This window comes from Leguminivora glycinivorella, chromosome 1, assembly GCF_023078275.1.
Source record: "Leguminivora glycinivorella isolate SPB_JAAS2020 chromosome 1, LegGlyc_1.1, whole genome shotgun sequence".
In the NCBI taxonomy this organism is placed as follows: domain Eukaryota; kingdom Metazoa; phylum Arthropoda; class Insecta; order Lepidoptera; family Tortricidae; genus Leguminivora; species Leguminivora glycinivorella.
This window is the reverse complement of record NC_062971.1, coordinates 15,463,119-15,681,845: the sequence shown is the minus strand read 5'-3', so window position 1 is coordinate 15,681,845 and position 218,727 is coordinate 15,463,119. Positions and strand designations below refer to the sequence as shown.

The following is a 218,727-nucleotide window of genomic DNA, read 5'->3' as shown; positions in this document are numbered from 1 at the left end:
TACCTATTTATTTTTGTATAGGTACAGCGGGGCAATTGCAAGTGATTATTTTTAATAGTGTAATAATGGAAAAAATTGACCAGTTACAATTGTACCCCAGTCGGGATTTGCCCCGCTGTACCTTAGTAGTTCCTGACATTCAGTTCACTGACAAACGAATAGTTAGAAAGGAGACACGGAAGCAATTCGTTTATCGGACTGACAGACCACTAGTATTTTTTTTTCTGATCAACAGTAGGTACCTACAGATGAATATCTATCCATTAAACCAATCTAAGTAAACAATAATGTGATGCATTTAAAATTCCATGCTAAATTAAATTTTGCTTCAATACTAGGAATATTCTGAAAGACACAAAAGATGATTGCAAATAACATTCAGCCCCAAAGGGAATCAGAACTGAAAATAATTCCAGCATCGATTCAGTTGCGAATGAAAATCCCTCGATTCGAGAACCGGTGGAAAACATTTCAAGAGTTCTTTGTTCGCATCAATTTATTCCTGCAAACACCGTTTATCGTATATATAGCTGCTTACATCGAAAGTGATCAGAAAAGCCCTTCGGAAGGCAATCGAAGGAGCCCGGCCAAAAATCGGGACGCGCACCCTAAGTTACCATGGAGACCGGCTAAATCTACCACAGCCTTACAAGGCAAAGTGGGCTTTAAAACACAGGACTACATTTGAATTTCACTCGAGGTACAACGAGGCGATCCTGTGGCGTCACTTGCGAATGTGGCTTGTAGTTATAAATGTAAAACAGCGCTTTACTGTTCCATATTGAAGTGAGACGCGGAATACGGTTCCCTCTTTCCCGGAGCGAGAGGGCGGTATTCTTGGGAGGGCCGAGGGTGCTGGGGAGGTATTCTTTCATTTGTTGTGGCGGTTCGCGATAAGGTGCGTCTACCTTTTATTTATGACTACATTTTAAAGTGGGGGTAAGTATGTTACGCAATTTGGTGTGATTCCTCTGCGGGATCATGTTCCCGGATTTGGGCCTGATTTATCTGCCTCTTACACGCCGCTTGTTTTGAGCGCTCTTGATTTAGGGCGTGTGGAGTTTCAGGACGTGAGCTGTGGATTTGAGGATAATGCTAATTCGTAAGTTTTTATGAATCTTAATAATGTTTTAGGAAACAGAAAATAAAATGAATTCGACATGATACAAAATATATACAGTATATAAAGAAGATAATACATATGTACATAATGGGTACGAAAGTACAAATCAATAACAAAGTGACTTTTAAATAAACATATACCTACATATTTATACACATGTACATAATCGCATAGTTAATGTTTTTATTCTTAATCTGACATGGAAATCGATGGTTAAAACCTGTAAAGTTTCCCAAGATAGGGTGGGATATGTATTTCCTGCATACGAATTGGTACTGATATTACCTAATGAAATAAGTTTTTTATGTATGTATGTAAGTATGCCTAATCAAGGAAGAATTCGTTAAAACGTAAAATTAACGTGTTATTCTGGCAACTTAATTATGTACCAGATTAGACCTTATCTGCCCCTCTAGCACAACTTGCCTTGTCGCGCGCGAGTCCATACTTGTAGTCGCCCTTGATGTATGGACTCGCGCGCGACAAGGCAAGTTGTGCTAGAGGGGCAGATAAGGTCTAATCTGGTAAGTGCGCGAACTATTATTATAATTTATCGATTAAAGTCACAATATTTAGTGTGTGCATCAAACGCAACTTGGCCACACAAGCAGACGGCCGTATTCTGATGACGATGGTGCTATTTAGTATTTAATTTACTTGTTTCTCGCCAATCAGAATAATTTCTTTCGAAGCGTGCGCTTGCCTACTTTAGATTACAAATGATTTTGTTAAACATTCATCAAGTCATTAGTTGCCATATTTCCTCATTATTTTAGATTTATATCAGACCAACCGTCTTTTATTAAAAAAAAAATATTCTCTAGTTTGATTTTATACTAATTTAATAGTAATTAGTGGCTCTGTCGTGATATGCTTAGAAAATGCAAAAGAGAAAAAACAGTCTATAATTATCACAGTCAAGTTACGAAGGTCCTAAGCGTCATTTACGGCCATTAAATTATTTATGGCCATTTCCGCATTGTCAAAAAAATCCTGAAAATGAATCGCCAAATAAAATATCCTACAGTCTGGGTACTTTTTACGAGAATCGGTTCAGAATTGCGAACCTGGAGAGGAGACCATCCAGAAACATAGGAGAAGCAAATGGAGTTAAACCGTAGACCTACGCTATCGCTTCGGTCAATTAAGCTGTAATGTAACAAACACAGGTGCACATTACACGTACACATGCTAATAAAAATTTACGCTATTCAACGATACATACATGTTTACGGTATAGGTACGTAGGCAGCAGCAATACAAGCATTCTCATTCCATATCGCTTATTCATTCCGGAATCCGTATTTTCGAGACACAACGTCGCTCCGCGGTGAGTGACACGCATCAGTGATTTACTGCGTCCGTCTGTCTGTCCGCCCGGTGATTTGCTACATACACTGCTCATGCCTAATTAATAACGTATTCTTTACAAGCGTGGATCACACTGACGATTATAAATGATTTGTAAGATAAAAAGAATAACAGAAACCTGAAAATTATGCAAGCTCTGAAAGATTGATGTACCTAGTACTATTTGTGTAAATGACAAGCAAGTAAATCAAAATCTGTAATGTGCATATGAAAAGCTAAATCTCAAACTTAGTATGGTAAATATCCTGAAAAATATAGACATCTAATGTTACGTTTTCTTTTTGAATTATTTTGTTTCATTTTAGACAAGCTGTTATTCCGATTTTGAAAATTTTTGTTTATTTAATTTTAAAGAAGCTGTTATTCCGAAATGTTCCGCTTGACAAAATTATTTACTTTACATCTGGTTTTCGAGTAAAATTTACCCTAGAAGTCTGTTTGTATGTCTCATCTGTGGTCATCTGCAATTACACTAAGTACAGTTCAGTAACATCCTACGGGGGACACGAAACTTATATTTAGATACTTATAGAATTTGATATAATAGGTACCGGCAAGAATATGGTTAGTATTCTTGCCGTACAACTTGCTTGACCTTTCTTTATTTATACCCTGTAATAAAATTGGTTAGCTAACAAAACGTCATTAAAAACCGATTTCAATTAAATTTTATTGTGTCCAATACGGCCAGTTTGTAGACGAGATAGTTTTATCAGCATCGTAAAGACATTCCGTTGGACGTAAAACAAAGACACACAAATCACGACTTTTTTAGGATTCGATTGATTCATTTCGAACCAACCTACAGATTATCTCGCTTCCCACTATGTTGTTTATAAAATACAATACAATTTCACTGAGTTAGATGGGCAAGATTTCAAAACATACTTATCAGAGTCGAGTAAACAAGGAAAACTTGTACATATTGTAACTGATGGTCCATGGCAAGCCCTGTACCACTACGAGAGGAATGATAACTTGTTGATATTTCTTATAAAGCCTGGCCAGAAATATATGACTACGCGCCATGTTACGGAATTTCATTAGAAATATTTTCAACACAATTTGTCACAATTTTATGTCACAATTTGGATTTCTTTCAACCCCTTTTTGCCAAGAGTGGCACTGAAACTTAGTAGTTCATGTGCTCTGCCTACCTCTTTATGGGATACAGGCGTGATTATATGTATGTATGTTATATGTATGTATGTATATTTTCAACATACCTACTATACTGAGCTGTCGCATACATCGGTAACAGCGCCCTCCTGACAATAGTCATATATTTCTGGTCAGCCTTTACAAATGTATGGCTGAATTAGCCTGTAACTGTAAAAATTATACTCATACAGAAGTAGCATTAACTATACTTCCATATTTATTTATACACATCAAGAATATTAAACTGGTATGACAATACAAGCGTAATACAAGATGTAGTGCGAAAAGCTTTTCCTTCGTATGTTTATGGAAACGTACGAACGTGTCATGCTGTTTCAGTCAGTGTCAGTACAAAACGTACTAACAGTGTGTGAACTAGCATGACAAATACGAACGTTTAAGGAAAAATACGAAGGACAACATTTTCGCACTACATCTTGTAGTAGGTATCTGTACGTTTTCTCTTTTGGTAGGTACGTTTTGGAACGTAGAAACGTTGTTGATAAGCTAGAGCAGCGGTTCTCATTTCATTGCATGTTTGAGAGGTTCTGAAAACAGAACTAAGTTTTGCGGAGCCCTACTTTGAGTATGGCTGATGGGTAAGCTTACCGGTGGGTGCTGCGGGTCCGTTAGCAGAGTTAGTCGCCGTCTTACTCTTAAGTTATTCACACTTTTAGGTATACGCGGTTTCGTTAAATAACGTATTTTGTACACAATGTCAAAGAGAATATAATCACCGTTCAGCGGACACTGAAGTTTGTGTTTACATGATGACATTAATGAATGACTTGTCTCACTGGCCAGTAGCCGTGCTACAACCAAGGAGTTAGCATATCTAATACTTAGCACTACTATAAACCCTATATACCTAATAATAATATTGTACTCAAATGTGTAACTGCAGGGCAGTGTAGGTTCAAGGTCATAAGGCCCGGCGTAAGCCGCGGTCGGGTTTATGAGTCGTTATTAATTTTAATAAAATCGCGAACAACACTATTAACAGTTATAGCTGCTAATCGATTGCCGGTATTACCGCGAATAACCACCGCATTCCATATTATTAAGCTATATTATTTTATTACGTTGAATAAAACATAATAAACTGGAGTAATTGGAGAAATTTATATTTTAATTTAGTCAAACGCTTAAATCGCCACTTAATATTTTGAGTGAAATTCACTTTCCAAAAAATATTCAACCATTTGAATAATTATACATTTGTATTATCTTTAGTTTAATTTAAGAATTTCCAACTCACTGAAAGATGACGATTTATCTACACTACGTCTATAAGTTATAGTTAAGTTAAGACCTTAAAAACAATGGAGCCCAAATATTCCTCCCTTACAATAAAAAGCCTAACCAAGGACGATAAAGAAGGTATTAAACAGTTTTAAAATGCAGTAAATTATGCGTTTAACGACGCGAGCTGCCATTAATCAAGTGGAGCTAGTTTTTATTGCATGTAAATGAGAGGTTGTTGAGCCTCCTTGTACGAAGGCTCAACGGCACGAGGGGCAGACAGGGCCTCAAATACTTATAATATAGGTACCTGTATTGAGGTACCGAGTACCTAATTTTATTGTTAAGGCGCTCATTGACGATCAGAACGCCGCACGGCAACAGCCTGTCAGTTCATCGGCGATCTACATGATCGTCAGTGGGCCACTTTAATGAACTTAATTGATTAGGTATTTATTGATATAGAAAGAGCATCCTCATAGGCTCATGTAGGTAAGAATCAGAATCAATATTATATTTATAATACCTAAAGAAAAAATAACACGAGGTTTTCCATTGTGTGCCTAATCGTAATAATTTTAAAGGAGAAAAAATATTAATTTTACTAGGTGCCATCGTGCATCGGTTATTTGAGACCAATTATGGCCACCCGAACTCGACGAGGTACTAAATATCGCAATCACGCTTTTAATATTGAGGTTTAGAGATTATCTCCAATAACCCAATTTCCTCTAGAGTACAACGGACCAATCTATCACCTGGGTCCAAATATTTGACGTTTACTCGAAGCGCTGATTCATAAAAACCCACGGACATACCTCACTTTATTACCACCAATCCGTCCGTCCGTCATTAAAAATCTTCATCGCCGCAATGACATAAATAACTACGGATTTATACGTATATTTATTTATTTATGTCTTATTTATTTATGGCGTAGGTTTAATGGATTTTTGAGTCTGTTTCTGTTGGATAGTTATTGTCGAGGATTTTGGTTGATTGAAACGTTCTAAATCTTCATTGATATTGATAAGATCTTGATGCGTGACGCGACGCGAGTGACGATGCTAATTAAAATAAAGTTACATGGAACGCGATCGTGTTTAGGTACATTAAGTATAAAAACTTGAGTTAAAGAATTTTACTTTAGTCGTTAAGTATCTATGCCATTAACTTTGTTTTTGGTAGCCTCATTCAAATTATGAATATATATTTATTTATTTTATTATGAAAGATATAGAAACATTCTTAACCCAGGAAAATAAATCTTTTTTAAATGTTGTAGGCTTGTGTAACGTAAAAAAATGCACTAGTTATTAAGGCGTATTTAGGCCAGGTATTAAGTACATTTATTTACTTACTAAACATCAAGAAAATCTTTATATCATCGTGCGCTTCATGTATTTTTGAAAAAATATCTACCTAGCGGGTTTAAAAATAATGCATTGTATTTGAAAGTGAAAACGTTTTAAAGTATCGCATTGCAACAGGATATTTTGAGTGCAAACAACGCTAGGGTATTTTAAGAGGAAACGATACCATAGACCTGTCAGACACAGGTTGTTATTGTTACAATTTTACTATTTTGACAGTTTTTCTTAACTGTTGGGATGTGACAGTGATACTGGTAAAAAAGTGTAATGCTAATGAGGTACCGGTAACGTTCTCTCATATATCTCGTTCTCTCGTCGTATTCATCACATCGTCGTTCAGGCCTAGGTATGAAAGCACGTAAATGTATAGGTCCAGGGAATACATACAGTATAAGCAACTGGAATACATTTATAAATAAATATACAAATATAATTATTATTATTTTTTTTATGAAATAGGCAGCAAACGAGCAGACGAGCCGCCTGATCTAGGCAAAAACGAGCGGGAGGCCCGTTTGTTCTTGGTTTGCCACGTGTATTGTGTGTAATTATGTAGGTAATTTGTACATGTACAACCTTGCTTCATATTACAAATCTAGGTGACTCATATATTAACCGTAACCGGGTACATTGTCCTTTTTTGTACAATCTCCTAGACAAAAAATAGTATTTGGATCTTTTTTGCATAAGTATTAAAACACATGTTAAATTGGCGAAGTTAGCACCCTCCACCACTTGTTATACATGTCAGTTTTACAAGTGACATGTTGCCGCGTTGCTCAATAAATACTCGTATCGCAATATACTGACTCTTACCTACATATAACTACACGGTGTTGAATTACAGACAAGTAAATCATAGGTAGGTATATAGGTTTTAATAAAGCCCACAAATTAATAAAGCGTTTTTCATTTTTAGATAACATCCGGTACTTATTTTCAATATTCATTGATATTTTAGAGAGGTATTTATTTATGCTATATTAAAAGGTTGGACTAAATGATGTTGCTTATTTGAGTAGAAGATAGTTAACACAGCGTGCAGCAACCACGACCAAGCAGGTATCTACAAGTCATTAACTCCATATACCTTTATGTACGCACGTCCCATAATTAATAACCACATAGATTAGTACTACAATAACCCCAATTCAAGTTCACACCTCATCGGCGTGCATCCGGTCACCTCCGCACTAAATTAATCGACTTCACAAAAGTATTATAAATTCTACTTTAATAACTCTATACAAAAAAATCCAAAACTATCTGCTAACGAATATTTGACACTCTTGCTAATGCCATATGGCTCAAAATGATGGAGAAGTGTATATAATCCTGGCAATAAAGTAAGGCTATAGAGTATAAACCGGTAGCCAAAGGTTGTGTTTAGGTTTTGTATCAATACAGCGCTGACGGATTATTCGTAGGTATGGGATGTGATTCATATGATTCTATCGATGTCTTGGTGCGTGTTTTTAAATATCGAACTAACGTTCAAGTAAATTTTTTAGCTGGAGTCAGGAGGGTTCAAGATATATTATGTTGTGACCACTAGCTACTCAGGTATATGAGCATATTAATAGACAAAACGAAACATAAGTCTACAAGTTAGCTTTGCAAGTATTAGCAATGATGGGATGAAGTTTTTAATTCCCTACCTGTATTATAAGGAGGGGGAGTCCGGGACACTTGAAGTAGTATGTAAAGAAAATTACCAAAAAAATATGCATGTTGTTAGGGTATTGCTAATGCAAAAATGAATATTTTGATTTTGACACTTTTTTACAAAAAAGTTTCAATTCTTCAAGACCAGGAGGTCATACTTAATAGAGGTCATATAATATCTACTGAACTCGCCCCAAAGATTTTTTATAATTTTTGCACCTCTGACCTAATGCTACGTGCCTCTCAAGCAATGAATTCCACAAGGAACTAACTCTTGCTACAAAATTATGAAAACAGCATTTTATATCGATAGGTCATGATCATGAAGAGTTAATACCCCGCCCTACGTCCACTATAACTAATGACGTAGGCATCATTAGTGTAACAGTGACTGTCCTCTCTTTCCCACCTACACGTAATGCGAGCCATGTTAGTAGGTCAGAAATTTTAATGTAACCTTAACCAATTATTTTGGGAAGTCTTCTGAATAATGGAACTCAAAAGTTACTGCAAATTATGTAATCGTACACCAAATAATACGTAGATTCCGATTGTCGTATCTTACAATATACTTTCTTTTCATCATATTCATATTTTTAACCCCGACGCAAAAACGACGGAGTGTTATAAGTTTGACGTGTCTGTCTGTGTGTGTGTCTGTCTGTCTGTGGCATCGTAGCTCCCGAACGGATGAACCGATTTCGATTTAGGTAGTTTTTTTGTTTGAAAGCTGAATTAATCGGGAGTGTTCTTAGCCATGTTTTATGAAAATCGGTCCACTATGTCGCGGTCGGGGTTTTTTCAAAATTTTAATTTTGTGGTTAAATTCGCTGTTTTTCTACATTACCTTACCTTATTTTAGATGCCATATCCTACATTTCCAGCTCTCATACATATGGCATATCCGAGTGAGATAGAGGACGGTCGTGCGGTGTGTATTGGCGAGCCAACCCAATGTATATAGCGTAATAGAGAGACATTACAAGTGGCGACGAGGATAAAAGCAAGTACTTACCACGTGAATCTAGTATTCGGAAAAGATGGGATAGAAACATAAGTAACATAACCTATAAAATCGAGTAACGATGCGCCATGATGCACCGTTATCTTTTTGTAAACAGGTTTGGTTACCTGCCGTTTTAAATTACTGGCATTCTTAGTAGTTTCGAAACGTAATGAAGCTAAATGAAAGTATTTAAAAATATTTTAAGCGGGTTACTCACGTATTAAGTCGATATAGCGTTCGACATGTTTCGGCTCAATTTCGAGAGCCTTTCTCAAGAGTAGCGACACCCCGCCTTTACATGTCGAGAGCGCGACGCATACTGCGGGCGCTTGCTCGCGGCTGCTGAGGACAGGCGCAGGGGGGTCGGCGGCGCGGGCGACGTCACCGTGGCGAGATCGGAGCTACCCACTATGTTACTTTTGTCAAAAGCAGGATTGCACACAACACTTATTACGTCACTTGTTAAGGGTGCGTTTACACTGGGGACCGACGTAGTGCCTAGAACTGTTTTCCAACTCGGTGGCACCGACCAACCACTGTCACGATTGAAATTAGGATGACGACTAATTTCTATAGCTTCCCGTATTTTCCGCTGAACGAAGAACTTTTTTCGGCTCTCGAAATTGAGCCGAAACATGTCGAACGCTATATCGACTTAATACGTGAGTAACCCGCTTAAAATATTTTTAAATATGTATGAGTCTCACGGGAGTTTTATAGTTAAAACTAAATGAAAGTGTTCATTAAATACTACAAAGCGAAATGATTATAAAGGCAGTTTTTCAAGAATTAAGTCAAAACCAAATAAAAATAAATGAAATGTTATTTCTTTCAACCGTGCGAATATAAACCTTAAGCAGGTAACCGAACGATGCAATTAATAAAACGTTTGAGGTAATTGTCAACATACGGCCAGCCTTCCTAGATTGTCATGCCTATACAGGTGTTGGTGTGTGGCTCCTACCTACCTAGTAAACAGTTTGGTTACCTATCTAGATTGCAAAATGTTTTTAGGTACCAAAATGTTATTTGAGTTTATATGTGTAGTGGGTTTATAAAATTGATTTATTACATAAATCACAGCCCGGAATCATTACAATAATTTCCGTCCAACCAAAAGAAATGATATTTATTTTTAATTAGTGAAGTTATCATCTACCTGTTGGTTGGTTTAATACACAAAATTATGTGATGTTGCTAAATTTATGAATGGTTAAGCTATTTACCTAAATAAGGCATTTACTTGAATGATAAAATGTTGTACAGCCATCACACTTAAATGTCCTATGGTAGCATTAGTCGATGTTTGAGAGTAAGGTGAAAACCAAAACAAACTAGATAAATACTTACCTAAGTATACTTACTTACATGGGTGAATTTACGTAAAAGTAACGTAAGTCACGACTTCATTAAGTGGTTATTTGAACTACATCTGCAAATGAAAGGATCTATGCATATGTCGGGAAAGTAACACTTATTTAGAGATAGATTATCACTTGAACGTGAATCTTGAATTGATTGAACATGCCATAAAATCGTGACTAATACTCTTGTCGCGGATTGACTTACGTAAACATTCCTAACGCCGATTTCGAGCAGTTTTATCTGAGTATTTAATTACTTAAAAACCAGAAAACCAGATGGGTTCACTTTAAGTGCTAAATATACCTACTTATAATAAATAAAGAAATATACACCCTGTTGTTATTGGATTACGTTAACTTAAAAAAAAAAAGATTCATTACATCAAATACAATTAATTTATCTAAGAAACTAGCGTCGTAATTCTATCGTTTATCGAGTTAAAAAAAAAAAGTGCTGAACACAACAATTCCTAATGTTATTTGTTTTGACATATGCAGTCAATCACTTGACTCTAACTTAAATGTTATTCTTAAGGGTCTCTCACAATAATAAATTAATTTATTATGTATGAAAAGGATGAACATTTTTTATTGCATATTTACCTAAAAGTGATATACAGGATGGTTCTTGATAATGAACCTAACGACGTGTCAAACACATTTTTGAAGCACTTATGATAAGCAGTTTCCATCTGAGTATTAAATTACTTTGTCAGTAAAGTCGGCAGAAAAAAAAAGATGCATTAAACGGAGGTGCAACTCTGTACATTCAATTGTATCGACCATTTAATTGGCACCTAAGTACTATGAAATTTTATGCCATTCGTGGCTGAAAATAAAGCATTAAATTGCGAATTTGGAAACAGCACATGGAGGTGCACTCTGCACATTCAATTGTATTGTTTAGTATCGACCATTTAATTGGCATCTAAATACTATCAAATTTTATGCCATTTGTGGCTGAAAATAAGGCATTAAATTGCGAATTTGGAAACAGCACATGGAGGTCCACTCTGTACATACAATTGTATTGTTTAGTTTCGACCATTTAATTGGCACTTAAATACTAAGAGATTTTATGCCATTTGTGGCTGAAAATAAGATATTAAATTGCGAAGTTGGATACAGCAGATAATACTGATCATTAAATTGTTATAAACAGTAGTTAAATAGCAATACGAAAAAAAAACTGAACATTGAATTGTTGCAAATATCAGCTTAATGATAATAACCTAAACACGAAGTAAATTACGGTTATACTGGTTGAACGTGCGCTTAAATGACGCTTAGATCAGATGATAAATACTATCTGAGCCTTCAATTGTCATAATAGTAGATTGACGTCGGTCAATAAATATCATTAAATTGAAACCGAAATAAATTACACATATGAAAGAAAAAATACCAAGGCCTCCAGTGCCTGAGAGTCTGAGACAACTACCCCAGTAAAACACTCAAGTACAATGACTGAGTACTTTGAGATAGCATAAGTTGAAATATTTTCAATAGAATATAGGTATTTTGACTTGTGTTAGTTAGAATCATTAAATTGATTGGGTACAGGTTGCCCCAAGAAAGTCCAGTATGGCTTATTAATTGTCGTTGGAGGCATTTGACAGCGAAGGTGATCCTACATCAGTAGGAGTTCGGTGGGAGCGCTGGAAAAGAGCACTCTTTATATACCTAGATGCCGCTAACGTCAATCAGAGTGAAAAGAGTGAAAAAAAAAAGACAGTGCATTGGTTTGACATTGCATTGTATATAAAAACACGTAGTGGTGCAGCTGAATTGAATAAAATTAAGCGAACGCTTCATACATTTCAACAACGCGGAAAAAAAAAACAAGTTGCTAACTCTGCTTACCGTCAACAAGGCTTTGTCAGGTATGGGTGACCTCAAGAGAAAGACATGCCTATTTAAGTTGATCTATGATAGATTTTCAAAGACAATCTACGTCAGTTGAAAATCATTACAAAAATATATTGCTACTGAAGGTACTCGTTATCAGTTAGGGTAATAGGATACTGCAGAGATTCATGTAGGTGAATCTCATATAAGTCAGGTGTCCAGTTAAAACAAATAAACTAATGGATCTGTGAGCCTCTATTGAACTAATATAGAAAAAAAAAATAAGAAATAAAAATGCTGAACTTGTTTGCGTAATTTCACGGGAGGATATTGAAATGTGGTCTCTCTTTCGTGAATACATATTAAAGATTTTCCAAGCGAATTAGTAACCTAAGTTTGTAAATTTATAAAATAAATCTCACTAGTGACCTTATTTCGTCTGGTCAAGAAAATGAACAAAAGGACAACAATCAGCGGCTGAATCAGCTTTGTCTGTAGTGATTGTAAAATGTTAAATAATCACAAATTTCAATGCTTCACGTCAATTATCTAGGTACCTAACTACCTACAATGCACATTATTTAGAGGTTAGGGAACATGATTCTATATATAAATGGATTGATAGACGGATGTGAAGTTAAGGGTACAACTGAGAGAAATTTGCCTTGTGAATCTAACAAACTCGTCTTGTTGCGTGTTTATCTGTTTGAAACAATAGTATTTTAGTAAAGGGAATAAATCACAATATTGATGATACAAGTCGAATTTGTACGAACCAAACAACAAGGTCAAACTTGTTAAAATATATTTTATTGAATCAGCTAAACATATGTTTAAAACAATATGTGACATGTGCTTTTACAAAATCGACTTGTTGGTTTAAATAAAACATTGGTTCAAAAAAAAAAAATCAATAATAATTCCTCCCACGAACGCTCCGGCTGTGGAATGAGCTATGTCAAGGTATTCCCGATGAACTACAGTATGGGGTTCTAAAAAAACAAAGGAGTATAAAAGTTTCTAATGGGTCGGCGACGCGCATGTGACACCCCTTGAGTTGCAGGCGTCCATAGGTTACGGTGACCGCTTTCAATTAGGAGGCCCTATAACTGTTTGCCTTTGCCACCGACGTGGCATTTAAAAAAAAAATGTAGAAGGTAGTTACACTTAACAACATCAAACTTGTAGTTGGAATGAAAGAACACGTAGGCGCAATTTTACCAAAAAAAAAAAAAAGAAATAGAAATGTTGAACGAACATGAAATCTAGTTGTTTTTCTCTCCGTGTAACACATAAATAAACGCTGAGTCTGTCAAGATATAACATCTCCTGCAGGAATTTAAAGACACAGCTGCAAAAACAAAATCAAATCGTGGTACCTTGGGAGAAACACTGTGCTTACCTACTAAACTACCTCGTAGTTCGGTGAGCTGTATAAGTATTCTGTTACTCCTGTTACTCCGGTCAATTTCAGTATGACTTGATGCCTTGTAAATGGGCATGCTGATTTGTTCGGTTAACAGCGCAAAGAAAGTAAATCAAGGAGATAATATTTGGGTAATAATTTAGATAATATTTTATCAAAGGAATGGAATGCACTCCCACCATAGATGTTCCCAGAAAAATACGACCTCGGTCTCTTTAAGATAAAAGTGAATATGCTAAGTATTACTGAATCGGTGAGCTCCATCTTCGACTATGTCTTCACCTTCCATCAGGTGTGACTATGGTCAATCGCTAATCAACCAAAAAAAAAAAGAAAAAAAGTGGTTTTGTAATTTCTTTAATAATCATATTATAAAATAGCCTAGCCTAAGAGTTAAGATCTTAAGATAGATAAAGAGATAATAATAATAATAAAAAGATGTTAATAAAGTACTTTAAAAGAAAAGTGTTATCTAAAATATATACATACTGTGTAGATATAAATCGGATGTTAGTATAATTGGGTCAATTGGGTAAGCACTTCTTAAATAGTATATGAACAGCTATCTATTTTAGAAAATTAATCGTTGATTACTTTGTGTGGTACAAAGTATCTACGAGAAAGAAAGCTGATCATGATGAAACAAAATCAATAAAACGATAAAGTGGATACGTGACCCTGAATCGGATTTTAATGCATATTCTATATAGTATTGTATTACATTGAAATGAATCACGAGCCCTTTCGATCCAGAAAAAAAAACAGGAGACAGTAAAAGTTTTAATAACTATGCACTGCAATTTATAATTAAATTTATGAGTAGATCTAACTAAACATTATAATATCCGTAAGTATTATGAATTGCATTAGATGAAATGAAAAATGAAATAAAATGAAATAAATGTTTATTCAAAAACTAAACTTACAACTAAATTTATCTTCTGCCAAACCAGAGTATGGTTTGTCGGCAGACGAGGCTCCAGATACATTAGGTTCTATAACTAAATACTTATATGTACTATTTACTAGTTACTAGCAATAATAGGTGCATATAATGAAGTATAGGGCCGATACAATCAGTTATCATCAATAATTACCTAATATACATTAGACGCCTGACAAGCGACCTATTAAAAAAATGTAAATCATGAAAAGGTATGAAATTAGTGAAATATTATTGTACGAGCCGTACACCTTAGATGATATGATTCTTGATGGTTGATTGTAGTCTTGATAGAAACACTGATTTTTGATACACTTATAAATTTATTGATAACCAAGGTATACTGAGTACTAGCTAGGAGCACGTATAAACGTAAACTAATGCATAAATCGATGTATAGCTTAATCGTAAATACAGCAATCAATCAATCAATCAATCAATCATTATTTATTTGCAATAAAACATAACTAAATGCATGCAAATGCAATCAAGCAATGCAAAGCAATTCTAATCAAGTCATAATTATATTAATTTTAATGCTGACGCGAGAAATGTGCGATGCTTGCATTGTACAATTATATTGTATGCTATTGAAGAAAAAAAATAACACTCATATATGTATATAAATATTAAAAAAAAAAAAAAATTATGTACTAATCTAGTTTTCAAAACAGTCTGAATTGAAAAAGGTAACCGACTTAAAGAAGAAAGAATGAGACTGACATCTAGGAATTGTAGTTAATAAAACACACAAGTATGTTTGAGTATACACTGCAGGTGGTGGTGCAGCGTCCGCTCTGAGTCAACCCTCAGACCGGAATGTCCTAAACATATGACTAAAGATAGAAAATTAATCCCTAATTATAACACTACTTCACATACAGTACTAAGTGGTGAAGACGGAGATGATCAAGTTAGGAATGACGAAAGTGGGCAGACAATTAGAAGAAAAGTAGTACATTAAAAAAAAAAAAAAAAGATACACGGCACAGCATGGCAAGTATTTAAATATTTATAAATAAAAATAAAATAAAAAAAATTAAAACAAGAAAGGGATGTAGTGTATAGGTGTCTCGAGTACATATGGCAGTCGGTCTCCGAGTGAGATAGAGGACGGTCGTGCGGTGTGTATTGGCGAGCCAACCCAATGTATATAGCGTAATAGAGAGACATTACACGTACGTACTATGATGTCCAATATCTTAAGTTATTTATACCAATTATAATTTCATTAGGTTATCTTAAAATGTCTTACCCTTTACCTATAACTCGAAGGCTGGATTAGACACGTGAGTTTTCAAAAGTACAATAAAAACGCAGTCGCTCTAATTGTTACAAAACCCTACCGCTTCCCCGTACTATAATATAAACCCGCAGACCCTCCCCTCATTCATAGTGTTATTCCTACCTGCAACTTCCTTCCTATAGCGATCCATTACACCCTCAATGACATTCCGACTTTGACAGCCTAATGGCCCGCTGACACTTTACTAAGTTACATTATTCCTTCTAAACAAGATTCAACTCTATTTTCTTCACTTCTGGTTCAGACCTGAATAACGAAATTGAAGTTGACGCGGAAGAAAAAAGTCGGGACATGTTTGACAGTATTCAGCAGCATTTCGATTATGGTTCCTAAATGTGTTCAAACTAAGGTAGGAAATAGCTATTCCTGATGATTTATTTTTCTAGTATAGAGTAAACTAAAGTGACGTAAAGTCGCAGGCGCATTGTGATCGGTGCCACGCTGTCTGGCGAGGATTTTTTTTTAATAGTGTCACTTACAAATGGGACGACTAATGATATTAGTTGATGATAGGGGATAGTTAAGAATGTGTCAAGTTAAATGTAATTTTAAAAACTTGGTTAATTTACTTTTTGTGTCACGTTTTATTGTAAAAAATTATAGTAAGTAGGTACGGCGTTTTATGTAGGTACGAAGAACTACTGACACTCTGATTCTCAAGACATCTACAGGTTCAACGTATGTTTCAGCAACAAAGCCCAAATTTGAACAATTTTTTTTAATGAGGTTATAGCTTGCCTAAGGTTATAAGTAATGAGTAGTAGTGCCCCGAAGCAAAGTTTATTTTTAAGATTTGACACAGTGTTTCTTAAGTAAACGTCACTTTTCCCACTAGGTACCATATTCGATCCATATTGAATCAGAATTCAACATATTACATATACATATTTGCAAATCCTATGCATTTTTCAATAAAACTCCAATTTTGCAAATCCTATGCATTTTTCAATAAAACTCCAATACTTTATTAAATGTTATGCATTCAATAGCAAGTTTTACTCCAAGTGTAATAATTTTCTACACTAAACAGCCTGCCAAACGTCCGCAAAAAAAATCAACGTTTACGCGACATTTAAACTAGTCGTGAATGGACTCTTTCATTCAATTCATCCATTCACAAAAAACCTTTTAGATTCAGGTAAACGCATATTTCCGGTCCAATGCTTTGTGCATTGACATAAGAGGAAATAGGCCATAGAGCATTGCAATTGACTTTATTTCTATTGGTTTTTATTACCGTGCATCTTTGAATACAAGGTTGAATTTGCCAATGTATGTTTCGCAATATTAATCCATCCGATTTGTATAATAAAGCATCATTTATATTGATTGGTTCAGGACTTAAGTTGTTTTGTCAAATTTCTTATGTTTGCAAGTTTGATTGTCCCGAGGTGTACAAAGTTATTGGATTAATTTCTTTTGACGGTGTAAGTGATACAGAAAATCGACTTAAAATTTAGTTTTGTGCCGGCTTTTGTGAATGTAGAGGATTACTTTAAATGGCAGGCGTTATGTTGGATCGTATTGTGCGAATATATTTTTGATTTGAAAAATAATTTTAAAATTAAAATCCCAGTTCAAGCATTAGTACGAGTCATATTATTACGTGGGTACCTACTTTAATATAATATACATAAGATTCAGAATAATTTATGTTTAATAGAAATAATAAATTAAAATGCGGATTTTAAATGTGTAAGATTAATCCTAAAATAAAAATGCATTTTTCGATTACAATCCTTTAGGTAAGTACCTACATAAATATATGTTTTAGAAAGTTCATTTGATATTATGCGACTTGAAGCATCCCTACGGTTGACACAGCTGTACATGTAGTTAGACCAAGTTGACAACGATTTTGATGAGACGTCAATTTGCGTGCAAAATTTTCCCAAAGTATCAAAGTCGCTGTCATCTTAGATTAGACTCTAGTTAATGTTAATGTGCGCGTGAGTGTCAGTTTAGTTGTAGCAGAGACACCACTCGGCGTCGAGGCAGAAGCCGGTGGCCCAGCCGAGCGCACGGCAGAGTTGCGCGCATGCGCTGTTGGTGCACTGGCGCGGCTGCGGCTCGCCCAGCGAGAGCTGCGCTGGACCAGAACGCACCAGCATCGCTGGGACCTGCTCCACGCCGGATGGCTCTGCGGAAATGGATGAAGTTAGTGCTCGAAATTTGGTAATATACAAAGATAAGACTAAACTACCTAAGCTAACAGAGCACTATTAGGTACTATACGTTTTTGACTTTTTAGAATACATTACTCGAAAGTCTAAAATATATCACAGTAATAGTATGTAATTTTTGGCTCGACTAAGTAACCAGTTAAGTAAAGTATATTAGTTAAGACGCTGTTCATTTCTTCAAACTATACTCTGAGAGAAAATACAACCAGTTTTCATGTTCGTTCAACAAGTTTTTTGGTTAAAATAGCGCCTACGTGCTCTTTGGTTCAAACAACAAGCTACTTGTCATTTGAATCGGCAATATATTTGAATCAACAAGTCGATTTTATAAAAACAACCTGACACATATTGTTTTAAACATACGTTTGGCTGATTCAAACGGATAAACCGCAACAAGTCGAACTTGTTAAATTCACAATGCAAATTTCTCTCAGTGTAGTTGTTGTTCACGTTTAAAGCTATCGAGTAGGTAACGTATAAAAAAATCCAAATCTCATGGTAGAGGGTCTGATGAAAAACGGTAAAATAAACTAATCTCCCTACTTATAAAGAACCACGAAAATAATTAGACTGTGAACAAAGTTAAGGCAGTCTACCGATTGGATGTTTGTTAAGATGGACTTCTAAGAGAAAGTTTGGGTCTACGAATATAAATAGTTATTTGTTTTACAAGGAGCAAAGTTGTTGTTTAACCCCACGTGCCAATATTGATACCCGAGCAAGCGAAAGATATCAATATTAAGTGGAATCTTGAGCATCGCGAGGGTTTCAAGGCACAAAGGTTAAATAAACAAACTTTGCCACCGAGAGAAACACAAAATTATTCACCACACCAACACGAAAAAATACTGATTATAAAACATTATAATAAATCAAATCCATCAATCTATTTAATATTTATGAATCTATCTATCTATTAAAATCATCATTAATAGGTAAACTAGCTTTTTCCCGCGGCTTCGCTTCGCGTCAGAAAGAGACAAAAAGTAGCCCATTTCACTCTCCATCCCTTCAACTATCTCCACTTAAAAAATCACGTCAATTTGTCGCTCCGTTTTGCCGTGAAAGATGTACAAAGAAACAGACACACACACACTTTCCCATTTATAATATTAGTATGGATTCTACCAGCCAGCTTAATACATCAAGTTAAAATTTTTATGAAATTACTTTGCACTCTTGTGGATAAAATGCGATTTTACAGCTGTGGACTGATACATTACATGAGTGTTTTCATAAAAATAGTCAAGTAACAGTTATGTGTAGGTATATAATATAATTTTCCCCTCACTAGCTCGGAAACACGTGTTTTGTCCTAATACCAGCGGGTAAAACTCATTTTATCCACTAGTGGGTAAAGTAATTTGACCTTGAATAAAGTCAAATTAACTGCTTTAAAATTGATAAAAGTAGGTGAATCTAGTAATAAAGATGATTTACCACCTGTGGAACTACTGGAAGCAGTGATAAACGCATTTTTTGCGTTGTAGTTTCCTCGCTGTAGTGAGGGTAAAAGTTTTGTGTTACACTCGGGTGCAAATGTATTTTACTTCTCGTGTGTTAAATAAAATAACTCGCAAGTTCAGGATTCTATTCTCGAACTATAGGATCGTTTCACTTGCTCGTTGTTCAATTCCACACCCTGCGTTAAAATACAACTTTGCCCCCTTGTATAACAAATAACTATTAATTAATTAATTTACCGTCAGCAGGCGCCGCGAAGATTAGCCCAAAAAGAGCCACGACCACCAAAATGACAAAAACGTTTATACCCTGCATCTTCACTTAGATTCGATCAAGAAAATCTCGAAAAAGGAAATAATTGATTCAAGTCTTGCCTTAAACTGTGCCGATTTCATGAAAGTTCGGTCTTTATAAAGGACATAATCTCAAGGGAATACCCTTGAGATTATGAGTCCTTTATAAAGACCGATATTAGTTTGATCTGATAAGGCTCACAGTGTTTCATTATCATTTCTATTAATTAACACGTTCATTACCACTCGGTAACAAGGCATATTACAAGAATACTAAGACCCGATACTTGAGTTAGCATACTTAGCAAAATAATCGACACTAATACACTGCAAAAGTCCCGACAGTCGGGTACGTGATTAAGGTACTTTGTGTGTCAAAAATAGTGGCCGATATCGATTTTTCGGTGTGATCTTTGTATAATAGGTATGAAACTAAGACCCCGACTGTCGGTCCAGCCTGAGTAGTCTGAGTATGAAATTCTATAATACCCGATAGATGGGTTTTGACATTGAATGTGTTAAAACTACGACCATTCAATCAATTACAACGTACAACGCAATAATTATAAGTAACTAAGAGTCACAGTAATTTATCAAGGGTAACATTCGGTTTCGCTGTTGTTATTTTACTTTGGTAATAGCTACGATAAGATAATGATAATTTTATTGCACAAACAAGAAAAATCCCCTTTTTACAGATAATAAGAGTATAATTGTGTTACAGTTAATATTTTTTCAGCCGTTACAATGCAATTATGTCGCAGCCGGATCGTATAATCTGGCGTTTTACATTACGGCTAGCCGTTATCAAAAGGGCGTCGTATACTTTATCTTAAATGAAATGAGACAAACATACACCTTTCAGATATGTTTATTAAATGAACTTTTTGAAATGATAACAATTAGATTTACACACAATGAACCGATTCTTGAAGTGCATTTTCCTCAATCGGTGTGTAAGAGTGTTTTGAGTGCTGATAGCGATTTCAGCAGGACCTATAGAGAGTTCAGAGTATAAGTATTTCTGGGAAGAACCGTATTACCTCAATATTAAAACATAATGTAGGTCTAGGTATTTTACAGGTGCAGCATATGGTTTATAAATACCTTTGAAAAATTTTTTTTAGTAAGTTGATCAAAATAGTACATTACATCAGAGGCCGGGAAAATGAGGATTTCCGGCCAAGTGGGTATATACGGCCGAGCGAGCGTGCGAGCGAGGCCGGATAGGGATACGAGGCCGGGAATCCGTTTTCACGCCGAGGCATGTATAGTGCTTTTCTCAAACATACAATGAAATAAAATAAAAATGCTCTAAAGGACAATATTTTATAAAAAAAAGTTACTTTGCAGGCCTAGGCCTGAAAAATAATATGAAATCCCTTTACAGTCCTCTCGAGTTGTTGCGCCCAAAAAGCGATACTTCCCAGCCCATTTTAAGGAACGTAAAGACAATATTTCATTGCATGTTTGAGAAAACATTTTTATCCTGAAACTTCAGTTTGAAAGGCAGATAGACAGACAAATGACATAATAACAAACTGTCAAATCTACAACTATCTTTTAGTTGCCACCTTTTTTATGTACCTACTGGTACTACATTATAGTTTAACCACTCGTACAAAGCTGCCGGCAAATTTTAAACCCTGTATGTTTAGGTAGGTGTGGTTTTTCGGCGGTTCCGGGGCAACCTGCCCGAACCCTACACCGGGGCAAACGAAGCAACGGAGCCATGCTGTTATGTCATCGCCCAAACAATTGTTTATTAATTTTAATATTGTTTTCTTTTTTTCACTATTTTTTTATATTATTTATGCCATGTAAACGTGTTTTACTAATAAATAAACAAATAAATATTTTCAGATGAGACTAATTAATGTCATTTCTTCGTCTGAATTTACGTAAGTAAATTTCAAACAATTAACACCGATGCAATAAATTAATGGGCACAGGGGAAGTAGAAAAACGGTCGGGCAATTAGTGGGCACATTTGTTACATCCGTCATGTGATATGTGATGACTCTGTCCTATCACAACACGCGTGTGATGACAACCTGCCAATCTAGGGCACCCTCGCTTCGCCCTCTGTTTCATTTTAAACAGACATCATCACGATTAATCCATATTAAATTTAAAAGCAAATGACATTACATAACATATTAAATGCTATATAACAACCCGCTATACCTGTAGAATTAGCACATGATTGACGCGACAGTTTCTCGCCACGACATAGCGAGGGTTTACTGGTGAAACCCGATAAATCGAGATAATTTGTCCGTGAAATAACAACATTGTGGAAATTGCACGTAATTCGAATTTCAAAAACCAGTTTGCTCAACTTATATGGTTTCACCAGTAAACCTTCGATAGGTCACACGTATTTTCTAATTGTATTAATGACATAAGAAAGGGTAGTCTATCTCGTGCTGAGATAATCTCGCACGTGCTAGGTCTGCTGCCCCTCTAGCACAACTTGCCTTGTCGCGCGCTAGTCCATACTTGAAGTCGCGCTTAATGTATGGACTCGCGCGCGACAAGGAAAGTTGTGCTAAAGGGTCTGGTCTTTATAGAAAATGGAGACAAGTCTTTGATGCGCTTGAAAATATATACCGCATGGCGCATAGCGCATTTGGATTCAATATAGGTCCTGGCACAAAGACTGGCATTTTCGCGAGAAGAGTCACCAAAAACATTGTTTTAAAGGTAGGTAAATATATTATAGCTATTATTTTGCATACCTTCCACTTTGTAGTCGCTGTACAAAGTTTTTGAAAAATAGTAACGAAGTGGAAAAAATTAAATTTGGGACGCTTTTTTCCGCCTAGTAGGATCGAAAGGGCTGGTGATTCTGAGTAGGAAAAACGTTTGTTTGTTAGTATAAAGTTTTCCTATTTGAGAAAAAAAAACTTTTTGAATCTTTTTTCGCGTTGTGGGCATTTTCCACAAGTATTAACGTAGCCGTAGGTAATAGGAGATTGTGGTCATCATAATTAAAGTCAACGGTTAAAATAGTAGAAATTACGGGAAATACTTACATAGACATGACAGTAACTAGCATAAGTATAACCACAAAATTAATATTTTTAAAAAACCCCCGACCGCGACATAGTAGACCGATTTTCATGAAACATGGCTAAGAACACTCCCGACTAACTCAGCTTTCAGACAAAAAAAAAAACTAAATCTAAATCGGTTCTTCCGTTCGGGAGCTACGATGCCATAGACAGACACACACACAGACAGACAGACAAACAGACAGACAGACAGACAAACACACAGACAGACACGTCAAACTTATAACACCCCTTCGTTTTTGGCGTGAGGGGTAAAGCTAGGAACATACTACGCGGACGTCCGTCGTAAATCGACCGCGACCGCGACCGATCAGTGTGCACGGTCACAAAACATCCAGCGAGCCAGATTTCGATCGGACGTCCATGCGCTCACGTCCATGTCCGTCGACCGATAGTTTGCACGGTTATGTGTATTTCCATTCTCCAGATTCCCGTCCGCGGTCGATTCACGACGGTATATGTAGTATGTTCCTAGCTTTAAAAACATATTATTTATATCCGATAGATAAATAGATACCTACATTATAATAAAGGTTATTTGGATGTTATCCGCACGCACCATTTAATCTAGTAAACAATAATATAAATGTATTGCATAGGTACATATCGTCACTACTTTTAAAATAACTTGTATCTTCGTCTGTCAATGAAAAGAAAATTGTAGTAAGTATGTATGGAATGCATATAGACTTACTGCGTTTTAACTTTGAGGAGCAGCGTCGAGATACGAGATTTTTTAAAAGTAGTGACGATATACGATAAGTTCTTATTATATTGTATTATAGATGTGTTTTTATATATACATATTACGTGTTGGGCTGTAGTCTGTAAGTTTTATGTACAATGTTATTGTAATAAATAAATAAATAAATAAATAAATAAAATGTCTAACTACAATACATTAATCTAAAGATGCTACTGGCTACCACAACGATCCGAGTTTTGAACACATTCATTTTCTTTTTACATTTTAATATGGCGCCGTTCACCACAACGGCTTAACATCAATGAATTTATACCTTTCAAATCGTTACTTCCAAATACCATTTATGACCATAATCTTAGAATCTCTCATTATGAAGAGTAGTAGATAAAGTGTGGGTCAGAATTGCCTGGCCAATGTAAGGTTCGTGGTGTCGATAAACTCTCCATCGTGTTTAATACTTTGGACAAAGGACCGTGGCTTTTAGATATGTTTAGGGTTCTATAATGGGTAAGTAGGAAACCGGAGCAATGATACTCCTTTATTATTTATATCTACTAATAGGTCCTCATTACTCTCATTCGGTACCAGTGGCGGGCGTCGATACAACTCGTTTCCTACGGGTTCCCTAAAATTCTCCAGTATCTGCAGAAGTACATAAAAACAGATCCCGAAAACCCCTCCGACTTTATTAATGAAAATTATCACGCCACGCCACTGTTAGGTACCTATTGTAATATTGATTTCGTGAACGAATTTCACGAAATCGAATGGCCGAGATTCCAAAATCGTGCCCCTGTTATCAATAAATGATTGATTGATATAAAAAGAAAAAAAAAATTTTAGAAGCGAAGAATATATTTTGTGTACTTACCTCAGTAAGAATTAAAATACACATATAAATACAGTTTAAATTTTAAGAGGCTTCCTATTATGGTATAACACGTGTGCAATAATTTCAGGAAATATTGCCTGTGTATCACTTTAAGAGTATGAATGACATGAAAATGGGAATTTGTAAAATAAACTTAGTATCAATGAAAATACGCTACAATAATTCATATTGAGAAAATTATAATTAGGTATCGACATGAATTGCTTTAGGGGAACGGCCTAATTTATAAGTGAAGGTATGGCTTTGACGGTTGTGTAATTTAGCGAGAGCTAGAAGTACGGAACCCTGCGCCGCTACCAGAGATCGCTCCGCGCAAGAGTTAAGACCGGTAGCCCACAATACAGCCCGTTTGTCAGAGATTTGTTCGTTTTGGGCCGTTCGTTAGCGGCCGCCTTTAATTATTATTGCTACTTACGAGTATAAACTACAGGCTGTTAGAAGGTATATAGTAAGGTTTATTGAATTTTGCTGTGGATTTCATTAGACTACAAGTCAGAAAATGTTTTTCTCTAATTATTTACTTAACAATAATTTTCTTTGGGTATTTCTATGAAAGGTCTCTTGACATTGTTTATTGTTCTTTTGATTGTGTCCATCAGTAAGAAAACTTAAGTACATCGAAAAAGGTAATCACACGTATTCTTTTTTTGTTGTATAATGTTCTTTTTTTAAACTGTACATACATGTATCTCAAAATATTATTCTGAATTTCGCAAAAGGTGGAAAGTAAATGGAATAAGATTATTGTCGAGTCTACTTTGTGGCCGAGCTTCACATTGTTGGGGAGTCCATTTGCTTCGGCGGTAAGTCCTGGCTTGCCTCGCCCGTGTCAATGTAGGTACGTAATCTCGGACAGGCAGCGTATATGTATATGGGATTGGCAAGACGGTAGAAATTCTTGGATGCCTATTCAAGAAATCTGGCAAGCATATCTTTGACTGTGAAAGTTTTATTCTTTTCGTCCTATGTGATATTCTATCCGATTAGATTTAGTTACATACATACATACAATCACGTCTGTATCCCATAAAGGGGTAGGCAGAGCACATGAAACTAATAAAGCTTCAGTGCCACTCTTGGCAAATAAGGGGTTGAAAGAAAACGAAACTGTGACATTGCAGTGACAGGTTGCCAGCCTCTCGCTTACGCCACAATTTAACCCCACACCACATTTTTTTTTTAGATTTAGTTAAATATCACATTTGACGCTGACAGGTCAGTTTATACAGGAAACATATCGAACACCTAAAACTCGGATAAGGCAGCGTAACTTCACTGTATGTATTTGTTTTTGTATTGTTTTGTAGTAGGTACATACATATTATGTAGCTTTAATACTACATAATCAAACCTATATAAGTAAGATTAAGTATACTAGCTAGTACCTTCCTAAATGGCAAAAATTATCACTCGCTAAAACGTAGGTAACTAATTAACACTCACAGTATCAATGGCAGTGTCAAACTCTTGGTAGCCGTACTAAAATATCATGTTACCGAAACTATAACTTAATATTAAGCATGTCTGCAATGGCCATGTCAACCTTGCCTAGCATCCACTTAGCAAGTAAACAAATATATTTATTTAATAACTTTTTATTGCCCTAATCCCCCATATATTACCGTGATAAGCAGATCACCCGCTAATATATTATCCTGTATTATCATACATACATATAATATGTTGGTGGCGCGGTTGTCGTCTTTATACCTGCGCGTGCGACGGCTCTTATAATATTATAGTAATATATTGCGGAACAAATACTCGGGAGTATAATTTAAACGCTTAGTTTGTTAAAGTAGATGGAGACTTTTGCTTAGGCTGTATAATTGTATATTGAAGTGTTGCAATAACAGTTTGGAGCGTTCTTTTCGTTTTACGTAGCTATTCATTTTTAAATAATATTATTATTTATGACTTTAATTTCTAAGATGGCATATTATAATCACTAGGTAGTAATGATTAATTGGGAATGATATACATATAAATATCAAAGGAGATAAGGAGTGCAGTTTGAAAGCATAAACTTGACCTGTCGATCATTGCCAAACACATTATAGTAGTTTTCTCAACCCCGCATTTATATTCAGTCATATTATATTCTGACAACATTTGCCAAAAGTATAAATAAGGATATTGTGTACAAAAAAGCCAATACGACCTATAACAGATTTCCATTATAAATCCGGCACTCATTATAACAAACACGTTGTCAGATCATCCACATGTCCGAAACAGTCCAAATGGAATGCCGAAGCGCTACAACCAACCTGTCAATCAAACACACAAAAACGTCAATCCACAGATTTTTGACACAAATCGCATTATTTGTTGATATATTTTATTTCCACCAAATTAAACAAATGCTACGGCAAACGAATATGAACTTTTTAGAACAGGCACGAAGGTCTTAGTCGGGTGAATGTATGAATAAATGTGTAATTTGGAATGTTTAGGAGCAAATGGTGTGAAAAGCACAGATCGGTTACATTTAAGCGGATTAGTACGTGATAGGAGAATGGAAAAAGTAACAGACTGGGCTATGTTGTATCAATTGTTATTTTTATTAATAATATTTCCCTAACCAAGATTCTGCAAGGACTGCAAGGTACGAGTATTACATAACCTTCGCAAAAAGTGGTAAAATAAGCTTTATAACTTATATTGAAAACATATCACTAGGCTTGGACTATGTGCAATTAAGAACCCTTAACATTTCTTTGATATCCTTGAGTTAGTCAACGGCTAAATACTTCTTTAAGTATTTCTAATTAAAAATATGTATGTAGATATAGAATCCAACAAACTGTCATTAAGATACATCTATTTGAATGAATAGGCACCTATAAGTATATTATACCTAAAAGTATATTCATGTCATCTTTTCAGAATCCGACATAAGTAATTTAAAAACTGAATGAAATAAAATTAGCCAATAATTGCATTGCTAATCTGCTCACAGCACAAAGATGATAAGCAGAACCGCGCGCGCCGCGCACCTTGAGCAGTCAGATGTTTGGGGCACATTAACGACAATTTGTCGGGCACAATGCGAGCAGATGTGCCATTCTCTAATTGTCCTTGTTGACTTTACTGATCGTGGAGGCTGTCCCGATTTTCCAACTGGGCGTAACATGTATGGCTACCACTGACTTTTAATGCATTTTTCTGTTGCGAAACTTTTGTGTGAAGACTGTTTGATTTTATAGTCGTTACACTTATGATTGGGGAAGCTTTAAAAACTGTTTATGCATTGATAGTGATGTTTAAGAGGAGTAATGATTCGCTAAAATACGCTTGGGAGGTTTGAACTTTAATCTCACAATCTTCCGTGTTTTCTGTCAAAGAACGATTTACAATGAATTATAATTACCTTGTTATGAATTATATAGGAACCTAATTAATAAGTACATATATGTCGGATAATAAGGCAGCAGCCGTTGCCGTATTATTGTGGTACCTGACCCGTCATTAGCCGAGCCTAACGGAGATTTACCGCCGCCGGCAGCAGTCGGCGTGCCGTACATTGCTTGCTAACTATTAGAGACTGTAGGTATAGTTAAAGCGCGGAAAGTTTCAATGCTTCCAGAAATTTCGGGATTATTTAAACAGAAATAGAGAAACAAATCTAGTAAAATTAAAACCAATCAAATTAGATCCGGGTTTCGATTCGTCTCGTGGGGTGGGTTGGACGACTTTCGTGACATTGCTTAACTTTTTATAATTACTTATTGATATCTTACCGACTCGCAGTGTACCTCACAAAGATCACCAAACATGAGAGAGACATCTGATGGTGATGAGATGTCTAAGGGCCCCTTTACTTAGATTAATTACTACATGGTTAATCTTCTTCGAGATATTAATCAAATTTATTAAATACTTGGCAAATTTTATCATCATTTAATTTCAGAACTTTCATAAATATGTAACACAAACCCAGTAATGTATACATACGCTACCCCTTCCGCCGGCCACTAATCGCTAAGGGTCGCTTGATAAAGGTGTGGGCGCGTGATTTCTGTCCCTTGTGTTTATTCCCCAAATTAGCCCTTCTAGTTTTCTTACACTTGTTATCGTAGGGCAGACTTTCTTTCTATCGCAATTAGTTAATTAATTAATCAACGTTTATGTATTTGTTTATTTAATAAACACTTGTGTGTATTACACTATTTACTCTATTTACATGTTTATCACGTGTAAATACTTCTAGATTGACGACATCCGTACACATTGGTTTGATGGATAATTTTACTGTTTCTTCTGTAAAAAATAGATTAGGATTTTGAGCTACAGTAGTGGTCATGAACCAATTAATAGAAAATTTAAAGAGGATGAAAATATCTTTTTTTTTAAATTAGCATTCGCTTTTTAGCTTTTCGATGTGTTTAATCATTTCAATTAACAAATTAACACCAAAATAAATAAGGAGCAAATTAATGACAGTATCGACCATCTAAGTAGTAATTTGTAATTACACAATATTTTATTATTTATTTTCAAACTTAAGCATGGATTTATTTTTTATTTTATTTTATCACTATTTGAATAAAGGTGGAGTTTTCCTCAATTTGAAGGCGCGATATAACATTTAAATTGGTATCTTTTCGAGAGCGTCATATTCCATCCTAATGTCTTCGCATAAACTGGACAAATGAGGTACTGATGGCAAAACAATATCTTCCGTTTGGCTCAGACATTATTATTTAGAAAAAAATATACATTTCAGTTGTAAGAAGTGATATACTTAGTAAATAATTGTATGCTTGAATTTATGTTTGCTTGAGATTTATGTATGATAATTGTATGCTTGAGTTTTATTAATTTATTGCCTTTTTAAATTCACATTGACCACTTTTTCACAATACTGTTGACCTATGATCTAGAGTATTCCAGATAAACGTTTCTTCATACTACTTTTTGCGTTTCAACGGCGGAATAATACTATAAATTAAAGAATATATTTTGCTTTAAACATCGAATCATTGACATAATTAGAAAACGCTGTAATCAACGTTAGATTTTGTACGCAGTACGCAGCACACCACAGAACTAAATCAAGATAGAAGGAAAAAGTGTATCTACTTCGCGTGCGAAAAAGTTAAATAGCGAGCAACATTGTTCGCCGCGCAAGTCAGTCTGCTCCCGACCGCTGCCCGCGAGTGACATACAGTGAAAAATACAAAATGGGTCGGTATTCGATAATTAACTGTTCAAATACCACCAATAAAAGCAAGGGTGTTAAACAAAGTGTTTCCTATCATCGGTAAGTACCATTTGTCCTAAAATATTTTTTATTAAATAAAAAACACGATTTTCCTATTTTTATCATCAAAACATTAGCTGACGTACGGCCGTCAAACTAGTTTTCCATTGCGGCTTTAATTTGACGAGTCCGACTTGGCGTGCGTTTAAAACAAGCGATATAAAAATAGGCTATTCAAACTGTCGAGACAAAGTGAAGGTAGATTTGTTATTTTGTCCGTCGAACTCACGTCGAACTTAAGAATAGTGGTGCACCACGGAACTATATCGTCATGTATGCTGCGATTTCCTTATTCGATTTAAATCGATTTTGCGAAGCAGTAGAAATTATAATTATGTTTTTATATTGTTATGAAACTATACATATAAAGTACGAGTGAAAAGTAAATTTAACTTTAAAATAGGTTACAGTTACGGTATTAACGTTGAATTTGTGGTCGATTTTTGAAACTAAAACGCATTTAATCACTTCAAAAATTTGAACGTAAACGACGGAATATCCATTGAACGCTGTACAAATGTTATGAAAATAGTTTCAAACGCGTTAGACTCGACCCGCTCGGTATTCATCGGCTATGATCGGGACCTCGGCGTCGGTTATACTTAGAGGGTGAACCAAACTAACTTTGCTAATGTTAGAATTAGTTGAGGTCTGTAATGATTTTTTGCACATGTCGTCCAGGTTTCGAAAGTATGCTTAGAACGCAGTCTGGTATACTATAATTTTGGTCCTAATAGGCGACCGGAATAAAATTCTAACAATAGCCACCAAATTCTACAATACCCTTTACTCCGAATCTCCCACACACCCACAGCCTGTGCCTGATTTAGAAGAAAGCTTCCAACATCAACATCGCATTTGTCGATTACTCTAAAGCTTTCGACAGCCTTCATCACAATTCCATTTTCACAGCTTTACGCAATCAAGGTATAGATCCCAGTTACATTCAGCTCATTTATCAAAATAGTACAGCCGCCATAAAACTACAGTCCTCAGGTTCCTCATTTTATATTCAAAAAGGAGTCAAGCAAGGAGATCCGTTATCGCCAAAACTGTTTACCAGCACACTTGAACAAGTCTTCCAGAAGCTTATGCCAAGTTGGGAAGATCGGGGCCTTATCGTCGAGAATAGAAGGTTAATCCGACGACATTGGTCTGTTCTTCTCAACTGCCTCCGAACTACGATCAATGCTTCAAGACCTCAGTGACGCAAGCCTCGAGGTTGAACTTCAGATGAACATGTCGAAAACCAAGTTCATGACCAATAATAGTACCGCATGTAGGATTGAGATAAACGGAGAATCAGTTGCATATGTCAATCTACTTGGGCCAACTAATTTCTTTCCAGGCGCGACAAGAGAAAGAAGTCGAAAGACGGACTGAAAAGGCTTGGAGAAGCTATTGGTCCATAAAACATCTCATGAAAGGCGATTTGCCACTGTCACTTAAGCGTAAACTCATGGACATGGGACACCACGCTGCGCTCCAAAACAAAAATAGTCGACGTAGTTCGAAAAGCGGCAAAGCTGAAGTGGGACTGGGCCGGTCATGTCTGCCGAATGCCGAATGAGCTATGGGCCAAGATTACCACAGAGTGGCAGCCCAGGCCAAAACGGGGACCCGGCAGACCACGTATGCGATGGCGGAACAAGTTGGACTCCTTTAAGAAAGAATGGCCGAGGACTGCACAAAACCGGGAGGAATGGAAAAAGCGGGGGCAAGCCTTTGCCCAGCAGTGGGACATCGCAGGCTCTTAATAATAATAAAACACAATGAGATGTTTGTTACACCATACTCTTGAACGTAGCCTCCCGAACATGGTCGCCGCTTGACGTATCCAACAATCTCTGCATCAAGCGAGAGATTGTTGGATACGGTCGACCTAAGGTAGCAAAACTTATCGACGACTTCCATTTTATGTTTTATTCATAATTTTACAACAAATGTACCAGTAAACCCTCAGTACCGAAAAGTACCGAAGAACCGGGATTTCCCGGTTCTTTCCCAGTACCGGAAACCTCAGTCCCGGTTCTGGGACTGGTACCGGTTCTGCATTCCCTAGTGGTCGGCAGAAAAACAAATACAAACATAATACGCTCTATATTTATTATGAATAAAAATAACTCTAAAAATGTGTTAATGGTTAATTATATTTATATATTACTAAAAGTTGTAACAAATAACATGAGGATAATGCTGTGAGTACATGGTCGATTTTCTTAAAAATATTACGAAATATTAACTAGTATTAATACCTACCTACTAAAATCTTTGTTCCTGGCCTTAGGCAAATTATATACCTACTAGTGAATTGTTTGTCATCACACGAATACAGGTATATACTTACTTCATTTCACAACGAAGATGAACATCCGATATTTTTAACTTCGGCGGGCATCCCGCACGCAATCTCCACAATCGATCGAATGGGTTACGCGGCTAAAGTACACTCGTGACGTCATAGGCTCGACACAAAACGTTACACGCTCGGTTTCGCTGTTAATCGCCGAGCATTTTCCTTCTATCTTGATTTAGTTCTGTGACGCACACACATAGTCATGACAGGGTAGCTACTAACCTCAATCTCTTTTTAGGTACCTATTTAGATTGATTCAACAAACACAAGATTTGGGTATCTTAATTAATTTATATTATCTCCGTGTGGACTCTATTTTTTGCTAACCATCCTAAACTTCCTCAAACCAATTTTTAAAAAATTTAAGAGCATGTCATTTGCGAAGATTCTCGGCTCGAGGACGGCGGGGTGGGGGCGGAAAGTAATCAACAATTTAAAATTGAAGCTAATCCGGGACGGCGGTAATCGCAGCGATCGCTCCGAGCTCTGCGAGGTGTCCAGCTGTCTCTGCTTCCATTTTGATAATAAACATATACTGAATGGATATAATATGTATTTATTCTATTTATAGCCAAAACTATTTAGCAACACGTTTCAACTCACGTTTGTTATAAATCGTTATTGGCGACTTGTTTCTAATCAGTAGCAAGTCCTTCGTGGGAATGAAAACGTCAGGCGGCAGTTTGCGTTTTTGCTATCTAAATTTGGTGGGAATCGGGTTAGCAGTAATTTTTTACAAGAATTCTGTCAAATTCTCATTTTTACCAGATTGTTTGTCCTACATTTAAGTCAAATTTTCCTTTAAGCAGAGAAATTAGTGCATTGCGTAAAGCATTTCGTTTTCTAGGGAATGTAGACAATTGGTATACATGGGCTATGCACACTGGAATTATAATACTTAGTGTATAAATTTTCCATAACCTTCGAATTTAAAGAGAAATCCTCTCACATGGCGTTTCAATTGGCGGCTCAAATTTAACAACCATTTTAACATTGTTTAGTGAAACATTTTCTATTTTTCGTCTCCATGGACACCCTGTTAGTGTTTGTTTTTCCCTCAAACTGTAGGACAAATTGAACCGTCTCATCGATCTATCCTTTTCACACTCAGTGCTGATCGCTGTTGAAGTTATCCTTATCTCTTTCTTAATAACGAAGCTAATCCTCACTAGACGCCGAATTATTTAGCTCATTTATGTAAGAAATTGATGGGAAGAATAAACAGCCAAACAGTCTACGAGATTCAATTTTATACGACAAATCGTTCAATTATGGAACTTGACTTCCAAATATAACATTTTATTTTAAAAGTACCTAAACGAGACCGATAGATATAGATATTATCAGACTGGAGACTTAGAAAACTGAGGTTGACCATTTTATTTTATTATTGTTTATTAGGTACGCAATGATAAAAGTTAGAGGCCAATTCGAATGTTCGCGTTTGTATAAATTTTATTGGCTTTTTTGAGCCTATGTAACAGATAACATACTTTTGCACCAGAAACAATAAGGAGCGGGGTTTAATAGTTAGTTTATTTGTAAATATTTATTTTAAGTAATCTTTTATTAAAATGTTGTATTTTCAAAAAAAAAAAAACATAATTGTTACTTGTAAATGTAAGTAGTATCTCACCAACACGGAGAGAGATAGAGAAAAAGATACGATACGATACGGAGCCTCGACTACTATACTCCTAGCTAGAGGCCCAGATGCCAACTACCTAAATTCTATCGATGCTATTATGTTGGCCCTCAGGGTTAACAGGCACACTAATTGATCCGCTCAAGAAAAACATATTAAAAAGTATTATATTATGTAAGTACCCAATGAAAATTATTTACAGCGTCGTTAGAACATTCAGTCAATTAATCATTAAATTTAATGATGAAAGTTACAGATGTTACGCACCTAATGATGACAGTTCAAGGTTGATGAAGATGTATCCGATTGTGTTTACTTATTTCATTTGAAACCTCGATAAATATTAAATACGTTCACAAATTGATCAGGTCAAGGAAATTGAAGCAGTGTTGCCAGACGGAATCTGAAGTATACAGTAGAAAAATGAATAAAAAACCAGTAGATCGGGGAAAAAAGCAGTAGACTACAAATATTGATACCAAGTGAAGAAGAATGAAATAAAAATTATGGCGTTAAACGAAAACGGTCCTGGAACATTTTAGACTTCTCGGGATTTCAAATTCATGAAGATTTGCGTTTATAGGTTTTGGAAAAAACATACAAAGGTCATTTTTGACAAACCTTTTTAACTTCTTATCCATGATCAAATGTTTGTATGAAAAAAAAACCGAATCGAAAAGCCACACATCAAGAAAAAACTTATCCCATACAATTTTTACGAAGATAAACTTATTCAACACAAGCGGCCCACCCCAGCTACGCATGGGGATTAAACATGGTTAATATGGTTATACATAGTAACTTAGTAAGTTATCCGTAAAAGATAGGCATAATTATGCTTTCGCGGACTTTTATGTAAACCTATGAGAGATACACTATTTCGTTATACAGCTCATTGATATAGCTGAAACGGTAACGGCAGCGTTTTCGATTAAATCAGTGGGATTTTGTCCGACTTGTTTAGCAAATATCGTCATATATCAAACAAAGTCTCAACAAATTATATGCTTAAACCTTCCCCAAGAATCACTTATTCATAGGTGAAAACCGCATGAAAATCCGTTCAGTAGTTTTTGAGTTTATCGCGAACACACATAGACAGACGCGAAGGGGGACTTTGTTTTATAAGGTGTAGGATGCATTCAACTGATTCCATTCCTATTCAGTATCGATGGGGCAGTTGCACAAATAAGAACTTTTTTCAAACTTGCAATGAAATGTTGTCGGGGCTACTACGTATCCGGTGAGCTGAGTGAAGATGATATTTCATAGTACAGTTCACACCAAAGCTTGTAAAGCACCCTCCATTTGTTTCTAAACGTCAAATGCTGACACTACACCATAACATTTAGTAATCAGAAAAAAATATTTATAGTACAAATGCACCTGAATGTCACCGTTTAATAAGTTACCTCAGAGTAAAAAAAAAATTTGGCGCGGAATTAAAAAAGTTTTTTTTTTGCCCAGTTTTATTAAAACTATCAAATGATATTTTTTTTATCTCATTTCAAGTTTGAGAAAAGCACTATACATGCCTCGCCGTGAAAAGGGCGTATAGGCTTCGTATCACTATCCTACTCAGATGGATATACCTACACAGATGTAAGCCCTTCTTTCCCGGCATCTGACGTAATGTACTATTATTTTATATGAACACATATAAAACCAGTTAGAATACAAACATCAAACTTCTTGCACCCGCCTAAATCGCTATTGCTAATACCAATAAGCTACCACTACATTACGAACAATCACAGATATAAAGTCTGTCAAGCGATTTCTGTCACTAGAAAAAAAACCGGCCAAGAGCGTGTCGGGCCACGCTCAGTGTAGGGTTCCGTAGTTTTCCGTACTTTTCTCAAAAACTGCTGAACCTATCAAGTTCCAAACAATTTTCCTAGAAAGTCTTTATAAAGTTTTACTTTTGTGATTTTTTTCATATTTTTTAAACATATGGTTCAAAAGTTAGAGGGGGGGGGACACACTTTTTTTTCCTTTAGGAGCGATTATTTCCGAAAATATGAATATTATCCAAAAACTATTTTAGTAAACCCTTATTCATTTTTAAATACCTATCCAACAATATATCACACGTTAGGATTGCAAAGAAAAAAAAACACTCCCCACTTTACGTGGGGGGGGGGGGGTAGGGGTACCCTAATAAAACATTTTTTTCCATTTTTTATTTTTGCACTTTGTCGGCGTGATTAATAAATAATAAATAAAATCCGCGGACGGACGGACGGACAGACAGACATGGCGAAACTATAAGGGTTCCTAGTTGACTACGGAACCCTAAAAAGCAGCAACTTTAAAAAAATGAAGGAATGGAAGTTGACCCATAGAAAATTTTAATTTCGCGCCTTGACTAAGTTGTTGAACCGTCTATAGTAAAAATTTGAAGCCAATCCAATAGTTTATACTAAAAAATAACGATTTGGAAAAAAGCAGGTAGATTTCTTGAAAAATTACAAAAAAAGCAGTAGATCAGTAGATTTTTTCAAAATCAGGTAGATCTACTGCTAAATCAGTAGATCTGGCAACACTGAATTGAAGTCCTGTTTATTTGTAACTGCTCACGCAAGAGCGAAAGAGCAATAATAAAACATATAAAATAGGTACAATGGTTGTCGACTTGCGGAAAATGCCCAATAAAACTAACTAACTAGATTGTCAAATAACAGGCCCCGTAGCCGAATGGCATTTCTACGACGCGAAACGAAAACGAAACGCCGCGAAAGATAGTCTGGCTCTGTTGCGACAATACGTAAGAGCGATATAGATAGATATCTACGAGCGTTTCGTTTCGTGAGCGTTTGTGCCATTCGGCTACGCACGCGATCGTATTGTACATACATACAGTTAGAGAATACCTACATATATTATGTGTTTTGAGTATAATTAGTTGCAGTTGTCCATCTAACCATAAATTAAATATAACTAACCTAACAACAAAATTAAAATTAAAAAAAACCCCCGACATAGTGGACAGATTTTCATGAAACATGGCTAAGATCACTCCCGACTAGTTCAGCTTTCAAACAAAAAAAAAACTAAATCTAAATCGATTCATCCGTTCGAGAGCTTCGAAGCCACAGACAGACACACACAGAAACAGACAGACAGACAGACAAACAGACAGACAGACACGTCAAACTTATAACACCCGTTAATAATTAGTTGCAGTTGTTCACTTATTTCTTTTTTTTAACTTTTAGGTAAACAAAAAGCAACACACCTTTGAATTATGGTCTACATTATGGAGGTACCAACTTTTATCCTTAGCAAAAAAACTTTTAGTACGTGGTTTTTTAATAGGTCCATCCAAAATTTAAACTATGTGCACTTTGTTAGAAAATTCGTAATAAAAAGCCTAGTAACGCCATCTTTTGAACAGAAACTGAACTAATCAGTTGACTCTGCGTCGGGTACAGAATGGGTAAGATTGAAAACTCCCATTACAGTTAGTGTACTCAGTAAGCGATAGATGGCGCTATACGCTTGGTTGATATTTTTTGTAAGAATGATTAGGGTAGGTTGGGCTAGGGTAGGTTGTCAGCGTGGTGAATGTTGTGATAAGTAGTGTGAAGGTGATTCGCTAGATGTCGCCACATACATATATTTTTAGTCGACTCATTTCAAGTTACTGTTGAAGTAAAATGTATAATCACAGTGCATAGACTGCCATCTCTTGACACAGACTTAAAACTTTTGAACCTCAGTTTTGACAATTTGGCCCATATTCTTAGCTTGATATGTTTTAAAATGTCAAATATTAATATTAGCGCCATCTAGCTGAGCGTACCCGAAATGTGTAATGCCATCTAGGCCGCCACCGTACCTTCTTCTGTATGGTACTGAGGTACGTTTTTTTCTTAGACTTTATCTGTCTATACGGAGTTATATTTATGTCTTTGGTACATCTCAATAGGTATATATCTAATTTTTTTGCCTTTGGTGGTAAAGCTTTGTATTTTCAGGAGAGCGCTGTTATTCTGACATATGGGGTGACAGTTCAGTATAGTATGAAGAAAATAATTCTAATGAAATATCGCAATATGGCGCGTAGTCATATATTTCTGGTCAGGCTTTAGGTAGGTATAGGTAATTATTTTTATTTAATTTAAGCAAAGTCAGTACTCAATCCTCTTTGATTTGACATATGTTTATTTAATTTATTTTAATATCATGATATCACGTTAATAGCTACACATTTTGAAAAATAATAATTTGTAGGCATCATCGGTGTAGTTATGATAGCTAGTATTTAATAGGTGGCGCTTAAAACTGGGGTAAGATTCTTAGTATGACGATTGTCAATCCTATTTAAAATCATCCTTGGTTTTTCTAAACGTTTTTTTTTCGTCAGGCAGCGATACTGAGGTGCCAGGTTTTACTGATAACATACTTCAAAATCCATCAATCACATAAATGTCGATATTATATCATTGGCATACCTCGTAACGGATGTAGCAAAACCATAGCATTTGACAGTTTGATGTCAGGGTTGGCGATCACGATGAATAATTTCTTTACTCTACTGCATACTGCACGTATGATTGATAAGTACTAATAATGATATGATAAGTAAAAATAACCTTACTGACCCTCTTTAGATAAAACCTTGTTTGATTTTCTATCAAAGAAAATAGATTATTAATATGTCAATGTCATCAATGTTAAATGCGTTTAAATGTGTATGTTATTTTATTCATAAGAGCACGCATTTTCGACTTGATGATTCAAATATATTGCCGATTCAAATGACAAGTAGCTTGTTATTTGAACCAAAGAGCACGTAGGCGCTATTTTAACCAAAAAACTAGTTGAACGAACATGAAAACTGGTTGTATTTTCTCTCAGTGTATGAAGTGGAAACATGGAGTGACTATATACAATAGAGAAGAAGGTTCAGATGGATCACAACTTAAATATAATTCACGATGGTGCCTTTCATACATTACATTCATGGATAAGGACGTAATTATACAGAAGCATAGTTTATTTCAAAATTCTGTGGAGGTAAATAAGATGTTTAGTTAATAAAGATATGTTCAATAACATGTGTGTTATTGAACATTCGTAGTACAAGTACATACATAGGTAGTGACAACCCTGACGTACATCTGCTACAGATTTGCCGGTTCGATTACGGGGTATGCATTGGTCAGTATTTTTTGCAATTTTGCTGTCAGAAAGACCCGATGACTCAGTCTGCCTGCCTGGCGAATAAAACGATTTAGAATCACTGTTCGCTTGACCAGAAATATATGACAATGTGCCATGTTGCGGAATTTCATTAGAACTATTTTCTCCATACTACACTGAACTGTCACTGTCAGTACTGTCACCGCATCATCTGGCATCTGTCACATATATGTCGCCGACATTTGTCACGATGGAGGAATAGGGGCCACAATAACAGCGCCTTCTTGACAATAGTCATATATTTCTGGTCACGCTTTATATATATAATAGTTGGCATAGTTACATTCATCTGTATGCGAGGATGGGTGTTCACAACAGGGAAAGGTAAAAATATTCATAAACGAAATTAAATTATCGAAAACTATTTATTTCTTCACGACTTCACTATGAGCTAAAGCTACTGTATACAGGACATTCGCTTCCAAAATTCCTAACCAATAGTTTAGTTTCCATTCGTCTAATACATAAATAAACAATTTGCACTGTTTTGATGTTGTCTTTAATTTAAAATACAAAGCGAGCAGTTGATAAGGCAAACGCTTTTTAATCTTTGTTTTATTACAGGTATTCCTCTTTAAATTTTTCAAGTACTACATAAAATGATTTTAAAGAAAAATGCAAATTTCTATTATCTTAAAATGTTCAATAATGATTTTATGTTAAAGTAAAGGCTTATTTATTGTTTACATAAGTAATTCAAATTCAGATATGTACACTTTCTATATTAATATGTATGTAGAGGTAATACATAAATGTTTCTTGTAATAAAGCAAAAAAATAACATTAGGCTGTATACTAATAAAGAAAATGAAACCTTACACTAAGTTTATAAGTCGATTATTGCACAAAATTAATACATACATTGGCTCCGAATATTTATAAATAAACTAATTGCCACAATAACGACCTTCATTTTTTTATGTTATTTTTCAGCTGTATGTTTGTCAATATGTAAACTGTAAAGTATAAAGTACTAGTATAATGAGTTATTATCAATAAAACACAAATCGAATAACATCACTCACGTACAAACTGATGTAATCTACATTTCCATCCACAACTATGCTTGAATTGAGCTAAAATATTGAAAAAGTACGCCACGGAGGACATACGTATCTTACAAAAAAATTGCATTTTATAAATAAAAAGATAGTCAGATTTTAACTTATTTTTTTCTAAAAGGAACAATGTATATAATTATGTACTTAACACGCACTTGAATACACATAAACAATAATTTCAATGTTTAATAGCAGAAGTAGGTACTTACTAAATTGCATGAAAGATTGTGTTGTGTGGTCAAATATTCAGTGTAAAGTTATGTCCAAGTGTCGGGTGTTCGATAATTAATGGATAACCCTCTATTAATATGATACACTGTGTGAATTTAAGAGTATTCTGACTGTAGCTTCAGCAGACAGGTCAATTAATAATCAAACGAACTTACCTGTGAAGTTTGATTACAATTATACGAGTATCCAAATCCGAGACAACAAATATTATTTACTATGCAGCACACGGAATCGTACCGTCCAAAGTCACACATTTCAGAGATATAAAATTTAAAAAACAAGTTCTCGCCATGCATACCTACTACCTTCAACATAGCCCAGCGCCCTGCGGCGTAAACCCATCATTATTTTAGAGTAGATCTTTTTGTGTCGTGAAACCATTTTATTGTTATTTTCGGGGTTGGCGGGACTTTGTTGTCTCGGATTTGGATACTCTTATAATTGTAATCAAACTTCACAGGTAAGTTCGTTTGATTATTAATTATACTTCCTATCCAAATCCGAGACAACAAATATTATTTACTATGCAGATGTTCAGAGCCTTGCATGTCAATACAAATACTGCATGCGAAAATAAAATAAAGTAAGAACATCAAAATATGATATAGTGTTAAGTTTCGTATGAGTACCTACTTAATGGTATTAAGTATCTGATGATGTGACGTCATGATGACGTCATTAAGCAAATTAAAAGTTATTCCTATTATTTAAAGTTAAGTTATTCCTATTATTTTATATATAACCTATTGAAAATGTTATAATTATATTAAGCTTTATGAATGTTTTTGATATTCCCTGGTTATGGTAACACTGATTAGTTTGCAACTTCTAAGGTCTTAGAACGGCGCTTTTTGGCTTTTAATGAAATGTTTTTAAATTAATTACGTTTTAAAGTCAAGGTCATTATAGTTTCATCAGTTTTCATTTAAGGTTTTTCTGATGTACAAGAAATCTCATGTAAAATTATGCGTAGCAACAAATTCCCTTTTGTGCATTGGCAATGCAAGCAATAAGCATACGCAGTTACAATGTTTTATTTATATTCTAAGGTGAATTAAAAGTCAAATTCAGTTACTATGCAATTAAAAAGTAAGTCCATACAATGCCTTAGTATACTACTTTCTAAATATTGTTTTAAAACGTCATATCACTTTGTTCATATAACATAAGTAACCTGGTAAGTATTATATTAATTTATATAGATGCCAACAAAAAAGGCTCCTATACTTAAAAAGGAAGAAGTAAACTTTGCTAGTTACTAGTTTAATTATTATGTAATTATTGCCGATGTTTTGAGGACAAAATATACAACATTCAATTTTAACATCTGATTGTAAAGTTGTAAAGAAGGCAAATGAGCAGACAGATCGCTGTCACCCATGAACACCAAAAACCTGAAGCATTAGAACTTTTTTAAAGCTGTGTTTGTCCGGTAATCCTTCAGAAGACAGTTCTGCTTATTCCACACTTGCCACAGTTTCCTTTATTAATTAATTGAGGGAGTAACAAACAACAAACATACATACTAATAAAATAAAATAACGTTACAGTAAAGCTGTACTATGTATTGTGATACAAAACTAAGTACAATTAACAAGAAAGAAAATAGGTAGTTGGGTTATACAATCAACTATCATAACTATTTAAACTTTCTAGTTACTAAGCGAGACTGTATGTCAATCAGGGATTTCAAATTTAAATATTAATTTCATTGGAAACTTTATTTTCTAATTGGATTTATTAATCTAGCTGTTCACGGCTGCAATAACTCTGCATAACTGCACAACTATATTGTGTGTATTAGTTTCCATCGGCGATTTTACGCCCCGGGTATATAGGCCTAGATAATGTGCACCACCCACGAGTCAGCCCCTGTTTTCCGTACCACAATTCCCCTATAGTTTAGAGCTCTAAATATTGTATTAGATTTCTCTTTCAATCGAGGTATGTTAATTAAAGTGTAGGATGTAGGTAGTTAATGCATATGTGGCAACGTACAGGTATAGTCGTTGCTCACCTGGCCCCGTAGCCGAATGGCATTTCTCCGACGCCAAACGAAAGCGATACGCCGCTGGCTCTGTCGCGCCAATACGCAAGCGCGATAGAGATAGATATCTACTAGCGCTTCGTTTCGTGAGCGTTTCATGAGCGTTTGTGCCATTCGGCTAGCCACCCTGAAAGGGATTTATTGCGCCTTGATTATTTATTTTCATTATTATAACTATTATAACAGCGAGTAATTAATGATGACACGTACTAAGCATTGTAAAGTGATTTGTGTAGGTATAGGCTGTGGTATAGGTCATAGAGCTATGACTGAAGGGTTAATACGGCGTATATTTTATTATTTTAGTGTATGCATGATGCTCATATGGTGTAGCAACATTATATTGTATGTCTTGTCAGAGCAATAGTATTAGCAATTTTAAGGAAAATAAGATTTACATTTTTGTTTACTGTTCAATCATTGGTTCATTGGTTCAATCCTTAGACGAAAGTGTTCTTATATTCATTCTGTATAATGTGCGTTAAGTAGGTAGGTACCTACATAAGTTATATAACAACATTACATTACATTAAATCTGATTAACAAGTCTCGAGATAATGTAAATCTCATTAACATTAACACTTTTAAAGCGGAGTAATGTTACTATCTTTAATTTGTGAGAGACCAAGGAGCGGAGCGGCCGAAGAATAAACAGATTGAATACAGCGAGGAGAGAAGCAATCTAAGAACGTTGGAGTTGCGAGCGAAGAGCGAAGTGACCGATGAACGTAGCGACAGAAGCGTGAATCCACCGAAGCGTAAACCGATTGAAAAAACACAGTGGACAATGCACTGTGAGACCGGAATTCTCAATGTAGTTTGAACGAAAGAAGAGCTCCTGAGACAATTTGTGGAGAAAATATAGTCATTTTAAGGTTGACTTGATGTGCATATAGCTAGAACGCTATAAATACAATGTTCTCTATAAAATGTATCTATAAAAGTGGAGCCATCGATACAGTTTTGAAGCAAAGATCACACTATTAATGTTTATTTTATTTATTTCCTAATAAAGTGGAGCCCACAAAGTTTCAACAGTCAGAGAGCGGAGATCTTGACTTCATTCGTGGAGAATTACATAGTAAGTTTAATTTAAAATGATAACATTTTGTTTTAATTTCTTGTGTTTTATAAATATAATTATGGTTAGTATTTAAATTTATCATTATTTTTTGACTAAGTTGTTTAAGATTATTTTAATTCCTTATTTATTGTATTATTATTTTTGTATTTTTGACATGTTTTGTTTATGCCATTAAAGGTTTTGAATTGAGTTGAATGGATAGCCTATCACTGTTAAAATGTGCCACAAACAGCTACTACGCCTTAAGCGGAGCCTTCGATACAACTTGTGAACAAAGATAGCAACGTTACTGTTAAAGTAGGGCACATATAGCTACAACGCATTTAGCGGAGCCCTCGACACAATTCATGAAAAAAAAATAGCCACGACACTGTTAAAGTGGGGCACATATAGCTACAACGCATTTAGCGGAGCCCTCGACACAATTTGTGGAGAAAAATAGCCACGACACTGTTAAAGTGGGGCACATATAGCTACAACGCATTTAGCGGAGCACTCGACACAATTTGTGGAGAAAAATAGCCACGCCACTATTAAAGTGGGGCACATATGGCTACAACGCATTTAGCGGAGCCCTCGACACAATTCGTGGAGAAAAAATAGTCACGCTACTAATAAAGAAGGGCATTTTACTGTAGGTTCAGATATAATTTTGCATGCCATTTTTGGCTAAACATGTATTGCTAGTCAAAAATAGTAATGTACCAACTAATGTATACCATGTTTATCGCAATAAAGTAATTCATTCAATTCATTCACAAATGGCTACAACGCATTTAGCGGAGCCCGCGACACTATTTGTGGAGAAAAATAGCCACGCCACTATTAAAATTTGGTACATATAGTTACAACGCATTTAGCGGAGCTCTCTCGATTTTTTTTTTTATTTTTTTATTTTATTTTTTTTATTTTTTTTTTAAATTATTATTATTATTATTATTGGGGTACCCAACATTGTAATCTCAATTTTTATCACTCATCAGGGTTTTATTTCTTTTCTACCCGATACTCAACCAATCATCCTTGACGCTATTATACTATCGGAATACTATTTCAAGACATGCTTACAATATTTATTATTGACACAAGTAAATCTTTATTTACAATAAGCTCTTATAATGCTCTAATTATAATAATGTTCTAATGTCTTTATTTTTATTTCTTTATGATTTAATTGCTGGACATAGACACATGTCATCCAAATAGTAGGTATTAATTACTTACAAAAAGAGACTTGCTCACATAGGGTACTTGTCTTCACACAAAACTGATAGAAAAAATTTTGATGTGACCATGATGCCGAGCTAGAAACCCGTAATGTTCGCATAAATCCTTTCGTCGGCATCGAAGTACGGCCCGTACTATATACAACAGCAAGCAACAGGCAACACTGTCAACACATTTGTGATCCCTATTACCACGGCATAAAGTCTAACGATAGTCAGTTAAAGGTGTTGCTGTTTGTGCCATGGATTCGGTATTAGTTAAGGCGCCTTAGGTAAGATCGTGCAAGCGCATCCTGTTTAAATGCATCAGTTACTGGCAATGTGCAGTCGGTCATTATATTTATTAATACATTATTGAATGAATCAACAGAAAAAATATAGTTTAATTATTGGTTCCAGTATTTGTAAATATTGCTACAACTATTGCTCGTTTGACTTATAAATATTGTTGAATGTTGTTACAATTTACATAACGATGCGTTTTTCTTTTAAACTTTTTATAAAAGGCGCTTTATCACCAACCAGAAAAAAAATATGTTTATAGATCAGACATGTTGTTAACGTATAATATACTGTTCTATACGCCTACGATATATACGAGTAAAATCATATTCGTAAATATTGAAGTCAGAGATCACATCGATTGTCAGTAGGTAGTTTAATAGTTACATATTACTGTAAGTAATCTGTGATTTACGTATTACTTAAACACATATACTAGTAATAAGGTAACACTACATCGTATTACTTTCCTACTGCAACTTAAGTATTCATACCGAAAGCCTTTTGTTTGAAAAAGAAGGTAGTCGTAGAAAATCCTATCGTATGACCAAATATGACCGCAAATAAATTTAGTATTTCGTTAACTTCTTAGTTCTAGTTATCAATAGGCAAGTGAGGCAAGCTACTTAAATGATAGTACAATTGTGTGTTAATGTGTAAAATCACATTAGCTCGTAGCTACGATCGAATGAAAAACAAAACTATTATACACTCGCCGATAACTAGACTAAACTCGCCGGTACTATACGGCGGTCGGCAGTTGTTCAAATATGGTTTGAATTCTAAAATCACCATTTAGCGCACTATAGGTACATAAGTAGGTATTAAATCACTTACCGAACTTCATAAATTCACAACATTTACACTTTTAGAGTAACACTTATTTTGACGAAATTACGTGTGACTCGGACGACACAAAAACATGTAATGATGGGTTTACGCCGCAGGGCGCTGGGCTATGTTGAAGGTAGTAGGTATGCATGGCGAGAACTTGTTTTTTAAATTTTATATCTCTGAAATGTGTGACTTTGGACGGTACGATTCCGTGTGCTGCATAGTAAATAATATTTGTTGTCTCGGATTTGGATAGGAAGTATAATACTCAATCATACGGTATATTTTGTCAATATTTAAAAAACGCCTATGGTGAATAAAAATGCACGAATCAAAGAGTGAACAAGTTTCTGAAACATAGTCATTGTAATGTATACAGCGCGTAAACGTAATAAGGGCGATAAATGAAACCAGGCGTATAATTCAATATTGTTATCATTAATTAAGAGGTGTTTTTGACTTACTCTTAATTTTCACCCCATAATGAATTTTTGAAAAAAATCTCAGCAGCAATGTACTGTAAACGTGGTTGCGATGACAATCAATGACAACTGTCAACGAGCGTTTAACGGGAGTGTGTTTGCATTACGTTGCGGGCCGAATTAATTTGTATGGATAAAAAAAATATTTAAATTTTAAGTAAAAGTGGACAGTGTTATGGAATAAGCGATCAAGCGACAGTTAGTTGAAATCGAGAAAATGAGCTAGAAAGATTTGAAATTTGAATCAGTTGTTGTAAGTTCATTTATAAAGCAAAAAAGTTAATTTTGACACTGAACCTATAAAAGTGTTCATAATTTAAATTGATAAAAAAAATAAGACCATACCTATTCAAGTTTCGAAGTTATTAACGTTTTTCCGCTTGATTCTTTATTGAACTAATACTGCGATGAGGTTAATTTATTTCGCCGTAGCGTACTATGAGACATATTTTGTCGCTTGATTCTTTAATGCAAATTGTTAGAGGTAAAGTGAATACTGGAATAAAATAAAATTGCATATATTTGAGTAAATAGTGCTATTGTAAATAAATTAACAACAATGTTTTCCTCCACAATGATTAGGACTAATCCGTCTAACAATTTAGTTTTGTTCTGCAATCAACTTTTTTTAATAAATGTCAAAAAATCAGCATATATGGCAAAATTGGCATTGTAACTAATAATAATTCATTAGTACTAGCCAGGATTACACACATAAGATATTATGATATAACAAAATCTCTTGATACTTAGTTCTCATCAAGCGAAATATCCTGCAATTTCAAATATGTAACAACGAATTAAACGACACCAACAGGGCGGTTAAATCGATATTGCGTTTATAAATCATCAAAACTTTAAACCAAAACGAATTAATAACATCTTTATGGCGTTTAACTCGATTTTGCGATTTAGAATATACGCTTATTATAATTTGTAAAAGTAAATTTGGCGTTCAATTCGTTTTTACATAACGACTTAGTACACAGGGCCATACAAATTTTAACGTGTCGCTTGATTCTACCCCTTAAAATAAGGCTGAAAGCATGATTTTTCAACAAAGAAATAATCAATACTATAGATTATCACATTTATATCCGAACTGCATTCATAACTTTTTTTTCGGATTTTGGCGCTTAGTTCGCTATTCCATAACACCGTCCAAGTTATCTAATTACATTTTATACGTCCTATACTCACCACCGTTAAGAGGTTCGCCCGTATTAGGTTTACACCCTGTATAATACTGATTCTAAAATAATATATTACTTAATAGACAAAGATATGGCCTAGATGACGATTGAAGTTAAGTAAGGGACCGGCCACATCAGAGCGTCGCGTGTCTCGGGGCGCGCAACGGACGTCCGCGCCACGCCACCTGAGTGTAATTCAAAAACGTCTCCTCAGTACATTTTGTATAGGAAAGACGTAAGACGCCACGCCACCTGGGCCGTCCGTTGGGCGCCCCGAGACACGCGACGTTTAAGTGGGAACGCTGGCTTAGGCTCTATCACCATCACCCTTCTTGCGTCATCCCGTCATTTGCCGCGGCTCATGGGAGCCTGGGGAGTGGGGACCCACACGCTTTGACAACTAATCCCAAGATTTGCCGTAGGCAAGTAAGGCTCTATATAGGTTATGAAAGCCTAGTCCCAAGATCGAAAAACAAATGACTGAAATGACTGTTTCAGACATTTTTGCCGCCTGACCTCGACATTTTGTATGGGTCTTACGGGAGAGTAAATTTTTGTACCTAACATAATATATATTAACCGTTTTCAATACAGCAGCAGTGAGCAGCATAAAATAACACGTCATAATTATTTTTACACTGATCGGTTTCCATTAAAAATAATAATTATAATTGCTTAAGCCCCACGGTAAATTAATAGTTACCTAAGTAATTCTTACTATCGTGTTAGTAAGGAATACTTTTATTATTTTGAAATTAAATTTATTGGTGCCTTTAAGAAAAGTATATCTCCAAGAATTATATCTGTAAGTTTAATAAACCCTTCTCCTCGCTTAAACATCAATGAATATTTGCAAAGTGTGTGACTAAATCAGATACATCCGCCATTAAGCTTAAAAACTACTGTGAGCATTTCAAAGACAATACAACAGTTTTAAATGAGATGCCATATAATTATTTATTTTGACAGTATATCCAACTCGACTTTTTTTTAATTATTAGCACCTCCAAATTCGAAAAAAAACTCGACGGTATTTCAAATTTCACATTTCTACGTCTCTACTATCAAATTTTATTTCTTTTACTTCTTCAGGGTTAAAACTCTTAACTGAAACCTTTCCTATCTCAGAAATATCTGTACTTGATAACTTATTGGTAATCTTAGTGATAGATATCCTACTTTCTATGTCATTAGCATCACAAATGCTTTCTAATATTACTCCTTTTTCGACTTTTCTCGGTTTTGGCACAACACTTTGGGTGACTGGCTTTGTACCCCTGATTTTTTCCGTGAGTATTTTATTGCAGTTCTTTTTGGACATGTCTATAGCTAAAGGGTCTTCTTTTACTTCTTTTGAGTCTTCTTTTTTATCCTCTGGCTTGTTCTGCTGTTTGAATTCTGCTACTTCTGCGTTCGTGATGTTGTCCTTTTTCTTCCATTTTGTTCGTCTATTCTGGAACCATATTTTGACCTGGAATGAAGAAAGGAGTATGTTAGATTTGATAGATTAACTTCCTAAATAGGATGGAGTTAACAATTGTGAAAACAATAATTGAAAACTTAAATTCTAATAAAAAGTTAATTATCTGTTAATTTTCAATTACTTGAACTAAAAATTGGTCCGCCAAGTGATATCTAAATCCTACTAGTGCTAACTAACTAATAACTTCGTGGAGGTATCATGAATTAAACCAATTATTGCACAGTCAATTGAAATTATTTAAAGCGTATTTTATTGTTATTAAAAGCAAGACTTTATTTCCCGAATTCCTAAGTTCATAAGTGTACGCTAGCAATCTCTCATCATTACATCATTAGCCTATAATTATTGCTCGTACAACGAAAACGTGCGAAAGCAATAACCGAAAATGTATCCGCTGTTTAGACAGTAGTGTAGTGATATCACGCATACATACACGTTAACAAACAGTTAATTACGACGTGATCGATCCGCGCCCCGGGGACACAGGCTGGGGCCAACGAGCTATCGATATCGATGATTCCTTGACTATTAACAACGACGAAGATACCGATTAATCGGCAAAGATATTGATGTCGATAGTCGGGAAATCAATGAAGTGTTTTAGTGACATCGATCGAAAGATCAGTAATCTCTCGATAGCCATTCATGGTGTTCGTGGTGTTACTACGAGTACAAACTGCAGCCAAAATCTATGGATTTTTTGAAATACCTAATTACCTATGATTTATTTTAGCTCTCGTGCGTGTATATTGTATATGTCAAGTCATGATTCAAATTTAATATCGTGTATCAAAATACACTACGTACACACTTAGGATTTGTGTTCCAAAGTAACACTTTAATGAAACTTCATTATTGCTGTAATAAAATTAAATGCCAAACATTTTTATGAATTTGAATTTAAATATAAGTCACTTTTCTTGCTACAACTGCAGTATTAGGTATTCGTAGGAGCGAAATCCCTCGAGTTATACACTAACTAGCTTTTTCCCGCGGCTTCGCTCGCGTTAGAAACAGACAAAAAGTAGCCTATGTCCACTTAAAAAATCACGTCAATTCGTTGCTCCGTTTTGCCCTGAAAGACGGACAAACAAACATACACACACACTTTCCCATTTATAATATTAGTATGGATTACCGAATTGAAAGTGTTCAGAGAAAAAATAATAAAAAATGTATTTAAGTATTCAATCTGTAATTATGACCGATGACCATTGCAGTGCAAATGTCATACAAATTAAGCTCGGCTTCGTTTTATTTACTTATCAGTCTTATCACATATAATGATTATCAATATGTGCATCTCATATATGCCTTGAAATATTTATTTGATTAACTATAATGAAAGATATATTACATATAATTAATACGTAATATGTTAATTATAATCATGACAGCAATTCATCTAGGATCAATGACGCAGAACGCGGTAGATGAATCCTCACGACGTCTTGGCCCGGCGATACAATATCTCGTCTAATTATCGTTTAGGGAAGTTCATTTAGTTATCATCGATAAATTAAATAGTGAAGCGTAAGCATTTTCATAGAAAAAAAGTTAATATAAAGTATAAAATACAGGCTACAGTAAAATCAGTTCTACGGCTACAAATTAATAGAGTGATTCTTGAAGATCGTTTGAAGATCGTTTTAGATGCAAGGCTTGCTATTTGTATTTTTTATAATTAAGTATGGACGTATTTGTACGTAACCGTACATATTTATTGTTAACAACCAACAACAATGACGATAATAACGTTCTTCGAAAATTAATACGATATAAGAATGGAGTTCCGATCACGTCTCTCGAGTCATTTAATAATAGAATATGTGTATCGGTAAAATATTGAATATAGACTGGTTATTTGACTATTTAAATAACGTGTTACTCCATATAAGAAAAAATAAATCTAGAAATATATGACTATTGCCAGAGGTAGCTGTTATTCTGATGGTTCGTAGTCTGAGTATAAAATTGAAAGGCATAACAATAATTATCCAGAAATATTACTAGGCATATTTTTTGAAGCCCTACTGATTGTTCTGCATACAGTTTTAAGGCATAAACCTCATAAGTCATAATCTTTGTTACGAATAACGTTTAATAGTTCTAACGTTAACAACCCATATTATAGAATACTATAATCTTAGAATCAAGAAAGTTGATGAATATAACATTCAAAACGGATCCCTTTGTTTTACATTTTTCATTAGTCATAATTCTGAAACGGTTTCATTAGGGTCACCTATAGATAGGTTAGGTTAGGTTTGTTTTATGGCAATCCTGAAAAGTTACGCGTTTTTGAGAAAAACCAAATTATGACTAACGAAAATGTGGACAATCGATACATTATACCTTATGACTTTATTGGTAGTCCGCATTTACCTCGCGTCCATTAGAACGGAAATAGGACCCCTGCCCCCTTCTACTCGTTGACGAAGCCGAATACTACAAAAACCGGCCAAGAGCGTGTCGGGCCACGCTCAGTGTAGGGTTCCGTAGTTTTTCGTATTTTTCTCAAAAACTACTGAACCTATCAAGTTCAAAACAATTTTCCTAGAAAGTCTTAATAAAGTTCTACTTTTGTGACTTTTTTCATATTTTTTAAACATGTGGTTCAAAAGTTAGAGGGGGGGGACGCACTTTTTTTTCCTTTAGGAGCGATTATTTCCGAAAATATTAATATTATCAAAAAATGATCTTAGTAAACCCTTATTAATTTTTAAATACCTATCCAACAATATATCACATGTTGGGGTTGGAATAAAAAAAATATCAGCCCCCACTTTACTGGTATGGGGGGTACCCTAAAAAAACATTTTTTTCCATTTTTTATTTTTGCACTTTGTTGGCGTGATTGATATACATATTGGTACCAAATTTCAGCTTTCTAGTGCTTACGGTTACTGAGATTATCCGCGGACGGACGGACGGACGGACGGACGGACGGACGGACGGACGGACGGACGGACGGACGGACGGACGGACGGACGGACGGACAGACAGACATGGCGAAACTATAAGGGTTCCTAGTTGACTACGGAACCCTAAAAATGAGCATGCAAAGGAAGAAATGACGGGAAAATCAGTGAGCTCATTGAGTATTTTAATCCTCATTTCTCAGCTAGGTTCGCTAGTTACCTTGTGTCATTCAGAGCAAAAATAGGAGCCCCGCATAGCGAGGCTCCGTCGAATCGCTGGCGGGGCCTAATACTTTTAAAAGCAACATGAAAAAATAAAACACAACATGTAAAAGACAAAATGCCGGGAAAATCAGTGAGCCCAACGAGAAAATTTTCATTTCTCGGGTACGTTCGTTAGTTACCTTGTGTTCCTTATAATGAAAAATAATATTGATCCCATTGAATGTTATGATTAAAGTTAATGTGGACAGTAATCATTATTACTTGCGAAAATATACTTTACGACAATTATGACAAACATGTTTATTGCTTTCAACATTATGTCCATAATACAAAATGCAATTTGATTATTATGCCAAACAATGTTTATGACTAACAATAATGATGACTTGCAAAAATCTGACCTCCAATTTCTGACATTCAACTTTATGACTAATGATAATATGACTATTAAAAATTATGACTAACAACGTTATGGATTGTAAAAATCGGACTAAAAAAATTATGGGAACCAATAGAGACCCTTCGTAGTCATATATATATTATGGTCAGGGTACGTAGTCGAATGGCACAAACGCTCACGAAACGCTCACGAAACGAAACGCTCGTAGATATCGATCTCTATCGCTCTTGCGTATTGGCGCGACAGAGCCAGACTACCTTTCGCGGCGTTTCGTTTTCGTTTCGCGTCGCAGAAATGCCATTCGGCTACGGCACCAGGCTTTAACGTAAACACATATCAAAACCGTTGAAGAATGTGGGTATACTGAATAACCGGGGCAGGCAGCTAGTAAATACCCAACTGTTTTAAGAATCATAATTTATATGATTCTAGTAAAAAGTTATGTCGCATAACAAAATAATACCTAATAAAATGTCTATGTTGTACCTATAAAGGTATCACGTTGCATATTGTGACACTGCAGCAGCAGTGTCTCGAGATTACCCCTAGACGTCTTGGGTCTCGTGGGAACCATTTTGGCTGCTTGCGGCAATTGACAGAGCTTCAATACACTACACATATTACTCGTGCGTATAACTTAGGCTTGCAAATTAAGATTTATTAGTGGGTTCGTAATTTATTAAGACGATACGGTAGGGGTCAATTCTCCATACAAACGCTCTCGACTATTTTCTCCCTGGTGTTTGAAGATAGAGCAATGATTTTTTCAACACAGATTGTTATTATTTTTATCTGTGTCGGACCGTTTAGATTTTTTTGATATTCTGCTTTTTAAAGACTCTAGATCCAATCAAAAATTTCCAAAAACGGCCTTTTTCATTGTGGCGCAAAAAAGCTGTGATACTCAAGATTGGTAAGAATTAACCAAAAAAGCTAAACGGTCCAACATAGATTATTTCATTGTTATTCAAATTCTCAAATTTTGTTCCGATTGATTAAGTTTTGAAGGAGGAAAGAGTCGAGAGCGGAACCTCGATTTTAAAGATTTTTTTGAAATATCTTTTGACTGAGTTGTTCTTAATGGACAATTTTTTTTCGATAAATCTAGTTAATAAAGACTTAACAAAAATTCCCAAGTTGAATGGGCCCCCCATCCTTTCCATTTTAGCATTTTCGCTTCCGTATCCTCTTAAATTACAATTTATAATTAAATTCACTTTTCAAATAGGAGCTCTATTTATCTACATTCTACAACTCTTTTTCTTCTACATATATAATATTTTATCTTGAATTGATTCAGGTTTAATAAAAAAAAATCAAAAATGATGTAGTTACGGTCACCAACCAGCATACATTTTTGTACATTATTGTAATATCTATTTTTGTATATTTTCTAATCCATAAAATAAATGTCAATTAAGGTGTTACCCATAAAACTACCATATTAGTATCTATCTCATTCGAAACATCAAAAATTAGTTGTTGATACGATATAGATCCCTCTTGCTCTTAATACTGATATATTCGATTCATATCCTATCTAGACTGTATCTTAATATTCGAATCGAGCCGTTACATACAAACTAGCCTAAACTCACAGGCCCACACCGGAATTCACCTCAACGCAATCCACTTGCAAACATGCACATAATTATTATTGATTGCACATTAGCAGCGTGTGCGACAAGGACGCAACATGTCAATCTCGGCTTGTCAGAGCGGGACCGCTGGGGCACAATGCTGTGTTACATGTCAAAGCCCTAATTGTACTGGTTGATATCGCTTTAATAACGGTTGACTGATGAGTTTGGCTAATTAGTATGGTTGTGTGCGGCCTCTAATAGCCTTTATGGGATTGCATAGTAACACATGACTTGCGCTTAGAGGTCAGTGTAATTACTTGCTACCTACATAGTATATGTATACTTAGGTTCAGTTCGTGACGTTAGTAACATTATATTATATTATTAGGCAAGTACCTATACATATAATGTAAAGTACCTTAGGTATTTAATAAGTTAAGAGTTTCACCTCCCCCTTTCCTGCCGAGGATGTCGTGGTGGGATATGGGTTAAATTACAACTACTACAACAGTACGACTAACCAACAGTAGCAACATATCACTGCAATATTACAATGTACAAATATTTCAACTCCTTAATTGCTAAGATAGGCACTGAGCCTTGATATCATGTGCTTTGCCTATCCCTTTTAGGAACACAGTAGTGAGTTTATGTATGTAACTAGCTTTTACCCGCGGCTTCGCCCGCGTAATAAAAGTATTCTTATTGAAACGTTTACAAAAAATAAGATTTTCATTTGGATCCGTAGGTTTCTTTGTAGGTACATCTGTCCGCGATTACTTCGATTAAGGTAAAGCGGGGCAATTCTCGACTGGGGGGCCATTGTAACTGATCTATTTGCTGTACGGTCAGCAAAGAAAGTGGTTTACCACTTTTCGACTCTATTGATCGAAAAGTGGTAAACCACTTTTTGGGCTGACTGTAGTACTTACACGTATTACTATTCTTTTAAAAGAAATTCTTGCAATGATTGTAGAATTTTTACACAGCGACCACACCACAGCGTAGGTAGTAGGTACGAATATGTTTGTATTTTACCTATATAAATATTTATACTGGGGAAACTTCATACAACCCACATAGCCAGTATCTCGACGCTATTGTCGGTAGGATAAAAAGTACTTCCTTGCATTATCGCTTACAATTTTTTCCATTTTGCTTATACTTATTGCAAACGTAAACATATAAAAGGAAAGCAAACAACGATCTTCTTACAGCACATTGAATGTAATAGTTATTACGGATGCAGGATACTCGCCGATGCCTACTTACAAATCCCTTCGCACTGAGCCACCTGCATTTTACACTGCCTAGATATCGATTGCCGACCGATTAGTCCGACCCCAATCCCTATTCTTATCCCCGTCCCTATCTCTATCCTTGTCCCCGTCCCCGTCCCCGTCCCATCCCTATCCCTATCCCTATCCCTATCCCTATCCCTATCCCTATCCCTATCCCTATCCCTATCCCTATCCCTATCCCTATCCCTATCCCTATCCCTATCCCTATCCCTATCCCTATCCCTATCCCTATCCCTATCCCTATCCTATCCCTATCCCTATCCCTATCCCTATCCCTATCCCTATCCCTATCCCTATCCCTATCCCTATCCCTATCCCTATCCCTATCCCTATCCCTATCCCTATCCCTATCCCTATCCCTATCCCTATCCCTATCCCTATCCCTATCCCTATCCCTATCCCTATCCCTATCCCTATCCCTATCCCTATCCCTATCCCTATCCCTATCCTATCCTATCCCTATCCCTATCCTATCCCTATCCCTATCCCTATCCCTATCCTATCCCTATCCCTATCCCTATCCCTATCCCTATCTCTATCCCTATCCCTATCCCTATCCCTATCCCTATACTTTCCCTATCCCTATCCCTTCCCTGTCCCTGTCCCTGTCCCTGTCCCTGTCCCTGTCCCTGTCCCTGTCCCTGTCCCTGTCCCTGTCCCTGTCCCTGTCCCTGTCCCTGTCCCTGTCCCTGTCCCTGTCCCTGTCCCTGTCCCTGTCCCTGTCCCTGTCCCTGTCCCTGTCCCTGTCCCTGTCCTGTCCCTGTCCCTGTCCCTGTCCCTGTCCCTGTCCCTGTCCCTGTCCCCCTGTCCCTGTCCCTGTCCCTGTCCCTGTCCCTGTCCCTGTCCCTGTCCCTGTCCCTGTCCCTGTCCCTGTCCCTGTCCCTGTCCCTGTCCCTGTCCCTGTCCCTGTCCCTGTCCCTGTCCCTGTCCCTGTCCCTGTCCCTGTCCCTGTCCCTGTCCCTGTCCCTGTCCCTGTCCCTGTCCCTGTCCCTGTCCCTGTCCCTGTCCCTGTCCCTGTCCCTGTCCCTGTCCCTGTCCCTGTCCCTGTCCCTGTCCCTGTCCCTGTCCCCTGTCCCTGTCCCTGTCCCTGTCCCTGTCCCTGTCCCCCTGTCCCTGTCCCTGTCCCTGTCCCTGTCCCTGTCCCTGTCCCTGTCCCTGTCCCTGTCCCTGTCCCTGTCCCTGTCCCTGTCCCTGTCCCTGTCCCTGTCCCTGTCCCTGTCCCTGTCCCTGTCCCTGTCCCTGTCCCTGTCCCTGTCCCTGTCCCTGTCCCTGTCCCTGTCCCTGTCCCTGTCCCTGTCCCTGTCCCTGTCCCTGTCCCTGTCCCTGTCCCTGTCCCTGTCCCTGTCCCTGTCCCTGTCCCTGTCCCTGTCCCTGTCCCTGTCCCTGTCCCTGTCCCTGTCCCTGTCCCTGTCCCTGTCAAATTATCATGCTAGGAGGTGAACTTTGAAAAATCCTTTCTTAGTGGTCCTCTAAGGAACATCCGTGTCAATTTGAAATCTCTTGAACCAGAAGTAAAATATAAAAACTAAACCTATACTTATGGCTATTTTGGATATTTTAACCCCATTGCACAACAACAGGGGAGAAAATTTATTTTCCACCTCATTAGATTTTAAAATCGTTGTATTTATCGTGTTCAGCGACCCGATAAACCATAAAAACGATACCCATATTGTGTTTTTGACTTTACCCCCTTTGCACCCCTTTAGGAGTCAAATTTTCAAAAAACCTGAAACATGTATTTAGTCATATGTCTTTAGGAATCCTCCTATGAAGTTTCGAATAAAATAGTCAAACTAATCTTGTTTCCCCATACAAACTTTGAACCCCCATTTCACCCTTTTAAGAGGAGAATTTTGAATAATCCTTTCTTAGTGCTCCTCTACGCTATATAAGGAACCTATGTGCCAAATTTAAAATCTCTAGGACCAGCGGTTTCGGCTGTGTGTTGATATATTATGTCAGTTAGTCAGTCAGTCAGTTTCTTCTTTTATATATTTTTTGATATTTAAACCCCATTGCACTATAACAGGGGAGAAGGTATTTCACTTCCGCCTCGTTAGATTTTAAAAACGTTGTATTTATCGTGATCAGCGACCCAATAAACCGTAAAAACGATACCCATATTAGTTTTTTGACTTTATCACCCCCTTTTCACCCTTTTAGGGGTTAAATTTTCAAAAAACCTGAAACACGTATTCAGTCATATGTCTTAAGGAATCTTCCTGTGAAGTTTCGAATAAAATAGTCAAACTATTCTTGTTTCCCCATACAAACTTTGAACCCCCATTTGACCCCCTTAGGAGGGGAATTTTCGAAAATCCTTTCTTAGTGCTCCTCTACAATATATAAGGAACCTACGTGCCAAATTTGAAACCTTTAGGACCAGCGGTTTCGGCTGTGCGTTGATATGTCAGTCAGTCAGTCAGTCAGTCAGTCAGTCAGTCAGCTTCTTCTTTTATATATTTAGAAGATGTACCTATCTATGTATTGTGAAGTGTACAGAACATCACATAATATTACAAATTGCCGATCAATTTCGATTAAATAGCATTGTGTAACCGCACTTCCAATTTAATTTGATGAGAACTTGTTTGTTAAACTTAATGTTTGCGAATTGCTTTATTTCATTCGGTGGATGATTTTGTTTTAGGTTTAAACGTAGATAAGTATGCAATATAAAAGAAATTAATCGATATTGATGTTTCAAAAGATAATCACAAAAAGTGTTTGATTTAAGTAACTACCAACATATAAATTAAGCTATATTTTTCAATCATAAACAATAATATCAGAGCAGTTCCCGTCAACTTTGTACATAGCCACGTCAGCAAATTTTAATTGATCCTATTTTGTTACCAACATTTAGTAATATAAGTCGACTTTCGTAAGATATATACAGGATATAATTGTTGTAATTAAGAAAATATAGATACTAGAGAACCTTAATGACGAAATAAAACTTACTAAAATCTGAATTCATCAAAAATATCTTGGTAACAAAATAGGAATAATAAAAACAAATTTAACTTTTTCCTTAATTTTTGTACAAACTTTTCGAGAACTGCTGATCAATCAATGGAAGGTATATTCCAAGTTGCATTGCTAAGATTCGTATTATGGTGATAACAAATAAATTGCTTTCAATTACGTGTAGGTATCATTTGTTTTTCTAATATGGGAGCTACGTTATTAACAAAAGAAAACATGTTTTTAACCGACTTCAAAAAAGGAGGAGGTTCTCAATTCGACTGAATGTTTTTTTTTTTTGTATGTATGTTACTCGATATCTCCGAGAATCGTGGACCGATTTCCAAATTTTTTTTTGATCGAACGGGTATAACCCCGAGATGGTCCCATTGGCACCAAGTCAGGGTCTGATGATGGGATCTTGGAGAAATCGAGGGAACTCTTCAAATGTTATAGGCACATGTAATGTTTTTGGTGTATTTTTCAAAGGTACACCAGTATTTACGCCTGACGGTAGTAATTTTATGTGGCTGAGCTGATGATGGAAGGTCAACTCCTCAATGGTTAGGAGTTAAAGGATAATTCTTTCACTACTGTACATATATTCGGACTGATACATATAATATCACTAGGAACCACTAAAAATCAACAAATAAATTAACTTTTTAACAAAAAATAAAACCGCCTTCAAAAATAAGCGCGTTACAAAACACGGAGAAACTAAAAAGCAAAAAATAATAAACCTTTGAATTCAGATTTCTTATCGTATTGCAATAATCTAAACATCCAAATTATAAACAAATCAATTATTTTTGGAGTCGGTACCAGCCTGTGTAGGGTTGGGTGGGGCAAACAGGCAATAGCAAGGCGACGAACAGGTCTGGTACCGACTACAAAAATAATTGATTTGTTTATAATTTGGATGTTTAGATTATTGCAATACGATAAGAAATCTGAATTCAAAGGTTTATTATTTTTTGCTTTTTAGTTTCTCCGTGTTTTGTAACGCGCTTATTTTTGAAGGCGGTTTTTCATTTAAAAAACGAACAGTTGGTGGAAAGATAATGTTCATAGTTATTCACAATACTTAGTCCCGCCTCAATTGTATCTTACTTAAATGATAACTTATGATATTCATGATAATCGTTTCTTAATCGATTAGTAACAACCGTAATATCACGTCTGTGTAACACAAGATGTGTTGTAAATAGTCACCCAACGTGACATAGTCGCTACTTGGCTAGATAAATCCATTTCCGTGGTAACAATTGGTTGGCCACATTAATTACAGAGTATTGCGATATATTATATACACGATCGTTATTCACATCTGCAATAAAAGGACTTGCTGTATGTAATTGGAGAATACCTATTTTCCTTGACTTTATTAATAATGTTTAGAAACTATTTTATGTTCACGCAAATAAATATAATTAGGGCAATCGTCATTCTTATGTCACAACAGTCATAAATTTGTTTGAAGTGTAAATACAATGTACATGACTGTATTGAGAGGCCCTTAGAAAAAATCTACCTTCCGTTATCATCATAAAGCAGGGTTACTTCTCATATTCAAAGTACATATTTTTTAGACTGAACTTGTACTTTTAAAATAAGAGCGTAAGAACGTTTGTAGGGATAACTTAGCTTGTTATAGGCCTTTATACCAACTAAAATTAATACCTATCCATTAAATTATTTGTAATATTCCCAATAACATTGAACCGATATCTGACCTGGACTGTAACATCGAAGACATTGTAGGGCAAAGAAGCCGTCATTGATTAAGTGAGGGAGTGATTGGGGGAGGGGGATGAGTAATTGTAGATTAACAGGCTTAGTCATCGGCCTCGATATCCGCTGAGATGCGTAGGGTTGGAATCGTATCGATAAAATACTTTTGAGAAGCTCAGAAGTTATTGGAAGAAAGAAGTTAGCTCAAAATTGTATTACCTTTAGGTTGTAACATGGCAAACCTGCATGTTGCAGTCGCCGCGCGCACTGGCCGCTAAGAAGAAAAAGTACGGCCATATCACGCGTCTTTTGTTTTTTTTGCACAAAATTTTCTCTGCCGGGGAAGGCTCATATACATTTCAAGTGCTAATTATTTAATTGCATTTAAAACTTGTGAAATACTTCTATTGTAAAAACAGTGTATTTGTGTTGGGCTGCCTCTTATGCAGGTACCTATAACTGTATAATATGTGTAAAAAGTTAAGTTTATTCGTTTAATGTTGAAATCTAATCCAAGTCTTATTGTACGTCACTGTTTCGCGAAAGCGAATAAGGCCTGGGCTAGGTTCCGACTGCAGACCTAAGCACGCACGATTGTTGCAGCCCTTTCTTCTACTTTAAAATTTAAGAAGAACTTTGCTGAACGTCGCTGCTTATACTACTCAGCGCTGGAACATCTTCAGCCTGGTTTCTATACAACTCGCGCAGTGGCACCTGCGGACAGACCACGTTATACGGCTAGACGAAGACCAGCAGAAGGAACGTTGAGGCCAGTGACGATCTTTTACTACCTACTCGCGTACTGACAGATATTACCCATTTTATTGTATATATTAGTTTATATATTATATTGTTTACTTGAAGAACCTTTGTTTCATTTCTCCGCTGACTAGCCGGCTACAAGGTACTGATTTGACACTGTTCATTCGGATTAAGTATACTATTGGTGTTTCTTGGAAATAGTCTATGGATTATAGTATTTTGATAGATTTAAATTAAAATGTGCCTTCTTCATTTATACTATTATTTTTAAATGCAGTGGTAATCTTCTTCAAAAATTTTCAAAGTATTAAATTAAGACAAAGCCGTTTTAACTTGACGAGGGTTTTTGATAACGGAAATATATAAATATTATTGGATCAGCCCAATGAACAAAGTTCAAGTTTTATCTGCACTTTCAATCTGCACATTTTTTAAATAGCTGTACCAGAATCATAACCTATTACTTTTATAATTACAGTTTTCTTATTGGCAGACAAAGCATTTCACAACCTAAGTAAATCAATCATACACTTTCGTACTAGTTCGTTCTAATTCAATACCTTGACACACATTCCTGACATATACCTAAACGTATCACAATATAAATACATTCCGTTAATCAAGTGGCAAGCCGCGCAAGTGCGTGGGTGATCAAAGGTAATTAGTTCGTGTTTAGATTTGTGGAATCGCAAGGGATTGAATTTTGTGAAATTGTGATATATTTCTGAAAATCTTGTCCGCATCATAAGGAAAAAACAAAGAGTTACAAAGAGTAGGTTTATCCACTCAATTGCTCTAAAATTTTCAATGGCCTCTGTTGTCAAGTAAAATAAAGGTGACAGCTGGTAACTAGAGCTACCAAAAGCAATAGGATAACCATTCAGATTCACAAGCGTGCAATGGATTATTAGGAATGTACTTGTTTCAACTTCTGGAATGCTACGATTTGAAATTGGCGAAAATCTAGTGATTTTTTTCTAATCTTGTCCGAATGAAAAGAAAAAAAAACAAAGAGTCTACCAAACGAGATATTGGGAATCACAACCAAGTACATAATGTATAAGTAGAACCACATGTAATCGATTTTTTTACATCAAATATCACTAAGAACCTTTTAACAGAGACCCTAGGGTGAATTCATTCGGAAACGTAAATTTTTGTTTCCTAATGAAAAATAAAGCCCAAAGAGATTTTTTAAATAAACAGTGTTTCCAAACGTCACTTTTAGACTAAAATTATATGTGCTAGGTACTGTAATTTCAAAGTTAGAAAGGTTTCGTTAAAATACCGGTTTCGCTAAGTCACCTACATCACTACCAAATAAGAACAATTCCGAACTAGTCAAGTGGCAGAAAGTTTTACACTTCACGTCTCACCCGAAGATTTTAGTCTAGCTTAGTGCCCTCTTGGGTCAAGTCAACTTGCGGAATCACTCACTGTAATCTATTTAGATTACAGTGAGTGATCTTGTAACTACTGAGTAAATACTGTTTTCATCTTCTAATATTATTTTTTTATTTACATATAGGTTACATTTTATTTAAGCGAGATTAGGGTAAAGAGACAAATTACTTACAAACGATGCCAGAAGCTAAGAATAATAAAAAGTGGAAAATATTCTGACATTGGATTGGATAGATGTCGCTAGGTGCTTTGATTCATATGGCTTGCTGGCTGTGGATGAGCTCTAGTTGGCTCAGTTGGCAAAACGTTCGAAAAGTGGCCAAGAGGCAGTGAGTTTGTCTCGCCCAAAAGAGTCATTTTTATTTTCTGATATTTATTATGGGTTTTGTTTTCATAATTATATGCGTCATTGCACTAAATATTTTTCTATGCACCACAAAGTCGACAATAATAGGGCGTATGCCGCAAATCATACGACCATTCTGTCATCTCCATAATAAGACTAATTAATCATACGGCTAATTAATATTCGAACCGCAGCTCCGAGCGCAATGTGATGGTAATGTAAACTATCGCGCTATTTAGATAAATTATGGTCATGGTACTAAAAAATATAATTTTACTATTTTCATTCTAGATTTATTTTAAGACAAAAGCGGAGGATCCGCATGAAATCGCCTTTTTATACAAACGAAGCCCTCCTTTCCTCCCTGGATTACTAGTCATTACTAATACACTAATACCAACCTACTAGAGAGTGAACTTAGTTCATCTCAAACGCTATCACGCATCTTAGGTTTTGATTTCCAATCAGTTATGCTAATTTTATACCTTGATAATATTTTATTTTATGTATGCGCTTAACGCTCAGTTCTCTGCATACACAGCACAATTTTTACCAGACAAGAGTTCACCCTACTATACCTATTTTCCTAAAGAAGACCCGAGTTATCTTTTGGGAGAATTTTATGTCATGATATTGATATACTCCAACGTACGAGAATAGGCTTAGTATTAAAATAGGTATTTGGTAATAGATGTAATGTCATCAAATGTACACATGCCAAACATCGGCAAACGAACTATTTTCGTTTTATTCTTACTCCAAAAACGACACATTACGATATTGCGTGTCGAACGTGCCTCGAGTGTCCTTTGTCAATCTGCCAATCAGCAATTGAAAATACCTATCACAATGAAGACTATAGTCACGAACACGGATTGGACGAGTCCGAATAAACGTCTATGGATGTCTTTATGCAGAGACATTTTAAATAAAACGGTGTATTAGTTTTAGCTTCTCGTATTCTTAACAACGTGATGAAATTACAAAAATGCGTACGAAAATGATGCGTGGTTATTAAATATTTCCACTGGTCAATTCGCACGTTTTATTTTTCTTGATTCAATAACATTTCACAATCGTCGTTTATGTCGTGACGTGATTGATCAGAAAGCGACGACAGCAAAAAAGGTAAATAGATTCAATCAGAGAACGCTCATACCATGCGTTTTTGACATTTTAAATAGAAAAACAGTGTGTTACCACCACCCGGGCATTTATTAAAACCAATAATATAATATACAGTCAATTAGCAATCGTTAGCGCATATCAGTAAATCATAGTTATTTAAATTAACTCAAAAATTAATTTTCCGAAATCCCAACATTCAATGTAATGCGCGCATTTCTTAATTGACATTACTCACATCGCTGATACTTATGAGCTGTCAATGCCCTCACTTGACAAGCGTGTGTGCTGTACATTGCTGGCAAGAATTTTTTGTTAGAAATTTTATAAAGTCAAAATTATTAATTAAGATAAGGGCATGGTTAAGTTAAATAACTGTGTAAGATTACATATGGGTAATGTTGTTGGTAGCACACTGTATATAAAGTTTGGTTTTAGTGGGTAACCGTTTGGGGTCGCTGTTCACTTTGACTTGCTTGACTTGACCATCATTAAATAATGTAATTTTTCGTGACGTTTACGTCATCTAATAGGTAATTTAAAACGTCAAAATCTCATAGTAGATTCTCAGTTAAGTTTCCATAATTTGCACTTGTTACCTACCTACAGTTATTAAATCCTCGTATAAATTCTTTCGAATAGACAATCTGGACATACGTTGTGTATCAGTTCTCTCTGCCGCAGACTGTACGCTAAAAATAATAGCTTTCAAGCCTAAACATTGAGCCTGTACTAATACAAGAATCTAACCATTACAAATCGTAAGTGGGAAGGTGTAAATAATAACAATTCTGATCTCGCTAAGATGCACTAATGGATGACGCAGCTGGGCGGCTGCCAGCACTTGACGCCGCGGCCAAAAACTCTGCAGATATTGCGATGGGGTTGCAGGCAGATATAACTAGAATGGAAGAGCCATCGGTGGTTTTCTTTTTTGCCCTATGTGAAATTCGTTTGGGTAAAGTCACTATTACCTATTCATAAGTGAATAAACTCGGGTTTATACGGGGATGCGAAAATTTAACTAGCAATTCTATTTAGCATTTAACAAACAAACGGAGTGAAAAAAAAAGCTGGCTAATACAGGGAGCATGCATAAACTATAGGGGGCAGCACACGTGTCAGATATATTGCGGGCATAAGGCAGCAGAATCTGTAATACGCAAGAAACATAGTACCTATACGTGACGTGAGCTGTAGAGCACTTTCTTTGGCGTGAAAAGTTTGTTTCCAAGCGTGAAAAGTGAGCAAAATGGCGTGCTCTTGTGTTGGAGGCCAAAACTCATTTTGGGTTATCGCGCCAGCCAAGTAAATAATAAGTAACGCGCACGGTCCCTATTAGGTTTCGTGATGCACACATAAATATCAGTTTTTTTTGCTACTGCTGCCTGTAAAAGCATTCGTACATGTATTGTGATCGTACGAATACCTTGTTTTCTATCTTTTTCTACTCCCGTGTTGTTATTCGTCATTTACTGTGTCACATAAAAGATGCCCGCCCCCGCCCGCGCACCCACGCATACGATATAGCTCTTAAAGCATTGTTAGGTAGCCTTTAAGGGATATAGCAGGCCGCGGGGCGCCGGCCGGGGGCGGGCGGCGGCGCGGGGGAGTGCAAGCGACAGGATGAGTGCAGAAACATTCCAGAAGACAAGTTAAAATACTTATAGGAAACAGTGCGAATTTCACGAAAGTTATTCTAGAAAACTATTCAAAAGTAAGTGCATGGTCGTAAAAAAGGATTGTATGCAACGGTGTTTAACTGAGTCAAAAAATACTCGTAGCGTCTTAATAACTATTTTCGGCATCGCCTCAAATTGTTACCCACGCCACTCGTCTTTTTTGACCTCCTTTAAACGCCTGTTGCATAAAATACTATTATCGTATAATTTTCTAAAAATACACATAGGTAAAGTTTTCCATATTTACAAGTTCATAATATAGGCAACAAATAAATAGGCAAGTAAATAGGCAACAAATGCATCATCGTAGCGCAATTCGTGGCATATCCAGACACGAATATCTTCGGGCAGTCAAGTTGTCTAGTGCATTGAGACCTGCGCTTTCATATCGGAACTGCATTTCTCGAGTGTTACCTGCCTCCGGGGACTTTGATGTTGCCAGCTCACACTCACAGATTGCTTGCACGAGTGTTTACACTTATAGGTTATCTTTATCTATTTAGGTAGACTTTTCCATGCCTATTAGAGAGCTCGTTATATTAAGTAGGTATGCAGGTATGTAAAATGCGATGAACGTATAAAGTTTCAGGTGTGAAATAATTACATATCCATATTTTTATTCCGTTCATATGGAAGATTTATTCTGCTACAAAATATATAAATTATTGCGCAAAAATTTTCTACAACTGAATCCTAGCCAAAAATACTTCAAGTTTGTGCTAGGAAAACAAATAATCTAAAAAAAGCAAGTAGGACTATCACCAAGGAAAAAGCTTTTAATTTGTGGCTTTTTAGTAGGTACATTCCCGTAACTAACCCATAGGAAACTATTGACTTCTACTGGATAGGAATAGAATGTATTGTCTGAAAATAAACATTATCATTTTCATTCAAATTGTATCGGAAACGTTTATTTTTGGTTAATACAGTCAGTCAGTGAAACAACGCACCAAAAGTATCTGCCATCCTGAAAAAATAACTTGTACCAATATGTACACACATTTTTCTTTGTTTAGCGGTTACCGAATGGTAGACACTTATGAAGAGTTGTTCGACCCACTTTTGATAGCGACAATACAAGCTTTATATCCTGATAAGAATGTGGCCGAATGGCACCAATAGTGTGTCAAAAATGACTTTTTTCTCGGGACTAGCTCCTCACCACTCACTATTAAAATAGAGTCTGAGAACCAAAAATTAGGCATGCTTTTTCCATGACGTTTACAATATCAAGTACCTACTGCATTCGAAACTGTTAACAATCTTTGACCAACTAAAAAGTCTGTCCTAGTTTATAATGGGCAAAGTGAACTAAGGTTTATAGTATGGCAATACCATATGATTTATTAGCAATTTTGTCTTATGTCAATTAAGCATAAATTGCTTGACCTCATAATTTGTATCAACAACTAAAATGGCATTTAATATTCACTAGTTACTTCTTGCAACTTCGCTCGTGTAGAACTTTGCACTTCCAATCCTAGTTTTCATGTAAATTATTTAGGCCGCAAGTATGCTATATCTGACAGCGACTCGGTATAGCACATCTACATAAAATAAATTAATTATATTTAATTATTACTATTGCAATATAAGAGGCTCTATACAGGCAATCATTGAAAATGACCTAGTACTTACCGATTAAATTATACCTATGTGAGTCAAGGTAACAATACCTAGTGAAATTAGCTGAGGCAAGCCATGGGACTTTCTTTTTTGTTTTCTTATTTTGCAAAATTGGCTTCATAGGCATATAAAATATATTACTTGAGTTAATTTGACAAGTGGACTACATAGAGATATTCTTGATGTCTTTATTCACTTTTCGTTAATAAACTTGCATCAAAGGCGCCTATAATAATAAAGGAAACCTCATAAAACCCGAAACATCATTAGACACATCTTCCTAATCGTTTCAATATAACGACATTCTTATTAGCTATTTCGCTTTCGTCAAAAGAAAACTGTAACATAATAAACGACCACATTTTTCATCGAACAAGTTTGTTCAGCGAATGGGTGCCAAACAAAACAGCAATTAGTATAATCAATGAATTTTAAAACGAAAACGTGCCCACGCGCAGTTCTGCCCCGCTGTCATTGGCTAGCCTAATCTAGGCCGTTGAATTCATGCGCTCCTATTGGTCGGCTCGTTTTTACAAGTATTTGGCAACGATTCAAGGGGTGGAGCATGAGACTGGAAAATAAGACCTGTTTAATTTGAAACAAACGAGCTGTCATCTGTCAGCACGACTGTTATAATTATTGACAGTGTTATTTGGGTCACTCATTACTTAACACTGTGATTAATTACCTGTTAGTGTTATTTTCATAGTTTGATAGTTGATAAACTAATTTATTCTAAGTTTATCCTGTTCCAAGACCATTTCCTAAAGTGTGCAGAATCTACACAATCTGTCTTATGTATTTCGATAAGAAAAATTAACTACCCTATAAAAATAATAGTCTAAAGTTTAGATGAAAATCGAACCTCTTACACTACGATAGCACAAAAGCTTCAATAACATTTAGAACAAGTTTTGCGCATTAAGTAAATGTACCCAGCTAGTATAATTAATAGCAACTAATTAAGGCAGGCTAAAGCGGCGACACGACCGGCGCGCGCGCACCTTTTACAGATAAGATAACGATCACGTAAGGGAATCACGCAATTTTGTCTCAACCTTTTAAATGTTGATGAAGATTACACAGGCCTGCCTTGTCCATGGTTTTTCTTGGGTGAGTAATGTGTTAAGTATAAATTAGATAGGTAAACCATGCAACGTTAAGCGCAGCTATAGTGGGCAGGATGCATCAAGAAGTACCTACCTATTATTTATTTATTATTTCTCACTCTTGTTTTGAATACCTATGCGTTACATATTACAATTCTAGTTACGTACGGTTTAGTTTGTTTAAGGTACAGCGGGGCAAATCTCGACTGGGGGCAAATGTAACTGGTCCATTGTTTCCATGTTTTGCAGTGTTTGCATTATTACGTAAATAGAGTGTCCGCCGGTTATATAATTATGTTAGGCGTGTTCAGTGAATGCATGTGGAACTCAACATCATAGTGTAAAAAACGGCTCGGTTACAATTGCCCCGAGTTGAGATTTGCCCCGCTGTACCTTACCCGATTTACTTACCCAACATAAGTGTCCAATATGCATTGCGTCTTACTTTCTATTTAAAAAAAAGTATTGGACAAAATTAATCACCCTTATAAATACCTACACATAAGCTATTAGGTACTAGCATAAAAGATTTTAAGTTACATTCGAAATCACTGATACGCTATTTCAAACCAACTTATGAACTTATACAAGAGCTCAGCTGGGAGTAATCAAGGTGCTTAAGAGTACCTAGCTGATTTATTCTATTTTAAGATTTTATTTTACAACAACGCAAGTCACCATATCTTCAATGTTCCATTCCAACTTAAGTTTTTAAATTGTTATACTGATACCAAAATCCTTTAAGTTCTCGATGCGCGTCGCCTTATATGAGGCGCGGGTGGGACCAATTAAGCGTAAGGCGGTGTAGGATCAATTAAGGCGCGTGTCGGTGCATTTTTATGCAAATGCGCTGCCCCGGTGGTCTGCTCGAGCGCAGGTTGAGCCACGCGCGGCGCAGGCGTTAGATGCACATACACGTCATAAAGCCTACGTAGGAACCTAGATTGTATTTAGGTGTGACTATTTCAAAAATATGTTCTAGTTTCATTTCCTCTTGTTTTTATTAATATAGAAACGGCGAATAATCGTAGGCTGACGAGTAGTGTCACATTTACACATTATTTTACAACATTTTAGGTATCTAAAACTCAAAAGTGAATAGATTCAATTGATGAGAATAGAGATTGGTAGTTGTAAGGGTTGTATGTACGAGAATGAGCAAAATTTTAACAATTCAAATCAAAACAGGCTCTTATTTTTTTTAAATAAATTTGTCAAACATATAATAGGTGTAAACACTTTAAAGTTAGGGCCATTTGCCAGTGTACATATATTGTATACGACACAAGTAATATAAAAAAAAGCTTTAGATACCGTAGATATTTCATATTTATTATTTGAATCTACTTCAATGTACTGCAACTACGACTCAACAAACAACTTCCCGGTCCATTCGCTACTAATTTGGTTTATCGATCCTGTTGCATCCAGCCCGGAGGATGTGTTGTGTCCAGCCAAATCTGGAGCTCATAGGACAATACAACATTTAAACTACTATAGCTTAAGGGTACTTAAACTTTATTGATTATATTAGTTTACGCCTTTAAGTCTCGTTTGCAATTTTAGTATAGGTTTAGTACATGTGTAAAACTGGCCAAGAGCGTGTCGGGCCACGCTCAGTGTAGGGTTCCGTAGTTTTCCGTATTTTTCTCAAAAACTACTGAACCTATCAAGTTCAAAACTATTTTCCTAGAAAGTCTTTATAAAGTTCTACTTTTGTGATTATTTTTCATAATTTTTAAACATATGGTTCAAAAGTTAGAGGGGGCGGACGCACTTTTTTAGGGTTCCGTAGCCAAAATGGCAAAAACGGAACCCTTATAGTTTCGTCATGTCCGTCTGTCCGTCTGTCCGTCTGTCCGTCTGTCCGTCTGTCACAGCCGATTTACTCGGAAACTATAAGTACTACAGTGATGAAATTTGATGGGAATATGTGTTGTATGAACCGCTACAAAATTATGACACTAAATAGTAAAAAAAAGAATTGGGGGTGGGGCCCCCCATACATGTAACTGAGGGATGAAAATTTTTTTTTCGATGTACATACCCGTGTGGGGTATCAATGGAAAGGTCTTTTAAAATGATATAAAGTTTTCTAAAAAACATTTTTCTTAAAGTGAACGGTTTTTGAGATATCAGCTCTCAAAGTCGTAAAAAGTATGTCCCCCCCCCCTCTATTTTTATAACTACGGGGTATAAAATTCTAAAAAAAATAGAGGTGATGCATGCTAATTAACTCTTTCAACGATTTTTGGTTTGATCAAAGTATCTCTTATAGTTTTTGAGATAGGTTGATTTAACTGTAATTTTGGCAGGTGTATAAATTGACATAATAAGTTTATTATATTTGCTGCTACGGAACCCTTTGTGCGCGAGCCCGACTCGCACTTGGCCGGTTTTTTTTTTTCCTTTAGGAGCGATTATTTCCGAAAATATTAATATTATTAAAAACGATCTTAGTAAACCCTTATTCATTTTCAAATACCTATCCAACAATATATCACACGTTGGGGTTGGAATGAAAAAAAATATCAGCCCCCACTTTACATGGGGGGTACCCTAATAAAACATTTTTTTCCATTTTTTATTTTTGCACTTTGTTGACGTGATTGATATACATATTGGTACCAAATTTTAGCTTTCTAGTGCTAACGGTTACTGAGATTATCCGCGGACGGACGGACGGACGGACAGACAGACATGGCGAAACTAGTTGACTACGGAACCCTAAAAATCGAGTTTAAATTAATAAAGTATGTATCATCCACGATGACGCGCAAAATCAATGCAATCATGAGAATTATAGTCGACGCATGCGTCTTCATGAAAGACACCATCTTATAAGCATGATCTATGTTTCTTCAATCTGCCCTTGGGCTCCAGAACTGCCCTAACTCTCGCCATACTTCAGCTATGGGTAGCTACGAGGAAATAGCACGATCTATAGATATAGATATTATCTATATGGTTCGTCGATCAGCCCTAAGTTCTCCCGGACTGCCCTAACACTAACCGCACAGTTGTGCTACTATATTTGTCGCCAAACCTCAGTTATGGTAGCCCAACTACTGGCGACCGCAAACAGTGCGCACTGTACAGTTCTATCTAAGTACTAAACATTCCTATCATCGTGAGGTTTCTGTATATAGTAATTAATAAATGTAACGTTATTTACAACACTTATACGTATTAGTTATGTCTACTTTAATTGCCTAGTGGTTCTGCCCAAGTTGTAAAATAAAATAAAAATATTCCGTTCAATTAATGATTACAGATACAACTTTACAATTAAAACGGTGAAATCATAAAGGCGCTATACCTTTTTGATGCTTTAGTAGATATGTACGAATACCTTATGTCATAATGTAGTAGGTACATCATGTCAATATTAATAATAATTATAAATTGCATATTTATTTATTTAATCGTATGTCATAAATAGGTTCACAGGTATACAGTTTTTATATATAAATTGCATAAAAGCGGATAGAAAAAAATCATAAAAACGATCATTGAATCTGTGGTTCATTTCGCAAAGCTAAACATTACAAGTTACAAGCGCAAGTCTCTTTTCAACTTGTCATATTAGACAGGGACTACTCGTACCACTTATAAATTGTAATTCGTAGCTGCGAGAAATGGGCCAGTGATCACAACATCTCATGAGAGTCGGCTGATAATAGGCTAGTTTTCTACTAGTCAAATCAGCTTCTTTTTAAGAACTGTCAAAACGATTTGCTAATATGGAATTACTACGAAATACTGATAAGTGACGTCACGGTCAATTCATTTACTTTATATCTTTCTCTTATTAAATAGAAATTATGTTTAAACATAACTACTGTCCATATTTTTCATCAAATTATGTGGTGCTTTATTTCGTGCACTGCATAAAATATTTTATTTTAAGTATAGGAAACTAGCCTATTGCAGCTTGTAGAACAGAGTAGTATCGGACATACGAAAGCATTTTCCCTGAGAACTTCGCTGACAATTCAGTAAATTGCCTCTCAAAGCCGTTTATTAAACCTGAAAGTGTTTTTCTATTTGTTCTCATAAAATTCGAGTGGCAATGAAGTACTACAAAATGATGCGCCTAAATATTGATATCTTTTATTAATATTAATGAAAATGATGTATAGTATCGGCTGAAAATTGGCTAAGTACTTTATCCGCCATTGTGGGGCGTGTCCAGGCGGGTTTTCTACTTTAAACAATTTGGCGTAATTTTATACACCGGCAACATATCAACGAATTGACCTATACCGTCGTAAAGAATGCTTATCGGTGCTCCAGTATTGGTCTAAATATTAACAACAAGTAACGCGGCGGCACATAAAAGCGGGCGGTCTCTTTGAAGTTGTCCCGCGCGTGACCACTGTAATGAGCAGTCTTATTAAAACGGGCTTACTTCTGCCACTACTCTACTTATATATGCACCTTTACTCAACGATTAACAAGGTTCAATTTCCTAAAATATCAATACGAAAAATAGTGTCTTTGAGAACTCATTACTGGTGTCTTGTCTTTTCTATACCTGTAAAAGTCTGATTGGTCGAGCAAACAATTACTATGTTTGTAATGCGCAATTATAGGTTGTTATTTGAGATTTGCAAGTTCAGAAAAAAATGAGACATAACCTCCCCCTTTCTATAACACCTATTCCATGTTTATATGTTAGGTAATGAATAAAAGTTACAGAAATTTTCATTTGTTTTCCTTTACATTTGACCCACAGTTATGTAGGTTCATCATCAGGAACCACCCTATAAATGGTCAGTGTCAAGTGTCTGACGGCAAATGTCAAAACAAATAACATAAGGAAGTGATAAGGAACGCCACACTCGTGTTCAGTAATTTTTATTTTTTTAATGATTCGATAACCGTGAGAGTTAGGTTAGGATGCTAGTTTCTTAGAGAAATTAATTGAACCTTCCCTTAAAGTTAACGGAATTCAATAAAAACACGGTGTATAACTGTTTAACTTTTACGTAATTTAGCTATGTACGTAAATAAAACGTAATGTTTGTATAGCCGTTCTAACGTAGCGAATGAGCTTTCAGCTGAAAGTTTTATTAAGTAAATCACTAACGTATGATTGTACACAACCTACTATACAGTATTTACTTGTTTACATATATAGTTTTATTTAATAAACAAATGAAATGAAACTTCTATGTAAACGCACCAAAGTACACACAAAAGCTGAGAAAGATTATTCGATTCCAGACTTATTTGAAGTCTTGATAGTTTAAGTATATATCAATAATGTGTATTTCAGAGTATGCATTTTTTTTGATAACATAAATGTTAACAATATGTTATATATTCTATTTAATTTCACGAAACAGCTAAACACAGTGCGTTTAATACGGTTCACCGCACTTCAATCAGGAGGCTGCGGTTTGACTGTTACAAACACACTACCCGTGTACCTACACCCCAGACAGCGCAGGTAAGTAAATTTTGTGCCTAGACTAGTAATGTACAAATTGCAGAACATTCCCAAAAAGCGGAAACATTCTTGAGAATGTTCGCAGAACATTCCCGCAACATGCAATTTATTATTTAAACAAGAGAATATACTTGAAATAATGTTTAAATGGGTAACATAATATAAAACTACATGTTATTATAGGTATAATATTGTCTATTACAGTTAGCTATTTTGTTAATAATACGAAGCCAGCGCACTACCACGGGACTACGTCATGACTTGCGGAGTTCGGCGAAATTATGGTATAAACTACGAAGTTACTAAGTATTCTGATAAATTCTCGTTCTCGAGAACATTCTCAGAAGTTACCGAAAATTCTCATGAGGAATGTTCTGCAACTTTGGAAACTTCTCGACCGTGCATTGCTAGCCTAGACCACTTATGAAATGAAGGCAATAGGTAAGACGCTACAGGAGCGAAAATGCTAAAATGGAAAGGAGCCCCCTTTCAATTTGGGAATTTTAGGTAAATACAAATATACTTGTGTTATTAACTAGAAAAAAAAAATGTCCATTCAGAAGAACTCAGTTAAAAGACATTGCGGCAAAAATCTTTTAAATCGAGGTTCTGCTCTCGACTGTTTCCTCCATCAAAACTTAATCAATCGTAACAAAATTTGAGAATCTGAATAACAATGAAATAATTTTTGATGGGCTCTAGTTAAAAATCAAAACGGTTCGAGATAAAAATAATTATTATCTGTGTTGAAAAAATCATTGCTCTATCTTTAAAAACCAGAGGAAATAGTCGAGAGCGTTTGTATGGAGAATTGACCCCTGCTGTATTCGTCTTTATAAAATTAAGCCTGGGCACCATCACCTCCAACGTTGACTTTGGGAGCATTAAATTAGTTTTAAAGCTTTACATAAATGTAATGACTTATTAGGTTAATTTTGTTTTGTCTTATATTATTAGTGTAAATTCATCCATTCGTTACTTAAATAAATATATACCTAGCTTTAGTTGCATACAATATATCCATTATCCACTGTTCAATAAGTTTAAAACACCAGAACGTTTTGTATTTACAACTAATTGAATAAAGGTTACGATAATTCTATTAACAAGAAGCTTCTTGTAATGCCAAAAAAATAAAAATTATCTTTACAATCTTAATCTTAGCGGTTACTATCACAGTATACTTCCTGTAACTTTTTTATACGTTGCCATTACTTTGTAGTTCTCGTAAAGAAATAAAAAGAATATTCTTGTAATGTAAACTCAACGAAGAGTTATATTTAAAAATATTAAGTTTGTATAAATATGTGCGCATCGCTGTCAACTCTATTATTTGTATCGTAGCGAATGCCATCGCAGTATAGTTGATATGACTGTTTTATAAGTTGGTATTACTTTGCAGCTCTTGTAAATAATGACTATAATATTCTCGTAATGTATACTGGTGAACAAATAGTTCTGTTGAAAAAGTATTTAGTTAGTATAAATATGTGTTTCGTTTTTGTAACGAAACGCCATGTTTAAGTACCATTGTATATCTTAGTGAATGCTATAGCAGTATAGTTGATTTTACTTTGCGCCTCTTGTAAAAAATAACAATGATATTCTCGTAATATACACCGAAAAATAATTGTTATAACAAAAATATTGTTCGCATAAATAAATGTTTTGATTGTGTAACGAAACGCAATGTCAAAGCGCTTGCGGCGTGGTCGGCGGCCATTTACGTGTCATGAGAGATCGCGCGTGGACGCGGATCGCAATAGGTTATATTATTTATCGTTAAACGTACTCACTACGTATTGTTGCAGACCGCGTCCGCAAAGCTTCCTATCGACGGCTCGGTGGAGAGAATGTGCTGGAGCTCGTGCGACTCACTCTTTCGTCCCGGGCCTGTACCTTGAGCTTCGATGTCGTCCTCAGCAATCAACCGTACCGATTATGATTTTGGAATACACTAACTAAAAAACGAATCAAATCAAATGGTTTATATTTACAATAATCAACGACTCTAATTTTAACGCGGTTATAAAAATACTCCTAAGCTAATATCCTAACGAAACGCTCGGTACGGACGATACGTCGCGATGCTGTCGTTTTCTGCCGCTGCCGCTACCCGTCGTGGAGGGTGGCTGGCTGCTGGCTGTAGGCTGCTAGCTGCTGGCTGTAGGCTGCTGGCTGCTGGCTGTAGGCTGCTTGTAGTAGGCTGCTGGCTGCTGGTTTTCCTTGGAGGCTGCTGGTTCTTCTTGTTCCGGTCGAATTCGAATGTCCCATACCGAGCGATCGTTCCTTTTATACCCCTTTTCAGAATGCGCCTACGCTTCACGGAAAGAAACATTTCAATTTATTCGCCCAATCACGACTCGGCTGAGCGCGAGGCTCCGTGCGATAGAGAGGTAAATAATTGCGCCCGATAGGCGACGGATGGCGCGTCGTGATTGGTCGAACGCGTTACGGCGCTCGATTACGTGAATTTAACGCTATCATTTTTCGTTCAAATCCTAATTACTTATAAACTAATTAGGCTATCGCTTCGAAATTACGTAACAATGCACCTGACACTAGGGTCATTCACCTCGAGTGGAATGCACCTGCGTTTGTTTACGTTTTTACACAATAGAAGAGGTGATTAGCCGTCCGGGCCATACAATAGACTGGTTTCTCAGCTTGCCTTGAGCTCCATTGTTATCGATAACGGAATATTACTATGGAAATGTAGGTTATCGTGTTACGTAAGTTCCCAGCTACGTTTTAAAACTATTTACATCTTCGTATGTCTTATAGTTATCGAGTTATTGGCTTGGATTCGAGTAATCCTAAGGCAATTTTCGGGTGAAAGGAAAATGATTTCGGAACTTTAAGGAAATATTTTTAGCCAATCAGAGGAGAGTTCGGTTTTCTCGCTCTAAGCCTCTCACGTTAGTGCTTATTGGCTATTAATCGTAGTCCAATGGACAGTCTGAGTTTAGATTGAACTTTGGACTCGGTTTCCGCGACTTGGGAAGGAAGGAATATGGGAATTGCCTGCTATCGAATACATCACATATGAGTCTTATTATCATACTTAATAATCGGAATTGACAAAATTAACTTAACTAACGCAGTTCTACCCGTTTCCTACCTACGAAATAATCTTTATTACGAATACAGTCTTAATCGAATTCTTATGCTATTTTACATATATTTCGACGCGTCGCTAACATTTTGTCCCCGCAGTCGAAGACTCCTGGTGCATGGGTTGCGACGCGATGACCGCCAGCCTGCAGCTGGGCCTGCGTAGCGTCCCGTGCCTCGTTCTGATGTCAGCGGAGCGGACCCGTCCATCGGGTCCCGGGTAGGTAGTCTCGACGACGCCTCGGGGCCACACGCTGCGTGGACCATTGGGTTCAGCGACGATGACCACATCGCCTGGTTGAAGTTGCCGCCCTCCGTCGTGGGACGACTTCCTCGGTGCCAGTAGAGGAAAGTACTCTTTGGTCCAGCGCCGCCAAAAGTGGTCGGCAAGCGCTTGGGCCATCTTCCATTGCTTCTTTTCGTTCTCGTCGTAAACGCCAATCATCGGTAGGTTAGCGTTATGAAGAAGTAGAAAGTGTGCTGGAGTCAAACTTTCTTCGGAGTCTGGATCGACGTTGACATGTGTAAGTGGTCGTCGGTTGACGATATTCTCTATCTCGGCGAGTAGAGTTTCGAAAACTTCGGGTTTCGGTGCTCGTTCGTTGAAAGTGTAGGACATCGCTATCTTAACTGTCCTTATCATTCGCTCCCACGCGCCCCCGGCCGAAGGATTGCCAGGTGGGATGAATTTCCACTCCATTCGGTTCTGAGTGGCGTAAGTTTGCAGTACAGGCAGCCATTGCCGGTACGCCTCACGTAGTTCCGTCGCCGCCGCCCTGAAGCACGTCGCGTTATCGCTGTACATCGTCCTGGGCCATCCTCTTCTCGCGGCGAATCTTCGTAGTGATAGTAGCGCGCTGTCGGTTGAAAGACTGTGCACGCTTTCAAGGTGAATAGCGCGCGTCACTAGGCACGTGTATAGACACACCCAGCGTTTTTCTCTGCGCCGTCCGATCGTGACGAACATCGGTCCCATGTAGTCTTGTGCGGTGTGAGTGAAGGGACGTTGATACGCCTGTAGTCGCTCGGGCGGGAGATCGCCTAAGGGCTGCGCTCTCGGTGTTGCTCGTCGTAGTGTGCATAGCGCGCAGTTTCGAGCTACAGACTTCACGGTCGGCCGCAGATGTAGTATCCAATATTCTTGTCGCAGTTCGTTGATTACTGCTTCGTTGTGAATGTGCGCTGATCGTCGGTGAGCTCGCAGGATGAGTAGACGGGTGAACGGCTCGCGGCCATCCAGTATTATCGGTTGTAGCGCGGTGTACAATACTGGAGCGCTGCCCAGCCTCGTCTTCATGCGTAACACGCCGTCATCGCCTAGCTCGGGTGCCAGGTCGTATAATCGCGATTTGCGATCGATGAGCCTATTCTGGCTTAAGGCTCGAAGCTCTTCGGGAAAGCTTCGTCGTTGACTGTATTGCAACCACATGTGTTCTGCCTTTCTCAAATGTCTGACTTGTAGCTGCAAGGCTTTATTCTTCGTTCTCATTTTCTCGATGAATAGCAAGACGTTCGCTGTCGCGTTCAACAGTCTGTCGTAACTGCTAAATCGTCTCGCGTCTGGCAGTACGCTCGAAGGGTCTGGCTTCGCTGAGATGATCGCCAGTGATGTCTCGGTTGACGGCCTCGCCTTCCTCTCAGGCAGGTCGTCTGTTCGATTCGATGTGTGACTAGGCCATGATGTCTCGGGTCCATAGAGAAAGCGCGGTCCTTCGTACCACTCGTCCTCGATGCGCACGCTCTGCGCTGGTTGACATCTCGTCGCTCGATCTGCGGGGTTCTGAGCGGTTGGTACATACCTCCACGCGTCTCTATCTGTTTTCTCGGCGATCTCCGCAAGTCGGTGTGACACGTACGGACGATAGTTTCGCGCGTCATCGCGAACCCATCCGAGAACAACCATGGAATCTGTCCAATACGTCACCTTTGTCACAGGATAACGCTGCTCGCGTAAAATTGTCTCCGCCAGCCGCACGCCGACGACTGCTGCGGTTAATTCGAGCCTGGGAACTGTCATTACCTTTAGCGGGCAAACTCGGCTTTTCGCTATAGCTAAGCTCACTTGCGTTTCCTCCTCGTCGTTCGATACTCGCCAATAGGCCGCCGCGCTGTAGGCCTCGGTCGATGCATCACTGAAAATATGCAGTTCTCTTCTAACTGCACCGGTGGGCGTGGCGTATCGTCGGGGTATTCGCAGCGCGGACACGTCGCTCAGTGCCCTCAGCCACCGGAAAAAGTCCTCCGCTTCCTCCGCCGGCAGCCGCTCGTCCCAGTCCGTGCCCTTTGTCCACACACGTTGGAATATGATCTTAGCGCTTATCATATACTGCGCTATGAGGCCTAATGGGTCGTAAACTGACATTACGGCACTCAAAAGTTCCCTTTTAGTGGGCGATCGCTCGTACCTTTTCACGTCGTCTGGCACTCGTAGCATTTTCGTGTTGTACCCCAGCGTATCCGTCTCTGGGTCCCACGTCATTCCGAGGACGATCTGTTGCTTTTCTCCGAGATGAGAAGGTCCCGTCGCTCGCTCCTCCGGATCGATGTTTCGCATTAACAACTCGCTGTTGCTAGCGTAGCTGCGCAGCCGAAAGCTAGCCTCCGCGTGTGCTAGTCTCACCTGTGTCGCTGTTGATATGAGTTCCCGTTCTGTCTCATATGATGCCACATAATCGTCCATGTAGTGATTATTATGGATATCGTAGACCGCGTCCGGATAGCGATCCTTGTTGTCCGTCGCATTCCTATTCCGCACCGAGTGTGCGAGAAAAGGAGAAGAGATGTTACCGAAACATACCCGGTTTAGCTGGTACGTCCACGGTGTCACGTCACGCCGCGATCCCCTCCAGATGAAGAGCTGACTATGCCGATCCTCTCTTCGCAGCTGTATTTGAAGGAACATTTCCTGTATGTCCGCGGTGACGGCGAATTCCCACTCACGGAATCGAAGTAGTATCCCCAGCAGGCTCTGTAGTAAATCCGGTCCCGCGAGGATGAAATCGTTCAATGCACATCCCTGACTTTTCGCGGCGCAATCGAATACAGCGCGATACTTTCCTTTATTTAAATTGTAGACGCTGAAATGGGGCAGAAACCACATCCGATCTGACTGCGGTGGTTCCATGATGCGCTCTGCGTACCCCTTTTCCAGAAGCTTGTGTATCTGTGCTTGATACTCGTTGGCGAAGTCAGGATCTCTCGACATGCGGGCTTCTAGATTGCGTAATCTCGCCTTCGCCATGTTGAAACTCGGTGGCAGCTTTATGTCGTCGGCAGCCCATAGTTGGCCGACTTCGTATCTCTTTCCTACCTTTTTTACTGTTCGTTCGAATGTATCGATCGCTCGCTGGTCGTCGGGTCGAATGTTGTCCTTTGCCGTTATGCCAAGCGCCTCGACTGCCCAGTGTTTCTTGACCTGCTCCACGAGATCACTGTCGTCACTGTGGCAGTGCATCACGACCTGCTCGTTATTTGGTACATACCTCGGCATTCGCCCGAAGAAAACCCATCCTAACGAGGTTTTAACTGCGCACGGCTCGTCCTCGCCGCCCTGCCTCACCTCCGTCGGGTTTATAAGATGACTGAAGTCTCCGCCTATTAACATCTGCGGCACGCCCATGCCCGTGTAGCACTCGTCGCCCAAGTCCGCCAGATGTTCGTATTCCAATAGACGCTTCTTATTTAATGACTGCGAGCGTATCCCTAGTCCGTCTACCGTTTTTAGGGATATATCGTATGTCAAGCCGCCACGAGCGGGGCTTACTTTAGCCTTGACCGTCTGTGTCACTGAGCTAAGTTTCAACCGCTGAATACCTCTTATGCATAGCGGCTCGTCTTGACCGACCGCGCCGATCTCGTCCGCGACGTCCTGGTCGATCATTGACAAGGTGGATCCATCGTCAAGGAAAGCGAAGATATGCGCCGTTCCCTTTGGACCTGATACGGTTACGGGTAGTACCTTTAGCAGCACGCTGTAGTCCGGTGTTGACGACACGTACACGCGGGCGTCGTTCTCGTCGTCCGCAGCTCGCGGCTCCGTCGTGTCCGCTGGCTCGGCCGATGACGTCACTGCTGACGATGTAGGTACTGACCTGATTTCTTGTGTTAGCACCATAGCCGTATCCTCACGCACTTCCTGCGGCGAGTCCGCATGAAGCAGTCGATGGTGTACGTGAGGACAGCCTGCAACGCCGCACGCTTTGGCCTTGCATTGTGTTTTCATATGCTTCGCGTCGATACAGCGATAGCATATACGATTTAATTTCGCCCACTCCCATCTAGCGCCCACGGATTGGGCGGCTAACTTGCGGCAGTCCGGCGTCGGGTGACCGCCACCGCAGAACAGGCACGTCGTCGAACGGGATGTTGTGGCTTGACGTGTCGCGTACGTCACTTTCTGCACCTCGTGTTGACGTCCTGTGGGAGCTCTCGGCGGGTTGTGCGTTGCGGATATTTTCACGCGAGCGCCGGCTGCGCGCGCGTGCGGCACTGATAACGGCGCCTGCGCTCGCCTCGGGGCGGCGCGGGCGTGACAGAAGGACATCTCCTGTTCGCTCTCCTCCATGAGGAAATCCGCCAACTGCAGAATCTCCGGGTCCTTGCTGTCTCGATGTTTCTTCGCGTAGTCGCACCATCTGCTTCGAAGATGCGGCGACAACCTGTCCGTAACCTCTCTGATGAGCATGGGGTTATCGGCATAGTGCCTTCGATCGATATCCATAACTGTAGATACCACGTTCATTATTTTTATCGCGAAAGTGTTGAGGTCGTTCGCGGTAGGCCCCAACTGCGGCAACTTTCGCAGGTCGTCAATCGCCTTGTCTAACAATACCTCGCTGCGTCCAAACTGCTTTTTCAGTATTCTCACGATCATATCGGGTCTGGTGGCTGTCGATAACACGTGAGACACACACGTCTTTGCGTCCCCGCGTAAAGCCATCCTGAGCCGCGCCACGTTCTCGTAGTCAGTAAACTTATACCGCTTCGACGTCTCTGCGTAGGTATTGTAGAAACTTCTCCACTCGCTGACGTCTCCGTAGAAATGCGGCAGCTCGAATATATCCTTCGGGGCTGGACGGGCCGCCATCTGCATCCTCTCGAACAGGTGCAGCATGGACTCTGCTACAGTACCTTCGGTGGCGCGCGTGTGCGCCGTGTGCGGAGTACGCGCGTCCAGCTGTGGCGACGTCGATCGCTCGCGACGCGCCGGCGGCGTCGTCGATCGCCTGCGTCGCTCCGGTGGCGATATCGATCGCCTACGCGACTCCGACGGTGGCGATATCGATCGCCGATATACCTGGCGGTCCGGTGAGAGGCCTCGAATATGCCGCTCCGCCTGCGCAGGTCGTCTCGGAGTCTCGTACTTGGGTAGAGGTTCGTCGGTTAACCTCTTACAAATGGGTTTTGACGCCGCGTCTCGCGAGTTCTCTAGCCATTCGTCTAATCGATCTTGATTCGAATTCCGCACGCTACCAGCAGATTCGTGCTCGTCTGCGCTATCCGCATTAGCGCGGATCTGCAGTTTTCTGGCGTCTAGCCGTTTACGTACCATGTCCGCTTCTAGCTGCAACTCCCTCCGGGATATCTCCGCTAGCCGTTCGCTGGCCTCGAGCTCCGCCTGAGACAGCTGCGCTTCTATCACAGTGCGACTGCTCGCATGTGATCTGACGGACTGAGCTTTAATAATTGGTTTATTTACCTCCTTGGTAGTTTCCTGCAGCGACTTTCGTTTCTCGGTAGTTCTGTCTATGACGGCAGCCTTGGGATGTCTAGCTGGGATCGGCGTGGGTCTGGAACGACGCCGTAACCGCTTGGCTAAATCCCTTCGCCATAGCAATGTCGTGTCGTAGGACGGTGACCTCGGTGTCTCTACGGTTAATCCATACCTGAGCGTGCTGTTAGCTGTCGCCGCGCCCATCGGTTGCGCGCCGGCGACGCTAAGCCCTTCCGTTACGCCAGCGGGTCCGGAGGGAGGTGAGGGAGGGCGCGCCGCGTCGGCGCCCATCGCCCTCTCAGCGCTTGCGCGTGCGGCCTCTCGTTCGCGGGCCGCCGACGCGCCTTCGTCGAGTAGTTGCTGCCTCTCCTCTTCGCTCGTCACTGACGCAGCTCGGTTGGACCTGGACCTCGTCCTTACCATCCTGTCGTCGCTCATGACAGGTACGTCGCTGTAGACCCGTAGTCCGCACGAAGATCCGGTTCGAAGGACCAGAAACTGTTGCAGACCGCGTCCGCAAAGCTTCCTATCGACGGCTCGGTGGAGAGAATGTGCTGGAGCTCGTGCGACTCACTCTTTCGTCCCGGGCCTGTACCTTGAGCTTCGATGTCGTCCTCAGCAATCAACCGTACCGATTATGATTTTGGAATACACTAACTAAAAAACGAATCAAATCAAATGGTTTATATTTACAATAATCAACGACTCTAATTTTAACGCGGTTATAAAAATACTCCTAAGCTAATATCCTAACGAAACGCTCGGTACGGACGATACGTCGCGATGCTGTCGTTTTCTGCTGCTGCCGCTACCCGTCGTGGAGGGTGGCTGGCTGCTGGCTGTAGGCTGCTAGCTGCTGGCTGTAGGCTGCTGGCTGCTGGCTGTAGGCTGCTTGTAGTAGGCTGCTGGCTGCTGGTTTTCCTTGGAGGCTGCTGGTTCTTCTTGTTCCGGTCGAATTCGAATGTCCCATACCGAGCGATCGTTCCTTTTATACCCCTTTTCAGAATGCGCCTACGCTTCACGGAAAGAAACATTTCAATTTATTCGCCCAATCACGACTCGGCTGAGCGCGAGGCTCCGTGCGATAGAGAGGTAAATAATTGCGCCCGATAGGCGACGGATGGCGCGTCGTGATTGGTCGAACGCGTTACGGCGCTCGATTACGTGAATTTAACGCTATCATTTTTCGTTCAAATCCTAATTACTTATAAACTAATTAGGCTATCGCTTCGAAATTACGTAACAATGCACCTGACACTAGGGTCATTCACCTCGAGTGGAATGCACCTGCGTTTGTTTACGTTTTTACACAATAGAAGAGGTGATTAGCCGTCCGGGCCATACAATAGACTGGTTTCTCAGCTTGCCTTGAGCTCCATTGTTATCGATAACGGAATATTACTATGGAAATGTAGGTTATCGTGTTACGTAAGTTCCCAGCTACGTTTTAAAACTATTTACATCTTCGTATGTCTTATAGTTATCGAGTTATTGGCTTGGATTCGAGTAATCCTAAGGCAATTTTCGGGTGAAAGGAAAATGATTTCGGAACTTTAAGGAAATATTTTTAGCCAATCAGAGGAGAGTTCGGTTTTCTCGCTCTAAGCCTCTCACGTTAGTGCTTATTGGCTATTAATCGTAGTCCAATGGACAGTCTGAGTTTAGATTGAACTTTGGACTCGGTTTCCGCGACTTGGGAAGGAAGGAATATGGGAATTGCCTGCTATCGAATACATCACATATGAGTCTTATTATCATACTTAATAATCGGAATTGACAAAATTAACTTAACTAACGCAGTTCTACCCGTTTCCTACCTACGAAATAATCTTTATTACGAATACAGTCTTAATCGAATTCTTATGCTATTTTACATATATTTCGACGCGTCGCTAACACGTATTATCCATTCGTTTGGTAGTTTCCATTTTAGGAAATGGATGAAGAGGTGCAAGAACTCTTGCAAGGATGGGAGATGGCAGAGTTGGCAAAAGCAGGTGAGTCATGTACCGTACATGTAGAACTTAGTAGATAATTAGAATGGTGAGTAAAAAGGCATTTAATGTTGTATTCATTTTACATTGCATACAAATTCATACGACATTACGTGGGCAAAATCTAAATACTGAACTAATAAGATTTATATATATATGAAGTGGACGTAGAATATTACTTATTGTAAAATTTATTCATAGAAATTTTAATGTCTTTTTCAGATGATTTACAATGGTTGCAAGTTTCCTGTGACCCATGCCATACTGTGGAACAAAAGTGGAAAAATTCTGCAAAATATAAATTTTGGACCAAAATAAAGGACGGTTCTATTAACACTGACGAATATATGAACAAAGCCTTGCACTAAGGATCGTTGAAATATATTTTTTAACAAATTATATAATTATTTTATTTACTTTCAGATTCACCAATTTTCACCGCTCATAGCATCTATTCCATATGCTGGGTGACCCAGGTTTCCGGATCCCAGTTTCAACTCTAGGCTTCTGTCTCTTGGAACTGGTCCTAGCAACCTGCATTTTTATCGGTAGGTACCTATGAATTTGTCTGTGCACTGTATAGACAACTAACATTTCTTGTAAATGTAAAAAAAGGTTTGTTGTCTATACAAGGTGGTACAGTAGGATTAAAGGCTGAGCCACGCCAGATACGTGTACGTAGACGTGCGCGTAGCGTACGCGGTGTAAATGACGAATCCTCATTAGAGATTACACCGCTTGTGTGACGTGTTACCCGTGTGTGTCTAGCGGTGTATCATCTCTTTTGAAGATTCGTACTTTACAGCGCGCACGCCACGCACACGTCTACGTACACGTATCTGGCGTGGCTCAGTCTTTAATCCTACTGAACCACCTTGTATAGACAACAAACCTTTTTTTACATTTACAAGAAATGTTAGTTGTCTATACAGTGCACAGACAAATTCATAGGTACCGATAAAAATATAACACGTTAACGCAATTGTATATTTATTAGAGAGTACCATAAATGCAGTTGCTGTAACTAACTTTCTTGTTCTATCAACCATTTAATAAGTTTATATAAATAAAGAGAATGTAATATATATCAGATGACTTGTATTCTTAACGATACCTATTATTGGCCTAACTAAAGTTTTATAACCTTTACAAGAATTTCTTGTGGAGTTTACATTTTTTTGTTTATTTAGACACTCCATTTGTTATAAATACTGAATAATCTAGTAATACACACAATTTGACTGTTATTAACGAAAGGGCCAAGCCACGTATTTTAACTAACGTGTAGAGTTTGTGAAGTTGGAGTTTGTAGAGTTAGAAGCTTGGCTCTACATGAGATCTGATAACTTTTTATGAGGCTAGCCATATCTTGGCAACATTTGACATGAAAGTATTTTTGGAGGGATTTCATTTTTTTTTCTTAGGTCCATGCCTTAATTTGAAGAGTGGGAGATGATTTTCTAGTAACTGTAGTTAAAAATCATGAAATACGTCAGTATTTTACTTGTTATCTATAACAAGGTCTCCCTATACCTATCAATTTTCAAACGTTTGAGGGGGAAAAAGGGGTGAAAGTTCCATAGTTTAGGATGTTAGTGTTTTGTGTACTAATACTAGCTTAAATACATTACCAAATTTCAGTTTTCTAGGACTTCAGGAAGTACCCTATCTTTTGTATGATCATAAGTAAGTCAGTCAGTCAGTCAGTTAGTCAGTCAGTGATGAAATCAACGTTTTTTTTAGATATCAATAAAATCAAAGGTATATAATATATGCAATTGAAACTATGTATTTTTAATAAGGTTGTTTATCTAGCATAATCCAGACCCAAGTTGTGAGGGTTTAAAAAACGACGAATCACTTCGAGAAAAGGTAGTAGTACCCTTGCGGTTCGCCTGGCTCGTCTTGGCGTTAGATTTCATAGAGATTGGTCAATAATTATAACATTTCACAAATTGTCATTTTACATGCCACGCAAATAAGTTGGTCCGGCTCTAATAATCAAAAATAAGGTACACTGAGAGAAAATACAACCAGTTTTCATGTTCGTTCAACAAGTTTTTTGGTTAAAATAGCGCCTACGTGCTCTTTGGTTCAAACAACAAGCTACTTGTCATTTGAATCGGCAATATATTTGAATCAACAAGTCGATTTTATAAAAACAACCTGACACATTTTGTTTTAAACATACGTTTGGCTGATTCAAACGGATAAACCGCAACAAGTCGAACTTGTTAAATTCACAATGCAAATTTCTCTCAGTGTAGGTACTTAGTTAACAATTAATGCCTACACTAATTTTAAAGGAAATTGGATCATCATCTTTAACAACAGTACACTCAATAATTGTAGGTAACTACGTGTATGTTGACTGTAGAAGCACGTTGGCCAACATGAGCGACGTGCCTGAGTCAGCAGCAGCGGCCTACAACACATGGTTGAAACAGGTAGCAATTACAGTCGAGTTCATAAATATGTGTACATTTTTTCACCTTATTGCATAGTTTTTTTTTTTATATAGGACATTCTTACACTGAGTCCCACGGTAAGCTCAAGAAAGCTTGTGTTATGGTTACTCAGACAAGGATATATATAATATACAAATACTTAAATACATAGAAAACATCCATGACTCAGGAACAAATATCTGTGCTCATCACACAAATAAATGCCCTTATTCGATTCGAACCCGGGACCGCGGCGTAGCAGGCAGGGTCACTACCGACTAGGCCAAACCGGTCGTCGGTAGTTAAGGTGAACAAATGTACACATTTATGAACTCGACTGTACAACAGTTTTACCACAAATCATGAACTGCCTGTCTAAAATATCTTCGACTTGAACTCTCTCTCGACTCGGCGAGTACCTAAGTAGAAACTTTAGTGTGACTGCATTACTTATCATCTGCCACCTTTGGTACTGCTCTGCGTACATGTTTCTCTACTTCCTATACCACTCGACTACATGTGACTGCGACGTATGTAATATGTTTGTATAAGACTGTTTAAGCCGTTTTATTTGTCCTATTATAAACACTGACTAGGTACATGAAGCCATGCTACACATGACTTAAAAATCAATAACAAAATCAAGTAAGTACATATTTTAATCACCTGTGTCATGGCTTTTATAACACAACCTAAAATGCTTGAAATCACAAAAATAACATACCAACCAATAAAATCCCGGTTTAAGCAAAAATATCCAGTATTAACATAGCAATGTGATCGATTTTTCCACATGCGCCTAGCAGTAAATGCGGCTACCAGCAGTAAAATAATTAATTTGTTATGCATCAAAGCTATGCGAAATGAAACAGCCCCCGCGTGCAAACAGTACAGTACAACCCTGTCCTGAGCGCCAGAGGTAACAGCACATTTATTGTAATGTTTTCAGTCAGTGTCAGCAATTTATTATTGTGTTGATTAATAATGTGTATATTAAACACAGACCAATACAACAAGACGGCCCTTACAGGGCGACTCGCGGTCACCAAGCAATCCAAGCATACGACAAATCAGGTGTATAAAAGTTTGAACGCGTGCGACACCGATCAGTAGCGCCCAAGTATACGACCCGCTAACAGTGTTCGTGTCCGCTCGGGAAAAAATCTTAAATAATTAAATTTGGTTGCAAACAATGGTCTCTTGCAGCATAAAGTGGTGTGGCAAGTCTTCTAACACTTCCACATATAAAAAAGATGGAATAACATTCCACAGTTGAGTCAAATTAATTATTTTGTTGAATATTGTTTATTATCCGCGGAGTTCATTTATACTGGTCAATATGGTTGTACTGAGCGGCGCCGATGCGCGTCCATCCCTTTTTGCCTAGTTAACAATGCGATATGCTATCCCTTTCACGTAAACGACTAGGGATGGGGCCATGTTAATTTATGTCTGTTGCGGGAACTTCGTACTATCGTTCGTACGTTATGAAATATAAAAGAAAGCAGATTTGTAATTGTGAATAATTATCTAGAATCTGTAGAGTCTGTAGTGTTATTTAGTTGATTGATTAGTTTAGAATATTTAGTTGGTAATTTAACTTAGTAAACGTAAGTAAAAATGCGCAGTTTAGTTATTAGTTACTAAAACGATTTTTATTGAGGTGCTATCACAATCATCATCCTCCTTGCGTTATCCCGGCATCGGCATTCGCCACGGCTCATGGGAGCCTGGGGTCCGCTTTGGAAACTAATCCCAAGATATGGCATAGGCACTAGTTTTATGAAAGCGACTGCCATCTGAACTTCCAACCCGAAGGGTAACTAGGCCTTATTGGAATTGGGGTAACATCGTAATCAGATATGAAATTTAATCTATGGCCACGTTTCCGGTCCATCAGCAGATCAGCTCCATGATACCATAATATTGCATCGTCATATTATTATGATTTACACAATTATGTGTGCAAAATTTCAGCTCAATCGGTTAAAATATCTGCTTTAAAAGTTGCATGATCTCACCCGAATATACTAACATTGCAAGTTAAATAAAAGCTTGAAAAAAAAACGCCTAACTTGCACATTTCTTACCATTACTTGTAGAAATCATACTTTATAAACTAAAGAAATATAAATAAGTTAGAAAAACTGCTATAATATTATAATTTGTTGCAAAACAAATTCACCACAGTACTGGTACCGGTACCATAGTCTATAATAGACATGTCCCATTCCCATCCCTACGGCTAATCGTAAAGGCACGCCATTATTTGAAACTAGGGAATGCAATTACCGGTCGTTTTTCAAAACCGGTAATTTACCGACATGGCGTCGCCAAAACCGGTAAACCGGTAATTTCCCGGTTTTGATTTTATTTAATGAAAAATCAATATTCTCCGTCAAAATCGTATAATTAAGTAGTTTTTTTAGTAGTGTTCATAAAACTACCACTTTCAAAAGACAAATATGATTAATGAAATCTTGAAAAGCAGGTTTTAGGACTTTGTTGCAAAAAATAAATACATTTTAGATGCTAAATCTTACAATTAGCACTCATCTTCGATAAAATCAACTACGACACTAGAAATCATCACAGATTATTCATATAAGTATCACGTATTTGTAATTGCGTAAAGGACAACTACAGGACCCTGGTTCTTATATCCCACCAGAAAAGTGCTGTGTTACACAGCAGGTTATGTCACATCCTGGACTGGCAGATCCCGCAAAAACAGGCAAGTTTCGTCAAGGGCAAAAGGTGCAAACAGATCCTAAATATACGTCCATTGATAGGGATGGCTTATGAATTCAGTACTTCGATGATCCTCTGCTTCATCGACTATAGCAAAGCCTTTGACTGCATCGTTTTGTCATCAAGCATCTGGTAGCTTTCATTGAATTGAAACTCCGTTGAAAAAGGAAACTGAATTGGCAGATAATCTTCGAGCCCTTTTACTTTTGTAAAAGGTGTTGATAAGATTACCCGTCACCTGCCTACGGTGAATATGTCATCAGAAGAGCCTGCGGAAGCTGGGAGGGAAGAATCATCATTGGTGCGCACCAAAATAACGAATCTTCGATAGGCAGATAACACCAATTTCCTGGCCGCCAATAAAGCGGAAATGGTTGACAGCACTGGTAAAATGGAACGCATCAGTCTGGAAACGCATCTCAAGATTAACCACATTAAAAACCAAGCTCATGGTGGTGGATTGTGGTAGGTAGATACAACACACAGGTGCTCTTAGGCCAGTAACAGTAGATGACTTCATATACTTCGGCGCAAACATCGACAATACCGGTTCTTCTTAAAAAAAAAAAGTATACGCATAGGAATGGCCAAAAGAGGATTATCTCCATAAGTCTTGGTTCCTGAGAACCGCATGTCTCTAGAAAAAGCAAAACCGGATTGGTTTACGCTCTAGTCTTCTCCATTTTCATCTACGCAGCTGAGACTTGGAGTTTGAAACAGGCTGCAACCGCATTGACGTTTTCGAGATGTGGTGCTAGATGAAGAATTTGCAAATACCCTGAATTGCCTTCCGTACAAATGTGTCTATCTTACGCGAATTGAAAATCAACCCCAGGTTATATCAGGTGTTAATTTAGTAGATATGTGGAATGTGTGTATACCAGCGTGGTAGGGTTTCGAGGATAACATTATGAGCTATTAGACCTGCAACCATTGTAACCTAAACTCAACACACAATAAAATATTTCATTTCATTTCATTTTTCATTTTATTTCATTTCATTTTTCATTTCATTTCATTTCATTTTTCATTTCATTTCATTTCATTTCATCAACCATCAGTAGGCCTAGCACATGATGGCCGTGGGAGTATGTCGCCGCGAGATAGATGACACGTCTTTGTCTAATTGTATTAATGACATAAGGACAGGTAGTCTATCTCGCGGCGACATACTCCCGCGGCCATCATGTGCTAGGCCTACAGTTTTCGTAGAATTTTGGAGTTTTTGGAGGGAAAAAGGTCACAACCTTGAGCAACTAATCATTACTGGCAAGGTTGATGGCTAACGATCCAGAGGTCGCAAGATGGACAGATGAGATCCCTTCCATCCTCTACACCCAACTTCAGAACCGGAACAGAAAGTCAGAATAAAACTGATTCTATTGGGACTTCACGACCCTCAGCAATGTACCAATGCGAGGAGGAGGGGGTCTTGTCTTAAAAGCTAATCAAATATTTAAATAACAATGAGTGAATTAATGGTCTTATCTTTCATTCAGGGTCTAAATTTGGAATTTATAAAACCAACTGTGGATAGTGATTGTCCACAGTCCACACTTGTTGGTTTTATAGAAATCAGGTTCTTTTATCTTGGAACCGACTATGCAGGCAACAATGCATGGACTCTAGCCGCTGCAAGAACTCATGCCTGACGATGGGTCTCCATACTCTCCATATGCCACGAAACATGTCGGCAGACAATATTAAATTATGTTTAATGAATCGCTAGAGATAGAATCAACTTTAGCCATGGAAGGTTACGTACAAGTTTAACTTATTCTTAATAGTTTTTAGATAAATTTCCTTCCTATTATTTTGTTCCCTTAAGATGAGAGTGTAGAAATTTGAGTATTTGTAAAGGGAATCTTTTACGTCCCGTTAAAAATTGTTTTTTTTTTATACTACGTCGGTGGCAAACAAGTATACGGCCCGCCTGATGTAAAGCGGTCACCGTAACCTATGGACGCCTGCAACTCAAACAGTGTCACATGCGCGTTGCCACCCCATTAGAAACTTGTACATTCCCTTTTGCTGTGTTAAGTACACAGCAAAAAGGAGTGTACAAGTTCCAAGGAGGGTTCGGGTTGCCGACGACTCAAAGGACAATAAACGGAACAAGTTAGTTCCGTAAGTCCTCCCGTTATCAGCACACCGCACCCTCGTTGAGCTCTGGCAGCCTTACTCACCGACAGTAACACAACACTATGAGTAGGGTCTAGTGCTATTTGGCAAATTGTATTTTTTTTTCATATTTCGCCTATAGCTGTAATTCAAGTTAGGTAATATAAAATAAACATTGTGACATACATGTTAATTTTTTCACGTAATATTTCTTTTGATGAATTTCTGTAGTAAATATACCTATGTTTCCTTATTAAATGATATTCTTGTTGGTAGGTAACATTTTTACCTGTAGGTACAACATTTTAACATTGAGGTATATCTATACCGACAATAATCTAATTGGAATTATTCACTAAACAAAACGATTCGGTTGTCAACGAATCTGGATTTCCCAAGGAAGAAACCTATTTTATTATCGTTGTTTATGGCTTATACTTACCTAATTTATGATGATATTGCTCAATGAATGTAAAATTTTCTAAATCAGTCAACATTACATTAAAAGTACTTACTACAAGTTTAGGTAATATTTTTTGTAGGTATAAGCACGTTAATAGTTTGTAACTGGAGAACGAATGAATTTTGCTTACCTATACATAATTATTAAATTACATTTTAATTTTATCACTCGGACAGGCGGACTAGGGATTGCAATCCGGTCTGATATCCAATCCGGCCGGATCCGGCCGAATTTTGTCCCCAATCCGGCGGATCCGGCCGGATCCGGCCGGATTGGCCTTGAAGATTAAAAGTACTCAAATAGTAACTTTTTTTGCATGTTTTCAGCATAATATGAGAAATATGACGGTATTTTGCTTCACGATTTATAAACCAAAAGTTGAAAGCTTAGAAATCAACATTTTTATTATTTTTTACCAGGTAACAAGTACAGTTTACCTACTAAAATAATCAGTCGCAAATAAAATTCTTTCGTTCTTTTTAAACTTTCATAGGATAACAAAATTATTTTTACTGTATTGTTTTACAGTAATAACTATTTAAAAAAAAAGATAATTATGTAGGGTTTATTTTATTTTTTCAAAAACAGTTAACCTATCAAGTTCAACGCAAAGAAAAGTAAAAATTACTACAGTAATTAAATTAAAGTCATCAAGAGTAATGCCCTTAGTATTATTTGCTATTGCTGAAACCACAATCTTACTGGATACCTTTTAAAAATGTTCATATTTAAATAGCTATCCAACAATTATCACACGTTGGGGTTGAAATCTCAAAAAAATCAGCCCTCACTTTACATTAGGGGGTACCCTTATATCATGCTGTAAGTTGTTCTTGTAGCCCTACGTCTCCACAGAGATGCAAAGGGTCTTCTCAAACTCTTGCCATGCCTTCCTATCTTCGGCTACCTTCGTGGTCTCGCTCCAGCTCGACCCGGTCGCTCGTAGTTCATCCTAACGTACCGCTTCCATGAGTTTACAAGGCGCCCGAAGTCAAGGCTCCTTCCAGCGGCAGGCGATTTTCAGCCGAAAGAAATGGTTGCGTTATTTCGTTAGAGGGAACTCTTGGAATTGACAACATTTCATATTTTTGAGTACTACTTTTTATTGTTTGGTACGAAAGAACTCAATACTAAAAGATACACGTATTTTTTTATTTTTCCAAAAACTGCTAGTTTAATGAGAAAATCCCGTCTTATTACTACTTCGAGCAGAAAGAGCGTAAGTTACAAACGTCAAGACACAGCTTCGTGACGTCACATGTGTTATTTCATACACCTAAGAAAACGACAAAATCATTTCTAAAAAAAAAGTTTTAACAGTCAGCTCAAACAGTCCGGTATGTCTGACTGTCAAGTGTCACTGTCAACCATAGTGAATGACTACGAACCATAGACTAAGCCATGAAATTTTTAATATCTTTGCTACGAACTGTGATAAGTGTCACTTTCAAACTCAAGTGACATCCCAACTGGAAGATTTTTTTGGTATAGTGGCAGCTCTAAATCAGCTATTTGACGTCACTTCCCCTTTAAACTATTTTTAAGATTTTTTAAACTAAAAATACGGAAAAAAAAATTAAAAAAATTATTTATGTGATCTACAAGCGTATATCTCGAAATGGTTTTCGATTTAGGGACATTGAAAATTTTGAAACGTTGTCAATTGTGTCTAACCAATGTACTTTTTGTGTCGCGGTTTCCTCACTAATGGGTGTTTGCTGGCATATACTCAATAGGTCTTGATTTCGGATAGTGTTTGGCCAGAAAACGCGAATGATAGACCTCAGTGATATGCATAGCTGGGCATTAACTCGTTAATCCGTTAATCGTTAATTAACGAACTTAACATTTCGATTAACGGATTAACTTTTAAGTTAACTTTAAAAAATGTTAACGGATTCGTTAACTTCCGTTAAATTTCATCGAGTCCGTTAATCGTTAATCCAGCATCCCAAGCGGCTCTCGCTGCGCCGCGAAAACCACGTTCTTACTGATACTGTAAAAGCCCGTAGTACGGCAAAACCTAGGATTATCGGTAAAAGCAGATCCGTCGGTTATAAACAGTCTAAAGACCAATTGGCGACTTTGGATCACTTATTCGAGATCTCCTAAATCTTATTAGGCGTGCTAGATCGATCACTAACCTGGGAATAGAGTGCAATCAAGTCCGGCGCGGGCCTTAGATTACTCTACCAAGTTATCGCGGCCCACAGCATCGAGTTGTCATCTCAAATCTCAATCTGAAGAACCGACGCACCATGATCGCGACCTCATGAATGACCCAATAATAACCAATCCGAAGTAAAACCTAGGATTTAGCCAACCAACGGCGGTAAAAGCCCGAAGAGACCGTAATTATTACATTTCAGTTTTTTACCGATTGGCGTAACAGGTTTTGATGGTTTTTGGTGGATACTTAGTAAATAGAAATACATAATACCTACAGTGAAGTCCTATTTTTATGACGTGTTAACGGATTATCGATTAACTTTAACTTCCGTTAAATCTACCGAAATGTACCGCTTTAACGATTAACGAAGTTAACTTTTTAAGTAACGGATTAACGATTATCGAAGTTAACTATTTGATTAACGGTGCCCCGCTATGGTGATATGTTAACGAAATGTTTTGTTGTATGGCCCTTTGTCACTCTCCTCTATTCCACATTTTGCATAAAAGCAAACAATTGCACAGATTTCACTACAGATTCAAAGACGGAAAGTTTGACGCGTCACTTGAGCACATTATTTTACTTCCAAACGGCCTAGTAGTGCAAAAACGTACGTATTAAATATTTTTTTGATTGGAAATCAGACCGGATCCCCTGTTAAGCTACGTTCAAATGTTAGCGTAAATGTTATTTTTTTGCACTATTCTAACATATTAAATTACATTACCGGATCCGGTAGCATCAAAAAAGCACCGGATCCGGCCGGATTACCGGATCCGCCGGACCGGATTGCAATCCCTAAGGCGGACATACATAAAATACTAATTTGCTTTTTGTCATGTATTTACAACTCTTTCCCATTATAAATTTTTTTAATGACAAACCATTTCCTACCTATTCTACCTAATAATTCCCCGTAATTATGCATTCCAAGGAGTGAATTCAAAACCTTGAAGAGCAGACCTGCGTTATTTGCTTATTTATCTCTCTTGGCAAGAGAGACAAACAAGAGAGGCAGACGTAATCTCCTTTACGCCTAAAAGCCTAAGTAAAGCCTTTAAAAAATAACTTTTCACTTTCACAGCCCGAAATAGTAATACATGTTCTTAGGCCCACTTGCACCAACCACTTAACTCAGGGTTAGTGGGCGGTCATCTTTCCAATTCTATATAAAATAGTGGGTGAACCCGAGGGTTAGCCTTTCATTTTCGTTGGTGCAAGTGGCCCTAAGTAATACAGCACAAAAAAAAATTAAACTTTGTGTCAGAATAGTATATTATATAACGGTAACGTTATGAAGGCTATAAAAGTTAAGTACCGCGGTTAGGTCACGAGGCTTGCCGAGTGGCCTAAGTAAGGTACGAGACTTTTATAGCCTTCATAATGTTACGATTGTATACTATACTTTTTCTACGACAGCCAAATAAATACCTATTTGAGAATAATAAAATGGGTTGCTTACCTACTTCATATAATGAATGGGAATATTTGTGTGGATCTTAACTATTATATTCTGTCCACAATGTTGATGGCGAGAACTTGTTGCACAATTCTTCAAAATATGCCAACAACGCGGTTTCAGAGAAAGTTGAAACATTTTTTTGCAATTTCCATTTCAAAACAATCATAACATTGTTGGTGCTCCTTACCCGACTTTTCAGGTAACGAATTGTCAGTCACTTTGGTCGCCATAGCCTTGATTTCTTCGGAAGTACATAGTTCACCAGAATCACTTATAATTACTTAAGTTTTTGCACAATAACGTCGAATTAAAATAAACTACACAACACTAAAATACTAAGAGTTTTGAATGATTCACGGTTATTTTCATTAGACTTATATTCCCGCCTTCGTCAGTTTTCCGTGATCATGATGCATGCAACTGCGTCGAAATATCGGGAGCTCGACAAAAATCAAAAAGGTAATCACGGTCTATATCCCGGTCAATATAAGTCTAACTAAAATACTAGTTCAAAAAGTTTCGTCAAAAGTTTACAAATGTCAAACATGCCATAGACAAGAGAAATAGAAAATAAGCCGGTTTTCAATTACGAAAAATGTGGTTGCGTTCAAGAATATTTAAATGTCGAATGTAAAATTATTTGATAAACTTATGATTTTTACCTTTGTTTTGCAATATCTAATATGTAAAACGCATTTCAGTTTATTTTTTCATCTTGATTTAAATTATGAACCTTAACATCATATTATTTATTAAAAGTTACAAATGAAAACATACCTGATAAATTGGAAGTTGTGTTTTAAAAAAAAAATTAACAGAACTCCTATATTCATATGATTACTGCTGAGCAGTAATCATATGAACCTATAGACAAATAGACTTTCTTATCGTTACTCAAATGAGCTTAATTTGGATACCGCTGACAATAATCTAATTGGCAGATTTGAGTGCTGGAGTAGAAAAACGTACATTTCAATGACGTCGTTTCATTTTTGTGTACGTTCATAAATACTACTATAGTAAGCTCTCAATAGGCTACTCATATCGAATTTTGCACAAGAAATGATTATTTTCTGTAGTATTTGACATAAGAAACCAATGTTTATAGATTTTGGGTATTAAAAGTATATGATGACTACATATTTTCGATTAGAAATGTGTGTAATATATTTTTTAACTTTGGCCACCGAAAACGCCATGTAGTGACGTTACAGAACCTAACTTAACTTTATGTCGTCGAGTCAATCACTGACATAATGAACTTTATGCTCATACTTAAATGTCAGAAAATTTTGTGTCCAATTCGATTTACGTCACGCACAGACAATCTATAGATTAACATGGTTAATGTTGTTTTGGCCTGATTAAGCAAAAGTATACTTTAAAAATGTTTTTTGCGGTTTTCAAGTCGTAATAAAATATGTTAATATATTTTTTCGGTTAATTGGACAGTACTTAGATAGATTTAAAAAAGGTTCAAGTAGCCTACATATATCTCCCTGAACTTATTATCCTAGTGAATAGGCTGTGCTCTTGAACTCGAGTCCCTAATATTCCTCACGCGCGACATTCCAGGAGGGACGGGAGGATGGCACGGGCGACGGGCCTGTAATGGAGCCGTCTATTGTGCCGCAAAGGGTTAATTAGGGACAAGCCGGATTAGCCGGGATTGCTTCGGCCTATCTGTCAACGGTATGGAAAACGTTTGAGTAACGCGTGATGGTATTAAATTTGTCTTAAACAATCAATAGTATCTTAGTGCTAGTTAAATCGAGCACCCGTAAAACCCTGAGTTGAAATCAGTCTCTCCAGATGTACTTAGTTCTTTAAGCATTATTTCGTTTATTCAAGGCATTGTATAGATTATAATTACACTGTGTCCCGTCTCAATTGGCCCCATACATTGTCGATGGGCAGCCGTCGAAGTCGACGCCGACGTGCGTTATCATCACTCCATCAACGAGGGGCATGGACCGCCCGTAGCCATAGCATAGCCATATTATTATATTCTGATTTGTAGCGTGAATTAAGTTTTCTGACAATCTAGTAACATATAACCTTGATACCAGTATAAACTATGCGTTATCGGAGATAAGTCTCAAGGTTAGCCCACCTTGCTCGACTGACAGAACATTGTTGCTCCTGTTTTTGCTAGTTAAGGAAAGGATACTCGGGTGGAAGAATGATCGGATATATAGGTAACGCTGATTAAACATTTTGCGACTAATGGGCCCTTATGACGTAAATGTATACCTTGGTTTTATGTAATAATATATGTTTCCTTATCGAGGTGTCACATGACATGCAGCCATTTACTGCATATCTTACATATCTTGTGCTGTTGTAAATTGATACCTGACACTGTTTAAGCGCTGTTTGAGCAAATTGCTCATTTTATTACACGCCAATTGTTTCCTTGGTTCCAGTTTCCTTGTAGTACAGTCCGATTGATGATAAGATTGATAAACACCCACTACTTGTCTTTAGGCTCTTTCAATTTATTGGAATCGACAGTTTGAGGGACAAAAAAGGCACAGAGAGGACAATAAATTTTGCACACCCCAAACAGTTTAACATTGGCAATTCTGAAACCTAAGTTTTTCTCCTCATCCTTATTCCCATCCACATCACATCACTTGCTGTCAGAAACAAAAAAATACATTCCCACCTTGCGGGTTGTTTTGTGGGATGGGAATGTAGTTTTATTTGTCACTAACCAACATGTCACAGTATTACATAAATGACATAATGCATCTCTCCCAATCCTTCTAATCTCCAACTTTGTTAAACATTTTTCTACAACACGTCAAATAAAAACTAATTTAGTATTCCGCGAACCGAATCCAATGGCACTAATACACGACATGACGACAGCCTGTGGTATTCTCATTGGATACACGTTTTAAGAGAATCGAGTTCTCGAGAAAACCAGTATAACAAGGCAAGATCACTCGTGAGACCAGAGACCACCTAATTTGGTTTTCCTAGAACTTTGACCAGCCTGCACTCGGTGAATGGCAACTGGATTCCACCAAACAGATATATTAGTGGTGTCGCCACCAATATCGCTGGTTCTCGAAAACCGACGAGATTAGGTTAGGAGATGAAATGTGACGCGTTAAAGATTTTGTTCTTAAAAAAATGCTTAACGTAAACAGTGTTAGATGTGTGATGAAATAAAACATACACACACATAATAAATGTTTGTACATGAATATCTAAAAATATAAATGTACTTTGAAAAATCTTTGTTATTTTATTTAGCGGCAAACTAGCACAATAAGATAGTCTTTAACATACATAATGCTATACATGCTACTTGCCGCGATTTAGTGTTACCTATGAAAAGAGCACACATTTTTCTTGGTATATAATTATGTATACTTAAAATCTTGAAACCTAATATGCGCTAACATTCTTCACGGCTCGACGTTACATTCGATGGTCGTGTCTTTGCTTCTGTTTGAAGCTTGTGGAACTCGAGATTAATGTCATTTGTCTTAGATGGTCCGCTTTTTGTATTCAAAACATAAAGCTTATTAATGAGTTATAGAGAATTGTATTTTAGGCAGTGTATCATTAGCTTTATTAACAACAAACATCGGATTAATAATGCCATTTGTAACATTGTGTTGACACAAACTACAAAATTATATCAAAGTACCTGTTCCACAAAATTTACTCTGAATTTAGTGATAATGACAACGTTTACTTTTCTAAGAACTTTTTTTTTATTTGGTCTTATCGGTGGTTCAAATTCAAATTACTTGCATATTTTTATCGTTATTAAATAACTTTATACTGGGTAATAGGTACTATATTAACATTTATGTCATGTATCTCATTCATGTCAATTGCTAAAGAGTTGACAGCCTCAAGCTTTCTGGGTTTCACCCCTTCACTTTCCTTATTTTACAGCACGCAGAAAACGCAGCATATATTTAATCTGTGACTATGTTTAGAATGACAGTGCCAGGTTTGGTGCCTTCCTGACTATTGGGATTACATGTACATGGAGACAGAGACATTAGACAATAGACATGTGCCAAATAACTTCAGACATACCTACGTAGCTTTTTATTGATTAGTAGGTACTTAATTAAAAGACCCAAATCCATGTTGATTTCCGGAATTTTATTTTCCTTTAATATTAATACTGATTTTAATAAATTGTTATAATTATAAATGAGTCCACTAATCGTTTATGACAGACACACATAGACGCAGAGACAAACATCGACTCCCGCGCACCGGACGCCCGCGCAGATCAATCGCGGCGTCGGAAACGCGCAATTAACGCAGTGGGTCAGACAGGCATAAATCAATACAGTAAGTATACTTCCACATTTTCATGTGTAGATTTTTGAATCTTTGTTTTTATTTAACGAGGAAATTATCGTAAAAAATAGTTATTTATACTGAAGAGCCATCTTGTGCCTATTGGACTGGAGCATACACTGAACACGCCTACCATATATAACCGGTGGACACTCTATTTAATAATTCAAACATTGTAAAACATGGAAAAATGGACCAGTTACATTTGCCCCCAGTCGAGATTTGCCCCCCTGTACCTTAATTGTAATTCCACAATTCTCGCACACTGATACTTTTAAAGACACTGCTAAAGGTCGGCTGATTGTGATTAACCCGCCTCATTGTGGTTGACCTAAAGTGACTCAGGCCGAGATGTGGGTTACGTACATTCGATTTACATACCGCTACATATATTTTTTTATAAAAAGTCGCGAAAATAAGTTCAAAACATTTATTACCTCAATGAGAAAGAAATTATTATAATAAAGGCACCTGTTAACCACACTGTTTTAAAAACTTACTCTGTCCAATATTGCAGCTATTGCACGCAATTGTAATCAAACCAAAAGCTTTCAAGCGCTAATTCCTACCCCGCTATATAGAGTGCCATAACCTCTCGAGATCAATAAGATCTGTCACTGATTCACAACCGAAAATACCCCCGCGGTCGCGTCATCCGAACCGGCTTCAAAGTGCAGTCGGCTGTCGCGCGCAATGTGGACTTTATAGCGAGGCAATAACGGCTGGATTGTCGCGGACGATTTGCGAGGAAATTGCTCAGCCCATAACGTGGCGATAAATGTTTGACGGCCTAGTACGTGGTTAAGGGCATGCCGGTGTCATTTTACTTGATATTAATTTACATAGGTGTGGATTAATAACATATTCGAGGAAAGTTTCAGAAACTTCATATGCCCTCTTTACCTATAGCCAACTGACGTATTGAGAACATGGATTAGTTATATAGGTATTAATAGTAAATTTATTTTATCGGTATGTACATAAATGCTGCAGATTACAGTGTCTATTGGCTGATAGGTAAGCCAATTATTTACACAGTCATTGATAAAATGGTCTTGCTTGAAGAATTTTCTTAAATTTCATAGTTTTGAGAAAATTACACAGGGGTAGGCAGCACATGAAGCCGATCAAGTTTCAGTGCCACTCTTGGCAATTATGGGGTTGAAAGAAAATGAAACAAAAATAAAATGTAACAAGGAGAGAAACTAAGGTTTAGACAAAAGTGATATTAATAATTATATGTTTTAATACCTATTCTGCTCCATTATGTACCCACACCGGCTATTATAAATGTTATCATAGAAGAATAAGGGAAGAGTTGTAACTCCATACATGAGTAAATGAGAGTTATTTGTATAGGCATAGTTAAGTGACATCTAGCGACAACCACGCGTCAAATAGCGTGAATTATCGGTACCGCTACTCGATACTAGGTGTCACAGTGTCTCGTCTAACAAAAATTTAATATTAGAGCAGTTTACAACTTGTATTACAAGAAGGAATTGAAAACAATTCTGTTTTCACTGATTAATACTATTGTAATATTAGCTAAAAATTGGTGAGCATTAGACTTTTCGTTCGTCGCGACATCTATTGACAAGTAGCAGTACTGACTATCCGACACCCAGCTCTTCCTTCCCCTTAATATCCATTTTCGAACATCGTCGTATTATTGCGGCGTACGTCATACAAACGACATGAACTACACTTTGATCTCGTCTCCGAAACAGATTGAACCTACCACATTACACTTAAAATCCATTTTCCTTTGACATTGTCGTCAACGTCGATGTACAAGTGTACATCATTTTCATTTTATCCCATAAATTGTGAAAATACTTTGAGCCTTATCTGTTTAAGATCAAAGTTGATTTTATATTTTTCAGGGAATGACTACCGGGTGTATTTGACACAAGAGTATAATTGGCGCGAAATGGGCCGCTCTCGTATAAACTTAGTGATGTGCCGAAAACAACATTCTCGTTTCTGGAAATCCTTTCCGGAGAATTTCCAACATTCTTGAGAAGGTAACGTTCTCTATTACTAGCATTAATCCCTTTCTTATTTTTTTCATGGAAATGTTTTAAATTAAATATTTTCTTTAATTTTCTTTACAAATAAATTTTTGTGAAGTTTTGTGAGGTAGTAAAACCTTATTTTTATATTACCAAATATTTACTAGCCTTTGCCCGCCGCAGCGAAATTCTCCATACAAACTTCTACTCCCCATTTTTTTTTTATGGGATAGGAGGCAAACGAGCAGACAGGTCGCCTGATGGTAAGCGAGGCATTTAGCTGATGGCATTTTAGGGAAGTGGAGGGTTCTCCATCCCTTCAACGACCTCCACTTCAAAAATCACGTCAATTCGTCGCTCCATTTTGCCGTGAAAGACGGACAAACAAACTGACACACATACTTTCCCATTTATAATATTAGTATGGATTTATTGGATTAACGGTTGTACTCACGTTATTATATCGCTACTATTGCGACATGTTTCGGGCCATTCAGGAGGCGTCTTCAGGCATATATGAGTGCTCGCGGCGGCTAGACTCTGTGCTTCGTGCAAGCTTCTGGTTTTTGTCTTACCTCTTTTAAGAAATAATTGTGAGTGTGTTTAGTAAAACGTCCCACTTTGTCGGTTACCACTAAGGCGAGATTTACTTGTATTTTTATGTAAATAAACTAACAAAGCCGCTTTATAGCAATCGACAAAGTGGGACGATTTCCCGTGCACACTCACAATTAAAGAAAAGAAGTCGAGATTAAGCCAAAATGGTTTAGCCTTTCGAGAACGACTCCAAAAATTTTCGAGAACGTTTCCGATCAGATTTCGGAACGGTACATCACATCACTATATAAACTGTTGCTGAAATACACAACCAATATACGCACACCCCTGAAGAGTTTTCAGCTACATGTTGCATAAAGGTGCAAGTATAGTGGTAAAGTATAGACGTATGGTATTTTATCAAATAGCCTGTCTTTGCTATAACTGGGAAAGATTTGAAGCTTTACGATTGTAAGTACCTAACGGTAACCGGTTTAATAAAACGAGTACCTGTGGGTAGGAGATGTTGTTAGGAAATTACTGGGTTAAATCCTAGGTTACAAATATTGTCTTTTTTATTTCAAGTAGAAACTTGTATTTTTTTAATTTTTCGAAAGAAACATAGACTTTGGGTATTATTTTTTTATTTGACATATTCATACTGTAAAATCTACCTATACTTATACAAGCACTGTCTAAATCTAGATATTTAGGTGTCCGTGCCTTCGCTTGAACCACTAATGAGATTAACACCTTCATAACTCGGCCCTAATCGAGTGAATTCCTCGACTAGTAGCGCCATCTGGCGCGCCAGTCAAGTACTAGTGTCGCCCGGTTACCAGCGCTCGGCTGCTTTTTCCTCAGTACGCTTTTGTAACTCGGCCGAGCAACACGTTTACAAAAGCAAGTCTTAAAAAGTTCGAGAAATTTAAAACATCGAAAAGATTATGATTACTTCTAACTTCGTGATATTCCGCTCGGTGCCTTTGGCCCAGCGACGAGACGCAGTGACCTCCTGTAGGCACCGTCATAAGTACGCGGATACATATGCCTCACTCACGTGAGACAGACATGGCGTCGTCCCGTGAGACGACAGACATCGCCCCGTGAGACGACAGACGTCGTCCTGTGAGACGACAGACGTCGTCCCATGAGACAACAGACGTCGTCCTGTGAGACGACAGACGTCGTCCCGTGAGACGAAAGATGTCGTCCCGTAAGACGATAGACGTTGTCCTGTGAGACGACATACGTCGTCCTGTGAGACGACAGATGTCGTCCCGTGAGACAACAGGCGTCGTCCCGTGAGACGACATGACGTCGTCCAGTGAGATGACATGGCGTAGTCCCGTGAGACGACAAGCGTCGTCCCGTGAAACGACTGGTGTCGTCCCGTTAGACGACATGGCGTCGTGCCGTGACACGACAGGCGTCGTCCAATGAGACGACATTGCATTGTCCCGCGAGACGACAGGGTTGTTCCTGTGTGGTGGCATGGAGACGATGAAGAAAATTGACAGCGATGGGACGCAGTGTAATCCTATGCACCGTCATAAAGAATATAAGGGACAAATGCTACGCTCACGTAAGACGAGACAGAGCGACGTCCCGTGAGACGACATAGGTTCGTCCCTTGAAAAGTCATAGCTTCGCCTCGTGAGGTGACAGGACACGAGAGATGTCTTGAAACGACAGATGAGGTCCCATTAGATAACCTGGCCTATGAAAAGATAGGGCCCACGATCCGATAGGGCATCGCCTCGTGATATGACAAAGGAGATCATTCATTGTGCAGACATGATTCGTCATTAGAGACAACATGAGTAAAGTTGTGCTGTGCGAAAAAGTACACTGTCATATAAATTGAGAAGCGTCGCCCCGTAAAAGATTAAACTTTGCAGCGACTTGGAATTTGGATTTCGTTGCCCTATGCGATGATTTACGACATCCTGTGAGAACCCATTGGGCTATTACATGCTATGCACTAATTCACCTTTCGTGTCATGAGACGAGCGTTATGATCACGAGGCAAAATGTTGTATTTGTACTCGAATCTCAATGAGATTATGTCGCTTTAACATCTACTTTACGGTAATTAGCACAACTCTTAACTAAACATACTTTGTATAAGGTATTTCTAAACATATGTACTTCGTAGAAGGTCTTTCGAATCAGAACCACAGCGTACGTGTTAACCTGAGACATACACAATTACACAGTTTAGTCATTGTCTTATTAGACAAAAATCATCACGTGATGGGTTCCCATAAGTGGGGTCATTTTAGACAGGTAAAGTGAACGACATCGGCGTCGTCTCAATTGAATGATTGTGAGGAATGTCCAAATTTCTCTCACTCGTAAATATCTGAATGGCCATAATGATGACGAATGTGTGATCCAATTACTGTAAAGCAACGCCGTTATTGCCAACCTAATTTGTCATGTCAACTTTTAGAATGCTCGTCATGATAGAGGTTTATTAGCAGGTTTGACGTTGTGAAAATCCACTTCCACATCTAAAAACGTGTGGGTGGAGCTTCGGTAGCAATTAACTAGCACTTTGTTGCCAGATACTAAGCGAATTAAGAAATATACATAATAGTGATGCTAAACAGAATGAAAAACCACTTTATATTACAAAGCCCTTCTTGCCCAATCAGAAAGGGAGAGGGGGCGGCGAAATTACCAATGGGAAAAAGAAAATCCATTAATTTATGCTACTGTTTTACGCTATTCCTCGAGTGCAGATTCTTTTGAATGAATGATTAGAGCTCTAGTCTCATCAGCTCACGGGCGTCAATAATTGACGCATGGTCTTGGGTCTTGATACGGACTTTAGAAATGCAGAAAAACCACTCAGGTACTTAGCAAATGTTGACTATTAGCTACAAAATAACTTACCGCAAAGGAAAATTCTTGTACTAGGCTCATTACTCTGTGAAACCTGGATATTCGTCTGTATTTCAGCAAACTTATAGCTGTCCGGCTGAAACTTCCAGTCGGACTAATGGCGGATAATGTTCCAGTATATGTTGTTCAGTATACCGAACTGACAAAAGTATTACTTCTGTAACAATCGACCCAGTCCCAGACCCACCCTTCTGAACCAATTCATTTAGAAATAAAAAGCTACAGCTCGGAAAGTTTTCTAAGTACGATATATACATATATGTACTACAAATTGACCTCAAACTGCCGTTAATCGACCAACGGTTAGAATACTCAATCATGCATTATTACTAACGTTAGCTAGACCAAGGTTACAGACAATCCTTGAAGAGGTTAATACAAAGACAACAAACTCGTACCGGAAATCTGACTCCCAAATATATACGATATTTTGTGGATAGTTTGGCAAAATGACTTAAAGGATATGTTATTTAGGACAATAGCATTTTAGTATGCCTTGTTGCATTGTTACTCAGGACGGACTCTCGTCGTAAAAGGATTTGTCGGTTGCCCAGTTCGATGGCGTAATGTTACGAATCCTATGTTTCTATAAATAACTAACAAATTAGATTAAAGAGACGACCGAACAATATTCTCAAACTACTTACAGCGAAGAACTATGGCTTACATCTCTTGACCGAAGTAAATGGAGTTGGTCCTAAACTTTAAACAACTACACAAAACAAAGCAAGAAACCGTGTAGGTAAATTGTATTCAAAGTGCTTATTTGTTGTATGAGTATGATATATCGAAAACACTTTAAGCTCATTAAAACCAATAGGGCAATACATTTTCCGAGAGAAGCCGATTTTCACAATTTGCTAAGGCACTCTTATGGATAAAATGTTGAAAAGTAGTCAGTGAATGTGGAGGCCTGTTTCTGAAATAATAAATTAAACGGAAATTGAAGGATGAATCTCTTTCGATTTTTGACCACAGTTTCCTCTTACAAATAAAGAGGCGCTCGCATCCTAAAATTATCGCCCGCTACTGCGGTATTACTAACAGAAAGTTCCCGTTTATTTCATTTGACAAATGTTTTCTGAATAGGTTTCTGGGGCCTAGAGAGAGATTAACAGAAGTTGTATATTTACAATTAACTTTTGGAACTCCATTAGCGCGTTGTAGGATCGATACACATTTCCGCAGTTGCTTACTAAGCGCCATTTATTAAAATTTTGCGGCGCGACTATTTGTCAGTAACAGAAGAGACGCCACAACTTATTCAAAAACGGTTCGTAAGGTCAGAGGACGAGTCCCAGTCCCAATTGAATTTAGTGTAAGGAACTAGAAATATGATGTTTATAACATTACTGTGCTTATGACTTAATTTAGAAGACTTCGGACTCCTAATATACCTGACATACAAGAATTTGTTAGGACACTCATAAAAGGGAGCGCAGATTCTAGGCAAAATGGGTTTCTAGTGGTAACAGAAAACTTAAAATTATTGCCGTTTAAATAGATATTGATGAACTATATTTATCAGAAGTAAGGTCTTGAAACCTAAATGAAAAATAAAAGCTCAGCGCTTAAGGTACGCAGTAGGTACTTATAGCTACGATATTTTGACCTATTGGTCTCGAATGACAGGCAAGTGTAAATACCATTGTCATCGTCCGTGGCGATACATGCTACAGCCGTGCGTACGTACGACTTTTAAGAAAATTCTAATTATATGCCATACGATAAATAAATAATTGTCATCTCGATATAATTGTAGAATCAGGTATTACCCTACATAACAGTTGCATCTTGTTTATGGGAAGTCCCGCTGCATATGGATTTTGGGAAATAAGCAAGAATACAGTAAATATTAACCCGTATGTTTATGTGTATACATCAGTTTATAAAGAACGTGAGACATTTATATTATTCGCACAAAAGAGCAATATAGAATATATTGCTTTGCAATTTGGTGATAAATTACGAAAGTTCTGAAAAGAAAACTATTTACTATTTTAAGCTGATGACTGAATTTTAATTATAAATGGGTAATCGTACATCATTAACCCTTATTTGAAGAGTTATCTGTCGTCTTACGTTCTTATTAGAATATCGAAATGGACTAAAGAGCCATAAGTCGTAATGTTTTAGAATTACTAGCTCACGAATCGTACAATTTTCCCTTTATAAATTCGGCTAGTCAGCACATAAGTCATAAAAATGATAAGCCTAAAAATATATGCATCACATATTCATAATTATTCAAACACAAATTAAATATTTCAAATATCGAAAAAAGCATACTAGCTAGACATAGTAAAAGACTAAATAAAGTTGACGAGTACAGTGTAGAGAGGATTCCCGCATTAACATTCATGTATATTCATGGAAGTATCAAAGTCAATTTAATTAGAAATAATTGCCTTCATTTGACCTTCGCCTAAGTATGTGTGACTCATTCATTAGATCATTGATTCGTTTCAATCGCTTGTATCCCAAAGCTTTTTGCTCAGTTGACCCATTTTAATTTAATAGGAAAAATTTTCATAGTTTCCGTTCTCGTAAAGACTTTGAGTAGGAGCTTACCTTTTATTATATGGATCCTTAGCTAATCATGGCCATGGTATTGTCAATTCAGTCAGAAGCCGAAAATGTATTATCATCTTATTTGCCGTTTTGCTACCAGTCCAGCAGTAACGCATACATTATCGTGATGTGGGTATACATTACAAATTAACATATGATAGCGTGCAATTTCTCCCAACTCAAGCGTCCATTTCAATTGTTTTGACAAATGTATATTTCATATACAGAATTCATATCACATTATGCAATGGGAAACGTTGACATTTGGAGTGGGCTATGTAAGACAATGTTTAAGCTATGTCAATATTGCTTATTACTCTGTATACTAACAATAATATGTGCATATTCGGAGATACATTACTTATGGTACAGTAATCAATTTACATGAAAAATAAAAATTTCAACATAATGTCATAATGCTCATGGCAGTGCTATGATATAATTGTGTATTATAGTTACATGATATAATTATAGTTATCTTAAGCAGAAGAAGACTAGTATCTTGGTGAATTTATAAGACAAAAAACATGTATATGATCTTCTTCTGACTAGGGACTGTTGTAAGGGAAACGTGAGACAAATTTTGCCGACGTTGATGTAACACCCATTGATGAAGGGAAGCTCTTCAGAGTTTGGGTTGCTACAGATATTTTCTCACAAAAATGTTATTGAAATAACAGGTTTTATTTCCGTAAATATTATAATACCGATCTATTAATTACTGGCTTCCTGTCGGTTTAATGTTATACATAAATTAAGTGATTCACCACCATCATAGAGTCATAATGGATAACTGTGATGTGCTGTCAGTTTCAACTCATGAAACCTTAGTGGCTAAATTTTGAAACTTCCCTTTGTATACCTTCCTATTTCTTATTATGAAATTTCTGTATAAATAAAGTATATCAGTCACAGTACGCCCTAACCAGCGCCGGCAGAGGTTTAAACACGTCTCATTAGTGGTTCAAGCGAAGGCACGGACACCTAAATAGAACCGTTTTTCCCCCGAAGGGTAAAAAACGGATATTTAGGTTCCTGCCGAAGCTTGAACCACCCTTAAGGGCCTTGCCGGCTAAAGTAGTACTGAGGAAAAAGCAGCCGAGCGCTGGTAACCGGGCGACACTAGTACTTGACTGGCGCGCCAGATGGCGCTACTAGTCGAGGAATTCACTCGATTAGGGCCGAGTTATGAAGGTGTTAATCTCATTAGTGGTTCAAGCTTCGGCAGGAACCTAAATATCCGTTTTTTACCCTTCGGGGGAAAAACGGTTCTATTAAAAAATCCACAGTACAAAAATGTTATATTTGACAGTTTATACTCAGTCTGGCTACCTTACGGATGCTTTTCTTCTTTTTTCATCGTTCGAGGAAATTAAACACTTTTTATCCATCAAAACACAAAGAGGATACCCGAATACCTCATTAAGGTTACGAGGCCATCTTCCATCCCTCTCTATCGCACCGATTCGATAGACGGTGAAAGAGATAAAGAGCCTCGCAGACGGATTCGAAATTAATTGAGCTGTTATAGCTAATTTGGTATTCGATTTTAATTCTTATTGCAAAATAGTAAAGGGTTGATAATTGATTGATCGAGGGGGCTGAAAGATGTTTTGAATAATTGTAATTGCTTTATTTGTTAGAAGCCTCAGAGTAAATTATTGACCTCGTTAGGAGTTGATCAGTCTATTGAGGTAAGTTAAAATTTGCGTAGACATATTAAGTTGTCCAAATATTTCCATAAAATTGTTTTTTAAATTTTCGACTACAGAAAAAAAAATCATTATAAAAATTGTATGTACCTACCTACCTATTATGCCGAATTCAAAGTTCGGTACTAATGAGCAAGGAATCAATGTCATAGACATTTCTTGGCAAATTGGTGAACATTTAAGACAAGAGAATATAGCGATATTTGTCACAACAAGTACGTAACAGGATAAAATATCCGTGTCAGATTAGAAAGCACATATGAGTAAGTATCTAAATGTAAAATAAGCTCAAAAATTACATCGTCAAGTTTGGTTAATCCCTATAAAAAAGACTTTTAAGTAACCTTATAGGGTGCATTGGGGTCATTTCTAAGCATAGAAATGCTCGGGTAATTTTGAAAGGGGAATCTTGATATGATGGAAATAGTAGTCATTTTTATGTGACTTTCGAAATAGACGACTTTCGAAATCACCCCAATGCACGCTAATTAGATATTCTAATACTAATTCTCATATATCTATAAAGCAAATTTATAACGAAGCATTCACTTTTTTTACCATACCCCAAAGTACTTATGTGTAGCTAGCTTAAACCATCGCTTAGCATTCAGCATAAACAGCGCCATAAACAATAACCTCTCAAAGTGACAGGTTTACTCTTGCTTTACGGCCGCTTATTACGGACCGATTTAACCCATTCCGTCCGTAAAGCGTCCATCATCCTGTTTTGTTGCCGTCTCGCTCTGACGCAAGGGAGAGACATGTTTTGTCTCTCTGAATATGGTTTATGAGATTTCGAAGTGAAGGGTTTTTGATGCAGGGGTGGGAGATGTCGATAAGTTTTTGTTTATTTTTTGCTGAAGTTATTTCTATTAAGAATATTGGTTGATGATATATTTTAAACACAAAAGGCTTTCACTTTAATTAACCCCCGACACAAAAACTTATAGTTTGACGTGTCTGTCTGTCTGTCCGTCTGTCTGTCTGTCTGTCTGTCTGTCTGTCTGTCTGTCTGTCTGTCTGTCTGTCTGTCTGTCTGTCTGTCTGTCTGTCTGTCTGTCTGTCTGTCTGTCTGTCTGTGTGTGTGTGTGTGTCTGTCTGTGGCATCGTAGCTCCCGAACGAATGAACCGATTTAGATTTAGTTTGTTTTTGTCTGAAAGCTGAGTTAGTCGGGAGTGTTCTTAGCCATGTTTCATGAAAATCGGTCTACTATGTCCCAGTCGGGGGTTTTTCAAAATTTTAATGTTGTGGTTGTTAGGTATCGAATCATGTTACTGAAATTACTATCCATCTCTCCAAGGAGCATATATAAAAATATTTAAAAATTTCAGCAACTACCTAGGTATAATTATCAGTACCTATAAGTAGTTAGTATAATTTTATTGTCTCATATAGTATGTGCTTACAAAATTACATTTTATTTAAAATGTAATTCTACTTTTGAATTGGATTTACGTTTATTTTCATAATGTACTTCACTTTATATTTTCCTTTTTCTCTGAATATATTACTTAACTTATTCTTAACATTTACATTTAATAACATTAATTAAATCATTGAAATGCCAACATTTCCCGTCACTACCCAACTTAAGTGCTCTTACCACCGACTTTAACATTAAGCAAGCCAGTGCCATCAAACGCTAAACTTTATGTCCAAGCAACAAGCAAAGCAAACAAGTACACCGCTCGCAGATATAAGTTTGCAAAAGTGATGCTGATTTTATTTGATCGTCTGTGAATGTCCCCTAGTGAAGTGCCGCGAGGCAAATGCCGGGGCAAGAGGGGAAATGTCGAAGTACACCTTATAATTGAGGGTAAAAACGGGTGAGGGCGTATTATTATTGTTAAATCATAATAGCGACTTTCAAATTGTTGCATGTTTCAGCAGTATATGTCGAAGTACACCTTAAATTTGAGGGTAAAAACGGTTAAACAATACAGAATTTCAAATGTTTTGTAAGGAGGGTATATTTCAGAAATTTTAGCATTCATTTTATATACACAGATAAAATAGGATTCCACTGTCCAATTAGGATAAAATTCCTAGTTATATTATTGTTTATTCATTTGAATTTGTCACTGACAAAGTATAAAAAATATTCTGTCTTAAATAGTAATAAACATAGAAAGGAATTAAATGTTTAAATTGCAATCGTTTAAAATTAGGTATCATTCTGCTTTGTCGACTCTGTTCGTCACAATGACAGTGAGTTATATTGGAAACGATATAAACGCCGGGGCGAACGAGAGTTCACAGCGCAGGTAATTAAATAGCAGCAGCAGAAAACTAGTGACTATTACAACAGGTGATCAATTGGGGAAGATGATAAAGTGACTAATAGAAATACTCTTAGTAGTTATTTGGCATGCATTGATCACAAATTAAAAATATGCATTTAAAGCGTCTACACTAATACCTACTGAAAAATATTCAAGCAGGCTAACGCTAGTTACTCGTATATATGACCTGAGTCTTTGACAAATTTACTCGACAAAAAATAATAACCTTTATTTTAACGAATCCAAACAGTATAATTTATATGTACAAAATGTAAGCGTTCATTCTGTCCTATAGGCTAACATTGGCCTTAAATTACCAAAGCCAATTCTGAAACAAAACAAACTTAAATTTATATTCCACTAGTGACCCGCCCCGGCTTCGCACGGATACTATATCTACATGTAAACTTTCCTCTAGATCCACTCTATTTATTAAAAAAAAACCGCATCAAAAACGTTGCGTAGTTTTAAAGATTTAAGCATACATAGGGACATAGGGACAGAGAAAGCGACTTTGTTTTATACTATGTAGTGACTTAACTTTAAATAAGATAACTAACTTCATCTACTGCCACGATATACACTGTGGCCCAGCCCGGTTTTTAATAGCATTTTTAAATGTCAGCAGAGGGATCGCTTAATGTGATAAGACACGCCTGAGCGGCGCGATGATTTGCGAGATTCCTTGAAACGCACAGCTTTACTTTGAATTAATAACCAAATGGAATGGTGACAAATGGGGGACTTTTTTGCTTACCTGTAATTTTTGAATCGATAGGTTTATGCAATAAATTTAGATTACCGCATAGTATCAACGCACAGCTGAAACCGCTGGTCCTAGAATTTCAAATTTGGCACGTAGGTTCCTTATATAGTGTAGAGGAGCACTAAGAAAGGATTTTTCAAAATTCACCTCCTAAGGGGGTCAAATGGGGGTTCAAAGTTTGTATGGGGAAACAAGATTAGTTTGACTATTTTATTCGAAACTTCACAGGAAGATTCCTTAAGACATATGACTGAATACGTGTTTCAGGTTTTTTGAAAATTTAACCCCTAAAAGGGTGAAAAGGGGGTGATAAAGTCAAAAAATCAATATGGGTATCGTTTTTATGGTTTATCGGGTCGCTGATCACGATAAATACAACGTTTTTAAAATCTAACGAGGCGGAAGTGAAATACCTTCTCCCCTGTTGTGGTGCAATGGGGTTTAAATATCAAAAAAATATATAAAAGTAGATATTGACTGACTGACTGACATATCAACACACAGCCGAAACCGCTGGTCCTAGAGATTTCAAATTTGGCACGTAGGTTCCTTATATGGTGTAGAGGAGCACTAAGAAAGGATTTTCCAAAATTCACCTCCTAAGGGGTCAAATGGGGGTTCAAAGTTTGTATGGGGAAACAAGATTAGTTGGACTATTTTATTCGAAACTTCACAGGAAGATTCCTTAAGACATATGACTGAATACGTGTTTCAGGTTTTTTGAAAATTTAACCCCTAAAAGGGTGAAAAGGGGGTGATAAAGTCAAAAAATCAATATGGGTATCGTTTTTATGGTTTATCGGGTCGCTGATCACGATAAATACAACGTTTTTAAAATCTAACGAGGCGGAAGTGAAATACCTTCTCCCCTGTTGTGGTGCAATGGGGTTTAAATATCAAAAAAATATATAAAAGTAGATATTGACTGACTGACTGACATATCAACACACAGCCGAAACCGCTGGTCCTAGAGATTTCAAATTTGGCACGTAGGTTCCTTATATGGTGTAGAGGAGCACTAAGAAAGGATTTTTAACCGACTTCAAAAAAGGAGGAGGTTCTCAATTCGACTGAATTTTTTTTTTTTTTTTTTTTTGTATGTATGTTATTCGATATCTCCGAGAATCATGGACCGATTTTCAAAATTTTTTTTTCATTCGATCAGGTATAACCCCGAGATGGTCCCATTGGCACCAAGTCGGGGTCTGATGATGGGATCTTGGAGAAATCGAGGGAACTCCTCAAATGTTATAGGCACATGTAATGTTTTTAGAGTATTTTTCAAAGGTACACCAGTATTTACGCCTGATGGTGATAACTTTATGTGGCTGAGCTGATGATGGAAGGTCAACTCCTCAATGGTTAGGAGTTAAAGGATAATTCTTTCACTACTGTACATATATTCGGACTGATACATAGAATATCAATAGGAACCACTAAAAATCAACAAATAAATAAATTTTTAACAAAAAATAAAACCGCCTTCAAAAATAAGCGCGTTACAAAACACGGAGAAACAAAAAAAGCAAAAAATAATAAACCTTTGAATTCAGATTTCTTATCGGATTGCAATAATCTAAACATCCAAATTATGAACAAATCAATTATTTTTGGAGTCGGTGCCAGCCTGCGTATGGCACTAAGAAAGGATTTTTCAAAATTCACCTCCTAAGGGGGTCAAATGGGGGTTCAAAGTTTGTATGGGGAAACAAGATTAGTTTGACTATTTTATTCGAAACTTCACAGAAAGATTCCTTAAGACATATGACTGAATACGTGTTTCAGGTTTTTTGAAAATTTAACCCCTAAAAGGGTGAAAAGGGGGTGATAAAGTCACAAAATCAATATGGGTATCGTTTTTATGGTTTATCGGGTCGCTGATCACGATAAATACAACGTTTTTAAAATCTAACGAGGCGGAAGTGAAATACCTTCTCCCCTGTTGTGGTGCAATGGGGTTTAAATATATAAAAGAAGATATTGACTGACTGATTGATATATCAACACACAGCCGAAACCGCTGGTCCTAGAGATTTCAAATTTGGCACATAGGCGTAGAGGAGCACTAAGAAAGGATTTTTCAAAATTCTCCTCTTAAAAGGGTGAAATGGGGGTTCAAAGTTTGTATGGGGAAACAAGATTAGTTTGACTATTTTATTCGAAACTTCACAGGAGGATTCCTAAAGACATATTATGACTAAATACATGTTTCAGGTTTTTTGAAAATTTGACCCCTAAAGGGGTGCAAGGGGGGTAAAGTCAAAAACACAATATGGGTATCGTTTTTATGGTTTATCGGGTCGCTGATCACGATAAATACAACGATTTTAAAATCTAATGAGGTGGAAAATAAATTTTCTCCCCTGTTGTTGTGCAATGGGGTTAAAATATCCAAAATAGCCATAAGTATAGCTTTAGTTTTTATCTTTACTTCTGGTTCAAGAGATTTCAAATTGACACGGAAGTTCCTTAGAGGAGCACTAAGAAAGGATTTTTCAAAGTTCACCTCCTAGCATGATAATTTGACAGGGGCAAGGACAGGGACAGGGACAGGGACAGGGACGGGACAGGGTTAGGGATAGTAGGGATAGGGACAGGGATTGGGATTGGGGTTAGGGTTAGGGGAGGGATTGGGATTGGGATTGGGATTGGGATTGGGATAGGGATAGGGATAGGGATAGGGATAGGGATAGGGATAGGGATAGGGATAGGGATAGGGATAGGGATAGGGATAGGGATAGGGATAGGGATAGGGATAGATAGGGATAGGGATAGGGATAGGGATAGGGATAGGGATAGGGATAGGGATAGGGATAGGGATAGGGATAGGGATAGGGATAGGGATAGGGATAGGGATAGGGATAGGGATAGGGATAGGGGGATAGGGATAGGGATAGGGATAGGGATAGCGATAGGATAGCGATAGCGATAGCGATAGCGATAGCGATAGCGATAGCGATAGCGATAGCGATAGCGATAGCGATAGCGATAGCGATAGCGATAGGGATAGGGATAGGGATAGGGATAGGGATAGGGATAGGGATAGGGGGATAGGGATAGGGATAGGGATAGGGATAGGGATAGGGATAGGGATAGGGATAGGGATAGGGATAGGGGATAGGGATAGGGATAGGGATAGGGATAGGGATAGGATAGGGATAGGGATAGGGATAGGGATAGGGATAGGATAGGATAGGGATAGGGATAGGGATAGGGATAGGGATAGGGATAGGGATAGGGATAGGGATAGGGATAGGGATAGGGATAGGGATAGGGATAGGGATAGGGATAGGGATAGGGATAGGGGGATAGGGATAGGGATAGGGATAGGATAGGGATAGGGATAGGGATAGGGATAGGGATAGGGATAGGGATAGGGATAGGGATAGGGGGATAGGGATAGGGATAGGATAGGGATAGGGATAGGGATAGGGATAGGATAGGGATAGGGATAGGGATAGGGATAGGGATAGGGATAGGATAGGGATAGGGATAGGGATAGGGATAGGGATAGGGATAGGGATAGGGATAGGGGGATAGGGATAGGGATAGGGATAGGGATAGGGATAGGGATAGGGATAGGGATAGGGATAGGGATAGGGTAGGGATAGGGATAGGGATAGGGATAGAAATAGGGATAGGAATACGGATAGGGATAAAAATAGGGGACGGGGACGGGGATAGGGCCCCTATCCCTATCCCCGTCCCCGTCCCCTATTTTTATCCCAGGGGCGGGGACAGAGACGGGACGGGAACGGGGACGGGGACAAAGATAGAGATAGGGATGGGGACAAAGATAGAGATAGGGACGGGGATAAGAATAGGGATTGGGGTCGGAATAATCGGTCGGCAATCGATATCTAGGCAGTGTAAAATACAGGTGGCTCAGTGGGAAGGTATTAGTAAGTAGGCATCGGCGAGTATCCTGCATCCGTAATAACTATTACATTCAATGTGCTGTAAGAAGATCGTTGTTTGCTTGCTTTTTATATGTTTACGTTTGCAATAAGTATAAGCAAAATGAAAAAAATTGTAAGCGATAATGCAAGGAAGTACTTTTTACCCTACCGACCATAGCGTCGAGATACTGGCTATGTGGGTTGTATGAAGTTTCCCCAGTATAAATATTTATATAGGTAAAATACATACATATTCGTACCTACTACCTACGCTGTGGTCGCTGTACAACAATTCTACAATCATTGCAAGAATTTCTTTAAAAACAATAGGTTAAGGTACAGTCAGCCAAAACCGGACCGTACAGCAAATAGATCAGTTACAATGTCCCTCCAGTCGAGAATTACCCGCTTTACCTTAATCGAAATAATCGCGGACAGATGTACCTACAAAGAAACCTACGAATCCAAATGAAAATCTTATTTTTGTAAACGTTTCAATAAGAATACTTTTATTACGCGGGCGAAGCCGCGGGTAAAAGCTAGTTATACCTCTTTTATCTCTACCTCCCCATTTATCTCTCCAAATAGTTCAAATAGGCGTAGAAAAACATTTTATAAGTAATAAAATTAAACTCTCTTAATATATGTGGAATTTCTTAGTAGGCACCACAAATAATCCAAGCTCTAACCTTAAAAATGTTAAAAACTATGCCTTAAAAATACTCTAACAAAGTTAGTTTTTACAAAACAAATTGAAGAACGATGCAAGAATGCGAGAGTTATCCAAAGGGTGACACTGTATTAAGAAAGCTACCTTAATAACGATGAGGGTTGGTTGTGACTAACAGCTTTAGGACTTTGTAATAATACTTAAAACGGCTTGAGTTCCGAAAGTAAAAAGCTCTATTTTCCCTTGTGGAAGGAAAGAAGAGGAATGAAGCATTGGAACAATAAACACAGCGCTGGAATAATACAGCTAAATCAAAACTAATTTATGAGGCGCTCGGACAAAACGCTAAGCCGCGGATTCAGGGTTCCGTTTTGTATGTATGTAAACTGTGGTTCTTTTGCTAATAGAGCAGCACTGAGTTCCCTGAAAATTAGGTTTTTACTTTTTATCTTAGGTTACCTAAATTATTAGCGCTTAGGTTACTTAAATTATAACCAATATTTTTACTTTGATCTAAATTTTATGTAATAATAAGTGGACTTTGAGAATCTATTAGAAACGATAATATTTTTCTACGATATTTCTTTTGGTATATGTATGGTGACGACAATATTTTCTACGAGTTACAAAAACATTTAGTAGTGGTATTATCTGGTCATAAAGCGATTTGAAGTTTGACGTTTAAAACAACAACATACCGTCTAGATACTGTCAAAATCGCTATCAACATGGCTTGGTACATCTCAACCTATACGACCAAAAACTTTTTTTCACTCAGGCTTATGTCAGTAATGATTATTTAATTTTAAAAATTTAGCTGTAAACCACAGAACCCTCACTGAAAATAAAAGCTCGCTGCCATTTCGAGCGTTCTTTCAGAACAGCCCGCCGGCGGAAGATAATTCAAATTAATATGTTTGGTTAATAGCCCCGCTTCCGGCTCGTTAGCTCGCGTTTTATCAATGGAAGTCAAGCTTTTCAGCTTTTTTTTAATTGTTGGTTTTTAAAAAGCTTATTATAAGGGATCTAGATTTTATTCGGTTTCAAATTGATTTTGGTTTTGTACTTCCTATTGCTACTATTATTATCGGTTCCCATTACATACAATGTGATAGGTTATACTTATGTACGCGAGGTGATTAAATAAGTAAGTAAGAGTTATCATTATTAATTTATTTGATGTGCGATCCATACTAATATTATAAATGGGAAAGTGTGTGTGTCTGTTTGTTTGTCCGTCTTTCGCAGCAAAAACGGAGCGACGAATTGACGTGTTTTTTTAGGAGGAGATGGAGAGTTGAAGGATGGAGAGTGACATAGGCTACTTTTGTCTCTTTCTAATGCGAGCGAAGCCGCGGGCAAAAGCTAGTATTAGCTTAAAACTGCATATTACAAACACAATATCTGGGCAACCGAGCTTATTCGCTCGGTTCTGTTTCGTATCCTTGACATGTGTCGCCATCTAGTTCAAAAATGAATAGTACCTACATCGAGCGAAAAAATTCTCAGCCTTAACAACACAACTACTCCACACGAGATGGCGCGCATTTCGCCACAAAAACTCAAATAGTGTATTTTCTATTCGTTTTAGCCTTGACCTGTGTCGCCATCTAGTGTTTGCAATAAATAGTACTTACATCGACCGAAAGAATTCTGTCTTAACAGTACAACTACTGCACACGAGATGGCGCGCGAAGAAAAACGCATGAAAACTTGAAAATTCGCGTTTTCCGGGACCTAAGGATAAGTTAGACCGATTTTTCACCCCCAAAAACCCCCACATAACAAATTTCTGCGAAATCGTTAGAGCGGTTTCCGAGATCGTCAGTGTAAATAAATAAATATATAAATAAATAAATAAATATACAAGAATTGCTCGTTTAAAAGTATAAGATTATCTAATAATATAATGAAATTGAATATTTAGATGTATATCACACGTTAAAAGTCAGTTTTGTGAATAATTGAATATGAGTGGGTGGACTAATGATTCTAATGATACGATGCGGCGCATTTGATGTGCGTGTGCGCAGGCGCCGAGCGCGCTTGCTTAATGACATGAATGATGTGCAACCACCCCGCAAAATGTATGCCTGTATTGTATACTATGTAATTTTATTTGTGTAGTATTTTACTCGTACTTTACATTTTTTTGCTGTACATTGTTATATTGTAAGAGTTTACTGTAAGAATGAAATTAGAAGGAACATTGTGTAAGCTTTCAGAAGAGCTTCCGGAAAACATTTACAGATTGCAACTGAGGGCCGTTGCATTAACCACATTTAACAGACACATCATCGTCACGCAGCATAGGTCTATGGAACTTCCCATACAATAAAATTTAACGAATGTTTTAACAGTGACAGATGGTTTGATGCAACCGGCCCTTAATCTTTAAGACAAGCCGTACGTTAAATCGCACGCAATCTTAAAATGGACACTCCATTTTCCGTACGAAGTTAACCCTGATTTTACCCGGAAACCAAAGGTCTTTTTGAAATCTTACGGGCTGCTGCTTGGATAATATTGTTCTTCGCTGTATTTTTCAAGATTAATATCGTTATTTACACTACCAAAACGGGTGACGATGTTGTCATCACAACTCTTTACAGGCTCGTAACTTACCCATAAATTTCCCATTCATGACATATTAACCCCACTCACAACATTTGAACATTTTGAACGCGTAGAAACATAACCCTAAATTAGGCTCAGTCGAGTACTCGGAGACCGAGGGCTGAATATTTTTACACGCCCTGGTGGGCTAATCTTTTTTTAATGAACTCTAATAGAAACGGATATAGATAATGAAAATTAACTGTTTAAGAAATTTAAAAACTGTTGCATCTCTAGGCGGCATTCTACGATTATCACGACACGCAAGCACGTGTTTTTGTTTGAATATGGGTTCGTGAAAATTATTGCTTTTAGTAAAGATTCCTAATAATTATAAGTATTCCTGATAAATAATTAAAACATTTGTGCTGTAATTTAGTGAAAAGTTCCCAGTCATCTTATATTACAATTCCTTATTGATTTTCTAATCAAAAAAGCCTAATAAAATCCACCCTTCACTTCAGGTCGTACTATAAAATTATACAGAGAAATCTCTTCCAATAAGCGATCCGTCCAATAACAACACATATCTATTACATTCCGCTTTGCAATATCAACATAACCAGCTTATCCTTGCTCTAAATGTCTAAAGTGTCCAAACCCCAATCCTTGTTGCTATCTCCTAAAGTTGAAGTCTCAGTGAACGCTTATTTCAGGACGCAATAAAACCATGCTTTATGGGTCCTCATATCGTCGGCTTATTTTCTCAACACCAAACCTCCCTTCAGAGTGAACTTCATATTTGAACGTTATGTTTTAAAAAGAAGGGCTGTTATTGCAATGTGGTAATATAATAAGATGCGATCTTAATGAAATTAGTGTGGCAGTCTCGGCTGGATTTCTGTAACCTGGCAACCTTGGATGGTGCTCATTCAGTCATTTATGATTCCATGTCGCTGGGCTTTATCTAAATATATAAAAGAAGAAGCTGACTGACTGACTGACATATCAACGCACAGCCGAAACCGCTGGTCCTAGAGCTTTCAAATTTGGCACGTAGGTTCCTTATATAGTGTAGAGGAGCACTAAGAAAGGATTTTCCAAAATTCACCTCCGAAGGGGGTCAAATGGGGGTTCAAAGTTTGTATGGGGAAACAAGATTAGTTTGACTATTTTATTCGAAACTTCACAGGAAGATTCCTTAAGACATATGACTGAATACGTGTATCAGGTTTTTTGAAAATGTAACCCCTAAAAGGGTGAAAAGGGGGTGATAAAGTCAAAATATCAATATGGGTATCGTTTTTATGGTTTATCGGGTCGCTGATCATGATAAATACAACGTTTTTAAAATCTAACGAGGCGGAAGTGAAATACCTTCTCCCCTGTTGTGGTGCAATGGGGTTTAAATATCAAAAAAATATATAAAAAAAGATATTGACTGACTGACTGACATATCAACGCACAGCCGAAACTGCTGGACCTAGAGATGTCAAATTTAGCACGTAGGTTCCTTATATAGTGTAGAGGAGCACTAAGAAAGGATTTTTCAAAATTCGCCTCCTAAGGGGGTCAAATGGGGATTCAAAGTTTGTATGGGGAAACAAGATTAGTTTGACTATTTTATTCGAAACTTCACAGGAAGATTCCTTAAGACATATGACTAAAGAAGTGTTTCAGGTTTTTTGAAAATTTAACCCCTAAAAGGGTGAAAAGGTGGTGATAAAGTCAAAAAAACAATATGGGTATCGTTTTTATGACTAATCGGGTCGCTGATCACGATAAATACAACGCTTTTAAAATCTAACGAGGCGGAAGTGAAATACCTTCTCCCCTGTTGTAGTGCAATTTTTCAAAATTCTCCTTTTAAATGGGTGAAATGGGGGGTTCAAAGTTTGTATGGGGAAACAAGATTAGTTTGACTATTTTATTCGAAACTTCACAGGAGGATTCCTAAAGACATATGACTAAATACATGTTTCAGGTTTTTTTTAAAATTTGACCCCTAAAGGGGTGCAAAGGGGGTAAAGTTAAAAACACAATATGGGTATCGTTTTTATGGTTTATCGGGTCGCTGATCACGATAAATACAACGATTTTAAAATCTAATGAGGTGCAAAAGAAATTTTCTCCCCTGTTGTTGTGCAATGGGGTTAAAATATCCAAAATAGCCATAAGTATAGGTTTAGTTTTTATCTTTACTTCTGGTTCAAGAGATTTCAAATTGACATGGAAGTTCCTTAGAGGAGCACTAAGAAAGGATTTTTCAAAGTTCACCTCCTAGCATGATAATTTGACAGGGGCAAGGACAGGGACAGGGACAGGTACAGGGACAGGTACAGGTACAGGGACAGGGACAGGGTCAGGGACAGGGACAGGAACGGGATAGGGTTAGGGATAGGGATAGGGATAGGGATAGGGAAGGGATGGGGATAGGGAAGGGATAGGGATAAAGATAGGGATAGGGACAGGGACAGGGACAGGGACAGGGTCAGGGTCAGGGTCAGGGTCAGGGACAGGGACAGGAACGGGATAGGGTTAGGGATAGGGATAGGGATAGGGAAGGGATGGGGATGGGGATGGGGATAGGGAAGGGATAGGGATAGGGATAAAGATAGGGATAGGGATAGGGATAGGGTAGGGATAGGGATAGGGATAGGGATAGGGATAGGGGACGGGGACGGGGATAGGGATAGGGGAGGGACGGGGACAGGGACGGGACGGGGACGGGGACGAGGACAAGGATAGAGATAGGGACGGGGATACGAATAGGGATTGGGGTCGGAATAATCGGTCGGCAATCGATATCTAGGCAGTGTAAAATGTAGGCGGCTCAGTGGGAAGGGATTAAGTAGGCATTGGCGAGTATCCTGCATCCGTAATAACTATTACATTCAATGTGCTGTAAGAAGATCGTTGTTTGCTTACCTTTTATATGTTTACGTTTGCAGTAAGTATAAGCAAAATGGAAAAAATTGTAAGCGATAATGCAAGGAAGTACTTTTTACCCTACCGACCATAGCGTCGAGATACTGGCTATGTGGGTTGTATGAAGTTTCCCCAGTATAAATATTTATATAGGTAAAATACATACATATTCGTACCTACTACCTAAGCTGTGGTCGCTGTGTAACAATTCTACAATCATTGCAAGAATTTCATTTAAAACAATAGTAATATGTGTAAGGTACAGTCAGCCAAAAAAGTGGTTTATCACTTTTCAATCAATAGAGTCGAAAAGTGGTAAACCACTTTCTTGGCTGACCGTACAGCAAATAGATCAGTTACAATGCCCCCCCCCCCCAGTCGAGAATTGCCCCGCTTTACCTTAATCGAAATAATCGCGGACAGATGTACCTACAAAGAAACCTACGGATCCAAATGAAAATCTTATTTTTTGTAAACGTTTCAATAAGAATATTTTTATTACGCGGGCGAAGCCGCGGGTAAAAGCTAGTTTGAATATAAATTCTACCACGTGTGAGTATAAGGTTATTACTTGGGCCGTGTTATTGATTTGTGGAGATTAAGGTACAATTTGCTTCGTAGCACATTTATGAGACGATGCTTGGGATACAGGTTTGTATTTTTATTACGAGACCAAATTGTTAACAATAACAATTGTTTTACAGGCACCTAATCCTGCAAGGATTAATGTAAATTGAGAGAATCCTTTTTGTGATTGTTTACATTGCTTATTCATAACATATATCAGTAATATAACTTTGTTGATTTTATACACTTCGTGCCCATCGCACATTTGACTTATTTCTTATTTAGCTTTAAGACTAACGAACACTTTATTTACTACATACGAGTACCTAGCTTTAAGCAGTAGGTATTATCCGCTCACTCTCATACCCTTGAGAGTGTATAAGAGTGAATGGACAAAAAAGCAAAACAACTAATTGCAGACAACTTTGGCCTTAATTCTAAGAAAACAAAGTTGCTTTAATAGCTGCACGGCTAACCATGAAATTGAAATTAAAGTCATTAAATTTGTGATAAATAACCAAATAGAGTAAAACACGTAAAACTAGTCCATTTAGACGACATCCAATATATGACAGCGATACTTAAATGCTATTGGTTGAAAATCTTAAGTTATAATTGAGATAATAAAGATAAAAAAATTACCTATTACCATTAACAATTAAGGATAAAATAAACAGTCCCCTAATTTCCGAGTAAAAAGTGTCAGGAGCACTACACAAACACAGATGTGTAAAAACGCTTAAACGAGCGTGGGCCAAAGAGTAGAAATATATGACGGTGTTTTACACAACTAGTTATTTTGGATGTTACTAGTTAGGTTGAATGATAAAGCAATTTGTATGGGTTTTGCGTAGAATAAGGTTTTAACTCATAGTCTATAATGCCCAAACCCTTATATCTCTCTGTAAACAATAACAGAAAGTTATTTACATTACTTACTTAATATAAAATGTTAAATAAATGGGCTAAAACTTTGGAACGGTGATCTGAGAGAAGTCCTTCTGCTTTAGGAGACGCCCTTCGAAAACGAAAAGCTTCTATCGAGGAAAGGCTTCTCCTCATTCTAAATAATCCGTCCCTGCTTTTAAGTAACTAAAATAAAAATACGTGAAAATCAATAATTAAAAAAAAAATTTAGTCATCGACGGATTCTATTAATGTTCTTGTATTTTTTTTTATTATACTCTTTGCCTTTAAATGCTCGGCCGCGGGAGACAAAAACGCACTTAACAAATGACATATGGTGAGAATGGGCGAATACAGCGTGTTCACTAAAAAGTGCATGAGAGAGAGAAGTATAAGTAACAGTATTTAAATTAGTTATGATGTCCAGAATGTTGTAACACTTGTAACTGTATGATTGAGATAAATCAAAATAGTACCTACATTACGATACAAGTGCGTAAAAAAGGAAGTTCGAAACGAGTGGCGATAAATTAAAACACGACCGAAGGGAGTGTTTTAAATCGACACGAGATGAGAATTTCCTTTTCGCACGTGTATCGTACGACGTGTTTCAGTACAGATGAACTTCCGAAGTTTCGAGCTGTTATATAATGAACCCACTTCTCGCACTAATGCGTAAAAAAACACCATCTGTACTGAAAAACGTCGTACGATACACGTGCGAAAAGGAAATTCGCATCTCGTGTCGATTTAAAACACTCCCTTCGGTCGTGTTTTAATTTATCGCCACTCGTTTCGAACTTCCTTTTTTACGCACTTGTATCGTAATGTACTATTTCAGTACAGATGGTGTTTTTTTACGCATTAGTGCGAGAAGTGGTTTATTATATGTCAGGTCGAAACTTCGGAGGGCCGTGTGTACTGAAAAACGTCGTACGATACACGCGCGAAAAGGAAATTCGAACTTCCTTTTTTACGCACTTGTATCGTAAAGTACTATTTTGATTTTGTTTATGAATAGCTGGTATTGTTGCATGTTGTAGGCTCTGTGCAAGTGGGCAGAAAAATTAAAGTTTGGTTTTAAATAGATAGGTAATTAGGTATGTTGCACATTTTTCATTCTAATTTGTAATAATTTACTTTCATTCATTAGAAAAATAGTTAACAGTATAAATACATATAAATGTTTATCTGTTGGTTAAAAACTTTGGCAGCACTTTTATGTTTGTGTCTCTGGAACTTCAATTTACTATCGCAGATTAAAACAACAAAATGCCTTCATACGAATATTAATAACGAGCTATATAAAATTAGACAGATACCTAACAAATCGGCACCCACATAAAGCCTAACAGCAACTCTAGAATAGATGAATTATTCAAATGATGGAAACTGAATTAATTTCAATTTTAACCCGCCTGTATAGTCTAATCCCTCCGGACGATTCAATTGATTAGACAAGTGTACGAATTTCATCCTTATCTCATAGATCACAAGCTTGAAAGTTAGTTTGAGCTTGATCGGGTTATAATAGTTGAAAGCAAAGAAGTGGATCAATTAGGACTGCGTATTGGAATAACATTTATTTTTAAAACAAAAGTGTATTAACTCGAACTTACAGCGATGTTACAAATTATTAGTAAAACCGTTGTAATAAGGTCGAATTTAGCTGTCGTTATATCTTGAAATGTTTCTCTTCATTTCAAAAATGAAGAATTCTCGGTAGGTAGTAAAGCGATGGTTCAAAACAAGCGTTAATGATCTGATTCGAGAAATAAGGGTTCAGAGAAGATCTATTTGGGAGTTGGGGGCTTTTTTCTAATCTAGCGGGAATAAAAGTGACTGGAATAGCTTTATGTTTGACAACTATCGATTATGGCTGGTCGTTAGACTACGCTTGGGAGAGATAAGTTAGTACATATTCTATTCAATATTAACTACGTTACTTTAGTGTGTTTTTCACATAATTAAGACTGGGCCTATATTTATTAGATTAGGTACTTATAGTGCGAATATAACTTTCAAAATAGCAGAAACCCTATTTGCTGAATTTTACCACCCCTCTTCCTCCCTTGGATGTCGTAGAAGTTGATGGTGGGATAGGTGTATATGTGTTTAATTGTGGTGTGGGTAGGCTAACAACTTGTCACTGCTCTTGCTATCAAAATTTCAGAGAATTCAGAGTAGGTAGCACTGGAACTTGAGTACTTTTATGTGCTCTGCTTATCCCTTTGGGAATACTATGTGTATGAAATGGGTAGTAAAGATAAATATTTATGCTTTTCGTTAATGAACATAATGCATTTTGGACAGAAATTCCAGGGAGCACGATCTAGGGAGCTATGCTATGTACCAACGCGCAACGTAAGACTACCGATAGCAAAATTAAATTTGGAAACTATAATAACATTTTAACACCTAACATCAATCTAAATATATAAAAGAAGAAGCTGACTGACTGACTGACTGACTGACATATCAACGCACAGCCGAAACCGCTGGTCCTAGAGATTTCAAATTTGGCACGTAGGTTCCTTATATAGTGTAGAGGAGCACTAAGAAAGGATTTTCCAAAATTCACCTCCTAAGGGGGTCAAATGGGGGTTCAAAGTTTGTATGGGGAAACAAGATTAGTTTGACTATTTTATTCGAAACTTCACAGGAAGATTCCTTAAAACATATGACTGAATACGTGTTTCAGGTTTTTTGAAAATTTTATCCCTAAAAGGGTGAAAAGGGGGTGATAAAGTCAAAAAATCAATATGGGTATCGTTTTTATGGTTTATCGGGTGGCTGATCACGATAAATACAACGTTTTTAAAATCTAACGAGGCGGAAGTTAAAATACCTTCTCCCCTGTTGTTGTGCAATGGGGTTTAAATATCAAAAAAATATATAAAAGAAGATATTGACTGACTGACTGACATATCAACACACAGCCGGAACCGCTGGTCCTAGAGATTTCAAATTTGGCAAGTAGGTTCCTTATATAGTGTAGAGAAGCACTAAGAAAGGATTTTCCAAAATTCACTTCCTAAGGGGGTCAAATGGGGGTTCAAAGTTTGTATGGGGAAGCAAGATTAGTTTGACTATTTTATTCGAAACTTCACAGGAAGATTCCTTAAGACATATGACTGAATACGTGTTTCAGGTTTTTTGAAAATTAAACCCCTGAAAGGGTGAAAAGGGGGTGATAAAGTCAAAAAATCAATATGGGTATCGTTTTTATGATTTATCGGGTCGCTGATCACGATAAATACAACGTTTTTAAAATCTAACGAGGCGGAAGTGAAATACCTTCTCCTCTGTTGTGGTGCAATGGGGTTTGAATATATAAAAGAAGATATTGACTGACTGATTGACATATCAACACACAGCCGAAACCGCTGGTCCTAGAGAATTTAAATTTGGCACACAGGTTCCTTATATGACGTAGAGGAGCACTAAGAAAGGATTTTTCAAAATTCTCCTCTTAAAAGGGTGAAATGGGGGTTCAAAGTTTGTATGGGGAAACAAGATTAGTTTGACTATTTTATTTGAAACTTCACAGGAGGATTCCTAAAGACATATGACTAAATACATGTTTCTGATTTTTTGAAAATTTGACCCCTAAAGGGGGTAAAGTCAAAAACATAATATGGGTATCGTTTTTATGGTTTATCGGGTCGCTGATCACGATAAATATAACTATTTTAAAATCTAATGAGGTGGAAAAGAAATTTTCTCCCCTGTTGTTGTGCAATGGGGTTAAAATATCCAAAATAGCCATAAGTATAGCTTTAGTTTTTATATTTACTTCTCGTTCAAGAGATTTCAAATTGACACGGAAGTTCCTTAGAGGAGCACTAAGAAAGGATTTTTCAAAGTTCACCTCCTAGCATGATAATTTGACAGGGGCAAGGACAGGGACAGGGACAGGCACAGGAATGGGATAGGGTTAGGGTTAGGGTTAGGGACAGGGACAGGGACAGGGACAGGGACAGGGACAGGGACAGGGACAGGGACAGGGACAGGGACAGGGACAGGGACAGGGACAGGGACAGGGACAGGGACAGGGACAGGGACAGGGACAGGGACAGGGACAGGGACAGGGACAGGGACAGGGACAGGACAGGGACAGGGACAGGGACAGGGACAGGGACAGGGACAGGGACAGGGACAGGGACAGGGACAGGGACAGGGACAGGGACAGGGACAGGGACAGGGACAGGGACAGGGACAGGGACAGGGACAGGGACAGGGACAGGGACAGGGACAGGGACAGGGACAGGGACAGGGACAGGGACAGGGACAGGGACAGGGACAGGGACAGGGACAGGGACAGGGACAGGGACAGGGACAGGGACAGGGACAGGGACAGGGACAGGGACAGGGACAGGGACAGGGACAGGGACAGGGACAGGGACAGGGACAGGGACAGGGACAGGGACAGGGACAGGGACAGGGACAGGGACAGGGACAGGGACAGGGACAGGGACAGGGACAGGGACAGGGACAGGGACAGGGACAGGGACAGGGACAGGGACAGGGACAGGGACAGGGACAGGGACAGGGACAGGGACAGGGACAGGGACAGGGACAGGGACAGGGACAGGGACAGGGACAGGGACAGGGACAGGGACAGGGACAGGGACAGGGACAGGGACAGGGACAGGGACAGGGACAGGGACAGGGATAGGGATAAAAATATGGGACGGGGGCGGGGATAGGGATAGGGGAGGGACGGCGACAGGGACGGGACGGGGACGGGGACAAAGATAGAGATAAGGACGGGGATAAGAATAGGGATTGGGGTCGGAATAATCGGTCGGCAATCGATATCTAGGCAGTGTAAAATGCAGGTGGCTCAGTGGGAAGGGATTAGTAAGTAGGCATCGGCGAGTATCCTGCATATTACATTCAATGTGCTGTAAGAAGATCGTTGTTTTGCTTGCCTTTTATATGTTTACGTTTGCCATAAGTATAAGCAAAATGGAAAAAAATTTAAGCGATAATGCAAGGAAGTACTTTTTACCCTACCGACCATAGCGTCGAGATACTGGCTATGTGGGTTGTATGAAGTTTCCCCAGTATAAATATTTATATATGTAAAATACAATATTCGTACCTACTACCTACGCTGTGGTCGCTGTGTAAAAATTCTACAATTATTGCAAGAATTTATTTAAAACAATAGTAATATGTGTAAGGTACAGTCAGCCAAAACCAGACCGTACAGCAAATAGATCAGTTACAAAGGCCCCCCAGTCGAGAATTGCCCCGCTTTACCTTAATCGAAATAATCGCGGACAGATGTATTTGGATGTGTGGTGTGACAAGACTAGATAGGATTCGGAATGAGTATATAAAAGGAAGCCTGAAAGTAGCACCAGTGACAGAGAAATTGAGAGGAAGTAGGTTAGCATGGTATGGGCATGTAATGCGGAGGGATGAAAGCAATGTTATAAAACGAGTGGTAAATATGAAAGTGGATGGATACAATGGTAGTGGAAGGCCTAAGAAAATATGGATGGAATGTGTGAACAATGATATGAGAGTGAAAGGTATTAGTATGGAAATGACGGTTGATGATGATGATGTATTTTACAAAGAAACTTACGGATCCAAATGAAAATCTTATTTTTTGTAAACGTTTCAATAAGAATACTTTTATTACGCGGGCGAAGCCGCGGGTAAAAGCTAGTACCAAATATAATATTAATTGCCACCTGCTTTTTATTACACAGTTTACTGAGAAAGAGGATCATGTAACAACTACTACGCTAGGAAAAGAGTCGGACTTAGCCCAACGACTAGAGATGGGTCGTGGGTAAATACCCAATCTACCCACCCAGGTATTTACCCGGTAAATACCTATCTACCCGGTATTTACCCGTATCTACCCAAATTGACGGGTAGATTCATTTCATGTTGGACATGCTGATTTGTGTTAAAATGGAGATAAATACTAAGTTAGTGGTTGTAATCTTTATACACAATTTAAAACAAAGCTGTTCAGTCAAATAGACAATTAATTTTACAGAAGTTTTAATGCATATTTTTAAAAATAATTAAAAAAATATGTTTTATGTGTGCTTTTTAGATTGTATTAATTAGTCGTATTTATACGATAAAGATAAACTTCCTAGTACTGGTTGGAGGGGGTTATGGTGGGGTTAGGGGGGTAAAATGTATTTTTTTCATATTTCATGGAAACTATCATTAATATCGAAAAGTATTGTATGTACGAACTAAAGTAGACACAATTTCCTACAAAAAAGTTTATATGCATTTTTGTCATAAAGCATACTATGTATGAGTTATGAGCTTGAAAAAGATTTTTTTTAATATTTTTATTCACATATTTTTATTTACAGTTTTAATTTATCAAACTTATAATTTATATTAAAAGCATTTAAAATTATTTCCGTATGTCAGAGAATGATATTACACGATTTTTATAGTTGGAGTGATACACTAAAATCACATTTTATCTCATAGCAACCTATTCGTTCCCAATTTGAATAAACATTATGTGTACAATTACAAAGACTGACTTAAATTAATCTATTTTAGCCCAAACACCATTTAAAAACGTCAAATTTGGAAGAAAAATGAAAATACCCGCGTATTTACCCGCGGGTAGGTAAATATCGGGTATTTACCCGGTAAATACCCACCGTCGGGTATTTACCTGGGTAGTTACCCATCTCTACCAACGACGTAAACTACGTAGACGAAAGCGCCCTCATAGTGAAAGAGTCGAGCGTATTCGTAAACGTTTCAGAGTCGCTACTACGACTATGTATTTAAGCAAGATTATCCATAGAAAGATAAGCAAAATTCGGTAACGTTAATAACCTTTTAACGTCTATTATCAATACCAATTAGCGCTGGCTACTGCCACGTGGGCCTGCTTTTTGCCGCCCGTTTTTTGCCAGGTCGTTAGTGCTGGTAGTGCGTGCGTTGTTAATTGACGTCCCCGACACGTGGGGGATGACGGCACGTTTTTTATTTATCATGGATTTGTCTTGAGACTGCCTATGTTCGCCATATTGATTTTCATTCCAGCATTATGATTATTATGAATTTGAGAAAGAGTGCCGATTAAAATACCTACTAAGGTACAGAGGCATCAATTGGTAAACACTACGATAGTCAAAACTACAACTTTTGACTATGGAAAACTGATAGTGTCAGACCAAGCTAAGATTGCAACGATTTTAATAGCCCCGCCTGCGCATGGGTATATGTTGTATCTCAAAGAAATTTAAAGTTTAAAATAACATTTGTACTGACGGGGCTGTCAAAATTGCTGCTAACTTACCTTTGTATAACTCTATAGATAGATTCTACAGTAGATAATACATTGTCTTTTGCGCTGAGGGGTATTTCTGCTTTAAAGAATTTAGGGGACACTAGTATCTCCTCTCGTTCCACTACGATCAACAAAGCTCTTGAATCCGAATAAAACACAAAAATATGCCTACAAACTGAATCTAAATTTCCAAAATCAAAGCGTCACTTTCCAGCCACGAGACGGGGCCGTCACGACACCGACACGCGTCTCATTACGCCGCTAGTTTTAATTAGTGCCGCCATATGTGTCTAGTCACGTCGCGGGGGACTCCCCCCTCGTGCCATACTATAATTATCTCGGAACGTTTAATAGTGGTCCAAGGTGTTGTATGGTTACACAATTAAAACATCACAAATACAATAAAGTTCTCTACGTTGTTTATGCGAATTACAAATGAACTTGGGGCTCTTTAGGTAGTGCGAGAACTCGCATGCGAATTAATTGCAATGTGTGTGTTGATCCTGAATAACTGTAAAGCCAATTGTCTGCAATGTAACTGAAATCGCATGCGACTTCGCGCGCCGTCTGAATGAGAGTTAGCTTTTGTTGTGCAGGATCTGAGATTGAATTTCATTTTACACTTCCGTCTTTAACTGGCTTAATATTATATTTCTAATGGAAATAAAGATACAGATGTAGTGCGAAAAGGGTTTCCTTCGGAAACGTTCGTATTTGTCATGCTAGTTCAGTCAATGTCAGTATATCTTGTAGGTACTGAAACTGACTGAAATAGCATGACACGTTCGTACGTTTCCGTAACAATACGAAGGCAACTCTTTTCGCACTACATCTGTACATTGATTTGTTTTATATTTAAATATTTTCAATGAATGTAAGCTTTATCCCTATTCCATCTATTATTATTTAGGTAAATATGAATGCCAATCGAGATTATATCCTCCTTCTCTCGAAACTTGCGCCCGCGCAAGGCGCGTGTACTTCTAACCGTTTAATTTAGTAGAGTTTCCCCGAACCACACGACGCAAGCTGTCATTTGTTTACATTTACAGCTGCAACGGCTTCACACTATCAATGCCAGAGCCCTCCTTCTATCGACAGTACTACCCCTCTAAACACGTTCGATTAGAGTCTATTATAACTCGAAATATATTCACAAATAAGTTGGGTAATATTTATGGGCATATTGACTAATTGCGTGCCTGAGTGATCAGTAATACGATTCGAAAAAGTCAAATGTTTGCTCAGTTTCCGACAACCCTTACGTCGTTCTTAGTTAAAGTTTTAATGATCGAAAAAGGTTTGTCTAAAGTGACATATGGCTGCGGCTTAATGAAAGTTAAGTGTTGATGTAAGGATACTTAAGATTTTGTGGATTTCAAGAAAATGAGTTAGGTTTATTTATAGGTCCAAATTAACGATGTGTAAAATAACGTGTTAGAACTGTATTTATCGTAGCGTTTGTGATATTAATCAAATTAATTAATCGTTTTGGGCGTTTCTAATTAATTTTTTAATTATATTTCGGTTTACAAGAATTCCTAGTGTACTTAATGTTTCATATTTGCAGAAACGATGTAATAGGTATTATATTAGGCATCAGTCAGGTATGCTTTCAGCAAGGCGTATCAAATTTTACCGCAAGTAACATGGTAGCTGCCAATGTCCAGTGATGGGTATCACAGGACATTGGCTCTAATCATCTTTTAGCTTGTATTCTAAGAACTAATTGACTTACCTGAGTCTCAGTAACATTCAGCAGCTTCGCCATATCAGCCCTCTCCCCAGAAGACAGGTACTTCTTGACCTCGAACAGCTTCTCCAGCTCAAAGATCTGCCGCCCCGTGAAGGTGGTCCGCGCCTTCTTGCGGCGCGCGCCTCCGTCCTCGCCTTCCTCGCTGGTGAGAGAACCCTCGCCTCCGAGGGGCGAACGAACATCTTCCGTGGATTTTTTACGCTTGATGAGTTTGGAGGGATCTGAAAAAAGGAAGTACGTGTATGGATAGGGTTAGAATTATGTGCAGTAACTGCAGCAGATATGTGGTCGATGGACACAAGAGGACGTCAATGTCTCAGCTGTCTAAGTATAAAAGGATAAAAATACTTATAGCTTAATACTTATAGCTTATAGCTTTAGCCAAAAAGTTGGACATTTTTGCTATTTTAAGATGTGTTCGAAACATGAATAAACAGTGTTTACTAAGTTACAAAATAACAACATGTTATACGCAGTATTTTGAATTTATATTTTACCGTCGGTATCATATATTGTCCCAACTACATTATACTACCTTAGAACCAAGCAACTAAAATAGCAATATTAGATAAACCATTGATATTATTATAGAACACTTACTGATACAATGTAAGTCAAGCTAAATCCAGATATGACAAGTGTATTTGCACCGCATATTGAATTCGTCGAGAAGATTATTGCCGGGAAGTGGCAGAAGGCGTGACAGCTACGTACGAGCAACGCCGCTAATATAAACCTCAATAGAGGTGAAATGGGTCTACCTATTGACAGGATATGAACATTATGAACTCAGAAGGCTACCGATATTCTTGTATTTTAAAATACAAAGCAACGTTTTCTTTTAAATAGTGTTCAGCCCTGGGGGTCCAGGCAATTGGTTTTGAAATAGAAAAGGGGCCCTGGTAAATCTAGCTGCTACTAGAATTACAAATAAGTACCATACCTTACAGCAGTAAGTACCAGACTAAGGCCCTAAGTTTCTCTTGGTTAATTTCGATTAGGCACTTGGCTATTGTCTAAGTAAATAAATATAAGCTCTAAATTATTTCACATTGGCATCACTAAATTAACCTTGTAATCTTCTAAACTTGTAGAACAATACAGCCGGTTATTTCAAGATTTTATAAGTACCAATTATGTAAGGGCTAAAAAACCAGTATAGTAGACGGCATTTTAAACTAGCTATGCCAATTACTTATCATTCCTGCGATTTTTTGTCGCAAGTCCAACATTGAACGGGGAGCCATTTAAAAATGAATGATACCATCCCCAATCGGTCCATCAGTCAGCCACGCCGTCTCCGGTCGTTAATTCAGTTTGCTTGTCGCCAATTAAAATACTTGGCCGCGTGCTCGAGTACTTGGCAGCTCGGCAGCGAGCACGCCCGGGGCGAGGAGTGTTTGGATTGCAACTAAACTCACAAAGGAATGGTTTTGTTGGATTGTACGGGAGCCCTATAGTTGCGTTAACGGGAAATTGCCAGTTTGAAAACGTTTCATTGTTATTGGTTATAAAATTGGTAAGTTAAGTAAGTAAGGTAGCGATGGCTGATGCTGATGTTTGTGCCGCATTGACACCTTCTTAACTAGGTACAAACTAAACCTCCTTGTCGGGTGTTCTACTTAATTATGACAAGGTAGAAGAAGAATGCAAAAGTGACAGTTCTGTCAATGTCACGTAAATGGAGAGTTACGTGATTAAAATTATTACCGGTTACTTAAACATATTAATTTAATTTATTTTATTTTGGTAAGTCACCTCCAGCTGCTTTTCTATATCACCTAGGCTTTGATAGGTAATCCCATAATGTACTTAATGTGTGTAGCTAATGTAGGTGTATACATAATAATTCGATATATACCTACACACAATAAGGCCGATAGTTCACTATCATATGTTTATCATAGAAATATGATCATAGGTCTGTATGCCTCCCTTTTTTCCAACGTGAAGAAAAAGGACGGCATGTCGCCTATGATCATATTATTTTTCTATGATAAACATAAATGTATGATAGTGGACTATCGGCCTTAGTCTTAATTACCCACTCCAGAAAATAAGCGTACATTAATATGCAATTTTTAGCTACGAATAGTTTAGTTGTATGTATTAGTACTATGTAGGTAAAAGCTAACTGGCCAATCCTTTTGAAAATTACCGCACCAACTGTACAACTTAACATTTATCCTTATTAAGATTCTCAATAATACCTGAGTAAAGACAAATGCTAAACAGTAAAGGACAGGCTATTCCCTGGGAATGGCGGCGCCGTAAACATTTGATGAATTTACAATACGGTATTAGACCCGTCCGTCCATTTGATTTATACATCTACAAGTTGCGAGCGAGAAGCGATTAGATGAGGAGGGCTCTTAAACTTACTCATATAGGAAATTTTAGTACAACAGTGGCGCGACAGTCAGATATTAGTAAAACGGGCGTTTTTTTTAACTGAATTAGAGATTGATGGCACTAACTAATAGGTATCTCGATACTATGTCGCTTTATTCGGGCTGTAGTCCGAAGTATCTTACTTATACTTTTATTTAGAATGACCAATTAGTAAACAAACAATTAACTATATTGTGTTATCTACTTACCATGTTTTCAATACTAATACTAATTGCACACAAAATAGGTAAGTATAAATCATTACCTCACTTGAATCATAGACCGCAAATCAAGCTTATGGGCCGTTCCCGCCTCCGCTTATCCCTCGCAAGCTGTCTCTGTTTGATTTAGTGGCGAGTCAGTTAATTGCCCCAGTAATGACGTTCCTTGTTTATAGGTTATCCTGATTTAGGTAATTATTGGTAGCATTCAGCTAATGAACGTTAAAAGGCCCAGTTATAGGCGCCGGGTGCTTAAGTGACGAATAAAACATCTTTTATTGGACCCTTCGGAATTGAAACGTTTGAAGATATCGGATAGATTTGTATTGACCATCAACGGATGCCTTGTGGCACTTCATTCTTTGTCGTTCAATAATACAACACTATTAAGATGCCTCAGCCCCAAATAGAAGCTGTTAAATTTGGATCATGACAGCGTTTCGCCACAAAATAGATAGTGAAAGCAAATTAATGGATTCACAGAATTAGTGAAAATATATATAATACGCAACATACGAGTATGTACTACTCTCCTCAACCACGTACCTACATTGTAAGCCGCTATTATTGTGTATAATTAACCAGTAAACATTTTAACAAGTATTTAATTACTAACATACCTACGTGAGAGAATAAAGTGAACACATCTATTACTCGTAAACGACGAAGCGCCAGCAGTTCTGCGAACGCAGCGGTCATCAAAACACGAATGTTTTAAGTGTCCAATTGTCCACTGCAGGCGCAAATGCAGGGATGTGAGAAAAGCTCACCGCGCCTTGCTCGGCTCCGACAAGCAGTGGAAAATATTACGGCCATAAGTAGATATATTATATAAGGAGTGAAAAGAGGCGATGTGACCAAAATTATGTGTTGTTTTTAAGTAATAGGTATACTGACGCGGCGCTCAAAACTTTCTGAACACGCACTTATGTATCGATAATATGTCAGCACTTTGGCCGCTTCGATGTATCTGATGGCGACTGTTTGACCTACTATGTATTTGATCAAGAATTTTGTTAAGAGTTTTGAATGATTCACGGTTATTTTCATTAGACTTATATTGACCGCCACTCCTCTCTCGTCACTCTTTAACATCCACCCGCCTTCGTCAGTTTTCCGTGATCATGATGCATGCAACTGCGTCTCGACAAAAATCAAAAAAATATCGGGAGCTCGACAAATATAATAAAAATCAATTTATACACCTGCCAAAAAAAGGTAATCACGGTCTATATCCCGGTCAATATAAGTCTAAGAATTTTGTTACCTACGCGGATGTGTGATTTTAGTAAGATATACGTATTTCCATGGCATTTCGGACAATTTTATATTGTTATAATCGCAATATAAACTTTCACGTCCATCGTGGAACAAAACAATACTAAAACACGTTTATCAACGTAGTAATGAAATTTCGTTCCTTGATTATTTCTAGCTTTCACAAGCTCATTTACGAGCTATTCTCGTTCATGTTATACTTTTACCCAATTACAAAGTGAGTACAGGGTAATGTTTTTTATCAGTCCAAAACAAATATTCAAGGTTGAATAGTTTTTATCGTTGCAAGTGTCAGCATTTTCAACATATTCTCTTTGTACACACTTTCATCAACACATTTTTGACTGTATTTCCCAACCGCTATCGCTCCGCTTGTAACGCCGTCGCACGCAACCGGCACCTCCAAAAAGATATCCATTACAACACCTTACACGTGAGCTCACGGCACGGAGCTGGCCAAAAACTATAAATAATCACCTGCGACTATAACAGCACGTGCAAAACTGACTCATAAGGGTACTTCTCATCTTCCTTTTTACCCTCGATGATTCCGTGAAAAAAATTACCTACTTAGGTTTTTTTCATTCATAATTCAATTTTTTTTATTCACATTTTAAAAGTGTTAATTAACATGATAGGTCTTACATAAATTGTAATAATTTATTTTAATTTTAATCTTCATAAATTATGTGGTGGCCTGGCGACGTGCACAGATTTCGTGGGCAAATACCCCGCGAAGGATACGGGCAAGCTTTGCTCATGTGCATTTCTGCCATCATCACCGTCAGTGTTCCCTTAGTCACGTTAAACGACACCCACCGAGAAAGGGGGTGGTGCTATTCTGTTCTGATGCCGGGACCACACGGCACCCTACTTGGGTATTAAAACCATGCGAAATGTACCTTTTTCATTTTAGATCGAATTCTGAGTACATATTTTCATTCTCAATTCCGGTAATCCAGAATCCACACCAGCTTCATTGGCTAAATCTATGAAGCCGCGATGCACCATCGTCCTCTGTTTGAAGCCGACAAACATTTGTGTGATGTGGTATTATTGTTGTATGTATTTATATTGTCAGCTCTCATTTAGTACCTATAGTTAGTACCCACAATACAAGCTTTGCTTAGTTAAGGGCTATAGCCGTACATATAGTCAATCGTCCAAGAAAAGAGCGTACTTCCATCTTATAATGCCGGCAACGCACCCTTAACCCTTCTCGTGTTTCGGTTGCCCTTGGGCGGCAGTAATCTCTTACCTTATCTCATAAAAAAGAATCCCCCAATATTTCTCTACATGGGGTCCTTTCCTAAATAATGTAACGAACATTTTTTGTGCTAATTCAAAATTTTGAACATAACCTTAAAACGCAAGACTACTTTCCCCGTCTCTAAGTCTTATACTCATGTTTATCCAGCAAGGTATTCGCTTCCTGCCAAACCTCAGCAGCTGGGCCCCGTCGGCCGTCTATATGGAGATTTACATCTTCCGTCGGGCTGTTTGTTTAGACACTTTAGCACAATAGCGTCGAGTTTTATTTGCGGTAAGAGATGTGCGGTTTGGCTTCGGGTTATTTGTTACGAAATTAAGAAGTGCTTGTTACTTTTAATGTTTTGGCTCAAATTAGATTAAGGTAACTTAATTATACTCGAAACAAGAATATCAAAGTAATATAGTAAGAGAGATGTAAATAATCAATTTTAAAAGTGCTAGTGTTTATTTAGAGTAAAAACAATGATTTTTAAGGTTGATTTGCTAAATTTACAAAATATTTTATTTTAGAAAATTTACATAATGAAATTAGGAACAATCATATAACTCAATAGTTAACTGAAATGCTAAATAGGCCCTTGAGGCATTATAGGTATTCAATCCAATTCATTAATCAAAATATTTAAATTATTAATAAAATTTAGATTTTTAGGTAGGTACATATTTTATTCAATAATGTTTAAATTTTTATTATTTAGAAATACATATTGCAAAAAGAAATCCTCAATAGAGTAGGTACAGTGCATTTCTATACAGTTTCGTTTTCATTTGTCGTACAATACTGGCAGCTTACTCAATTTCGCAACGGAAAGTGATATTAAGCGTACTCGTATCGATACCAACTTCCTCATTTTCCCCGCAAATTAAACGCATACTTTAGCGGCAAAGGAAGCATTCATATGATTTAAGAAATAAAGCAATGGCGACCGCAGTCGCGACATCAAAGCCACTTTACGATGCGCACGCGCGTTATTTATCACGCTCTTAACTAGCGTTACTCGCGAATATGAATCGCTCTATGAATTAGTAGTTTGGATCATAATTGCAGCTATAAAATTTTAATAGGGGGAGGTAACATTATTAACACGAACTACGACGCCCTAACGCCTTTGTTTACATTTTGAAGTCGGCAACTAGTAAGTTATTGTAGGCTGGTTTAATGTGCGCTAAGCTATTTAACAGGCGCTTAATGAATATGTATGCTAAGTAGGTAGTTAATTTAATCAATTCGTAATAAATGTAATAATCTATGTACTTTACCTGCAGCTTTGCGGATTCTGAGGTATTAAATGATAAATATTAAGAATATTAAATTCCAACGAACAAAAACCTGCAGTAATGTGAAATGTGATATACATAAAATCAATGGGTCACGGTACGAGGGCTTAAAATGTATTTATAATTCAAAGTTATGATTATGACTTGAAAAGAAAAAGGTCTATACACGTTAAATAATGTCGCAGCAATAGCGATATAATAACGTGAGTACAACCGTATTTAAATTAATTATTAGAAAAAGGTCTATTTAAGAATAATAACTCAAACCTTTCATGAAACAAACTGCTACTAACAGTTAGTATTCTAATACTAACCTGTATTTGTGCATTTAACGTAGGTGTAGAATGTCACGTAAATGCCGTATTAAAGTTTCATTTATATCCATGAAACGAGGGAGGATACTTAAAAATTACGACAACCTGACTTAAACCTTTCTCAAATAAAACGTCAGATAATATTTATTTATAATATGTCAAATTAATAACAGTAATTCAAAAGAGTCTTGTTAGGCAAGGATTTATTGATCTGGCAACTCCATGCGTGATTAAATAATTTTAATGTGGGTAGATTCACGTAAATGCCACATTGGTCTCATAACTATATGCGACCAATAGGAACATCTATAGAAAGGTCCATCAAAGATTTACCTAAAAATTTAGATTTCCGTGGCAACAGCTTACTTATCCTCAAGTAAATCGTAAGATAATATTTTATTTATAGTATGTCAAATTAAATGAATAACAGCTCAAAGGAGTCCATCAGCCGCAGATGCGCTTACGCAAGGATTTATTGCCCTGGCAACCCCGGGCGAGATTAAAGGTGCTCCCGGGAGACCACGGGGCGCGGTATAATTAGTGTTTAGCGGGAACTGCTTTCTGTCCATTTTATTATTCCGTGTTTTTGAAGCGGTTCAAGTGCTTAGGTAAATATTTCGCTGAAATAATTTTCTACTTTATTATCCTAGCTAATGAAATAAGTCAAGCAGATACATTTTAACGATTTTTATTTTATTTTAGAGTAAGTATTACATTTTTGTGTATTTTATTTTAGAGTATTACATATTTGTTAGTGTAATTTTCAATGCTGAGGTATAGGATTTGTTACCGATTTTTACAAGCATTTAAATAGGTAGTACCACAGTCTATCACTATCATCACTACATAGTCGCTTTCTCTGTCCCTATGTCCCTATGTATGCTTAAATCTTTAAAACTACGCAACGGATTTTGATGCGGTTTTTTTAATAGATAGAGTGATTCTAGGGGAAGGTTTACATGTAGGTATAGTACCCGTGCGAAGCCGGGGCGGGTTGCTAGTAAATTATAAATTCCGACCTACATTAAGATTGAGTACCTATAATTATGATTTCCTCATAAGTTGTCTATTCATTGCTCCTCAGCCTATTTATGTCTTAACCACAACCATGTAAAGGGCCAGTACTGCTAATTTATAAATAAATCAATGATTAGCAGCTATAACTGCAGTAAACGACAGTCAGCTTAACCCGGTCTCAATCGGTAGACTACGCGTAATGAATGTATTTTAAAGTCTGGATCTTCAAAGATCAGTAACTGCGCAATAAATCGCCGCTCGCACATTAGCTATGCAATTTGCATCCAACAAGTTGGCCGTAATAGCGCTATTATCCTGTATTTATCGACTGGCAACACTAACTGCCTACAAAAACAAAATGGCGGCATATTTGACAGCTCTAATCTAGCTAAACTTGCATGTGGATAGATAATTTGCATTGCTAACGTTGTTAATACCTAACTGTTAGGAATGCTCACCACATTTTGCAACTCCAACTTCCTGTACTAAGGAGGACTTTGTGATTTGCAGATTGTTTTCCGTATCATACAGATGCGATATTTAATTTCTTTATTTAATTTAGGAATCCACACTTTCTAAATTTAATGCAGAAGCTCTAAGAGATTTCCATAGAAACATTATCAAACATCTGCTTAAGATATATGAAGTATGGATATGCATGTTATGATATCGTTCAATAAAAAAGCACACAAACAAATGAAATGGAAGGCTCAGCTTATGCCTGCAACAGCATTCCCAGAGGGCTTTTGACAAAAAGGCACTGTTACTTCCAACCCTCCGCTTTAGCCAACGAAGTGAAACAACTCGATTTTACAACATTTAAAAAATTCAGTCGTGCTTTTTTTTTTGCTTAATCTCAATATTTAGATAAAATATTTTTTACTTAAGTCTGATTAAATATTTCGTTTCCTTTACACGATTGACTACTAGGTGACACGTGAAAAAAAGTTTAGGTAGGTACACGCGAATGCAGCCCAATAGGCCATACGTACTAGGGTTTCTATTGTAGGGTTATATATAGTTTATATAATATATATGAAAAACGCAAATCATGATAATCATTTCACAGTTCACTTTTAAAAAATATTATTTAAAAATAATTTTCTATTTTTATTTCATGGTAGCGTAGTTTATAGATCCCTATATGATCTTAGTTTAAATTTTCAATTTTTAGAATTTGGTGTCATAAACCTTACGTCTTAGATTTTAAAAGCGTTGGTACTTATTACTCACAAAAACAAAAAATGTAAAAAAAACTGGACATTAAACCTGCCAGCAGTTGGAAGAGGTAGCGTTTAGTATTCGTGCAGAAGATCTTAGTCATCCATGTACATATGTGAGTGTGTTTAGTAAAACGTCCCACTTTGTCGGTTACCATTAAGGCGAAATTTACTTGTATCTATATATGAATAAACTAACAAAGCGCCTTTATAGCAATCTACAAAGTGGGACGTTTTCCCGTGCACAATCACATACAGGATGCCCGGTAATTAATGGACAACCTTTTATCCACCAATAGGGCACCTTATAGTGGTCCAGAAAACCGACATTAAGGTTTAGTAAAAGTCGCCTGGTTTTTACTACCTAAAATTTTAAAAAGTGTGAAAATCTCGAGAACCAGGCGACTTTTACTAAACCTGAAAGTCGATTTTCTGGACCAGTATAAGGTGCCCTCTTGGTGGTTAAAAGGTTGTCCATTAATTACCGGGCACCCGGTATATGCGTCGCCATTCCTTCTTGCGTGTACATCTCTGTACCTAAACTTGTTCTCATCAAATTACAAAACAATATTGAACGTTTGCCAAAGAGATATGAAGCGTAGCCCAGCTAGAGGATCGACCGCGATGCGCACAAAAACCTGCAGTGCTGCCGAGGGTCTATTGGTGCTGTGCTAATAAAGTGATTGACATGACTTGAACTATTTAATACAGTCCTATAGTTAGGTAAGTCAAAAGCGTGGACAACAAAGTAACCTAGATAGCTACATGTGTAAAAAAAAACAATGACAATGGCCATACTAAATATTTATATACTTAAGTAATATTTAAATATATCCTTTACACATACTGGTCTATGCAACAAGCATTACTGAAATGATTAAGTGACAAGTTAAGCAAATTAGAATGTTGAGGCTTCGTCAGGTGAACACAAACTCGTTATTAGCTATGTGCAAGCTTCGTCAAAAAGCCAAACAATGGTAAATCCTTAACATGCATTGTCATAAAAGTACAAAAAAAATGTGCATAGATAATAATATAATTTATTGAAAATATTTTAATATAATTATTTTGAGGCCCAATATTTTTTTACACTTAAAAAGTTAAACATATATCGGTAAATATAGACAGGAGTTTACAATTAAGTATCTATTTTCCTAACCAGTTTATTACTCATACTATAATTGATTGTTCAAGTCAACAAAAAAGTATTCGTATTACCCACTTAATAATTGTTTACTGTAGACATAAAAGACGGTGTAAGTAAAGTAACTTCCAAGGATACTATATTTTTACTGTCACGACCATTAAACATTAAATCCAATCTCCCAACGTCTGCATAAAATGCGAAACTATTAATCGTAGCATTCCATAGTCGCCTTAAATAGTACCTTAACAAAAATAAATAACGATTAAAACGGTTAAGTGCGAATGCATCTCGATTTTTGTAACCTAAACAGGGTTTTTTGGAAGGTGGGCTTTTACATAGAAATGACGCCCCTCCTTTTGATGTTGGTTTTCTTCACTAGGATCTTCTTTATCTTCCTTTCGTTTTTAAGTCACAATTTAGTTAGAATTTGTGTATTTTGTGCATATTAAAAACCATTGGCACTTTGGGCATAACCATTGATTTGAATCAAAACTTCGGTTTACTATTTTACAGGTGTATTCTTGTTTCATAAAATGAACAGAATGCGCCAGTTAGTTATCAATGTTGTCATCTCGTTGGGCTCATACTCCGTCGATCATCATATTTCGTGCTGAACCCCAGTAATAAAGCAAGCCAGACAAAACAACAAAAACGACAGGTAATAAACGTTCCATTTTCGATAGCGACAATAAACCCATATTAACATCTCAACTGCCATTAATCTGAACAAATTTACTTCTAAAAATAAGTTGGCAACCCTGACGCGGCCGCCACAGCTGCATCGACCAATAGCTTATTGCTTGGACGTTCCACGTTCAAATTATTGCTTGCACTGACTGATATACTACGTAAGAAATACCTTCAACGCCCAATTAGCAAGTAATAAGGAGCAAAATACTATGCTAGTTCTGTTTCTCATCTGCATATCAGAAACAAAGTATAAATTCTATTAAAATGTAACGATATAGATCCAGTGCTTCAGAACCTTTTGGTCGAATGTACGATAGATTTATCGAATGCGCTCGTCTAATAGGTGTCTGGGTACACATGGGAGATGATGATATAAAATTAGAATGTCGGTATATCAGGCGCATTAATACTGATTGATTAAGTACAGCGTAGTGTTTCTTGAAAGGTTAATTGTGGTTAGAGTGGCTCTCGGGGCTAATTCAGCGCAGATAAACGATAGGCGACGATGGATATTGAATCTCTATTTATTTATTTTAGTTTTGAGATACCTAACTACGGCTTATGTGGAATTACTACATATATTATTACTTCTCAAACAATAAGTCAATGATAATAACATTTCTGATCCATATGGAATCTTGTGCCTACATATCAACCACTTGTTTAACGCCCGCACGGGTAAGTTTCTTTTGGTGAATCTGCTTACTCTGTATGCATTTTGTATGTTATAAATTGAATTGAACAAAGAGTAGCGTACATCGTGCGTTCAAAATAAATATTGTTTTAAACATACATTGCATTGCATACTTAACTACTCGTATTGCGGCCTAAAATTGCGGTCAAGAACCCAAAACAATTTTTAGCAGACTCGAGAGTATTGGCGTACTGATTCTAAAGACATCAACACCTGCAATGCATAAGTGTAATTTTAGTTAACTCACCTTTTTTCTCTTCTTCCCATTCTCTCTTGGGTACGGAGAGATTCAGCGGCTCCTCCTTCACGAACTCACACTCACTAGTTCTCACTCTCTGCAGAAGCTGTTCCTGAAGCTTGTTCTTGTGCACACTCATCACTCGCTCCGTCTGCACCTGGGCACTCTTGTACAAGTGCTTCTTCACCTCGAACCTCTTCACACTCATCAACTGGCTCACGGTCGACTTCTGATTTAACCCTAATATATATTCTATCGAATGCGGTGTAGGCTTCTTTGGCGGTTTCCCGTAAACGTGCGGGTGCCATGATAGCTCAAAATCTTGTACTTTTTCTTCTGTTCCTACATCTATGTTCTGATTAGTATCATCTATTTGGTCTTCTTGAGATTTGTCAGCTATAACTAGTTCTTTATCATCGTCTACTTCAATTCTTTCGCTATCTAAATAATCTGCATCGCAGAAATTGTGAGCTTCTATGAGTCTGCTGTCGGCTTGTTCTATAACATTGGGTGTGTTGTAGGCGACGGTTTGCATGTCTCTTTCTTTCTCGGTATCTTCGCTCATGTGTGTCCTTTTCTGTTCAGGTCCGGAAATAGTATGTCATGTTTGTTTTTATGATCGGATCGGTTCAATGGCTGTGCGGCGTTTGATGCTGTTTGATGTTTCCTGCAACACATGCGGTATTGAGAGATTGATTTAGATACACTTAAGCGCTAATTGCGCGGTGAACAAACAAACAGAGCGGGAATCCAAACAGTTTTGTAGGCCATTAATCGGATGGCTCATATTTAAGTGGCATCGTATATGCATATAGGTATAGCTAATAAACGTATATTAAATAGTCTAAAGTACGGAATTATTTTCAAAACATTTTTTGAAGTAAATGGCAAATACACATTCTTACGTGATTATAAATTTGTCGCGTTGCGTACTCTTACAAAAGTAGGTATAATGTTACAAAATGTCTAAAATGTCATTAAAAACCCAAAATTATCAAAAAATAAGTACGCTACCACAAAACGTAAAGCATTTATTCAAATCAGGAAAGAAACAATGAAAGGTACAATCGCGCCTGAACGCTACAATAAAACCGTGCTGTATCTTGTGCCAATGGCAACTCATCTTGTCGACTTAACTGTGCTTACTCGCACAGTCACGATCAACAAAGTAATTTGGACCTTACCCCATAAATTACTCGGTTGGTTATAGAATAAAGGCTTTTTTCAATTGGTGTGAGTCTCATCGGTGAATGCTGATTGATTTTTATTGCAAAGAGATATTAGGGTTGCGCCCTCAGTTGGCTCGGCGTTGTTTATGTGGGGTTTTGATATCGACGCGGCAACGAGCCAGTGTCAGTTATCGTTAATGTGTTATAATTTGAGATATATTTGTAGTTATGGCTCGTTAAATTGATCGTGGTTTTTAAATTGGATGCGGTCGGTACTTGAGGATTGTTGATAGCTATTAAATGCCAACTACTGCCGATTGATGGTTATAAAGTCACTTAACTTTAAATGGGACAGAGTATAAAAATTACATGTCGTACTTTCGTAATTTCTAGTAATTGAAATAACTTTATTAGCTAAGGAAATACCTTTTAATATTTATGTATGCAGCGGCCTATTTATCAGAATCCTATCTAGATTTAGTACCTATTGGGATACTTGCCTAAAATTCATCTTGATCACATCGCTCTTTTTAGTGGCAGCCCTAACCCCACTAAATTGAAACAAAGCTCATGGCAGAAACATGTTGTATCACCGAACGTGTCCATCTATACGCATACAATTACATCTACACGTCGACAAGTATATCGATCGGCAGGGGATTGCGGACTTTTATCTGTACGAGTGCTTATTCTATTAATAACTTCGAATGTGAGAGTAATATCATCAAACGACGCAGGCTGTGTTTATGTATCCACGTTCATACTTTCAGCCGCTGATCCTTATTACTTTTGTATCTTGTTTTTGTGTGATTTTTGAATTGGAGAGTAAATAGAAAACAGGCAAAGGCATCAATTATGTTTTTTTAGAGAGGCTAAGTATAACGAACAGTCGATTAAAATGTCGTAACACAGAAACATTTGTATTGTAAATTACAATTGTATTGTAAATTTTATTATAACCTTGTATAAGTTATAATTATACGTTACATGACAATACATTACGTTACTATTACTTATATTAAATTACTAAAAACATTGTATAAGTAAATTATACAATTATCTAAGTACGCATCTAATATCATCTTTCTTTTCCTACCGTAATTTTTTTCAGTTGTATTTTTTTATGAATGTAAGTTAAAATATAAAGCAGTATATTCTAATGGCAATTAGTACCTATTCAGTTATTTACAGAGTAAAGAGATTAAATATTAAAGATAGGTGTAAGTTAGTGACGCATGGTGGCGTTCTCACGGTAAATCGATACCCTTTGTAATGGACAGCAATAGCCAGAACAAATACTGTAATAGCTTCACGGGGCCAACATTGTCATAAAGTCATAATGTTTTATTAATAAAGTATGTTGACTAACTGTGACTTCGCAATTTAACGATTGACTAATCAAATTATAAACAAAAATAGCGTTTTAATTAATTAAATTCCAGAAGGTGGAATACGTCTATACTTCTTTTGGTTCATTTATGTATAATGCTTGTTATCGGAATCTGCTCCATCAGAGGAACTGTGCAAAAAAATGGCAGCGTAAAAAGTATTTCATCATGAAAACCGCCGGAAAAGTGTGTATTTCATCATGATTAGAACAAATTTTCCATCGGAAGTACCTACCAATTTCTAGCTACAAGCAAAACACTAGAAAAGAGCGGAAAATGCATATGAAGAAGAAATACTTAATTATCAAAACCTACGAGTAAATCAGTTATAATCGAATGGATGTCGGTATTAAATTGTGTAAAATGTTGTGTTATTATTATAGAATTTTGTATTTAATAAAGAACCCAAATAGTAGCACAAACCCAAACATTGTGTAATTATTTCAATTGATAAATCGATCGATTACTAGAAAGTTACTCGACAATCGAATCGATCTTCTTTACCATCGATTTTTCATCGACTCCCCACTGAGAGGACTCACCTAGTTATTATTGTTATTTCATAATTAATGGTGCTACTTATTTAAATTGGATTAAGTAGTGCAGCCATCCGAAATGCTGATCACGATTTAAATTAATGTAAGTAAGTAATCTTTCTCTTATGATTACCTACAGACCACGGTAGAAGATGCTTAAGATCCTAAACAAGATTTAGATAAGCGTTGCAAAGCTTGTTTTTATTACCTACTAATTTTATTGTACTGTAGGTAAAGTGCAGATTATAATTAATGTTTGTTATGACACGATTTGTCTATTTTTTACTTATGTCTTTTTTATCAATAACGCATCAATAGTACATTACTACAGAGGCCGGGACAAAGGGGGTTGCCGGCCGAAGACATATAGACGGCCGAGCGAAGCGAGGCCGGATATGTCTGAGGCGGGAAACCCCATTTCCCGCCGAGGTATGTATATTGTATAGTGCTTTTCTCAAACATGGTATGAAATAAATAAAGTCTACTGAAAATAGTAACTTTGGATGGCTGTATCTCCTAAACGGTGCGTCGTAGCGCAAAAATAATCGAATTTTCGTTCCCCTTTGATGCCCCGTATACGCTTATAAAAAAACAAAAAGTAAAAAAAAATTCAAAAAAAAACGAAAAAAATTTTGTTTGTATGAAAACGCACCCAAAATTAAATATTGTCTAGGGCCCGTACCAGTTGCAGTCGGCACGTCTATAAAGCCCCTTATAGTTTTTTTTTTAATTGGCTAAATACCTGGATGTTATGTCACAATTATCTGTGTTTGGAAATTAAAAACCGGCCAAGAGCGTGTCGGGCCACGCTCAGTGTAGGGTTCCGTAGTTTTCCGTATTTTTCTCAAAAACTACTAAACCTATCAAGTTCAAAACAATTTTCCTAGAAAGTCTTTATAAAGTTCTACTTTTGTGATTTTTTTCATATTTTTTAAACATATGGTTCAAAAGTTAGAGGGGGGGGGACGCACTTTTTTTTCCTTTAGGAGCGATTATTTCCGAAAATATTAATATTATCAAAAAACGATCTTAGTAAACCCTTATTAATTTTTAAATACCTATCCAACAATATATCACACGTTGGGGTTGGAATGAAAAAAAATATCAGCCCCCACTTTACATGTAGGGGGGGTACCCTAATAAAACATTTTTTCCATTTTTTATTTTTGCACTTTGTTGGCGTGATTGATATCCATATTGGTACCAAATTTTAGCTTTCTAGTGGTAACGGTTACTGAGATTATCCGCGGACGGACGGACGGACGGACGGACGGACGGACGGACGGACGGGCGGACAGACGGACTAGGCCTGAAAAAAACTATAAGGGTTCCTAGTTGACAGAAGACTTTGCCGGCCTTGGCCTGCAAGGTTTGTATGAAATTCCATTATCTATCAATCGTCCTAGCCGCACCTGCAACGTCATACTTCGCTGCCAATTATAAGGCACATAACATCAATATTTCATACCATGTTTGAGAAAAAGTAATTAAAACAAATCTTTCGATTAAGCATATATTTTGATTGTTTGGCAAGGTTACTGTTTGTTTTCTTAAAAAAATGTAATCCAATAACTAAGTATTATAGGAACCAACGTTACACAAGTATGAATATAATATAAAGATCACCACTGACACGGCAGACATACAGTCGCCGAGGCAATCGATAGTCGAGACAATTATGACAAATTATACTTAATGTAGCACATTTACATAGCTAACACTTTCGCTGCATCATGTAAAATATTTCTACTATACTAAATAATAGTATGAAACTAACAAATTAAATTTTCTATGGTGGGTCGGTGACAAAAATAACTTATTTTTTATATGTCATTGAAATATTTGAAAAGTTACTTTGAAAATTTTACTAACCTAATTACTAGTACTTCTATACATATGCGTAATTGTTCATCTAAATAACTGATTAAAACCATAATTATTAGGTACTTAAATCTATTGGAGTTTGTGAAGTCAGATTGCCGTTTTTGAACGAATGTGTTTAATTTGTGTTGAGTGATGATGATGACCTATGATGACACTACAGTATGATACAGATCTGCCAGTATCAAAAGCGACATTTCTTCAAATATCGTTATTTCTTGACTAGTTGGTTACTAAGGTCTTAATTAGGTAGTAAAGTTTAACACATAATTATGATTAACTAAAAACTTGTGGCTGAGCGGCCGTTTCATAGCAGTCGAAGTGTTAAATACGACATTAAGCAGGCTGTGTTTACTTTAACGTTAATAATTAAAACGTGTTTTGATTATTTAGGGCGTCAAATGACGCAATCAAGAAAGAGCTGCCTTGCAAAATTTGTATTTAAGTGTTGATTATTTCAATTAAGTGGTCATCAAGCAACTGATATATTTATCTAAACGTTAAAACGTAGGGATCGGTCAATAGTTAGTTGATAATTAAAATAGTTGTTCCGGCTGTATCCACCAAAACACCCAAAGCTGTAGTATGTTGGCAAGTAGATTAGTAGTACTCATATGACAAAATAATTCTTGCAGTTAACATAGTGGGTAACCTTTTTTTATTGTTTCATTATGTTGTACCCTATTTCTCCTAATAAAATAAATCCTGACCAGAAATATATATGACTATTGTCAGGAGGGCGCTGTTACTCTGATGTATGGGGTGACAGTTCAGATTAGTATGAAGACAATAGTTCTACGAAATTCCGCAACATGGGGCGTAGTCATATAGTCACATATTTCTGCCGAAAGATAATTATTTAACAATAAATAATTAAATACCTATAAATAAATAATCTTCAAAAACATTTTACATGCTTAGTCTCTTTGAAAACGTGCCCAAAAATGTGCAAAAGAAGCATAAATCATTTCAAAATGTGCCAATAGACGTTATGTTACCTCATAAAACTAATTAAAATCAAAGACAACTTAAACAACTTCAAAAAAGGGCGCGGAAATGTAACAATTAAGGGGCATCAAACACGGCTTGTCAAACGCTGCCCGCCATATTGGATTTGCGAACATGGCCACTTCCGACGTTCTCTATTTAAATTAAATCATAACCGTCCACATGTCGTCAGAACTCTGTAAATGACACTCTAGTCCATGGTGATAAAGCTGTGGATCTTGTTTTATTAATTTACTGATGAATAAAAGTCGACCGGTTGATATCAAAGGGCCCACACACGTCGGACAGGACTTCCGTGACTTTGTACGTGCGTATCGCCATCGATTAAGTTTGTATCGAGATATCACAGCAAAAGTTTATGTGTATAGCAATGTTCTACTAAATGTTTTATGTGGTTAACTAAACATGCCCCGCTGCCATGCCCATTGCCCCGCTGTACCTTACTATAAATAAAAATTGCAGAATGCGTCTTGAATGTGGTAATTAGCGCACGGAAACTGTAAAAAAAAAGGCAAATTACCACGAGAAATAAGGTCCCGCAACCGTCCACTAGGCCAATTGATTTAGTAGGTACCTACCTACCTTATAAATCTTATAATCATCTATTTAGGATGGGTAATTCCGTCGCGACGAATAGTCATTTAGTGTCACTTATTGATTTCAATTTAAATAAATGAGGGTTATATGTATATGCTTAGTCCACTATCATAAAAACAATTGCGTCGAATAATCAATTACCTAGGCACCTAACACACCCATTAACTACCTATATTTCAATAGCTAGGCCGTTTGCTGCAAATAGCTAATTTTGCTGTGATAACATCAATCAGATAATACGATTAGTTTTCATTATTATCAAGTTATATGGAGATAGTTGAAAAGTAGATAGTGAATATTATTTTGAAGTTTGATCAAGCTTTCGACGCACCCACGCGTGTGGGTATAGGTTGCATTAAATGATTAGGTATGATCGATTATGAGTATGGTCCACTGAGTCCCTATATAGCGTACAGTGAGTTTCAATAGTGCATGGTACGAATTCATTCATAATTTCTCCATGCCATTTCGTAGCTCACTGTACATTCCTATGGGTTTTGCTTAGATAAGCTGTGGAAGTGTCCCGTTTGGCTCGCTTTTAAAAATTCCGTACAAAATTTGAATGAAAATATTAGAGGTACAGTCATCCAAAAAAGTGATTTAGCACTTTTCGACCTTTTGTGTTTAAAATAGAATCGAAAAGTGGTGAACCACTTTCTTGGTTGACTGTACTAAAGACTTTCTCGTGGCAACAGGATTGGCAACCGTCAAAAGCTTATACTTTGCTTGTTCCTCTCTGAAGCTTTATGATAGGTAATCTGCTTTTGGACTACCCCATACCCCATTGAGATACACTAGTTATTTGACAGTTGACACATTTCAAATAATATCGACTAGGCCGCAGTGCACGCATTATTAGCGATTAATTCACCCTCCACTCCACACGATTTGCGACATCCAACGTGCATGACATACAACTAAAATAATTATGTTACGACAATAAAGCATAGTTATAAATTATATTAGGTACCTACCATTCATTCAAACCTGCCAATAGTGCCAATAATTTAATAATTAAACTCGTACTAATTACAGGTCCTTAAACTATGCTATACTAGCTTTTTCGGCTTTTCTCGCATTAGAAAGAGACAAAAAGTAGCCTATGTCACTCTCTATCTCTTCAACTATCTACACTTAAAAAATCACGTCAATTCGTCGCTCCGTTTTGCCGTGAAAGACGGAGAAACAAACAGACACACACACTTTCCCATTTATAATATTAGTATGGATATTTTTATTTTTATTTTCCCATATGGGGAAAATAAATTAACAAAAAATAAAACCGCCTTCAAAAAAAAAGCGTGTTACAAAACACGGAGAAACTAAAAAGCCAAAAATAATAAACCTTCGAATTCAGATTTCTTATCGGATTGCAATAATCTAAACATCCAAATTATAAACAAATCAATTATTTTTGTAGTCGGTACCAGACCTGTTCGTCGCCTTGCTATTTCCTGTTTGCCCTACCCAACCATACGCAGGCTGGTCCCGACTCCAAAAATAATTGAGTTGTTTATAATTTGGATGTTTAGATTATTGCAATCCGATAAGAAATCTGAATTCGGAGGTTTATTATTTTTGGCTTTTTAGTTTCTCCGTGTTTTGTAACACGCTTTTTTTTTGAAGGCGGTTTTATTTTTTGGTAAAAAGTTAATTTATTTGTTGATTTTTAGTGGTTCCTAGTGATATTATATGTATCAGTCCGAATATATGTACAGTAGTGAAAGAATTGTCCTTTAACTCCTAACCATTGAGGAATTGACCTTCCATCATCAGCTCAGCCACATAAAATTATTACCATCAGGCGCAAATACTGGTGCACCTTTGAAAAATACACAAAAAACATTACATGTGCCTATAACATTTGAAGAGTTCCCTCGATTTCTCCAAGATCCCATCATCAGACCACGACTTGGTGCCAATGGGACCATATCGGGGTTATACCCGTTCGATCAAAAAAAAAATTTGAAAATCGGTCTACGATTCTCGGAGATATCGATTAACATACATACAAAAAAAAATAAAAAATTAAAAAAACATTCAGTCGAATTGAGAACCTCCTCCTTTTTTGAAGTCGGTTAAAAAATTGACAGTAGGTATATAACCTACTGTCAAATGCTGCAACTTTGCCCACCCTGTCTAACATTGCGTGGCTCGAAAATAATAGTTCTCCACAGCACTACACGGAGCAGGAAACCTACATAATTCCTTCCTTTTCTTCACGGCTTAAACTTGACACTTAACTGAATGCATAAAGAACCGATCCGAACTTAAATAAACATTTGATATGAATACTTATAAAATAAACAAAAGAGAACTATAATAATAGCAAATAATACCGTTTACAAATTATATTTTCTCATCTCATTCTTTTGTTAAAAAACCCAGTATAGTAATTATTATTTTTCCCCTCACTAGCTCGGAAACACTTGTTTTGTCCTTTAATACCAGCGGGTAAAAACGCCTTTTATCCAATAGTGGGTAAAGTAATTTGACCTTGAATAAAGTCAAATTAACTGCTTTAAAATTGATAAAAGTAGGTGAATCTAGTAATAAAGATGATTTACCGCCTGTGGAACTACTGGAAGCAGTGATAAACGCATTTTTTGCGTTGTAGTTTCCTCGCTATAGTGAGGGGAAAAGTTTTGTGTTACACTCGGGTGCAAATGTATTTTACTTCTCGTGTGTTAAAAAACTCGCAAGTTCAGGATTCTATTCTCGAACCACTCGCTTCGCTCGTGGTTCAACTGTAGAATCCTTTCACTTGCAATTTTTGTTTCTCAATTCCACACTCGGCGTTAAAATACAACTTTGCCCCCTAGTATAACAAATAACTATTTTCTTAATTTGGCTAACAAGAACTACTGAAACCAAATTAATATTGTTAATGATTTGTTTTTAGGGTTCCGTACCAAAAAGGTACAAACAGGAACCCTTATGGTGCGACTGTCCGTCTGTCTGTCCGTCTGTCACATTCCTAAATATCTCGAGAACTACTAATGCTATCAACATGAAATTTGGAATAGTTATGAACATTGTAAACCTCTACAAATAGAAAGTATAATTTTTTTTAATTTATGAAATTTAATTGTAGAAAATGGCCAAAATGAATGGGGGGCAAACTGTAAATTTCAAGTTACTAGATCAAGTGGAATATCGTTAGAAAGAGCGCAAATTGAACGTAAATAAACTATTTTTTATAATTTTTTTGTTGTGGAAAAGAAAGAATTTTGAAGGAAAATGTAAAAAAAAAATACCGTCCCCCCCCCCCCTTATCTCCGAAGTTTACTAACTAAAAATTATGAAAATTTTAGGAAACATTGGTTTTATGCTAAATATTACAGGAAAAATATAATCGATGCAATTCCTCGCCAGTCTACCCGTGACCACGAACATAATGTGATGTTCGAAACGTCGGGCCTAATATAAATGTAAGTGTTTACGCGATTAAGTCCCGTTTTGTTCTAAAATTATGAGTGCAAATCGTGTTAGTCTAAATCAATATATTACAGGAAAAATATAATCGTGTTTGTATCTTGGAAACTTTTTTTTTATTCACAAAAAACTTTTCATATTTTTACTTTCAAGTTACTCACCCTTGCGAATGTATATCGTACTTCAAATTAATACGAGATGTTACGTAAACCGTCTTCTTTCCAATAAAGTAAAAACTGTTTAAATCGGTTAACATTATAAAGAATTATCCCTGAAAAACCAACATAGTATACAGGTCGCGCAAATTAGTTAGCGAATTCACGAAGAGATGGCGCTATACACAATAATGCTCATTAGTACCTATACTTTTGTCTTCTAGTCAAGTCATTAGAGTTATATGAAAACATGAGATTATTTTAACTAGGTAGTTTGAAAGAAAGTTTGTACGGGACCCTCGGTGGGCGAGTCCGACTCGCACTTGGCCGGTTTTTTTTTATAGTCCCATTCTAATATCTTTGGTTTGTTTCAAGCTTTTAAGTTTAAGGATTAAGTATAAGAATTATAGTTAAGTATATGTGGATCTTTTATTAATTTTCAATTCGTATGTACTTGATGTAGTTCACTTAATTGACCAGAATGCGTCGCGAAAAGTCACAACAATCTTTGATTTCCATACGAATTAATTACTTTAAGCTATTAAGATACTTTAATAGCCTCTTTTTAACGACTTGTAAAGTGTTCAACCATATACATTATATAAACGACTATGTTATAAAAAGTTGGTATCCGTATGGCAGCCGTAGGCAGTTGATATTTGTAGCATTCTTATTCTACATAATTTCATTTAAAGTAGGTATAAAGACGTTTCTCTGGTGGGAAGCTATTTACATAGATTCTTTCTAGAGATGGGCCGAATATTCGGTAAATATTCGGTATTCGGCATATTCGGCAAGTTTTTCAATGTTCGTATTCGGCCGAATAGTTCGGTTATATTGCCGAATATTTACCGAATAAACAAAGTAAATAAATCGTAATTCATCGGATAATGTCGTTTCGTAATTCATCGGATAATGACATCCTATTTCAGGATTCTAAGGGACCACCAAAGGGATTTAAAAATGCGTTAAAATATAAGTACTTACAATAATTAATTAATTATGTATAAAAGTGAAATAACGTAGCTTAACATACAAAAACCAAAATTTTGTTATGCACTTTATAGGAACATTAAGAGCCTTAGTACTCATTACTAACCAATCATTGAAAAGTTTTAAACTCTAAGCCAGGATTTAAAATATGGCGGAACCGAATATTCGGCCGTATGTTCGGTTCGGTAACAGCTGAACCGAATGTTCGGCCGAATATTCGTATTCGGCAAAGTCCGTATTCGGCCCATCTCTAATTCTTTTTTTTTTTTTTTCTTTAATCTGACCGTATGATTATGATGAAGCATTCTAGTACGAAAACCTTGAAGTCATTGAAAAATAATATGTTATCAAGTAGTTTGTTATTTATTACCTATATGCTTGTACCTACAAATCTACTGATAAATGCGAATGTAAGTCTGCCTGTAACTTCTTCACGTTTAAACAGCTGAACCGATTTAGATGGAATTGGTATGGTTTGAGTTTGAGGTTCGGCAACTTAGGGTAATAGGATAGTTTTTTTAATATTGTATGTATAAATTTAATATCGTGATTCTACACTTAGATGACCAGATTCATACTTTAAGATAAATCAAAAAGAGCTCCAGAACGACATACCATCAATTCATCATGTATAGGATATTGGATTTCCCATCGTATCTAGAGCAAATTTTGACGTATTCTGAAATTTGAATCGGGCCGAAAGTCACGGGCACAAGCTTGTATACATGTAGATACGTATCTATAGACAGTCAAGCAAATCTTAATTAATCATGTCACTAAAAAAGGCGCGAAATTAAAATTTTGTAACAATATCGATATATCGATAAACGTTCGCCCATAACATAAATGACGAATACATATCTAAGCCTACTTAAAAAAAACTTGTGCAATCTGACAGTTCAAACTGACACTGACAAGACACTGACAGATCTGAACTGTCAGATTGCATACAAGTTTTTTTTAAGATTATAGTATCTAAACCTACAATGGACCCTAATCTATGGACCCTAATCGATATTGAAGCAATAAATATTTATAGACGAATCCATCAAGTGATATTTAACTCAAATGATATTCAATTTTAATAGAATTAATGAATATCTAATGAGCCGTAGAAAGTTCTAAACTCATTAAAAATGACATCAATAAAACTTTATTGCATTGCTAAAATCTAATTAATGTGACAACGTCACAATTTATAAAATCAAAACAAACTGATAAAAAGTAATTTACAACTTATATAATTCACTTACAGAGTATCCACATCCAAAGTTCGTCACAACACTAGCACAAATTAAAAGAAAAAGACTAATTTTGAACAAAGAATATTTGCACTTCCGAATTGTAATGTCAACGCATTTCGCGGGAACGGAACAATAGAGTCACTTTAATGATGTCAAGTCTGCGCGGAACGGGCCGACTCTGCCGTGGCACTGAACGAACCAAGCGTTTAGTCGTTTGTGTGGGTGTGTACGAGAATACGGGCGTGTGTGGGTGTGAGGGAGACAACAAGCGAGCTGTTAACGCGGCGATCCTCGCAGTTAGACTAACTCACATCCAAATCGCTTAATTTTATGAGTTGTTGCCTGCCCCATCCCCTCGTGGGATGAGAGGAGTGACTTTGTCGTGGCGTCTGTTTACCAAAGCTTCCAATTTTTTTAAATATGTAAATACAGGTTAATGCTAACAATTTCAAAACATATACCTACGTTTTAAAATACTACAGCTGAACAGACCGTTATCTTTTTATGTTACAGCAACGCAACTAAGCTATCACACAGGGAGGTAATTTAGATGCGTTTCTAATATTTACTTAAATATTGACTGACAGACCTACTAGAGGTTTGCTAGTAAGCGATGGAGTACGTAAACCACTGAGGTATTTACAAAACTAATCGAAACATAAACACGGTAACGATACATTAATTAAAGATGTACCTAATTGTAGAATGGCTCTGGATTGTTGGTGGCAAAAATACTCGAATGGGCTTAACAACACTTGTAACAGAAAATTGGCGGAACTATAAAAATCTTCGTTTAATTAGAAAGCCCTAACATAGTGTAAGTTAGGCCTATAACATATTATTTGGTTGACATCCTAACTGATATCAGTAAAGTTGTCAATTCTTGCAGTATGCTATCGCAAGCGATTTAGATAAGAACTCATGTCCGCCTGATACCTTCCTTATATTTTAATTAAGCGATAAAAACAATAATGATAATTGCACTAAAGTGATTACTAATACACCAATCAAACACTGATTAAAACTATACGATAGTAATATCGACCATCAGTTGAAGAAATTAAATGATTATTCCATTTAAAACGCTTATCAAAATATAATGGCAGGAGTTGCCAAGTTACTTATTTATTTTTATTTATTTATTTATTTATATATACTATACCGATGATCTCGGAAACCGCTCTAACGATTTCGCTGAGATTTGTTATGTGGGGGTTTTCGGGGGTGAAAAATCGATCTAGCGTAGCCTTAGATCCCGGAAAACGCGAATTTTCGAGTTTTCATGAGTTTTTATTTCGCGTTAGTAAACGTAAAATATGGTCGTTAATTTCGCCGCGCGCGCAGCTCAGTTCCGCTTAGCTCAGTCGTACGAGGTCGGTCTAATGTACGCAGATAGATCGTAGGTGTCAGGGTTTCATGAATCCCGGCCAGAAATTGAGTTTTTGTTTTTTGTCTAAAGGAAAAAAAGTGCGTCCCCCCCCCCTTTTTTTTGTTTTTGTATTTATAAGAGTTGTTTTTATCTAAAGACGTGATATATTAAAATAGAACCGAGCGAAGCTCGGTCGCCCAGATATTGTACTTATAATGCGATCTTAACTTACGAGTATAAGCCAATAACATTAAGATATTATATGAACTCAGTATCCCGTAACCTAATGATAAAAAGCTTAACAGTATTAAACAGTATGAGGACCCTTATGGCTAACTAGAATCCCCATGAATACTCGTATACATAGCTCAATCAGTTATTAACATCAAATATCTTAAAATCGAGATTATTGACTTACCTACACATTGACTGAATGATGACGTTGATAACCTGGTGTCCTAGCAATGGCAAGATGAATTTTTTTATGCATCTGGGTGTGTAGTTACAAACCGAAAATCATAAAATTCATAAAATAGTTATTTTTACGATTCACGAAATTTTCCAAAAATGGTTTCGCATGACACTGATTCAAAAAAATGGTTTCGCATGATTTATATATTTAGTACCCATCGAATTTTTATAATGGTAAACATTAATTTTACTTTAGAAATCAACAACGATGAGTACAAATAATTTCTGTAAAAACTGAAATGATATCCCATCAAAAAGTAATGATGCTTATATCATATTCAATATTTAATAAAATTTATACGTCTTCTAGCAATCGACTTAATAGTTTTATCGAGATATATATATGACACATACATATATTTATCTGCTAATGGATGGGTAATTTAATAAATAAAATAATCTTATCTGATATTAACAATCAATACAAGTAAAAAAATTGGAAATACGTATAAAGGTTTTTAAATTTTATTAGTACTTAGTTGTCTACAGGATCATAAAACGTAATCAATACTAACACTGCGCACTAAGCAAGTGATCGGTCACCAATGTCACCATATATAATTATGAAACAACCGTCCTTTGCCGTATTTTTTTAGTTTTGGAATGAGACTTTAATTTTCTATTAAGATAAGCAAAGGTACCTTACAGACGAATTTTTAAAATTAGAGAACCCAACTTTTTTTTTTGCAGTGTTAATCCTGCTCACGTCTTCTGTAATAAAGTTCCTAGTAAAAAATAGTTTTAATTAGGGATGTACCGACTAGTCGCCGACTAGTCGGGAAAGCCGACTATCCAGCCACTTTTGTAGTCGGCGATTAGTCGGCGACTAGTCGGCAAAAAAGGCCGATTAGTCGGCACTTCATAAGTGATAAAAAAACAGCACAAAAATAAATCAACAAGAGATGTGGTTGTATTATGTACCAACTTGTTGTAGCTTACTTAGTCAAAACAACAAATATTTATCTATAATCATCACAGAAATAAATGTCTTTCTTAGGACTATCAATTTCATAGGCAAGATCACTAATTCACTACCTACTATGCCAAACCGGTTGTTAAAAATTAAAAATGTATATAAATATTCTCATAGACATTTGAAACTGTAAAAAACTAAAAAAGCATGAAAAGCGCGAACGAAAGACCAAAAATGGCACTCAAAATGTGAATATAGTAGAAAAAACTGTTTTGGCCGACTAGCCGACTAATCGGCCACTTCAGCGCCGACTAGTCGGTAGTCGGCCTAGTCGGCCAAATCAATAGTCGGTACATCCCTAGTTTTAATATAAGTTTTTATCACTGACTGTATTTTTTAGGTAACTAATAATAATGTAGAAAATTCTAAGACGCCAAACACAAGTCGGTTGTGTTGTTATATGTATTAAAGTGCCAAAAGCCATATTCCGTCTCTAAACAATTTGGCAGTCGCTTTTCGGTGAAGGAAAACATCGTGAGGAAACCGGACTAATTCCAATAAGGTCTAGTTTACCCTTCGGGTTGGAAGGTCAGATGGCAGTCGCCTTCGTAAAAACTAGTGCCTACGCCAAATCTTGGGATTAGTTGTCAAGGCGGACCCCAGGCTCCCATGAGCCGTGGCAAATGCCGGGATAACGCAAGGAGGATGAGGTAATCTTAAAATCTGCATAGTATAGAATTTACTTACCTATTGTTTAATAGTTATTTGTTATACAAGGGGGCAAAGTTGTATTTTAACGCCGAGTGTGAAATTGAAAAACGAGCAATTGAAAGGATTCTATAGTTGAACCACGAGCGAAGCGAGTGGTTCGTGAATAGAATCCTGAACTTGCGAGTTTTTTAACACACGAGAAGTAAAATACATTTGCGCCCGAGTGTAACACAAAACATTTCCCCTCACTATAGCGAGGAAACTATAGCGCAAAAAATGCGTTTATCACTGCTTCCAGTAGTTCCACAGGTGGTAAATCATCTTTATTACTAGATACACCTACTTTTATCAATTTTAAGGCAGTTAATTTGACTTTATTCAAGGTCAAATTACTTTACCCACTAGTGGTTATAATGCGTTTTTACCCGCTGCTATTAAAGGACAAAACACATTATATATCTCTATTTTCTCTTGTATTCCAGCAATCATGACAGTTTGGTGCATGTTTTATACCCACGTACTATAAAAGAAAGTGTGTACTTATGTACTGAAACTAATACTAGATAACAGTGCCATGTGATATGCCATGACGAAATGCAGCACAAGACGCCCTGACAAGATCACTGCGCCGTTCAGCATTTAGCGCCGGTACAGTAGCAATAACTCAGCGCAGGAAATCACGTCATCGCTCTATTACAGCACGCACACACCCGCGCTGCAAAACTCAAACATACAGTGTAGGATGAATAAAGACCGTTCGGCGGAATACGCTGAGACTTTATAACTTAATGCAAGCTTTTTGTAGCACTCTCTTCTTTTTCAAAAGTTGAGACAAACATATTGACTAAAGAAAACAGGTATCTGGAGTTATATGTATCTACAATATCTACATAGTATACAAATAGCATACATATTTAATCTGCTTGAAGTATAAAACAACTAGCCTGATAGCATTGATGAGATTTGATTAATTATATTTGTTATTTGACACTTGAAAAGACTTGACACCTCCAAATCATACAAATATTTTGAATATTATTATAAATGTAAAGTTTACCCAGGTACATGTTGATGATTTTATATCTGAATATTTTTCATGAATAATTACAATCAAGACTTACACTATAATTATATACCTACTAATAACTAAATAAATTAATAATAACAAATAAAATTACAACTAAACTACTAACTAAATTCACTCCAAGTTCCTCGCGTTGCCACGTTGAACCGCGATGGGCAACCTGTAAATGTATATACAAACACAATCATCACCATCATCATCCTGTCCCTGCCGGTTTCGGCCTCGGCGACTGGGTTTGTACCGGTTAGTGAGAGCGATGGTCGTGGGCTCTCAGGTGACTGGCGTAGCCTATTTACAAACACAATATTTCATGTATTGTGCCCATTGACGTGTAAAACAGCCCTTGCGTTAAAGTTTAGTATTTTGAGGACACAACTAAAATGGTTTTAATTTTGAATCAGCAATTTGAATTTAGCTGAGGTTTTGGCAAAGGTATAATTTTTGGTTACAATGTACAATTGCCAACTATACGTTTCTTTCCACATGCAATGCAGCTAATATTTTTAGATGCGATTCGAACAACCGCAAATACAATCATCATGCGTTATTTTATCACAGAGTTCCCACAGTTTTCTACGAACAACTGCTACCTGCATCATTGCATTGTCATCCGATTTGCATGTGTACAGTACATATTGAAAATTACAACTCCATCTGAATACTGGTAGCTGTTAGAGATATTGCTATACTTACATTATTAAATAAAAGCGTCTAATATTTAATAATGACGCGAGTATAGACATATTATTTAAACAAACAAAACTTAATAATCATAAACTTTCATTAAACGACGTAATTATAAAAAAAACATATACCTACCTACGACAAAATACTACTAACGAATGTGACAAATGAAGAATCGGAGACGAAAGCAGAATAGCATGAATTTAAGAACGAAGATGATAAATCGGTCTTCTTTCAATAGTTATTAATTACTAGACTGCATCTGTCGCAAAAGTTATAATTGAAAAATAACTTTTATACAAGGTTGTTACACTGGAAAATAAAGTTTTTTATCTACCACGTCAGTCGAATTAAAAACTTAACATATTTACAAAGTGGATTTGCTCTCAAAACGGCATGATCTCTAAAAATTTTGCAATGAATAGAAAAAACTCATGTTTGACAGAAATATCAAATACACAATGTAAAAACTCAAAAAAAAAAGTTTACGACTGACTTAAACTAGTCTAAAAAGAGATAAATCAAACCATAATTACGTCTCATCACCGTCGTTACACATGACAATATCGAAAGCGTATTATTTGTGGCTTTCTTATACAAAAGGGTAAAAGTGTCAAAAAAGCCGCACCTGTTTTCGTCGAACGCGCCTCCCGGCCGTCCTCTAATTGTGTGCGTAGCGCCATTGTTATGATTATGTATCCATTTGACATATCGTTGTGCTGTAATTAAGCGGGATTACGCTAACGTTTATTAATGTCCCGTTTACGCGACTCTGGCGTTCGACTGAGAGTATATGCCGTGACATTTGCTGTCTGAAAATCCGGTGTGACATATGCTTTTGTGAAATTACATTTTCTTCTACATATCCTGCGACGATAACCATACTTAAATAGATAAACTTATGTATTTATCTATTTAACTTACATACATAGAAAACATCCATGACTCAGGAACGAATATCTGAGCTCATCACACAAATAAATGCCCTTACCGGGATTAGTACCCACTGTACCCAGGACCGCCAGGCGCGCAAGGATAAATAAAACCCTTACGCTGAGAGTCTTTATAAGTACGTCCATCTGTTAATCGACTGTCATCCAACTCATAAAAAATATTTTACAAAATAAAAGTTTTCCAATTTGTTACCATCGCAGTGTACCAATCACACTATCTACAGTTATTCAATATTCTACTTACTTGCTTATTATATAAGAAGACCTAAAAGGCTATCACAGACATATATTATGTACACAGGAATCAGTAGTGTTTATTTACAAGTTACGGCGTAGCTGCTACGCCGTCCTACGCAGTGCTACGGTTACTTGCAGTTTGCGTGCGTTATCAATTTGTTACAGATATGGTCTGTCAGATGTCAAAGGCAATTCTAATTAAAGAAAACCAAACTTTTTTTACTATGTTACTGAATTTTTGAATTAAACAAAAATCAATTTCAAATCCCAAAAAAAAAGAAAACCAAAAAATGTTAGGTTTACATCGACAGGAAAATTATATACAAACCATTTTAATTAAACTATAGCCCGTGAAAAATGAGTAGTAACAACATTTTTGTGCCTTCCCTTTAAAATCATTATGTTACGAAAATGGGACGAGACTACAATGTTGCCACTTTTAATTTCTGCCCGTTTTTCCAGACAGTAACCTAAAATTAGCATTTAGACAAAAATAAATTAAAAATAACTTCTAGTCTAAAAGTTATCACTTTCTTAGAAATATGTATCAAGATAGTAAATTGCTGGAAGTCTTAGATGCCATAATTTTTAAGGAGTATTTATCGCATTCGGTATTTTCTGTATCGTAACGTAGGCGTTTATGCTCTAGGGTCATAGTTTAACGTTTAGAAAACGGCATATTTATTATACACCCAAATAAAAACGGACTATAATCCACAATAACACTGTTAAAGTCTTAAGTTATAACTTAGTTTCGGAGAAACGATACCAAACAGAGAGTTAACGATCAATAAAAATGGCAATAAAACATAAGTTATACTTAATAGAGCTGTTAGACGTTTGAATGTATGGAAGCGGGTGACGGAATGGCACTATAATAACAAAAGCGAGAGTAGCAGTAAATTATTATTATTTAGTATTTCTACCACATATAGGTATGTACATCAAATGTGATGATCCATTCCTAAAGGTTCTTTATGTTTTATCAGCAATAAGGATCCTTTTATGAGAATTTTAGTTTGAAATTCGGATTTATTTATTTAATCGTATGGCGATATGTACAAATAGGCAAAATAAAAGATTATAAGGCAACATCCAAGTCTTGCAACCACTGCACAGCGGTGGGCGTCAAGTCCAGCAGATCATGCGGGCTACCCGAGTATGCGCGAAGTGGGCACCGCTGTATGATGTGCTCCATGGTCTGGTCCTCGGGGCCGCAGTCGCACAGCGCGGAGTCTCTCCATCCCCACTTATGCCGGTAAAAGTTGCATCGTCCGTGCCCGGTTCTTAGGCGGTTTAATTGACACCATAGTTTCCTGGAGAGGTTGGTTTCCTTGTTCATGGATGTCGGGTCGATGTGCTTGCCTCATCCTTGAAATTCGGATGGAAAGGACCTTCTTGCACTTGAAGTTTAAGGACCCTGTAGGCCTGGACAGTCACACATGTAAAAATTAGGACGAGAAAGCAAGTGTACGATTCAAAGATTTGCTCATTTGGGGTAAAGGATCAGCTAAATAAACGGCTGTTGCGTTAGTAAAATAAATAGTTTTTTAACTAGTACGTATTTTACTAAAAAGTTAAGTATTTTATTACATATACTTAGAATCTAATTCAATTACTTACCACAGACTTCACCGAATCACAGAAAGGTTACATTTGGTTTGAACGTCCTTATATATATATCCTGTTACATATAAACAACACGTGTAGGTAATACAGCACATCCATATCCATACTAATATTATAAATGGGAAAGTGTGTGCGTCTGTTTGTTTGTCTGTCTTTCACGGCAAAACGGAGCGACGCATGGACGTGATTTTTTAAGTGGAGATAGTTGAAGGGATGGAGAGTACTTTTTGTCTCTTTCTAACGCGAACGAAGCCGCGGGCAAAAGCTAGTTATAAAATTACGGTAGCACACTGACCTAAAGGCTAATAAAAATAATTCTTAAGATATTCTAATTACAAAACATTTTAGGAGCAATCAATAAAAATCGGGTAATTACCAAAACTATGTTAAAATGTAGTAACCACGATGTTGGCAATTTTATCATTTTGGCTACGGGACCCTTAAAAGAAAAGCGTGTTTTTTACGAACTAGCTACTAAAACCGGACTTCATCTTTCGGGTCATAAAATCTGCTTTTGAGCGTCATTAAGAGGCACTTCATGTGGCATTTTTTGTCAGTTTTTGAATGTCATCGCAATAAAAATAGTTCTACCTACTAGTTGGGCTAAATACATAATACATACTAAAAGGCGCCTAATCTTTTAGAAGATTACTTAACCCCCGACGCAAAAAACGATATCTTTTAGAAGGATGATTTTTTTAGTTTTTTTGTTAACACCTAAATACTATTTTTTTCAGCCTTCTAGCTCAAAAAATAAAGATTTTACACCGGGTTAGATTTTTTTGAAAAAAAAATTATCCAAATCGGTCCAAAAAATGTCTATATATACGAAAATATAAAATTCGTGTGGCACAATTGTGCCACCGAAAGCCCAAATCTGAAGTCCATTTTGGTCTATCTCTTATCGTTTCCGAGATATAACGTCTTGAAAGTACGAAATGTACTAAACTTCTACTATTTGTTTGTGAAATCGTTGCTATCACATTCCATCAGGCGCTCATGACTAAATTGTATGGAAGAGTCGAAATCCGAGTCGCACTTGACCAATTATCGTAGAAAGTTGTTTCGACGTAAAACGATGAGGTGTTATAAGTTTGACGTGTCTATCTGTCTCTGTGTGTGTGTGTGTGTGTGTGTGTGTGTATGTGTGTGTCTGTCTGTGGCATCGCATCGTGTCGTAGCTCCTGAACGGATCTACCGATTTTGATTTATTTTTTTGTTTATAAAAGGTGAATTAGTCGAGTGTTTTTTATTTATGTTAGCTGTAGGTGAGGGCCTTTCTTCCCGTGGGAGAAGGCGACTGTGGGATGTGGGTTAAATTGTGGCGTAGGCGAGAGGCTGGCAACCTGTCACTGCAATGTCACAGTTTCGTTTTCTTTCAACCCCTTATTTGCCAACAGTGGCACTGAAACCTGAGTAGTTTCATGTGCTCTGCCTACCCCTTCATGGGACACAGGCGTGATTGTATGTATATGTAGCTGTAGGTGATGGCCGCTGGTCCAAGATGGTCGCCGCCACAAAAAAAAAATTATTTATTATGGATTACAGAGGCAAGCCTGATCGCGCGATAAATGATAAAACCAGCAGGGTTAGCACATGATTGCCGCGAGAGTATGTCACCGCGAGATAAACTACCGGTTCTTATGTCATTAATACAATTACGACAAAGACGTGTGATCTCATCTATCTCGCGGCGACATACTCTCGCGGCAATCATGTGCTAGGCCTAAAGGGGCGGCTCATTCTGCGATTATATCGCCGCGCTACATGTATATGGCGGCGGCCGCGAGTTTCGCGGCCCGTTCACTGGTGACGACCTTCACGCGGCGCAATAGAATTCTATGTCGGCTGCTCGCGTGCGGTCTGTTTGTTAATGTAGGTAAGAATTTAGAATGGCGGCGTTTTATGAACATCAAAGGAGTGAGCCTTCAGTATTTGTACTATTATATTCTGTGATATTCGTACTATTAGTAAGTGCGAAAAGGATGGCCTGGCGCGACCATGCTATCGGTGCTGATTTTTAACCGCCGCCTCAAATCTCAAAGGAAGGGGTTCTCAATTCGTCTGTATTTTATTTTTTATGTTTGTTCCTCGATATCTCCGTCGCTACTGGACCGATTTTGAATTTTTTTTTTGATAGTATATGAATACAGATTGGTCCCATTTTTCTCAGAACCCAGTTCTGATGATGGGATCCTGGAGAAATCGAGAGAACTCCTCAAATCTGAAAGGCATACATATGGTGATTTTTGTGTTTTTAAAGGAATGGCATGCATTTACTTACGGAACAGTGACATTTGGTGCAGTGGAACTGCTGATGATGGTCAGAACGGAACTCCTCAAATCTGAACGGCACGCTTATAGTGACTTTGGTATTTTTATAAGATCAGCATGCCCTTACGTCCAGAACAGTGACATTTGGTGCACTGGAACTTCTGATGATGGTCAGAACGGAACTCCTCAAATTTGAACGGCACGCTTATAGTGACTTTGGTATTTTTATAAGAACAGCATGCACTTACGTCCAGAACAGTGACATTTGGTGCAGTGGAACTCCTGATGTTGGTCAGAACGGAACTCCTCAGATCTGAACGGCACGCTTATAGTGACATTAGTATTTTTATAAAAACAGCATGCACTTACCTCTAGAACATCTTGAACGTAAAAAATGTAGGTAAGTAGGTACTTAACATACAATTCGGTACTTGAATTCCAAAACATAAGAAATATGACAAAAGAAAGAGCCCCCTACAAAAAGAAAGAAATAAAAACCTTAAATTATAAATTTAAAAAACCCCCGACACAAAAAAAAGGTGAATTAAATTAAAAATTAAATAAAAAAAGGGTGAAAAAAACTAAAAGTGCGAGCTTTCAAAAAGTAATAAAATAACTAAATAAGTAGCTCTAGGAATACCTACCTTCCTTCTTACGAAATACCTACCTTCTTCTTCTTAGGAATATCTACCTACCTTCTACCTTCTTACGAAATACGTAAGATGAAAACCTAACTACGAAATTCTTGAACGTAAAAATTTTGGTACTTAAACATAAAATTACTTGAATTCTTAAACACAAGAAATATGACAAAATAAATTATTAATTATTATTCTCTTTATTGATTTCCATTATTAATTAATGGTAAAGTGTTGTCGCGTCGGGGGACCGCTCTTTGCCTGTCTAACTTGAAACTTAAAAACTAAATATTTACACAGCTAAACTAACTTAATAAATGTTTAACAAAAAATTCACTAGGTACATACATTAAACTAACTACCTGAACATGAACAATGTAACTATACAACCAAAATGTCAAAGGAAGTATTAGAATTACAAGTAACGTATATGTTTACAACCAAACAAACTAGATAAGTGCTGAGCAAAAATTTCAACACCCAATCTTAAAATAAGACTCTAAAGACTGCATCGGAAACACAACCGTCAACACCCGTCAACGACGTCTGCCCTCGCGCTAATATTGAGAGCGGTCCCCCGACGCGACAACACTTTACCATTAATTAATAATGGAAATCAATAAAGAGAATAATAATTAATAATTTATTTTGTCATATTTCTTGTGTTTAAGAATTCAAGTAATTTTATGTTTAAGTACCAAAATTTTTACGTTCAAGAATTTCGTAGTTAGGTTTTCATCTTACGTATTTCGTAAGAAGGTAGAAGGTAGGTAGATATTCCTAAGAAGAAGAAGGTAGGTATTTCGTAAGAAGGAAGGTAGGTATTCCTAGAGCTACTTATTTAGTTATTTTATTACTTTTTGAAAGCTCGCACTTTTAGTTTTTTTCACCCTTTTTTTATATTTAATAAGTAGGAACCACTTATTTAATCCTTAAGGTTTCATTATCAACAATAAGGCAACTAGGTAATGTAAAATACCCTATAACGGACGGTGATGCCATTATGGGCAAAAAAACAGAAATCCTTAAAAATAAGTATCTAAAATTAGTTTCTAAAAACTGACGGCAATGTACCATAAACTAGAGTTGTAGAGCTGTTTAATTTTGAAGTTTCATTTAATTCGGTTATTTCTGAAGGATTTGGCGACAAAAAAAATATCAAGACGAATTCTGAGTAATGTTGCTAAGAGAGTTGAGTTCATGTATAAAATAATAAAAAAATAATACTCGGTGTAGAAACTCTAGGTCCATGGGGCACCCAGCGCGAACAAGTTGTTCACAGAAATCGCGAAGCGTCTGGTTGAGGTAACTGGGTGGCTAGCCGAATGGCACAATCGCTCACGAAACGCTCACGAAACGAAGCGCTAGTAGATATCTATCTCTATCGCGCTTGCGTATTGACAGAGCCAGCGGCGTATCGCTTTCGTTTGGCGTCGGAGAAATGCCATTCGGCTACGGGGCCAGGTGACCGAAGAGCTGGCGACTTCCTCGCTCAACGTATCAGCATTGCGATACAGCGAGGAAATGTCGCCAGTATCCTTGGTACAATGCCTCAAGGGCCTATTTTAGACATTAGCTAGCTTTTAAGTTTAGTCTTAGTTTCTTATATAATTATGTAAATACTTATATGCGTTTTAATAATGATCTCGGTGTACATTTGAATGAGTTTTACTTACTGCATTAAGCATGAGATAAGGTATAAAACATATTAGTTTGTTGGTCCAAAGATATAAAGAAATAGCGTTATTTTGCGTGTGTCCATTACTGGAACCGAAAAACTGCGTACCTCCTATGATGGACAAGGAACAATTTACAAAACTAAAATTTACAAGAAACAATCCTATGTTAAAATAACCCAAACTAATTTTATTTATGGTATATAAAATTGACTCATTGAGTATCAGTTGGCTTTAAAAGTAAAATTTTAAACTTATTTCACTGTCCATAATGGGGGATCCATTACTGGAGAACTGCCGTCAATAATTGGAGAAAAAACACCTAGTTTTAATTTGTTAACTATGAAGAAACCAATAAGAGTATCTATTCTGCAATACGCTTGAAATGTAAAAGAAGGATAGGACATTCAAGATTTAACACGCTTAGTGGTAGAATTTTTACATTTATCAGTGAAATATCAAAAACAGGCGAAATTTTTCTTAAACTGTCCATGATTGGGTCTGTTACCTTATTCCTAACAATAAATTATTGTCACGTACCATACCTTATTTAAGAAAATTTTAGAGCAATTGAGTGGTTAATAGACAAAAAAGTTACCACATTCCCGTTAAGCAAGCAGAACTTGCGGTAACATTGCTCAATGCTACATCTGGGAGCTTGAAACTTACAATTGCAAGCTTGCAACGTTTGAGCAACGTTGGAGCCATATTGATGTTAAACGAATTCGGCCGCGCTGTAGATAAACCCTGTAAGTTTCCCAGATCGGATTTTTACAACTTTCTATAACTTTGAATAGCAATGTTGCTGATACATTGAAATATCAACTTACTAGAAAGTTACGACGAAAACTTTTAAGAAGTTCATTTTTGTACATTGCAACAATAGCACATTTGCAACTTGTACGTAACTTACACGCTATTCATTACGGCAATGTTACATTTACAATATACCAATAAGTTTGAAGTTTTATATTGTATTAACTTTTCATAGATACCTTTTAATAAGTTACAAATGTAACATTGCTTTAAATAACTCTTGTGAAGTTCCTTGCAAGTTTCATTTCTGTACATTGCAACAATAGCACATTATGCAACTTGTACGTAACTTACACGCTATTCATTACGGCAATGTTACATTTACAATACACCAATAAGTTTAAAGTTTTATATTGTATTAACTTTTCACAGATACCTTTTAATAAGTTACTAATGTAACATTGCTTTAATAACTCTTGTGAAGTTCCTTGCAAGTTACACTTGTAATGTACCTAAAAGTAGCTCTCATAATGTTTCATTTGAAACTTCTGCTATGGTTATATTTGGTATGTTGTGTCAACGAATCACTGGCAGTTTATTCGTTTAGTGAAATAATAATATTGCTGCAATTTACTAGATGCACGTTTTGTGCAAGTCACTCGTGAACCGTTCACACAATATTTCATAGGGATATTTCAGGGAACGTGATTTTTGTGGTTGGTAGGACGTCGCAAATATAACTGCACGCAAGGTGCTCTGCAATCTTCGTGAGCCTGAGCGAGCCTCGTGCGGCTGCCAGCTGCCGGTTCAAAGAGATCTCGCTTGATTCGATCGCGATTCGATTGAAACAAGCTAGATTCTCTCCAAAATCCGACAGCCAAAGGCTCGCGCGCGAGTATGCTCGACAGGTTCGGATCCGTGCGCAGCTTACAGATACTTCCCAGCATAATTTTAATGATTATGTATGATCAAAATAACTAGAAACGAAAAAGTCAAACTTAAAAACTACCTCACACAAAAATCATTGATTGTAAAACAAAAACATGGATATACAGACAACATAATTATTTTATTTGAAGTTTTTTCTTCAGACCGCAAAAACAGCACCATACTAATGAAAAATGATATGTATACTTATGTAGTGTTAGACATTTGAATTGAACATATGTTATCATAATACACACAAACACTATTTTAAAACACTGCGTGAATACTACGACGGTTAAGAGCCCGCAGGACCCGAGCTCCTTCTCATATTTGAGGAGAATACACCCGTCGCGCTGTAGAGGCGTCACTAAGGCCGTTCGCACACGCACCTACTCCTCGCCTCAGGTGACATACCTGCAAAAAATTAAATTCATTAAATCTATAATTCTGATTGTACACGTGAAACATGAGTTTGCCGCTGATGAGATGAAGGATTTATGATATTTTGTATGATTTAACTTTATTGATTATTATTACACACTATCGTTTATTACACACTATTTATGTCACACTTTCGTTTTCTATCGATCCCTTATTTGCCAAGAGTGGCACTGAAACTTGAGTAGTTTCATGTGCTCTGCCTACCCCTTCATGGGATACAGGCGTGATTGTATGTATGTATGTATGTATGATTATTATTATTATTTGCCTGAGCGCTTTTGGAGCTCGCATCCTGCACAGTCTCCAATACGTCTGACGATTTCTTAGAAACTGATAAGTCTTCAAGAGGATACTTTGCAATTGTGGTTTTGTACATGGAATTTTCCTGTACTTAAAATATTTTATACCATACAAAATTACAAATGAAGCATTAGATAATTATAAGAAACACATTCGCAAAAGTAATTTTTAAATCAAATTTCTATTGAATATGTCTGATAGCGTGCATTAGGGTAATTTCGAAAGTCACAGAAAAATCACCATTATTTCCATCATCATATCAATATTCCCCTTTCGAAATTACCCGAGCATTTCTGTGCTTCGAAATTACCCCAATGCACCATGCTAAAAGAGTTGACCGTGACGTCACTAAACACAAATTCCTACTATTTCCATAATTAGCAAACTTAAAAAGAAGCTGATTTGTGTGCTACTCTGCGGAGGCGGCACCATAATGTTAATGAAATGCAACTAAATGTACGTATTATGTTTATGACTGTACCTCAGCAGTTCTCGAAAAGTTTATACAAAAATTAAGGGAAAAGTTAAATTTGTTTTTATTAATTCCTATTTTGTTACCAAGATTTTGTTGATAAATTAAGATTTTATTAAGTTTTATTTCGTCATTAGGGTTCTCTAGTATCTATATTTTCTTAATTATAAAAATTATCCTGTATATATCTTACGAAAGTCGAATTATATTACAAAATGTTGGTAACAAAATAGGATCAATTAAAATTTGCTGACGTGGCATTGTACAAAGTTGACGGGAATTGCTGACCTATACTGCCCCGCTAAGCCGAGTGGCGCTATCTCAAAACCAAATGATTTTGGAAATGGAACTGTCAGTTATAGATCCATACTAATATTATAAATGGGAAAGTGTGTGTGTCTGTTTGTTTGTCCGTCTTTCACGGCAAAACGGAGCAACGAATTCGAACGAATTGACGTGAACGAGTTGACGATTTGACGTGGTGATTGATTTTTTAAGTGGATATAGTTGAAGGGATGGAGAGTGACATAGGCTACTTTCTGTCTCTTTCTAACGCGAGCGAAGCAGCGGGCAAAAGCTAGTACTTTATAAGTTATCTGTGGATTTCCGTTTGAGATAGCGCTTTTCGGCTTTAGGAGGCCAGTATAGGGGGCAACGAAATAATGGGCTTTGAGCGTGGAAGGGACATATCTCCGTCTCACTTACCTGTACACCTCCTGACATAATAGCTCATAAGCAGGGAGCGTACTTTTCATGCCGATGACATTAATCTGACATCACGCTCCAAATTGGGTGATCCCAAATAGTTTATTGTAAATTATTAATCATTACTCGTCAATTATTTTAATCATATACAAATTACTTCAAATACAGTAGTCCATTTACATGTGGCATAAATAATACCTACTTGAAATGTGAAACGTGAATAAAATTATTTGATTTGTTTTTATAAATAAATTTAATTAAATAGTATTGTTAACAACACATTACAATAAATACGTAGAAAAGAGAATTTCTCTCTAACGTAAAGCACACCATCCTTCTTGCATTCATTACCATGCAAATAAATTCATAACTTAAAATGATATTGATGACTAATGATTAATAATTAACAATGATACAATTTGTGATCACCCTATATGGAGCGTGACGTCAAATTGATGTAATCGGCACGAAAAGTACGCTCCCTGCTCATAAGGTTCAGGTGGAATGCGGAACTACTGAAAGTACATAAAATTACTAAGTTGTAATGATTTTTTCAATACGTACATAATAAAAGGCATTTGTACGTCAATTTCCATAAGAAAAAAGTAGATAATGTAGATTCTATCTATGAGTACCGATACAATCAAAGCCCATTATTTCGTTTCCCCCTATAGGTGCAGTCATAAACATCATACGTACATATTGTACGTTATACGTAATTACGTACATCATTTTACCATAGTTAGTTGAAGTTCATTATGAAGGCATCGCCGCCGCGCCGCAGAATAGCACACGCTGAATTTACTAAAAGGAAAGTAGACTTCCCACTTAATGCTAGTTAGTTACACTGTCCAGTTTTTGGACAACTATATATATTATAAGAGTGACCCACATGTCAGTGCGCTCCCTAAGCGTATTCAAGGCTCTCAAATTTGTTGAAACATGGTCTACAATAAATTTAATCGACTTACGAGATTTGTTATTAAGAGTAAAGTCTAAAAAAAACCGGCCAACAGCGTGTCGGGCCACGCTTTCCGGCCGTAGTTTGCCGTATTTTTCTCCAAAACTACTGAACCTATCAAGTTCAAAACAAATTTTCCTAGAAAGTCTTTATAAAGTTCTACTTTAGTATTTTTTTTTATATTAGGGTTCCGTAGTCGTAGTTTCGCCATGTCTGTCTGTCCGTCCGTCCGCGGATAATCTCAGTAACCGTTAGCACTAGAAAGCTGAAATTTAGTACCAATATGTATATCAATCACGCCGACAAAGTGCAAGAATAAAAAATGGAAAAAAATGTTTTTTTTTAGGGTAACCCCCTACATGTAAAGTGGGGGCTGATATTTTTTTTCAAACCAACCCCAACGTGTGATATATTGTTGGATAGGTATTTAAAAATTAGTAAGGGTTTACTAAGATCGTTTTTTGATAATATTGATATTTTCGGAAATAATCGCTCCTGAAGGAAAAAAAAGTGCGTCCCCCCCCCCTCTAACTTTTGAACCATATGGTTAAAAAATATGAAATTTTGAACTTGATAGGTTCAGTAGTTTTTGAGAAAAATACGGAAAACTACGGAACCCTACACTGAGCGTGGCCCGACACGCTCTTGGCCGGTTTTTAGGGTTCCGTAGTCAACTAGGAACCATTATAGTTTCGCCATGTCTGTCTGTCCGTCCGTCCGTCTGTCCGCGGATAATCTCAGTAACCGTAAGCACTAGAAAGCTGAAATTTGGTACCAATATGTATATCAATCACGCCAACAAAGTGCAAAAATAAAAAATGGAAAAAAATGCTTTATTAGGGCACCCCCCCCCCCCTACATGTAAAGTGGGGGCTGATATTTTTTTTCATTCCAACCCCAACGTGTGATATATTGTTGGATAGGTATTTAAAAATGAATAAGGGTTTACTAAAATCGTTTTTTGATAATATTAATATTTTCGGAAATAATCGCTCCTAAAGGAAAAAAAAGTGCATCCCCCCCCTCTAACTTTTGAACCATATGTTTAAAAAATATGAAAAAAATCACAAAAGTAGAAATTTATAAAGTCTTTCTAGGAAAATTGTTTTGAACTTGATAGGTTCAGAAGTTTTTGAGAAAAATACGAAAAACTACGGAACCCTACACTGAGCGTGGCCCGACACGCTCTTGGCCGGTTTTTTTTTAAACATATTATGGTTCAAAAGTTAGAGGGGGGGGACACACTTTTTTTCCTGTAGGAGCGATTGTTTCCGAAAATATTAATATTATCAAAAAACGATTTTAGTAAGCCCATATTGATTTTTAAATACTTATCCAACAATATATCACACGTTGGGGTTGGAATGAAAAAAAAATCAGTCCCCACTTGTGTCGCTCAACTTCAAACGTGGGTAAATCCATTTTGCTATAAGGTTAATTATCTTTCAGATCATATTACATTTTATATAAAATAAACCTTTTAGCAGAATGGATTTACCCACTTTTGAAGTTAACACTTTCGCAACCAGGCTAAATTTCGAACAATACCCCAGAAACCGACAGTACCCGATAGTCGGGCAACGACGTGCAACTCAATGCCGGACGCCGCGAACCCGATAGTCGGGCAAGCGGCGGACGCTCAGGGCTGTGCCAAGTAACTTTCGTATACGTGCATAAAATGAAAGAGTGCGTAGCACAATGTCGAAAATCAAATGTTCTAAGTACGAAATTCCGAAAGACATGACATCGAAAATCAAAATTGCTAATGTACGAAATTCCTAAATTCAACAGTGAAGTTAACTCCTTTCGCGTAATTGTGGCTGAGAGTTGTGCTCATCAACTACTGCATCCTCGCCGAATATATTTATTAAGTCTCGCTCAATGTCATCAGGACCACGAGCATTCGCCATCGTCGTAGTAGAAACAACCAAATTAATTATCAATTCCAATCAGAGGCAAAACCACAAAGTCCAGTAAGAAAGCAGAAGTCACAGTTGTCCAGAAACAAGCCGATAGTCGTCAAAATAAAAATTAACACAACACAACAACGTCCAAAGCACATCACAAACCATTACGGAATGGCTCAGATTGCAAATTTTACACCGTGACCGGTGTGAAAAACCCGAGTCGCTAACTTCAAATAGATATTTATTTATTTATTTATTTAATATTTTATTCAAAGCTACTTGTTTTGCTTCCACGCAGTTGCTATTTTATGACTTACCTATTGTCTTTTTCTGAGAACTGCCGCTTAGAAATTAGAATGTTGTTAGGTTCTTAGTTGAATTTTTTGGTTTATTTTTCTCCGAATTTTGTTTCACTAAAATAATCCTATGAGTACCTACTTTATCACTCTTAAATATTCGTAAACACAAATTAGGTTGTACGATTTACGAAAATTCTAACTCCTATTGATACATACCCGTGTATGCGATTTAACGTAACCAACTAATAAGAATTATTATTTTGTAATCGCATTAGGTAAAGTAAATAGAAATACAAAGTGAATTAATAAATATAATAATCAACTGTACCAACTTTTCGACCACATAAGTACATTATAATCAGAAGACAGTCAGTGGCAGCCCTGAGGTAGCGAAGATGCAAAGCTTGCCCGACTATCGGGTACGTTGGCGTCGCGTGAAGGTTTATAGCTCTTGCTCGACTATCGGGTATGCCGGCATCTGAGTAAAGTTTACGAGTACCCGATTGTCGGGTACGCGGTGTCCAATGTGTTAAGCGACACACTTTACATGTACCCTAACAAAACACTTTTTTTCCACTTTTTATTTTACCACTTTGTCGGCGTAATTGATATACATATTGGTACCAAATTTCAGCTTTCTAGTGCTAACGGTTACTGAGATTATCCGCGGACGGACGGACGGACAGACAGACATGGCGAAACTATAAGGGTTCCTAGTTGACTACAGCACCCTAAAAATGATGTGAGGTTGAGATGATTATTTATCAATACATCCTTATTATAGGCTACTTTCCTTCTAGTCAAATCAGCTTCTTTTTAAACTCTCAAAACGAATTTGAATGATTTGCTGATATGGAAATTAAATGAAAACGTGTCGACTGACATCAAGGTCAACTCATATGATCATTATAAATTTCAATGAGACTTCTTAAATAGAAATTGGGTTTAAAAATATGGCAGATTATTTTTAAAGGCAATTTTTATTTAAGTTTTGCTTTGTCAATCTCCTTGCTCTCGTTATCACTACTGTCATTGTCCGACATTTTGTATTTACTGAATAAAAATACAGAAATAAATAAATGAAGAGAAGGGTAAAATGTGCAAGCTAACCAAATTCCATCGGGCCAAACAAGGTGAGTGAGTGCACTGTCGCGATGACACATGGATCTGCAGTTGGAGAATGGCCTGGCACGAAGTAGCGGGGCTCTGGGCCACAACCATCTGAAATGTCCGGTACGTGGGCTATATAAAACAAGTGCAAATAACAGGGAGGGAGGTGCAGAAACAGTTAATGAGAAAACCCAGGAATATTTATGAACACACACAAATAATTTGCAATTAAATGCACCCAAATATCAAATGCTACGCAAACGCTACACATCTCTTAGGTTAATTAAGCTGAGTTCGGACTATCAAAGGGTCATTTTGGATTATTTACGTGACGTTTTTATACTTGGTACACAATAAAATACAAATATAAATGTTGTAGATAAGATACAAATATTGTACTCTCGACGGCTTTTTATTGTCAAGTTGTAATATCAAGCAATCACAACTGACTACATACCTAAGGGTCACTTGCACCACCGAAAATGGAGGGTTAACCCGAGGCTAACCCACCATTTCATATGGAATTTGACAGTCGAAAAGGGAATCAAAATAGACGTATAAATGCACAACTACCTTTCTAAGCTTGAGAAAGATCCGCCGCGTCATTTGCACCCGACGACTGCGTGATGACTTGATGACGTGGCACTGGGATAGACTTCATTGGCCATTGCTCGCAGGCCGGGTCCTGTTATTGATCGCCGACTTGTCCAGGATGGCGGCAGATGATGGGGCATGGGGCAACAAAAAGAACCCTGAACCTGAACACAGTGAAAAATTATATTGAATTAGAATGTTTAAAATAAATCGCGTAATGCGCCATGTCGGTAGTCCGGTGGCGAGCCTTTTTTCTGTAATATGATATCTTGGGGATTCACGCCGATTCAGTGCGCGCCCCGAGACACGCAACGCTTAAGTGGGAACGCCAGAAACCAACCTAGTCCCACAATAAACTCAATAAGCTATCGAATAGTTAACTGCCACATAGGCTGTAAATGGGTAATTAAATAGCAAATCTCACCATTTTTCCGATCCGGTCAGCTAGCTTCAGCTAGCGGATTTATTTCCAAGTTCACACAGCAGCACAGCACGCACGACACGATAGAAGATGGCGGCATTGGCGTCCGCCGTTTTTTTTTTAATTTATTTCCAGACCATGGATACAAGTCCTTCAGTCGCTCGCGGCGCGTCGCGGTCCGGGGTTGCCAACTCTAAAACCGTTCTCAGAAACAGAGGGAAAATTATATTTATAATATTCAGAGCCCGTAACTTTCATAATAATATTATTTAGTTGCGTCACCGTCAGTGGCGAAAATGCATATCGTGATTTCGCTAGGACGGGTATATACATATAAGTTGTATTTAATAAGAAACCCCCCTTAGTAATTAGTCTCTGGCATATAATTTATAAGTGTAGGTATTCAAAGAAGAAAATATTAATTTACGTGAAATGATCAATGAAGGATTTAGAAATTACTGACAAATATTATTTTGTATGTTTTAATGTTTATCTTTTAATATTTATTGTGATTTATTTTCAACACGGAGTAAAAGTGTAAAAGCATCTCAAATAAAATAATTATAATGTATTAAATGATAATGCAAGTTTGAATATACTATACTTATGACGTTTTTCAGTACAAAATCGTGCTTCGAAGTTTCGACCCAGCATAATATAATTCGCTTCTCGTTTTTCTTGAAACGAGTTTTAACTTTTTTTTTCTAAAAACATAATTCTTGAAACGAGTTTTAACTTTTTTTCTAAAAACATAATTCTTGAAAGATTTTACTTTTCACTTTTTGACATTTATCAATGAGGATAGTGAAACCTCAGTGAAACTAATCTCCATAGTGGCATCAACTCCCTTAAAAAGATCTTTTTTACTGAGTAAGGCTTCCCACAGACAGTCTTAAAAATTCATAATCTTAAAAAAAATTTGTATGCAATTGACACTGACAGATCTGTCAGTGTCTTGTCAGTGTCAGTTTGAACTGTCAGATTGCATACAAGTTTTTTTTAAGATTATGAATTTTTAAGACTGTCTGTGGGAAGCCTAACAATTAGATTTTTTTTCAATTGATAGTAACTCTGAAGCTAAGCGATGTCCAAAAAAGTATAAGTAGGTACATGACAATATAGTCTCTAAAAGTGGTCAGGAATACACTGTTAAAATCTTTTGACGACGTTAAAAATATTTAGGGTCTGTTTAACAATGTCTAACTAAAGTATAGCTAATCAATAAATAAATTAACTGCGAGATAAAACATCCCACAGTTTGCGTTTTGGTCCAAGAGCTGGCAGGATTTTTGAGCAGGTCCTTGAGGCAACCTGGAAAGGTGCTCAGATGCTTCTCCAATCATAACCCACATCAGGTCTGCAAGTCTGGCAGCTGGGGAGTGGGGCTTTATCGAGCTATGAATTAAAGATTTAATTTTTTGGGCCCAAAAAAGGTGTTTGAGGCAACCTGGAATTATTAAAAAGTGAAAGTAGAGTTCCTCAGAAGTCGTATAGTGTTCATGCCAGATAATTTGGCCGGGTTCTTCACCGCGCCAGAACCGTGCAAAGTGGTAAAAAAATCCAAAAAAGGTTCTTGAGGCAATCTGTCATTTTTACCAGTAAAACATGAGGGTCTAAATAGCCATGAAAAAATAATGCCATGACATGAGGTGGGTGGGTGGGTGCCATGACGTACCCTGCCATTCGATCTTGAAAGTCAATTTTTTAGTTTTTCGTAAATAACTCGTAAACGGTGGCCCATAGCAAAAAAATATGTTAAACAGAAAATATCTATATAAAATTTCCTACAAGAAAGGTTATGTACGTTTTTTCGATAGGATCAATATATAAATGGACTAGTTTTTTAAAGGTGCGCGGGGCCCGAGGGCATTTGATTTTTCCAAAAAAAATTTTTCTCATTCCTATTTTTGGACCCCGTTCTTACCACGTGAAAAATTTTAGCGCGCTCGGACCGAAGATAAAAAAATAACAATTCAAAGTCGGCCATTTTGAAATTTTTTAAATGCTATTCGATGGACCTCAGATAACTAACTACATACAACATTAGTTTAAGTACTTTTAACCTTTTTCCTACCGTTACGGAGCTATGGGGATTAAAAAAAACCTCCATACAAATTTCAATCAGTCTTCAAAGGCCACCATTTTGAATTTTTCAAAATTTTGTTTTTGTATACTAATCTTTGGGCGACTGTACACGCATCTGCCAAGTTTCAGTGCGCTCGGACCATTTTGAAATTTTTCAAAAAAAAAGTCGGCCATTTTGATTTTTTAAAAATGCTATTTAGTGGACCTGAGGTGACTGTATAACATTTGTTTTAGCACTTTTCACTTCTTTGTACCGTTACGGACCTGTGGTAATTAAAAGACAAACCTCCATACAAATTTCAATTAGCCCTCAAAGGCCGCCATTTTGAATTTTTCAAGATTTTCTTTTTGAATATAAATTTTGAGGCAACCTTCCACCCGTGTGCCAAATCTCAGCGCACTAGGACCATTTTGAAATTATTAAAAAAAAAGGTCGGCCATTTTGATTTTTTTTTTAATGCAACTTTTTTCTACTCCGAGACCTGTATGACATTTGGTCGAGCACCCCCCGGCTATTTTTTTTAATTTCATTCGAATCAAGGCCGCTAAGAGATTCAACGACCAAAATTTGAGCACTCTACGTAAAGTCGGCCATTTTGAAAAAAAAAAAAGGCGGCGTCAAAAATTTCCCAGGGTCCTCACTGCCAAGAATAATGTTATACAGAATTAATCTACATAAACTTTTTTAATATTATGTAGATTAATTCTGTGTAACATTATTTTTGGCTGTGAGCCACCGTTTTTGAGTTATCAACAAAAAACGGCCCATGTAATCTATTTAAAAATACTTTCCAACTAAAAAAATTATCCTAGCGTAAAAACCTATATAACATTTCTTATAGGAAATTTTATGTAGATATTATCTGTTTAACATATTTTTTTGCTGTGGGCCACCGTTTACGAGGTATTGACGAAAAACGGAGCATGTAATCGATTAAAAAAAACTTTCTTACTAAATTATCCATTTATATATTGATCCTATCCAAAAAACGTATACAACCTTTCTTGTAGGAAATTTTATGTAGATAGTTTTTGTTCAACATATTTTTTTGTTGTGGGCCACCGTTTACGAGTTATTTACGAAAAACTAAAAAAAATGACTTTCAAGATCGAATGGAAGGGTACGGCTACGGACCCCACCTCATGTCATGGCATTATTTTTTCATGGCTATTTAGACCCTATCTTTTACTGGTAAAAATGACAGATTGCAACCGAACCCTAATAAAACTTATTATATTATATTATTATTTATTTTTTCCACTTTTTATTTTTGCATCTCAGCAAAAGCAAATTTCAGCGGTTTCCAGTCCAGGACGGACGGGCGGATGGACAGACAGACAGACAAATATGGCGAAACTATAAGGATTCCTAGTTGACTACGAAATACTAAAATAAGCGCCAAATTTGAAACATGGGCGAAGGTTTATTGTGCCATAGAAAATTTGAATTAGGCGCCTTTTTTAAACGACAGTATTTGCTTGGCCATAATTTTCTTTAAATAATTTTATTAATGTAAATGTTGCAAATAATTGTGAAAATAAAGTTATCGAATAATAATACTAAAGCCTGACCAGAAATATATGACTATTATTGTCAAGAGGGCGCTGTTTATTCTGATGTATGGGGTGACATTGCAGTTTAGTATGAAGAATAGTTCTCATATTATATTTCTCTCTTTATTAGGCTCTCAGGCTTTATCAATCTATGACTTTCGAGCCAATTCTTCACTACTTTTAAAAAATTTCGTATCTCACGCTGTTCCTCAAAGTTAAAACGCAGTAAGTCTATATGCATTCCATACATACTTACTACAATTTTCTTTTCATTGATAGACGAAGATATGAGTTTTTTTTTAAAGTAGTGACGAATTATTTATGTCTCCTGATTTTTAGGACACGTGTCTTCTGATTTTATTCAAATTGGACCTGGCAACACTGAAATAATGTCAGAATCTTTTCTTTGACATTATTTACAATTTATATTATTGTACATAATTGGTTTTTTCACTATTCTTAAGCTAAAAAAAACACCTGTTTGTCCTCCAAAGAATACCTTATGTACGTATGAAACATATTCTTTCTTCTAGTATGAATTGTACGCATATTGCCAAACTTCAGGTTTAATTAATATAATATTGTTAATCAAACTACCTCTTCTATTTTGCAGTGGATTCACAGAATGATTGAGGATTTGAGGGAAGCATGTTAAGACTGTGACAATATGGTCTTAAGGCAGCCGGCCTCATTGAGAACAAGAAAATATTCTGCTTCATGTAGCGGTTGTTATTTGTTAATATGACATGTCTCGGCAGTGTAGTGATCCTGTGCTTAATTAAGGCTTCAGGCTCAAATCATGGTGAGGGCATTTTTTTATATGATAAACACTGACATTTGTTTCTCAATAAATGTATTATTATACACGGTCAGAGTATAGCAAAAGGACTTAGAAAAATTTGTGAACAATTTTTTTTTTGTTTTTATGCAGTACTATTCTAAAACATTACTTTGTTATAGGTAAACCAAAATGTAAGCGGCCGGTTGAAAAAGTAGCAGAGTCGAAAATGGAAATTAATGAGCTGCAGAAGTAAATTTTAGAAGAATAATTCTCTTCTTTGTTGTATCCTTGTGGCTGAGGGACATGACGAATGAGGCCATTCTTTACCAGTGCTCTTCACGCCACTCAATCCTGGGCCCGGTGCATGCTAGCCTGCAGTGGTCTTTGTCAGAGATGTTATTGTGTCTGCCCAATGTGTGCCCATGCTGCCACTTCTTCACTTCCTTGCCGTGTCCTGTGATTATGGGAATAATATGCAAATAAAAACCAACAATGGGCCATCGAAGAACAGGAGAGGGCATGTGGGCCTTAGAGAAAGAGTTGTTAATGTGAAGACTAAATAAATTCAACAAATAAAATCTCAACTATAATACTGTCTTTGGTACACCCGCTACCATCGCGTCAAATAGTGAAAGTGCAGTTCAGTGTAAGCAAAGACAGTGTACAAGATATACCACTCACCTATGGCATTAGTGTTACTAGACCACATTAATACATAAAGACTATTTTTCTAAACTTGTCCAAAAATTTTATTAAAAAGGTGTCGGAACGCCTTCTCGGGGGACCAAATAGCGGGTTCCTTCTTTGCTCAGAGGTTGAGTCTGGCGGTGCAAAGGGGAAACGCCGCAAGCATTCTTGGGTCTATGCCGGAGGCAGGGGATCTGAGGGGGTTTTTTATATTTAGTTATAACCTGCTTGTGTTAGTTTTAGTCTTTAGGGTTTTAAGATTTAATTATAAGATTAAATATATTGTTCGTAGTTGTTGTTGAATAAGCAGTGTTTGTGTGTCTGACTAACGAAAATATAAATTCAGATTCTAAACGTCTAAACTTGTGTATAGCTCTGTGTTGTCTTAATAAATCCTATTGGAAACGCTGTTGTTGTTCTGATTAGCCAGGCCTAAACGGTACCCTTCACCATCTTATAAGAGTACCAACTATTGGGAACCTGAACCTAAATGACAGTAAGGGTCACTTGCACCACCGAAAATCCGAGGTTAACCCACCATTTTATATGGAATTTGACAGTCCACTAACCTTGAGTTAAGCGGGTGGTACAAGTGGCCCTTAAGGGAACGCTATCACACAATGAAGCTAGGAATATATTGCGCGGACGTCTGCGATTGCACGTGCATGACCGACAATCGATAGTTTGCACAATTCAGTGTATAATCATTATCCAGATCGCGTCCGCGGTCGAGACCCATAATATGTTCCTAGCTTTACCAGTTCCACAATATAATATATCGTCACTACTTTGAAAAAATCTCGTATCTCACCCTGCTTCTCAAAGTTAAAACACAGTAAGTCTATATGCATTCCATACATACTTAATACAATTTTCTTTTCATTGACAGACGAAGATACAAGTTTTTTTTTAAAGTAGTGACGATACAATATTATGTGGTATGTACGTGGCTTGGCCCGAACCCACTGATGCACACGCCGCTACGTATCAGGGAGGCAAGTATGGTCGCCCGATAAATGATAAGATAAAACATCAACATCGTTCATCGCTCGACCATACTAATGCCTGCCAGGGTGCACACGTAAGGCACCGGCCACATCAGAGCGTCGCGTGTCTCGGGGCGCGCAACGGACGTCGGCGCCACGCCACCTGAGTGTAATTCAAAAAGCGTCTCCTCAGTACATTTTGAATAGGAAGGACGTAAGGCGCGCCGCCAAGCGGCGCGGCGCGCGCCACGCCGCCGCCACGCAACCGGGGGCGCGTCTTAGTGACCGGCCACACCAGAGCGTCGCGTGTCTCGGGGCGCGCAACGGGCGTCCGCGCCACGCCGCTTCAGTGTAATTCAAAAAACGCCTCCTCAGTACATTTTGTATAGGAAAGACGTAAGACGCGCCCCAGGTGGCGTGGCGGCGGCGGGGCGCGCGCCGCGCCGCTTGGCGGCGCGCCTTACGTCCTTCCTATACAAAATGTACTGAGGAGACGCTTTTTGAATTACACTCAGGTGGCGTGGCGCGGACGCCCTTTGCGCGCCCCGAGACACGCGACGCATAAGTGGGAACGCTGCCTTACGTCCTTCCTATACAAAATGTACTGAGGAGACGTTTTTTGAATTACACTGAGGCGGCGTGGCGCGGACGCCCGTTGCGCGCCCCGAGACACGCGACGCTCTGGTGTCGCCGGTCACTAAGGCCGTTTTCACATTATCCGATCCGAATATCGGATGTCGGAAGGATTTTAATGGAAAGTAAACTGCATGCTGGGGATGAATCTATTGAGTGGTTCGTGATGGAGTCGTTGGATATCCAACATAGGTCTTTCAAAAGGTGTAGGGGTTTGAAATGAAATTCGTCCTTGATGTAACTTACCCTAAGACCGTTTTCACATTATCCGATCCGATATCGGATGTCGGAAGGATTTCAATAGAAAAAATCCAAGATGGCGCCGGTAATGTATGGGATATCGGTCCGACATCCGATATCGGATCGGATATTGTGAAAACGCACTAATACCTACCCACCGAGCAGTAAAAAAACAATCTGAAAAATCTAATAGGTATAGCTCAAAACATCTATTGTGTTTATAATTTGCCCTGATGTTATGCTATTTTGATACGGGTAATATTTATTGTGATAACGCAGCAAAATTATAAAAAATATATTTAAAACGGTCAATGACTGCAATATTGATGTTAAATGTTTAATAAACGTTATTATTTAAAATTGGTGCAACATTGAGAAATTAATTCTTAAAAAAAACAATTGCCGTGACATTGTATTTATAATTACCTGTAATGTTACAAAATAAATATACCGGTTATATCAAAAGGTTTTATTGAAGTAAATCTTAATTTGTGATATTGCAGCAACTACATAAAACCAATATTTCAAGTGGTCAATTGCAGTAATATTGATTTTGAACATTTGGGAAACTTTATGCTACGTATCAGGGAGGCAAGTATGGTCGCCCGATAAATGATAAGATAAAACATCAACATCGTTCATCGCTCGACCATACTAATGCCTGCCAGGGTGCACACGTAAGGCCGTTTTCACATTATCCGATCCGAATATCGGATGTCGGAAGGATTTTAATGGAAAGTAATAAACTGCATGCTGCTGGGGATGAATCTATTGAGTGGTTCGTGATGGAGTCGTTGGATATCCAACATAGGTCTTTCAAAAGGTGTAGGGGTTTGAAATGAAATTCGTCCTTGATGTAACTTACCCTAAGACCGTTTTCACATTATCCGATCCGATATCGGATGTCGGAAGGATTTCAATAGAAAAAATCCAAGATGGCGCCGGTAATGTATGGGATATCGGTCCGACATCCGATATCGAATCGGATATTGTGAAAACGCACTAATACCTACCCACCGAGCAGTAAAAAAACAATCTGAAAAATCTAATAGGTATAGCTCAAAACATCTATTGTGTTTATAATTTGCCCTGATGTTATGCTATTTTGATACGGGTAATATTTATAGATTCTAAAATAGATTAATTAAAGGAAATATCAATTTGTGATAACGCAGCAAAATTATAAAAAATATATTTAAAACGGTCAATGACTGCAATATTGATGTTAAATGTTTAATAAACGTTATTATTTAAAATTGGTGCAACATTGAGAAATTAATTCTTAAAAAAAACAATTGCCGTGACATTGTATTTATAATTACCTGTAATGTTACAAAATAAATATACCGGTTATATCAAAAGGTTTTATTGAAGTAAATCTTAATTTGTGATATTGCAGCAACTGCATAAAACCAATATTTCAAGTGGTCAGTTGCAGTAATATTGATTTTGAACATTTGGGAAACTTTAAGTTTAGACATTGAAGTAACATTGAAAACTTGATGTTTAAAAGTTAATGTTGCTGTAACGTTGCATATGTAATATAGCTAATACCTTGTTGCAGCAATGTAATAAATGAACATTTAAATAACTTGTAATCAAAACATCCTTGCAATATTATAATATTAGTTTTCATTTGTCATGTTACAATAATATAGCACTACTAATTTTCTGAAAGTTTCAAATTACCAATAAGTTGAATGTTGTTGTCATATTTCTCCGACCTTACATTCTAAACTTACAAATGTGAGGTATGTAAACTTACTGCAAGTTATTGTAAGTTTCATGCTCAGTGGGTTGTCGCTTAAAAAAAGGAATGCTCTAACAGGCTATTCAAATATTAAGAGAAAAGCAAATTTTTAGGTTTATGGTAAGTAAATGCGATGTTCGTTCGTTGAGTCGACGACATCCGGAAAATTCCGGGTCACAACTGGATGAGACTAGCCCAGGACCGGGAGAAGTGGCGTACTAGAAGATATGCCTTTGTTCAGCAGTGGGCGATAAAGGGCTGATATGATGGTGATGATGAAAATGTGGTGGTGGTATCTTTTAATTGCGCCACACGCACGCGCCTGCGCCACTTAGCGTGGTTCAAACTATGACTATTTCTCATGAACAAGATTAGGGATGACCGCCCCAGGCTTTCCCTACATCACCTAATAAACGAATGCCCAAGGTTTGCTACTAAAAGAACTAATCACGAAATTACATGTCAAAACTTTCACATAGACCCCAGCAATCTAGAAGAAATCCTCGAAAAAGAATCCACAACTGACAGCTTTCATGAGTTAATTGAATACATAGTTAAAAACCTGAAAAAGTTCAACGGCACCTGATAACTAAATATTTAGATAATATTATATATGTTATGGACCAAGTGATTAATAAGGGCATTATGTATAATGCCCGGGCATTATGAATAATGCCTAGCTGTATTGGGCAAAGTGATTAATCATTGTCTAGACGCCATTTTTTATCACATTGCCCGGTCATTATGATAATGCTACGTGATCGTTGGGCAAATTGATAATAAGTTTAACAAGTTTGCATGAACGCCATTTTTTATCACATTGCCCGGTCATTATGATACTGCTACGTAATCGTTGGGCAATTTGATAATAAGTTTAACAGGTTTTTCTGAACGCCATTTTTTATCACATTGCCCGGGCATTATGATACAGCTACGTGATTGTTGGGCAATTTGATAATAAGTTGAATAAGTATACTGGGTGTTTCCTAAAAATAATAAAATGTAAATTGCGCTTTCTTGAATAAGCATACATTTTAACCGCCGCCCTTAAATCTCAAGGAAGGTGGTTCTCAATTCGTCTGTATTTTTTTTATGTTTGTTCCACGATATCTCCGCCGTTACTGGACCGATTTAGAATTTTTTTTTTTTTGATTGAATGTATATGCATACAGATTGGTCTCATTTTTTATCAGAACCCAGTTCTGATGATGGATCCTGGAGAAATGGAACTCCTCAAATCTGAAAGGCATACATAAAGTGATTTTTATGTATTTAAAGGAACAGCATGCATGTACGTACGCATTCTGCAGAGCTAGTTCATCATCTAAGTTTATTAACAATTGCTTTTTGACACCTAAAGTGCTATTTTATCCACACACTTGGTCATACCTACTAAACAAACTAGGCGTTTCACCATCTTTGCCATGCGTGAAAGTACACTTTTATGATAGCGCTTACCAGTAGCTCTGCCTTATGGCTTTCGCCCTCCCCCGACATCATCTATGTCTCACTAAGGCTCGAAGCGAGCTCTGATCTGCGGCCTATGTCGGACTTGTCGTTTAACTCTAAATCATTGATTATAAGTTCTTAGCCATCCTTGACATCGAGAGGTCCTTCGGCACTGCAGGCGGCTCGCGACGGTGTCCTTTGTTGTTTGATATGAAACTGCATACAGTCTCTTGAACAGATCGGCACGAAAGTCTGCTGAAGCTGCGCCAATTATATTAGCTTTGCTACATGTTTTATTATTACTCTGCCCAACAGAGGACGGGCATTATGTATAATTCCCGGGCGAAATTGAGCTATTTGGTATGTTATTATCACTTTGCCTAACAGAGGATCGGCATTAAATAAAATACATTTTTTTAAATACATTTTATAGGACATTCTTACACAGATTGACTGAGGCCCACGGTAAGCTCAAAAAGGCTTGTGTTGCGGGTACTCAGACAACGATATATATAATATATAAATACTTATATATATAGAAAACATCCATGACTCAGGAACAAATATCTGTGCTCATCACACAAATAAATACCCTTACCGGGATTCGAACCCGGGACCGCGGCGTAGCAGGCAGGGTCACTACCGACTGCGCCAGACCGGTCGTCGTTATGTATAATGCCCGGACAAAATTCAGCTATTCGGTGTGTCTTTTGCATATCTCTGGATCGTGGACATGCGTGGACCTTTGAGAGGCATGCGTGGGGCCAAGGCCAACAGCACAGAGACCTTTTAAGACATTTTAATCTAAAGGCAAGGGATACACGTGGCGGATACCACCCCGAGCGCACAATATGATGTGATACAACCGTAGATGGTCCACGCCAGGTGCAAAGACTATTGCAATGCGGCACTTTTGTGCTACGATGGGAGCTAAAGTCATGGGTTACTGTTTTATAAGTTGGATGAACTGGATAGAGGGCTATGGGAGGAAACTATCGGGCACCTGACAATAAGTCTCACAATTGTAAAAGACAGGCGGTGACTTGCCAACTCATTGAGTGGGCCCTGCAAAACGGCCGCACACTCTAAAAAAAATTTGGTTGTTCCTATCAATATTTTGATAGTCGTAGTCAAGCATCTTGATTCCATACGAGCCTGATAAGATCTTAGACAAATCAAATAAGGTAATTTTGATTGCTCTTACTTTTGCAACGTAACTGAATCGATTAAGATCTTGTTCAATAATTCCATGAAAAATAATTATGCTAACTAAATTACCTTAGTAAGTTCAAGTAAGGATTGAATCAACCTATGTTACATAGTTATGCCTAACAAGTTAATAATTGATTCAAGGTGTACAATGGTTAGGAATAACAAAACACCTAAGTAATTAGTTCAATCATACATTCCCTTGTTGTTTTTAGTAATCAGCTTTATTTGAATTATATAAGATCGTAATTGTAGTAATTAACTTAACGTCAACTAAGAGAAAACTGCTCTTAGTTGGTCTTCATTTTTTAGAGTGCACACACGGTGCGACAAATTCGGTATGTTATTATATATACCACTTAAAATAAAACCCACATCATCTCTCTCCTATTTTTTTTTTTAACTTTATTGCACAGAAAAAATATACAGTTACAAAAGGCGGACTTAATGCTACATGGCATTCTCTACCAGTCAACCTTTAGGCCAAACAGAGAAGACCAAAAAAGGGGCGGGATATGTAAAGAACACTAATAAAGACTTGATTTTATTGGACTACGTTGTAGAAAAAATAGGGACTTATATAAATATATTTACCTATTTAAGATACTGATAACTATAATAAATACATATATTATTAATAAATACAAATAATTACATATTTACACAAATATAGTATAATAATATATACATCTTGAGACTTCTCAAACAGATGTTTTCGCAGCTTGCGCTTGAATGTGAACTTAGATTCGGCTTGCCGTATATCAAGAGGCAGATCATTCCAGAGGCGTACGGCTTGCACTGTGAAAGAATTGGACATGTATGGCATTGGAACGATGATGCGGGACAGCTAGAACAAGCTTACGAGTAGTGCGAAGTTCACCACCTGGCCGAGCAGTAACAAATTTGAATTTAGACCGCAAGTAAGCGGGTGCCGCTGGGTCGTATAAATGGAGAACAATGTGCATAAGGACCTAAGACTTCTGCGCTCACGAATGCGGAGACAGTTGAGTTGTCGGCGAAATCCTGTCCTATCCTGTCTTCTTCCATACCTCTCTAACTTTTTCTTCGCACGTCACATGTTCACTCCTTACACTGTAAGGACGTAGGTACACTCAACACACACATTACACTCCACAAATCATTACATACACAGTTACATCACTCTCCCGGATCACACAAACACACTCAGAAACAAAGCGTATACCGATAGCGCCGAGTTTCTAGTAACAAACTACTACACAGGGTGGAGGGCTTTAGTCCGTAGGCGGATAGGAGGAAACCTCCAGCATAGCCGAGTCGGGCATGCTGTCGAAGACCGGGTCGTCAGTATCCAACGAGGATTACCTCCACCTCAGAAAAAAAAACATATTAGGTACCTACTCATTTTGCACTCTGGATATATCATCGAAAACGCTTTCTAACAATTTCATTATCTCTCTTAATCATAAAATAATTATTCTCCCTCTGGAGTAGTCTAGAGGAACATTTTTTTATCACCGAATACATATTAGTACAAGTTTTATCATGTAGCTAGCAGACAGAGAAATTATGAATCACGGAAAATGGTGAGTTTGTACTAAACTCTCATTTGTCAACTTTTTTAAAATACATATTATTGTACGGTCAACCAATTTGAATCCTAGGCCACTCTAGAACCCTGTCTCATTTAAACCATGTTCTATTTGCCATAAGAAGTCACATTGACGTTTACTGTGCAAAGGTTCTACAGTGGCCTAGGATTCAAATTGGTTGACTGTACACTGAGAGAAAATACAACCAGTTTTCATGTTCGTTCAACAAGTTTTTTGGTTAAAATAGCGCCTACGTGCTCTTTGGTTCAAACAACAAGCTACTTGTCATTTGAATCGGCAATATATTTGAATCAACAAGTCGATTTTATAAAAAACAACCTGACACATATTGTTTTAAACATACGTTTGGCTGATTCAAACGGATAAACCGCAACAAGTCGAACTTGTTAAATTCACAATGCAAATTTCTCTCAGTGTATACTTTTTTTTTATACGTAGCCTGATTTACATCACTGTAATAAAGGCCCCACGATATCCGATTTTTTACACTGCGGAACCCTTTACGGAGCAATACCCGACATACTTTTTCCGGTGTTCATTTCTAGATAAGTAATGAGAGGATTTATTGAAAACGAATATTATGTTTATTACTGATTGATATGATCGATAAGGGGTTTAATTACCCGAATGCAGATAATTCATTTCTTAATCTGTTGGTATATCATTGCAAACGTTCTAATGGAATATTTTCATATTACATACATAGGTACTGGCCGTTGCTTGATGTAGGTAGGTAATACATGTGATTTGTATTGGATAGGATTATCATTTATCATTTATTTATTTAAGTACTAGCGTTTGCCCGCGTAAGTACGCGCGTTAAATTCGAAAATTGCGGAATGCTCCATACACACTTCTACCACCCATTTTAGGGAAGTGGGGGGTTAGAAAGAGACCAAAAATAGCCTATGTCACTCTCCATCCCTTCAACTACTTCCATTTTAAAAAATCACGTCAATTCGTCGCTCCGTTTTGCCGTGAAAGACAGACAAACAAACAGACACACACACTTTCCCATTTATAGGTATAATATTAGTATGGATTTATGACCCAACGATGGATTCAAGAAGTGGAACGTACCTAAATGCTATTTGCCTCAGTGCAATGGTGGTGATTTTTTAAAATTTATATATGGTGGCTAGGATATTTTAAAATAATTAATTATATGAATATTATATTTATCGGAGGCCCCCTCTTTATTCATTTTAAGCCGTCGCGTGAACTCCTATTAGGCCTAGGTTTTATAATATGATTATCAATTAAAGTAAAATACGTGTATGATTATAAAAGTAACATACAAATATATAAACACATTATAAAAAACCTAACCTAGGGTGCCGCCAGCAGCGGGGCAGGGCCCAAGCTGCCGGTGGTTAGGGCTGCAGAGAGAGGAACCGTCGGACTATCCGCGCTGTGTCCAAGATCACCGCCTTCTGCATCTGGCCCTTGATCCAGCCACCTAGCGAGAGTCTCTTAAGATGTTGGTCGAGACTCTTCGCTATGAGACCGTTCGTTGAAACGACTATAGGGACAATGATCGTTGAATCAACATCCCACATGGCGGTTATCTCGTGAGCCAAGTCTAGGTACTTACTGGACTTGTCCTTCTCGGCTTTCACGAGATTCTCATCATGGGGGATGGTGATGTCAACGAGCACGGCCCGGCGTTGCGGTCGATCTATTATCACAATGTCAGGCTTATTGGCTACAATAGTCCTGTCAGTGATAATAGATCGATCCCAATAGAGCGTGGCACGACCATTTTCAAGAACTGGCGCAGGTAAGTACTTGTAGTACGGTACTTCACGGTCCACAAGGCCGTATTGAAGAGCAAGCTGTTGGTGAATGATCCGGGCTACGAGATTATGTCTGTGCAAGTACTCACCGTTAGCAAGATGAGAACAACCGGAAATGATATGCCTGAGTGATTCTCCGGGACGGCGGCATGCCCGACAAATGTCGACCGTACCGTCCTTCAGGATATATTTCCGGTAGTTGTTCGTCATCATAACTTCGTCCGCAATTGCACAGGCAAAACCCTCGGTTTCCCCGAAGAGGTCCCCGAATCGTAACCAGTTCACCGATGCGAGCAGATCTACATCGGGTCCCGTGAGGGCCTTGTAGAACCGCCCGTGTAGCTGCTTGATCTCCCATACCGCCCTGCGGTCCGCAGTACTTAGTACCACAGGTTTGCGCCAGTTCTCTTTCGCCAAGGAGAGCGGCGTGAGGTTTCCGTCCACTGCCACCACATCACGATGCATCTCACACTCGTTGTTAAGGAAGTAATTCCTGAGATTGTACACCTCACGGTTGTGGAGATTTTTGGCATTTAGGAAGCCTCGACCTCCGCACTTCCGTGGGATGTACAATCTCATAACAGACGAGCGCGGGTGTAACATACGGTGTGTGGTAAGCAGTGACCAGACCCTCCGATCCAGGGCGTCCAGCTCGGTCTGTGTCCACCTTAGTATGCCAAAGGAGTATGTGAGTAAAGGCATTACCCAGGCGTTAAAGGCGCGCACTTTGTTCTTTATATTTATTATTGTTGTGTAAAATCAAGTGCGGAATGGAATAAATAGGTATCGAGATTAACCTTATTGGTTTAACGATATTGTTGTAAATTATTTTTATACTGTTTTGTACGTATTACAATAAAATAAAATTAAAATAACCAGATTCACATTCCTAACGGGATTAAGTTGAAGGATTAATATTATTAAAAAAAAAAGGCCATGGTGAAACTATTTGTTATTACGATGTTCTGTGTATTTCGCTGTGAAACCCTTTAAAATAAAAGCGTTTTATGAATTTACAACTACGATTAAGTATGTGTTCAAGTATATTTTCGTAATCTTCCCGTAGCAATAAAATCATCTTGGGATATAGTCCCAAGACCCAATATACCTATCCAAAATTATCCCACAAATGCAATACGACATCTGCACGTAATTTCACCCTCTTAGCTTCTGATTGCCCGACCGTTTCAACCACATTATTAACTTTATCCCTTTCCGAAATAATAAGTCCATTAACGCCTACGACTATTTACGTTGGAATCGCAAGATTTATTATTATGGCTCTATATAAAATTAGGCTTTAACATTGATCTATCGACTACGTTTCGAACTGTTGTTGACGAAAAGATTGAGGATTGAAAGGATTCTTAATGAGTATAGGTAAAAGGTGGGTATTTTATAACGATTATGTAACTATATGTCTGGTATATATCGTTCTTTACCGATAAGACCGCCTGTTGTTACCTACTTAAGTTCTTTGTTTGTTAGCTGTATAAGTTTTAGTAGTGCAATAACGTATTTTATTATTATATATTATATGCCAGTAGTGTACGTAATATTTCATGTTTAAAATACATCAATAAAATATTTCAAAATCCTAATTATTTTAGCAAGTTAATAATTGTATAAATTTCCTTTCATGATAATATTTAGCATCTAATTAACTATCTAGTAGGTATCTACTATCTAAATATTCTAAATCTATTGTATTTTTAACCAATCTCAATGGAAAAACGTGTGAATGAAATAGGTATTCATTTAGGCGCGAACTCAGCATAAACTTCACTAAGCAGCATGTCGGTGTCGTAACATTTTAGTGCATTAGAAATCAGATTATTATAATACCTATCCTCATTTTAGTTGCTCACTTTGCTTCATAGACTAAGTGTTCGTTTTTAAACAGGGTGATATCATCATCATCATCATCATCATATCAGCCCTTTATCGCCCACTGCTGAGCATAGGCCACTCTTCTAGCACGCCACTTGTCCCGGTCCTGAGCTAGTCTCATCCAGTTGTGCCCGCAATTTTCCGGATGTCGTCCACCCAACGAGTAACGGATGCCAAGCGCTTCTTACATCTGTGAGCGGCCACCATTCTGTTAACATTTTAGTCCATCTGCCATCATTCTGCCTAGCAACATGTCCCGCCCAACTGCATGACGAAACCCACGTCTAGCACCTTGGTGCGACGACGGATCTCGGCATTCCTCACCCGATCTTGAATCTTGATACCGAGCATGGCGCGCTCCATGGCTCTCTGTGCAACTCGGATCTTATGCACAGCCTTTTTAGTGAGCGTCCATGTTTCGGCACCGTAGGTCATGGTAACAGGGTGATATAGGTATCGGTAACCCTAAAAAATAATGTCACAGTTGAGACGACTTTTCAAAGTAAACGAATTTGACGAAAGTATCCTAAATTTTAGGGTAACCATGAATTTTGCAAATAAATTGAAACTTTATTTTTCGATCAGTAAGAAAATAACGTTAATCTCATAAATACTTGTTGGAAATATTCGTAAATAAAATACTAGATAGTATTTATGAACTGAACCAAACTGACATGTTTACATAATGTGACATTGTCTAGAAGACGATTCTATTCAACCAGTAGAGTTTATAATGGTGCACATACGAACTTCATAGTTAATAAACTTACGTAGGTTCCTTGAACCAATATAAACTCATGTACATCACATACATTAAACACATAGTAATCTAAGCAAATACATTAGACACATCCGCTGTCTAAAAACAAAACATTACCTACAACACAAAAATAGGCATAGCAAAGGTATCAGTAAATTTCGTAAAGTATCCGTAACATATAAAACTACAAATAGTCAAAACATACATGAAACGGATCTAAAACAAACTATACCTTCACAAATATATAGTATATTGCTTAGAGCCAAGTAGTAGTGTAATATTGGTGCACCTGGATCAAAGAAGATCCAGGTGCCACCAATATTACACATTAGAATACTAATTTGAATCGATCGATCATTCAAATACTCATTTTGCATCCATTCAAGATGTCACGTATTCAAGTAGTGAGGTATTATAATGCTAGTAGGTACATCTAGCTACCACCAATATTACACATTATAATAGGTACTAATTCGAATCGATCGATCATTAAAAAATTTTTCGTTCACTTAAGAAGTCTCATATTCAAGAAGTGAGGTAGCAGAATACTTGTAGATTGTAGGTAAATGTAACTGCAATAAATATTACACGTTCGAATACTTTTCAAAGCAATCCAAGAAATCATCATTCAAATATTAATTTCGTCTCCATTCAAGAAGTCATGTATTCAATGGAACTAGCGAGATAGGAGAATGCTTGTACTAGGTACATCTAGTTGACTCGTTTTACCTACCTATTCAAATATGTGCTAATTTTACATCAATTAAGGAAGTCATGTATTTAAGAGGGGGATATTTAGAATATTAGTAGGTAATTAACACGTATAACTATAATCGAGTTTTTGTATACATTGAGGTATGTAATCTGAAATCTCTAAATAGAAATGTCTACCCGATATGAGTAATGATTTTGATTTCGTACTGATGAGTTAGGTACTGTTCTCTTAATAAGATATTATTTTATAGTTTTATGTACCTACTCTAGGTAATTAACATTGAGGTAAAAGTTGGATATAGTTAAATGAAATTACGTGTACTTTTATAATGTTTATTAACTTAAGAACTATGTTCATATTACACAATCACATTAAATTGTACCCTTATTCGATGGTGTACCCATGTGGCGTATCTGAGGACAAACCTTCGTCTATCTTGTCAATTACTCTACGCGTTAATTCGTAAACTTGGTCTAATAACGTATTTTTCACTACATATTGGGCACACAGCTCGGCATTACATTTACATATATGTTCAAAGTTCTCATTCAATTTGTTACTGTCGTAAATTTCTATTTTGATGACTTTTGTACCTCCATTCCGATGTGGTTTTTTGATAAACGAGTAAACGGGTGTTGCCTTCCTCTTGACCCCCAAGGACAGACGTCTCACCCCTGACTCCCGTTCACTCTGACTTTGAGTTTGGGATGATGCCAAAGGAACGAAGTTGAATAGGTGTTCTGATGTATCCTGTAATTAATAATTAAGTTATTAGTTTAATGTTAACTACGAGTATTAACTTTTAATTAAATGAAAACTTGAAATAAGTTACATTAATAATAAAATATTTTATTGCACACAAAAAAAAAACATAAGTTACAGAGAAATCCGATGAAATTAACGAAGTAGGTGACTACAGGTGGACTTAGCGCTAAGCAGACACATACATTAAAAATTGTATTTACTTAATTATTATTTTATATCAATTACGTATGAGTAATGTAACCATTATAATTTGAAATTATTTTATAATAATAATACAAACACTCACTCTAAAAAAAATACTTACCGACATATTTTCCGTAGAACTAATCGCGTTGAATATATAAGAGTAAATAATATTTTCACTTATTTTCGGGGGTTTATATCTGAAATTATTGTGTTATTAGAGTTCAAAATCAAACGTTTAAAAAAAATGACATCACATTGTATTGAGATACGATTGGATTTACGATGTTAGCAATAATGCACTAAAGCAAATAAAATATACTAGCTCCGATCGCGACATTGTCTGTTTTTCTAAGATTAAAACCATAAAATGAATTTAATGAATAAAAAAAATATATGGTAAGTACCTTCACGTATTTGTTTTATATTATACACGGTGATCTGATTTTGCTGCGTTGTGGGATTTGCAATCGATGATTGTTTCCACCGACTAAGTGCTGAGTTGCGTTTTTCAATCACGTTGACAAATTTCATATAGGTATTGCGTTAGCTCCACGTGAATTTTCACTACTTAAGCTCCTCAGATCGATCCTCTTGATTCATTCCGCTACACAGGAAGCAAGGAAAACCCACTGTTCTCTCTACTGAAGCTACAAGGACATCATCATCATACAATGTAAGTGTGAATAAATGTATATTGTAATGTTGCTTATATAATTTTGACGACTTATCTGACCTACTGGTTAGTGACTAGCTACTAAGCCAGGGGCTTCTGGGTCGAATCTCAGTAAGGGTTTGTGTGATGAACACATATATTTGTTCCCGAGTCATGGTTGTTTTCTATGTGTTATTATGCGAGTACTCGCAACGCAAACTTACTGTAGGACTTAGTAAGAATATCCTATATTATTTATTTATTTATATTCGCAAAGTAACAAACTCGTAAAAATAATTAATCATTATTCAAATAAAACAACGTTAGAGTAATGGAGAATTATAATTATAAATGAATTATTTTAATAGCACATTATTTATTTTATTTCCAGGTCAAAACCCTCGTCCCACGCTGAAGATTTATATCTCTCATCCTCCACGGAGGAAGATTCGTCGGCACCGCCGCCGCCACCGCCGAAGGTTGACGTGATCGACAAAAAGAAAAATCCAAGCCGCCGACATCGACGAGCTCGAGCAAGAGGTAGGTGTATACATAAATATTAGATAGTTGTGTGTTCTCAAAACCATAAAATAGCCTTTACGTAGTATTCTAACGCAGATTATAAATTAATAATATTTTAATAGTAACTTATTTTTATTTCCAGGTCAAAACGTTCGTCCCATACCGATTCGTATCTCTCATCCTCCACTGAGGAAGATTTGCCAGCACCGCCACCGCTACCACCGAAGGCTGACGCGGTCGAAAAAAGAAAAAATCCAAGCCATCGACATCGTCAGCAAGCTCGAGCAAGAGGGTCAGAATAGCTCCTGTGAAGCCGCGGCACGGCACTGCAGCGGAACTATTCGGTGCCGATAGCGATGACGAGGGATTAGAAGCGAACCAACCTGCAGGGGAGGGTAAATTATTATCGTACATTTCACGACGACTTGCGAACGGTTTTGCTCGTCAGACAAATCCTGATAAAAAGGGCACCCACTTTGTTGAGGTCAAAGTGTATAAATGCGATGATATTGAAAAGGTGACACCAGTAAATCGATGGCGTCATGCTGTAGTAAATATTAAAAACCGAACCGATGATAATACTGAAGCTTGGAGACACTTGGCTAATTTTATTCACGCAACGCGAAAGGAATACCGAACATGTGCGCCGTCATTTGTTAGCAATTATTATTGATCAATTTAAGCCATCGTATATATCTCTTATTACCACACTTATTAGTGCATCTGTAATAAAATACGAGGATTATAAATAAATGACTAATAAATAACGAGCTGATATTTGTGGTATTCCTTTTACGTTCTGTGAATAATTTTAACTAAATGTTCAAACGTGTTAGAGTGAATTTATTTCTTTTTCGTACATAGAATTATTCCTTTTTGTAAAATATGGGACCAATTGCATAGATTGAACTATGCGTGGATCCAACTATCCTGAACACAACGTAAAAGTAATAGCACAGATGTGAGCCCTCATTTATTTGTTGACATCTATTAATAATGTTTTTTACCCATATTCATTTTGAATTACATTACCTATGTTATGAAATGGAATATAAGTATTATATAATACATACTTTAATTAATTATAAATGTATATCTATTGTAGTACTAATTTGGAATAAAATGATATCTATAAAGTGTGTTATTTTGTTTACAGTGGGATCACGTAACCGTCCGTTATCCAGAACTATTTTAATGAAATGTGACAAATGTCAAATTAAATTGCCTAAGAATGAATACAATGCCCATTTGAGAACTAATTTACATAAATCGAATTGCATATTGAAAACTGATTTGAATAATATTGAAATTATAGCAACAGCCTTTAAAAACAGAATAGTCACCTATCGTCTGAATGCAACACAAAATGAATACGTAACTCCTGAGACGTTTTTGTGTGATATCAAAAGTAACATTATGAAAGTTGTAGAAATGTCATTACGGGAACATAAAAGTATCAAAATAAACTATGAGCTTTTCGTTTACTTTACATTACCTCATTCAGGCAAACAACAGTTAAAGTCATTCAATACAAAATATGATGTTATTTATGAAAACACAAATATCAATGAACTGTTTGAAAATACGATTGAACATTTAAAAAATAAAGTTATAGAATTTGAGCACCGTGAATCAGGCTGGTCTTTTGTCGCAATAAGTCATTTAGAAGTTAACGTAAACAAGTATTGTCCGATGCGAGGAGGTACTTACATACCTTTACCCCCAAGTGTCAAAAATACTAAAAGCTGCATTAATATTCAAAACAACGATAATTGTTGCTTTTTATGGAGTATACTGGCTGGTCTATATCCTGCAAAGAATAATGTGTGTCGAACTAAATCATACCCGCACTATTCAGATGTTTTAAATATCGATGGAATGTCATTCCCATTATCAGTCAGCGATATACAGTTATTTGAAAAAAATAACCCTGATATAAGCATTTGTATATATGGATTGGATAATAAGTATGCAGTAACAGGTCCTCTATATAGATCCAAATCAAAGAAAAATAATCATTTTAATCTATTATATATTGAAGTCGTTGGTAAAGGACATTACTGTTTAATTAAAGACCTGGTACGATTAGTTAGAAGACAAGTAACTTTACATAGAGGCCACATGCATTTCTGTGACTCATGTTTGCAATTTTTTAAAAGCGATAATAAATTTAAAACACACCATTGTTCCGAAATTGTAACAGTTTTACCTAATGAAAATACTGTCATTCAATTTAAGAACTTCGAACGTAAACAAAAAATCAATTTTATTATATACGCTGATTTTGAAAGTATGTTAATTAATTGTAATTCAGACAGTAGTAAAAATACGCAAAACCTAAAAAAGCATGTCCCGACATGTTTCGGTTATTACATATGCTGCTCGCATGATGCAAGTTTGAATAAATATGTTTCTTACAGAGGTGAAGATTGTGTAAAAGTTTTTGTTGAATGGTTAATAAACGATATTCATGAAATTCACAACATACTAATTAAAAATAATCCTATGAATCCATTAACATATAAAGAAAAGTGTAATTATGAGAATGCTACACACTGTCATATTTGTAAGCAGTTTTTATTTGGTGACAAAGTCCGTGATCACGATCACATTACATCAGAGTACAGAGGTGCAGCTCATTCACTTTGCAATTTGAAATACAGAATCTGTTCCTTTATACCAGTTGTCTTACATAATTTGACGGGGTATGATAGTCATTTATTTATAGAAGAACTTGCAAAGTACCCCGGGTCTATCAAAATAATGCCACAGTCCAAGGAAAAATATTCAAGCATAACAAAAACTATATATTCTACTAACAAATCGAGCGCCAAACCAATTGAAATAAAGTTTATCGATTCTTTTCAATTTCTTAGTTCCAGTTTATTTGAGTTAACCAAAAGTTTGAATAAAGAGGATTTTGTTAACTTGTCTAAAGAATTTACTGATACCCACCACTTTCAGTTATTAACACGTAAAGGTGTTTATCCCTATGATTACATTGATTCCTGGTTGAAATATGAAGACAATAAACTACCGACAAAAGAAATGTTTTATAATACTCTAAAATCTAAACACATCTCAGATATTGATTATAATCATGCCGAAACTGTGTGGTCAGCTTTTAATATAATGACTTTAGGGGAATATACTGATTTATACTTAAAATGTGACGTCTTGTTGTTAAGCGATGTGTTTGAACATTTTAGAAATACAAGTTTGAAGCATTATAATCTAGACCCAGCCTATTATGTATCTGCACCTAATTTAAGTTGGGATGCTATGCTTTTGTTTACAGACGTAAAATTACAGTTAATACACGACTTAGAAGTATATCAGATGATAGAAAGAGGGATACGTGGTGGATTAGCCCAGTGTTCTCTTCGGAATTCAAAAGCAAACAATAAATACACCCCTGATTTTGATACTTCTAGACCCACCTCATATTTGATGTATCTGGATTGTAACAATCTCTATGGTTATGCTATGAGACAAAAATTACCTGTATCAGACTTTGAGTTTTTAACTTTAGATCGGGTTAGAAATTTTGACATACTGACTATACCAGAAAACGGTGAACATGGATACATTTTAGAAGTTGACATGAGTTATCCTGATCATTTACACGATCTGCATGCCGATTTGCCTTTTGCACCTGAAAGGTTTGTTCCCCCAGGTGGGAAGTCAGAAAAGTTAATTGCAAATTTATATGACAAATACAACTATATCATTCATTTTGTACATTTGAAGGAATGTTTAAAGAACGGGTTAGTGTTACAGAAAATACATCGCATTCTACGTTTTAGACAGTCTAACTTCTTACAAAAATATATTGATCTAAATACTCGATTACGACAAGAAGCTTCTACTTCATTTGAAAAAGACTTTTTTAAACTATTAAATAATGCTATATTTGGAAAAACAATTGAAAATAAGCGAAAACATTTACATGTTCAATTAGCAATAAAATGGAAAGACAATGACAATAAAACAAACAAACACTTAGGTGCAGAAAAAATATTATTAAAACCTAATGTAAAGAATGTATCCATATTTAATGAAAACTTTGTGGCTGTTCAATTAAGTCCTGAAAAAATTTGTTTAGACCGCCCGATTTATATTGGATTTACAGTTTTAGAATTGGCAAAAACACATTTATATCAATTTCATTATAATTTCATTAAAAAAACGTACAAAGAAAACGTGAAACTCTGTTATACTGATACTGATAGCCTTCTTTATAACATTATTACTGATGACTTTTACAATGATCTAAATAAAAACATATCAAAATATGATACTAGTAATTATGACCACAATAACCCTTATGGTATACCTAAACTAAATGCTAAAGTACCTGGTTTATTTAAAGATGAATTTGGTGGTACGGTAATTACTGAATTTATTGGATTAAGAGCAAAACTGTACTGTTTAAAAAATGTAAAGAAGACAATAACGAAAGCAAAAGGTGTCACAAAACCTATAACGAATAAATTAAGAATTAAACATTTTGACAAAGTTTTGCAAACAAAAAAAGTGTATACCCATAATATGAATATGATTCGATCAATCAAACATGTTTTATATTCACAGCAAGTTGATAAAGTAGTTTTAAACTGCAACGATGATAAAAGGCAGATATTGCCTGACAATATACAAACATTACCATGGGGGCACTGTAAGACTATATTTTAAATTATATAATAATGTGATACTAAAATTTGTTTTTGTTTGTTTTTTTTTTGTACCTATCTGTAATAATCTCCAGAAATTTAATAAATTTATTTACTCTGTTAATCAATTGTTTTATTTATGTTAAGACATATCCTATAAAAAGCGTTGAGATATCATATTTTTTTCATAATAACAATGAAATTCATTAAGCATACCCAAACTCTGGAAGTAAATAATATAATCGTTGAAAATGACGTGCATAAAAATACAAGACATAGTACATTATTACCTAATACAATCCGCTGTATAATATGTGGACCTTCAAACTGTGGTAAAACTAATGTAATATTAAATTTATTATTACATGAAAATGGTCTAAAGTTTAAAAATATCTATTTGTATTCAAAGACCGCTTTTCAGCCAAAATATCGCTACCTCCAACTAATTATGGAGAAAATTCCAGATGCTAACTTTTTAATATTTAATGACAATAAAGACGTTATCCATCCAAATGATGCTATGACCAATTCAATCATGATTTTCGATGATGTTGTATGTGAAAATCAAGTGAACATTAGGAATTACTTTGCTATGGGAAGACATCGACAAATTGATTGTTTTTATTTATCGCAAACTTACTCCAAAATTCCGAAGCAACTGTTAAGAGACAATGTGAATCTCTTAATTGTTTTTAAACAAGATGATACTAACTTAAAACATATATACAATGAACATGTAAACACCGATATGGATTGGATAAAATTTAAAGAACTTTGTTCAATTATATGGGATGATTGTTTTAGCTTTTTATTAATTAATAAAGATTGTACACTAGATAAAGGACGATATAGACAGGGGTTTGATACATTTATTTACTTTTAAATTTCCCATTATTTAATGTTTTAAATGTTGACGAAGGCTCACTTGAAACTGAGTGCTCGTATTAAAAGGTTGGTGTCAAGACTGCTGAAATGGATACACATTTAAAAGATCAACTTATCAAAGCAGTAGATAACATAAAAAACAAAATAAAGAAGATAAATAATGAAGAACATGAAAATAATATTAATTTAAAAAAAGTTTTTAAACCTATTACTGAACCATTAGAAAACCTCGTTATGCAAAGTTCTTTTGTTAAACCAGCTATTAACATGACTACAAGTACAGATACGAGTGACAAATCTCAGAATTTAAATGATTCTATAGGATACAAAAATTTCAAAGAGATAATTGCTCCTGATCAGCATTCAGAATATTATGAATACTCTAATGTTAGTAATAAAACTTCTCAAGAACAAAATAATGATACACTTCTATCTCTAAAAAAAGAAGACATGATTGATTTATATGAGGACATCAATATACCATTCGGGATTCGTAGCACGAATAAAAAGTTGATGATGGGTAATTCTGATGTATACTTGTCTTTGGTAAATAAGACTTCCGATACTGAAAAACAATATGTTATTACTATAGACAACAAAAAATTTGAATTAACCGCAGGGTTGAAAGAACTATTGATGCGAAACAAACCCAATCTCAGTCTTGTTACTGAAAAAGATAAAACTGAATACAAAGAAATGTTAACCCGTACAAACGCACATAAACGAGATTTTGATCCAAACGGAAAATTAAAAGGAGACAAAGGTATAAAATATTGCAGTATTATCAAACCTCTCTTTTCACAATTACTTGACACTAACATTAAAACAGGTGGTAACTTACCTGCATTAAAACATTATAAAAGTAACACAGATTATATTTATTGGGATGATCCAAATGAATTAATTGAAAGGCTTAAACTTTTGATTGCATCCAAAGACGCTGGAAACACCAACCATGATAATGAAATTATATCAATTATTGAAGAATTAAAGGAAGCCGGTATTGTAAAGCAATAAAATAAATTGAAATATTATGTTAATGCTCAGTGAATAAATAAACGTGTCTTAGACATGACAAATAACAATGATATTTATAATTGTAAAGCAGAATTTAATAAAGTATTAAGTATAAAGGAGGAAAATATATTATCTAATACAATAAATACAGAAATAATAAACAAAATCGATGCCTGTATGAAAAAGGTGATGAATATAGATAAAAACATTTCGGTTTTAATGAATCGAGTAACAAAAGTTGAAAAGAATATTTCTAACAAAGAATTTGAATATAATATTAATAAACATTATGAGCAAAGCGGACGTCGTAAATGAAATTCATAAAAATGCAAGGGTGAATTTTCCTCGAAGAAGCGTCATTTTAAGAGATATTGATGACCTCTGGCAAGCAGATTTAATAGATATGCAGACTTTTTCAAAACTGAATGCTGGTTATAAGTACATATTAGTGATTATTGACTGTTTCTCAAAATACGCTTGGGCATTTCCACTCAAACGTAAGACTAAAGAAACCGTATCCAAAATGTTTGAAACATTATTATCAAGAGGACGTAAACCAATCAATTTACAAACAGACAGGGGTAATGAATTTTATAATAGTAATTTCAGAAAAGTTGTTCAAAAATATAATATTAATCATTACTCTACATTTTCCACCAAAAAGGCATCAATAGTTGAAAGACTTATAAGAACTCTTAAAGCTAAGCTGTATAAGGAGTTTAGTCTGAAGGGTAATTATAAATGGGTCGATGGAACTCTTGACCAGAAAGTTTCAGAATATAATCATACTTTTCATAGGACGGTGGGAAGAGCGCCGATCACGATCAATCGTAGTAATAAAGGAGTTGTATTACAAAGATACATTAAGAATTTACTAACAAAGAAAAACCCGGTTTGCAAAAGGTTTCGTATTGGAGATTTTGTAAGAGTTAGCAAGTATAAAGGATGTTTCGAGAAACGATTTACCCCTAATTGGTCAACAGAAATATTTAAGATAACTAATGTTCGAAATACTAACCCCACTACATATTATCTAGAAGACGCCAAGCGTAGGCCTATTTTAGGAGCATTCTATGCGCAAGAAATTCAGAAAACTTTGCATCCTCAAGTTTATCTTGTTGAAAGAGTGTTAAAACGTAAAGGAAATAAAGTATATGTTAAGTGGCTCGGCCTTCCACCGAGTGAAAATAGTTGGATTGATAAGACAAATCGTTTGTAATCGGGTTTAAATTTACTTTCACTGTTTTGTACACTCATTTGTATTTCAAACTCTACACTATAGAGACCAGTACAGACATATCCAACATTTAAATCTATTTCATAAAAAATGAAACGCACGAGAAATAATTCTGAAAACGAAAATAAGAAGAAACTTAGCAATCAGAAATTTGGAGCTGGCTTAAAGAAAACTTTTAATAATCTTGTTTCACACACTAAAAGACATATCAGTAATCTAAAGCCAAAATGTAAGAACATGCTAATGGAATTAGCGTATGCTGCTGCTCAAGAATTAGCATCGGACTTGCCTATACAATTACCCAGAGTGATACCAGTACCTAAAACTGGCGGATTTCTACCATTGATTCCAATTTTAGCAGGATTATCGGCTACAGGAAGTTTAGCAGGAGGTGTTGCGGGAATAAGAAAAGCTATTAACCATTATAAATCAGCAAAACGACAACTAGCTAAATTAAAGAGACATAATATGAAAATGGAGGGTAAATGTATTGGAAAAGGAGTGCATCTTAAACCCTACAAGGGTGGACTAGGAATTTATGTTACAAATAAAAAAACTAGATGGCAGGCTACCCAATAGAGCATTGAGTAATATCGATATAATAAAACATTCGAAAAGTATTCCTTACTTTCGTGGTGTATTCATGAGAGATGAATTACCACCAAAACCATTACCGATGGAATGTGGTGTGATTAATTTAGATTCATCTGAAAATAACGGTACTCACTGGGTAGCCTATGGAAAAAATAAAAATTATATTGAATATTTTGATAGTTACGGAAATTTAAAACCTCCAAAGGAATTCATAAAATATATGGGAGCTAATATACGCTATAATTACGATAATATACAAAAAAATCATTTATTTAACTGTGGGCATTTATGTTTAAAATTTCTGAATTCATTCTGGCAGAAATATTATTAAATAAGTAAACTTATGTGTTTAATAAGACCAAAAACATAATACAACAATATTATAATAAACGATATCTTCTACCGTATCACATTCAACCTCGAACAGTGTCTAGAATCGGGTGTTAAGCATACGTTTACATAATTTTACCTTACAAAATCAAGTGATACATTATGTATGTTTTCAATAAAAGCGGAATTACAAGAATACCATCGAATATTCAACTCCCAGTCTTCAAAGGAGCAAGTCGATTAAATTCTAGCAAGAGAATTACTAAGAGCAATAAGTTATTTCTTCGTTCTCTTGGGTTTAAAATAAAATAAAATACTTATAATAAGATGTTGCATATCACAGATATTCCACAACAAGATAATTCAATTGAAAGCTATACCATCCATTCATACAATCCCTACAATCATAGCTTTAAGGAAAATGACGAAATCAGGATACCTATAAATCAACAAGATGTGTATGTATTACCATCTGCAAGCTCCATTTACATTGAAGGGTATGCAAGTGTATGGCGAGTAGATGCTGGTGGGAAAAAATAACAAAAGATGTAAATTTTACAAATAACCCCATATTATTTTTGTTCAAAGATATAAGTTACGAACTAAATGGGATTGAAATTGACCGGAATAAAAATTGCGGGATTACTACAACGATGAAATCTCTTATTTCAATGAATGAAGGAGAAAGTAAGAACGCTGCATTGTGGGGTTGGGATCTAAGCGGGAGTATTCTAAAGCAAGGTCATTTCTCCATTATAATACCTCTGAATAAAGTGCTTGGCTTCGCGGAAGATTATAATAAGATTTTAGTCAACTGTAGGCATGAACTTGTACTAAACAGAAGTAATTCAGTTTTAAATAGTGTTGTACTTGAAGAAAATGATCAAGTTCAAATTGATATCCATAAAATCCAATGGCGGGTACCACATGTTAGAGTTTCTGACCGTAATAGATTGCCACTACTAAAGTGCTTAGAGAAAGATCGATCTATACAACTAGCATTCCGGAATTGGGATTTGTATGAATATCCACTTTTACCTAAAACAACAAAACATGCATGGTCAGTAAAAACCGCTTCCCAGTTAGAAAAGCCTAGATATGTTATATTAGCATTACAGACTGATAGAAAACTAAACAAACTAAAAAATTCTACTATATTTGATCACTGCAATATAACTAACGTCAAATTATTTTTAAATTCACAGTACTTTCCATACGATCCTCTTAATTTAAAATTTAGCGAAGACAAATTTAGTATATTATACGAAATGTATGCTAACTTTCGTCAGTCGTATTATGGGGTCGGTGTCGATCCTCTGCTTAATCTGAACACATTAAAAAAAACTCCTTTATTTGTAATAGACTGCTCAAGGCAGAACGATTCATTAAAAACTGGCCCAGTTGACGTTCGAATAGAAATCGAGTCCTCAGAAGACATACCTGATAAAACGACAGCCTATTGTTTAATTATAAACGATCGGCTTGTCGAGTATAAACCTTTGAGTAATATAGTAAGGAAATTATCATGAATGTGATTTTGGATGTTCAAGGATTTAAAAATGAAAATAATCAATTTATACCAAAAGAAGTGGCGATTATTTCTCAAAAAGTTTTCTTGTGTTTCTGATCAGCCCTCCCCATCCGTTCTATACCTTAACAAAGAAAGAACGTTCACAAGTCTCTTGGGTGGAAAAATACAAAGGAATATTATGGAATGAAGGCTATGTATCATATTTTAATTATAAGAATTTGATTGTTGATTACTGTAAAGATAAACACATTTATACAAAAGGTTATGAAAAAGTGCAGTGGGTGAAAGAAATAACAGACAGTGATAATGTTTATAATTTAGAACATTTTGACTGCCCAAATTTAAAGACTTTATGCGAAAAATATTCAAATAAATGTGATATTCAAAATTGTATATATCATGCTAATGTCTGCGCTTTTAAAAATGTATCATGCCTGAATAAGTGGTGTATAGAAAATAATGTTTTTTTTACAAAATAAAATATAATCATGAATACCTGTGTTATTATTTTAAAATTATGATGATCTATAAAACAAAATAATATAGGTAATAAGTAATTTTAGTACCATCATAAATATCAAACCTAAAGTCACTCGAACCAATTTGCAAATAAATAATCAATTAAAAATGGACAACAATGTGGAAGACATCGATGAAGTTCTTATTTATCAATGTCATATACCGACATGGACACCATATATTATACTGGTTTTCGAGTATTGGCATGAGTAATCAGAAAAGATAAATGGTTCGTATAGACTTGGTTACAAATTTGAATGTTTGAGTGTTACTTTTAGAATTGAATCTGATAAATCAGAACTTACTAACATCCTGCTACCTCGCTACTTGAAAAGGTGACTTCTTGAATGGACACAAAATGAGTAATTATTTGAATGATCGATCGATTAAAATTAGTATTCTAATGTGTAATATTGGTGGCACCTGGATCTTCTTTGATCCAGGTGCACCAATATTACACTACTTCGATCTCATTTGACGCAAAATCAGCATCAGCATATGCGACGATGTCTAAACCAGATTTCTGAAAACTTAAACAATGATTAAGCGTACCTTTCAGATAGCGAAGAACGCGTTTCGCCGCTTTCCAGTGGTTCTCGTCATACGCGTCGTTGAACTGGCTGAGTGAGCTGACAGCATGCGCAATATCTGGTCGCGTACATACCGCTATGTACATTAGACATCCTATCAGGCCTCTGTAGTCGTGCGTACAATCTTTCTTTGTAGATTTCACGAGCTTCAGACCTGTTTCCATAGGTGTTCGTGTAGGTTTGCAGTCCGACATATGAAATCGTTCTAGCACCTTCTTAATATAGCTTGACTGGTCTAGAGTAATCTCGTCATTCTGTCTGCAAAGCCTCATTCCAAGAATGTGATGAGCTGGCCCTAAGTCTTTGATTTCAAAGGCCTTCTTTAATTCTTCTTTGATTCCAGCCGTATCTCGGCAATCAGCTGAAGAAAACAACATTATGTCATCAACATAGAGCGCAATTATAATCATGGATTTCCCGCTCGACTTGACATAAACACAAGGTTCGGAAGATAAACGTTTGAACTTCATTTTGTTTGTCAAAACGCCATTTATTTTCTCATACCAAGACTTCGAAGCTTGCTTCAGTCCGTATATGGCCTTATTCAACTTGTAAACTTTATCTTCTTGGCCTTTAATCTTATAGCCTTCTGGCTGCTCCATAAAAACGGTTTCTTTTAAATCTCCATTCAAAAACGCCGTTTTTACATCAAGATGCTCGATATTCATGTTATGTTCCGTTGCTAAAGCTAGTAACGTACGTATAGTGGAATATCTTACTACAGGAGAAAACGTTTCCTCGTAATCAATACCGTATTTCTGGGTATAACCTTTTGCAACAAGGCGCGCTTTGTATCTCAGTATTTCCCCATCGAGGCCAAGCTTTCTTTTAAAGATCCACTTGCATTTGACAGGCCGTTGCTTCGCATCGCGGTCAGTCAGAGTCCAACACTTATTATCGATGAAGGATTTATACTCTTCCGCCATCGCGGCTTTCCACTTACTCGCATCCGGGCCACTCAGCGCCTCGCGAACTGTTAGAGGGTCCCTGTTGTCACTGCAAACAGTGTTTGCTATATTAGCAGACTCAAACTCACTCGTTCCATCCGTAGAGTTTTCAAAGTCTTCCAGTGTTGAATCTCCTGGGACATACGTCTCATCCGCAGGGTCATCTGGGGTCTCACTGCTGCTCTCAGAATCATCTGTTGTAATGACGCTGTTATCTTGAGCGTTTTCATCAGATATTTCTGCGGGCTCTTGGGGTAAAACGGGTAAAGCGGGTTGCACCTGAGTATTATCAGTGACAGTTACATTGTTCGTCAAACTAATCTGAGTGTAACGTGAACTGTCATACTCATCCGATGAAATGTCATTCCAAAAAGCATGTTCTAGAAAAATTACGTTTCTAGCTTTTATGACAGTCTTCGGGATCTCCGGATCTATCAGTCTGTAACCTTTTGTGTCGTCACAGTATCCGGCAAAAATATACTTCTTACTTTTGGGATCCAGTTTGTCCCGTTTGTGCTGAAGGGCATAAGCTTGACAGCCAAAAATGCGCAGGTAGCTAAGATTCTCCTTTTTACCTGTCCACTTTTCTTCTGGTGTACTGCCCATCACAGCCTTAGTCGGAGAGCGATTCTTAAGGTAGACGGCGGTGTTGACCGCTTCTGCCCAGAATTCCTTCTTCAAGCCTGCTTCCTGAAGCATGCACCTGGCTTTCTCCGTAACGCTTCTTATCGCGCGCTCCGCGACTCCGTTCTGAGCTGATGACCTTGGAACCGTGGTCTGATGTCGAATTCCATGCGCCTTCAGGAACTTCTGAAATTTAGAATTGACATATTCACCACCATTGTCACTACGAAGAACTTTTATTTTCTTATTGGTTTGGTTTTCCACGAGAGCTTTGAATTCTTTAAACATCTCAAAAACCTCATCCTTCCGCCTAAGAAAATAAACAAATGTTTTTCTTGACAAGTCATCAATGAACAACAGGAAATATCTTTTCCCACCTATGGACGGACACGGTAGTGGTCCCATGACGTCACTGTGAACTAACCCAAGGATTTCCTTAGCCCTGGTCTCAGATTTCTTCGGAAATGGCAACTTAGTCTGTTTACCTAAAATACAGGAAACACACGACTCAAAATTATTGTTGTCATAAGAAATACCAGTGACCATACCTTTTCTCAGTAACTCCATACTGCGGGCGTTCAGATGAGATAGACGTCGATGCCAAACTTGTTGCGTTGACTGGCTTCCAGTAGCAGGGAACTGTGGCGCTTGCTTCACGCTCTCAGCAACAGAACGTGCCGGCACCGCTACGCTGTCACCTGTACCTAAAGACAAAGGCATAGCCTGCGAAGATGGCTCGCTACACAAAGCAGAAAGAGTTTCGATGGCATCGAGTTGATAAATACCATCCCTTAAAGTAGCTGTAGCTAAAACCTGCCCTTTGTCTAAAACTTTACACACGCCAGAACGAAACACAATTTCGTAACCTTTCCTGTCCATAGCACTAACAGATAACAAATTTGCAGACAATTTAGGTACTAAGTATACATTACTTATAGATCTCACACTATTGTCCTTTAACAAAGCTTGAGCAGTTCCTTTCCCAGCTGTCAATAAGGCTTCACCATTCGCGATATATACCTTCTTTGGTTTATCAGTAGTAAAATCTGATAAAAAGCTGCGATCGTTGCAGAAATGCTGTGCCGCACCACTGTCGACGTACCAAACGTCACGGTTGGCTCCTGCGGCCAATGCAGTAAGCATCGTCTGGCTTTTCTTGCCACTCTTCTTGCCGTCAGAGTTTTCTGGACAATCCTTCTTGGTGTGTCCACTCTTTTTGCATCTGAAGCATTTAATTGGGTTGCGTGCTTTCCGAGTTGCAAAAGCCGTAGCATCTTCACTTTTCTCATTGCGTCTTGAATTTTCTAGAAGCAATTTGGCTTTGACATTTTCGCTTGACAGTGACGTGTTCGAATTTTCTAGAGCCATTATCAACGGGTCGTAATCGCTTGTCAAGCCACTGAGTAAAATCACGGCCACGAAGTCATCTTCCAATGCCTTCCCGATGTCGCTCAGCTGTTGCGATATATCGATGACCTTGTTGACGTAAACCTCCATGCTACCACATTCGCTCAGTTTGATGGCGAACAATGTGCGTAGCAGTCCGAGCCGTCGTGACAAGCCTCGGTCCTCGTATGCCTTTTGCAGGTTGCTCCACGCTTCGCGAGCCGTCTTGGCATTTCTAATTTGTGGAAACACACAAGGCTGTACGTTTAAGGCGATTTTCGCGAGCGCCTTCTCCTGCTTCTTCGCGTCTTCATTTTCATTTTCAGGCGTGCTTATACATTCCCAAAGATCATCGTGGATAAGCACCATCCGCATCATAAACTTCCAAGATGAATAATTCTGTATTCCAGACAGTTTATTTATGAGATTAACGTTAGTTTGCTTATTTATCTACTTACGTCTCCTGAATCACCCTGTATAATGACATCACAGATAAATCAAAGTCGCCTAAACCCTCAGTGGGATGACCTCATGACATGTGAATCCTAATTATTAAAAAAAAACCGGCCAAGTGCGAGTCGGCTCGCCCACCGAGGGTTCCGTACAAACTTTCTTTCAAACTACCTAGTAAAAATAATCTCATATTTTCATATAACTCTAATGACTTGACTAGAAGACAAAAGTATAGGCACTAATGACTATTATAGTGTATAGCGCCATCTCCCGGTCAATTTGCTAACTAATTTGCGCGACCTGGTTTTTCAGGGATAATTCTTTATAATGTTAACCGATTTAAACAGTTTTTATTTTATTGGACAGAAGATGGTTTACGTAACATCTCGTATTAATTTGAAGTACAATATACATCCGCAAGGGTGGGTAAATTGAAAGTAAAAATCTGAAAAGTTTTTTGTGAATTAAAAAAAAAGTATTCAAAATACAAACACGATTATATTTTTCCTGTAATATATAGCATAAAATCAATGTTTACTAAAATTTTCATAATTTTTGTTGGTAAACTTCGGAGATAAGGGGGGAACGGTATTTTTTTTTACATTTTCCTTCAAAATTCTTTTTTTTTCCACAACAAAAAAATTATAAAAAATAGCTTATTTACGTTCAATTTGAGCTCTTTCCAACGATACCCCACTTGACCTAGTAACTTGAAATTTACAGTTTGCCCCCTTTCATTTTGGCCTTTTTCTACAATTAAAATTAATATATTTAAAAAATTATACTTTCTATTTGTAGAGGTTTACAATGTTCATAAGTATTCCAAATTTCAAGTTGATAGCATTAGTAGTTCTCGAGATATTTAGGAATGTGACAGACGGACAGACAGACGGACAGAGTCGCACCATAAGGGTTCCTGTTGTACCTCTGAGTTCGCGGCACCTTGCAAGCATTCTTTTATTAAACAAGAAAGATAAATATCATTTTACTCGTGCCTCTTCAATCTTCTTATTTAAACTGGCATCAAAACTTAGACATATTTACAGTCAATAACATAAATCATTCCAACGGACTCCTCTCACAAAGCGCCCCTTTAATTAATGGCAAGAGTTTTTCCACCTTTTGTTGCAGCAGGGCTAATTGTCCCTAATTAATTGGCCGGCATTTTTACCCCTTTTTATCCCTCTCCCGCTTTGTCTAAATTTTAGCTCAAACAGCGAGGGTTAATGAAGCCTTTATTATTTTTGCTGTCCGTGGTTTCGCCAGTTTAGTATTTGTGAGAGAGCTTCGTGACAGTGATATTAAGACGCTACGGGAGCGAAATACTAAAATGGAAAGGAGTCCTCCTTTCAATTTGGGTATTTCAGTTAAATATACTAATGTTATTAACTAGATTTATCGAAAAAAAAATGTCCATTAAGAACAACTCTGTTAAAAGATATTGCGAAAAAACTTATTTAAACGGAACGAAATTTGAGAATCTGAATAACAATGAAATAATCTGTGTCGGACCGTTACCGATCTTGAGTATCAAACCTTTTTTTGAGCCATATTGAAAAAGGCCGTTTTTAGAAATTTTTGATTAGCTCTAGCGTCATTTAAAATAAAAATAGCAAAAAAATCAAAACGGTCCGACACAGATAAAAATAATAATAATCTGTGTTGAAAAAATCATTGCTCTATCTTCAAAAACCAAAGAGGAAATAGTCGAGAGCGTTTGTGGAGAATTGACCTGTATCGTATCGTCTTAATAACGAAATTTTAATAAACCACGACAGTTTATCAGAAATAACTCTTCACGAGTTTGTATTTTTATAGTAACAAGCGTTGGCAGTTCATTTTTAAACAAAAGTCATATTTTCTCGGGTCATATTTGACCCGTATGGTGGCGTGACGTGGGTGTTGTATGTCAGAGATCCACAATGTAGGTACTTATAATATAAAAAAAATAAGTTGCTAAAAGTGGCACCATAGCTTCGTGTGCTCTGCCTGCCTCTTCTGGGAATACAGGCGTGGATTTTTTTAGTTTAACACGTTTACGATGGTCGATGGCTGAATTTATATTTATGTATTATTTCTTTTATCTAGAAAATCAGGAGCATTACGAACCAGCTTACATTTTAAACGCATAATGTTACTACCGCCACTGTCTATTCTATTAAAACGAATCTCACTTTGCTCCGGGATTAGCTAAGATCGATTTTTCACCCCCGAAAACCCCCACAAAACAAATTTCAGCGCCAAGAATTGCTCGTTTAATAGTATAAGATAATGTTACTACCGCCACTGTCTATTCTATTAAAACGAATCTCACTATGCTATTAGCTAAGGGCCACTTGCACCAACGAAAATGGAGGGCTAACCCGAGGGATAACCCACCATTTTATATGGAATTTGAAAGATGACAGCCCGCTAACCCTGAGTTAAGTGGTTGGTGCAAGTGGGCCTACTTAAGTGTTATAGGTAAATCTAGACAGCATTTATTTTACAATTGCGATTGCAATGTTATTAAAGCAGGTTGAATTCGTCCACGGCCTAAAACTTGCCGGAATGGAACTGGCCGCACGCCGTAACGCAATACAAAGAGCAACAGAGCGGGAATCAATTACAGGGATCGCTTCATTAGCCGCCGATACAACCCTGAGCGGGCCGCGCTTGATGCTCCCTGGGAAATACACGCCGTACATTGCGCGACGCGACGAAATTAATTTCTGGCGAGTTTGGCCTACGAAATCTTTATTTATTTTATTTTATTTGTTAGGAAAATTTACATCTAAAGTTACAATTAGGCTATATAGTTATGTATATCACAGTTATGTTAGTTAGGATATATAGTTATAATAAGTAGGGATTGTTATAAAATGAAGAAATTGTTTTGAAGGCTGAGGTAATAAGCTTTTTTTTAACCTTAATCTATAGCCCATATCCTTCTTTTCTCAGTAGTTATACCTAGATTGAAAAAAGAAGATCTTTACACACCTTGGGTTTTTTCATACTAAAATGCATTTTCCCTCTCAAGCATTACCTTTTGTTTATTTAGCCATCCGTGATTAAAAACTTTGCATTTATGCTCGGTAAGTAGAAGTAGGAATACCTACCTGTTCCTTGTAAGAATACGTATATGATGAAACCAGCAATGTACGGGTTACCTTTAGTAGTAATCGCTCTAAATAACACAGTAGGAGGAATCGAGAATCGGTGGACAGCGGCTGAATCGATATAGATAATGGCCGATTACTTAGAGCTGACAGCCCTACGGAATTATAGGGATGTCACCATTTACATATCGATAACTTTGTAATAAAGTGTCGAACGCGTTTAAGTAGACTTTCGGTGTTATTGTATAAGAATAGACACAACACGCTCAAACATAAAACACTTACTTAATTGGGCACAAGATTTTATTTTGTACAATTATTTTGACTGTTAATGTATTGGGAATTAGCGAGCACTTATAAATTAATTAAATGAGTAGTTTGGACATTTTCATGTAAGTACGTAGGTGCTTTTCCATTTCCCTTTTCTCAACTGAAAAATTATGTCCGCCTGACAATTCACCATTAGTGTAGTAAGTTTCGATGCTCTTCAATCATCCTTAATAGTTTCTAAGCCTATCTAACCTTTATATTAAATTAAATTTACAAATATCGATAACCTCAACCATGTCTCAGCACTAATCTATCTTGCAAAGCATTGTATTGATTTTGTGCCTATTTTTATTTGGTCGTAGCCCACCTGGGGAGGTTAACCGTACGATTTAGGTAGACATTGGGCTTTGTCCAACTCTAACACTAATACATCACTTTTAAAACAACCGGGTTTTTCTACGAGATGACATGACACTGGTTTCCCATGGGATAGAGTTAATTGAGATCCGTAAGCTCTATTCCTTGTGGATTAAGGTTGAAAATATGTTTTCCTTTGTGGCTACAAAATAATATTTGTGAAATGGAGCATATTTTTCTGATACATAAGCAGTTATCGAAACAGCGCTTTTCTTTGTTTCAGCTTAAGTATATAAATCAATTGTTAATTTGATTCATTATTATTGAATCATTTTGGTTTAATAATAATGTCTACCTAGTTGCCCTTGAGCCATCTTGGATGTCGCTTTTTGTGGGGGCCCATCTTGTGGGGACGAGTCACCGTCTGCCGGAAATAAAATTGGATACCGTTTTATTAGGCAGGCGTCCGGTTTTTTATCCATAGCCCAGTATTTAGTCCATCACTTTCATCAAAATAGACCAGTTCATTTTAGATTCCATTAACTCTCAAATAGTCCTTACACCCTGGCGGGTGTTGCCTCTGCGTGTGTCCCATGATACGGGCATGGGCAACATCCGCTCGGTGTACCCCTTACATTTCATTAAAGTGTCGAAAGGGCATCTACGCGTTGGCTTCGGCCCCGCGCACGCCTCCCAAAGGTCCGGAACACCATTGTTCCGTGATGGGAAAGACATGTCTACCTATATATTTTGGTAAGTGTGCATTCTTATAGACCCCCTATATAAATAAACCCGTACTACGAGCTTTAAACGACGTTATGATGTCCTCCCAGACG

General features: G+C 36.9%; 5 protein-coding genes and 2 long non-coding RNA genes across 8 annotated transcripts; 3 read left to right on the top strand and 4 right to left on the bottom strand.

Annotated features, from left to right (window-relative positions):
• Positions 1 to 16,592: 16,592 nt before the first annotated feature.
• LOC125230968 lies at positions 16,593 to 19,872 on the bottom strand. Its single transcript, XM_048136290.1, has 2 exons — positions 19,715 to 19,872; positions 16,593 to 17,968 (listed from the first exon to the last, which is right to left on the bottom strand). The coding sequence occupies exons 1-2, from the start codon at positions 19,788 to 19,790 to the stop codon at positions 17,790 to 17,792; spliced, it is 255 nt and encodes an 84-aa protein (XP_047992247.1). The 5' UTR covers positions 19,791 to 19,872; the 3' UTR covers positions 16,593 to 17,789.
• A 28,133-nt stretch (positions 19,873 to 48,005) lies between these two features.
• LOC125229286 (homeobox even-skipped homolog protein 2-like) lies at positions 48,006 to 157,863 on the bottom strand. Its single transcript, XM_048134083.1, has 4 exons — positions 157,606 to 157,863; positions 145,200 to 145,857; positions 133,413 to 133,651; positions 48,006 to 48,829 (listed from the first exon to the last, which is right to left on the bottom strand). Exons 2-4 carry the CDS (start codon positions 145,753 to 145,755, stop codon positions 48,401 to 48,403), a joined length of 1,224 nt encoding a protein of 407 aa, XP_047990040.1. The 5' UTR covers positions 145,756 to 145,857; positions 157,606 to 157,863; the 3' UTR covers positions 48,006 to 48,400.
• A 14,178-nt stretch (positions 157,864 to 172,041) lies between these two features.
• Positions 172,042 to 179,763, bottom strand: LOC125231820. Its single transcript, XR_007177672.1, has 4 exons — positions 179,132 to 179,763; positions 178,687 to 178,871; positions 178,114 to 178,224; positions 172,042 to 172,332 (listed from the first exon to the last, which is right to left on the bottom strand). It is a non-coding gene; the product is annotated as an uncharacterized LOC125231820 (long non-coding RNA).
• A 3,199-nt stretch (positions 179,764 to 182,962) lies between these two features.
• Positions 182,963 to 184,643, top strand: LOC125232570. The gene is made up of 3 exons (XR_007177763.1): positions 182,963 to 183,271; positions 183,381 to 183,569; positions 183,728 to 184,643. It is a non-coding gene; the product is annotated as an uncharacterized LOC125232570 (long non-coding RNA).
• Positions 184,644 to 197,573: 12,930 nt separating this feature from the next.
• Positions 197,574 to 210,617, bottom strand: LOC125225821. Of its 2 annotated transcripts, none has more exons than XM_048129689.1 (2): positions 210,472 to 210,617; positions 197,574 to 198,005 (listed from the first exon to the last, which is right to left on the bottom strand). In XM_048129689.1, the coding sequence occupies exons 1-2, from the start codon at positions 210,475 to 210,477 to the stop codon at positions 197,640 to 197,642; spliced, it is 372 nt and encodes a 123-aa protein (XP_047985646.1). In that variant the 5' UTR covers positions 210,478 to 210,617; the 3' UTR covers positions 197,574 to 197,639. The 2 variants fall into 2 exon arrangements, with proteins under 2 accessions (XP_047985646.1, XP_047985639.1); XM_048129682.1 differs by lacking the exon at positions 210,472 to 210,617 and adding an exon at positions 198,325 to 198,448.
• LOC125225837 lies at positions 198,746 to 199,734 on the top strand. The gene is made up of 3 exons (XM_048129700.1): positions 198,746 to 198,879; positions 199,250 to 199,398; positions 199,523 to 199,734. Coding segments are annotated over exons 1-3 (363 nt in total). The 5' UTR covers positions 198,746 to 198,877.
• LOC125225812 lies at positions 199,646 to 204,135 on the top strand. The gene is made up of 2 exons (XM_048129671.1): positions 199,646 to 199,775; positions 200,537 to 204,135. The coding sequence occupies exon 2, from the start codon at positions 200,575 to 200,577 to the stop codon at positions 204,073 to 204,075; it is 3,501 nt and encodes a 1,166-aa protein (XP_047985628.1). The 5' UTR covers positions 199,646 to 199,775; positions 200,537 to 200,574; the 3' UTR covers positions 204,076 to 204,135.
• Positions 210,618 to 218,727: the final 8,110 nt, after the last annotated feature.

Coding starts and splice junctions, on each gene's coding strand:
- LOC125225837 (XM_048129700.1), top strand. Junction 199,399..199,522: donor TCGACGAGCTCGAGCAAGAG/GTAGGTGTATAC, acceptor TTTTATTTCCAG/GTCAAAACGTTCGTCCCATA.
- LOC125230968 (XM_048136290.1), bottom strand. CDS start 19,790: ATGCAGGGTATAAACGTTTTTGTCATTTTGGTGGTCGTGGCTCTTTTT. Junction 17,969..19,714: donor CTTCGCGGCGCCTGCTGACG/GTAAATTAATTA, acceptor CCATTTCCGCAG/AGCCATCCGGCGTGGAGCAG.
- LOC125229286 (XM_048134083.1), bottom strand. CDS start 145,755: ATGAGCGAAGATACCGAGAAAGAAAGAGACATGCAAACCGTCGCCTAC. Junction 133,652..145,199: donor ATGGGAAGAAGAGAAAAAAG/GTGAGTTAACTA, acceptor TCCTTTTTTCAG/ATCCCTCCAAACTCATCAAG. Junction 48,830..133,412: donor TGAATGTTACTGAGACTCAG/GTAAGTCAATTA, acceptor TCTTCATTCCAG/GTCAAAATATGGTTCCAGAA.
- LOC125225812 (XM_048129671.1), top strand. CDS start 200,575: ATGAAATGTGACAAATGTCAAATTAAATTGCCTAAGAATGAATACAAT.